Source organism: Taudactylus pleione, unplaced genomic scaffold (assembly GCF_031769625.1).
Source record: "Taudactylus pleione unplaced genomic scaffold, aTauple2 ptg000216l, whole genome shotgun sequence".
Taxonomy (NCBI): domain Eukaryota; kingdom Metazoa; phylum Chordata; class Amphibia; order Anura; family Myobatrachidae; genus Taudactylus; species Taudactylus pleione.
In genome coordinates this window covers 12,529,158-12,771,870 of record NW_028284618.1, presented here as the reverse complement: position 1 = coordinate 12,771,870, position 242,713 = coordinate 12,529,158, and the positions used below count along the sequence as shown (strand labels likewise).

Below are 242,713 nucleotides of genomic sequence, written 5' to 3'. Positions count from 1 at the left end.
TCCGATGTGGCCCGCTGTCCCCATACACTAGTATCACAGATACCTCCTGCTTACCTTTCACTTCCGATGTGGCCCGCTGTCCCCATACACTAGTATCACAGATACCTCCTGCTTACCTTTCACTTGTGATGTGGCCCGCTGTCCCCTTACACTAGTATCACAGATACCTCCTGCTTACCTTTCACTTCCGATGTGGCCCGCTGTCCCCATACACTAGTATCACAGATATCTCCTGCTTACCTTTCACTTGTGATGTGGCCCGCTGTCCCCTTACACTAGTATCACAGATACCTCCTGCTTACCTTTCACTTCCGATGTGGCCCCCTGTCCCCATACACTAGTATCACAGATAACTCCTGCTTACCTTTCACTTCCGATGTGGCCCGCTGTCCCCATACACTAGTATCACAGATACCTCCTGCTTACCTTTCACTTGTGATGTGGCCCGCTGTCCCCATACACTAGTATCACAGATACCTCCTGCTTACCTTTCACTTGTGATGTGTCCCGCTGTCCCCATACACTAGTATCACAGATACCTCCTGCTTACCTTTCACTTCCGATGTGGCCCGCTGTCCCCATACACTAGTATCATAGATACCTCCTGCTTACCTTTCACTTCCGATGTGGCCCGCTGTCCCCATACACTAGTATCACAGATACCTCCTGCTTACCTTTCACTTCCGATGTGGCCTGCTGACCCCATACACTAGTATCACAGATACCTCCTGCTTACCTTTCACTTGTGATGTGGCCCGCTGTCCCCTTACACTAGTATCACAGATACCTCCTGCTTACCTTTCACTTCCGATGTGGCCCGCTGTCCCCATACACTAGTATCACAGATATCTCCTGCTTACCTTTCACTTGTGATGTGGCCCGCTGTCCCCTTACCATAGTATCACAGATACCTCCAGCTTACCTTTCACTTCCGATGTGGCCCCCTGTCCCCATACACTAGTATCACAGATAACTCCTGCTTACCTTTCACTTCCGATGTGGCCCGCTGTCCCCATACACTAGTATCACAGATACCTCCTGCTTACCTTTCACTTGTGATGTGGCCCGCTGTCCCCATACACTAGTATCACAGATACCTCCTGCTTACCTTTCACTTGTGATGTGTCCCGCTGTCCCCATACACTAGTATCACAGATACCTCCTGCTTACCTTTCACTTGTGATGTGTCCCGCTGTCCCCATACACTAGTATCACAGATAACTCCTGCTTACCTTTCACTTCCGATGTGGCCCGCTGTCCCCATACACTAGTATCACAGATACCTCCTGCTTACCTTTCACTTGTGATGTGGCCCGCTGTCCCCTTACACTAGTATCACAGATACCTCCTGCTTACCTTTCACTTCCGATGTGGCCCGCTGTCCCCATACACTAGTATCACAGATATCTCCTGCTTACCTTTCACTTGTGATGTGGCCCGCTGTCCCCTTACACTAGTATCACAGATACCTCCTGCTTACCTTTCACTTCCGATGTGGCCCCCTGTCCCCATACACTAGTATCACAGATAACTCCTGCTTACCTTTCACTTCCGATGTGGCCCGCTGTCCCCATACACTAGTATCACAGATACCTCCTGCTTACCTTTCACTTGTGATGTGGCCCGCTGTCCCCTTACACTAGTATCACAGATACCTCCTGCTTACCTTTCACTTCCGATGTGGCCCCCTGTCCCCATACACTAGTATCACAGATAACTCCTGCTTACCTTTCACTTCCGATGTGGCCCGCTGTCCCCATACACTAGTATCACAGATACCTCCTGCTTACCTTTCACTTGTGATGTGGCCCGCTGTCCCCATACACTAGTATCACAGATACCTCCTGCTTACCTTTCACTTGTGATGTGTCCCGCTGTCCCCATACACTAGTATCACAGATACCTCCTGCTTACCTTTCACTTCCGATGTGGCCCGCTGTCCCCATACACTAGTATCATAGATACCTCCTGCTTACCTTTCACTTCCGATGTGGCCCGCTGTCCCCATACACTAGTATCACAGATACCTCCTGCTTACCTTTCACTTCCGATGTGGCCTGCTGTCCCCATACACTAGTATCACAGATACCTCCTGCTTACCTTTCACTTGTGATGTGGCCCGCTGTCCCCTTACACTAGTATCACAGATACCTCCTGCTTACCTTTCACTTCCGATGTGGCCCGCTGTCCCCATACACTAGTATCACAGATATCTCCTGCTTACCTTTCACTTGTGATGTGGCCCGCTGTCCCCTTACCATAGTATCACAGATACCTCCAGCTTACCTTTCACTTCCGATGTGGCCCCCTGTCCCCATACACTAGTATCACAGATAACTCCTGCTTACCTTTCACTTCCGATGTGGCCCGCTGTCCCCATACACTAGTATCACAGATACCTCCTGCTTACCTTTCACTTGTGATGTGGCCCGCTGTCCCCATACACTAGTATCACAGATACCTCCTGCTTACCTTTCACTTGTGATGTGTCCCGCTGTCCCCATACACTAGTATCACAGATACCTCCTGCTTACCTTTCACTTGTGATGTGTCCCGCTGTCCCCATACACTAGTATCACAGATAACTCCTGCTTACCTTTCACTTCCGATGTGGCCCGCTGTCCCCATACACTAGTATCACAGATACCTCCTGCTTACCTTTCACTTGTGATGTGGCCCGCTGTCCCCTTACACTAGTATCACAGATACCTCCTGCTTACCTTTCACTTCCGATGTGGCCCGCTGTCCCCATACACTAGTATCACAGATATCTCCTGCTTACCTTTCACTTGTGATGTGGCCCGCTGTCCCCTTACACTAGTATCACAGATACCTCCTGCTTACCTTTCACTTCCGATGTGGCCCCCTGTCCCCATACACTAGTATCACAGATAACTCCTGCTTACCTTTCACTTCCGATGTGGCCCGCTGTCCCCATACACTAGTATCACAGATACCTCCTGCTTACCTTTCACTTGTGATGTGGCCCGCTGTCCCCATACACTAGTATCACAGATACCTCCTGCTTACCTTTCACTTGTGATGTGTCCCGCTGTCCCCATACACTAGTATCACAGATACCTCCTGCTTACCTTTCACTTGTGATGTGTCCCGCTGTCCCCATACACTAGTATCACAGATAACTCCTGCTTACCTTTCACTTCCGATGTGGCCCGCTGTCCCCATACACTAGTATCACAGATACCTCCTGCTTACCTTTCACTTGTGATGTGGCCTGCTGTCCCCATACACTAGTATCACAGATACCTCCTGCTTACCTTTCACTTGTGATGTGTCCCGCTGTCCCCATACACTAGTATGGGGACAGAATTTTGAAGCTTGACTGCGGGAGTATTCATCATCTTCAGATGGCGTTTGCTCCCACGCTCGGCGCCTTCATTCTGTCTGTCGGGATTATAACTACATCCTGTTTTGAGCAGCATACCTCCTGTTCTATTTGTAAAATCTGCCATATCTTGGGGGATGCAGTCAGGAAGCCGACGGTCGAATTGCCGACCGGCGGCTTCCTGACTGTCTAATCCCAGCAGGGGTCTAATGACAGACGAGAGCCCGATGCCTGTCATTTTACCTACGCCGGGAGCCCGACGCCCGGCATACCGATCGAAGGTAAGCCAGGCGGCGGCCCCGGACTGCTGCCGGGGAGAGGATTAGGTTAGGGGCTCCCGGGGGGGGACTTAGAGTTAGGCACCCCCCCGAGAGGGTTAGGGTTAGGCTAGGGGCAGGGGGGGTTAGGCACCCCCGGGGGAGGTTAGGGTTAGGCACCCCCCAAGAGACTTAGGTTTAGGCTGCGGGGAAGGGGGGGTTACTTTTAGGCCAGTGGCATATGTATAATGGGTGCAGTGTGTGCAGGGCACACGGGCTCCCCGGGTCCAGGGGGTCCCCGCACCGCACACATTGCACCCATATTATATTAGATTTACCTGTCCGTGGTCCCGTGTCGGGTGTCTGCGCTGCTCAGAACACCGGAAAATGCCCGCCGTGGCCATTTTTCTGGTTTTCTGCGCATGCGCAGTAGACTCCAGGCACTAGCGTGTGCCCGGAGTCTACTGAGCATGCAGAGAACACCAGAAAAATGGCTGCCGTGGCCATTTTTCGGCGCTCTGCGCATGCGCAGTAGACTCCGGGCACACTCTAGTGCCCGGAGTCTACTAAGGCTCTGGTGGCTTGCTAGCCGCGTCAGTCGGCTGCTGGCCACCGGGGAGAGAAGAGGGGGCCCCGCACGGGGAGTGCACGCGGGCCTCCTCCTCTCTTAAGACGCCCCTGGTTTAGGCACTCACTGGGGAGGTTAGGGTTAGGCACTGGGGGGGAGGTTATGGTTGGGAGGGTAGGTTAGTAAATACTTAAAATACTTACCTGTCGGGACCTTCACGGCCGGTCTTCCAGCATCAGGATTTTAACCGCCTTTCATACCGATCCCAATCTTGGACCCATTGGTCATCTACTTCAATCCCATGCTCCCTTTTCATGTATAATGTTAATAAAAAATTTGGCATAATCAATTAACTGATGTTCTACTGTACCTATTGGCTATCAGTGACTCCTCCTCTTCCTTCCTTACCTCTTGACCCTTCCATCTCCTCTCGTACTATTTCCCTGTCTTGCTCAGGACTTAGGGCCTGATTCAGAGATGGGCACGATGTCGATGATTACGCAGTTGAACGATTATCGGTAATCTGTACATGCGTCTGAGTCACAGTGCACATACGTCTAGTTTTATTGCCAATGTTGCTCGCACTGAGGATTTATTCACAATGTGATTGACAGGCAGGGACCAGTTGTGGGCGGAAACAGAGGGGGTTCGACTCAAACGCAGGTGTGTTGCGAACATTTTTGTGCTTCAGCCTGGGACTGCGATCCTGTATGCAGTAGAAATAGCTCAGTTGTCTCAGTTCATGCGACCTTTCTGCATGACCATGGCATAGGCAAACGCAGGGGGGGGTTCTGGTTGCCTGGAAACCCATCTCCCCAGCCCACACCATGACCACAATAGAAATAGTATATAATACAATTTTACTAGTGCTGCATGTTCTTTCTCAGTATCACAAATTAAATACTTAGCACCACCTCTGGATCTTTTAACATGTGTCAGCCAGTAATAAATACACCTGTGCACCAACTAGGAGATCTGGAAAACATGCACTGTTATATACCAACAATGGAGTTATTTCTTAATACTTTTTTTTCTCTAAGATACTTTTTGTGCTTGTAAATTATTTTTATCTGTGTTTATACTATTGAGATCAAGGCGCCAAATAAATATAGATATGTTGATTGGATCTATTTGGAATATTTGTGATTTAAAAACTTGATACAGCACTGATCTTTTAGACCAGTGGTTCTCAAACTCGTCCTCAGGACCCCACACAGGTCACGTTTTCCAGGTCACCCAGCAGGTGCACAGGTGTGTTCATTACTCACTGACACATTTTAAACGATCCACAGGTGGAGCTAATTTCACTTATGATTCTGTCAGGAGACCTGCAAGACATGCACCGTTTGGGGTCCCGAGGACCGAGTTTGAGAACCTGTGTTTTAGACTAATGGATTACACCTGATTAATTAAGGATGTGGACAGGTATAAAAGCAGCTTCCTGTGCTCAAAGGAGGATATGCTCTTTGACAAAGCTTCCAGCAGGGGAGTGAAACCGGTCAGAGGGCTTGTACTACCACTGGTTCTTCCATTTGAAAAATGACCTTTGATACTTTCTTACCATCATTTGCTTCCATTGTGAAATATATGCATGGACTAATTGGAGGTCCACAATTTAAGGGAACTAATTACCGGTACACCATCAATTGGGGCTGTCACATGCTGACTTGACTTCTGCCTGTGAAATTATTGGGACACCCAGCCGCCACTGCACACGCAACGTTATTATCAGCATGAAACGTGCACTCTGACAGGTCCAGAGACCTGTGTAGACAAGAGCGGACTCTGGTGTCCATTTCAGGATGGATGTGGTGAGGTTCCTATGCGGATGCTAAATTTGCACATATATATATATATAACCAGTCAAAAGTTTTTGTCTATTTAAATTATTTTCAACATAGTTGATTAATACTGAAGACCTCAAACTATGAAAGAGCACATATGGAATTATGTTGTAAACAAAAAGTGTTGAACAAATCAAAATATGTTTTATATTTTAGATTCCTTAAAGTAGCCCCCTTTTGATTGCATGACAGCTTTGCACGCTCTTGGCATTCTCTCAATCAGCTTCATGAGGTAGTCTCCTGGAATGGATTTCCAACAGTCTTGAAGGAGTTCCCAGAGGTGCTGAGCACATGTTGGCTGCTTTTCCTTCACTCTGCGGTCCAACTCATCCCAAACCAGCTCAATTGGGTTTAGGTTGGGTGATTGTGGAGGCCAGGTCATCTGACGCAGCACTCCATCACTTTCCCTCTTGGTCAAGTAGCCCTTACATAGCCTGGAGGTGTTTGGGGTCATTGTCTTGTTGGAAATCAAATGATGGTCCCAGTAAGCGCAAACCAGATGGGATGGCATGGTGCTGCAGAATGCTGTGGTAGCCATGCTGGTTAAGTGTGCCTTGTATTTTGAATAAATCACCAACAGTGTCACCAGCAAAGCACCATCACACCTCCTCCTCCATGCTTCACAGTGGGAACCACACATGCAGAAACCATCCGCTCACCTTCTCTGCGTCTTCCAAAGACACGGCGGTTGGAACCAAAAATCTCAAATTTGGACTCATCAGACCAAAGTACAGATTTCCACTGGTCTAATGTCCATTCCTTGTGTTTCTTGGCCCAAACAATTCTCCTCTTGTTGTTCATCCTCAGTAGTGGCTTCTTCGCAGCAATATGAAGGCCTGATTCATGTGGTTTCCTCTGAACAGTTGATGTTGAGATTTGTCTGCTACTTGAACTCTGAAGACTTTATGTGGTCTCTAATCTGAGGTGCTGTTAAGTAGCGGTTTCTGAAGCTGGTAGCTCTAATGAACTTATCCTCTGCAGCAGAGGTAACTCTTGGTCTTCCTTTCCTGGGGATAACTTTCTCCAGCCTTTAGCTTGCAAAAAAAAGTGCAGAATTGGGGGGAAAAAAAAAAGCCTGCACCCCTGGGAATGCCCCCTAAAATTAATGTATGTCAAAAAAAGTTTTTTTTTTTTTTTTAAATCGTGACACCCCCCCCAAAAGAATCTACAAATTTTGGGGTTAAAATAGGGAACACACTTCTAAAATAAATCTAGAGGGGTTCCAAAGTATGCAACATGTGTTTTCTTCATTGCGGGTAGTAGCGGCAGATGCATTTTTGAATAATTTTTAAAAATCATTTTAGAGACTTAAAAATATGCTTGCACCCATTTTCATATACCCTAAATTTGATGGCCATATTTATTTTCCCCCCAAAAAATTGCTAAATACTCTTCTGCAACACCTTCTTCAAAGCCGCATTTATGCACCTGCCGCGGCTATTTAAAAACCCGACTTCCCTTCAGCATGCAAAAACGGGGGTACCCATAGTGATCCCCCATGTTTGGACATCTTTAGGGGGGCCCAAGGATTATTTCCCTAAAATTGCCACTTTTTTTTTTCGCTGGGTCCCGTTTTTGCGTCCTTTGAAATTGAATACGGGGAATATCGGGCACACGCGCGATACTTTTCCGCCTGGAAAACAGGCGAAAAGTCTGGACTTTTTGCCTCAAATTGAATACGGGCCATAATATGGATTACAATAGTAGTCAAATAGTAGTGTCCACTGTGTACTAACCCTACCTCTGCAGAACACAACTGATGGTCTCAAACACATTAAGAAGGCAAGTAATTCCACAGATTGACTCTTGAAAAGGCAACCTGTTTATTCAAAACCATTCCAGGAGACTACCTCATGAAGCTGATTGAGAGAATGCCAAGAGTGTGCAAAGCTGTCATCCAAGCAAAAGGGGGCTACTTTGAGGAATCTAAAATATAAAACATATTTTGATTTGTTCAACAGTTTTCTTTGTTTACAACATAATTCCATATGTGCTCTTTCATAGATGACTCCATCTCCAAGCGTCCACTTCCACGCCGGAAGAGCCAGGTCACTGCATGCGGCGCGCTCCAGGTCACCATTTCACGGGTCATTCCCGTGTTAAACCCTGAAAGCTACCTGGGTTGGATCCAACCCTGTCCCCTTTTACACCAAGGAGCTACCCGGGTTAACCCTACAATAACCCAGGTTTTAGCTCTGGTGTAAAAGGGGTATTACTGAGTTCTGTCAAGGTGTGGGCACTTTTACACATATATAGCTATGAAAATTGTTAGTACTGTTATGTGGTTAATACCCCTTTTACACCTAAATTCCGGGTCTGATCCGGAGTTGGAACAAAGTTCCTATCCGGATCAGACCCGGAATTTTGCCGGCGCTGACTCGGGATATTCCCGAGTCAGCGCCGCTCACACCGCAGTCGGGTCTGCATAGACCCGGCTTTTGCGGAGTGAAAGTGAACGCTTGGAGATGACGTCATCTCCAAGCGCCACTGAAGCCGGACCAATCGGCCGGCTAGCAGCGCACTCCAGGTCATCGTGACCCGGAGTGCGCTGTTCTCATAGCAGGGTTTCACGGGCTACGCCCGTGTTGAACCCTGCTAGTTACCTGGGTTGGATTGCCGGGTCACTCGACCCGGCGATCCAACCCTCTCCCCTTTTACACCAGGGAGCTGCCCGGGTTAACCCTTCAAAAACCCGGGTTTTAGCTCCGGTGTAAAAGGGGTATAAGTAGTCTTTTAAGTTTAAATAAGAGGGAGATTTGTTAACACTGACAAACAGCACATCAGCACTTATCTGCAATTATCCTCATATGTCCTTACAGAGTTAGCCTTGTATGACGTATATGTCTGCCCAGCTGAAAAGGTCCCTGGAAATTGTATTTAAATGTCAGTAATTATGTCTTTCCTCAAACCAACGGTGGATGCCTGCAAATCAACCTGTGTAACCAGACAGTTTCATCCATTTATTCTTGTGAGTTTGTGATCTGTAGTGTTGCTATGACAACTACATAGTGGTTTCTGAGTTTTATGGGGACATATGTAATTGCTCTGTATTATGTTTTTTTTGAGTATATGTGATTTTTTTTTTTTCTTTAGTCCCGCCCTGTGTCTGACCTGTACTTTAAAACATATTGGTTAATCTCCCGAAATATGGGAGTCTTCTGAACCTTTGTGAGAGCTGGTCAACCTCCTGCATCTGCCCACTTCCTAGTGAAATGGAATAGGATGAGGGGTGTGATGCTGCGATTCCCGGCAAATTGCTACATCAATGCCCTGTGCCACAACGTCACGTGATTCACGGCCCTGTGCCATACTTGCCAACTCTCCCTGACTGTCAGGGAGACTCCCTGAAATAGTAACAATCTCCCTGACTCCCAGAAGAGTCTAGGGGGTAAATTTACTAAAGTGGGAGTTTTTAGAAGTGAGTTTTAGAAGAGATGTTGCCCATAGCAACCAATCAGATTCTAGCTATTATCTTCTAGAAAGTGCTAGTTAAATAGAATCTGATTGGTTGCTATGGGCAACATCTCTGCTAAAGCTCACTTCTTAAAACTCCCACTTTAGTAAATTTACCCCCTAGCACATACTTGCCTACCCTCCTGGAATTCGCAGGAGGCTCCCGACTTTTCAGGTAACCCCCCCCCCCGCACCCCCAGAAGGGTAGACACTTCTCCTGTTCACTGTTCACTCCTGTGTTCACTTCACCCAGTTCCTAGTGAATTGAACACAACACAATCGGGCACTGTGTCTTTAAATGAGGTGGAAAAATAGTATTTGTATTAGGGGTGTGCACCGGCCACTTTTCGTGTTTTGGTTCTGGGGGGGGGAGGGGAATGTATCATCGGCGACATTGCCGATGCGATACATCCCCCCGACTTCGCGTACATACCGCGGTTAATTACCGCGGTATGTACCAAGAATATCGCAAAGAACAGCTCTCTCGATGAGAGCTGTCATTTGCGATGCTGCTGGGCAGAGGGACTTCCGGGTTTAACACCCAGAAGGATGCGGGCCGCGGGGGCTCATGGGAGGCACCCTCTTCAGTGTTGTGTACATCCTCATCCTCACAGAGTATTAATTTGTCTCCGCTGGAATCCACCACCACAGGTCCCTCTGTACATTCTGGAGGCTGGTCTCCCTGGAAGAGTTGATAATTAATTTTTATGAACATCATCTTTCGCTGACAAGGTTCCCGGCTGCACTAAACACTCTTTCGGAGTACACACTGGAGGGGGGGGGGGGGCAACTCAGGTAAAATAGAGCCAGTTTGTACAGGGGCCTCCAAATTGCCTCTTTTTCCTGCCAGTACAGGTACTGACTGTCTGACATGCCTACTTGGATGCTGTCACCGATGTAATCCTCCACCATTCTGTCAATGGTGACAGTATCATATGCAGTGACAGTAGACATGTCAGAAATTGTTGCCAGGTCCTTCAGTCCGGACCAGATGTCCAAACTTGGTCCTGCCTGCCCTGCATCACCGCCAGCAGGTTGCTTAGGATACCTAAGTTGTTTCCTGGCAGCCCCAGTTGCGGGAGAAAATGAAGAGGGAGCTGTTGACGTGTCACGTTCCGCTTCAGCTGACAGTGTTTTCACCAGCAAGTCTTTGCACCTCTGCAGGCTTGTGTCGACCGGAAAGAGAGACACCACATAGGCTTTAAACCTAGGATCGAGCACGGTGGCCAAAATGTAGTGGTCTGATTTCAACAGATTGCTCCGTCTTAGCTCCTCCTTCACTTTCTCCAGCTGCTTCTGCAAAAGCCTGATGGGAATGACCTAACTCAAGCTTCACGTGTGGCAAGTTCGAAGGGCTGGAGAACCTTGCACAACACGGAAATCATTCTCCACTGCGCTTGAGTCAGGTGCATACCCCCTGCTTTGCCTATGTCATAGGTGGATGTATAGGCTTGAATGGCCTTTTGCTGCTCCTCCATCCTCTGAATCATATAGAGGGTTGAGTTGCACCGCGTCACAACCTCTTGTTTCAGGTGATGGCGGGGCAGGTTCAAGGGTGTTTGCTGGCGCTCCATTCTTCGGCACGCAGTTGCTGAATGCCAAAAGTGGCCAGAAATTTTTCGGGCCACCCAAAGCGTCTCCTGTATGCCCCTGTCGCTTTTCAGAAAATTCCGCACCAACAAATTTATTGTGTGAGCAAAACATGGGACGTGCTGGAATATGCCCAGATGTAATGCCCGAACAATATTGGTGGCGTTGTCAGATGTCACAAATCCCCAGGAGAGTCTAAGTGGGGTAAGCCACTGGGCGATGATTTCCTTCAGTTTCTCTAAGAGGTTGTCGGCGGTGTGCCTCTTACTGAAACCGGTGATACACAGCGTAGCCTGTCTTGGAACGAGCTGGCGTTTCTGAGATGCTGCTACTGGTGATGCTGCTGTTGTTGCTGCGTAAGATGATACATCTACCCAGTGGGCTGTCAGTCATATAGTTCTTAGTCTGCCCTGTTTCACCTGTCCACATGTCCGTGGTTAAGTGGACATTGGGTACAACCGCATTTTTCAGGACACGGAGGACACTTTTTCTGACGTTTCTGTGCAGTCTCGGTATCGCCTGCCTAGTGAAGTGGAATCTAGACGGGATTTGGAACCGGGGACACACTACCTCCATCAATTGTCTAAATCCCACTGCACCAATGGCGGGTACCGGACACACGTCTAACACCAACATAGCTGTCAAGGCCTCAGTTATACGTTTTGCTTCAGGATGGCTGCTGTCGTACTTCATCCTCCTCGCTAAGGACTGTTGGAGGTTCAATTGTTTAGTAAAAGTAGTAGTGTTCCTACTTCCTCCCTGGGATGATGAACGACTCCCAGCAGCAGCAACAGCAGCAGCGGCAGCAGTAGGCGTAGCAATGCAGGATCCTCTGGAGGAATCCCGGCTAGGAGATTCAGTCATGCCAGTGACATGGCCTGCAGGACTACTTCCGATCCTGACTAAGGTGGAAATTGACGAGGAGGGAGTTGACGGTGTGGTTTGCAGGCACTAATATACACCAGGACAAAGGGACTTGGGTGTCCCTGGACTGCTTACGGTCTTAGCCAAAGTTTCTGAACTTGACAGTAACTTTTTATGAACGCGCTGCAGGTGACGTAAGGGCAGAGTTGCCTACCCTCCCGATTTTTGCGGGAGTCTCCCGAATACAGGTGGGAGCTCCCGCTACCCCGTAAAGTAGGTTGAATCCCCCGCATTCCCTCTGCCCTGTCTAAAAATCCGGACAGCGCATGCGCGAATCCGGAGGTAAAGGGGGCGGGGCCCGAAGCTTAAGACGCAGGGGCGCACTCACCGGGTGCAGGGAGGCAGGAGTGTGGCTGCTGTGAGGTCTCCTGGGCACGCCTTCCCCTGCTCACAGACTGCTGCTGGGAGAGACTGATGCTCCCAGCATTCCCTGGCCAGCCTGTGATGACAGAGGGGGGAGGAGCCGATGCCGGAGGACACTGAAAACAGAGACAGAGGAGCAGCCAGAGCCTGAGACTGTGAGTGTTAAGGTGCATACACACTAGACGATATGCTCCCTGAGCGATATCGTCTAGTGTGTCCCCGGCAGGCTGTGCTCAATGTCGTTCATGACATTGAGCACAGCCGCTGAACGATATCATTAGCGATATCGTTCAGCGCCGGGCTCTCTCACCCATTCCCTGACATGCAGCAACCTGACGAGGTCGTCAGGTTGGCCTGCATGTCAGCCCGATGAACGAGGATGACGAACGACCCGCGGGAACGCGCGTCGTCGTCATCGTTCATCTTTTTTGTGTTAAAAATGGACGATAAAGTGGACGACTGAACGATAACGATATCGTTATCGTTCAGTCGTCCACTTTAATCGCCCAGTGTGTACGCACCATTAGAGCTCACTGCAGCTCCTGCCACATGTATAACTCATGTCAGTGCCGTGGGGGAGGGAGGGAGATCTATTACTGTGTGATTCTATGTGTGTGTGTGTGTAGTAATGTGATGTATGTGTAATGTGATGTATGTGTGTGTAGTAATGTGATGTATGTGTAATGTGATGCGTGTGTGTGTGTAGTAATGTGATGTGTGTGTAGTAATGTGATGTATGTGTGTGGGTGTAGTAATGTGATGTATGTGTGTGTAGTGATGTGTGTGTGTGTAGTGATGTGTGTGTGTGTAGTAATGTGATGTATGTGTGTGTGTAATAATGTGATGTGTGTGTGTGTGTGTAGTAATGTGATGTGTGTGTGTGTGTGTAGTAATGTGATGTATGTGTAGTAATGTGATGTATGTGGGTGTAGTAATGTGATGTATGTGTGTGTAGTAATGTGATGTATGTGTGGGTGTAGTAATGTGATGTATGTGTGGGTGTAGTAATGTGATGTATGTGTGTGTAGTAATGTGATGTATGTGTGGGTGTAGTAATGTGATGTATGTGTGTGTAGTACAGTATGTGTGGGTGTAGTAATGTGATGTATGTGTGTGTAGTAATGTGATGTATGTGTGTGTAGTAATGTGATGTATGTGTGTGTGTAGTAATGTGATGTATGTGTGTGTAGTGATGTGATGTGATGTATGTGTGTGTAGTGATGTGTGTGTGTGTGTGTGTGTGTGTGTGTAGTAATGTGATGTATGTGTGTGTGTAGTAATGTGATGTATGTGTGTGTGTAGTAATGTGATGTGTGTGTAGTGATGTGATGTATGTGTGTGTAGTATTGTGATGTATGTGTGTGTAGTAATGTGATGTATGTGTGTGTAGTAATGTGATGTGTGTGTGTGTAGTAATGTGATGTATGTGTGTGTAGTAATGTGATGTATGTGTGTGTAGTAATGTGATGTATGTGGGTGTAGTAATGTGATGTATGTATGTGTGTAGTAATGTGATGTGTGTGTGTGTGTGTGTGTGTAGTAATGTGATGTATGTGGGTGTAGTAATGTGATGTATGTATGTGTGTAGTAATGTGATGTATGTGTGTGTGTGTACTAATGTGATGTAATTGTGTGTGTGTGGAGGTGAAATCTTCATATGATGTGTGTGACTGACTGGGTGTCTGTGTGTGAGACACTGTGTGTGTGTGTGAATCTATTCATGGGATGTGCTGAGACTGTGTGTGACTGTGTATGAGACTGTGTGTGTGTGACTGTGTGTATGAATCTATTCATGTGATGTGTGTGAAACTGTGTGTGTGTGAATCTATTCATATAAATGAATGTGTGCGTCTGGGGGGGAATCTATTAATGTCAATATGGAAGGGTAGAGATGTATTAATGTCAGTGGGGGAGCTAGGGCGTCAGCTTATAGGAATATATACGCCCATAGGTGGAGTTAGACACGCCCTTTGGGTGGAGCAGACCACGCCCCACAAAGGCGCGTCGCATTCTGCAGCCATCTACAATCTCCCTCAAAGTCATTTTCAAAAGTAGGCAAGTATGCGTAAGGGAGGATGTTCCTAGGTGGTTAGCGTCCCTACCCATACTTATTTCACCTTGACATATGGTACATATGGCAAGACAGTTGTTGTCCGGATTTGGATAGAAATATTGCCAGACCAAAGAGGTGGAATGTTTGGTCTTCTGCCCAGGCATGACCGTGATGGGCTTTTTCATCCCATGGACAACAACTGTGTCCCCCGGAGCCTGATTTAAACAAACCACATCACCATCAGAATCCTCCTCGCCAACTTCCTCCTCAGCGCCAGCTACACCAGTATCCTCATCCTGTTGTACTTCAACAGTGACATCTTCAATTTGCATATCAGCAAGTGGACTGTGGGTGCTCCTTTCAGCACTTGCAGAGGGCGTGCAAATGGTGTAAAGAGCCACTTCTTCCCGTCCAGTGCTGGGCAGGTCAGGCATCGCAACCACCGACACACTTGGACTCTCCTTGGGGATTTGTGATATCTTCTTGGAACGCACAGTTCTTTGCTGTGCTTTTGCCAGCTTAACTCGTTTGATTTTTGTAGCAGGAGGAGGGCTTCCATTGTCAAGTGAAGCTGAACCACTTGTCATGAACATAGGGAAAGACCTTAGCCGTTCCTTGCCACTTTGTGTCGTAAATGGCATATTGGCAAGTTTACGTTTCTCCTCAGATGATTTAAATGTGTTTTTTTTAAGGTCATTTTCATGAACTTTGTCATTTGGGATTTTATATGCCCTCTACTATGACATTGGGCATCGACCTTGGCAGACGATGGTGATGGCATTTTATCGTCTATGTCATGACTAGTGGCAGCAGCTGCAGCACTAGGAGGAAGCGGTTCTTGATCCTTCCCTATTTTATTTTTAGGGGACAAAGTTTTGTCCTCCATTTATGTCATATTGATATATATGTGCGGCTAAGGTGCACACAAACACAGAAAAGAAGAATTTAAACATTTTTTGGAGTGCACTTTGGGGGTTACAGCACCCTTTAATGGACAAGCCAGCTGGCCCTTTATTTATGACACAGGCGCACGCTTGGCGCTGCTTTGGTGATGCACGTGCGGCTACTGCTCACACAATTCACAAACACCCAAAAAAAAAAAAAAAATATATATATATATATATATATATATATATATATATATATATATATTTTTTTTTGGAGTGCACTTTGGGGGAGCACCCCTGATACACAGATCACCCCCTGGACAACACTACAGCACCCCTCTAGGACTACAGCCTTTGTGGGACACTGCACAACACAGTCCAGCCAGCCCCTATAGACTTTGGAGTGGACACAGCCCCTATGGACAACTGCACAACACAGCTCAGCCAGCCCCTATGACAGCAGCACAACACAGCCCAGTCAGCCCCTATGGACTGAGTGGACACAGCCTCTATGGACAACAGCAGCACAACACAGCACAACACAGCCCAGCCAGCCCTAGCTCCCACCCTCCCTCTTCACTGTCCACAGCCAGAGTGAGAAATGGTGCCGACGCGGGGACCTTTTATACATACTTGCCGACAATCGGCTCCAGCCTTCCGGGAGGGAGCTGATTGTCGGCTAATAGCAGGGGGCGGGGCCGGCCATTGGGGGTGGAGCCGGGGGCGGCCATTTGGTGGCACACTGGGGACGGGGGTGGGGACGCACGATCGCGTAATCGTGACTCCGCCCCCTCTTCACAATGCTGTTTTCAGCATTGTGAAGCAGGGGGCGGGGCCTTCTGCGCGAATCGCGTCACCGGGCCCCCCGCTGCGGGGGTTTCCGTTTTTTTCAGGGGGGAGGTCGGGAGGGTCGCAAGCTTCCGGGAGGCTTGCCTGCCTTCCCGGGGGGCCGGGAGCGGCGCCCAAAAATCGTGAGGTTCCCGGCCAAATCGGGAGGGTAGGAAAGCCTGCTTTTATAGAATTCAAAACCCGCGAGATCTGGAAGGCAGGAAGATGACGTTTTGCCACGATTTCAGTTCCGAGTCAGTCGGGATAACCCGAGCCGGACTCTGTTCCCGGCTCGGATCGGGGGGGTTCGGATTTCAGAAATCCGAACCTCCTCATCCCTAATTTGTATGCAGCTCTCTAAGGGGTGGCTGACCCCTAAATGGAAAAGACAAAAAAAGCAATGTATGAAATCGCAAACGGATGAACCAAGTAATTAATTTATTATATGATAAGAAATATAAAAATGTCTATTGACACTAAGGATATCTAAACATTCATTAATGAGACAAATGAAATATTGCAATTAATAAATATTACTGGTTAAATAAACTGTAATAAAGACTGTATATATTGATCAGATGGTGTCACAGATATCTGATTGTATGAGAATCTGGTGAAAAAAACCCCCAAAACAATTGTTATATAATAAAAAAAGAATAAATTAAATAAATATGTCTGAAATGTTCTCTAATATCGAGTGTTAAACATCCATGCACTGATGTGCAGTAACTTGGATATATTGGGGAGTCCCCAATAAATGGTGAAGGAACAGTGTTAATGATCCACAAATATAAAAATATAAGATTCAAATCACTTGCAATAGTCCTATAATAGGCTATTAGCACCAGTGATATTGTGCACAATATCGGCTGACCTGTTTGAGAAACTCCCGGCTTACATCTAGCTGACAGCGAAGGGCAGTGTCCGGAAAGCCCCTCCGGTGATGAGTGTTCGGTGTGTGAGGAGTATTGTGATCTCCAATGGTAGAGTGAAACCTCCGGTCCTTGGGCACCAGGGAGATATTAATACAGGTCATAATTGCCTACCTTGTAATTTCTCTTCCCGGGAGAAGCCCGGGTAAGAGAATCAGGAGGGAGGGGGCAGGGCCTGACGATTCGTGTTATTAAGCCTCACCCCTCACGGCAAAATCACCGTGATTGGCTAGAATTTACATAGGGGGCGGGGCCAAATGACGTGACTCATGTAGAATCACATAATTAAGCCCTGCCCCCTACACGGAGACCCGCGATCGATGCGGACATTCTCCTCAGAATGCGGGAGAAATGCCTACCCTTCCGGGGGTGCGGGGGGTTACCCGAAAAATCGTGATGCCTCCTCGAAAACCAGGAGGGTAGGCATGTGTGATACAGGTTATCAGCTGGTGTGGAGCTGCTGGTTTAGAGCCGCTCTTGTGCTACCTCCTCCGTCCGAGTGGCAACGACAGCTGGTGGTGGACCAAAGTGCTTCATGGTCAAAACTGTGTGGTAAATGAAAAGAAATAAGGTGTCCTAACGTGTTTCTGGGCCTCATCATACAGAGAGCATGGCAGTAACTGTCATACAGAGAGCATGGCGGTGACAGTCATACAGAGAGCATGGCGGTGACAGTCATACAGAGAGCATGGCGGTGACCGTCATACAGAGAGCATGGCGGTGACCGTCATACAGAGAGCATGAAGGTGACCGTCATACAGAGAGCATGACGGTGACCGTCATACAGAGAGCATGGCGGTGACCGTCATACAGAGAGCATGGCGGTGACCGTCATACAGAGAGCATGGCGGTGACCGTCATACAGAGAGCATGGCGGTGACCGTCATACAGAGAGCATGGCGGAGACCGTCATACAGAGAGCATGGCGGCGACCGTCATACAGAGAGCATGGCGGCGACCGTCATACAGAGAGCATGGCGGCGACCGTCATACAGAGAGCATGGCGGCAACCGTCATACAGAGAGCATGGCGGTGACCGTCATACAGAGAGCATGGCGGTGACCGTCATACAGAGACTCTGTATGAAGTGTCAGTCACTGCCATTCTCTCTATATGATATGTCGGCACACTGCACACCCTGCATCCATACTTTGTATTACATACCTCTCTGAAGTCCCGCGTCAGGTCTCCCAGTGCTGTTCAAATGCTGAAAAAAGGCCACCGCGGCCATTTTTCCGGCATTTTGCGCATGCGCTGTGAGGAGATTGCCGGGAAAATGGCGGCCACACCATTTTCCTGGCGATCTGCGCATGCGCAATAGACCCTGGGCACACTTTAGTGCCCAGAGTCTATTGATTCTGTGGTGGCCGGTCAGTCAGCTACTGGAGTGAGAGGAGGGGGCCCGTGTCGGGGGATGCACACGGGCCTCCTACTCTCTAAAGATGCCCCTGGCTCCCTGTATGATGTGTCAATGACTGTCATGCTCTCTGTAAGATATGTCAGTCACTGTCATGCTCTGTTTATGATGTCAGTCACTGCCATGCTATCTGTATGATGTCAGTCACTGTCATGCTCTGTAAGATATGTCAGTCACTGCCATGCTCTCTGTATGATGTGTCAGTCACTGCCATGCTCTCTGTATGATGTCAGTCACTGCCATGCTCTCTGTATGATGTGTCAGTCACTGCCATGCTCTCTGTATGATGTCAGTCACTGCCATGCTCTCTGTATGATATGTCAGTCACTGTCATGCTCTCTGTATGATATGTCAATCACTGTCATGCTCTCTGTATGATGTCAGTCACTGCCATGCTCTCTGTATGATGTGTCAGTCACTGCCATGCTCTCTGTATGATGTGTCAGTCACTGCCATGCTCTCTGTATGATATGTCAGTCACTGTCATGCTCTCTGTATGATATGTCAGTCACTGTCATGCTCTCTGTATGATGTCAGTCACTGCCATGCTCTCTGTATGATGTGTCAGTCACTGCCATGCTCTCTGTATGATGTGTCAGTCACTGCCATGCTCTCTGTATGATGTCAGTCACTGCCATGCTCTCTGTATGATGTGTCAGTCACTGCCATGCTCTCTGTATGATGTGTCAGTCACTGCCATGCTCTCTGTATGATGTGTCAGTCACTGCCATGCTCTCTGTATGATATGTCAGTCACTGTCATGCTCTCTGTATGATATGTCAGTCACTGTCATGCTCTCTGTATGATGTCAGTCACTGCCATGCTCTCTGTATGATGTGTCAGTCACTGCCATGCTCTCTGTATGATGTGTCAGTCACTGCCATGCTCTCTGTATGATGTGTCAGTCACTGCCATGCTCTGTTTATGATGTCAGTCACTGCCATGCTATCTGTATGATGTCAGTCACTGTCATGCTCTGTATGATGTGTCAGTCACTGCCATGCTCTCTGTATGATATGTCAGTCACTGTCATGCTCTCTGTATGATATGTCAGTCACTGTCATGCTCTCTGTATGATATGTCAGTCACTGTCATGCTCTCTGTATGATGTGTCAGTCACTGTCATGCTCTCTGTATGATGTGTCAGTCACTGCCATGCTCTCTGTATGATGTCAGTCACTGCCATGCTCTCTGTATGATGTGTCAGTCACTGCCATGCTCTCTGTATGATGTAATGCTCTCTGTATGATGTGTCAGTCACTGCCATGCTGTCTGTATGTGTCAGTCACTGCCATGCGCTCTGGGCCTGATTCAGACCCGCTCGCGAGCGCTGAGCACTCTCAAGCGGGTCGATGTTGGGCCAGTGCGCATGCGCACGACGGACACGGCTCTGTCGTGCGCATGCACGAGACCCGGATAGCGACGGGCAAGCCGTCACTATGGGTCTCACTACAAAGGGGGCGTGCTGTCGATGGTGAGTAACAGCACATAGGCAAACGCAGGGGGGTTTCCGGCTGCCTGGAAACCCCCTCCCCAGCCCACACCATGACCACATTAGAAATAGTAATATAATAGAATTTTAATAGTGCTGCATTTTCTTCTCAGTATCACAAATTAAATAATTAGCACCACCTGTGGATCTTTTAACATGTATCAGCCAGTAATAAATAACCTGTGCACCAACTAGGAGATCTGGAAAACATGCACTGTTAGGGATGCACTGCTATAGAGCCCAATATGTACATATATGTCCAGGGCAGTGCTAGGTTCTTCTGCTGCTCCTCCAGGCTCCCGTGTTTGCTCTAATGCCCTGGAATGGTGCACACATCTAAAATAAATACATTCAGCTCAGGCAGGATGGCCCTACTGCCAAATCGAATGGCTTATTGTGATCACTGGTCCTGTATATGCTGGAATTATGATACACAATACACTTGTATGATGCTTATTAAAGCTGGTTAAGTACTAATTCTGACCTCTTCATGGACTGGCCATACAATCACTCTAAAATTAAGCATTTGGAAACCCCCCTCAAGAAATCCTGCATTTGCCACTGACAGCACGCCCCCTTTGGTGGGCATGCCGGGGGCGTGGCTGGCCAGACGGAGGCGTTCCCATGGGAACGCCTACCGTCTGGGGCCGGCCCCACTGACATCACAAGTGATGTCAGTGGGAGTGCTCTCGGCTCTGATAGAGCCAAAAGCACTCCAGGGCTTGCGGCAGACAAGACCCTACCACAAGGGTCTCGTCGCAAGCCCGATGGTCTTGACCATCGCAACCATCTTTTTGGCCGCTCGCTATAGCTGTGGGTGGCCACCCACAGCTATGCGAGCGGCCAGGAGGCCGCTCTAAAATTCATAGGGACGGCCCTGATTCAGAGCGAGCGCTCTGTCAGAGCGTCCGGCTCTTAATCAGGGCCTCTGTATGATGTGTCAGTCACTGCTTTCTGCTGCTTTAGTACATCTCCCCCGCTGTTTTTATGGTCTGGGAGATTTTGTGGAACTGCTCAATAAAAAGGCTGATTGATCGGGGCTTTACATGGCCACAGAGCGCCAGTCATCAGTGGCCCAGCACCCCCAGGAGGGAAATACAGATTGGGCACTGAGAATAGGCATGTGTTGGGGGCATGTGCACTTGTGTAGGGAGGCATTCCTGTCTGCTGTTGCTATTTACACATGGTTTAGGTTTTTTAGTTTGCTGCTTGTTAACTAAGACCAAGGTACCTATTCATCATCACTTAATATTTACAAAATTGTTCCAAAAAGAGTAATGAAGCCGCTCGCTGGGACAGCTGATTTTCGGATCAGCTGTCTCAGCACCGGAGCAATTCTCAAAATATCTCCCAACCCGACCTCTCCGCTCAGCACAAGATCTGCGTCTCTCATCTCCGCGCATTACTTGCTCCCATTTACGGTTACAGGACTTTCTTCGGGCTGCACCCACTCTATGGAATGCCTTACCACACACAATAAGACTTACCTCTAGTCTTCAATCCTTCAAGTGTTCCCTGAAAACTCACCTCTTCAGACAAGCTTATCAGATTCCAGAACCGACCACATAACCTTCATAGCTCCCATGTCTTATTACATACCCTCTCACAGTCCACACATAACCTCACATATTGTCTTTCTTTCACATACTCCTGACATTTTGCTGACATTCCTGTGTGACTGGATCATGCAGCCCACCAAGAAACTCTGCATTCTGGCCGGACCAAATTGCAATATATAGCACCTATCCTTGTGTATCAATGCCTATTTCCCTATAGATTGTAAGCTTGCAAGCAGGGCCCTCTTACCTCTATGTCTGTCTGTTATTACCCTGTTTTGTTCTATCAATGTTTCCAATTGTAAAGCGCAACGGAATATGCTGCGCTATATAAGAAACTGTTAATAAATAAATAAATAAATAAATAAATAATTCTGAATTGCTCCAGCATCCGCAGCGAGTCAATGTGTTAATTATTGGGGTCCGTTCGGACCTCGATAATTAACATCGTGAATAGGCCCCTAATTGTTTTGAGCAAGGATCTTCCACGCATGATATTTAGTAAATTTCTGTGTTGTATTGTTTTCTATTGAACATACTTGTGAGTTGATTGGTTATTGCTAATACATTACTAATTTGGAAAACATTTGGAAACAGAAATAACTGCCGTGTGTTTGTGCCACTGCTCTGTTGGCTGGTTAGTTTAGCCAGCCAGCCTTTGACCTATGCTGGTGAACTATATTGTGTGAGGTGGTCAAAACTGAGTGGAAATAAATGTTATTGAGGTTAATAATACTGTAGGAACAAAAAAAGGCCCAAATTATGTGATTTCAGCTGTTTTTATGATTTTTTTTATTTTATTTTTTTTTAGAAAAAATACAGATCCAAAACCAAAACACGCAAGGGTGGTTTTACAAAACCAAATCCAGATCCAAAACCAAAACACGGGGTCGGCGCACATCCCTATTGTTGGTCACTGCGATGCTCTGTGATTGGTGAGGCAGTGTAGTACAGTCAGCAGTGCTCCATTGAACGTAGATATCTCAGGACCTCAGAATAAATGCAGCTGGCACCTTAATCTACTGGCACCTGCATGTGGCTTGCAGGGTGCCTGGAATGGCACCTTGAAGCCACTAGCGCTACTACAGCTGTCTCAGCGTCCTGGGCTCTACTTACAGGAGCAAGATCTTCCACTGCAGCTCTGCACCCGCTGCTGCTACAATGTTGCTCTGTCCCGGGAGCCCTGCTAACACCTGCAATAGGAGTCAGGAAGGATCCCGCCTGATACCCCTCAGCCTGCACTGCAGCAAGTGACTACTGCTAGAGAGTGAGCTGGGACCCGAGACCCCTATCTGATCTCTAATCCCAGGGACCACAGGTACAGAGAGCCACCTGCCGGAATCGCTGATTCTGCATCGCAACAAATGGCGGCTCACTAGCAGGGGCGTATCTACCCATTGGCCAGGATGGCACTCGCCAGGGGCGCTGACCAAAGGGGGGGCGCCGTCCAGCAGTGCCACCAGCAGCCAAGGGATGGACTACCACTGCTAGTCACCCGGCCCCACAAGTGTAGGGAAGACCGCAGTGAGAGTGGTCTACCCTACACAGTTTACAAACACACATCCGCCACTGGCGGCTGTGTGTGTGCTATAGCAGCCAGCCAATGAGAGTCAGACAGACTCTCATTTGCTGCTGCGTCGTCCATGGAGGGAGCCGGCTGGAGCTCACTCATGAGCTCCTTCTCCCGGCTCCCCTCGCAGCATGTGATGGGAGAGACGTCATGACTTCTCTCACATAGTGCAAGAGAAGAGCTAGGAATCGGAGCGGACAGCGGCGGTCGCGCGTCAGGAGCGGGAAACGTGTAAAGTTTTTTATTTTTTTTCTGTGTGTGTGTGTGTGTAAGCCTGGCACAGCAGGGGGGGGCACTGTATAGGGGGTGGCCACTACTGGGGGCACTTTATGGGGGGGCCACTACTGGGGCACTTTATGGGGGGCACTTTATGGGGGGCCACTACTGGGGCACTTTAGGGGGGGTCGCTACTGGGGGCACTGTATGGGGGACTACTACTGGGGGCAATGCAACATAGGGGGGACTACTACTGTGGGCAATGCAGCATAGGGGGAACTACTACTGGGGGCACTGTATAGGGGGGACTACTACTGGGGGAAATGCAACATAGGGGGGACTACTACTGAGGGAAATGCAACTTATTGTGGACTACTACTGGTGCACTGTATAGGGGGAGCTACTACTGGGGGCACTGTATAAAGGGGACAGCTGCTGGGTCACTGTTTAAGGTGGACTACTACTGGGGGCACTGTATAGGGGGGACTACTACTGGGGGCAATGCAGCATAGTGGGGACTACTTCTGGGGGCACTGCATAGGGGGGAGGGGTGCGCCAGTCCATTACATTGCCAGGGGCGCTTGGAACCCTAGATACACCCCTGCTCACTAGCCTATGATGCTGTAGAGCCACCTGTTGGGTTTTCCATCCCTTTTAGACATGCATGAGGATATCACCTGTTAGAACTTTTTGACACCCTGGTGCTGTGTTAATATGTTATGGACAATTAGTTATACAGACTTCCTTGTTGTTGTGTGTTTCTTTCATGTGATTTGTAACCTGAATAATTTTGGAGGATTTCATCACAACTACATTATAATCCGTTGAGAGAGATTTTTTTACTGTGTTGGGACAATTCACAGTGCATTGTTATTATCATTTTTTTTTTTTTCACAAAGTGACCGCCATATAATACAGAGAGCATCAGTGACAGCCAGATAATACAGAGAGCTTTAGTAACCACCATATTATACAGAGTATTTTTAGTCTATGAGTGAGGAGGAGGAGATATCATATGCAGAATAATACAGATAATACAGACAGCTTTAGTAACCACCATATTATACAGAGTATTTTTAGTCTATGAGTGAGGAGGAGGAGATATCATATGCAGAATAAAGAGACAGGGGCCATGCAGAGTATTGCACAACATCTCTGAGAGGATGTCCTGCTGACCGTCCCCTCCTTCCCTGTTCCCCCACTCCCACAGTTTTAAAACACTTCTTGCTGGATCTGTCCCACCCAGGATTGTGGCAGCTGCGGCTGTTTTTTTCCGTGGTGCCCTCCTACCTACATCACACAGCGCATGTGCCCTATAAGGCTACCTCTAGCTCCTGTCTAACATATACCCAACAAACTAATATAAATCACCATTATAAAGTTTATTAATATTACTATTTATTATTCAATTGGGAAGTGGACACCGGGATACTGGCCAAATATGTCAGGAGGCCGGGAGAGCCCCCCAAATTTGGAATTCTGACGAAGCTTCCGGGAGAGTTGTCAAGTATGACAAAAAATTGTATATATTTGTCTGCCCGGGCTACAGTATATATTACTCGGCGTTATAGGTATTCGAATGAGTGCATAAATGAGAAGTAAAGATAACTTGTATGCAGTGCAAACTTTTGGAACTCAACTAATGAGTTCCTGGAAAATAGCGGGATCAAAAGTGGAGTGTTCTAGTGTTTCTCCATCTATTAGGGGTCTATGTGGTAAGCCTTGGGGCTCTATTTACTACAATCCGCATATTGAATGCAGATTGTAGTGTGATATTAACGACTGAATTTGCATTGCGAATTCAGGCAATATCACAGGGATTTACTACAAATCCCTTGCAGGGACAGAGCTTGCGATAAAGCTCTGTCCCTGCGAATCCCCTTCGGAGCCTTATCACGATATTTTCACAAAACACACCGTGACTAAGTGCCCGCGCATACGCCGACCGGTCGCTGCTGCTACCCCCCGGCACCAAGCCCTGCCCCCCATGATCACTGTCCCCCCGCGACCCCCCCCCTCCCCCGTGACTCCCATCTCCCTTAATTACACTTACCTGCATGCTCCGGGCCTCCGGTGATGTTCTCCATTCCTCCGGTCAGGTGATCTCCCATACTGCACTGGGACCTGATGACCGGGCAGCAGTGCACTATGGGAGACCAGCTGACCGGAGGGGAGACATCACCGGAGGCCTGATCACCAGTCCCTGGAGTCAGGTAAGGAACTTTTTTTTTTTTTTTACAGTAATCAGCTTGCGGTCTGTTTAGACCACACAGCTGATTACTGGGACCGACTCCTGGCTCTACTCTCCACGTTAGAATAGGGCAGGAGTCCGGTAACTGGGGGAGACCCTGGATAACTCCACCTCCAGGTGGCGTTATTATCACAGGGCTTTCCCCAATATTTTTTCACATTTTATTTTTAGTAACTATGGTCGGATCACATTTCCCATTACAATTATGGGAAATGTGATCTGCTTTACTAAAAATAAGTGATACTTAGGGGTTGGAGTAGAATTTTACGAATTCTACTCCAATTGCCCTGTAATAACTATAGGTGATACTAAAATAATGTGAAAAGGGTGTGAAAACACCCTTTTTCACTATATTTTAGTCAAAATAATATTAATAAATAGAGCCCTTGGGGCTCTATTTACTACAATCCGCATTGGTAATGCAGATTGTAGTGTGATATTACCGAGTGAATTCGCATTGCGAATTCAGGCAATATCACAGGGATTTACTACAAATGTCTTGCAGGGACAGAGCTTGCGATAAAGCTCTGTCCCTGCTAATCCCCTTTGTAGCCTTATCACAGTATTTTCGCAAAAAATACTGTGATTAAGTGCTCGCGCATGCGCCGACCGGTTGCCGCTGCTACCCCCCTCCGGCGCTAAACCCCCCTCCCTCGCGACCCCCCTCTCCCTTACTTACACTTACCTGTATGCTCCAGGCCTCCGGAGATGTTCTCCATTCCTCCGGTCAGGTGATCTCCGATACTGCACTGCTGCCCGATCACCTGATGACCGGGCAGCAGTGCACTGTGGGAGACCAGCTGACCGGAGGGGAGACATCACCGGAGGCCCAGTCACCAGTCCCTGGAGTCAGGTAAGTAACTTTTTTTTTTTTTTACAGTAATCAGCTTGCGGTCTGTTTAGACCACACAGCTGATTACAGGGACCGACTCCCGGCTCTGCTCTCCCCGTTAGAGCAGGGCAGGAGGCCAGTAACCGGGGGAGACCCTGGATAACGCCACCTCCAGGTGGCATTATCACAGGACTTCCCCCGATATTTTTTCACATTTATTTTTAGTAAGTATGGTCAGATCACATTTCCCATTACAGTTATGGGAAATGCGATCTTTTTTACTAAAAATAAGTGATACTTAGGGGTTGGAGTAGAATTTTACGAATTCTACTCTAATTGCCCTGTAATAACTATAGGTGATACTAAAATAAAGTGAAAAGGGTGTGAAAGCACCCTTTTTCACATTATTTTAGTAAAAATAATGTTGATAAATAGAGCCATTGGAGAGAGATAATGTGGATGGAGATAAAGTACCAACCAAACATCTCCTAACAATCATTTTTCAAACACAGGGGCTAATTCAGCAGAGGACGCAGATGATGATGGCAGAGGACGCACATTATGATACTCACGCAGATTCACGATTATCAGGAATCTGCACATGTGCAGGACCCGCGCATTTGACTTCCTGGCCTCGCAAGTTGGCCAGCCAGAGCCTGCGTATGCTGAGGCTTAGTCAGCTGGCCAGTGCCGCACAACATCGCGACCAATGGTCACGTTGCTGATCCCAGGCTGCAACATCGGTCTCAGCTCTGGGATCGCAGATGCTAAATGGAGACCTCTTCACCTCATATGCCTTCTGCAGCCTCCCGTCACCCTCTGCCCATCACTTTGTGCCTATCCCCATCAACCTCTGCCAGTCACCCTCTGCTCATCACCCTCTGCCTCTCTGTCACCTTCTGCCTATCACCCTATGCCTCTCCCTGTCACCTTCTGCCTCTCCCTGTCACCCTATGCCTCTGTCTGTCACTCTCTATCACCTTCTGCCTCTCCCTGTCACCCTCTGTTTACCCCCCACACATTCTGCATCAGCCCGTCGCCCTCTTTAAGCAGACCCATCTGTGGAGCCTCCAAGCAGCACTGCTGACATCAGATACTAGTAATTTTAAAGTGGATACAGATTATTATTATTTGATTAAAGGGGGCATAACCCATATAATGTACACATAGATTGAAGCCAAACCTACAGTGGTAATAGTAATATTAGATATGTCCAGAGAAGTTCACCCCATCATGAAGGGCAGCAGTTAGTGTAATTGTCAGCATTACTGCCTCACGGCACTGAGGTCTTGGGTTTGAGTCCCACCATGGCCCTAACCGTGTAGAGTTTGTTTATACTCCCCATGCTTGTGTGGGTTTCCTCCCACAATCCAAAGATAATACTGGTAGGTAGGTTAATTGTCTCCCAACAAAATGTAACCCTAGTGTGTACATGTGGTAGTGGATATTGGGCCTGATTCATTACGGATTGCAATAGAGATTACGCACGCAGTTCACCTGCGAAAGTATGCTAATCCATTGCGATAGCTATGCTGTCGCAGCATAACATAAGGACGGCCATTTTACTTTGCACACATCCATAATGTTTAGCGAGACTGCAAAACCAACGGTACAATCAACTACCATCGCAGCCTCACGCACACTTGCACAAGGTCAGGCCTTACGTGCACAATTGCAGATGCGATCGGTAGTGAATCAGGCCCATATAGTATCTGTAAAGCACTGTGCTTTACAGATACTAAATATTTAATAATAAAATAGTGAAACTTGTAGTTTCCATGGAACAACTGCTCCATGGGGGTGTGGTTTATATTGCCCCAGCCCCAGCCCCTGATTAAGCTGTCCATCATCTTTTCAGCCTTTCCCAGTGCAGACTATATGAACCAAATGTACAGAAAGTTCATATTCTATTTTCTACCTGTTTATTTTATTCAAAACTTCTGCACTCTATGGGTGGGATGCATGACACCCTTCGCATGCATGCTGGCATTAGTTACGCCAGTATGCATGAAATAAATCGCATAGGACAGTTCTCTCGGTAAGAGCTGTCCTTTGTGAATGAGGGACTTCCGGGTCTAAAGGCGCACATCCACTAGGTGATATTAATGAGCGATTGAACGATATTGTTATCGTTCAATCGCTCATTAATTGTGCACAAATCATTCACTATAATGTTGGAAACAACCAGCGATGTGCGCTCCTGACTGAGTGATCTGTGTCAGGTTTGCCGTACTGGAATCCCCTAGTGAGGGGTTGTGATGGTAGTTTGGAAGAATTCGGGGAACATGCCTGGACATCAGGACTCCTCATCCACAGGTCTTGGACGTTGACGAGACCTGGTCAAAGGTGCGGAGTCTAACCTGCAGGGAGGTGTTTGCCAGTGACTCCTCCAAGTGGGATATGAGCTTAGCTGCACCCTGCAGGCAGGTCGCGGTCCTTTGACCAGGTATCCAAGCCCCGTGGGAATAGAGACTCGAATGTCAGTGGCCCAAGGGAAGTGCCTAACCAAGGCACTATTGCATCGGGAGATTCACCAGGAGATGCTGTTTGTGAGGTACTTGTAAATAGCACTTGAACTGCGGGGTGGCACACAAAGGATACACAGGGAACGGTGTGTGGACACACTTAGCCACACGGAATGGCACTGGTAATATACACAGGTTGAGATGGAATGGTACTGTAGCTCACAGGAGACACTGGTAACTTTAATGTTCAAGCAGAGATGGAATGGCACTGTAGCTCACAGGAGACACTGGTAGCAAATATTCAGGCAGAGATGGAATTGCAGTGTCACTGAAAACAAAGCTCTCAGGCTGGGATGTAATCAGCACTGTTGCTCACAGGAACACTTGTAGCTTGTAATTGGTGCAGCTGTGAAACACTCAGGATAACCTTGTAGCTGGGAATCACAAAACAGCATGCACAGGTAGAGATATTAATCACCCTGGTGCTGACAGGAGACACTGGAACACACACAGAGCTATAAAAGAACTGTGGCTCACTGGAGGCTAGATACACAGGCCAGGAGTGTTATAGCTCTGTGGCTCACAGGAATACACAGGAGACTTGGAACACAGGCAGGAATGTTATAGCTCTGTTGCTCACAGGATAATACACAGGAGACTTGGAACACAGGCAGGAATGTTATAGCTCTGTGGCTCACAGGATAATACACAGGAGACTTGGAACACAGGCAGGAATGTTATAGCTCTGTGGCACACAGGAATGACACTGGAGGCTTGGAACACAGGCAGGAATGTTATAGCTCTGCTGCTCGCTGGAAAGCACTGGAACAAAGGCTTGGAATCCGAGGGAACCTGAAACAAAACTCAACTAGTAAACTAGGATTGACAACTGTTGATCAGGCAACTTCCTGGAGTTCTGGAGGCGGATTTATACCCAGGGGTAGCAGATTACTGGAGCACAGCGTCAGCTGACTGAGATCATGCTACCATTGGTTAGGAGGACTGTCACATGAGAGGGACTGTCATGGCGGCGCCCATGATGGGAACTCCGATCCCCAAAACACACAGCTAACCATGGAAGTCCGCAAAAGCGCCTAAGGTAGAATACTCAGCATCACACCCCTCATTGCACCAGGCGTCTGACCACAAGGAAGTCAGGGGAAGCCGGCACAGAGTTAAGATAGCCGATCCTAGGCTGAACCCTGAGAGATCTGCACGGGAAAACGCTTGGGTCCTCCCGCACGGAGAGGACAAACTCGCCATGTAAGTAGAGGGCAGGCTCCCCCACAACGCTTTCTTGTGCCACAATAAAGTCACTGAGATGCAGCGTTCTCCCGCCAATGCGGTGCCTCCCCTGAATGGAGAAAAAAGGTTAGGATAATAAGCAAACAGGCAAAGGCTTTGGTGGGTTCCAAATGAAAAAGAGGCTGTCTTCTACCCAGAACACCCTTAATATACCATAATTTCCAAGCCACACCCCTGAGCAAAGCATTGGCCAAAACTAAAACCAGGTGACACCTAATTAAACTAAACTAAACTAACCAGCAACAAGGCTGTCATGCTAACCAATCAGCAAAAAACCTAGGATTCTTACCTATTCTCAAGCCTAATCAGCTTTCGCCTACCTTAAGATAATTGCCTTGCACCTCTCACTTCAGCATTATACCGGTTATTGACCGGGACTTTTTGACATCTGTGATTGCCTGTTGCCCTTGGACCTCAGGCAGTTTGCCAGATACCCTCCTGCCTGGCATCTGCCCAGAACCTGGGGGTAGATTTACTAAAGTTTCCAAAAATGAGAATGGTGGTGTTGGCCATGGCAACCAATCAAAATGTAGCTATCGTTTCTCTACTGTATCCTAGAAAATTATGGACACACTTGGATTGTTTGCTATGGGCAACAGCACCACTTTTCTTTTTTAGAAACTTTAGTAAATCCTTATCATTTCTCTGCTTGCTGTCAGCTCTGTCTCCTTCTCTGTCCCTGGATCACCCTTCTGCTTCAGCCCTTGTCTGCTAACATGCACCTGTTGACTCAAGTTCACCTGCCAGTGTTTTATGTTTTGGGGGTCCCTGACAAAGACCTGGCCCCCCTTTAGTCTACGCTCCCCGGGATAAGTCTCTTTGAAAAATGACAGGTGCTGATTGGTTGGTACTTTATCACTCTCCAATTTATCATTTTTCAAGGCTTAGTTCATCTCTCCACTTACACCATTTAGCAGTACGGTCCCCATCGCTAGCAATGGGGACCCAGCAACACCCTTTTTTGCTTCAGCAAACCCTCCCAAGTTTTGTTGTCCTCAGCGTGTTGAAGCACAATGCGCTTGCACAGACGGCCATTGCGCAATTGCATTAGTTATCAACCTGTCCTTGGCAACGGCAGGCAGGCAGGAACTCGACAGAGGACACTGCTGAAGAGAAGGCCAATACTGGACCTCTCCAGACAGATAGGTAAGTCATTTAAAATACCAGCATATTTGTAACTATCACTGTTGTACTAAACTAAATATGCATCTGGTATTTAGTACGGTTGTTAAATTGAGTTTATTAATTAACTTACATTTTTGTCAGCGCTGATCCTCTGGCCCTATTCAGACACTCTGTCTCCTCTCAATTGGCCGTGTCAGAAGTTTCACTTGTTTCTGCGTTGCCCTTTTAAACCATCTTGAGCTCTCGCTTTGTTCAGATATGAACGTATCACTTTGCTGGATAGACACTCAGCTACTGCTGCCTGTCCTCTCTGCTCTTTAGTCCCTAATTACCACAGGGCCTGATTCAGCAAGCAACGCAAAGGAGAGAACGCACGCACTTGGCCGATATTTTTGTACTGCTTATGCATCGGACTAGCCAGTGTGTTTGGGTAAGCGTACGCAGACTACACACAGCCCTCTTCTGATATTGATTGACAGGAAGTGGCGTTTGTGGGTGGTGATGGGGGGTGGTCGGGCGAATGCAGGCATGCCTGTGCGTTGGGCCATTACATTGCCAGGGGCGCTTGGAACCCTAGATACACCCCTGCTCACTAGCCTATGATGCTGTAGAGCCACCTGTTGGGTTTTCCATCCCTTTTAGACATGCATGAGGATATCACCTGTTAGAACTTTTTGACACCCTGGTGCTGTGTTAATATGTTATGGACAATTAGTTATACAGACTTCCTTGTTGTTGTGTGTTTCTTTCATGTGATTTGTAACCTGAATAATTTTGGAGGATTTCATCACAACTACATTATAATCCGTTGAGAGAGATTTTTTTACTGTGTTGGGACAATTCACAGTGCATTGTTATTATCATTTTTTTTTTTTTCACAAAGTGACCGCCATATAATACAGAGAGCATCAGTGACAGCCAGATAATACAGAGAGCTTTAGTAACCACCATATTATACAGAGTATTTTTAGTCTATGAGTGAGGAGGAGATATCATATGCAGAATAATACAGATAATACAGACAGCTTTAGTAACCACCATATTATACAGAGTATTTTTAGTCTATGAGTGAGGAGGAGGAGATATCATATGCAGAATAAAGAGACAGGGGCCATGCAGAGTATTGCACAACATCTCTGAGAGGAGATCAGTATGTCCTGCTGACCGTCCCCTCCTTCCCTGTTCCCCCACTCCCACAGTTTTAAAACACTTCTTGCTTGATCTGTCCCACCCAGGATTGTGGCAGCTGCGGCTGTTTTTTTCCGTGGTGCCCTCCTACCTACATCACACAGCGCATGTGCCCTATAAGGCCACCTCTAGCTCCTGTCTAACATATACCCAACAAACTAATATAAATCACCATTATAAAGTTTATTAATATTACTATTTATTATTCAATTGGGAAGTGGACGACACCGGGATACTGGCCAAATATGTCAGGAGGCCGGGAGAGCCCCCCAAATTTGGAATTCTGACGAAGCTTCCGGGAGAGTTGTCAAGTATGACAAAAAATTGTATATATTTGTCTGCCCGGGCTACAGTATATATTACTCGGCGTTATGGGTATTCGAATGAGTGCATAAATGAGAAGTAAAGATAACTTGTATGCAGTGCAAACTTTTGGAACTCAACTAATGAGTTCCTGGAAAATAGCGGGATCAAAAGTGGAGTGTTCTAGTGTTTCTCCATGTATTAGGGGTCTATGTGGTAAGCCTTGGGGCTCTATTTACTACAATCCGCATATTGAATGCAGATTGTAGTGTGATATTAACGACTGAATTTGCATTGCGAATTCAGGCAATATCACAGGGATTTACTACAAATCCCTTGCAGGGACAGAGCTTGCGATAAAGCTCTGTCCCTGCGAATCCCCTTCGGAGCCTTATCACGATATTTTCACAAAAAACACCGTGACTAAGTGCCCGCGCATACGCCGACCGGTCGCCGCTGCTACCCCCCGGCGCCAAGCCCTGCCCCCCACGATCACTGTCCCCCCGCGACCCCCCCCTCCCCCGTGACTCCCATCTCCCTTAATTACACTTACCTGCATGCTCCGGGCCTCCGGTGATGTTCTCCATTCCTCCGGTCAGGTGATCTCCCATACTGCACTGGGACCTGATGACCGGGCAGCAGTGCACTATGGGAGACCAGCTGACCGGAGGGGAGACATCACCGGAGGCCCGATCACCGGTCCCTGGAGTCAGGTAAGTAACTTTTTTTTTTTTTTACAGTAATCAGCTTGCGGTCTGTTTAGACCACACAGCTGATTACTGGGACCGACTCCTGGCTCTACTCTCCACGTTAGAATAGGGCAGGAGTCCGGTAACTGGGGGAGACCCTGGATAACTCCACCTCCAGGTGGCGTTATTATCACAGGGCTTTCCCCAATATTTTTTCACATTTTATTTTTAGTAACTATGGTCGGATCACATTTCCCATTACAATTATGGGAAATGTGATCTGCTTTACTAAAAATAAGTGACACTTAGGGGTTGGAGTAGAATTTTACGAATTCTACTCCAATTGCCCTGTAATAACTATAGGTGATACTAAAATAATGTGAAAAGGGTGTGAAAACACCCCTTTTCACTATATTTTAGTCAAAATAATATTAATAAATAGAGCCCTGACTTCCGGTGGGCGGACCAAACGACCTGGCCGCACTTTTAATGGGCTCCCAAGCCGGCTCCATATAGCCGAGACATAGCGCCACCGGAGAGACTCACTGCCTCACCTAAAGCCACCCTGAGGTCTCTAGGATAACGCGGGTAAGAGCGGCGCATGCCCCGGCCCCCCGCACTGCCCCACAACACCGGAGTACAGCCGCATTGGAAAAGCGGCACTGCCCGCGGCCGCCATCTTGGATCGCGGCCGGGCATAATTTCTCCCCTCCCCACCTCCAGCAACAGCCACCGGGGCTACCATTAGAACCATAGGAACAAGCGGGACGCCTGGACACTGTTTCAGGGACGTTCCTCAGTTATAAGCTCCCCGCTGGCCACACATCACCCGCGGCCGCCATTTTTGAGACCTGATTAAGTTGCTGCAGCCAGCGCTTACCTCCTTTCACAATCCTCTCTATTTGCTGCTCATACCAGGGAGCAGGGTGGTGTTGCTGGGTCCTCATACTGTGATCTTGTCTTGTCTGGTCCAAAGATAGTGCTCACAAGCCATACTATAGGTTCTAATTTACAGACCCAGTGTCATATATATCCTGAACACCTGGGGCTCCCCCTAGTGGCTCCTGATTAAATCGCACGTCACATCCCTATACCATGGAGAAGTTTGTGGCCAGACCACAGCGTGCACCTAAAGGTCAAACTACTAAAGGGAAAGACAAAAATGTAGCTCCATCATCATCTCCTGACTCTCCTACTTCACCTCCAGCTGACAATATCCTGGACGGAGCCTCTAACTCGACTCAATTTAGTACCGCCTCAATAGCTAAAGCCCAAGAAATATCCGAGCTTCTTTCTCCCTTGCTTGACAAAAAACTGGTCGGCCTCAAAGAAGCTATAGAATCAGCAGTTTCGCAACTTAAGGAACATGGTCGACGCTTTACGGAAGCAGAACAACGTATCTCCAATGTTGAAGATGAGCTAACAGAGGCACAAAGCGTAATACGTACACAGGAATCAGCGATCTCTGCTATGCAGGAAAAATTGGAAGACTTAGAGAATAGGAATCGCCGCAACAATTTAAGGTTAATAGGCCTACCGGAATCTGTTAAGCAAAGAGATCTCATGGATTTCGTCTCTAAATGGTTACCCTCTGAGCTCAATTGCTCGGCTTCTTCCAATACCCTCATCATAGAACGAGTTCACCGCATAGGCCCTGACCGTGCTTCTGACCAGAGAAGACCTAGGCCTGTCATAATGAAAATGTTGAACTACCTAGATAAAACTCGCATACTGGACGCCTACCGCAAATCAGAAGGCCTCACCTACCAGGGGCACAAATTGTTGTTGTTTCAGGACTTCTCGTATCAAGTAGCAATGAAAAGAAGGGAATACTCTACTATTTGTAAAGCATTATTTGATCTGGGACTGAGATTTGCATTAATGTACCCTGCGAAGCTGAAAGTCCTACATAACGGCAAACAACACTTCTTCGATTCCCCATCGTCTGCAAAGACTTTTCTGGACTCTCTAACTGACCAAATCACTCCTCAAAATGATATCGTGACTTAAGAAGATACATTTAATTGTACAAATCCGTCTCCTATCGCAAACATGGAGAGTTTGTTATTGGAAATATATATCTTATGCTTGTTTTCAAGATTTCTGGTTATTTCAACAACTGCTAAACGTCAACGGCAGAATTGTCAAGATAATCTCTGGTTTGTTGTTTTCTCCCCTTCCTTTTACACATTTACCATTCCTCCTCTTTCATATCCCCTTTTTTATTTTCTTTTATTTCTTTTTTTCAATTATCGATACTTTTATACCTCACTGGGTTTAAATAGGCCCGTAGAGCCTTATTTTTTGGTTCTTAAAATTTTCAAAAATTGTAAGACTGCATTATGTTTGTTATATTCCATATATTATGGCAGGTCATGTTTTTGTTTTTGTGTTATGTGTATTTCTGTAATGGCACTTTCAAGGTTTTACTGCAGGCGCTCTCTGCATGCTGGGACTGAGAGCGTGATGGTCTCTTTACGATGGTTCACTTTTTTGATCTACAGGACAGGTATAGGATAACACAATGTCTCACTCTATTGCTGATCTCACTAAAACACAAAAAAACATAAGATTTTTAACTTGGAACGTAGAGGGTTTAAACACCCCGATTAAACGGCGTAAAATACTACAACAACTTAAAAAATTTAAACCTGACATAGCAGTGCTACAGGAGACCCATTGGAGACAGGGTGACCCCAATACTCTTAGAGACTCATGGATAAAAGATTATACAGCTGCATCTTTCACATCTAAAAAAAGAGGGGTGCTGGTGATTTTCCATAAATCTTTAAAATACACAGTTGTAGACTCGATCCTGGACACCGAGGGCAGATTTCTCTTTCTTAAACTGAATTTAGAAGGTGAATTAATCACGCTTGTCACTTTGTACGCTCCCACAGGTCACAACAATGCATTCTTCTCCGATCTCTACGCCCGACTCCAGAATTGGGCAGAAGGCGCCCTCGTCATAGGAGGAGACTTCAACACTACTCTTTCTCCTAGTCTGGACAGAACGGGAGCATCCGGTGAGTGGCGGGGCAGCACATCTCCAACGCTACAACTACTAATTGAATCCCTCGCCCTAGTAGACCCATGGAGACACCTCCACCCCTTAGCACGTGATTACACGTTTTACTCCCACCCCCATCACTCCTCAGCTAGATTGGACTTCTGGCTGGTCTCAAGCTCATTAATTAATAGGATTCAAACATCTCATATAGAAAACATAGTCATCTCCGATCATGCGCCTACATGGTTCACGTTACAACTATCTACCCCCAAAACATCTTCCTTCAATTGGAGATTCCCCTCATACTTATTCACTTCTCCAGACTTCAAAAAATACTTAGAACAACAATTTCTTAATTATAATAATGATAATGCTTCTCATATTGGCGACATATCATTGTTTTGGGCCGCATCTAAACCAGTAGTGAGAGGGCATATTATGGGATATGTTTCCCATAAACGCCATAAACTTAACACACGTTTCACGGAATTGAGTAAAGCCCTATCACAATCGTATGCCATTATGCTGCAAAATAACAACACAGAGACACGGCGGAATTATTTGAATAACAAAAATTTATATGACACATTGTGCACTGAAAGAGCCCAATATTATCTAGATTTCCAGAAACATCGCTATTTCCGTTGGGGAAATAAAGCGGGCAAACTGCTAGCTAATATAGTGAGAAGTCAGAAAACATCCTCTCCCATTCTTTCTCTTAAAGGTCCCCTAGGATCATTACATACCAACGAGGACATTGCGGCCTCTTTCTTACAATATTACACAGACTTATACTCCGCACAGGATGATAACCCTGTTCTGGGGATGAACTTTTTGAAAGAGGCTAATCTACCTTCCCTCTCTGAAGAGGCCTGCGACTCCCTAACAACTCCTGTTTCGGAGTTGGAGGTTGCTCTAACTATCAAATCCCTGGCCAACGGAAAGACACCCGGCCCAGATGGCCTTAGTGCCGAGTACTACAAAATATTAAATCCACTTGTAACCCCTCATTTAGTTTCCTTATTTAATTCAATATTGAAGGGAGCCTCAACACCACCAGACTTTAACCAGGCCCGAATTATCCTTCTCTTGAAACCTGAGAAAGACCCTACGCTGACCCAATCATATAGGCCAATATCTCTGCTCAACCAGGATTTTAAAATCCTCACTGGTATTATCGCTCAACGTTTACAATTAGTATTGCCACATCTCATACACACCGCACAAACTGGGTTTATGAAAGGACGACACTCAGTGATCAACGTCCGACATTTGATTGCAGGATTAACTAAATCTCACCAAATGAGAAATAACCAAACGCTCCTTGTCAGCTGCGACGCTGACAAGGCCTTTGATAGGGTGTCGTGGAACCACCTACTGCGCATCTTCCAGCTACAAAATTTTGGTCCCGAATTTATTACATTATTCAAAACAATATACCACACCCCTATAGCATTCCTAACAGTTAACGGCCTGAATACTCCATCCCTTAGACTACATAGGGGAACCCGACAGGGTTGTCCCCTATCCCCTTTATTATTTAACCTGGCTATAGATCCTCTTATCCGCACCTTTTTGCTATGTCAACAATGGCAGGGAATAAATATCGGAAATAATACTTTGAAAGTCTCCGCGTATGCGGATGACTTATTACTGTATTTTGAGAACCCACATTCTGCCATACCTAAACTCCTTCATATCCTGAAAGACTTCCATATTATCTCTGGTTTTTTGATAAATTATAACAAAACAGAGGCCTTGGCCCTACACTCGGACGTCACAAAAAACTGGAAAAATTCTTTCCCATTTAAATGGGCCAAAACAACTCTAAAATACCTAGGCCTTAATATCCCGGCACATCCCTCCGCCCTATACTCAGTCAATTTCTTTGCTTTAATACAACGTACACTTTTAGATTTTAAAAAATGGAAACATCTCCCACTCTCATATCTCGGTAGATGTCAATTAATTAAAATGATATCTTTTCCTAGGATTTTATATTTTTTTCAGATGCTCCCCTTGCTTCCTTTAGAATCTGATTTAAAATTGATTAACAAAGCGATCAGCAAGTTCATTTGGGCGAACAAAAAACCCAGGATTTCATTATTCAAACTCAGCCAACCACCTGCTTTAGGCGGAATTAATCTCCCTTGCTTAAAATCTTATGCTATTGCGTCAAATTACCGATACGCAATTGACTGGATTAGAGGAACAAATGGATTTGCTGACACGCTAATAGAGCAATCTTTTAGTGTTGAAATGCCATTAGCTAGTTTGCTACACACACGACCCTTGTCTTTTCCACCTCACGTAGCACAAAATCTACTACTACATACTACATGCTTGGCTTGGCGCCGAGCCAGAACTCAAATGAGAGTCCCTCCCAATGTCTCCTTGTTCCTTCCTATCGGCCATAACCCAGGGTTTGATGCTGGTTTTCTAACACAGACTTTCAAAACCTGGAACACACAGGGATTGCGTTACATATATCAATTATTGGATCTCTCCACAATGACTATTTACTCTCATAACCAAATACAGGAAAAATTTCCCTGTATCCAAATCCCTTTATTTATATATTTCCAAATACGTAGTTATGTCAATACTTTACTCCCTAAAATTCCCATTATACCTGGGAAAAATGGTTTGGATGATGTGCTGTCTCGCTGCCTCTCTATGTCATTTTCCACTTCTATGCTATACACCTATATACGCCGGGAAATAAATTTGGAAGTGGAGACGGTGGGATTTGCCAAGTGGCATTCCACATTCCCTAACATACCCCTATCCACCATTTTAAAATCTTTTGTTAGACTCAATAAGCAATTAATTTCGGCTTCATACGCGGAAATGCAGTATAAATTATTGCATCGTGCCTATTTCACCCCCAAATTAAGACTCATCACAGGTACTTCCACAGACTCAAATTGTTTTAAATGTGGTCAACCTGATGCGGATCTAATGCATTGTATGTGGCACTGTGCGGAGGTACAGAGGTTCTGGTCCTTGGTACACACCTATATATCCACCAAGTTGGGAATTGCCTTTGAACTAACACCCGAGTGGGCTATGTGGGATATTGTACCATCATCTGGGTCATCCTGTGCCCCTGGAGGTGCCCGTCTATTACTAGCAAAGATTGCAGCAGCTGCGAAAAAAACAATATTATCTCAATGGATATCCACTGACACTTTAACGCTCAGTCTTTTACAACCTAGAATTACGCACCTATTTAATATGGATTGGCTAGAACTATCCCTTAATAAAGACAAGGAAGCAGAGAAGTTCTTTAATATCTGGCTCCCATATATTCACACATTAACACCTCAGGTTAAAGACACGATCCGTGCCGCAGTCCAACTTACAGCCTGGTATAATGAAGAAACCTTGTCTTCAGGTGAACCACCATTTTCATTCCTGTATTGTTACGTTCCTCATGGATCCATTGTATTGCACATTACTGTTGTGCTCCTGTTGATGTCTTGTCATTTTCTGATCAACATGTTATATTGTTTATTGCGGTTTTACAATAAAAATATGTTTTAAAAAAAAATAAATAGAGCCCTTGGGGCTCTATTTACTACAATCCGCATTGGTAATGCAGATTGTAGTGTGATATTACCGAGTGAATTCGCATTGCGAATTCAGGCAATATCACAGGGATTTACTACAAATCTCTTGCAGGGACAGAGCTTGCGATAAAGCTCTGTCCCTGCTAATCCCCTTTGTAGCCTTATCACAGTATTTTCGCAAAAAATACTGTGATTAAGTGCTCGCGCATGCGCCGACCGGTTGCTGCTGCTATCCCCTCCGGCGCTAAGCCCCCCTCCCTCGCGACCCCCCTCTCCCTTACTTACACTTACCTGTATGCTCCAGGCCTCCGGTGATGTTCTCCATTCCTCCGGTCAGGTGATCTCCCATACTGCACTGCTGCCCGATCACCTGATGACCGGGCAGCAGTGCACTGTGGGAGACCAGCTGACCGGAGGGGAGACATCACCGGAGGCCCAGTCACCAGTCCCTGGAGTCAGGTAAGTAACTTTTTTTTTTTTTTTTTTTACAGTAATCAGCTTGCGGTCTGTTTAGACCACACAGCTGATTACAGGGACCGACTCCCGGCTCTGCTCTCCCCGTTAGAGCAGGGCAGGAGGCCGGTAACCGGGGGAGACCCTGGATAACGCCACCTCCAGGTGGCGTTATCACAGGACTTCCCCCAATATTTTTTCACATTTATTTTTAGTAAGTATGGTCAGATCACATTTCCCATTACAGTTATGGGAAATGCAATCTTTTTTACTAAAAATAAGTGATACTTAGGGGTTGGAGTAGAATTTTACGAATTCTACTCTAATTGCCCTGTAATAACTATAGGCGATACTAAAATAAAGTGAAAAGGGTGTGAAAGCACCCTTTTTCACATTATTTTAGTAAAAATAATGTTGATAAATAGAGCCATTGGAGAGAGATAATGTGGATGGAGATAAAGTACCAACCAAACATCTCCTAACAATCATTTTTCAAACACAGGGGCTAATTCAGCAGAGGACGCAGATGATGATGGCAGAGGACGCACATTATGATACTCACGCAGATTCACGATTATCAGGAATCTGCACATGTGCAGGACCCGCGCATTTGACTTCCTGGCCTCGCAAGTTGGCCAGCCAGAGCCTGCGTATGCTGAGGCTTAGTCAGCTGGCCAGTGCCGCACAACATCGCGACCAATGGTCACGTTGCTGATCCCAGGCTGCAACATCGGTCTCAGCTCTGGGATCGCAGATGCTAAATGGAGACCTCTTCACCTCATATGCCTTCTGCAGCCTCCCGTCACCCTCTGCCCATCACTTTGTGCCTATCCCCATCAACCGCTGCCAGTCACCCTCTGCTCATCACCCTCTGCCTCTCTGTCACCTTCTGCCTATCACCCTATGCCTCTCCCTGTCACCTTCTGCCTCTCCCTGTCACCCTATGCCTCTGTCTGTCACTCTCTATCACCTTCTGCCTCTCCCTGTCACCCTCTGTTTACCCCCCACACATTCTGCATCAGCCCGTCGCCCTCTTTAAGCAGACCCATCTGTGGAGCCTCCAAGCAGCACTGCTGACATCAGATACTAGTAAATTTAAAGTGGATACAGATTATTATTATTTGATTAAAGGGGGCATAACCCATATAATGTACACATAGATTGAAGCCAAACCTACAGTGGTAATAGTAATATTAGATATGTCCAGAGAAGTTCACCCCATCATGAAGGGCAGCAGTTAGTGTAATTGTCAGCATTACTGCCTCACGGCACTGAGGTCTTGGGTTTGAGTCCCACCATGGCCCTAACCGTGTAGAGTTTGTTTATACTCCCCATGCTTGTGTGGGTTTCCTCCCACAATCCAAAAATAATACTGGTAGGTAGGTTAATTGTCTCCCAACAAAATGTAACCCTAGTATGTACATGTGGTAGTGGATATTGGGCCTGATTCATTACGGATTGCAATAGAGATTACGCACGCAGTTCACCTGCGAAAGTATGCTAATCCATTGCGATCGCTATGCTGTCGCAGCATAACATAAGGACGGCCATTTTACTTTGCACACATCCATAATGTTTAGCGAGACTGCAAAACCAACGGTACAATCAACTACCATCGCAGCCTCACGCACACTTGCACAAGGTCAGGCCTTACGTGCACAATTGCAGATGCGATCGGTAGTGAATCAGGCCCATATAGTATCTGTAAAGCACTGTGCACTATCTAAATATTTAATAATAAAATAGTGAAACTTGTAGTTTCCATGGAACAACTGCTCCATGGGGGTGTGGTTTATATTTCCCCAGCCCCAGCCCCTGATTAAGCTGTCCATCATCTTTTCAGCCTTTCCCAGTGCAGACTATATGAACCAAATGTACAGAAAGTTCATATTCTATTTTCTACCTGTTTATTTTATTCAAAACTTCTGCACTCTATGGGTGGGATGCATGACACCCTTCGCATGCATGCTGGCATTAGTTACGCCAGTATGCATGAAATAAATCGCATAGGACAGTTCTCTCGGTAAGAGCTGTCCTTTGTGAATGAGGGACTTCCGGGTCTAAAGGCGCACATCCACTAGGCGATATTAATGAGCGATTGAACGATATTGTTATCGTTCAATCGCTCATTAATTGTGCACAAATCATTCACTATAATGTTGGAAACAACCAGCGATGTGCGCTCCTGACTGAGTGATCTGTGTCAGGTTTGCCGTACTGGAATCCCCTAGTGAGGGGTTGTGATGGTAGTTTGGAAGAATTCGGGGAACATGCCTGGACATCAGGACTCCTCATCCACAGGTCTTGGACGTTGACGAGACCTGGTCAAAGGTGCGGAGTCTAACCTGCAGGGAGGTGTTTGCCAGTGACCCCTCCAAGTGGGATATGGGCTTAGCTGCACCCTGCAGGCAGGTTGCGGTCCTTTGACCAGGTATCCAAGCCCCGTGGGAATAGAGACTCGAATGTCAGTGGCCCAAGGGAAGTGCCTAACCAAGGCACTATTGCATCGGGAGATTCACCAGGAGATGCTGTTTGTGAGGTACTTGTAAATAGCACTTGAACTGCGGGGTGGCACACAAAGGATACACAGGGAACGGTGTGTGGACACACTTAGCCACACGGAATGGCACTGGTAATATACACAGGTTGAGATGGAATGGTACTGTAGCTCACAGGAGACACTGGTAACTTTAATGTTCAAGCAGAGATGGAATGGCACTGTAGCTCACAGGAGACACTGGTAGCAAATATTCAGGCAGTGATGGAATAGCACTGTAGTTCACAGGAGAAACTGGTAGCAAATATTCAGGCAGAGATGGAATTGCAGTGTCACTGAAAACAAAGCTCTCAGGCTGGGATGTAATCAGCACTGTTGCTCACAGGAACACTTGTAGCTTGTAATTGGTGCAGCTGTGAAACACTCAGGATAACCTTGTAGCTGGGAATCACAAAACAGCATGCACAGGTAGAGATATTAATCACCCTGGTGCTGATAGGAGACACTGGAACACACACAGAGCTATAAAAGAACTGTGGCTCACTGGAGGCTAGATACACAGGCCAGGAGTGTTATAGCTCTGTGGCTCACAGGAATACACAGGAGACTTGGAACACAGGCAGGAATGTTATAGCTCTGTTGCTCACAGGATAATAAACAGGAGACTTGGAACACAGGCAGGAATGTTATAGCTCTGTGGCTCACAGGATAATACACAGGAGACTTGGAACACAGGCAGGAATGTTATAGCTCTGTGGCTCACAGGATAATACACAGGAGACTTGGAACACAGGCAGGAATGTTATAGCTCTGTGGCTCACAGGATAATACACAGGAGACTTGGAACACAGGCAGGAATGTTATAGCTCTGTGGCACACAGGAATGACACTGGAGGCTTGGAACACAGGCAGGAATGTTATAGCTCTGTGGCACACAGGAATGACACTGGAGGCTTGGAACACAGGCAGGAATGTTATAGCTCTGCTGCTCGCTGGAAAGCACTGGAACAAAGGCTTGGAATCCGAGGGGACCTGAAACAAAACTCAACTAGTAAACTAGGATTGACAACTGTTGATCAGGCAACTTCCTGGAGTTCTGGAGGCGGATTTATACCCAGGGGTAGCAGATTACTGGAGCACAGCGTCAGCTGACTGAGATCATGCTACCATTGGTTAGGAGGACTGTCACATGAGAGGGACTGTCATGGCGGCGCCCATGATGGGAACTCCGATCCCCAAAACACACAGCTAACCATGGAAGTCCGCAAAAGCGCCTAAGGTAGAATACTCAGCATCACACCCCTCATTGCACCAGGCGTCTGACCACAAGGAAGTCAGGGGAAGCCGGCACAGAGTTAAGAGATAGCCGATCCTAGGCTGAACCCTGAGAGATCTGCACGGGAAAACGCTTGGGTCCTCCCGCACGGAGAGGACAAACTCGCCATGTAAGTAGAGGGCAGGCTCCCCCACAACGCTTTCTTGTGCCACAATAAAGTCACTGAGATGCAGCGTTCTCCCGCCAATGCGGTGCCTCCCCTGAATGGAGAAAAAAGGTTAGGATAATAAGCAAACAAGCAAAGGCTTTGGTGGGTTCCAAATGAAAAAGAGGCTGTCTTCTACCCAGAACACCCTTAAAATACCATAATTTCCTAGCCACACCCCTGAGCAAAGCATTGGCCAAAACTAAAACCAGGTGACACCTAATTAAACCATAACTAAACTAACCAGCAACAAGGCTGTCATGCTAACCAATCAGCAAAAAACCTAGGATTCTTACCTATTCTCAAGCCTAATCAGCTTTCGCCTACCTTAAGATAATTGCCTTGCACCTCTCACTTCAGCATTATACCGGTTATTGACCGGGACTTTTTGACATCTGTGATTGCCTGTTGCCCTTGGACCTCAGGCAGTTTGCCAGATACCCTCTTGCCTGGCATCTGCCCAGAACCTGGGGGTAGATTTACTAAAGTTTAAAAAAATGAGAATGGTGGTGTTGGCCATGGCAACCAATCAAAATGTAGTTATCGTTTCTCTACTGTATCCTAGAAAATTATGGACACACTTGGATTGTTTGCTATGGGCAACAGCACCACTTTTCTTTTTTAGAAACTTTAGTAAATCCTTATCATTTCTCTGCTTGCTGTCAGCTCTGTCTCCTTCTCTGTCCCTGGATCACCCTTCTGCTTCAGCCCTTGTCTGCTAACATGCACCTGTTGACTCAAGTTCACCTGCCAGTGTTTTACGTTTTGGGGGTCCCTGACAAAGACCTGGCCCCCCTTTAGTCTACGCTCCCCGGGATAAGTCTCTTTGAAAAATGACAGGTGCTGATTGGTTGGTACTTTATCACTCTCCAATTTATCATTTTTCAAGGCTTAGTTCATCTCTCCACTTACACCATTTAGCAGTACGGTCCCCATCGCTAGCAATGGGGACCCAGCAACACCCTTTTTTGCTTCAGCAAACCCTCCCAAGTTTTGTTGTCCTCAGCGTGTTGAAGCACAATGCGCTTGCACAGACGGCCATTGCGCAATTGCATTAGTTATCAACCTGTCCTTGGCAGCGGCAGGCAGGCAGGCAGGAACTCGACAGAGGACACTGCTGAAGAGAAGGCCAATACTGGACCTCGCCAGACAGATAGGTAAGTCATTTAAAATACCAGCATATTTGTAACTATCACTGTTGTACTAAACTAAATATGCATCTGGTATTTAGTACGGTTGTTAAATTGAGTTTATTAATTAACTTACATTTTTGTCAGCGCTGATCCTCTGGCCCTATTCAGACACTCTGTCTCCTCTCAATTGGCCGTGTCAGAAGTTTCACTTGTTTCTGCGTTGCCCTTTTAAACCATCTTGAGCTCTCGCTTTGTTCGGATATGAACGTATCACTTTGTCTGCTGGATAGACACTCAGCTACTGCTGCCTGTCCTCTCTGCTCTTTAGTCCCTAATTACCACAGGGCCTGATTCAGCAAGCAACGCAAAGGAGAGAACGCACGCACTTGGCCGATATTTTTGTACTGCTTATGCATCGGACTAGCCAGTGTGTTTGGGTAAGCGTACGCAGACTACACACAGCCCTCTTCTGATATTGATTGACAGGAAGTGGCGTTTGTGGGTGGTGATGGGGGGTGGTCGGGCGAATGCAGGCATGCCTGTGCGTTGGGCCGTTTTAGGGCGTCCATAACTAAGCCAGTGCGGCGACGCACGCAGTGATGAGACTCCGTGCACACAGGAAGTTGCCAAGATCCTGAGCGAGGTATGGTCAACCACTATTATGCAAAGGTGGTCGATGGTTCTTGATGTTACCGATGTTTACGCTATCTTGCGTGCTCATCAGGCTTTAAGTAAAGAGAGATGGACAGCTTAGTATAGGGCTGGACGTCTGCATCTTGTGCTGCTGTCTCCGTGCGTATGCATTGATTAGGATATTCTCGCAGCGGACGGGTATGTGCGTTCTCTCCTTTGCGTTGCTTGCTTAATCAGGCCCACACTCTGCCCACCAATCTTATATTACCATTACATCATATACAGTCATCTACCCTTTTTATTATATATATAAACGTCATTTAAAATATCACCAACATCTACGCCCTCTTTTAAAATGGCCTTAATTTAGTGGTATCCCACACGTTAGTTGGATATCACATATACAGTATGCGCACTGAAACACCATTTTACCAGTAAATACCACTAAGAAAAATATATGTGCGGCCAGGCACCATTTTACAGATGAACATTTTTGACAGATGTATATGTCCGCTGAGGCACCATTATAGAGGTAAACACTTCTGACTGAAATATGTGTGCGCTGAGGCACCATTTTACCAGTAAAGACTGCAGAGAGACATATATGTGCGCCAAAGTGCTCTTTTGCCAACTTTGCTGCAACTCAAAAATGTTCAGATTGGGTGCATTATAGAAATGTATTTACAGATAGGGTGAGCCTAATACATATGTGCGCTGACAGGCTGCGTGTGCACCAGTTCAGGACGATGGGGAAAGCACCTTTGGATTCGTCTGCAGAAGACAAAATTGCAGATAAGTAGCCTGTAGGCTACTGTACTGTACTATGGACTGACACCTTCTGAAGAAGGCATTAGCTCCCGGGGCGAAGCTTTGCATTCCAGACCTTGGTGAAATGGACAATTTAGCAGCCCCTTTGAAACCTGTGGCGGCTGCTTTTGCAATCGAAAACATTACTTTGAAGGAATCTATGACCTGCAAACTCTCTTTGTGTTAGGGTATAGGATTGCCATCTAGCAACAACTGATGGGTTAGGTGCAAGCCTCCCGACGAGCGCAGAGAAGGTAAAGTGAAAAATCTTTCACTTACCTTCTCCACAGCCGGGGGGAGCGGGGCTCAGGAGACCCGCGAGTCGCAGGCGATAGGCACCGATGAAAGCGCACCACACACGTGCTCAGTATTAAAGGCTGAGCCACGGACCCCCTGCTAGATTTTATGGAAGTTTACAGATGGCAATCCCAACTGGAACAAGGGAGAGGTTGGGAAGGGTGAAATCACCCTAATTCCTGTAACCTAAGAACAAAGGAGACAGGAGACTATGTTGATGCAGAAACAAATAACTTTACTAGAAACCAGCAAACTGTAGTATAAGGTAATCAGGAAAGCAACTGGGAATGGTGGAAGAACGATCTCCTATGTTGTCTTAAACTCCTGCGAACTTGCGATGACTGTAGAAAATAAGGGTAAAACTACTTCTGATTCTTAGGTAGCTGTGATGGTTGCTGTTTCTTCTAGGCCTTTGGAGCGCCTGAAAGTAAAGGAGAGATCAGGTATTACTCATAACTGACATTAGAGGTTAAAACCATCAGACCTAGCAAGGTATAGGGTGGGTTGGGTGAGAGCTGTTGCTAGGTGGCAATCCTATTCCCTAGAACAAATAGTTTGCAGGTCATAGATTTCTGCAAACTAGTGTTTGTTCGTCGGGAGGCTTGCCACCTAGCAACAGCTGGTGGGTAGACTACCACATACCTGGTGGTTGCTCTAAGGAATTCTATCCTTTGCGTATCGGAACGCCTCCAATAGTGTTTAACGAAGGTACGAGTGGAAGATCAAGGAGCGGCTCGCATTATGGACTGTAATGGCAAGCCCCTAGTGGCTGCTGAAGTGATGGCAGCACCATGAAGGGAGTGACTCTTGAAGTGGAAGGTGTTTATCCCTGAACTCTGCATAGCAGAAACTATCCAACCCCTGATTGTGGAAGGTCAGGCGGGACGAAAGGGTTTACAGCAAGTGATAAAGAGATTACAAATGTTGTTTCTCAGTGGTGCTGTGAGTGTTAGGCAGGTAAATAAGCAGTCGACTATGCAAAGATCTGGGTCCAACTGGTCTCTGAGTAGATCGAACTCCACCAGAGGGGACTGAATGGAACTGGTCTTCGTGTCTCCTCTCAAAACCGTATGGAAACCCAGTGGAGTGGGTGTCATCCAGGGTTTGGATGTGTGTATTAAAGAAAGTTCGGCTCCTCTGGCTGCAAATGCCAGTGCTAGGAGTGAGTATGGAGTGACAGCTGTTTGATCTTGCACTGTGGGGCTGTTCTTTCGGTGCCACCACTCTTTGTCTTTTCCTCTTCTTAGTTATTTAGTATTGTTTAGTGTTTTTATTATCTGCTAGTTTAAATAGTAATTTAAAGTTTAAATAGGAAAATAAATAAAAGCTGACCTTCCTTTCACCTTAAGCAAGTCTCAGTGTTGTTGTTTAATTATTGTTATGGTTACTGGTTTTGCACTACACTGGGAGTGGGAAGACATGCATCTGGTGATGGGGAGTTTATAGATTATTTTCTGTGAGGCCCGGAATAAGGAAAGCCAGTGCCAAGCCATATGAACGTATTGTGGCAGAAGGGAGGCCTGACTCGAACTTAGTAGCCAGGAAATCTAGGGCTAAGTTGGACTTGGAATTGGAGTCTGAGGGCGGATGCCTGAGCAGCCCGCCAGGCCATAAACTCATCCATTATATACTGGTATCTGGATCTTGTTCTGGGTCTAAGAGATGCGTTTATAAAGGCCATAGATGAAGCGGAGAGGTTAGTAGAGGTCAACAACCGAGTAATGTCGCTATCCACATGCAATGGGGAAGATCCTATAGGAGGACTACGGTCCCCTGGAAGCAGTCTACGGACATGCCTAGGGGAAGTTTGGGACCTTTTGCGGAGAGGGGTGATCAAGGGGAACCAAACTCTGGAGGGCCAGATGGGGTAGACTAGAAGGCCTATCAGCCGTGACTTGCGGGTCTCATAAGCCCCCCTCCCCCCTGGCTGTGGAGAAGGTAAGTGAAAGATTTCTTTCACTTTACCTTCTCTGAGCTCGTCGGGAGGCTTGCACCTGACCCACCAGCTGTTGCTAGGTGGCAAGCCTCCCAATGAACAAATGGAGGGAAGTCGCTCCTTCACACATCCTGGGGATACTTCATTTTTATGAGTATCCCCTGAACATGACTGTTCTCGGTAGATATCCAGCTTTTTTTAGGGGGATTTCCCACCAAACTATTGTGATAAATATAGTATGCCCCTAAGACTGCGCAGAAGGAGATGTACATATTTTTGTTACCATCTCTGGAACCCAAGCACTGCGCAGGGGCGGTGAAGGAGCTATGTGCATATTTTATCTCATGAACTTGTAACCAAGTATGAGCTGGAGAAGTTGTTTCTGTAAAGAGAATATATTTTGGAATAGAGTTGGCTTGGCGCACAAGTTATTGTCTAGCTCTGATTCATCGCATAACAACCTTACGTATCTCCAGTAGTCAGTGAAGATATACGTAAGTAGCGTAAACATGAGGAAATACCATTCGGCCCCTTGCGGGCACGTTGGCTCGCTTCGCTCGCCCCAAGGGTATATTCCCCCCCCCATGCCCACTTGGGTGGTAGGGAATGACGTTGGACACTGGCTGATCTTTACGCTACTTACATATCTTCACTGACTAGTTAAGACACGTAGGTAGCATAACCAGCGCCTCCAGCAGGGGGCCGCAAAGATGAGGAAGTACCGAAAAAACTCTTACATTTATAGTGCAGTATACACTTGTTTGCATGTTGGGATACTCTTATACCCCTTTTACACCAGAGCTAAAACCCGGGTTTTTGAAGGGTTAACCCGGGCAGCTCCCTGGTGTAAAAGGGGAGAGAGTTGGATCGCCGGGTCGAGTGACCCGGCAATCCAACCCATGTAACTAGCAGAGTTTAACACGGGCGTAGCCCGTGAAACCCTGCTGTGAGAACATCGCACTCCGGGTCACGATGACCTGGAGTGCGCTGCTAGCCGGCCGACTGGTCCGGCTTCAGTGGCGCTTGGAGATGACGTCATCTCCAAGCGACCACTTTCACTCCGCAAAAGCCGGGTCTATGCAGACCCGACTGCGGTGTGAGCCGCGCTGACTTGGGAATATCCCGAGTTGGCGCCGGCAAAATTCCAGGTCTGATCCGGATAGGAACTTTGTTCCAACTCCGGGTCAAACCTGGAATTTAGGTTGAAAAGCGGTATAACATGGATCTGAGTATACTGGGAAAAGCAGGGAATCCTTACAACTGCCATAAGGATGCTGAAAGTGGGCGTGGCCTTACCATTTTGGGTTATTGCTAATGAGAGTCAGGTGTAGAATGAAGACCACTTCCCACAGCAGGAAATTACTGACAGTTACAGGTGCTAGACTGGCACACCCAAGGCGCCTTCTGCTAAATACGAATCATAAGGCTAACAAGGACCACACTCAATTAAAAAATAATTTTATTTATATGTAATAACTAGCCAAATATTAAACCTTTACCAGAACATTGAAAAGTATCTTGCCAACACATCAAGTTAAGCAAAGGCAAAAAAAAGGGTATTTGTAATGTTCCCTATTTTTACAGGGTTGCCCCCATGAACATAATTTACAAATTTCCAGGACATTTTCCTGATTTATAGATATACACTAATGCCGGTGAAGATGCAAATTTGTTCATAGCAGCTGTATGAAAATATGCAAATGTCGGTGCCGCCGAGATTTGTATTGAGACGCCCACTGACTGCTTTGCATATCCAAGCGACTGCGCAAAGACTCAGCTCAGTCACAGATCAGTTGGACTTCTGAGTAGCCATGTGGTCGCACAGAATGGCCGTGGGAACTCAGATGCCGGAGCCATTTCGACTGCGTATGGACCCTGTCCGTCAATGACTTTGCAAATATAATAATGTATCTTACTGTCCATCAAGCACTTTTGGCAAATGCCACAAGGGCCAGTTTGATGGAGCGCAGGCATACCCGGCAGAACAACCTCCCAGGGCGGCGCCATGGTCTGAAATGTGCGGCCGCGTCATTGCATAATGATGCGGCCATGCTCCACCCAGGCAGCATCCACCCGGGCAGGTGGATCGCAGTGTCGGATAGCTCCAGCGAGCTGTCGACATGCGACAGGGCGGTCATCCTGGGGCCCCCTGGCTGGCTCCCGCGTCCCGCCAGCATCACGCAATGCTCCCGCATCCTGGCAGCATCACGCAATGATGACCGTGGCTGACTGAGGAAGCCCCGCCCCCTTTGATGAAATAATGCCCCGATTCGCAGGTGAGTAGGGGGCGGTGTCTTATGCCACGATGTGCCCACCCCCCTTTAGAAAAGCTGGTACCTGAGGTAAGTGACGTGTGCTATCGAGAGAGCATGCAGTGCACACACAGTCATTTCCTCCCTCTCAATCTCTCTCTCTTGCTCACTCCCTCCACTTCTCTCTCTGGGCCTGATTCAGGGCCGGACGCAATTAGCGCTCGCTCGTCCATAAAATAGGGGTGGCTATTCAAATGAACCGTTCGCTCTTTGCGGTCTGTTCACGCCTCTAGGTCTGAACGAGCGAACAAAACTTGCGGTCGTTTTTTTGAAAAATACGCTCCCTGGCCGCTCGCATCCTACGTCATGTCCGCTATTTATTAGATTAATCGTGTACATCGACCAGCATATGAACTGCTCCCTATTCTTGTGGTTGGTTTTTGCTACCACAATCTTGCGAGCAGTTCTGGCTATAAAAATAACCCAGTGACGTGGTCAATGACGCCCCTGTATTAATTATGCACACCCTTAAAACGCCCGTTTTGACCTTTAAGCACGCCTGCGTTCTGATCTTCACTCCCCGTTTTCAAGCACCTTCCCCTGTTACCACCCACATACGCCTCCTCCTGTCACTCAAAATAGCAGGCATTCGCTGTTTAGCGAACAAACGAATTTCGGCCGCACTGACTGGTTCACGCATGCGAATAACGCTCCGTACGCATGCGCAGTTGGGCAAACATCGCTCAAAGCGAACGAGCGGCCGCTTACGAGCGGCTCTGAATCAGGCCCTCTGTCCCCTACTCCTGTTCCTCTCTCTTCCTTTATCTCACTCTGTCTCTCACTTTCTCCCCCCTCTCCGAACGGACCCTGAAAATTAACATTCTAACGCTACGCGAGCACCAGAGCAAATCATCATTGCTCCAGCGAGGAGAAAGCTGATCCAAAAATCAGCTCTCTCCCCAAAGTGTTTTACTGTTCCTTTCAGAGGAGACAAGTGCACATGTGTGACCTACGAGTCACACATGCGCACAAGAGCGTATGGGGACAGCGGGCCATTCTGCACGAGGAAGGTAAGCAGGAGATATCTGATATCTTGATGAATGGCCCAAAAACCTAATTTCTACAATTGCAGGTGAAAATGTTGATTTTTCTCTGCTTTTGTAAAAATTAAGTGGCGATGAATCCCTCCCTCCCCTCCCTCTCCCTTCCCCTCCCTCTCCCTTCCCCTCCCTCTCCCTTCCCCCTTCTCAATTTTATTGATGGGGCCCCCACAATGTAGTTGCCCCAGCGCCCCCACAAGTCTTAATCTGGCCCTGGGCCACGTCATTACTTAGTGACGCGGCTGGGTATGAGATGCGCGGCGGTGGCCGGGCCCGGGAGTAATCTGAGAGGAATGGCTGGACGGCATTTTGACAACACCTGTGAGCTGCCTGCAGGGTTGCCCGGTGGCACCATGCTGAGGACATGGTGGTGTCACTGGAGTGTCACGTGCGGCTGCAGTGGTCATGACGTGGCCGGCCGATGGATGAAAAGCGCGGCAAGGGCGGGTGAGAAGCTGAGTAGAAGCCATCTTTGGACACATCATGATCTGCTGACAGACGCCATCTGCAGATGCCAGGGTATTACTGTGAGTGGCATGTGTTATAAGGGGCATTATTGTGTGTCATAATGTATAAAGGGCACTACTGCATTGCATAATGTATAAGGGGCACTACTACTGTGTGACATAACGTGAATGGGCTCTACTGTGTGGTGTAATGTGACTAAGGGACACTACTGTGTGACATAACGTGAAAAAGGGACACTGATGTAACGTGATAAAGGGACACTACTGTGTGATGTAACCCGAAAAAGGGATAACTACTGTATGACGTAACATGAAAAATTTACACTACTGTGTGACGTAACATGAATAACGTGAATGGGCTCTACTGTGTGGTGTAACGTGCATAAGGGACACTACTGTGTGACGTAACGTGATAAAGGGACACTACTGTATGACGTAACATGATAAAGGGACACTGCTGTGACTATGGGTCACTGCAGTGTGAGGTAATGTGAAAAAGGGACACTAAAGTATGGTGTAATGTGACTAAGGGACACTACTGTATGACAACGTGAAAAAGGGACACTGATGTAACGTGAATAAGGGACTACTGTGTGACGTAACGTGATAAAGGGACACTACTGTGTGATGTAACGTGAATAAGGGACACTACTGTGTGACATAACGTGAATAAGGGACACTACTGTGTGACGTAACGTGATAAAGGGACACTACTGTGCCGTGTAGTGTGAGGAAAGGACACTACAGTGTGGTGTAATGTGACTAAGGGACACTACAATGTGACATAACGTGGTGAAAAGTCGCAATCGGCGATACTTTTTCTGGGATCTCGGCTTTTAAGTGCTGCCAGCGGCCCCACTTCGGGGCTAATTAAATAGCTCCAGGAGATCAATTAGTCTGCGGTAAATTACAGCTCTTAACTGAATTCCCCCTTAAATGTTAGAAATGTATCTGCTCCATCTTCAAGTTATGTTAGTAAACAGGCATCACCACCTCAGGGTTGGGTACGGGATGCCGGCGGTCAAAATCCAAACGCCGGCATCCCGACAGGGTTAGGATATAGACACCTGTCGGTAGGTATCCTAACCCTCTCCCTCTCCTTATGCTTCCTGGTGCCTAAACCTCTCCCTAGTGCCCGAGCCCTAACTCTCCCCGTAACCCCCGCTACTTACCTTCGGGATGCCGGTGCCAGGATTCTGACAGGTGTCAGGTTTCCGGTGCCGGTATTCTAAAAGTCGGCATCCCATGTGCCGGGATATTGACCGCATCCCTCACCCCCCACACGGTAAGGCATTCCACCGCTTCACCACCCTTGCAGTAACCTTTTCTATGCATCTGGCGCAACAAACTTTCCTCCATTCGTACTTGATGACCCGTCATCATTGCACAATTCAAGATACAGGTGCACACTTGTGACACTAATACAACAGCTGTTGAACTCTGCAAAAATATTATTTTATTTTATAAACTGACCTTCAGAATAACTGAGGATCTTAGTGTACATTTTTATCAAATTATGGATGTTCACCTACCATGGCAAGGTGACCTTTTTCAGAATCTACACTAACTCTATAATTTTAATGTGGGACTTGCATTACTTGTTAGTTCAGGTTCCCATCTGAAAGAGGGAACCTACCTTGTCTTAGTGACAAATGTGTGCACCTGCATTTTTTAAAGTAGAACTAATGCTCTCATGTTATCTACAAAACATTTTTCTTGTACAACAGCCTCAACAGCTTTTGCAAAATCCCCCCAAAAATCACATCAATTGCACTTACCATCTAAAAAAAAATACAAATCATCCTTAAATAAGCATGACCGGTCTTTAATGAAAACTCAAGACACTAGTTTATTACATTATTTTCAATATATTTCAGAATTCCTTAAAGAATTTAGCCAAAACAAAAAAGTCAGGCACACAGATCTAGAACATCCTGGTTATGATTTTGTTCCCATTTTAATGGCGATTAATAACTTGCGAGATGCAGGCTAGGGCATGATTATGGTGAGTATGCCCCTATATTTAAAGTGTCAATCATTTAGAAGGAAACACCAATCTGTTATTTTCCTTTGAAACAATTGGTGCTTTAAAAAATAGGAGCCGAAATCGCACCCAATCCCGCATTTGGCAGGCGATTACACAAAGCCTAACACATTTGCATTCCACCAATACTCTGGCACTTATCAATAAACAATGAATTACAAAATTCCCTTTTAATGGAACAAGTGATGAAAAACAAAATTACTAGTCTACTTGATTCAAGATTATTATTAAATCATCCTGCAGCTACTAAAGGAGGTGGTCAGGCTCCTTAAGTAGAAGACAAGTAAACAAAAGCTAGAAGCAGCTCTGGATTATGTGTAATTATAAAAAAAAAAAAAATCTTTGAGAAAGTGATAACTAACGGCGAAAGACATCAGCTGATGAGAGGGGGACATGAAATGGCTCCGCCCACTTCACCCAGACGCCGCACAGCCATACTCCTAACGAGCACCGGGGCTAACATCACTAAAACGGCATGACTCAAGCCAACAAGGACAAAGATTTGTGCGGTCAACTGAATTATTATAGAAGATGCCAATCTAAACTTCTACGCGTTTCACCCTTGCTATTTTTTAGATCTGAAGGTATATTTTTATTATGCTAAAAAAAAACTATATTTGTAGAGATTATGAATGGTTCACATGGTAATTTTTGGAGATTACGATTTATGACGACACAAATGCGGGGCTGATTCTAGTTTGTGTATAATCTTGCACTTACCAATAGATGGCGCCAGAGTACATAAATATAGGAATTAGTAGTCTATCAATGACTGAGCCGTCATTCCCTTACCACACTATGGGCCATCTGAGCCAGCTGTTTTTATTGGAGTTAATCTTGTATAGGCATAAATGCACCTACTCCTCTATATTTCCTGGTCATTTTCCCTACTTTGGAAAAAAGAACATACTACATGTAATAAGATCTCTTAAAGGTCTTATTCTGTTCTTTTCATAGTTTATAATTTATTGGCCCCATATTAGGTTTTATTTTTCTTGCTATTTAGGAGGTTGAGATATATTTTATGGCTAGATGTGCGCTCCGGTTTTGCTAACCCGGATTCCTTTTTTTTTTTATTATTACACATTTTGCCATATATATTGTATTGCTATAATTCATTTTCAATTCCTAGTTTCAACAAATTAAAGACGTGTTTACTTTATTATCCCCAAATACTCTTAACCGCATTAATTGTTTTCCTGGAAATTTAGCATTCCTATATTATCTATTATTTATTTAAATATAGACTTTAATGCATTTAGTTAAGAATACACTTTCCCAGACTACGAGCTTTAATGTTCCTCTGACGTTGTTCTTCTACAATTCATTATTTTTTTTGTAAAGTTTCCTTGAAACGCACATTAAATATATTACAATTCACGTCAAATAATACAGTCTTGTGATCACCATGCCCTAAATGACCCATTACCTGCCATACACTCGTTACTTATTGGGATTTGTGTCCCCACATGCATTATTTTGCATAATACGCTTATCTGTGGCGGGAGGTGGTACTGTATGTGAACGAACATCAAAAAACATGGTATTCTACAGCTCATGGATGCTGCACCCCTACGAATGAATAATCACATGCATTTTTTTTCTATTTATCAAATGTAACATTTTCTACCCATTTGTTAACACCTTTTTGAGCGCCAACCCATCTACAAATCTTTGCCTCATCTATAAGAGCACTGTAAATTTCCCAAGGAGTGACTGTGTGAAGAAGAAACATATTGATGTCTTACTTTGCATATTATGATTTAAAACAGGTTACCATATGTTGAAAGGACCTGCCAATAATCATATACCAGCGCTGTATACTCTCTGAGCTCGGGCTACATAAGAGTGGAATCTATAGATATTTTTTTGTCTGAATCACACTATAGCCAGAAATATAAGACACATGCAATATTTTAAGCAGCATCTTATCGGGATATGTTCAATAACCTGGCGCAGGGGATGCCAGTGCTTAGAATACCGGCGCCGGAATCCAGACACCGCCTTACCGTCTGCCGGCATCCCGAAGGTAAGAAGCGGGGTTGTGGGGAGGGTTAGAGTTAGGCACTAGGAGGCACACAGCATTCTTCCTTTACAGCTTACTGCAAGTAGTGTTCAGTATTCTGTGATCACAGAGTATCGTCACCCAGATCATGGGCCAATTCAGGGATTTTTACCTAAATCCGATATTTACGCAAATCTATGTTTAATGATCTGCACAGAGGCCGCACTGCGCATGGACAGATCAGGTCCTAAATCCTCAGCATGATTGACATGCTGCTGGCGTTTGGGGTCAGCAACATAGCGGGGACGATATGTCGTCCTGATCTGCCAGATCGGGTCACATATCTAGTGCAGAGCTTGACAAATCCTGGTCGCCAGGGCGACCAAGATTTTAGACCTGGCGACTAAGTTTTACAAGAGCACAGTACAAGTAGAGCTAATTATTATAACAAAAAAAAAGCGCTCCTCCTGATATGGGGCTTGATTCAGAGCCGAACGCTCTGACCAGAGCGCTCGCTCTGAATCATGGCCCTCCTCCATGAAAATGGAGCGGCCTCCTGGCCGCTCACATAGCTGTGGGTGACCACCCACAGCATATGCGAGCGTCCATGATGATGGTCGCGATGGTCTTGACCATCGGGCTTGCGACGGAGACCCTGCGGTAGGGTCTCGCTGCCGCAAGCCCTGGAGTGATTTTGGCTCTATCACTAGTGATGTCAGTGGGGCCGGCTTCCCATGGGAACGCCTCCGTCTGGCAGGCACGCCCACCAAAGGGGGCGTGCTGTCAATCAACATCGACAGCACGCTCCCTTTGGTGCGAGACCCGGAGCGATGGAGAGCCCGTCGCTCGCCGGGTCGCGCGCATGCGCACGACGGAGCTCCCTCCGTCGTGCGCATGCGCAGTGGGGGAACATAGACCTGCTTGCGAGCGGGTCTGAATGACCCCCATGGTTACAGGAATGAGCGAGGCATGCCTGTCACAGGAAGAGTGTGTACCCACCACATTCTGTGTGGCTCCGCCTCCTCCCTCCTGCAAGGCAGCGTTTGTTGTGAAAGTCACCAGAGCCGCCTCAGCCTCACCGTGTAGGGGACAGACGAACAGACCGACAGCATGGGCCATGCCGCCACTCTATGACTGCCCGCCAGAATGGATGGAGCCCACCCTGCCTGCCTTGCTGCAGGACTGTGGTCCTCCACCAGAGGCTGCAGGATGGTGCTGGGGCCCGCCACAGCTCCCTGGTCTCACACCCTGCGGGATCAACTTTGACAGGGAGCCCATGCAGACCCAGTCCAATGGGGATGAGGGCTCAGACTTTTAAGTAAGTGGCTGATAGCCCTCCTAGCTCGAACAGCGTGAGGTATAGAAGCCTGCAACATCTACAGCCTGGGGCTTCTACAGTGCATGCTGGTACTTGTAGTTCCCCTACAAGTTTCCTCAGCCTGGTGCAGTGACTATAAGGGGAAAGTGCCTATTGTTGTATGGGGGAGCCTGTCATTAGCATCACTGCAAGCTTGCAGCTGGGTGAGTTGTGCTGCAGCTTAGGGGAGGGCGTTATTATATTGGGTACCCTGTGTGGTGGGTATTGGTATCAGTACAGGGTTCTGTAGGTGTGCCACCCATCAGTAATTGCCCCCCCCCCCCCCATCACCCCATATATGTGCCACTCGCCAATAACTGCCCTCCCAGCTGTATTTGTAGTAGTCCCCAATAACTGCCCCTCTGTCCTGTCATCTGTCAGTGGTGCTCTGAATGGAGAGGCCTGGCCTTATTCTGGAGGAGGGGATTACAGGGACTTTTTGCCACCAACACCTTTGTATTGAGACCTGCCATCCGACTAAACCAAAGTGTAATTGGGCAGCACAGACGGTGTAATGATTAGCATTACTGCCTCACAGCACTGGGTTCGATTCCCACCTTGGCCCTACCTGTGCAGAGTTTGTATATTCTCCCTGTGCTTGCGTGGGTTTTCTCCGGGTACTCTGGTTTCCTCCCACACTCCAAAAATATACTGGTAGGTTAATTGGCTCCCAACACAAATGAACCCTAGTGTGTATGTGTGTGCGCATGTGATAGGGAATATAGATTGTAAGCTCCACTGGGGCAGGGACTGATGTGAATGGCTAGCTATATAGCGCTGCGGAATTTGTCTGCGCTATATAAATAACTGGTAATAATAATAATTTCCATATATGTACAGGACTCTGCAATAGTTATCGCATAAAGGAGATAGTCTTCGATGTGCTAGACCAGGGGTAGGCAACATGAGGCACTGCAGCTGATCTGGAGCTACACTTCCCAGCATGCCCAAGCAGTCAAATTGTTGCAGGATATGCTGGTATGTGTAGTTCCACAACAGCCAGAGGGCCGCACGTTTGCTACCCCTGTAGCTACTCAGTGCTAGATAGATCAACCTTTGAAACAGTTATATGCTGTGTGCAGTGTTGTGAAAGGGCTTCACTGAATTTGGGGTATATTGTGTGGCATAATATGAACTGGGGACAGCTATGGGCATGTGATAGAACCTGATGACCATTGAAGAAGCATGTTTGGTGGTCTGATGGCATGCAGGGAGATTAAGGGGCATTTAAGAGACGTGTGTTGGCCTATACAAGTTTTCATATATTTTGGTCGCGGACGATGGTCTGGCTCCTAAAACTTTAAGCTGGCTCCTAGATTTTACACAAATTTGTCGAGCCTTGGTCTAGTGCAGGGGTTCCCAACCACGGGCCTCAAGGCACACTAACAGTCCAGGTTTTAAGGATAACCATACCTGAGCACAGCTGACTTAATTAGTACCTCAGTTATTTTGACTTGACTATCTATGCTTAACCATGGATATCACTAAAACCAGGACTGTCAGTGTCCCTTGAGGACCGAGGTTGGGAATCACTGGTCTAGTGTGTACCCAGCTTAACCCTATCTATCCCTCTCTATGGGGCCTACGTATCAAGCTGTTTTTTACATAAAATTATGCAGAAACTGCAGTTTCTGCATAATTTAACGTATTGTTCCTATGTACAAATGGCACAATGCAAGAGATTTCACAGAAATCTCCAGCAAAGTGCTATTTAGTACGTCAGATCGCAGTCCTCATTATTATCAATGGGTACTACGATCTGACCCCTATGTACTAAACTCCAAAAAAGGCAATGCTTTTTGGAGTTTAGCCCCAGTAGTTTACATCCTCCTCAGATGGTGTAAGCTGCTGTAAGTCTATGGAGGTTCCAGGAGCAGGAGAGAAATCTTACGATCTCTCTCTCTCGCAGCCCCCGGCCGGCTCCAGAAGATTACACTGTGCGCATATGCGCAGTGTCAGCTTCCCCAGGAGAAGTCTTTCAGGTCTGTGAAAGACTTCTACAGTTTGCCGGGGATATAACTCGCAGGGACAGCGGTTACCGCAACCACTGTCCCTGCGAATTCCCCATTGTACATAACAGGGATATTATTACAAATGAAAATATCCCCGGCGATATAGAATGATAATAATCGCGGCTGGTCCACGATTACTACTACATAGACCCCCTACACCTTTCAATTTCATACTACTTTCAAAAATATATAGAAACATTTTCATTAGGCTCATACACATGGATGATGACATTATGTGTTCAGAACAACATTTTAAAGCATGGCAAACGCTCTAACACCGATAGTCTGGAAAAAAATTAATGTAAAGTAAAAGGACTCAAACACACACTTTCCAAAAAGCACCCACTGGGATATATTCACCATTCGTCAGTTCGTCAAAAGTCGCTGACGATCGGCTGCTTTGACTGATGGATTTAAAACGCCAACAGAAATAAACGTTAAACCAGCCTGGTTCACTATTTATTTGTTGCCGCTTTAAATCCATCAGTCAAAAGCAGTTAATCATCTGCTGCTCGGACAACCCGACGCATGGTAAAAAAAATATCCCTCTGTGTCAATGTCATCTTTGCCTTCTGGGTTCAGAAGCAGAAGCACTCGATACGATATAATGGTGTTCTATGGGAGTACTCATTAAGTGCATAATGCCCTATGCTGCATGGAAGACTTGAGAATGCAAAAGAATATTATTGTAGACACTATTAACAAATTCTAAGTTCAGTAATGTTAAACAACGGTAATAGTACCAGTGCTTAGGAGGTTCTTTACAGCTTAGTAATATAATTACAAGTGATTTACACTGTGACACCAGCTTCTATTACAGTTTTTACTGCAGATCAGAGACCTCCCCTAATCCACAGGTTACAATACTTTATATGGCTTCTAGCTGTAGACTTAAGCCAGTCACCTTTCTGTACCCACGTGTTTGGATTACTTCCTCCGCCAAGGCATTCAGGCGATATGACAGGCTGCTGTAACCATGGCTGACCAACTACTGCCCCATCCCATTACCCCAGGTGCTCCCATTACCCCAGGTGAGTCTTACACTGGTTGCTTGTTAGAGGAGATCTATTCTGAAGACTGGCGTACTGACACTTAAATAAGACCGTAAAAACAACAACAAAAAAATCCGGTCTTTTGCTACTTGAGGGATTCCATCACAAGCTCCAGCAATAACTAAACTAAAGCTAACAAGATTCCTTTGGAGGAGCTCAATCTTTTTGCCATACTGCTCCCACACTTAGGAACCAGGAGGCACCTTCACTAGAGGTATTTAAAAGCAGGATCAAACATCATTAGGACAGGATCTACGTCGGCTGACTGAGATTTCCTGGCGTCTTCCTCTCATCTGTGGCGGCCGGCTACGTGACCCCATGGGTCACCTTAGCCGGCCGATGTCCAACGCAGCATCGGATAATCTGAGGAACAAAGCTCGGATAAGTAATGCAGCTGGAGGCGCGATGTCTCCTGTGCATTACCATATCCGCACAGACGGAATTGCAACAATTCCGCCCGTAGCTGAGTAAGACCCTTAGACCATTAGAGGTTGTATCCACCCTAGGTGTTCAAATCCCAGTATGTATAAAGATGATGATAGACCGGTAATAATTTCTGTCACCTCAGAATGAAGACTATAAAATAGGCTGCTGTACATGCGTACTCAGGGTTACCAATATCCGGTTAGTACATATGAATCCGGACTATGGAATTTCTACTGGGAGACTGCACTACATACAATGGTGTAATAAATGTGATAATAATCCAGGGGCAAGAGACTCATCAGCATTCACATATGAATTATCTCCTTTTTCTTTATTGGTTTTATAGATTTTGGAGAGCAGCGGGTAGCATTACTTATTTTTAGAAATGGCATTTCAATTTTTTCAGTGGCGTATTATCCTCCAATATTTATAGTTCTAACACAAAGCTTGTATCCTATGAAGCTTGGTTTGATTTAAACTAGGGATGAGCGGGTTCGGTTCCCTGAGAACCGAACCCACCCGAACTTCGGGGATCCGGGGCGATCCGAGCCCAAGCTCGGATCTCCCTGTCTGCCCCGGATCCCTCTCCCGAGGCAAAACCTCGAGATCTGCTGTCGGATCTCGAGGTTTTGCCTCGAGCGGCCATTTTTAAAAAAATGCCTTTGCCTTTAATGGGCAAAGTGCTGATTGGCTGACAGAGCCGTCTGTCACGGCTCTCAGCCAATCAGCATTATGGTGCTCATTTGCATGTAGCACGGACTCGTGAGATCCGTGCTACATGCATCTGTGTGACTGACAGTGACACAGAGCACAGATGGGTCAGTGAGACCCGTCTGTGCTGCTGTGTATTTCAATGACACAGATGCACGCACGGACCAGGAGATCCGTGCTACTTGCACCTGTGTCATTGACACAGAGCACTGACGGGTCCGTGAGACCCGTCTGTGCTGTTGTGGTAAAAAAAAAAAAAAAAACCTGTGTAAAAAAAGAAAAAATGGTGGGAGCCGCAAGGTTATTAAAGTTTACCCTGCGGCTCCCACCATTGACTACAATGGAGGGAGCCGTTCATTGGCTGAGAGACGGGAGATGACCTCTCTCAGCCAATGAACGCTTAGCAGCGGGGTTTCCATGGTGATACCCCGCCGCTAAGCTCTCATTCGGGAAGTACCGTTCTATAGAACGGTACTAAGTTCGTGGATCGCGTTTTCGTTTTTTTTTTTGCCAAGTCCGGGGATGCCTACTTTGGAACGAAGAGGACAGAACCTCGCATAGGAGATGGTGAGTATGTTTTTTTTCACAGGTCCCCTATGGATACTTTACCGGACAAGTGGACCGATGCTACAGGTTACATAGGTGAGTATGTGTACATGTGTGTGTGTGTGTGTGTGTGTGTATGTATGTTTAATAAACTTATACTGTCACGGTGTGTGTGTCCTGTGTTTTTTTAAACATTTTTTTTACAGGTGAACTACAGGTACTAGTGGGCCCTTAATGCCCTGCATGCTGGTACTTGTGGTTCTCCAAGTACCAGCATGCGGGGCAGGCTAGCTGGGACTTGCAGTTCTACTTGTAAAGACAATGTTTGATATTCTTTATTTACACCACACCACACAATCAACCCGCCACCCACCGCCACCAGGGGTGGCGGGGATAGCCCCGGGCTATCAGCCTGGGCCTGGGGTGCCCTGGAGAGGGTGACCCCTTTATTGGGGGGGTCCCCAGCTCTCCAGGGATCCCCGGCCTGGGCTGACTAGCGGTCAGGGCTGATGCTGCGGCTGGGGGGCCTGGTGAAAGGGCTCCCCTGGCTGTGGCATCAGCCCCCCGCTAGAAAAAGTCCAGTGCTGTTTCTGGAACATACAGGGGAACCCTACTAATTTTTTTCCCCTGTATTTCCAGAACCGGATCAGAGCCCAGAGCTGGTTGCGCAGAATATGGGGGACCCCTACGTCGTTTGTCCCCCGTATTTTGGCAACCAGCGCTGGTTCTGACTAGCCCGGTGCTGGTTGTGCTTAAGTACAGGGGACCCCTACATCGTTTGTCCCCTGTATTTAAGCACACCCAGAACTGGGTTACTAATGCCCGGGGCTGGTTGCTCTTTTTTGGGGGGGTGCACGCCATTTTTTTCTTTTTTTACACAGGTTTTTTTTTTTTTTTTTACCACAGCAGCACAGACGGGTCTCACGGACCTGTCATTGCTCTGTGCCAATCACACAGATGCATGTAGCGCGGATCTCCCGGGTTCATGCTACATGCAAATGGGCACCATAACGCTGATTGGCTTCCTGTCTGCCACTGCAGTGCCACTCCTAGATGGGCCACGTGTTTGTGCCGCCCACTTGTGTCGCTTAGCATAGTCATCCAGCTACCTCGGTGCAACCTTTTGGCCTAAAAACAATATTGTGAGTTGTGAGGTGTTCAGAATAGAGTGGAAATGAGTGAAAATTAATGTTATTGGGGTTATTAATAGCGTAGGAACAAAAAAAGGCCCATTTTATGTGATTTTAGCGTTTTTTTTTTATTTTTTAAGAAAAAATCCAGATCCAAAACACAAAACCCAGAACCCAAAACACGGAAGGGTGGTTTTGGCAAAACCAATCCAGATCCAAAACACGAAGATCCAGATCCAAAACCAAAACACAAAACACGAAAAGTGGCCGGTGCACACCCCTAAATTTAAACCCAAATGTCTCAGCAGGCCCCACATTGAAATCATAGTCTATCCGGTCATGTGCCTTTTCGGAATTGGTCAACAAGAGCATTGACGGAACAGCAGAGTGAGTGGCTAAATGGATCAAATCTAGGACCTTGGTCATGTTGTCCCGTGTCTCATGGTCTTAAACACATCCCACCAGGTCTGATTTCCCTAAATTTGGCTTTAAACTATTTGCCATGAAATTTGCACATAGGTTGACACCAAAGTTTGGTTGTAACCGGGATATTAGGACGGGCCTTTCGCCCTCTATGGATGATGGCAATGTGTGTCATGAGAGACAGTTTTGAAAAAAGTGTGTTTGGTTGGAAATAGCATTAAACGCCTGAAGCATTCGAGGGGACAATTTTCACTTGAAGGCATTCTAAAAGGAGATTGTAAACCCATCAAGGCTTTTCCCATTAGGAGACGATTTGATGGATCTCTCTAACTCTGCAGGCAGAGGCAGCTCAAAGTGGCTTTTATCAGTCTCTGGGGAAGACAGAGAAGGTGAATTCTTTGAGACAAGACTGGATCATATCCTGTCTACATGTTGCGTCCATTCATGGAGCAGACTAGTACCCCATGAGTAGTTCTAGTGAAAGAAAATACAATTTGGTGTAATAAGTCTGAATAGCTATGGCTATCTCTCCAATGTGGAATGGCAGTCCCTTCCGCCATCACACTTTACAGTCTGTATAGAAGTGTTGGCTAATAAGCTTTTTAAAAGGAACTAGTGCAGGTCATTTTAAAACCAAAGTTTCTTAGAGTGTTTATAATTGGCAAAAATTTTAGTCTCTAGACCCATGAATCCTTTGACTGGCTCTAGAGTAGGGTTGTCTATTGACAATTCTACCATGGAGTTGATGGTCGAAGCTTTCTAACCCCTGGTGGTAAACCCTCAATGGTTCACTCCTACGCGTGAACAGATCATGGCAGTGCACGGGAAGGCCATGCCCTACCCTCCCACCAGATGTGTGCCATCGGTGGTCTCCTATTAATGGTAAAACTATCAATCCTTTGATGGTTAACCATCGATTCTCATCCCTACTCTAGAGTGGTGGCAAATCCACCTACTTTAAAGCGCAAACACATAGGGAGTAGATTTTATAAAACTTCTAAAATTAAAAAAAAAAAAAAGTGATGGTGTTAACTTTAGCAACCAATCAGATTCTAGCAGTCATCTCTCTAGCAGGCATCCTGTAACATGATCTAATCTGATTGGTCACTATGGGCAACGCCACCAACTTTTTCAGTTTTAGCTGCTTTGGTAAATCTACTCCATAGACAGAATCCCAACACATACATACACACAAATACAATAGGCTCTAACATCCAATTGAGACTACCTAAAAAATGGACATCAACAAGTAACAAAACATTTTTTAAAGGTTTTATTTGAATAATTCTTGTATAACCAAGCAGTTCTTTAAAGAGAATGCACAGAAAAAGTCATTCCAGCACTTAATAAATGTCCTCACATTTTCTGCCCACCAAGTCTACCGGGAGCAGATTGCATCAACTATCAAAGTAACAGAAACCATATTTACATAAATATTATGCTTGTGACACTACAAAGGGTCTAGATGACTTCTAGTTCTTCGGCTACATCGATCTCTATAGTACACCATGGAATTTAGAGCATACGTAGACTGAAACGGAGAGAGTGAACAATAGACATCTGGTTCATGCAAAAAAAATAAAATAAATAAAAATAAAAATGATAAAATCAGTCAAATGGATGAGTTAAACATTTGGGAAGCTATTAAAAAAGGCACTTGGAGAATATAGAGATCAACTTCTATGAACACAAAACGGTCAATGCACTTTTTTTTTAAAAGTTTTTGTTTGTTTAGAAACCTCAAAAACAAAAAAGCTTTTAATACCAAAAAAGTTCCAACTCACAGCTGTCGTGTATTAATACATTACAAAATAAGGAGAGTAAAGAAGATAAAAGTAAGTAATAATGAAAACTAAAAAGAATATATAATTTTTTTTTTACAGCCTCGTAATAAAAAAAAAAATAAAATTAAAAAGCATCTCCTAGGCAAAAATGTCAGTTGGTGTAAAAGCAGCAATGCATAGCCTTTTTCAATAATGTCTACATGGCGATGCTGTATATCATTTCTCCTGTAGAATATGCAGATGTACAGTAAACATTGTGATGCAAATGGTTTTTAGAACTACAGACTTGTCACATGCTCCCTTTTACCAGGAGGTTAGTGGTCAAAACCTAGCAACAAACAGTCTTAAATCCTTAGCAAACAGTTAAAAAAATAAAAAAAGCTGGGATAGTGCTACACTTAACAATCCATTTCTCACTAACGGTAAAAGATTAATTAAAATCCAGTCAGAGATTCCTTTCACTTATCCTTCAAACCCTTTCTGAGTAAAACGTCTTAAAAGTTCATCACTGATCAGTTCATATTTCACAGGGAGACCTCCCCCCTCCCACCCATTATAAATGAAGCATTCCCAAAAAAAAAAAAAAAAAATATTTGGCAAATTTATTTTTACTCCACTTAGTGGTATAGCAACTTATTTCATATTGAAAGCCAGAAGCGGTCGTTCTTCTCGTTTTTGCCAAGGACTTTTTTTATTCTCTCCTTGGTCATCAGAACCATCGTCTTGAATGGAGTACTCACGTTCGGGGCTGTTTAATGGCACTGGTGAGGAATCGTCAGTTCGTTTAATGGTTTCTTCCTGAAGGCTGGGCAACTGCCCACCGCTCCTCCTTCCCGGTGCTTCGATGAAAGGTCTGTTATCCTCTGGGCTACACGCGGCTGTTCCACATTCACTACCACTTTGGTCCATATCCTCTAAATAAACAAGTTGTGTGTAAGCCGTGCTGTTCGGCATCTTCTGTTCATGCTGGTGGTGCTCCTGTAGGGTTGGATGCTGCAGCATTGAAAATTTATCGCCTCTTCCTTTTCGACCAGGTTTTGGCTCGTTCATGTCAACGCCAGAATCCAAGCTGGCATCGTTGCTCCCATTTTTTCCTGCTCTTTGGAGATCAATGTATGAATGTCTAATATGTGCATTTGTCCGGCCATCTAAAGACACAAACCAGGCCCTGGGATGGGGCATCGGTCTTCCTCCGCCAAGCTCCATCAAGGCTTTCTCTGTCAGGAGCTGCACCTCCCCATTAATTTTAGCAATGGTGGCATCATTCAGTGAGGCTGGGATAGAAACCGATTCGGACATCACAGTGTTTTGTGCGTTCCATTCAATGCCATCTCCGTCTTGCAAATGTTGCTGCGATACGGCTTGGGAGGTCAGCTGTGAAGACTGCATCTGCTGAGGATGCTGAGTGTGAGATTTTGAAAGCTCAGCTTGAAGCCGTTCCAACTCAAACTGCTGTTCGGCAGACACAATCAGCTGTTGGCCGACAAAAGGATGTTCTCCTTGCAGCTTCATGTAGTGAGCTGGAATTACCAGTGTAGGCAAAACATTTCTGTAGACACTTTCATTCACTTGATCCACAGAATTGTAGCATATAAGTTGACCTGGATGGGGGAAAGAGGTCGGCCTTTCAAGGTGATCTACAGACTTAGACATCATACATTCATTGGGTCGTCGGTCTGGGACCTGCTCTGGTTCAGGAGCAGAAGGCACCGGGTGACTTTGTTCCTGAATGTTTGGCTTACTTCCTGCCATAATATGGTTTGTAGATGACTGGTCTTTGTCTTCAAACAAAGGCTGACAGATCACTGAGTTGTAACTCCGGCGGTATTCGTCTTTCATGGGAGAGACGTAACCATCAGAGATTTCTGCTGATTTCCTTGACTTTAACAGGAACTGATCCAAAGATTTATTGTACACATGTCTCAAAGTCCCACTGTGAGTCAGGTTATCCAAAGACATTCGGCTGTTCTCGTCATGGTGAGAAAGCAGTTCCTCTCTTGAGCTGAATTCCCGTGAGGTATTATATGAAGGTTTCAGCATTGGTGTGTGTAGATCTGCCTCACCACTAGAGGACAACATCTCCATATGAATAGGGCTAATTAAATTGATGTGGGACATCGATGTTGCCTGATCCTTCTTGGAAGAATCCAGAGCAGATGTGAGCTGAAGCTTCCGGTGATGTTGACGTGGCTTTAAACATTTCCTCCTGGCAAAAACCAAACCAGAGATCTTATTAATGCTATAAAAATACAACAATTCAACTCACTGACAAAAAGGATACAGATGCATAATTTTTATATATCCACTGGCATACAGAAAGAGGCTATACAAATAAAGAAACACTAAGATGTACTGCACTAAATAACAAAGCATTCTAGACAGCAAATATTACACATGATTAGACACTAAGGGGTTAATTTACTAATTTAAAACAGCAATACTATTCAGAAGCAAAACATACTGTATGTTATATTTAGAGAATCTCTCTAAGAGATTTGAACTGGAACCAGTCAACGCGCTTCGTTGAGCCTCAACTTCCTGAAACGAAGGTGGTGATATTCCAAGAAAACGCGTTGGTTGGTTCCTGCTATTACAGGGACAACTTTTTGAAGAGAATCCAGATTAGAGGTCCATTTGATCCATCATCGCAGTGGTGATATACTGCAATCTCCTGTTTGAGTTGGTACGATATTATGAATGATTTTTTAATCCTATGTGTTTAACATTAAACTCTTAAATACAACACTATGATTGGCCTTGGGCCTTTTTGAGTGTGCCTGGTGATGGGTTCCACGTGTAGATGTAAATGTGATATCAATTACTTGAATAAATAGAAGGAAGTTGTGGCCAGTCGGACAGTGATTTCAGATAAGGCTTAAAGATTATTTTTCATGCACAGAGATTACTTTTTATTGCTGAGCCAATTGAAGTTTATATTACTGCACATTAACCACTTCTCAATTTCTCAATATATATATATTATATATATATATATATATATAGCGCCACAAGGGGTCCACAGAGTCTTAAAGAGTCCATAAACAGAAGCAGTATGAACAAAACAAGAAAAAAGGGTCTTGCAGTACAAAACATTGCAGGACATGGACAAGGTTGATAAACATTTCTTCATCTACAGTCATGGCACCCATATAAGCAGTGGGGCAGCCAAACAAAGTTTGGTGCTTTTGTTGACAGTGGGAAGGTTGATGATGGTGTAAGCAGGGAAGGAAGAGCAGATGAGGGAGAGGGCCCTGCTCTTCGAAGCTTACAATCTAAAGGGGAATGGGAGACAGACAGGTGAGCAATGAGCATGGAGCAGTGGGCTAGCATGCGAGCTGGAAAGCTTTGATAAAAAAAAAAGTGATATATATATATATATATATATCTTCTTTCTTTTTTTTTTCTCCCCCCCAGGCAGGCAATCTTTAAAAACAGGATTTTGTTTTTACATCATAATCACCATAAAGATAAGGACAGATAATGAACAAAAAAAATAAAATAAATGATTGCCGCTTGTTGGTAGAATGTCACACACTGACATGAGCACATAGCACCCGCTTCTATGGTCACTGTGAGGAGCACTGCTACATGAGATACTAATGAGAAGACCTAGAGGCAGACTGGGGTCATTTTTTGTTGTGGTTTATTACATTTTAGACATTGTGATTTTTATCCCATATTTTGGAGGGCAAATGTTAAATAAAAGAGCCTACACCTGTATATACTAAGAGGTTGGTTAGTTCAACACTGTAACAAAAATCTTCTATTTAGCAGGAAATTTCCCTGGACATGATCCTCAAGGTCCATAATGACATAATGCAAACCCCTTCATATCGTTGTCTGCAAAGAATCTGTAGTATGAATGCTTTGCAGGCTGACAGACACACTGACCATCCCTGCTTCTCTGTGCCCATGGCAAATCTACAGGTATGTCAGCAGCACACAGGTTATAGAGTGGGACATGTAGGCTTACCGGCAGTAATACAGCAGCAGGCAGAACAGGACCAGCAGGATAAACACAATCCCTCCTAATATCGCTAAGAGGAAGTAGGTGTGGTAGCTTGTGATGTCCTGTCTCACTACTGGATCTGAAAGCCAAAAAGGAAGCAGTGAGACCACCTTTCTGTATAGGTGTCCTGGGAATTTAGGGGTCTATTCACTAAGCCTTGGAAAGAGATAAAGTGGAGAGAGATAAAGTGCCAACCAATCAGCTCCTGTCACTTTACAGGCTATGTTTGAAAAAACAGGCTTTTGGTACTTACCGATACATCCCTTTCTCCGATTCCACAGGGGACACTGGAGTCTCAGGGCCTGATTCAGACCCACTCGCAAGCGGGACGATGTTGCCCAAGTGCGCATGCGCACGAGGGAGCCGGCTCAGTCGTGCGTGAGACCCGAATAACGACGGCCAAGCCGTCGTTATGGGTCTAGCAGCAAAGGGGGCGTGCTGTCGATGGTGATTGACAGCACGCCCCCTTTGGTGGGCATGGCGGGGGCGTGGCTGCCCAGACGGAGGCGTTCCCATGGGAACGCCTACCGTCTGGGGCCGGCCCCACTGACATCACTAGTGAGGTCAGTGGGAGAGCTTTTGGCTAGTGATGTCAGTGGGAGAGCTTTTGGCTCTGATAGAGCCAAAAGCACTCCTGGGCTTGCGGCAGCGAGACCCTAGCGCAGGGTCTCGTCGCAAGCCCGATGGTCGCGATGGTCTTGACCATCGCGACCATCAATTTGGCTGCTCGCTATAGCTGTGGATGGTCGCCCACAGCTATGCGAGCGGCCAGGAGGCCGCTCCAAAAAGGAGCAGGGACGGCCCTGATTCAGAGCGAGCGCTCTGTCAGAGCGGCCGGCTCTGAATCAGGGCCTCAGTACAGTGGGTATAGATGTAGGTTAACCGAGAGCTGACACTTTAATAATTTGAATGGTAGCTGGCTCCTCCCCCTCTATACCGCCTCACAAGCCAGTCTAAAGAAACTGTGCCCGAGGAGAGCTGGAATATAAGGAGAAAGGAGAATACAAGTTACAACATACAACATACATGAACAAAGAAAGGAAAAGGTGTTATGAAAGAAAACACAACATTCCAAGCAGACCATGGATAAAAACAACCGTCTGAACCTGGAAAACAACAACTTATGCAGGTGGAACAGCGCCGGGTGGGCGTCCAGTGTCCCCTGTGGAATCGGAGAAAGGGATTTATCGGTAAGTACCAAAATCCTGTTTTCTCCTTCATCCACTAGGGGACACTGGAGTCTCAGTACAGTGGGGACGTCCCAGAGCTCCCATCCCGGATGGGAAAGCGCTGAGAACCCTGCAAAACAGCACGGCCATACTGCGAAGCAGAGGCCGCAAAGGTGTCAAAACGGTAAAACTTTATAAAAGTATGCCTGCCTGACCAAGTAACCGCTTGGCAAAGATGAGTCAAGGAGACCCCCCCGGGCGTCCGCCCATAAGAAAACCTGCCGTAATAGCTGTTGAATGCGCCGTAATAGCAACAGGCGGCTGTCTTGAAGCGGCCAGATAAGCCTGTCTTATTGTCTGGCGAATCTAGCGAGAAATAGTCTGTTTTGATGCCGGCCACCCTGGTCGCGCCAGATCAAAATGAACAAAAAGCACATGTGATATCCGGATAGATGCTGTGCTCTCAACATAGATCCGAAGAGCTCTAACATCATCTAATGATTTGGAAGCCGGAGGATCTTCATTAAGCACCGGAACCACAATTGGTTGGTTTATGTGGAAAGCAGACACCAGTTTAGGGAGGAAAAACATCTGTGTGCGAAGCTCTGCCCTATCCTCGTGAAAAATTAGGTAGGGGCGGTCCACAGGAGAGCTCCGATACCAGTCTAGCCAAGGCAAGTGCCAAAAGGAGAACCACCTTCCAAGTTAAAAACGTAATCTCCACCATCTGCAAAGGCTCAAACATAGCAGACTCAAGAAAGGAAAGTACTAATCAAAATCCCATGGGGCCGCTGTAGGCACAAATGGTGGCTGTATCCAGACTACTCCCTGTAGAAAGGTCTGGACATCCGGCAATAATGCAAATTTTCTCTGAAAGAAAATTGACAGCGCCGACACCTGAACCTTCAAAGATCCTAGACGAAGGCCTGCTGAAAAACCGGCCTGCAGAAACAGAAGAAGACAGGACACCTTGAATTGTGACGGAGGCGAACTGCGGCGTTCACACCAAGCCATGTACGTCTTCCAGATACGATAATAATGCTTTGACGTAACTTCTTTCCGAGCCTGAATCATAGTAGGAATTACACTTGACGGAATACCCTTTTTTCTTAGGATGTCCCTTTCAACAGCCATTCCGTCAAACGAAGCCGCTTTAAGTCCTGATAGATAAACGGACCCTGTAGAAGGAGGTAGTCTTGTAGCGGCAGACGCCACGGATCGTCTATCAATAGACATCGTAGGTTTGAGTACCACGCTCGTCTGGGCCAATCTGGAGCCACCAGCAACACCTTGGCCCTTTCTCTTGATTTTTTGAAGCAGACGAGAAAGAAGCGGAATTGGTGGGAACAGGTACATGTACTGAAACTGCCAAGGCGTTGTCAGTGCATCAACTGCTTGTTGATCCCTTGTTCATGAGCAGTAAAGTGGCAATTGATGGTTCAACCTCGACGTCATGAGATCTGCCTGAGGTTTACCCCAACGCTGGATCAGCTGTTGAAACACCTTCTGATTGAGCTACCACTCTCCCAGATGAATGTCCTGTTGACTGAGGTAGTCGGCCTCCCAATTCTCTACCCCTGGGATGAAAATTGCTACTGCAAATTCCTCCGCCAAAGGCAGAATGCGGCTTACCTCCCTCATGGCGGCCCGACTTTGGTGCCGCCTTGTCTGTTTATATACGCCACAGCCGTGGCATTGTCCGACTGCACTCTGATTGCTTGACTCTGCAACAGAGGATGTGCTAGCTGAAGAGCATAGAACACTGCCCTTAATTCGAGAATGTTTATAGCCAGTGCTGTGTCCCGCTGAGTCCACCGGTCCTGAAAGTGTCTTCCCAGAGTCACTGCCCCCACCCTCTCAGACTTGCGTCCGTGGTGAGGAGAATCCATGGCAGACGCTGTGTTGGTTGTAGATAGGACTTTTGGAAATTGAGAATCCAACCGTGTTGCAAGAGCAGACTCTGGGCCTGATTCAGACCCACTCGCGAGCGCTGAGCGCTCGCAAGCGGGTTGATGGTGGCCTAGTGCGCATGCGCACGACGGAGGGAGCTCCGTCGTGCGCATGCGCGAGACCCTGGGAGCGACGGGGAAGCCGTCGCTCCAGGTCTCGCACCAAAGGGGGCGTGCTGTCGATGTTGATTAACAGCACGCCCCCTTTGGTGGGCGTGCAGGGGGCGTGGCTGCCAGATGGAGGCGTTCCCATGGGAACGCCTACCATCTGGGTCTGGCCCCACTGACATCACTAGTGACGTCAGTGGGAGTGATTTTGGCTCTGATAGAGCCAAAATCACTCCAGGGCTTGCGGTCACCGAGACCCTACCGCAGGGTCTCGTCGCAAGCCCGATGGTCTTGACCATCGCGACCATCATCATGGACCCTCGCATAAACTGTGGGTGGTAACCCGCAGCTATGCGAGCGCCCAAGAGGCTGCTCCAAGTTTAGGTAGCGAGCGCTCTGGTCAGAGTGTCCGGCTCTGAATCAGGCCCTCTGAGTTAACTGTATATCTAGCAACAGTTGATTTACTGACGGTGCTTTGATAAGATCATCTAAATACGGGACAATAGTGACACCCTGAATACGAAGCAGGGCCATCATCACGGCCATGACCTTCGTGAAAACTTTCGTTGCTGAGGAAAGACCGAAAGGTAATGCCTGGAATTGAAAATGAGAGTCTTGTACTGCAAACCGAAGGAATGCTTGACGAGGAGGCCAGATGGGAATGTGGAGGTAGGCATCCTTTATATCCAAGGATACTAGAAACTCTTCCTTCTCGAGGTCTGCTATTACGGACTGGAGAGACTCCATTTTGAACCTGAAAGCACGCAGATAAGGATTGAGATCCTTCAGGTTCAGAATGGGTCTCACCGAACCATCTGGCTTGGGAACAACAAACAAGCTGGAATAAAAACCTTGAACTCTGCTGATGGGTTGGGACATTTACTATCACTCGAGACCAGAGAAGCCTGTCTATTGCTCCCTGAATCACATCCCGTTTTTCCACTAACTGTGACAAACCGGTTGTGAAAAAGCAAGGAGGAGGTTGAATCTTGAAATCCAACTTCAACCCCCGAGTAATGATGTCCCGAACCCAGGCTTCCTGGCAAGACCAGATCCATACTTCTTTGAAGTTCTGGAGGCGTTGCTCCCACCTTGGGGTCCCCCAAGTGAGAAGGGAGTGCGTCATGCAGAAGGTTTAACCTCAGGCTTTTCCTGTTGGGACGAGGATGCAGTGGATCTACCTCGGCCTCTGGATCCACGGGAAATAGCAGAAGCTCCTCTGGAACGGCCTCTGAATCTCCCTGGAAAACGAAAGGATGGTCCTGCAGCTGGTTTCCTGTGCTTCTACAGCCTTGTTGACCCGGCAGCTGACAAGTGCGGGACAAAGGGACACCCCTGCAACTGTATATATAGACTTCAAGGTGTTTTCTACCTTCTGAAGATTCTTTTAAGGAAACTGCTCCTGGCACAGGGAGTACCGTCTTCTTAGAAAGACGGGACACTGAGGGATCCACTGCAGGAGGAGTCTCGCATAATTTCCTGCTTTCTGAGGGAAATGTATAATAAGATAAAAGCTTCCATGATATTTGGAACGTTATATCTGGGTGTTTTCACGCTGAGGATAGGATCTCATCCAATTCCTCAGACGCTGGAAAAGTTGCAGCCTGTCTTTGTCTTTTATTAAAGATAGATCCAGTAGCTACTAGGCCGTCTATGTCTTCAACATGTAACAACTGGCGTACCGCCGCAATCAGCGCCTCTACGCCCTGAGTTGCAGGGTCCGACTCCTCTGGAGTCTGTTCCTCCTCAGGTTCTTGAACCTTGCCTTCCTCTGGCTCCTGCATGTCCTCTTCCTCAGATTCATCCCACCTGAAGGGATTATGAATCAGCCTCTTAGTAGGAACATTAGAAGTCGAGGCTGCAGGAGGGACCTTCCTCTACTGATCTGGCTAATGAACGTGCCCAATCTGGTTCTGAGATAGTAGTCCGAGTTCTGGCAACCTCTCTGTCTCTGCGAGAAGCTTCCAGCTCTGCAGAATGAGGAGACATGACTGATGAAAATTGATCAGTGAAAACAGGCTGTAGTGGTGAGACAGGAGTCTGTGACTCTGAAACACACTTCTCACACAGCAGGGAAGAATGACTGTCCCTGTGTAAATTTCTCTGCACAATTTTTGCAGGAGAAAGATTTCTGTGCAGCCTTAGACCCCTTAGAAGTCATGTTAGTAATCTACTGAACGAACACACACACACACACACACACACACACACCAAAGTGACAGTACAGTGAGACACACAGAGACTGTATTGAAAGGCATAGAGTGAGATATGCTTTTACCCTCGCTAGCGCTAACCCAATTACCAGCACTGTTATACAACTATTACACAGTAATTTTGTGTTTAATACAAAGATTACTACAGCTTCTCACTAGCCTGACCCCACTGTGCACTCACAGAGTCGGTAGGCAGGACAGTCTCCGCGTTCAGCAGCAGTGGTCTTCTATAAAATGTCCCCCCCGTCTCTCTGCAGGGAGCGCTGGGGCTGCTGGGAGGCAGGAGCAGAATTGTTATTAGGCTCCGCCCCCCACGCTATGGCGCCCGTTTACAGCGCTGAGCGAACCGCTTCCATCATGTCCACCTATCTTCCTGACTCCCCTACTACTCAGGGTGCCAGGAAACACTAACCAGTCTGCTGCCTAGTGCTGCCAACGGCGGGCTGTGCTAGTGGGGGGCCGCGACGTGCGCTGCACGCAGCGCGTCTAGGTACCCCCCAGAGACTGTGGTCTCTGTAGCTGAAGACTAAATGGAAGCCAATTCTAACGCGCTGACCTGAAGCTGCGGGGGTGTATAGGGTTGTCAGACCCTCTAAGGTGCAGTAATAGTAAATAGGTAGAACACCTGCGCTATAAACCACATAAAATATAACACTGTTGGACACTTGAAACAAATTAAAAAATTATTTTTATCAATGTATTAAATTAACAAATAGTTGTTCTGAATGAGCTGAAATAAGTGCTCTGAGAATAAGGCACAAGGCTTGTTGCAATAAAGTACATAAAGATCCACTTGATCCGCTCCTAGTTACTAATAGCTACAGTCAATGGTATTAGGACTGACTCTCATTGAAATGGTGAATTGTATCAGGGCAGCAGACCCAGATTACACTCACTTCCGAACTCCAGTGCTACCTTGGATTATATTGGGACTATTTATCTCTATCTTGGAACTGTATGCAGCCTTTGGAGGATACCTTATATGTGTGCTTCAATACCATCTCTGAAGGTCTGGATGCCAGAGGATTTCCCCAGGAACTACTCATCCATTATTGATAAAGTTCTGCTGTCCTGATACAATTCACCATTTCAATGAGACTCAGTCCTAATACCATTGACTGTAGCTATTAGTAACTAGGAGCGGATCAAGTGGATCTCTATGTACTTTATTGCAATAAGCTCTCTAGCTGAAGACCCCAGTGCACACCGTAAGCAGCTGCGGTGGGGTCTCCCCGGCAGCTCCAACAACGCAGACAGGCAGGGGCTGTGAGCTGCCTGTCTGATCCTCAATGGATGTTGATCGAGGATTTTTTCATTTTAGAGAGCCCTGGAGGAGTGTACCAGCTCCCTGGGCACAAAATTTAGACTGGCTTGTGGGGGGGGTATAGAGGGAGAGGAGAGAGCTACCATTCAAATTATTAAAGTGCCAGCTCCCGGTTGACCCACATCTATACCCACTGTACTGAGACTCCAGTGTCCCCTAGCGGATGAAATGACAGTTAGGAGCTGATTGGTTGGCACATTATCTCTCTCTCTTTATCTCTTTCCAAGGCTTAGTGAATAGACCCCCAATTAATCAGTATATAAAACCCAAATACAGAGCTAAGAACTGATCACATCCCGCATATACAAACTTGCAATATGTTTCGAACACCAGTTGTACAACTAGGCTTACATAATACTTTATCAAGCAAGGCATCTAGCCAGTGGCATGTTGTGTTGATAAACACACTGTCAGAGCATGCTGCAACTTGCAGTTCTGCCACAACTGGATGGTCAATATCAGTGGATCCCAAACCTTTTTAGTGCCACTGCCCCTTGGTTCCATAGTCCCGTCCCCAGCCCATTACGAGAGAGCACAAGACAAAACGGTAACAATTTAATATTATTTAAATCCCCACATCCCTCCCTGAGTAAAACCCTCTTTATAAATTCCTACATCTTACATACCTGGGTTTGATGGGGACATGGCAGCGACCCAATATCCCAACTGTGGTGCAATGTATGTCCAGGTCAGCTGGTCTCCCTCCTGCTGGATGATCCCGATGCTACTTTTCAGCCACGTTCCTGTTACAGGAAAGACATTAAGGAGCAGGTTTAACATGTGAAATGATGCAACACTTTCTTATAAGACAGAGAAGGGAGCGATGGTGAATGGCTGCACTGAGACTTGCAGGCAGCGTGACAGTAATGACCCAGATAGGCATGAGGTAAATGGTTATCATGACCACGACTCAGCGCATTTGAGGACCTAGACATCAACAGTTACCATCACGTGCCGGACCACATGTACAAATGTGACCACATACATCTAGCCTCAATACGCCACGCAGTGCGACTTGCCTGGTGTGAGTGAGCCGCCAGATCCTGTACTGCTCTGCTAGCGTTGGGCGTCTTTTTTTTGCAGAAAATGCGTCTAAGTCACAATGCGATGTGACTAGGTGGCACCAGGAGACTGTGCTGATTAATTTGATGTGTGACCAGTGGCGGGCTGGGCCGGGGGGCAGGGTGCCATGTGCCCCCCGGGCCGCAGCGTCATGCGGGCTGCGGTGCAGACTGTGTCACTGTGACACAGACTGCACCGCGTGTGTAGCGCTGACCGGACGGAGTTCGGTCAGCGCTACACAGCACAAACACACAGCCACCGGAGCCGGCAGCTGTGTGTTTGCTTTAGCAGCTGATGAGAGTCAGACAGACTCTCATCGGCTGCTGCTCCCACTGCCAGAGCCGGACATCTTCCGGCTCCCGCAGTGGGTAATGGGAGTGACGCGTCACTCCCATAATGCAAAGCGGTGGACGGAGGAGCTGATCTCGGCGGCGGGAGCAGGAGCGGGTGTCAGGTAAGTGTTTTTTTTTTTTTTTTTAATTATGTCTCTGCTGCGGGGTGGGGGGGGGGTGGGGGGACTGGGACTACTGGGAGCACTACAAGGGAGGGGGACTCCTGGGGGCACTACAAGGGGGGAATACTACTGGGGGCACTACAAGGGGGGGAAAACTACTGGGGGCACTACAAGGGGGGGAAAACTACTGGGGGCACTACAAGGGGGGGAAAACTACTGGGGGCACTACAAGGGGGGGAATACTACTGGGGGCACTACAAGGGGGGGAATACTACTGGGGGCACTACAAGGGGGGGAATACTACTGGGGGCACTACAAGGGGGGAATACTACTGGGGGCACTACAAGGGGGGGAATACTACTGGGGGCACTACAAGGGGGGGAATACTACTGGGGGCACTACAAGGGGGGGAATACTACTGGGGGCACTACAAGGGGGGGAATACTACTGGGGGCACTACAAGGGGGGGAATACTACTGGGGGCACTACAAGGGGGGGAATACTACTGGGGGCACTACAAGGGGGGGACTACTACTGGGGGCACTACAAGGGGGGGACTACTACTGGGGGCACTACAAGGGGGGGACTACTACTGGGGGCACTACAAGGGGGGGACTACTGGGAGCAGTACAAGGGGGTGGACTACTGGGAGCAGTACAAGGGGGTGGACTACTGGGAGCAGTACAAGGGGGGGGGACACTACTGGGAGCAGTACAAGAGGGGGGACTATTGGGAGCACTACAAGGGGGGGGGGAATACTACTGGGGGCACTACAAGGGGGGGACTACTACTGGGGGCACTACAGGGGGGGAATACTACTGGGAGCACTACAAGGGGGGAATACTACTGGGGGCACTACAAGGGGGGAATACTACTGGGGGGGAATTCTACTGGGGGCACTACAAGGGGGGGACTCCTGGGAGCACTACAAGGGTGGGGGGACTACTGGGGGCACTACAAGGGGGGTGAATACTACTGGGGGCACTACAAGGGGGGAATACTACTGGGGGCACTACAAGGGGGGGAAAACTACTGGGGGCACTACAAGGGGGGGAATACTACTGGGGGCACTACAAGGGGGGGGGCTCCTGGGAGCACTACAAGGGGGTGAATACTACTGGGGGCACTACAAGGGGGGGAATACTACTGGGGGCACTACAAGGGGGGAATACTACTGGGGGCACTACAAGGGGGGGAATACTACTGGGGGCACTACAAGGGGGGGAATACTACTGGGGGCACTACAAGGGGGGGGGCTCCTGGGAGCACTACAAGGGGGTGAATACTACTGGGGGCACTACAAGGGGGGGACTACTGGGGGCACTACAAGGGGGGGGGACTATTGGGAGCACTACAGGGGGGGAATACTACTGGGAGCACTACAAGGGGGGAATACTACTGGGGGCACTACAAGGGGGGAATACTACTGGGGGGGAATTCTACTGGGGGCACTACAAGGGGGGGACTCCTGGGAGCACTACAAGGGGGGGGGGACTCCTGGGGGCACTACAAGGGGGGAATACTACTGGGGGCACTACAAGGGGGGAATACTACTGGGGGGGAATTCTACTGGGGGTACTACAAGGGGGAGACTCCTGGGAGCACTACAAGGGGGGGAATACTGCTGGGAGCACTACAGGGGGGGGAATACTACTGGGGGCACTACAAGGGGGGGCTCCTGGGAGCACTACAAGGGGGTGAATACTACTGGGGGCACTACAAGGGGGGGAATACTACTGGGGGCACTACAAGGGGGGGAATACTACTGGGGGCACTACAAGGGGGGGAATACTACTGGGGGCACTACAAGGGGGGGAATACTACTGGGGGCACTACAAGGGGGGGACTACTGGGAGCAGTACAGGGGGGGACTACTGGGAGCACTACAAGGGGGGGGACTATTGGGAGCACTACAAGGGGGGGGAATACTACTGGGGGCACTACAAGGGGGGGAATACTACTGGGGGCACTACAAGGGGGGGGAATACTACTGGGGGCACTACAAGGGGGGGGAATACTACTGGGGGCACTACAAGGGGGGGACTACTGGGGGAGACTACTGGGGGCACTACAAGGGGGGGGGGACTATTGGGAGCACTACAAGGGGGGGGGGACTATTGGGAGCACTACAGGGGGGGGAATACTACTGGGAGCACTACAAGGGGGGGGACTACTGGGAGCACTACAAGGGGGGGGGGACTACTGGGAGCACTACAGGGGGGGGATACTACTGGGGGAAATACTACTACTGGGGGCACTACAAGGGGGGGGGGGACTACTACAAGGGGGGGGAATACTACTACTGGGGACTACTACAAGGGGGGGAATACTACTACTGGGGACTACTACAAGGGGGGGAATACTACTACTGGGGGCACTACAAGGGGGGGGGGACTACTCTACTAGGGGCACTACAAGGGGAGGGGACTACTACTAGGGGCATTGCATAGGGGGGAGGGGACTACTACTAGGGGCACTACATAGGGGGGAGGGGACTACCACTGGGGGCACTACATCGAGGGACAATTGCTGGGGGCTCTACATAAAGGGCAATAGTGGGGGTACTGCATAGGGGGAAGACTACAACTGGGGCCACTATTTAAGGGGCACTGCATAAGGGTTACCACTACTGGGGGCACTATATAAGGGGCTTACTACTGGGGACACAAGGGGCACTGCATAGGGAGGATCACTACTGGGGGCACTACTCGAGGCCTGCATAAGGGTGTCCTCCTGTGGCACAGGGTGGCACTGCATATGGGCAATACGACAGGGGGCTGCCCCTAATCTTTATTTTTACCTTACATTAATCCCATATGGACCCGCCTCCTCCCTAGAACACTTGAGGGGGGGCGGCGCCATAGCACGCACGTTCTTTCGGGCACCCTGGCTACACGCTACTCCTCTGCCAGGGCCGCCTGCATGCATTTGCCCCCCAGGCTAAAGTTGCCAGCCAGCCCCTGTGTGTGACACATAGCTGTGTGCACCTGAGTCTGTATATGAAGCACAACGGAACTTGGCGTGGAAAAATGTTGCGGCCGCTGTATTGTAGCACTTCCTATACTGATTAAGAGACTCAGCCACACACAGATATACAAGTGTCGCATATCACATTATTCAGCACAGTCTGTTGGTGTATCCTAGTCCCACTGCAACTTGGACGCTTTTTCTGCAAAAAAAAAAAAAGACGCTGGACACTAGCAGAGTCTCACGGTAACTGGCACGTGGAGGGGCTTTTGACACATCAGTATTAATACTTTAATCAATATTAGTCTCCCGATATATTGTCAGAGATTTTGGTGGTCAGAATGCCCTATTCAAGGTATGAAACAAGTCACGTGACAGAAAGGATTTATGTGGTACAATAGTCATGTGCTCCCATTGTAAACAATTATATAGATTTGGTAGATTTACTGAATTATTTCATAAAGTGGGAAGATGTATAGCAAACTGCTGCAATATACAAAATAATACAAACTGTTTCGCTATTATCAAACCTGCTTTAGTAAATCACTACAAACATTTTGTAATTCCTTTCTTTTTATTTTACCCTCTTTTAATAATCCACTACTGGGGGCCAATAACAGCATTATGTGTATCAATGCATTTCAAGAAAACCTCTACCACCCCTCTTAGCCCTACCAGTGGGAAATCAAAGTGGAAAAGGATACACAATTATATTCAATACTCAAAAACACTGACGGTGGTCTTCATGTGTCCACTAGGTGGAGCAGTTGCTTTAAACAGGTATAGCATTAAAACTGTCAGTTCATTGGATAAGTATTATATATATCTATCAGCCCCATATTGTTACCAGCGATAGGAGCTAGTGAGGTTTCAGGAATTAACAAAATGCTAACCTGTACAAAAAAAAAAAAAATCTCCTGATTAAAGATAAAAGCATATCCATATTAATATTATAAGAACGTTGTGTCTGTTTGTTTGTTCCAAGGTGGCACAAAAACTACTGAACTGAGGGCCTGAGTCAGCAAGGAACGCAGTTGCTTATACGCACGCAATCAAGGTGATTAATTCACACTACGCATGCATCAGTGCGGGTGCGCAAGCTAGACGCTGCGTTCGGAACTGCGATCAGAGCAGACACTACGCAGACCCATGGCAGAGCGATTGACAGGAAGTGCCTTTTGTGGGTGATGAAGGGGGGGTGGTTGAGCGAACGCAGGCGTGCCAGTGCATTTCAACGCCGTTGCAGGGGCGTGCATAAATTATCCACTGCGTTACCAGAAGCCGCCTGAGTCATAGCGTGCGCAAAAGTAAGCAAATCCTGAGTAAGGTCTGGGCTTCCCTAACTGTCCGATGTTACCGATTGTTTCTCTATGTTAAAGTGTACAGATGTAAGGGGAAGTGGGCGACTTTGTGTCGGGCTGCGATCGCAAACGTGTACGTGTCACCGCTGATAATAGCAACTGCGTTGCGTGCGTATAAGCAGAATGGCGATCCGTAGTGAGTCAGGCCCTGATATCCATGAAAACTGCATCATTTTGCAGTGGAAACGCCTAGACATAACCGGCACTTTTTTCATCTCCATTTGTCAATTTTTTTTTGTAAAAAACGCACAGAATTTTTTTATTTACATTTAAATTAAATTTAATAAGTACTTTTTTATATATATTTAAATATTTTGGTCAAAAAAAATATACCTAGGGGATGTTCTGCAACCCCTCCAACCCCCCTGTCCATAGGCCGCCAGTCAAAGTATTCCCAGCAATAACAACCCCCACCCTCCTAGCGGTAGTAGGTGCCTGTGGAAGAGCCCCCACCCACAACCCCAGGGACAATGGATGCCCAATTTAGTTCCCTTGCACCCCATGTATCACTGTATTTATGTAAAAAGAAAAAAAAAAATCTAAATTATCCAAGCCAAAAAATATATTTTGATCCCCCCACACTCTTACTTTCGGCGCATGCGTTCCAGAGTGCCGTTCGCATGGCATTCCGGGGCACGATTCCTGCAGTGTTGTCACACACGGCTGCATCATTTCCGGGGAGATCCATTCCGCACTTCTGCAGAACGGATCTTCTCTGTTAAAGACGGGGGACAGCGGGCTGGCGTGGTCGCATGCCACCTTGCTAGCTGAACATTCGACCACACCAGTTCAGTGGTTAAAGCTAAGCGATAACAAAAACAAAATTTGTTGACATCATCAATGCAAGAGATAGGTATGGCACCATGCACGTGGTGGGTAAGGGGTGGTGGTGGGGGGGTATAGAGGTGCTTTGGGCCCACGTTTACTTGAATAGGATAGGATTCAAAGCAGTCTGTGCACAGGGCACACAGTGACATTGGTGGGTGTATAGCGCTGCTGCCACTGCCAGGGCCTCTAGGCAAAGCAATAAAACTAGAACACCTAGAATAAAAAAAAAAATAAAAAAAATAAAAAAAAATGCTGGCAGAAGTAATTTCTTTGTGGGCGAAGCCTGCGGGCACCAGTTAGTATAAAATTAGTAAATAGAAATTAAACCTTCCTTTTTACATTATACACTATTATTAGAATACCTAAATCCAACTCTAATGCATCACGTTACCTCTACTTATTTACATATCTTGTTGCCATCAGCCTGGCCACTGACCATATAGGCCATGTCACATGGACACAAATGTAGCTTGGAGAACAGTGTTCGCAAATCTTGACGTTAATTATGGTAATTAAACCATATTTAATCATTTATGCTAATTTGCTTTTAATAATGTGTCCTGCGTGTCCCTTATCTACTCAGGGAAGGCAACTATTCAGACAGCTTAGCCAACAACCATTAGAATCCAGACTACTAATTCACCACCAATTACCTGAGACATCACTGAGGCAGGAGGTTAAACGTGTCTCTGGTTCCTAGAAAGTGGATAAGCTGCATCCTCACGAATACCAGTCCAGCCCACAAAAAAAAAAGAGTGTACAAAATGCAGCAATTATAAATAACCAAATGCACCCTTAACAGGCAACTACAGTTACAGGGGCAGATGCACTAAGCACTGGAAAGCGATAAATTGGGAAGTGATAAACTAACACCCGATCAGCTCCTAACTGTCATTTTTCAAACGCAGCTTGCAGCATAACAGTTAGGAGCTGACTGGTTGGTAGTTTATCACTCTCCAATTTATCACTTTCCAGAGCTTAGTGAACATCCCCCCCCCCCCCCCTGCAGTCTTATCAATGAGATATTTACCTTTGATTTTAAAAAGGACAAATATTCTATATTATATATATTTTTATATCCAGAATTATAGTGTAAAGCTCTTTATGCTTACACGGCAAGTAATCCTACACCAATGTCTGGCCTGCAGTATGCATCCTGCAGACTCCAGCACTTTGCAGCATTTGCTCATGGATAAAAAAAAAACCAAACAAACAATCAGGGCACTATTGGGCAGATTTACAGAATTCGTTTTAAACAGATGAAAATGCTCCATTTTCATTTTTGGAGAAAGAACAGATTACGGTACATGAGCAGCGGATTTAAATATCCTCACAGCAGCCGCTTTAACCTTTGGCCTCTGAGCAGAGGTTTAATCCTCTCCAATTATGGCCTCTCTCTATGGATCACATCTTTATACTGGCCGGAGCCTCTTAACCTACTTGCGCTCTATGGGGCGCGCTTCAGGGAGTATACGCACAGCGTTCAGTGGTCACTCTCCCTGTATGTGCTTCCTAAACCAGAGAGCACCAGTCAGTCAGATTCTGCAGCAGGAAGGACCCCTGTTCCTCCCTTGTTTTCACACCTGCTCCACAAGTTTCCTGCCTGTCTCTCATCTATTTATCCACCTGACATGATAATTAATGGCATTAAGGCCATATAGATCAAAATGAAAATGCCACAAACATGCCAATGATACAGTTTCTAAATATTTATTATTTTGTGTCTCCAGCCCATACCCATCAAACATCAGTCATAATGCAAGAGCCGCGTCATTTTCTTACAGGCTGCTTTTATTGTGCGGAAAACCAATCTGTGAACAACATTTTATATGTGCGAATATACACCCACTCCTCCCTCACCCCAGATATTACAGCTTAAGGCCACCTCCTCAGTTTATACGTACATATTTTTGTAAATTACATGTTTAATCTCATTAGTTTTAAAAAAGGTTTCGGAGGTTTAAATTAAAAACCTTTGTTTAATCTAGACTTTGGGGTCTATGTACTAATAATTGTGGTACTGCCGCGATTATTATGTATCCAACCTCAAGGAATGTTTTCCTTTTTAATGAAAATATCCCCACTATGTACAAAGGGGAAACTTGCAGAGACAGAGGTTGCGGTAACAGCTGTCCCTGCAAGTTATACACCTGGTAAATTGTAGAAGTCTTTCACAGTGAAAGACTTCTCCGGTGGGAAGCTATGTAGGCCCCGTAGGCTTAAAGCAGTTTACACCATCTGAAGATGGTGTAAACTACTGGGGCTAAACTCCGGGAAGCTTCGCTTTTTGGAGTTTAGTACATAGGGGTTAGATCGTAGTCCCCATTGATGATAATGGGGACTGCGATCTGACGTGCTATTAGTACATAGGAACAATACATAAAATGTAGAAACTGCAGTTTTTGCATCATTTTATGTGACATACAGCTTGATACATTGGCCCCTAAACCTAGATTGGTTGCTATGACTGACATCTCTACTTCTAAAAACCCCACACTTTAGTAAATATACCCCTTTATCATAAAAAAAATAATTATTTTCTCTTTTTTTTTCTCCTTCCTAACATACTCATTATGCGAATGTTCTTTTGTCTGTACAGTGGATTTAGAACGACGACACCCTGCAGAATCCATTTGCAAAACTGCTCAGTAATTGTGAATATTTAATCATCCTGAGCGTGTTAAATACTCGCTCCTTTGACATGACAACTGTTCCTTTGTATGATTCAACTGTCCCCGTGTGCCATCTGACATCTAAGGAATTGTCATGTTAATATTCTTTTTCACTTGTCAGATGCTACAAGAATCTTTTTCATCTTCACATTTGGCAAAATCACCTGCAAATCTCAACAGGAAAAAAAAAAAAAACCAACAACATATTTTACTTATCGTGATTGTTTGCCGAACCGCAGATGCTCAGATTTAAAAAAAAAAAAATAAAATACCAACCACAAGGAAACGCTCAAAGAAGTTTGTACCAAGAAAATCACTTTGTAGTGCAAATCAGCAAAATGCAGAAAAACAGCCTGTTACAGAACGGTGACATCAGAGTCGTTAGGAACGGATTAATATTTAATTAGGAATGAATATCGTATTCTGTATAGAAAGCACAAAAAACAAACATTGTGCCATTCATACATTATACACTGTGCACAAATCAGCAACTCCAAACGATTAGTAAGCCCCAAAAGTGTTCGAAGATCTTTGAATATTTTAAGTATGAAACGGGAAATAGAGGAGATAAGATGGGTCATAATGCAAAAGCCCACGGATGAGCCAAACAAAATGCCACGCACGTAAGAATGTTAACCCTTTTTGTTTTTCCATAAGTGATTTTGTTTATTTTTAAAATACACACTAGAACGATAGCGGGACGATAAATTGTCTACATCGTCTAGTGTGTACGCAGTTGCGCGCTACCACAGACAACATAAGAGATTGTTTGATTGACCAACATCGTGTGTGTGTGTGGCAGTGTATTTTAATGGAGGACGGAACAAGGTATTAAATCGTCTATTGTGTACTGGCAATCTGTGATGGTACGGTTCGAAGGGAAATCGCCCCGACAATCTGCACGATACCTGGTCGTCCCAATGGGGATCGGTATGAAATACCGCCGGACCTATGTAAAATCCCGACACCGGAAGACCGGCAGCAGTGAAGATGCCGACAGCTCCAAAGGTAAGTATTTACTAACCCTACCCCCCTAACCTCCCTAGTGCCTAACCCTAACCCCCCTTCCCCTAGCCTAAACCTAATTTTCCTGGGGGGGTGCCTAACCCAAAGTCCCCCCAGGAGCCCTAAAGCCTAACCCTCCTCCCCGCGGCTGTCCGCGCCCGGGTTACCTTCGTTCAGTATGCCGAGTGTTGGGCTCCCGGTAAAGGTCTAACGACAGGGGTCGGGATTTCGACACCTGTCATTAGTACCATGCCGGGATTTCAACCATCGGCTTCCTGACTGCATCCCTCCCAATGTGTACCTACCTTGAGTCTGGTAGAGAGTGACCAGACTCAGCTCTGTTGAACCAATTAGAATGTTTTAGACTTAGGGCCTGATTCAGAGATGGACGCTAAAGTAATTGCAGCTGCGATACGCAGCGGCGAAATTAGGCTAATATCTGCAAGGATCACATGAGCACAGAGACACCCACTGCTGCCTTACCTGTGTGCGACGACGAATACCTGCGTAAATATCGGTAACATTGGAGCACATCAACGGCCATCTTGCCCTTGTGGCACGTCTGACCAGCCTTGGGAGCTCTCCTGACACGCAGAGCTGCGTATGTGCTTGCAGTGGCCAATTTATGCACGCCCATGTAACGGCGTTAAAACGGACAGTCACGCCTGCGTTTTTCTTACCACTCCCCGTTACCACCCCCAAACGCTGACGACCTGTCACTCTCTCTGCGATGGATTCCTTTGTGCGTCCGTGATCGCTGCGTACGCTCAGTGCGGCTTATACACGTGCGCAAAGGCAAACAATCGCACGATCTGGGTGAGATTCGCAACAGTGTCTCTCTCTGAATCAGGGCTTTAATTCACAACATGCATGGAACCAAAAAGGCTGCTGATATTAATCAATCTCAGATCAGGTTCGATCACAAAAGATCGGGACGGATGGCAAAGTCAGTGTAAGTAACAGCCACCAGTAAGTAACGGATGACACCAATGCTGCCTGGCTGCACTTCATTATCTGGCCTGAGTGCTGGGTGATTGTATAGAAATATGAAAGATACAAACGTATATAGCTAAATCTGGCAGCCACTCGGCCATACCCAGCCATGTATAGTACACATATGGACCATTAGCAGCTCCAATGACTGAAAATCAGGCCAACAGCATTAGAGAATAACAGAGCTGAACTGACAAAGGCTTCAGGGACTTGGTGGATTATGAGGCAGGTGCAACATCAATTAAAACTGACAAATTAATATGACGGTAGATGGGCTTGCCTTGCACTACCGTCTGACTAAACGATCTCCTCAGACATGGCAGAAAGCATACTGTACCTTATCCAACAAAATAAGAACGTTTGTACAAACAAACCTCTTTTACAACAATGCTTGATCTGCCAAGAGGAATATAAGGCTCAAATTGCAAAATTAAAAAATCGGCCAAATTACAATACATGACATTGTCATTTGACAAGTAGGGATGTCACATCATATACTGTATGTAATTTACCCTCCCTTATACATATCTCTGAAGGAAAAGGGAACGTCGTCAAATGGAGATCCCGGACGTTGTATAATAAATAGCAGCTAGTGTGACATCTGTTCCTGCATTTAATGAGACAAGGGGGTGAGAATTGAAGCACTATACAGGATTAGCCGGCTGACAAGTCCAGCACTGACAGACCCTAATAAGATAGGAGAAAAAACGGAATTGTAATAAGTCTGTGTGAGTTTGATCAGACACATATATTAAAAAGAACCAATCCTATATAGAAGTATTTATAAATTTTAATTTAAACAAAGTACCTTTTTGAGCATGCTTCAATTTTCTTAGCTTTGCCTACAAATCATTATCCTTAATCAATACCTTCTCTGGTGGGCAAACAAATATCTTTGCTACAGCGTCACATTCTCAAATGCGGTCCTCAAGGCATCCCCCCCAACAGTTCAGGTTTTAGAGATATCCATGGTTGAGCACAGGTGGTTAAATCAAATTGACTGAGGTACTAATTAAATCACCTGTGCTCAACCATGAATATCGCTAAAACCTGAACTGTTGGGGAGCCTTGAGGACTGCTTTTGGGAACCTCTGTCTTAAGCTGGCCACACACTAGACCAGTGGTTCTCAAACTCGGTCCTCAGGACTCCACACAGTTCACGTTTTGCAGGTCCCCTAGCAGCTGCACAGGTGTAATCATTACTCGCTGACACATTTTAAAAGGTCCACAGGTGGAGCTAAATATTTAACTTGATTCAGTGTGGAGACATGGAAAACATGCACTGTTTGGGGTCCTGAGGACAGAGTTTGAGAACCTGTGCACTAGAACAACTTAGAGCCAACCAGCCAACTTGTTGATTGGTTGGAATGAAAATCTGGTAACGTATAGGAGTAAATGATGATCAGCAATTTGCTCCTAAATGCCAGAAAACCGATGAAAATGGTCGTCAGACAAGTTTGTTAAATGTTTGATCTAAACAATTTGTTCAAACAAATCAAAATGGATCAAAATGGACAAAAAACTGTTTTTGTCCATTTTCCGGCATTTGGGAGCAAATTGCTGATTGTCATTTGCTGTCCTACCTTACCAGATTTTCCTTCCAATCAATCAACTAGTTGGCTGGTTGGACAGATAATCTTTAGACGTGTGGTCAGAGGGACAGCAGAGGGGGTAGAAGGAGAGGGAGGATGTCACATTGCACAAAGCAGACATGAAACACACTGTCTGGCTGCGTGTTTGCTATACGGTGTCCGAAGAAGTGCAACATCGTAAACATTGGTACCATCGATTAAGATCGGGCAGTCACAGGCCCTCCAACATGACCCCTTCCTATCCTTTCTTGTTAGGGATGGCCAATTAATCTTCTATTAGGGATCCCTTTCTCGTGATATCATGCCTAATATGAGAATATGTGAGGTACATTCTTCATATATTAGAGATATGCATGTGATATTATGTCTTTCCGTACTTCTTTCATTTTCATTTTGTTTTATAATAACTTATATGACTAATAGGCTGAAAGGAAGGGTAATACTTTTTTCTAAAACAACTTCTTTTCCAACAAGATGTGTTCTTAAAATTTTTGTTCTGAACTCTGAATCACAGAAAGCTTAATTGAGCTTAAAGGCCCCCATACATCAGAGATTGCAAATTGCACGATTGCTGCAATCAATCGATTGAAAAAGGGAAAGATTTTTATACACAATCGATTATGGCAATTCTGCAATCGATTGAAAAAGGGAATGATTTTTATACACAATCGATTGCAGACTGCAAAATTGCCACATTTGATTGAAAAAGAGAAAGATTTTTATACACAATCGATTGCAAATTGCTGCAATTAATTGCTGATGTATGGGGGCCTTTAGACAGAGACAAAGATTGCTTGCAGGTGTTTGTCTGTACTAAAGAATGACTTTTGATTGGAAGGGATTCCCTTTAAAAAGTGACACCTTCCCGCTATCCGACATCCTTCTGAAGAAATTCTCGCAGAGAAAGAAACGCGTTAAGGGAGTCCCTGTTCTCAGCATACACTTCTGATGCCGTAAGGAAAACTACATGCACTGTCAAAATACAACTGGACTTCCTACCAGTGGAGTGTGATTTCAGGGTTTAATTACTCCGTGTATTCGCCCTGCCTCTGTCCTTCTCTGGGTATAATCTGGAGCCCGGGACGGGAGAGCTGTCAGCTGAGTGAAAACTGCCAGGCTGGTCTCATTGCCCTTGAGGTGGTCTCCACGAGCAGCGTCGGGACAGTCCCGCATGGTAAGCCGATGTGCGGCTACGGGACTTAACTAACTAAAGGGGCCATACGGAGCCCGTCAATTGATGCCATATTGTATCAGGTGAGCGGACACACACTACGGGGCCTTGGGTCACGCTCATCTATAAACCAGCCACTGTGGCTAATAACACAGTCCTGCACTTCAGCCTCCCTTTATTTACAACTGGAGGATCACGGAGTGCCCCACAACACGGAAAACTATTGTTACTGGAGCTTTCTGCCCGTTCAGGGTTAAGGAGTGGGCACAGCTATTTCCCCTAAAGAGCCATCAAGGGTGCACCCAGAGTGGCTACTTTGTACTATTGGAACGCTACATTGCTTCATTCCACTTTTTGATACTTAGTATCTCTCACAGCATATAGGAAATGAAAAGACTTTAGAGTCAATTAGAAACCCCTTTTTTCATTTTTACCCTATATGGATGATATATTATTGCGCAATACTACATATGTGAAAAAAGGTTTATGATCTTAATTCCAATTCATTTTTATTGATATATCATTTGTTTTTACGGTTTTGTATTTTTTATTTTCATTGTTCTACATTGTCAATATTTATGTTGCTGATTGCAGCTTTTTATTGCAAATTGGCTTTGTTCACTACTGGTTAACACCATTGTACAATATATATGACAGTGATATAGGAAAACTTTAATTTATCTGTGTTAATTCACACATTAAGACATGGTGTCTTTTTGATTATAAATAAAATCGATTACATTAAAGGCTCCAATACATCAGCAATTGATTGCAGCAATCGTGCAATTTGCAATCGATTGTGTATAAAAATCTTTCCCTATTTCAATCGATTGCAGAATTGTCACAATCGATTGAAAAAGGGAAAGATTTTTATACACAATCGATTGCAAATTGCACGATTGCTGCAATCAATCTCTGATGTATGGGGGCCTTTTGGTCCAGGTTAGGCGATCGGCGTTATCTTATTTCACAAAGTTATCTGCTCCTGGACTTCCTACTTAATTTATGATTGCAGTCACCTGTGTTAAAAACTCTTCTCTTCGTCAGTTCAATACAGGTGACTGCAATCATAAATTAGGTGAGAAGTTCTGGAGCAGAGCATTGTGTAAAGGCCCCCATACATCAGAGATTGATTGCAGCAATCATGCAATTTGCAATCGATTGTGTATAAAAATCTTTCCCTTTTTCAATTGATTGCAGAATTGCCACAATCGATTGAAAAAGGGAAAGATTTTTATACACAATCAATTGCATGAATGCTGCAATCAATCTCTGATGTATGGGGGCCTTTACTGGTGGACATTGTCATCATGTTGGAGGGTCTGCAGTCACGCACCCTGTAAGTCAGGTCTGACCAGCCGCAAACACTGCAGCTCTCCTGACACACAGAGCTCTCATGCTGTGAAGGAGTCCGCAGTGACTAATTTATGCATGCCAATGAAACGGCGTTTAAATGATTAGACACACCTGCGCAATTCTAGCCAGCCCCCCTTTACCACCGCCAAACGCTGACTGTCACTCACTGTGCGAGTGGATCCTCTGTAGGAGCACAATCACAGTGCAATTGCTGTGCGTGCGCAGTGTAGTTTTTGCGCACACACAATAGCAAACAATCGCTCGATCTGCAGAAATATCGGCATTGCGCATGTCTCCGCATCAGGCCCAGGGTGAGACGGAAGCAGGGCGTTGCAGTGAAAAACTGAGCTCACATGGACATTTCAGAGCATCTCTGCTCACTACATTATGCCCCTGTAGCTGCTATGGTGTACACAAACCTGAAGACTTAAGCTGGGTACACACCTTACAGATATAGCTGGATATGATGGGTGCTTATACACACTGAACAACCATCATCTGTCTTCTGGCCACAGGTCCCGCTGGCCGGGGGGAGTCTCGCGGGATGCAGTCAGGAAGCAGATGGTCGAAATGCCGACCGCCAGCTTCCCGACAGGGGACTAATGACAGGCGTTGAAATACTGATGCCTATCAATTTCCCTACGCCAGGGGGCCCGACACCCAGCACACCGAACGAAGGTAAGCCAGGCACCTGGCACAGACAGCCGTGGGGGGGGGGGTCGGCTTAGGTTTCAGGGCTCCTTAGGGTTAGCACCCCCCTGGGAGGGTCAGAGTAAGGCTAGGGGGAGGGGGGGTTAAGGTTAGGCACCCCTGGGGGGAAGTTATGGTTGGACACCCCTCCGGGAGGGTTAGATTTAGGGTTCGGGGAAGGAGGGGGGTTAGGTTTAGGCACTTACAGGGGAGATTAGGGTTCGGCACTAGGGGGGGAGGGGAATAGGGTTAGGTGTAGTAACAATACTTACCAATTGGGATTTTCAGTCCTGCCGGTCTTCTGATGTCAGGATTTGAACAGCCGGGCATAGGTCCGGTGGTCATTCATACCGATCCTCGTCTCGCGCCCCCTCCCTGCGGCCTCCACTGCAAGTGTACGGGCAGTAGTCTGCAGACGCGATATGTCTGAACGACGTTGTTCACAGACATATCGCTGGTACACAATGGCCGAAGGGCACAAGATATATAGGCGGTAAACGGAATAGCTCCGGGACCTCCTTCCCAGGGCTATTCAACTTTGCGATCAATTGAATTCCCCCTACAGTATTCTCACTGGAGTTTAGGCAATTCCACGCTTATGAAGTGGTAGTCAGCTTAATTATTTTAATTGTACAATATGTTGTGTTAAAAAGAGCAACTCCGGAAGTAACATCATAAATAAACACACAAGTGTTTTTGACAGTAACAGTGGAAGAGAATTTTTGTGTTTGTGTCCCAGAGGGCCTGATTCCAAGATATACGCTAATGCAATCGCAACTCGCATCTGCATTCCCTCACGGATCGCAGTTACTAAATTATGCGAATGCCATCCAAAAAAAAAAATAAAAAAATCACTTCCCCCGTAAATAAAAAGTAAAAATGCTGTACATACACAGAATGACTTCCAGGGACACTGCAGCTCAGTAAGAAGTAGGAGGACATCAGTGCAATCTCCATCGTGACGTTACTTAACTTGGTTTTAAAATGTCATTTTCAAATAGTGGGAATTACATACTGTGTAGGCGGTTAATGTTAAAAAATAGGTACTTTCCAAGGGATAAATACTTAATACCTGGAAGATTAGGGACAGTTGGCAAAGTAGAATAAGCTCAGTCTGAACCCAGCTTCCTATAACATGAGTAACTAAATAACATATCATTATAACCCCTACAGAACACGGCTTCACTTTTCCCTGCAAGCCGTTACTTTTATCAGGAATGCAATTACACAGCGCCCACACTACAGATCTGCAGCCCCTACTATATTACTTATACATATGGCAGGGTCATGGGGCTGCACAAGCCGTTCACATTCAGAGTAACCAGAGTCTTGTCCTGTTACGTTCAAGGATAAAATGAGCTTATACAAGACTTCAATGTTCTTACACATCTGCAGCACGAGTGGCCATGACTGCACAATGGGTACATACACCAGTATGCATGTGGACCTACTAGAACATGCATAACTGCACAACTATTACTGCTCTATGCCCCCAAGATGGGATGTTTTCGGGACCCTGATGTTCAGGATTCAGACGGTCACAATACCAACAGCGGCATCCAGACGGTCACAATACTGAAAGAATTTTCGCATTAGGCACTAGGTAGAGGGTTAGGGTTAGGCTGCGGGACAGGACGGTTAAGGCAAGGCTGCAGAAAGGGGTGGGTTAGGCTGTGGGAAAGGATTGGTTAAAGTAAGGTTCCGGGACAGAGCTAGGATGCGGGAGGGGTGGGTTAGGCTGCGGGAAGGGGTTGGTTAGAGTAAGGTTCCGGTACAGGATTGTTAGAGCTAGGATGCGGGAGGGGTAGATTAGGCTGCGGGACAGGACGGTTAAGGCTAGGCTGCAGGAAGGGGTGGCTTTGGATTAGGCTGCAGGAAGGGTTTGGTGATGAGATCCTCTCCATGTTGCTGCTAGGCCCACTCTGCCCAATGGTCAGCACACCAGGACAAGTAGCTGGAGAGGGTGCCCGCTCTATAACATTAACTCCTCTTCCTCCACTGCCCCATACACCTTGAGTCAATGGTTACTCTGACTTTCGTTACCTACCCACATTTATCCGCATAGTCTCTCTTTCTCTTGCTCACTATCACCACACTTCGATCCAAGCTCCTCTCTCTCCTCATCCTATTTCTCCCTCCTCTATTATTTTATTTCACTATGTCCATACGTGCTATTCTGCACCCCTTGAACTTTGTTTCCTGCACCCACTGACCTAAATAAGCTGAAACAGACCTCCTACCCACAAACCATCCTCGCATGTCCTCTTTCTTGCCATGCAACTTCTCCTGGTGACCTCTCAACCATTCTTGGGCCCTGTGCAAGTCCCAATCTACGCTCGCTCCTCATTCCACTCCAAAACTTTCCATCCCCCCAATTCTATTCTGCACTACTCTCCCTCCCTTTCTCTGTGCACTCTGGAAAGAGATCTGTTTATAACTAACTGCCACCAATCCATGATCTAGTCATTACAATATCCCTCAAGTGCCAAAGTGGTGGCGCAGGCATTCTACCTTCTCCAAGCCCAAGTACACATCAGAACGACGTCTATCCTACCCGACGCGATGCCTGATGGAAGGATACATCGGGCGGCCGTACACACTGCACCATCCGATGTACAACAGTGTGATATACCCTTCAACCCCACATTCACCTGCATGCCGTTGTCAGCGCGGGGAGCCCATCTGACGTGCAACACATCAGATGGGATAACGTCGCTTATGACGCATATGAATCGCAATTGAATCTACACACTGAGCGATATGGATAATATAACGTTCTGAGGTGGATCGGAATGATGTATCGTCCAATACATCACCTGATGTGTACATGCCTTATTCTAAAAACCTGACCTCGCTTTATCTGACTTTGAAGTCCAGACTATCCGTCCTTACTGCACCCTTCGTGGCACTGTTACTTATTGTACCCCAAGTCCAGTTTCCCAAATATTTTGTAATACTGCTGCCTGGCTCACTTATTCCCTACCCTCAGACATATCTACCCTTATACTAGGCGATTGTAGCATTCCTGTTAATGCCTTAACTTTCCAACTTTTACCCATACACTCCAGTAAAGCTGTATCCACAGCTGAAATTGAAGGTTATATAGAAACATTGGTGACATTGGGCCTGATTCAGAGCCGTTCGCTATTTGCGGTCGTTCGTTCAAAAACAAGGGGTGGCTATTCAAATGATCCGTTCGCAAATTGCAGTCTGTTCACACCTCTAAGTCTGAACGAGCGAGCAAAACATACGCTCGTTTATTTGTTAAAAACGCCCCCTGGCCGCTCGCACCATACGTCATGTCCGCTATTTATTAGATTAATCGAGTACATCGACCAGCGTATGAACTGCTCGCTATTCTTGTGGTTGGTTTTTCCTACCACAATCTTGCGAGCAGTTCTGGCTATAAAATAACCCAATGACGTGGTCAATGACGCTGCTGTATTAATTATGCACACCCATAAAACGCCCGTTTTGACCTTTAAGCACGCCTGCGTTCGGATCTCCACTCCCCATTTTTAAGCACCTTCCCCTGTTACCACCCACATACGCCTCATTCTGTCACTCAAAATAGCAGGCATTCGCTATATTGCGAGCACATGAATTTCGGCCGCACTGACTGGTTCGCGCATGCGTATAACGATCCTTACGCATGCGCAGATGTGCGAACATCGCTCGGAACGAGCGTACTGCCGCTAGCGAGTGGCTCTGAATGAGGGCCATTGTCCTGGTGACAAAATGTATATAATCAGACATTTGCTTTTGTGGTCTAACTTGCACTAATTAGACAATAGCTAATTGGCTGTTGAGCACTGCAAATAACCCTCATTACAGTTAAGCCATAAAAGAATTTGACCAGTTCCTGATTGTAAACACTATGCAATAACATGTCAACGACTATGCCATCGCTAGCTTGTCAGGTGCCTTTGACAAGGGTTTGTGAAGCTTATTGTGATCAGTCTTAACCTTCTGCTAGTTTGTGTGTACTCTGTTTATTAACCAATCACATTATTTGAAAGCAGGGTGCCACAGACATGGTTCCATATTAGAAACATCAGAGTCCCCCCAGCAGCACAGAGTGTATCAGGAGTTGGGTGATATGTTAGTGAGGACAGGACTGAATGTTATAGGGGCAGTGTCATGAAGTTAGAAAGAGGGGTGCCTCAGACAAAGTTAGATGATAATAGAACGAGCAGTGTCTCCCAGCAGCACAGAGTGTATCAGGAGTTGGGTGATGTGCTAGTCAGGACAGGACAGCATGTTATAGAGGCAGAGTCTTGAAGGTCCTGATTCTGAGTTGTACACAAAAACACACAGTGCCCACAGCACTATGGGACAAATGAATTTGGTAACTAGCTACTCCATAGGTTTTAGATGTCTTACTAAGAGAAACATTCGTACCTAAAACTGCAACAAAACCATCTTTGTGAGGCAGTTTCCATGTGATCGGCACCTCTCGCGGCATGAGGCATTCTTTTCCCTTTCCTAATTTAGTGCTGGAGCAGTCCAGTCATGTGTCCCCGTGCAATAATATGCTTGGCTTCGGAAACTTGCAAAGAAAGTAAAAGGGGAAAGAATGCCGCCCAGCTGCAGACCTGCAACAAAGCTTCGGTTTGTTTGCAGCTTTAACTGTAAGAAATATTTTCCTTGTAAAGAGAAAATGACTCCCAAATGTCCCATAAAAGTTACAGATTATGTTCCAGTAAGCAGATAACTAACCCTTTTTCTTATTTTCACTGTGTAATAGGTCTGTATGTAGAGTTTGCCATCAACTAGAGAGACACTATTTTCCCCTTTCCCATAATCCCTGGATTGCCTCCTAAAGCCCACATGCCAATGTCCTTCTTACCTGTGCCATGATCTAGTGGCCGCAGACAGGATTAAAATAGTTAGACCCAGGCATGACTAGCAAACTAGTTCCCAGAGAAAAGAAAGGGATGTATAATCTTATATGGACACGACCTCTTGGCGCACTGGAGTCCGCAGCTTCGTTTATTTTTGTTTTTTATCTATGTCGAACAAGCACCCACTTTTATGCTTCGTGGGGAACCAGTATGTAGTCATTATGTTGAAATTGTGAATGTTGACAGAGTGTTGACCTTGCAGGTTTAGGGTTATTGTGCAGTTTAGGTTAGGTTTAGGCTGCCGTTATGGTAGGGTTATGGACCTTACACCCGAATAACGTTATGTTGACATTCGGACCACGCAGACATACTATACCACATCCTGGAGGACCATATCCATCTGCTCATCTGATTTTAAAGTATTTTCCTCAAACCCCAATAAAATAACTTTGTACTGTCTGGTAGAACTACATAGCACAATAGTTGGACCTACTCCTTTTGTCCCAAGTGATTTGACGAGACATCAACACCTCTGATCGGTCGCCGGTTGCCCTCACAAACTGCAGTATGGATTACAATCTGACTGTGCTCCAGTTTAGAAAACAGTCAACAAACAATGTAGTTTTGGGGTTTAGGTTTAAAACCTCTTTGATAACTGCTCTTCAAATGGTCTCAACCACAGGAAAATGAAGACAAGTCTGAGGTCACCAGCGGCATAATGTTCTACCACGGTCTGAATAACACACGGTAACCAGATTGAATGGTTCCAAACCATACACATTTACTGACAGACCAAAGCCTTAGTGAGCTGTCCAATCAGCAGCACTAAAGTAGCGCTGCTAATTGATCACGGCGGGGCGATCATATTAGCTGCAAAGTGCCGCCCAACACCGGCACTTATTGTGGATATTTTTCAAGACCTGATGCGTCCTGAAAAATAATCCACAATAACTTGCCGTTTTTTCACCACCTAAATGGCAAAAACACATAGGTCCCTGAGCTTATCGCGGGTCCTATGTGTTTTCGGGAGAACTACCCTATTATTTCGACCGAAATAATAGGATAAAAAAAACACAAACATTGGCGAAAAACGTTTTTCGCCGATCGCGGATATCCATTAGTGCCCGAACTATGTTCGGGGCTAATTGGATACCACCCTTACTAGGTTTGCCGAAGCAGCTCATCAAAAATCACATGGGAACAGGCTGCCCAGGTTCCTGGCTAATAAAACTCTTGTGTACTCGGCACACAAAAAAAAAAAAAAAAGAAGGGAAAAAAAAAAAAAAAAGAGTCTAAATTTCCTCCCAGCAAGAGACACTCTGTTCAGTCTCTATAACACTTGGAGGTGGCTAAGGTCCAAACGTAGTATTAGCCAAGGGTCACTCCTGCAGAATATGAAAGCTAATTCTGGAAATCTTAAACTGTTTTGCACATCAATGTCCAGAGTTACTCTTTTGGGGCGGTTTTCACAAGTCAAACAGAGGTGAAGAGCTTTTACCTCACAAAAATAAAACAAAAAACACATTAACACGAACATAATATTGGGACATCATTATAAAAACACACATTTTTTTGTAGCCCTCTACAACAGCGGAAACAAGACCGTGAATTGTTTGTTTGAAAGCGTTGTAAATTTTATTTCCCATGATATTAGCACACTTGGACTGAATTACTATATATCCGTTAACACCCAGATTTGTCCCCTGAATGACAGATCGGCAATCACCGCAGGATATGCAACGTGTCATCATCACCAAGAGCCCCAGACACATTAAGCCGTATCTCTGCTAACCAAACACGGAGCAGTTTGCACCACAGTGCCCAATTCCCTATCCACCACAGGCCAAGCCTGTGAGACTCTGCTATACGTCACCTGTCAGTGTTATAAATGTGCTCTATTCACCTGTCAAATGAGGGTATGTCTCACATTCGTCTTGTAAGGCCCGCTGGAAAATATTAGAGCCCATATTTGAAATGTCATATCCCAGAATTTAGAACTCACAGTGCTAGTCATCAGCCGGATAAGCCAGAATGAAGCCAGAAAATTGTTAGTAATATTTGATTGTCCCTAAAACTCTCCCTGTGTAAACCTCATGAGTGGATCTACGGAGATCGCAATCTCCTCCAAAACAGCTGGATTGGCCAATATACTCTGGAGGGACACTCGGTAACTATCTATGCCTCACGTACAAATAAATGGCGCACACAGGGGCAGTAAAAAGAGAGAAAGCTGTAGGTCCGTTTTGAAATATTTAGCAGAAAATAAACCCCTAACTTCAAGTACTAATCCTGATCTCTATTGCTTCGGCTGATCTCAGTTGTTAGTCAGCGACTGTGACCGGTCTGCTAAGCAAACATACAATGTGATTAATAGACTATTCCAAAGAGCAGTTTCCTTAGTGACTATACAGACACCGTTTGTCGGGGACAGGTGTAGGTCATAGAAATCTGAATGGACCGTGTCAATATATATGTATTATTACTTGAGATCCTTATCTAATATATTGTCAGCTATGGTTAAGGTCAACACGTTCCCTTATTCATCAAGTAATCGATGGTTAAACATACTCAAGTAATCTACATCCGTTATATTATCCCTAAGCATTATGTAAACATTCACAGGAATGATTATGCCTATTAGTTACACTTTTACTACAGGTATTATTTCCACTCAAAAATGATACAATATGTAGGGATCAGAAACATAAAAATTGTATCTGTCACCTACATCCAGCATAGACATCTGTAGACGGAACCAATATTCAGTCTACAAAGTCACATTGTGCCATTTCGTTAAGCCCACAAAATGGCTGCCGACAGTACGAAGGTTACTGGCACCTCAGAAGTGATAAATAGATGGTTAAGAATTAGAACTAAAAACAAATCTGGCAATTATAAGGCAGGAAGGATATAGCTGGGGAAAGAGTCCCACCTCAAAAAATGTAAACTATAATACAAAGGAAACCTTTTATAAACACAACTAACTTTGCTCTGTTGTCAACACCACAAAACCGGCTTGAAACATACACAAATAGGCTTTGGTCACAACCTCAGTGACACCAATTTCCAGCTGAGGAGAAATAAATACATGAAAAAAAAAAAAAAAGATAGTTGTTGAAATGTAAATAAAGTAAGTTCAAGTGTAACAAATATCTAAGGGCCAAATTCAATTATATTCGCATGTTACCACGTGAGGAAAAGGGCTGAAGCCTCGAGCTTTAACACCCGGAGCTATTCAATTAGAAGCCCTTTTCCTCATGCAGTAAATCCATGGCAAACACACGGTAAGCCAATCCGGGATAAGTACCTGGAGCTATGGGTTACCACGGCAGCTGCGATAAGGGCAGAAAGCCCAACTTAACGCAGATTTTTGTTCACGCCTCAGGAGGAGGTAAACAGAAATCCACGTACAGCCTGCAGGTTGTAATTGAAAGGCCCTGGGCACCGCATCGCGGCTAATTCTCACAGTGGAGAATTGAATTTCGGCCCTAAGCCATGTGACTGGAGTTTCCCGATGACGCCATAATTACATTATCACCACATAAATCTAATTCCTTGGGTTCTTTTATTTCTAATGATGGGAGCCACAGACAAATAGACAAATGCAACAGAGATGATCCTATGTGGCTGGGTTCTATGGGAAGATTAGTGTGTGCGAAAAAAAGCCCAACACTCAACATGAGCATCCCTTATGTCCTGCACCAGGCTGTGCAGCAGGCATTAAACCTCCTTACCATGATTTTGGTCGAATCTCCAGGCAGGCACATGTGCATTATGCTTCAGGTTGCCGTGAGTTGCCAGCGGCACAGTCACATAGATTGGTCCTTGAACCAAGATGTCGGTCTTATCGCTACTGAGCAAATGAATACTGACTGCGGTGACCGGGGTGAGATCAAATCTGCTGCTGTTCCCTGTGAAATACAGAACAGTAATAATAATAAAAATTAAATTAAGTTTGCTTACACACTTTTTTTTTTCCCCGTCACAGATTTGCGCTGTTGCAGAACTTTTAAAACTAAAAAAATGCGTGACGACACTTTTTCCTTATTAGCATAGTAAGATGTAGAAGTGGCTGATAAAGAAACAGAGGAGGATGATCCTAAAAGAGAATTTAATGCATAAATATCTTTCCTCCTATTTTTCCTCTGTTATAAAATAGCCATCTGTAAGGTGTAGCTGTCTTTAAAAGTGCATTTCTCTACTGAAGGAGCAAACGATCCATGTTCCGTTACAGTCAGTAGAAGTATAATAGTACCAGCAGGATCATCAGTCATGTGGCTCAGACCTGGCACACCTTTAGCATGTCCCAATGAACCCAATATGACATCTAACTTGTACATCTGGCCAAATCCCTTCCTGCAGCACAACTGGAAGCTACGGCTGCCTTAAACTACCCAAACACACCCTCGTCACTCTGTGCTTGGCCTTGGCCTGCCCTTACTGGCAGCTTAGATTTACACGCAGCTCTTCCAAGAAACAATTTCCACATCTCTCTCTCGGCTTTCTCAAAAATGCAACTGTAGCAAAATAACACATCCTCATGCCATCTGCATTAAAAGGACCCAAATTAGGGATGAAGTGGGATCAGGATGGAAAAAAAACACATATTTGGGGGCTTGGTGTAATCTGTGGGGGATTGGAGTGACCACCATTCTGTATGGCATCCACACACTTTCAGACTGATTGAATTAAGTGCGGAAGCTGCAGTTAGCTCAGAGTTGCCGATTCTGCGCGCAGCCTATGGATGTGGGGGCAGAATCAATTTACCATAATCGGCTATGAAACGCGCAACGCCAGATCATTGCCAGCGACAGTTCAAGGCCAACTGAACGCGCCACTTTTAGCAGGAGGTACTAAAGCCAATAGTCAAACAAGATGTGACTTCAATTAGGTAATGTGTGATGTGGAAAGAGGTTAGGCTACGAAACCTTTTTTGGGTAATTTAGCAAAAAAAATTAAAATAAATAAATATTGTACATATTATATTTATTTCAGAATATTCCCAATTTGGGGAGGCTGAATAGAGATAGGAGGCTGCAATGGAGTCAGTGTTATTTTAATCTAACAGGAGCCCAGGTCCAGAAAGACCATGCCCGTGGTAGCAGTCAACCATTACCAACCATAGTAAACACACATTGGGCTAGAAACAGAGCCCCAAGCAGGACAAAAATAATTTGTGTCAGTCGGGAGCAGGATAAGCTCCGACAAAGTATAACCATTTTCACGGGTATACAAATGTTACCAAATACCTTTCGAGAGTGTATAAACTTTTTTTTTTAGGTTTAGATGAATATAAATGTGTTTTATTTTAGATTTGTGTTAAAAGAAAAAAATAAATAAATGTACCAACATAAAAATTGTATCTGTCGCCTATATCCAGCATAGACATCTGTAGACGGAACCAATATTCAGTCTACAAAGTCACATTGTGCCTCAGTGCCGTTTGGTTAAGCCCACAAAATGGCTACCAACAGTACGTAGGTTACTAGTACCTCAGAAGTGATAAATGGTTAAGATTTATAACTAAAAACAAATTTGGCAATTAAAAGCAGGAAGGATATAGCTGGGGAAAGCGTCCCACCTCAAAAATGTTTAAAAACAAAAACAGTGCCCCAAAAGAAACACAAATTCCCTCACCTGAGGAGTTTCCATCTGATCCTTGCAAGTAGGGAAAGTTATCAACCTCAGAGGAAGTGCTGACAGAGGTCAGGAACGCAGCGAGGTCCTTATATGTGGCATTCCCAGGCAGGTCCAGGGCACTCCTTGCAAAGTGAACTCGGGGCTGCAGTCGTGACCCTGTGTGTGTACAACAAACGCCCACAACAAGATGAGAACTGGAAACATCAAACTTTTCAAATTACAAAATAGTTTATGTTCAAGCTCCACACAGAGCACCCAACTCCTGTCATGTGGAGGTCACCTATACATAGTGTTAGCTGTGGCAGCCATTTTGTTAGCATATGGGCAAAAATTATGGATGCTTTTTGAAGTTAGGACTATGAATGCTATCCAGAGCGGGGCCTCTGTGGAGACAAATTTATATATTACATTTCATTTATAGAGCGCCACAAGTGTTACGCAGTGCCGTACATACAGTACAGGGTGCACATAACATTACATTACAATACAGTAACCAAAATATAAAGTACAAGTAATAACTAGCAACACAATTCTCCATACATAATACAGCTGGAGAGCTGAGGGCTGTCATTGAGGTTCTAGAGAAGAGGGCCGTGAGACAGTACCGAGGAGCTTACAATCTAGGGGAGAGGGGAGACAGACCGATGACATGAGGCATGAGTGTGTAGATGGGGACCTGAGTGCAGGAAGTAGGCGAGGTAGAGATGGCTGAGGCAGAAGAGAGAGCGACCTGGTGACACAGATTATATATATATATATATATATATATATATATACATACATACACACACACGATAGTAATGGCAGCACTCCGTGGACTTCAAAATAAATACAGTACTCAGTACTGAATTTATTTTGAATTCCACGGAGTGCTACCATTACTATTGTATTGAAGGGGTCTGCAGAGGGCTTCTGGAAGTGCACCCTGGCTGTATACCTTTACTTTGGAGTGCCGGCTACAACTTTGTTTGTGTGTGTATATATATATTTTAATTTGTAGGCAATTAATACAAATTGTGGATATACAATTGCTGAATAGAAGATAAATTTACATTTGCCCTCCGAGTTGTAAAAGATAAATGTTGCTTTTGTTATGTATTGGGGTTCTTTCTGGGTTACATTGTATTTCCAGTGCAACAACCTGTAAAACAATCCATATAAAATTTTAATTAGATGGAAGTATGGATAGAAATATTCTACACGAGCTAGCCACAGAGGCATATAGTGTACTGATTGTTCAAGACTGAGTTAAAGAACATTCCCTGTCAATGTAGGACATGCACGTTACACGGATAATTGTGTCAGTGCACAAGCCAATTGGTGTCAATTTCACAAATAGGGTTACTGTAATGACCACAGCAGCGCTCAGTATGCAGGCGTGCCGTTTCCTGGGCAGGCTTTTTATCAAGCACCGAAGATCAGGTTACAAGCAGTATTATAAAAGAAGAAAATGTTTTTATTCTTGGAATATTAATGAAGTATTAATAACACAAAAATAAGTTATAAAATTCAAACATAAAAACAAAAAACATATTTGACAGGTCTTCTATAATGCTGTTCACGAGTGGTTTGTGTATAGATTTTTTTTTTAACAAATATATATTTCATAGCCCAAATACGCCAGTAAATAGGTAAGCCATTCCTACCACTTTGGGAATCTGCCCAAGTAGTAGTAGTTTTTAATCAGAAGTAGGCCCTTATGTTTTATAGTGCTATCATAACCTCTCCATTGCACCCCTTTTTGGCTCAAGAGTGCTCAAAATAGTTTTATTGAGGCCTGTCAGGGTGTGAAAACATTTCTAGAGATACTGGTCAACGATACAGAAATCTCTCTCCTCAGGAAAATAAAATCCAATCAATCAGAAGAGCAGTTTTTCCTTCAGTGTCCTGAAATTACTCTGGAATAAGTGGAGCATGTAAATACTGTGGTTAGCATTCAGAAGAAATCACCCAGGTCTGCGTTTGGGGAGTAGAAACCACAAACCACTTATGTAGGACCATAAACCAGCAGCCAAGTGGACAAACATAAGCTAAGAAAAAAAATGGGTGAGCTCATTACCGTCAATGTGGTCGCTGCCTACCAAATGGTGTTACTTACTTTAATTGCTGTTTCCAATTTGCCGCTCCAAAAATATCAGGTCTGGTGAGAGAAGACCCCCAACCCCTAATCTTCCACCTCTTCCCCAAATCTATTCTGTACTCTATGCAGCATCAGCAATATTAAACTCTCCATCCAGATTTAGGGAGTGTGACGACGTGCCAGGACCATTAGGCCTGCCCTACAATGCACAGTGCATCTGGGACAAAACACGGTCTGCAAAACACATCAGGACTAAGTAGCAGGCAGGTTTCCCAGACTTCTCGTAGTCGTCTCCTCCTCAATAAGATCATTTTATTACTCTACTAACTCTGACTGATTACCTCACGACACATTTTCAATAGGCTTCCATGGTACAACCTGGCAATATGCTCTTATTATAAAAAGTAGACAAACAAATGCAATAAAAAGCCACGACACTGGGCACTCCACATGCGCGGTGTATCTTACATGTGGTTTCCATTACGATAAAAACAATAAAACACATAACATGCCTTCTAGGTCAAACAGCTGAAAACTTCCCAGGAAATTGGGCCAGACAATGCGTCCAAAAGCGAACGTGCGCCTTAATTAAAAAAAGGCGCTATTTGGAAACGTTGACGATTTGGCATTTCCTGTCTGGCAATTAGGTCAGGGGATTACTTGGAGACATGTATTAACTCTAGACAAAGCGCTTGTACTGTAAAAGGATCGCAGTGCAGTCATCATCTTGGCAACTGGAATTCAAAATGGCTTCTCTCTCGATAAGTGCTGAAGCATGTAATAACCAGAGTCAGAGACAGTCATTGCACCAACATGTGGAGAATGATAAATAAAACAGAAAAGAGGCTGTGTTAAGTTAAGTTGGCTCTCTAACCTTCAAATGGGCCACATATTACCTGGAATATCGGTACTTACTTAACACAATACATTTAACCAAAGAAAGGAACCCCTCTGTGTAATAATACATCAGCTGCCATTATAAACAAATGCGCTACGAGCTTGAACACACAAATCTCTCAATAAAAGCAGGAAGGCGCTGGGGGTCGCAGGTGAAGGCTTGGAGTGGCAAATGCAGCCTTGGGGGTCACCTCTTGCCCATAACTGCACTAATACTGTGTACAGCGGCATACATTTTTAAGTGTTTACATGAAGGCTCAATGCCGTTAGTAGTCCCAAAAGTAAAGTGAATGGATCAAAAGATAACGCTTGGCTAAATACAATAGCTCAGCAAGCGCATAGTACACAATGCTACAAGGCAGCTTTTATACATTTTAATTAACACTTTTCTAACACCACTGTTAAAGTTTAATAAAAAATAACATTTATTTATACTGTGCTAACAAAGGAAAATAGACGAGACTGGGGAATAACAGGCAGACAAAATAAGGTAAGGCAATACTCGCAAGCTTACAGTCTATATCCTATAGATTGTAGGGTAAGAAGGCTCTGCTCGCAAGCTTACAGTCTATATCCTATGGATTGTAAGGTAAGAAGGCCCTGCTTGCAAACTTACAATCTACATCCTATAGACTGTAAGGTAAGAAGGCCCTGCTCGCAAACTTACAATCTACAACCTATAGACTGTAAGGTAAGAAGGCCCTGCTCGCAAACTTACAATCTACAACCTATAGACTGTAAGGTAAGAAGGCCCTGCTCGCAAACTTACAATCTACAACCTATAGACTGTAAGGTAAGAAGGCCATGCTCGCAAACTTACAATCTACAACCTATAGACTGTAAGGTAAAAAGGCCCTGCTCGCAAACTTACAATCTACAACCTATAGACTGTAAGGTAAGAAGGCCCTGCTCGCAAACTTACAATCTACATCCTATAGACTGTAAGGTAAGAAGGCCCTGCTCGCAAGCTTACAGTCTATATCCTATGGATTGTAAGGTAAGAAGGCCCTGCTCGCAAACTTAGTCTACATCCTATTGACTGTAAGGTAAGTTTGCGAGCAGGGCCTTCTTACCTTACAATCTATAGGATGTAGACTGTAAGAAGGCAATGCTCGCAAGCTTACAGTCTATATCCTATAGATTGTAGGGTAAGAAGGCTCTGCTCGCAAGCTTACAGTCTATATCCTATGGATTGTAAGGTAAGAAGGCCCTGCTCGCAAACTTACAATCTACATCCTATAGAATGTAAGGTAAGAAGGCCCTGCTCGCAAACTTACAATCTACAACCTATAGACTGTAAGGTAAGAAGGCCCTGCTCGCAAACTTACAATCTACAACCTATAGACTGTAAGGTAAGAAGGCCCTGCTCGCAAACTTACAATCTACAACCTATAGACTGTAAGGTAAGAAGGCCCTGCTCGCAAACTTACAATCTACAACCTATAGACTGTAAGGTAAAAAGGCCCTGCTCGCAAACTTACAATCTACAACCTATAGACTGTAAGGTAAGAAGGCCCTGCTCGCAAACTTACAATCTACATCCTATAGACTGTAAGGTAAGAAGGCCCTGCTCGCAAGCTTACAGTCTATATCCTATGGATTGTAAGGTAAGAAGGCCCTGCTCGCAAACTTAGTCTACATCCTATTGACTGTAAGGTAAGTTTGCGAGCAGGGCCTTCTTACCTTACAATCTATAGGATGTAGACTGTAAGAAGGCAATGCTCGCAAGCTTACAGTCTATATCCTATGGATTGTAAGGTAAGAAGGCCCTGCTCGCAAACTTACAGTCTATATCCTATAGAATGTAAGGTAAGAAGGCCCTGCTCGCAAACTTACAATCTACAACCTATAGACTGTAAGGTAAGAAGGCCCTGCTCGCAAACTTACAATCTACAACCTATAGACTGTAAGGTAAGAAGGCCCTGCTCGCAAACTTACAATCTACAACCTATAGACTGTAAGGTAAGAAGGCCCTGCTCGCAAACTTACAATCTACATCCTATAGACTGTAAGGTAAGAAGGCCCTGCTCGCAAGCCTACAATCTACATCCTATAGACTGTAAGGTAAGAAGGCCCTGCTCGCAAGCCTACAATCTACATCCTATAGACTAAGGTAAGAAGGCCCTGCTCGCAAGCTTACAGTCTATATCCTATAGATTGTAGGGTAAGAAGGCTCTGCTCGCAAACTTACCTTACAGTCTATAGGATGTAGACTGTAAGAAGGCAATGCTCGCAAGCTTACAGTCTATATCCTATGGATTGTAAGGTAAGAAGGCAATGCTCGCAAGCTTACAGTCTATATCCTATGGATTGTAAGGTAAGAAGGCCCTGCTCGCAAACTTACAGTCTATATCCTATAGAATGTAAGGTAAGAAGGCCCTGCTCGCAAACTTACAATCTACATCCTATAGACTAAGGTAAGAAGGCCCTGCTCGCAAACTTACAGTCTATATCCTATAGAATGTAAGGTAAGAAGGCTCTGCTCGCAAACTTACAATCTACAACCTATAGACTGTAAGGTAAGAAGGCCCTGCTCGCAAACTTACAATCTACAACCTATAGACTGTAAGGTAAGAAGGCCCTGCTCGCAAACTTACAATCTACATCCTATTGACTGTAAGGTAAGTTTGCGAGCAGGGCCTTCTTACCTTACAATCTATAGGATGTAGACTGTAAGAAGGCAATGCTCGCAAGCTTACAGTCTATATCCTATGGATTGTAAGGTAAGAAGGCCCTGCTCGCAAACTTACAGTCTATATCCTATAGAATGTAAGGTAAGAAGGCTCTGCTCGCAAACTTACAATCTACAACCTATAGACTGTAAGGTAAGAAGGCCCTGCTCGCAAACTTACAATCTACAACCTATAGACTGTAAGGTAAGAAGGCCCTGCTCGCAAACTTACAATCTACAACCTATAGACTGTAAGGTAAGAAGGCCCTGCTCGCAAACTTACAATCTACATCCTATAGACTGTAAGGTAAGAAGGCCCTGCTCGCAAGCCTACAATCTACATCCTATAGACTGTAAGGTAAGAAGGCCCTGCTCGCAAGCTTACAGTCTATATCCTATAGATTGTAGGGTAAGAAGGCTCTGCTCGCAAACTTACCTTACAGTCTATAGGATGTAGACTGTAAGAAGGCAATGCTCGCAAGCTTACAGTCTATATCCTATGGATTGTAAGGTAAGAAGGCAATGCTCGCAAGCTTACAGTCTATATCCTATGGATTGTAAGGTAAGAAGGCAATGCTCGCAAGCTTACAGTCTATATCCTATGGATTGTAAGGTAAGAAGGCCCTGCTCGCAAACTTACAGTCTATATCCTATAGAATGTAAGGTAAGAAGGCCCTGCTCGCAAACTTACAATCTACATCCTATAGACTAAGGTAAGAAGGCCCTGCTCGCAAACTTACAGTCTATATCCTATAGAATGTAAGGTAAGAAGGCTCTGCTCGCAAACTTACAATCTACAACCTATAGACTGTAAGGTAAGAAGGCCCTGCTCGCAAACTTACAATCTACAACCTATAGACTGTAAGGTAAGAAGGCCCTGCTCGCAAACTTACAATCTACATCCTATTGACTGTAAGGTAAGTTTGCGAGCAGGGCCTTCTTACCTTACAATCTATAGGATGTAGACTGTAAGAAGGCAATGCTCGCAAGCTTACAGTCTATATCCTATGGATTGTAAGGTAAGAAGGCCCTGCTCGCAAACTTACAGTCTATATCCTATAGAATGTAAGGTAAGAAGGCTCTGCTCGCAAACTTACAATCTACAACCTATAGACTGTAAGGTAAGAAGGCCCTGCTCGCAAACTTACAATCTACAACCTATAGACTGTAAGGTAAGAAGGCCCTGCTCGCAAACTTACAATCTACAACCTATAGACTGTAAGGTAAGAAGGCCCTGCTCGCAAACTTACAATCTACATCCTATAGACTGTAAGGTAAGAAGGCCCTGCTCGCAAGCCTACAATCTACATCCTATAGACTGTAAGGTAAGAAGGCCCTGCTCGCAAGCTTACAGTCTATATCCTATAGATTGTAGGGTAAGAAGGCTCTGCTCGCAAACTTACCTTACAGTCTATAGGATGTAGACTGTAAGAAGGCAATGCTCGCAAGCTTACAGTCTATATCCTATGGATTGTAAGGTAAGAAGGCAATGCTCGCAAGCTTACAGTCTATATCCTATGGATTGTAAGGTAAGAAGGCAATGCTCGCAAGCTTACAGTCTATATCCTATGGATTGTAAGGTAAGAAGGCCCTGCTCGCAAACTTACAGTCTATATCCTATAGAATGTAAGGTAAGAAGGCCCTGCTCGCAAACTTACAATCTACATCCTATAGACTAAGGTAAGAAGGCCCTGCTCGCAAACTTACAGTCTATATCCTATAGAATGTAAGGTAAGAAGGCTCTGCTCGCAAACTTACAATCTACAACCTATAGACTGTAAGGTAAGAAGGCCCTGCTCGCAAACTTACAATCTACATCCTATAGACTGTAAGGTAAGAAGGCCCTGCTCGCAAGCTTACAGTCTATATCCTATGGATTGTAAGGTAAGAAGGCCCTGCTCGCAAACTTAGTCTACATCCTATTGACTGTAAGGTAAGTTTGCGAGCAGGGCCTTCTTACCTTACAATCTATAGGATGTAGACTGTAAGAAGGCCCTGCTCGCAAGCTTACAGTCTATATCCTATGGATTGTAAGGTAAGAAGGCCCTGCTCGCAAACTTAGTCTACATCCTATTGACTGTAAGGTAAGTTTGCGAGCAGGGCCTTCTTACCTTACAATCTATAGGATGTAGACTGTAAGAAGGCAATGCTCGCAAGCTTACAGTCTATATCCTATGGATTGTAAGGTAAGGCGGCCCTGCTCGCAAACTTACAATCTACAACCTATAGACTGTAAGGTAAGAAGGCCCTGCTCGCAAACTTACAATCTACAACCTATAGACTGTAAGGTAAGAAGGCCCTGCTCGCAAACTTACAATCTACAACCTATAGACTGTAAGGTAAGAAGGCCCTGCTCGCAAACTTACAATCTACAACCTATAGACTGTAAGGTAAGAAGGCCCTGCTCGCAAACTTACAATCTACAACCTATAGACTGTAAGGTAAGAAGGCCCTGCTCGCAAACTTACAATCTACATCCTATAGACTGTAAGGTAAGAAGGCCCTGCTCGCAAGCCTACAATCTACATCCTATAGACTGTAAGGTAAGAAGGCCCTGCTCGCAAGCCTACAATCTACATCCTATAGACTAAGGTAAGAAGGCCCTGCTCGCAAGCTTACAGTCTATATCCTATAGATTGTAGGGTAAGAAGGCTCTGCTCGCAAACTTACCTTACAGTCTATAGGATGTAGACTGTAAGAAGGCAATGCTCGCAAGCTTACAGTCTATATCCTATGGATTGTAAGGTAAGAAGGCAATGCTCGCAAGCTTACAGTCTATATCCTATGGATTGTAAGGTAAGAAGGCCCTGCTCGCAAACTTACAGTCTATATCCTATAGAATGTAAGGTAAGAAGGCCCTGCTCGCAAACTTACAATCTACATCCTATAGACTAAGGTAAGAAGGCCCTGCTCGCAAACTTACAGTCTATATCCTATAGAATGTAAGGTAAGAAGGCTCTGCTCGCAAACTTACAATCTACAACCTATAGACTGTAAGGTAAGAAGGCCCTGCTCGCAAACTTACAATCTACAACCTATAGACTGTAAGGTAAGAAGGCCCTGCTCGCAAACTTACAATCTACATCCTATTGACTGTAAGGTAAGTTTGCGAGCAGGGCCTTCTTACCTTACAATCTATAGGATGTAGACTGTAAGAAGGCAATGCTCGCAAGCTTACAGTCTATATCCTATAGAATGTAAGGTAAGAAGGCTCTGCTCGCAAACTTACAATCTACAACCTATAGACTGTAAGGTAAGAAGGCCCTGCTCGCAAACTTACAATCTACAACCTATAGACTGTAAGGTAAGAAGGCCCTGCTCGCAAACTTACAATCTACAACCTATAGACTGTAAGGTAAGAAGGCCCTGCTCGCAAACTTACAATCTACAACCTATAGACTGTAAGGTAAGAAGGCCCTGCTCGCAAACTTACAATCTACAACCTATAGACTGTAAGGTAAGAAGGCCCTGCTGGCAAACTTACAATCTACAACCTATAGACTGTAAGGTAAGAAGGCCCTGCTGGCAAACTTACAATCTACAACCTATAGACTGTAAGGTAAAAAGGCCCTGCTCGCAAACTTACAATCTACATCCTATAGACTGTAAGGTAAGAAGGCCCTGCTCGCAAGCTTACAGTCTATATCCTATGGATTGTAAGGTAAGAAGGCCCTGCTCGCAAACTTAGTCTACATCCTATTGACTGTAAGGTAAGTTTGCGAGCAGGGCCTTCTTACCTTACAATCTATAGGATGTAGACTGTAAGAAGGCTCTGCTCGCAAGCTTACAGTCTATATCCTATGGATTGTAAGGTAAGAAGGCCCTGCTCGCAAACTTACAGTCTATATCCTATAGAATGTAAGGTAAGAAGGCCCTGCTCGCAAGCTTACAATCTACAACCTATAGACTGTAAGGTAAGAAGGCCCTGCTCGCAAACTTACAATCTACAACCTATAGACTGTAAGGTAAGAAGGCCCTGCTCGCAAACTTACAATCTACAACCTATAGACTGTAAGGTAATAAGGCCCTGCTCGCAAACTTACAATCTACAACCTATAGACTGTAAGGTAAGAAGGCCCTGCTCGCAAACTTGCAATCTACAACCTATAGACTGTAAGGTAAAAAGGCCCTGCTCGCAAACTTACAATCTACAACCTATAGACTGTAAGGTAAGAAGGCCCTGCTCGCAAACTTACAATCTACATCCTATAGACTGTAAGGTAAGAAGGCCCTGCTCGCAAGCTTACAATCTACATCCTATAGAATGTAAGGTAAGAAGGCATTGCTCGCAAACTTACAATCTACAACCTATAGACTGTAAGGTAAGAAGGCCCTGCTCGCAAAATTACAATCTACAACCTATAGACTGTAAGGTAAGAAGGCCCTGCTCGCAAACTTACAATCTACATCCTATAGACTGTAAGGTAAGAAGGCCCTGCTCGCAAGCCTACAATCTACATCCTATAGACTAAGGTAAGAAGGCCCTGCTCGCAAGCTTACAGTCTATATCCTATAGATTGTAGGGTAAGAAGGCTCTGCTCGCAAACTTACCTTACAGTCTATAGGATGTAGACTGTAAGAAGGCAATGCTCGCAAGCTTACAGTCTATATCCTATGGATTGTAAGGTAAGAAGGCCCTGCTCGCAAACTTACAGTCTATATCCTATAGAATGTAAGGTAAGAAGGCCCTGCTCGCAAACTTACAATCTACATCCTATAGACTAAGGTAAGAAGGCCCTGCTCGCAAACTTACAATCTACATCCTATTGACTGTATGGTAAGTTTGCGAGCAGGGCCTTCTTACCTTACAATCTATAGGATGTAGACTGTAAGAAGGCAATGCTCGCAAGCTTACAGTCTATATCCTATGGATTGTAAGGTAAGAAGGCCCTGCTCGCAAACTTACAGTCTATATCCTATAGAATGTAAGGTAAGAAGGCTCTGCTCGCAAACTTACAATCTACAACCTATAGACTGTAAGGTAAGAAGGCCCTGCTCGCAAACTTACAATCTACAACCTATAGACTGTAAGGTAAGAAGGCCCTGCTCGCAAACTTACAATCTACAACCTATAGACTGTAAGGTAAGAAGGCCCTGCTCGCAAACTTACAATCTACAACCTATAGACTGTAAGGTAAGAAGGCCCTGCTCGCAAACTTACAATCTACAACCTATAGACTGTAAGGTAAGAAGGCCCTGCTCGCAAACTTACAATCTACAACCTATAGACTGTAAGGTAAGAAGGCCCTGCTCGCAAACTTACAATCTACAACCTATAGACTGTAAGGTAAAAAGGCCCTGCTCGCAAACTTACAATCTACAACCTATAGACTGTAAGGTAAGAAGGCCCTGCTCGCAAACTTACAATCTACAACCTATAGACTAAGGTAAGAAGGCCCTGCTCGCAAACTTACAGTCTATATCCTATAGAATGTAAGGTAAGAAGGCTCTGCTCGCAAACTTACAATCTACAACCTATAGACTGTAAGGTAAGAAGGCCCTGCTCGCAAACTTACAATCTACAACCTATAGACTGTAAGGTAAGAAGGCCCTGCTCGCAAAGTTACAATCTACATCCTATTGACTGTAAGGTAAGTTTGCGAGCAGGGCCTTCTTACCTTACAATCTATAGGATGTAGACTGTAAGAAGGCAATGCTCGCAAGCTTACAGTCTATATCCTATGGATTGTAAGGTAAGAAGGCCCTGCTCGCAAACTTACAGTCTATATCCTATAGAATGTAAGGTAAGAAGGCCCTGCTCGCAAACTTACAATCTACAACCTATAGACTGTAAGGTAAGAAGGCCCTGCTCGCAAACTTACAATCTACAACCTATAGACTGTAAGGTAAGAAGGCCCTGCTCGCAAACTTACAATCTACAACCTATAGACTGTAAGGTAAGAAGGCCCTGCTCGCAAACTTACAATCTACAACCTATAGACTGTAAGGTAAGAAGGCCCTGCTCGCAAACTTACAATCTACAACCTATAGACTGTAAGGTAAAAAGGCCCTGCTCGCAAACTTACAATCTACAACCTATAGACTGTAAGGTAAGAAGGCCCTGCTCGCAAACTTACAATCTACATCCTATAGACTGTAAGGTAAGAAGGCCCTGCTCGCAAGCTTACAGTCTATATCCTATGGATTGTAAGGTAAGAAGGCCCTGCTCGCAAACTTAGTCTACATCCTATTGACTGTAAGGTAAGTTTGCGAGCAGGGCCTTCTTACCTTACAATCTATAGGATGTAGACTGTAAGAAGGCAATGCTCGCAAGCTTACAGTCTATATCCTATGGATTGTAAGGTAAGAAGGCCCTGCTCGCAAACTTACAGTCTATATCCTATAGAATGTAAGGTAAGAAGGCCCTGCTCGCAAACTTACAATCTACAACCTATAGACTGTAAGGTAAGAAGGCCCTGCTCGCAAACTTACAATCTACAACCTATAGACTGTAAGGTAAGAAGGCCCTGCTCGCAAACTTACAATCTACAACCTATAGACTGTAAGGTAAGAAGGCCCTGCTCGCAAACTTACAATCTACAACCTATAGAATGTAAGGTAAGAAGGCCCTGCTCGCAAACTTACAATCTACATCCTATAGACTGTAAGGTAAGAAGGCCCTGCTCGCAAGCTTACAATCTACATCCTATAGACTGTAAGGTAAGAAGGCCCTGCTCGCAAGCTTACAATCTACATCCTATAGAATGTAAGGTAAGAAGGCATTGCTCGCAAACTTACAATCTACAACCTATAGACTGTAAGGTAAGAAGGCCCTGCTCGCAAACTTACAATCTACAACCTATAGACTGTAAGGTAAGAAGGCCCTGCTCGCAAGCTTACAATCTACATCCTATAGAATTTAAGGTAAGAAGGCATTGCTCGCAAACTTACAATCTACAACCTATAGACTGTAAGGTAAGAAGGCCCTGCTCGCAAACTTACAATCTACATCCTATAGACTGTAAGGTAAGAAGGCCCTGCTCGCAAGCTTACAATCTACATCCTATAGAATGTAAGGTAAGAAGGCATTGCTCGCAAACTTACAATCTACAACCTATAGACTGTAAGGTAAGAAGGCCCTGCTCGCAAACTTACAATCTACAACCTATAGACTGTAAGGTAAGAAGGCCCTGCTCGCAAACTTACAATCTACAACCTATAGACTGTAAGGTAAGAAGGCCCTGCTCGCAAACTTACAATCTACAACCTATAGACTGTAAGGTAAGAAGGCCCTGCTCGCAAGCCTACAATCTACATCCTATAGACTGTAAGGTAAGAAGGCCCTGCTCGCAAGCTTACAGTCTATATCCTATAGACTGTAAGGTAAGAAGGCCCTGCTCGCAAGCCTACAATCTACATCCTATAGACTAAGGTAAGAAGGCCCTGCTCGCAAGCTTACAGTCTATATCCTATAGAATGTAAGGTAAGAAGGCTCTGCTCGCAAGCTTACAGTCTATATCCTATAGAATGTAATGTAAGAAGGCAATGCTCGCAAGCTTACAGTCTATATCCTATAGAATGTAAGGTAAGAAGGCTCTGCTCACAAGCTTACAGTCTATATCCTAAAGAATGTAAGGTAAGAAGGCTCTGCTAGCAAGCTTACAGTCTATATCCTATAGAATGTAAGGTAAGAAGGCTCTGCTCGCAAGCTTACAGTCTATATCCTATAGAATGTAATGTAAGAAGGCAATGCTCGCAAGCTTACAGTCTATATCCTAAAGAATGTAAGGTAAGAAGGCCCTACTCGCAAGCCTACAATCTACATCCTATAGACTGTAAGATAAGAAGGCAATGCTCGCAAGCTTACAGTCTATATCCTATAGAATGTAAGGTAAGAAGGCAATGCTCGCAAGCTTACAGTCTATATCCTATAGAATGTAATGTAAGAAGGCAATGCTCGCAAGCTTACAGTCTATATCCTAAAGAATGTAAGGTAAGAAGGCTCTGCTCGCAAACTTACATACTATAGATTGTAAACTTGTGAGCAGGTCCCTCTAACCTCTTTGTCTGTCTGTTATTACCCTCTCTAGTTTTACTACTGTTTTGTTCTCAATTGCACAGAGCAACGGAATATGCTAGCATTATACAAGTAAATGTTAATAAATAATTACACTTTTATGCTCCATTAGCTCTAGTAATGTCCCAACATGCCAGAAAAGCTGTATACACCCCTCCATTATTACATGCCAGGCAGTTTCACCATCTCCCCCCCGGATACTACAAGCGAAGACGGTGAGAATCTCTATGGAAGTGATGACTATAAAATGAACACGGGACCTCATACTACTAAGGTAAGGCTCTGTGAGGTCTGATTAGCAGTCACTAGTACAGAAAGCCAGTTTATTTTCAGCCCTGTGAAAACTTAGACGAGGGGGCGTTAGAGATCGTGTGCAGAATGAAATGCCACATTTTCTGGGTTTGTGACTTTGAATCTAAAAAGTTTAAGACTGTTTATTGTAGTCACCAAAAGAAAATGGTACACAGCTGGCACAGTTCTGATCATGGTCATAGAACACTGACTTTACTATATAGAGGAGAGGAGAATTCTGCTCCAGAAAATCCTAATGTAAAACCACATGAAGCAAGAATTAGAATCCCCGACCTCTATGCTAATACATAGAACATATACAGATTCACAGGTTAAAAGACAGATGATGACCCATAACACCACTGCGTGCAACTAGAATTCCTATTAATATAGAGATCAGCAATCCCTACACTGCCAGCATTTAGTTTGGTCCACGAAAAGAATGGACTCATTCGTCCTCCACAGCGAAGGGCAAAACAAAAGCTAACTAACCTGCCCCTGCCGGTCCCAACAACCAGTGGGAACCCCCATGAGCCACCGGGACAGATTAGGAAAGGACTGCAGCACGGACACATGCTCCAACATCACTTTTTTGGGGGGGGATTCATGAAAATGGTGGAGTGAGAGATTTTAAGTCCCTCTGATGTCCCAAACGCTCCACCCAGAAACATGGGGGTACCATAGTTTGTCCCCACATAAAAGCTAGTGCCTGGTGATCACACTGTTCACCAGACATTGACCCCCATTCTGCAGAAAAAAATTAATGTAGTCCAGGGATGGGGGGGGGGAAGATCTCCTCCAACCTGGCTACAAATAATTAAGGGGCATTAATTCTAAAAAGAGGGAGGTCATCTCTTCAAGTGTTGAAACCCCTTTATATGTATCACCCAAAGTCTCCAGGCAATGTTACCCCATGTTATGGAGAACACACATTTATATGATGGATTAGGAGGGGGGTTTGAGACAGGACACCTTTCCTCATCACCCCCCCCCCCCCCTTAGTGACAACTGCAACTGGGTGGACACCCATATTTGATAGAGGGAAGTCCGATCTTCAAAATTGTGTGGCCCGCTTCTAGCTATTTTCTGGTGACAATATTACCCTGTGCTAAGGAAAACAGATGTATATAGGTGGGACGGCACTATATACCCTATTATGTCCATACTTACATCTGTAAATGTGGGGTCACCCATTTATGAGTGAGGGGAATCCCCTCTTAAATTGTGCGGCCCATAACCAGCTATTATCTTGTGATCACCAGGCCGTGTCGCCCAGCGCTACAGAACAAAGAAATGTTCCCATAGATGGGGAGGGAGACATTGTGCCCTATCTCCCCCATATGTTAGAACGATTCCCCTTTTACACTGCAAACCTTGATTGCACCAGAGATTGTTTACATGGTTTCATCCTGGCAGAGACCCCTTTTTAGACTAGCGGTCCGGCCCGGCTTATTGCCAGGTGGATGACGTCACCGCGGTCATGTGCCGAGGCGGCGCTAGGAGACGAGATAATCTCCAAGCTCCAGCTCTTCCTATGCTATGAATGGGTCCCAGGTTGCATTGACCAGGATTACCCGTTCACACTGCAACCCATGTTCAACCTTGCTCGACCAGGATTATTTCAACTGGGCCTTTTCACACTGAGCTATATCCCGGGGTTGCTTCGCGTTCACGTGAAATAACCCAGGTTATTGCTGGCAGTGTGAAAGGGGTATAAGTAAAAAAAAGACAAATTTTCAGAATGTACTATTAAAGTCATATGGAAAAAACAAGGTATAATATTGATGTTGGAATGTGACTAGCACAATTGCTTTGTAGCATTTTCAACTTTTTTTTAATTTTTTCACCGAAAATTGCGTGGTCGTTTTTCGGCAAAGTGCGCAACTTACACATTTTTTTGGGGGGTAATGTATCATTAGGGGGGGGGTGTCCAAAGGGTTCTTAAATAAATCACCACATTTTTAGCCAAAAATAGGGATTTTGCGTTTTTTTTGCCCGGTCTGGAGAAAACTTATCTCCAGTTTTTTTACGCCAATTGTGTTTTCGTCTGTTATTTGGTGAAAATATCTCTGTTTTTTGGCGAAAAACATCAGTTTTTGTCAATGGCGAAAAAATGGCCGTTTCGACCGCTAATTGAATACGGCCCTTAGAGGGGAATTCAATTACCCGCAGTAATGTACCCCGATCCCCCGGAGGGTTATTCAATTAACCCTGAAGTTTGGGCACCGGCAGCCCTCGTCGGATAATATTTTGTCAGGAGCTCAGCAGGCTCCGAAAAAGAAATCCCTGATAATGACCCAGATATCAGGAAGCTGGCGGTGGAAACACACAGGGCCATGAACTTATCACGGATCCTGTGTGTATTTGCCCCAAAACAGGTACTTTTTCAGGCAGATAAAACAGGCTTCAACTGAATTGCACAAAGGTAACAAAATGTGGTAAGTACCATTTTATCTGGCGGAAAAATTATTGGGGCTAATTGAATTCCCCCTTAGACTTTCTGGATATCTAATTACCGCCACACGAAAAACATTATCAAATACAAACAGTTGTGTTTAAACATAAAAGTCAAAGTATGCGATGCTGGGCATAAGGTCCGTAAAATAAACAACAGCGTAGAAAAATAAACAGCTGTGCATTTTTTGGCCGCCTCCGGTGTATGGAAGATTATTTGTGTATTACAATTTAGTCACCTACATTAACACTTCAAACAATTCCAGTGGGTTTAATAAATATACAATTTTTTTAGACCCACTTCGTTTTACCAAAACCCAACAGAAAAGTCAAACATCAAAGGAGACGTCGTGGGGACTGATGACTTAACTGCACGTATTAAACGCGGGCGGTTCTTCATTATGCTGATTCATTGCAGCCTTCATGCTGCTTGGCGGTAAATTCTGAGCCTCGTGTGATAAATCATTAAACAACACTTACACAGATGAGCAGACTCATTATTACAGGGCATTAATGGAAACGTCACATAAATATGATTAACTGTTCCTGTTAGTCGTGACGAACTCTGAATTTGAGTATTTTCCATTTCTCTCTTATAAAGATGTTAATGCATCAACCTGTACACTATACATTGAGCTTCTTACAGTAGTTTCAACTTTCTCAGGGCCCAGTTACCATAATTCTAACAAGTCACAGATTCCTCAATTACTAACACTTTAGAGCAGGCCTGGCCAATCTGTAGCTCTCCAGCTGTTGGGTAACTACAAGTCCCAGCACGTCTTAATACAAAACTGTGGCAGGGCATGCTGGGACTTGTAGTTTCATAACGACTGAAGAGCCACAGGTTGGCCAGGCCTGCTTTAGAGCATTTAATTCCTTTTTGGTCACTTGCACGATAACAAAATACATGGTAACATAAAAAAAATCTATCATTCTAATGCAACTAATGAATTATATCTTTGCTCTGTCATATTTGCATCACAAGATTTTTAGTTCTGTAGAATTGTCAGATTGACACCATATTTGTATTTATTTTCCCTCCAAAATAAAACGACGTGTGAGAAATTCTCCACCATTGTTTGCGTGACCAGCACCGGGGATACACTTATCCTGTATTTTTACTCACACCCCCCTGAGGTGCGAGAGGAGTTCCCCGAAAAGTAGGGCTAAGGGACTGCAGCGCCCGGCACTCAGCATTGGGGGAAGCAGATTTACGCAGCTAATCCCATCCATCCTTACGCAGGAAAGGGGCTGTCATGGGTATTCATTGATTGGCTAAGTGCCCGGGAGCTAAATTCCCGACCAATAATTGAATCGCCCCCATAGCGATCCAAAAGAAAAGGAAGAAGAAATGCACAGAATGCCTGTTTTGCAGATGTAGATATGATATGATCAACGTCACTTATCACACCTACCATTATCTACACTAATATAAAAAGAACATTGTATCGGTCTGTTTGTTCCAAGTTGGCACAAAAACGACTGAACCGATTTTATGAAAACTGCACCATTTTGTAGTGGAAACTCCTAGAAATAACCTGCACTTTGTTTCATCTCTATCGGGCAAGTTAAAGCTGAGCATTAACAAAAACAAAATATATTGACATCATCAATGCAGGAGATAGGTGACACATTCTGCGCAGCTGGTAAGAGGTGGGGTGAGGTGCTTTGGGCCAGTGTTCACTTGAATAGGATAGGTTACATAGCAGTCTGTGCACAGGACACACAGTGACATTGGTGTGAGTGGTGGATGAATAGGAGAGGTTACATAGCAGTCTGTGCACAGGACACACAGTGACATTGGTGTGAGTGGTAGGTGAATAGGATAGGTTACATAGCAGTCTGTGCACAGGACACACAGTGATATTGGTGTGAGTGGTGGGTGAATAGGATAGGTTACATAGCAGTATGTGCACAGGACACACAGTGACATTGGTGTGAGTGGTGGATGAATAGGAGAGGTTACATAGTCTGTGCACAGGACACACCGTGACATTAGTGTGAGTGGTGGGTGAATAGGAGAGGTTACATCGCTGTATGTGCACAGGGCACACAGTGACATTGGTGTGAGTGGTGGGTGAATAGGATAGGTTACATAGCAGTCTGTGCACAGGGCACACAGTGACATTGCTATGTAACCTATCCTATTCACCCACCACTCACACCAGTCTGTGCACAGGACACACAGTGATATTGGTGTGAGTGGTGGATGAATAGGAGAGGTTACATAGCAGTCTGTGCACAGGACACACAGTGACATTGGTGTGAGTGGTAGGTGAATAGGATAGGTTACATAGCAGTCTGTGCACAGGACACACAGTGATATTGGTGTGAGTGGTGGGTGAATAGGATAGGTTACATAGCAGTCTGTGCACAGGGCACACAGTGACATTGCTATGTAACCTATCCTATTCACCCACCACTCACACCAGTCTGTGCACAGGACACACAGTGATATTGGTGTGAGTGGTGGATGAATAGGAGAGGTTACATAGCAGTCTGTGCACAGGACACACAGTGACATTGGTGTGAGTGGTAGGTGAATAGGATAGGTTACATAGCAGTCTGTGCACAGGACACACAGTGATATTGGTGTGAGTGGTGGGTGAATAGGATAGGTTACATAGCAGTATGTGCACAGGACACACAGTGACATTGGTGTGAGTGGTGGATGAATAGGAGAGGTTACATAGTCTGTGCACAGGACACACAGTGACATTGGTGTGAGTGGTAGGTGAATAGGATAGGTTACATAGCAGTCTGTGCACAGGACACACAGTGATATTGGTGTGAGTGGTGGGTGAATAGGATAGGTTACATAGCAGTATGTGCACAGGACACACAGTGACATTGGTGTGAGTGGTGGATGAATAGGAGAGGTTACATAGTCTGTGCACAGGACACACCGTGACATTAGTGTGAGTGGTGGGTGAATAGGAGAGGTTACATCGCTGTATGTGCACAGGGCACACAGTGACATTGGTGTGAGTGGTGGGTGAATAGGATAGGTTACATAGCAGTCTGTGCACAGGGCACACAGTGACATTGGTGTGAGTGGTGGGTGAATAGGATAGGTTACATAGCAGTCTGTGCACAGGACACACAGTGATATTGGTGTGAGTGGTGGATGAATAGGAGAGGTTACATAGCAGTCTGTGAACAGGACACACAGTGACATTGGTGTGAGTGGTAGGTGAATAGGATAGGTTACATAGCAGTCTGTGCACAGGACACACAGTGATATTGGTGTGAGTGGTGGATGAATAGGAGAGGTTACATAGCAGTCTGTGCACAGGACACACAGTGACATTGGTGTGAGTGGTAGGTGAATAGGATAGGTTACATAGCAGTCTGTGCACAGGACACACAGTGATATTGGTGTGAGTGGTGGGTGAATAGGATAGGTTACATAGCAGTATGTGCACAGGACACACAGTGACATTGGTGTGAGTGGTGGATGAATAGGAGAGGTTACATAGTCTGTGCACAGGACACACCGTGACATTAGTGTGAGTGGTGGGTGAATAGGAGAGGTTACATCGCTGTATGTGCACAGGGCACACAGTGACATTGGTGTGAGTGGTGGGTGAATAGGATAGGTTACATAGCAGTCTGTGCACAGGGCACACAGTGACATTGGTGTGAGTGGTGGGTGAATAGGATAGGTTACATAGCAGTCTGTGCACAGGACACACAGTGATATTGGTGTGAGTGGTGGATGAATAGGAGAGGTTACATAGCAGTCTGTGCACAGGACACACAGTGACATTGGTGTGAGTGGTAGGTGAATAGGATAGGTTACATAGCAGTCTGTGCACAGGACACACAGTGATATTGGTGTGAGTGGTGGGTGAATAGGAGAGGTTACATAGCAGTATGTGCACAGGGCACACAGTGACATTGGTGTGAGTGGTGGGTGAATAGGATAGGTTACATAGCAGTCTGTGCACAGGGCACACAGTGACATTGGTGTGAGTGGTGGGTGAATAGGATAGGTTACATAGCAGTATGTGCACAGGGCACACAGTGACATCGGTGTGAGTGGTGGGTGAATAGGAGAGGTTACATAGCAGTATGTGCACAGGGCACACAGTGACATTGGTGTCACTGTGCCACGCCACCGGTCTGTATAGCGCTGCTGGTCACATGGTCCACTCCCGCGACAGAGCACCCATGCAAAGCAATACAATGAGAACACTTCAAATTAAAAAAATGTTGGCAGAAGCGATTTTATCGTGGCCTAAGTTGCGGGCAACAGCTAGTCATTTATAAAAGTGCCAATATGTAACGTAGTGTACTGCACTGACCGGATCAGGAGGGCACCATTGCAAGTGCCACTAGGGGGCATTTCTCTGCCTCCATGGCTGACCAAAGCCCTCTGTACACACCCCACTACACTCTCAGCACCCCTGTCAGTAGCGCAATTTTACAAATAATTATTTTTGTATTCTTTTGTATCAAAACTAGTGGTATAATTTGTATTTACTTGTATTCTCATCACCTATGCTAGCATGAAATACAAAAGCTCCTTTCTGTGAAATAAAGTTTGGTTTCGTGTAAGACACCAGAGTTCTCCCCAGCAGGATTTGCTGATATAAGATTTACCCACCTTGAAATCCTGAGACTATCTGTACAACATCCTCATAGACCATTAGTGTGGCTGAGCGCTCAGGCAGCAAACCCAGGCTGAGAGAGGAGAACACTGCAAGACAGGCGGAAACAAAAATAAAAAATGGCAGTCAAGATAATGTACACCAAGACCGGAGATCGCAATCCTGGCACTCAAAACTTTCCTGGCGTTTAATGTACTTTAAAGGTCACAATAGGTCCACGTTCCGAAATATTATATTTCTCACAAGCAGACAGAGGGAACAATGTATAATAAAAGCATTTCATGGCTCGTGTATACCACAAGCCCAATGTTTTTGTTGGCACTTCTCTGCATTTGAAAGGGTTTTAGATTATTAGATTGCTATCTTCAAAGCTGCAAGTTCCATTGTCTGTGTTGCCCTTATAGGAGTATGTACAATGTCTGCTTGCGGAAGCCACTGAGGAACAGAGATATAAACCCGCAGACACTGCAGTCTGAAATCAGACAGGAATTCCGTAAATTTATACATCAACCTTCGGAACAAATACTGCCACGTACAAAACAAAGAAGTGCCAATTAATAGACAAATGCTGGCAAAATAAAATTATTACAAATTATTATTATATTTGTAAAAAAACAAACAAAAAAAAACATACATTGTCCTCATAGACCATTCCAGTACGTATTTAACTAACTGAATCCTGCCCTATAGGCATAGCAAATAATGATATTTGCGCTCAGATTGAAAAAGGGGTGTTCCCAAGCCTCTCTGCTCAGTACATCATACTGTGGTTACCATGGTAGCAACCTGCAACTCACAAAATGGAAGCTTTAAAATAAAATAAAAACTTTAAAAATAGAAGAAAAAAAAAATTCTTAAAATTTGATTTATATTTTTTTTCTGTTTTTAATTTGTTTCTTATGGGAAGTTTTAGGAGCATCCAACAAGTTTAGGAGGATTAGCTGGAAAAATACAATTCGTAATGAAGAGAAATGTACTTCTCTAAGTAATGTAGGGGAGCAAGAGGTCATGGATACTGATAAATATAGGATGGGTTCATATTTAATTGGTTGACAGAAGTTAAAATCCTTTCCAACATTTTCCAGCCAGAAAGGGGGAGTGGTCATGACCTCCAGGGGTGTGTCTAGCACATCCAAAATGCTAGACCTCCTTCAACGCCCCTCCCCTGAAAACACTTGTGAGCTGCAAGTGCACAAACAGGACAGTCCTGACTGATGTGGGCTGAGGGTCTGAGGGGACTATGTAATAAGCCTTGGAGAGATATAAAGTACCAACCGATCAGTTAACTGTCATTTTTCAACCACAGCCTGTGACATGGCAGTTAGGAGCCGATTGGTTGGTACTTTCTCAGTCCACTTTCTCTCTCTCCATGGCTTAGGACATAGGGCCTCATTCAGACCCGGTCGCAAGCGCCGATGCGCTTGCAACCGGGTCAATGGTTAGCCCTGCGTACGCGCAAGCCCCGAAGCGAGAGAGAAACTTTCGCGCTCCGGAGAGGTCTTCAAAAGCTGTTGATCGACAAAAGATGTTGATCGACAGCTCGCCCCGTTTTGTAGGCGGGGGGGGGGGGGGGGGGGGGTGGTGGTTTCACAAACGAAGGCCTTCCTTAAGGAACGCCTGCTGTTTTGTGGGCGGCCGCACTGACATCATCATTGATGTCAGTGGGGAGCTTCCTGCTCGATCAGAGCAGGAAGCTCCCTGGGGCTTGCGGTTGGGTCTCGTCGCAAGCCCCAATGGTCGCAATGGTGTTCACCATTGCGACCAACAACCTGGTTGGTCGCTAAGCTGTGGGTGGTAAGGTAACGCACAGCTTAGCTAGCGACCAGGAGGCCGCACTAAAATAAAAAGGAAGTGGCCTCCCTCATTCAGAGAGAGCGATCGCTTCTTGTGACCGCCTCTGAATGAGGGCCATAGACCCCTGATTTCTTAGCAACAGTATAAGTTTGGTTTGTCAACATAAATAGAAGACCCGGAGAAGTCTCCCATATATAAGGGTTCCCAATCTGGAACACCAGTGCCCGAGGAGCCACCACAGCATCTCCCAGTCAGCAAAGACCAAAACTGGAAAAAAAAGATTTTCAAGTCCATATTTATTACCCTGTCAGAGGCATAAACAGGCGACTTTTCAGCTTTAACGTGTAGCCCGTACAGGATTTCCCAGCCTTGTTTACGACCATGTGCAGTCAGTAACTCGGGAGAGTCTCCTGGAGACCTCCGCACATTCTGCTGGCATTTAACGAGCAGACACCCTGGAGCTTGTACATTATTCTATTAGCATCATTAACAATGACCTATGGAAGTGACCTTTCTCCCCTACACGGCTCAGCCTGCAACATAGAAGTTCGAACTGCACAACTATAATGTACTGTACTTAACGTAACAGTCCCAACGCGTCACATTCATTTCCCAATATAGCTAACCAAAACGAATACATAAATTGTGCTTAAATGCCTCTGTCAGGAAACTAACCTATCGTCTTTGTGAGTTTTCTTTTCCTGGTCTTCTGAATTAGACAGAGAGACAACCCGAAAATAAATTATATTCAACATGTAAGAGGGCACAGGGAAACACCGGCTTTTCAACCCTGGCGTCCCTTCCCCTACGTCATTCATCTAGAACAGTGATCAATGAACTACAGGATGGAATTTCCAGGCTAAATGCAAAGTGACAGGGATTGGGAAGCAACATAGTTAAACACTTTTTATTTTTTTCTTATTGCCTATTTGGCGATAACCTTCATGTCCCTTAATTATAAATGCCAAAGAGAAAATGTAGCCAGGTTGTCACTGTTTATTTTGCTGGAATACGTGCCAGGTTTTGTGCGGCAATGTAATAGTTGTCGCCTTCTTATTGTACAAGATGTAACCTATGCTATAGAAAACCCTAATAACAGGGTGCACAATGTCAAGCCTGATGTTGATGCCGCCAACTAAAAGACAAAACAAATTAAGGCAAAAGTTTTTTGTTTTTTTTCCCCCCCAAATTAAAAACAAAAATCTTCAGCAGCTCTGCATGAGTCTCCTAAAACGTCAATTCTAATTGAAATATACAATTATTCTATGGAAGTCTCATCTTCGATTTTAGAAAATTAGGCGTAGCACAAGCTATTAATCCATAAAGCACATTTACTTTGGCAGAGGTTTATACCATTACACCATTACCACTTGTTGATTTAAAAAAAACAACAACTTAATTTTGTAAAGTTTACTGAAATACAACCGCAATTAAAAGAATAGGATACCAAAAAGTAGGCAAAGACACAATTACACCAGTTTGGCTCAAAGTTCAGAGTGCTACATACACTGCACGTGCTTGCTGGTTGTAAAGAGAAGTCTAAAAAAGAGGGGAGCTCAGGCGCCCATGTACAAAAAATACCTACAAACCAATCCTACCTGGTAACCGGCGGGGTCTCCACGGTGCAGAATTTGGCACGTAGGCATGTTTAGAGGCCGTGACAATCAACTGACTTCCCAACTTATACTGGAGCTTGATCAGGGCAGTCCCATCAGCAGCAGTGATCCCAGACGCAGTAGAAACTTGGTTGGCGAATATTTTTACGATGGCATTAGCGAGTGGCTGGTGAGTACTGACATCGCTGACCTGGACTTTCAATGTCACCTCTGTGAAGACAGAAAAACCCACTGAGATTTTAGAAATGTATTACAGGCTCGAATATATCAAGAGGTGAAACCTACGAGATTTAAGTTACATTTTGCAATTTTTCTACAGCCAAACAAAAGATCGATCATCATAGTTTATGGACAGAAAGTTTACAGTAAAAAAAAATAAATAAAAAATGGTTATATTCAATCGTAGTCTGATGCTATTGATTCAGAAGCTATAGAGCGCGCTTCACTGGTTTCACGCATTTCACCTGCTTTATATACAACAGACAGTGCGTGGAATCAACCCAGGATGCGTAGACAGACATGTTTAAACTGTAATTCTCATCTTCAGTTAAGCTAGACTTGGCCAGCCAAAATCACTCTACTAGAGTATTTAGATATCAAATGTGAAAACAATCATCTTTCTTTTCTTGTAAATATACATTAAGCTAGTGGTTCCCAAACTGTGCGCCATGGGGTGCCTCAGGACACTTGCAGGGGTGCCTCAGGTTGGTGGCCCAACACCAAATCAAATTATTTATGGCCACTGTAATGTAAATATCTGGACAAGCAAAAAGCTCAAACCTGTGCACCACCACATAACTGACCCGAAGGATGACAGGTCAGCACAATGTACTTCACTTTATAATATTTTTTCTGAATTTCCGAATAACAAACGTTTGGCTTAGGGGCGCCGGGAAAAGAATGCTGATACTCTAGGGCTCCGCGATTCAAAAAAGTTTGGGGACCTCTGCATTAAGTATTCAAGCTGTGGCTCCATTTTAGGTTTAATGCGGTTTTAAAAAGACACCCATTCCAAAAATTTTGCATACGGTTTTCTAGCTTCCTATAAACACAAGGATCTGTCGGGAACAAAAACACATAATATAGGGGTCTATTTGTTGACAAAAATAAGTCATTTTAGTAATGTAATAGCATTTTGTCACCATTTTCCATTTCTATATAATGGAATGATGCTGTAATTTCACTAGAACTAACTGATAGTTCAAACAGGTAATCTAGGTATGCAGACTACATCCCATAGCTAATGGTTCCAAAATAAAATGGAGGAGGGTCATCCAAGCTGGGTGGCTAAAAGATAGCCTGTGACTCCTGTATTCAGGAGCTGCCGGTATCAGCAGCCTAGAGTAAGACAACAGCTGGAACTTTAAATGGAAAATGTACAGACGTACAATAATTCACTCCCAGGGAAAACATTCCTAAATAACGTGAAGCAGCAGCTGTTTCACACTTTACCGAGAAAACAAAAAAAGTTTCCTCACCATAGAGGTTTTGGATGCTCTACATACACACTAACCAATAATTATGATAAAATAAGTACAATTAAACTATAGGCACAGCAATAGTCATAGGCTGCGGTCTCACACACATCTCTATGAGGGGGGTTTGTTTGCAGAAATGTGAGTGTTTTATGCAATACGGCTTTGTATGTAATCCCATCCAAAGGCTTAGATGAGGCAATGCCCTAAAGGTAATGACACAAAAACAGAACAGTAGAATACTTATAGGACTATCTATAAATAACTTCAATAAAACCCATAGGAGCGGCCTTTATGAAGCATAGAAAACTGTACAAAGAGTATTTTCAAAGTTGTATCATGGAAATAATCGACCGCTGGCAATTAAAGTTTTAATTGTACTAGGAGCTTTTCCTATACCTACTAAAAACAGGGAACAAAAGGCTTCAGGTTTATCTACTACACAGAGCTGGGGGCAATTAGCAGTTGGGGTAAAGGGCAAGCAGCAGTTGGGGTAGAGCTGGGGGTAAAGGCAGGGAGAAGTTGCAGTAGAGCTGGGGCTAGATGGGGAGTTAGGGCAGGCAGAGCTGGGGTAGGGAGGAATAAGTGCAGACAGTAGTTGTGAAAGTGCTGGGGGCAAGGAGGGGGCTAGGGGAAGGTAGTGCTGGGGGTAGTAAGGGGGCAAGGGTAGATAGCAGCTGGGGCATTACTGAGGGTAAGGAAGAGGGTAGGGGCAGGCAGTACTAAGGGTAGAGAGGGGGTAAGGGTAGATAGACATAGGACTGGGGCAGTACTGGGGGTAAGGAGGAGGTTGGGACAGGCAGTGCTGGGTGTAGGGAGGGGACAAGGGTAGATAGCTGGGGCAGTGTTGGGGGCAAAAAGGAGGTCAGGGACAGGCAGTGCTGGGTGTAGGAAGGGGGCAAGGCAGGGGCAGATTGGGCCGCCGGGACACCGGGCCGGTCCCCACAGTGTCCGGCAGCCGCCCTGCACTTACTTTAACTACCCCCGCTGCAGCGATCGGACCTCGGCTCCGATCGGACAACTCTACAGCTCAAACCCTGCTGGCTAAAGATAAAGGCAGACTGGGGAGCTGCCGACTACTCCCACAAGCCTCCGTCCAGCCCCTCTGAGGCCCGGCCCGACTCCCAGCTCTAATTGCTTCCAAGAAGACAGCAGTGACGCTGCCGCGAGACAAGAGCAGCGGAGCTGCAAGTAAGTGGTGATGACGGCGGCGGCTGCACAACGAGGGGGTAGAGGAAATGAGGTGAGGCTAACATACATTAGGGGAGGGGGGTAGGGTTGAAACACACAGGGGCTGGTGGGAATGGGCCTGGGATATACAGGGGCTGCTGGTAGTAGTGAGACTGACATGCATAGGGGCTGGCCCGGCTGGGGTACACAGGGGCTGGTGAGACACACAGGGGCTGGTGAGAATGAGGCTGACATACACTTGGGCTGGAGTACACAGGGGCTGCTGAGACAGGGACTGGTGGAAATGATGCTGACATACATTGGTGCTGGGATACACGGGCTGCTGAGACACACGGACTGGGGGGAATGATGCTGACACACACGGGCTGAGACACACAGGGGCTGGGGGGGGGGAATAAGGCTGACACACTGGGGCTTGGGAATGGGGTTGAGACACACACTGGGGCTTGGGAATGGGGTTGAGACACACACTGGGGCTTGGGAATGGGGTTGAGACACACACTGGGGTTGTGGGTATGAGGCGGAGAGCTACAGGTGGGCCTGAGTATGGAGAGATGCAGGGGGTCCTGGAGAGAGATATGGAGGCCTGGAGATGGCAAGACACAAGCAGCCTGGAGAACTAGGGGCCTGAGGATGGAGACGTAAGGGGGTCTGGAGTACCACTGGGGCCTGGAAAGACACAGCAATTGTTTGATCAGGGAAATTCATATTTTGCCCTGCACAAAAACTTGTTACTATACATTATCTATTTATGATGATGACATTGGTTATATTTCCACGTAAACAGGCATCTTCCAGACAGTGTGATCTACATGAATAGTGAATATCGGCTGAAGACGCTGTCCAGTGAGGATCAAATTCTTTAGAGATTCCCCGTTGCAGAGAAACCGCCATATAGGTAAGAAAAAAAAGACTTCCAAACTGACTGGCCTGTACCTAATGCAAAGGGATGGGGGTCCCCAAAAAGAGTATCATTCACCAAGAATTCTGTTGGCGACCCAGCTCCCCTCAGTGGTTTGCAAAAACCCCTCCAGGCCCTAAGACGAGGGAGTATCCTGCCCTCTCCACAGACCCCTCCCCCTCAACAGACCCACCCCCTCATCAGCCACTCCCCATTAGGGCTGCTTCCAGAAATTTCCCGGGCTGGTTTTCCATCCCAATCTACCCCTGGGGCAAGGGTAGATATCTGTGGCAGCTACCAACACCTCCCCCACCCATGGCGGTCATCCCTACATACACCTCCCCTGCCCGGGTCCGACATCCCCACGGAGTCACAGTAAATGGAGAGTGGCTGGGGCTGAGATGGGAGCAGAGTGTGAGGGAGAGGAAGCAGAGTGTGGTTGAGTGAGCAGGGAGCACAGGAAGAGTGACTGAGTCTGTCTGAGACTCTGAATGAGCGAGGAGCGGACAGCAGCTGCCAGAACATAAAGGCCCTATATTCATGGTTCATCCATACATATGTACAGTGCTGTGCAGAGCACTGAGTGTTGTAGTTCCTAATCATAGGGAAGCCTATGCCTCCCTGGCTGGACATGCTGGGAGATGTAATAACGCGGCAGCCGGGGCAGCGCACATCGCTACACAGGGACAGCGCCGGCTACTTCATACACTACATTACCCAGAGACCTGCGGCAGTGAGGGTGTACGGGTCCGAACAATGCGTACCTGCATCAGTCCGGCTACTGGGCAGGGAGAGCGGGCCAGAGAGGAGAACAATGAGGGCCGGAGCGGTCACCCTCTTATGGGATCCACTGCTACTGAAGCCGCAAGCTTCAGGGGACTTCTGGGAGCTGCAGTGAGGAGAATCTGCAGGCGGCGATTGGTTGAGAAGGCGCCGCCGGCTGTGATTGGATGCTGTACACAAACAGGACAAACAGTGCGTCCTGCAGGACCCGTTTAATAGTTTAAAAAACAGGGTCTCTAACTTCCTGTAGCGCATAAAAAACGCGCTATAGTGCGTATTTGCACTTAGGTGCGGAAATACAGGTCCTCCTCAAAAGTGAAAGGGCCCCGTTATCACAGGCCCCCAAAAACCATAAGTTCCATTAGCTGCAACGCTGTGGGGTCACTTTTATCCTTGGTTTGGCCAAAGCTTTTCCCAGGGCACTGACATTGCGGAATACTACTCTCGAACATATTAGTCAGCATCACTTCTACTGGGGGCTCATTAATGGATCTAAAGGTGGGTACACACTAGACGATGTGCTCACGATGTGATATTGTGAGCGATTTCCCTGAAACTCTCCCTGGCGCTCCAGGACACTATGTGGTGCTAAAAAGTGTCCAATCTGACCAACAATCTATTGTGCATCCTTAGCGATCGCCAGTGCATCGTGTCCGAGATTGGCAGATATTGCCTGCTGTAATCAAGATCTGAAGATGTGATGTACGACCCGTGGGGACGCGCATCTGCATTGTAATTGTGAGTAGTCACTTACAATTTGGACATATTTTACATGATTTGTCGTTCTGATGCGTCAAAATCGGGCAAATCGTGCAAAATACAGTCTAGTGTGTAATACTGCAGCTGGCCACACTGCTAACCTTACAGGGAACGACCATTATTGCTGGCATATTGAAAAGCTGCTGACACAAGGGTCTATTTACTAAGCCTTGGATGGTGATAGAGTTAATGGAGATCACTGAGAATGGAGATTAGTAAATAGACCATTTTGTCTTGGAGAGAGGGAGAGAAAGTGGAGAAAGAAAGTGCCAACCAATCAGCTCCTAACTGACCTTTTCAAACAAAGCCTGTAAAATGGCAGTTAGGAGCTGATTGGTTGGTACTTTATCTCCATCCAAGGCTTAGTAAATAGACCCCTCAGTCTGGATGTTTGCAAGTGCCATAGGAAGAACCTCAGTGCCAGGGTGCTTACAGTAACAGTGTTGGAGACCAATTGCATCACAGGTCAGATTCCTAGTCAATTGCAAATTACATGGTGATAAAAAACCTTGGGATATATTCTTCATGTTTATCATGCAAATATAGGTTTTAGCTTTTCTTTTTGTCAATGTTTAGTATAAAATTTGATAAATCAGGGGTTGCATGTCTAACACCCAAAACCTAGTGACTTATTCACCACTTTGGGATAGATGTACTAAAGGCCCCCATACACGGTGTGATTCAAAGTTGGTAAGATGTGTTGTACGATTGCCCTTGAAATTCCTCATACGATGTGGTGAAATAGTGTACGATTGATGGTTATGATCATAGGATAAAATGCATAGAAGTGTATTACACATTGTACTCAAAAGATCGTAGATCTTACTGTTTTGCAGTAAGATCTACGATCCAACTATACGTCTGCGGGGACGCTCATCGGCATTGTATACACACAGAAAAAACACACGATGTGCACAACTGCACATCGTTACGATTGACCGAAATAGTGCAAAAAAAAAAATAAAAATAAAAAAATAAAAATCGCACTGTGTATGGGCCGCTTCAGCCTTGAAAAATGATGAAGTGAGAGTGATAAAGTACCAACCAATCCGCTCCTAACTGTCACTTTACAGGCGGTGTATGAAAATGACCACCTGTAAAGGAGCTGATTGTCTTGGAGAGAGAGTACTAACCAAACGGGTCTATTTACTAATCCTTGGATGGAGATAAAATGAACAGAGTTTATGGTCATAAACTCGGAAGTCCCCACACCGCAAAGACCAGCTCTTATCGAAAGAGCTATCCTATGCTTAAATTATCATACATACGGCATTACTAAACGTCGGTATGCATGCGATCGTTGGCGGGATGCAACGCATCCAAAATGCGATGCTTGATGCATCCCGCCATTAATGACATAAGGATTACTGTCTCCTGCAATATAGACACACTCATCTCCTCACATGTACTGCTGGGAGCTATCTGATTGGCTATAGGTTGCTCTATCCCCGACAACATCAACACTGGCAACAAGCAAACAAGGAGGTAAAAAAAAGTGATAACAAAAAGGGTTCTCAGACCCCTAACCAAATGCATTAAAAAACAACACACATCAACAGCAGCAACAACTAAAACACACAACATTTCTAGAACAAACCAGAAACCTGACAGACTGGTAGTTCGGAATCCAAAATAGATCTATAAATAGTGACAGGAGGACTCTATCAAACAAACAAAAAGCAGAAGTCCCTCAGCCTGCCAACAAAATATGAAAACTGCTGCTTTAGCCATGCAAATTGCTATTATAACGCATTCAAATTTAAATGCAAAAGACAAAAATGTAGTCATTACACAAACTGCAATAACATAACACTCCAGCTAACGAGTCTTTTAAGCGTCTGCAATAAATGGAGTCTCACTGAGCATCTGATTGTAGAAGTGAACTCAGATGTCTGGTTGCAAAAAACAATGTATATATTGTAACTGCATTACTCGCTGACCACTCGGAGGGTAGGAAGCCGTTCTGAGAGATGAACAAATATTTATGACAATCAGGCCAATTAATTCCTTCAATTAGTGACAGGACCGATCGATGAAGTGAGGCTGCCTTTATGCATCCATAGGGTAAACATACCCATTAAGAGCCAGTAGGAATTCGTTCTCTCCCAAAGTATATGTCTTCAGTGTGTGCACTTTGAAAATAAAATCTGAGTACTCACAGGCTGTACTCCGATAGGCATTTGTGTATAGTGCCAGTGTATGCAATGCGGGAGGGAACAGGAATGTCAGCCTGATTAGGTCCACAATGTGTGGACAAACTCGGCACAAGCCCTGGAATTAACAATCCAGAAATATTTGAGGAGGGGCTGACACATGGGCGCTGCTGAATCTGCTGCATGGATGTGATGTAGAGTGACACACGGCAGTTAGGGGGAAGGCTGTATAAAACCCAGTGACCGCTATAGTCACATATAGGATTATGATGCAGAGCTTTGTGACCAATGCTTCCGGCTATAATTACAGCCTTCCAGGACATATTACCAAACACTGACTGTGCAGTAAGCTCAACAAAAACCCGGTGCAAAAAGAAGGTCCTTGAACACATCATGTCTCCATTCAGTATAGAACAGACATACAAAACATTTAAATTAATAGACATTAGCATTTTTTTTTTTTTTAACTTTATTTAACCCTTCACTGCTGAGGCTTTTCTCACCCCCACCCCTGTGCTGAGCCTATTTTGGCAGATTTTGCACTGGTCAGATTCCAACGTTAATAATCAGTAACCTATTTGTATAGAGCTCACACAAATTATTTATTTCATTTATTCCAGGAAGTTATGAATTTTCAGAAGATAGTTAGTTTTTCTTTGCAGTAGGAAGGGATAGAAACAATCTAAAATGGCCATTAAAAAAAATTATTTTCATTTATAATTGAAATTGCAAGAAACTGAAAGCAGATTATTATTATTTTTTTTTTTCTTCTAACCACCACCAAGAAAAACCTTTGTGATTATGACATCAGCATTAATCTACCTTTCCAAAATGGGAAAAAAATATGAGATATGGTAAGAATTTACCCTTGTTATCTACGAAGTCCATAGGGTTCCACAGGATACCTTGGGGTATAGGTGATGGCGGCAGACATCGGGCACCTCAGAATTAAATTTTCAGCCTCCCAATAAGCCATAGGCCGGAGGAGGAAGAGAAAGAGAGAAAGTCTGGAACACACAAGAATCACATTCTCACCAGAAGAATACAGAAAAAACAGTGACCAGATCAAAGCCCATCTGCAGTACAGGTGTGACAGGGCGAGAGTCCTGTGGAACCCTATGGACTTCGTAGAAATAGAGATAACAAAAGGTAAGTTTTACCATATCTCATTTTCTACTTCAGGGTCCATAGGGTATCCACAAGATAGCTTGGGGATGTCCCAAAGCAGTATCCTATAAGGGTGGGGACGCTCCTGTGCAGAAAGGAGAATCTGCCGCTCGAAGAAAGCATCCTGAGAGGCGAAGGTATCAAATGCATAATACCTCACAAAAGGTATGGACAGGAGACCACGTGGCTGCCTTGCAAAGCTGAACAGCAGAGGCACCACGGCGAGTTGCCCACGAAGGACCCACAGACCGAGTAGAATTAGCTTTAACAGAGGACGGTACAGGAAGGCCCTCGTGAGTGTAAGTCTCAGAAATCGCCATGCGAATCCATCCTGCCAAAGTTTGCTTAGTGGCAGGCCAACCCTTCTTACGGAAACCATAGAGGACAAACAAGGAGTCAGACTTCCGAAATGAATTGGTACAGTCAACATAAATCCTTAGAGCACGTAACACATCCAAGGAGGCCTCAGCTGGGGAATTAAAGGCCGGCACTATAATTTCCTCATTAATGTGGAAACTAGATACCACCTTAGGTAGGAAACCAGGGCGAGTGCGAAGCACTGCCCTGTCCCTATGAAAAAATCAGGTAAGGGAGGGCGACATAAGAGTCCCCAAATCTGACACCCTTCTGGCCGAAGCAATGGTCAGAAGAAACACTCACTTAGCTGTAAGCCATTTTAAATCCACTGAGCCCAGTGGTTCAAATGGCGGTCCTTGGAGAGCCCTCAGGTCCACAGCCAAACCCCAAGGAGCAACTGGTAGAACAAAGAGAGGCTGAATGCAAAGGACACCTTGCATAAAGGTGCGGACATCCGGAAGAGTAGCAATCCTGCGCTGAAACCACAGACAGGGCAGAAACTTGCACCCTCAGGGAAGCAAGATGAAGACCATGATCTAAGCCCGCCTGTAGGAAAGCCAAAACCCTTGAATTCCTAAACACCTGAGGATCATAGCCTCTAGGGCGACACCAATCAAAGAAAGTATGCCACACTCTGTGGTAAATTCTTCCAGAAGCAGGCTTCCGAGCATGGTGTTAACTACAGAGCTGGAAAAACCCCTGTACCTTAAGAGGGCTATCTCAACAGCCACGCCGTCAAAGATAGACAACCCAAGTCCGGGTAATGACAAGGACCCTGAGACAACAGGTCTGGATGTTGACGCAACAGCATTGGAATATCTATGGAGAGACTCCAAAGATCTGAGTACCAGTAACGTCTGGACCACGCTGGAGCTGTCAACAAGAGCGTGCCACCTTCTTGCTTATATTTATGAAGCACTCGAGGAAGAAGGGAGAACGGAGGGAAGAGGTACACCGAATCGACAGAGCGTCTACCAGAAAAGCCTCCTCGTCTCTTGTTCTTGACCCGTACACAGGCAGCTTGCTGTTGTGTCGGGAGGCCATGAGGTCCATCTCTGGAGGGCCCCACCTGTTCACTAGGAGTTGAAACACCTCCTGGTGAAGACACCATTCCCCTGGATGCACGGCTTGACGGCTGAGGAAGTCCGCTTCCCAGTTGAGCACTCCCGGTATCAACACTGCCGAGATGGCAGGGAGATTGCCTTCCGCCCAAGCCAGAATGCGGGACACCTCTGTCAGTGCCGCCTGACTTCAGGTTCCTCCTTGGTGGATTATGTAGGACACTGTGGTGGCGTTGTCCGACTGTACCTGCACAGAGAACATGTCTTGCCTGCTGAAGAGCTTTGAATACTGCTCGAAGTTCCAATACGTTGATTGGAAGCACAGATTCTGCTGGTTTCCACCGTTCCTGAGACAAGTGTGGACCTGTTACTGCTCCCCAGCCCCAGAGACTGGTGTCAGTCATCAGAAGGACCCAGTCCACAATCCAAAAGGGGCACCCCTTATTTAGGTGAGCCGTCTGCAGCCACCAGGCCAGAGACAGACGTACCTCCGGGGAAAACACTATTGTCTGTGCCTTTATCTGATGGGGCAACCCATTTCATCTGGAGAGGAACAATTTCTGCAGAGGTCAGGAGTGAAACTGGGCATACTCCACTATGTCGAACATCGACACCATGGATCCCAGTAACCTCATTGCCGAGTGAATAGGCACTCGGCGACTCTGCAGGCAACTGCATACTTTTGCCTGCAATGCAGAGATCTTTACCTCAAAGATCCTCTGTTGTTGAGAGTCCAACAGGGCTCCGAGATGGAGCATCCTATGTGAGGGAACCAGGAAGGACTTCTTCCAGTTTATTAACCAACCGTGATTCTGCAACACTGATATTGTCAGTTGCAGATGGCACTGAAGTATCTCTGGAGACCCTGCCAACAACAGAAGGTCATCCTGATAGGGTAACAAGCGGACCACCTGCATCCGCAGGTGGGCTATCATGACTGAAAAGACTTTGGTAAACACTTGAGGCGCTGTGACCAGACCAAAGGGCAGTGCCTGAAACTGAAATTGTTGATCGACCACTGCAAATCTGAGGAAACGCTGGTGTGCTGAGAAAATGGGGATATGCAGGTAGGCATCCTGAATATCCAACGACACCATAAAATCCCCAGGCTCCATTGCCAATATAATGGAACGCAAGGTCTCCATCCTGAACCGAGGAACCCTCAAGGACTTGTTGAGGGACTTGAGGTTGAGGATGGGCCAGTACGACCCATTGGGTTTCTGTACCAGAAAGAGATTGGAGTAATACCCTGTTCCCCTCTGGGGCAACAGAACAGGCACTAACACTCTATGCTCCAGGCTGGAGTTAAACACTTACCGGAGTTCCAGGGCTTTGTCTTGATCTGACTGAAGGCCAGTGGTGAAAAACCAGCTGGGAGGAGAGGGCGTACCCCCGAGATACCACTTCTCTTACCCAAGTGTCCGTGGTAGTCAGATACCAGCACTGGGCGAACTGAAGAAATTGGCCTCCCACTCTGGGGTCCCCCAAGGGGAGGCCCGTCCCGTCAGGCTGAAGGCTTATCGTCCGACTTGGGGAGGACGTCTTGTACTCCAAGCCTGCTTCTTTGGCTTGGCAGATTTCTTGGCCCCTGCCCGCCTAGGAAAGGACTGTATCCTGGACTTAACCTGGGCCCTATAGGGCCGAAAGAACGAAGTACCAGACCCTGATGGGACTGCAGCCGATGGCAGACACGCAGATTTAGTTGCTGCCAGCGTGGCTACAATTTTGTCCAGATCAGGGCCAAACAGGACCTGTCCATTAAAAGGCAAGCATACCAATCCCTTCTTGGAATCTGCATCCGATTTCCAAGAGAGCAACCACAGGGAGCGGCGTGCCGCTACTGCTGCCGAGGAGATTCTGGAGGTGAGGAGACCTATATCTAAGGCTGCCTCATTAATGTACGTGGCTGAGTCTCTGAGATTGCCTACTAACTCAACCTGCTCAGCTGAAGACTCTGTGTCCAGAGACGCCTCCAAGTTATCTGCCCAGCGCTCCATGGCTCTGGCTACCCAGCACACAGCCATAGCCGGTCTGGAAGCCCCTCCAGCAAGGGAATAAATGGATTTTAGGCAAACTTCCATCTTGCGATCTGTAACATCCTTCAAAGAGGACATGGATAGCATGGGCAATGTTGCACTCCTCACTAGGCGTGTGACATGAAAATCCACCTGTGGAGGGGTTTCCCATTTGGAAAAATAATTATCCGCAAAGGGGTATGCAAAGGCCAAGCGTCTTTGAGGCTGGAACCGCTTTCCCGGATTTTTCCACGCCTCCTCTAAGTGGTCCACTAACTGACCAGATAGAGCAAATACAGTGGCATCTCCCTTCATATCCTTAAAGAAGGCGTATTTGGATTTAGCCACGGGGGGATCCTCGTCATCAATAACCAAGGCCACACAGACTGCCCGTATAAGGCCAGAAAATAAAGACTTTAGACTTGGACTCCGCCTCCTTTACACGAAGGGGCTCTTGGTCTGAAAAGTCAATAATCTCACTGTCATCAGACGTCATGTCATCATCATCATAATGAACCGTCTGAGACAATAAAGGCAGCTTAGAAGGCCAAAATGGTGACTCCCCCTGTAAAACGTCCGTCAGGTACTGTACCGTGAAGAACAATGAATTCATCCACACAGGCTCCTGCAAAACCTGGGGGGCAAAAGCGGGAGAGACTGGGGTACCATAAACTGCCTGGGGAACCACTGAATGGGTGATGAGACCACCGCTTGCTGCGATAACCCCATCTGTGGAAACGCAGGGGGGAGTCGCCAACTGGCCCACAAGGGTTCTAAGAGGGTCATTCAGACCCGGTCGTTAGCGCCAATGCGCTCGGACCGGGTCGACGGCCCCCCACAGAGCATGCGCACGACGGCGCCGGCACCGTCGTGTGCATGCGTGAGACCCGCTACGACCGACAGCGCCGGTCGTAGCGGGTCTCGATCCAAAGGGGGCGAGCTGTTGATGTTGATTGACAGCTCGCCCCGTTTGGAAGGCGGGCTGGGGGGGTGGCAGCCCAAACGGGGGCGTTCCCATGGGAACCCTACCCTAGGGTCTCGTCGTAGACCATCGCGACCATCACCTTAGGCGGTCGTAAAGCTGTGGGTGTTAACCCACAGCCTTACCACCGCAAAGGAGGACGTCTTGAAAATTCAAGAGGTCCTCCCCTCATTCAGACCGACCGCACGCTCTGTGCGACCGGCTCTGAATGAGGCCCTAAGTGCCTTAGCAAAACAAGCCCAGGGCGGTTCCTAAACAGGTGCCGTGACAGAAATCGGGCGTAATATAATATAACATGCCCTACATAATCCCTCAGTGTTCACATCTCCCTCCGATATTCTCGTTCACCCCAAGACATGATGAGTGTAAACGGAGTGTTTGTGACTCTCCACACAGGAAAACACTTTTACTGTGAGGTAATGAACACCCTGCAACACCGCACCGCAAGGGCTTTAGCAGAGAAAGAACAGGGATAGTAAAATGACTGACAGTCAGAAGTGAAAGTACAGTCAGATAGCACTAGCATATAGTCACATACAATGCAGAAATTACCTGCACTACAAGCACTATGGTCAACTACGCAGACACAGCGCCTGGTAGGAAACAGTGCTGCATACGCTGACCTTATTGGAGGAGAGGTATGCAGGGGACCCGGACCGCGATGCCACCTGTGTCAAAATCCAGCAGTGTTTGCCACTTCCTTGAAAATGGCCGCCGAGGAGCTGAGAGGAGGCGGGCCCGGGAGAGGAGCGCTGACAGAGCCTGCCGGACTGCTGTGGAAAGGCACTGTGCAGCGGGGGAGGCACTGGCTGTAAGACAGGGAAGGCACGCTCCTCTGGCATGCTATTAACCCCTGGGATGCTGGAGCGAATCCTAACCGCTGCAATCCACTGTGCCTGGTGGTCCTAGTGGATGCGCAGGATCAGTACCAGGCTCCACGCGTAGCCTGTCCCTAGGGAGCCCAGCCCAGCCGTGCCGTGCCCCCCCCCCCCCCCCCTCTGCCTAGGGACAAATAAGACTGTGAAACGGCGGGTACCCGCAACTTACCTGAGTCCCGTTGAATCCGGCCACAGTCTGGATATATCGGGGTCCCCGCTAGCTGAGACCCCTGGTATCCGCCAGGATCCACGGATCAGTACCGGCGTCCCGGCCTGGCGGGGTGACGGAGCGGCAGCAGGGACCTCTAATTAGCTTGTCCCTGCTGTCCGCTCATAGCAGTTTAGCAAAGCTGCCTTGTCTAAAAAAAAAAACTTCAGGAGCTGTTCTACGGCCCCCCTCTGAAAAGGTGATCAGACTCCAAGCTGGGCACCTACGAAACAGATGCCTTGGCTCGGGGGCGGTATAGGAGAGGGACCCCAGTGCATCCTGGGAGGCTGAAAGTTTAACTCTGGAGGTCTGCCGCCATCACCTATACCCCAAGGTATCCTCCTATGGAGCCTGAAGTAGAAAGGTGGTTTCTATAGGTGAGCTTTCAAAAAAAAAAAAAAAAAAAAAGTGCACTTGGAAATGACAATGCAACTTTTTATTTTTTTTCTCACCAGCTTCCCCCCCCTCTCCCCTTGTGTCGATCCCTGGATGCACAAGATCTGGGCAGTAGGACCCCCTCATCTCTGGACTTCGTAACCTTTGCACAGTGTACTTTAGGCACTGCCTGGGGATTATCCAGATCTTTAAGTCTGTAAGGGACATTAAAATATAGGGGTCTATTTATCAAGCAGTGAAAAGTGTGGAGAAGTTGCCCATATCAACCAATCAGCTTTGAAGTAGCATTTATCAAGTACAGTCTATAAAATAATAGGTAGAAGCTGATTGGTTGCTATGGGCAACTTCTCCACTGGTTCACAATTTTCACTGCTTGATAAATAGACCCCATTAGCTCTTGAAGAGAAGCATCTATTGAATCTTCCAAAAAGAAGTGGGATGGTATCTGCTTCCGAATGCCAAGGTCTCACAGAATGTCAAGCATTCTACTAAAGATCATGGATACCACTCAACTAACAAAGAGGTCAGCGAGCTTTGTATGGAGGTCACAGAAGCAGGCAGCACAGCATACAGCTAATAGCAGTAGTAAGAGAAGTAGGCCATTAAAACTTTACAGATCAGGGATATTTCGGAAAATCACTTCTACAATATAGGGAACTCTGGGCCAAGGGGAGTTGTGCGTACACATCATTCAGTATGAAATAAGATGCCTCTCTTGCACCACAGAATAGGAATGGTGCAAGTGCCTGCTGAAAATGATGAGAGCTAAGTAACTAATCGTTACGGTTCGGTCCCAAAGATGCAGGCAAATATCTGCATATTGCAATGTAAGGGCAACTGCAGACTTGCATGCAACTTTCAATCCATCCCATTAAGAACAGATTACGCTATGCTGCAGGGAGGCTTTGATCAAGCTTTGAACGTTCTGTTAAAATGGACGACAGCGTATAAAGGTTTTGTCTACGTGTGTATATGACCTAGATCAGCTACCATGCAGGAAGTGGCGTTACCTAGATTTGGTAAACCAGTTTCACGCTTCAACAACTGAATCTTAGCAATTGGGTCCTACATGCAGATGACCAAATTCTCCACAGACCAGTTACTTCTGGATTAGGTGAAATAACCAAACTGCATTCGGTGTACCTAGCGATACAAACAAGCATGTAGGCGCCTCGCCCCAATTTACTGAATCACTGTGTACACCGTGTAATAGGAGACTGTTTTGTATGAGGTCAGTGCTTTGTGATTAAAAAAGGGACTGTATTGTACATTAGTTATAAAATTAACAAGACATTATCACATCACCCATGTATCATCCTAAATGACATTTCATTTAATAGAGAAAAGTACATATGTCAAATATACATCAGTCATTCCACCTCTCTTGCCAGCGATCACCTGAAGATGGTGACGTTAGTGCAACTGTTACAGGAAAGGTTTGGAAAGATTTGGAAAGATTTCTTTACTTTTTAAATGTGCAGAGGCCAAACATCTGGATTATGCACCAGATTTATAATACACTAGAAAACGGCTTGGTGTGAGGGGTTGGGGAGGAGACCTTGCCAAACACACAGTAAACAGATGTTGTAGATCTAAGACAGATGCCTTGGTCTTTCCACAAAGCAGGAAAAAATATAATCCAAGTCCAAAAATTTGAGCTGTACTGAAATTTCCATTGTTTGTGTTTTCCAGTTCAATTTATATTTAATTTTGTTCACGTTTTTAAACAAATGTTTTAATAAGCGCAATAACCGGTTTCCTTTTATTTGTCTTCCAAGAAAAACAGCTTCACTAAACAAACAAAAAAAAAATATGACTCTTCAATAAGGATCAACAGAAAATACACAAATACTTAAAAGTATACAATTATAAATTGTTCAAGTGTCATGCTTAGATGCAGCATAGCTAGATGGATACAATACAGATTGTTCCAATAAATATATGCAAGCAGAGTTCATCAGAATGACCTGATTTGACGAATTCTGTTTTAATTCACTACGTTTCCAGCCCAAAAACCCACCATACATCACCTGTGTGACCTCCCCCCCCCCAGCTGCATGAGAATGGTACAACACTTTGCCTCCCTAAACAATTAAACTAAAGATCATCAGAGAATAATCCATACATGGGAGTACTGCCTATTGAATAAACCAATATAAATCAAATTAAATTTGATGGGAAAAATAGCAGTTCTGTAAAATGAAGATGTCAATTTATACACAATGCAACGTTTATTAATACAGCCGTATCCCGCCAGAATAAAATGAAGGTCACTGAAAGAGGAACCTCTGGTAATTAAGCTGAAAGAACCTCTGCTAATTCCAATAGAGAAGGGAGCGCAAGAGTTTGCTCGCTGCCAATAGTGAGGGTCTGTCTCATCTGCGTTTGCTGCTGTGATTTTTCATATTTTCTACTTAAAAAAAACATATATACTGGACAGTCCAATTCTAGACATTATCCCTCAATGATTTATCCTTCTTTTGGCTGGAAACTTAATAGTATGTAGATAGTAATATATTAAATCAGAGGAGTACGCTTGACTAAAAGTAAAAAGAAAAGTGTTAATTGATATTAAGAGAAATCTACTTAAATCGGTCAACAGTGTAACACCCCCAGTGACAGTAGGCAGAGTGATTCAGTGCCTGGTGCGCGATCTGATTAACGAAAGCAGGGGCGGATTGATACAGCTGTGTGATCTGTCCTGTCAGAGAAAGGGGGGCAGAGTGATACTGGGTACACACTTGGAGATATAGATCGCTCATTCTGTGGACGAGCAATATATCCCGAGTGTGTACAGCCAATATGCCTGAACGACGTCGTTCACAGACCTAATCAGGTCGGCCTCTGCAGCACAACCGATGCCAACATGTTTCAACATGTTGAAATTCCCCAAGTGAGGAATCGCGGCAATGAAAATCGTGCACACAGGAGCATTACTGGTCCTGTCCTTACTTTACCCCTTTCACCATATATGTATAGGACACATACACATATGAACTTGTTTTGCATCAGAGGGGTTGCGTATAGGTTACTGCAGCTTGAATGCAGTGAAAATAGAAAGCATTGAACTGTAAATAAAGGAGCGTGCAATGAAAGCACAGAGGTTGTTACCACTACACACTGACAACTTCCCACATTCATGTTGGACCACATCTAGTTACCGTCACAGCCAGTCCAGTGTTCCACAAAGGGTCAGACTACAGAGACAACCAGTTTGCTATGATCTCTACCGGCTACGTGAACAGTTCTTGTACGCACAAAACAAGCGCTTGTGTGTCACGACTCAAAGATGAAAAACGGATTGCATAACTATAATTTATAGCACATTATCATATTACTCATATATTCCGTGCATCATCCTAAATGACATATTCCAATATAGAATGCCTCATTCAGAAGGTGTATTGCACATCTGTCAAATATACGCTGTGCATTAGTCAGAGCACAAGCTAAACTCCGATTAGGAGCCATTTAACCCTTTAATGCATTAGACAGCCATGTGCAGTGATTTAAGAGAACGGATCATGTACTGGACCATCAGATGTTGAATGCAACGCAGCAAGCGTGGCAGCAGTAATGTTTATGAGCCTCAGCCCTAAATACCAAAAGGAATAAAGCCATGCGGAAATAAAGCAAATTTGTTTAAATAATTTGCAAAATTTAACAAACGTGGAGGTTTTTTTTTTTTTTTTGTGTCGTCCTTTAAAATGAGAAAATGTGGTGTAATATACAACTTGGTCCCTTCTGCCTGGTATAACTGGACCGTTCAGGATAAAAAAAAAACAAAAAAAAAAAACTTGGATTTATTCTACATAAGAATATATTTTCTTACTCATAGAGCGTCATTAATTAAATACTGAGGGGGCGACTAGTCACCATTTAGAAAGGTTCCTATTCCGCATATCCTGTTTGTTTCTAGCAGTTTCTGACCTGAAACTGAACCGAAATCTCCCACCACTGGGGAACCTTCTATTCTGGTCTGTAGGTCATGAACTCTGCACTGATGACATAAATGTTTGGATTGGGATGGAGTGAAACATGAAATTGAAATCATACCATCGGTGGGAGTGAGTTGTTATACATACTTCTTAAAAAGGATATACAAATGACTATGTACCCCTATAAATATGTAAAAACAGCCGATACCGATGCCTTCGTTAATCCCGAACGCCGGCCCGAACAAAGGTAAGTCCAGGGCTCCCTTAGCGTTATCCGTGCGGAGTGGGTGGGGGAAGAGAGGGTTAGGATTAAAGGCTCAAGCGGGGTTAGCCTTAGGTTTCGGGGGGGGGGAGTTGAGATTAAGGTTAGGCACCCCAAAGGGGAGGGTTAGAGTTAAGCACCCCCCCTCCAGGAGGTTTAGGTACTTAGGGTTGGGCGCCACCCCGGAAGTTTAGGGTTAGGCAACCCTAAGGGACGCTGACGACGTCGAGATTGCCACCGGCATTTCAATCCCAAGATATTTGAAGTCATGATCTTTAACCATGAAATGGATAACCCCACTGAAAACTGAAGACTCGGTTTCCCTAAAACATCCATTAATTTGATGAATTTTCCTTTTATAGTACAATGTACCATACACAACCTAATAAAAAGAATGTCCACGATACTAGCAAATGTTGGGGAGTCCTCCCACACTCCAAAAGCAAGTATACCGCCTCCCGCCGCCTACTCATTTCACTAGTAATGTGAGGCTGGGAAGGAGGACACAATTTGTAGCAAACTGCGTCATCATGGTCATGCAACCCATTGCACCATACTGCGAAGGAAGCCCTCTAGGATGGTAATGCAGATTAGTATTCTTCCTGGCAGTACGGAGTCCTCATGTTTTCCATAACGCATTGCCACCTGTGTATCGTATGCTTGGTCACCCCCTCTCTTCTCCCCTCATGGGTGCTGCACTTTACCCCCACCCACAGTTCAAAACAAAATCGTTATTTTTACAGTTTCACCAAGATTAGAACAGGAATAAATTAGATTAAATTGCTTCACTTGTGCAGGATTGATGTGAAGGAAATAAATTAGCACTATATAATATTTAGATTTCCCCACACCTTTGTGCAGATCTTCCCTGCTCTTATCTCCAGATGGAATGTAGGCAGGCCGTTGGAGGAAATCTAATTGGTCCACTCCATGCCTCAAACTGGAGAAATGTCATTTAGGAAGAGGATGAGGTCACAGATATGGAAACCACTTACACTAAACATAATGGATCATCGTTACATATCTTGTATCTAGAACAAAACCTTTTATACAGTTGGTAAGGATAAACAAATTTACGGCAGCGTTACAGTTTGCTCAAAAGGTGTTTTATGCAGACGCCAGGTAACAGTTGCAGCTATAAAGCAGGGTACACATTAGAATGATGCCAAAATGATGCGATGATCATTACAATTTCCCTTCATCCCAGAATAAATGATACTGAGCGTACACCCTGTGCAGTCCTTCAAGCGACGGAACAATTTAACGCGTCAATTGATCGTATACGATTTAGCATTGCTACTGAATGCACTAGAACAACCATCTTCTAAGAGGAGACGTCTATTCTATAAAAATCTCTATTTTTACAAAGATATTGATATTACAGTGCGATCGTCACATTGGCAGTGTTACAGTGTGCCTCTCGTCTGTATACTACGGTTGCAGGCATAAAATATATCAGAAGGTATCTACCATAGTTCCCAAATACCAGCTCTTGTGGGAGTGTGTCCCAGTTTTACGTATCTAATAGTTTAAAAAAAAAAAAAAAACTAAAAAAATACTTATTTGTGGATGAAGGGCCATTCCATTAAATGTCCTGTACAAGACACTGTAAACAAATCTGTAGCTGTATATCTTGAGTTTTCAAAAGTTAAATGAAAACCTAGGAGAGAAACCTATGTTTTCGCTCCGGAAACATGCACATGCAACGAGTGTGGTTGTCATTCATCATGACAATACTCACAAACATCAATGCAGTTAACATTTCGACACAAAAAAGTCGATGTGATTAACGTGTAAACACAAAAATGTCAACACTGTTAACATATTGACGCGGTTAACATAAGAATGTCGTACATATTTTTTTGTTAATGCTAGGCTAAAATATGCAGTCAACAGTCAATATTCTCGTGTAGACATGTTAAATATCGACATTATGAGCATGTCAACATTTTAGCCATGTCAACATTTTTCTTGTAGCCCTTATGTCCATGTCAACATTCAGAACCTGTCGACATTCTCCTCCCCCCTGTGGTGCAGAGTTGTACACAGTCCGAATGCATCTTCACTTGTAACTGTGGGGACACAACTACACTGGAATGGATTTTTTGGCAGGTACAAGTGTGACTTGAAAAGTTGAAACAAAGTGTATGGATGGCAACCCCCGGTTACAGGTATGCGTACAGTTTAGTGTTCACTCCAGGGCGGCTATCCCAGAAGGGCACTCATCTGCGTGTGCTGAAGATGAGCTCTCCCGAAAAAGGGGTGTGGTCATTAGAAAAAGGGCATGTCCTTGACTCCCCCTCCTGTTTCATCAATGTAGGGGGCGGCCCCCAGAGCTCACTGAGATACTGGGCTGCCCCCAAGCTCTCCCCGCTGTGTGAATATTCACTCTCCAGCGATTGTTTCACTGCGACTTTTCACCCCACATTTAGCAACTTCAAATTGGGCAGGCCGCCGCGCCCCTCTGAATGCAGCCCAGCCCCAGCCGTCGCTAACGAGGTCGGTACACACTAGACTAGACATTGTCTAGAGTGTATTGACCTTTAATACAATATTTAGAAACAATGTTGCCTGAGAGAGGAGCAGAGAGGTGATATAAAGTTTTGCTTATGATAAAGACTAATGGAGCATACACACGGTCAGATTTGTCAGATGAACGATTTGAACGATTTTACCAAAGTTTTGAACGATTGAACGATTTTTGACTGCATTAAAATGAATGGAATCGTCCAAGTCTGACTGCAAACACATCAGATGTCAGATATCGTTATCTGACAAACGGGAACGCGCATTGTAAATCGTCCATCGTTCAGGCATGTCAGATATGTCAGATTTTCCTTCAGATATGAACGACTGAACGATTTTTAAATCGTTATCGTTCATATCTGAAGGAAAAATCTGACCGTGTGTATGCACCATAAAGCTAAAAATTACAGCACAATCGTCCCATGGGAGATAGTTTATGCTGCAAATGGGCAAAGTGCAACTTTAAACCATTTGATCTTTGGTTTCTCTTGAAAGGACAGGGTCATTAGCAGATCCCACGGGAATTTAAACGAACACTGAAAATTCCACTAATCATACAGGACCAAGCAGAGAAGAACAACAAGATTATAACTCGGATTGAAAACACTTGCAACACAATCCGGACATTTGTTTCCCAACAACGAACTGGCGACCTGTGATACTGCATTGTTTGGGTCCAAGCTGTATTGAGTTTCAACACGTGCAATAATCAATAGTTGCAAATAAATGGTTTGCAGGACGTTCCTTATCTCACTCAATACGCAGGACGGCTGTTGTAGACCGTGGCGGTGGGCTTAGCTCATAATGAAGAGTCCTTTATATGACTGCATTATGTTAAAAGCCCCCTTTTGTTACACCATATGCCAGATTTCATTACCAGGGATTAGTACAACTGTGCACAGTATTTAAGCCTGTTAAAGAGTTTGCTTTTGTCAATTACTGATATTGCACATTTTCAGGACAATCAATCTGTTTAAACCTCAGGCAAAAAAATGGGTTTGATACATTTCATTAATGTCTTTGCCAGCAGAAATGAGCCATTTTGAATTTAATGAGAGATTAATAAAAAAAAAAAAAAAAAAAAAAAGTGTTCTAGTCACACATATGAGGGGAGGCATCCATTTTGTAGCCTGGAACACAAATCATAAGAATGTAGCTATAAATTCCTGGAGAGATGAGGTACAGATGTTATCATACAATCTAGTCTCCATACGCCGTGCAGCGCGATTTGCCTGGCGTGAGTCAGCCGCCAGGTCCTGTGCAACTCGGCTAGCGTCGGGCATCTTTTTTTTTGTCGAAAGTGCATCTAATTCGCAATGCGATGCTACTAGGACGCACCAGCAGACTGTGCTGACTAACACTTGTATATCTGTGTGCACCGGAGTCTGTATATGAAGCATAACGTAACTTGGAATGATAAAAGATGCGGCCGCTACATTGTAGCACTTCGTATACAGATTCAGAGACTCATTCGCAACACAGATATACAAGTGTCGCATATCAAATTCATCAGTACAGTCTGCTGGTGCGTCCTAGTCACTTCACGTTAAGCCTTAGATGCGTTTTCGGCAAAAGAGACACCCGGCGATAGCAGAGTCTCATAGGACTTGGAGCCGAGAGGGGTTTTTTTTGCGCGACGGCAGCAAAGATGTGTAAGTACACATCTGTACAAGGCATACTCAATGTTGCTACAGTGCACAAAATGGCAGGTGACGTTTTATAGGCTAGCGCTCCAACACAGCAGCAGATACGAGTACCCAGCCAACCAAGAGGTTGCAGATTGCTGGAATGTGAAACCTCTGCTGCTGTGCTGCAGATTAAATGTCGTGGAGGGGGTATCTCTCAATTGGCAGCGGTCCCAGACACCTGACCCTGGTTTAGAGAGAGGGGCCACAATTTTATTTTGGTTCGACAAAAGTGCACAATTCAGAAATTATATGAATCCTGTAGCTGTTAGGAGTTGAGTGTGACAGAGAATTTATAACCCTTTACAAAGAAAAATTATACACCAAACAGCCTACAGAGAGTACACTGTCATTTATTGATGTGCCATACCGATGTAGCTAACTTTTAGGGGTCTATTTACTAAGCCTTGGATAGAGAAAGCTGTCGGAGATAAAAGGTACCAGCCAAACAGCTCCTAACTGCCATGTCACAGGCAGTGTTTGAAAAATGACAGTTAGGAGCTGATTGGTTGGTACCTTGTCTGTCGACTATCTCCATCCAAGGCTTAGTAAATAGACCCCTTGGACTCTGTTAGTTCTTTTGAGCTGTAAATCAATAAAAAAAATGTTTGCACTAAATAGAGTACAATGATCTGCAGATATGTATGTGTATCCAGCAGACTTTACAAAGCTTCTATTTTTGGTTTACTAACATCTATGTAAATATCACCAGGGTATTCCATTGTAGAACAAAACAATACTATAAGGACTGGGGAGTAACAGACGGACAGATGATAGGAGGTTAATGCTTGTTGTGAAAATGAGAGCAATCCACAAATTGGGTGCAGCCCAATTATGCCGATGTTCATGGCGATTTGCCTTCACCCTGGACATTGCATGATTGCCGGTACACACGTAAAAGATTTAATGAACGACGGACCAATCACTGTCCCGTCCTTCATTAATATGTACAGCCTCATATGCGATAGTGTGCGGTTGGCTGTGCTGCACAGCCAATCACACGATATCGCATGCGACTGCGGGAACACGCAAATGGGGCATACACACTGCACGATAAGCCCAATTTGTCATAACGATTTGGCTAAATCGGCCAAATTGGGCTGACATCGTTCAGGTGTGTACCCACCCTAAGTCCTGTAAGCTAGAACGGGAGTAGGTAATGAGTACGGATGTAATGGGGCACATCCATCAGCGATGGATTGCTGCGATCCCGCGATGCTGCAACCTGGCATCACAGAAATTCAACATGTTGGATTTTGCAGATTTGACGATCGCGATCAAAAAATGATCGCGATCGTCAAATCGCTGACATTTAACATGACAAATGTATGCGATCCGGCGACGGATCGCAGAACATCGATGGAGGGCGATCGGAAGTTTACTATGGCCGATCGGAAATTTCCGATCGCATCCCTGCAACGCGACGATCCGTCGCAGATGTATGGCCACCTTTAGCTGCAGAGACAAGGGCTGGAGCTGGGAAAAAAAAAAAAAAAAAAAAAAAAAAGAGCGTTCAAAAATAGATTCTAGGGGTGAAACGCTGTTAAGGGGAAAGTCAAGTAGGGAGGTGTGGCCGGTGACCCAGCCCACCTGGTTAAGATGGTAGCAGTGGCACTGAAGGGGTTAACCCTCATGCCACATCAGCATTTTTCAATAGGCCAATAAGCACTAGGCACCAATTTTTAGTTCATTACCGGTGCCAGATGTTTATATAATTTTTTTTATATGCGCCCAACCCCTGGATCACCTCCGCCTGCAGTACGGACGGGTCTAGGCGGCCAGACACAGAACTACTGCAGATACACTGCCGCTGAACACCCAAGAGATTAGGCAGACGAATAAGACAGGGAGCTCCCTACTACGCAGTAACGACTACCTTATCACCAGGGGACTAACAGGACAAGTATGGTCATTGGACGGCAGTCACTCAACAGAGGAGACTGAATTATGTAACCATTACATACATTCCCAATGGTACCAGGACAATACATTGATCATCTGTACCTCCCCCAATATCTCGTCTACCCCCACTACTATTCACAACTGCATTGGGGTTCTATTTACTAAGCAGTGTTAGGAGAAGTGACAAGTGAAGAGTGAAAAGTGATAAGGTGCCAGCCAATCAGCGCCCAACTGCCATCTCACAGGCTGTGTTTGAAAAATGACAGTTGGGAGCTGATTGGCTGGCACCTTATCACTTTTCACTTTACCCAATACTGCTTAGTAAATAGACCCCTTGGTCTCTTACACCTATCCAAATACACACTCCCTCCCTCTGTTTATCAATTGCCACATTATATTTGTCCTATGTGGTGATTTATAATAACAACTAGATGCCGGCTGGTAACAGGGAACACCCACTGTATTTCAGTCAACTTATAACATTGCAAGATACAATATTTTAACCTCATACCACAATTTTCATAAAATATACTGTTATTTGACGAGACATTTATTGCATCAATTTTATTCAAAACCAGGGAGAATATATATTAAGGTCAAGCGCTGTGGTACCACAATACTTTGAATACTACTGATTATTGAGGGTGATTACCTCCTGTACCTATAGCCGCCCCCGCCACAAGAGTGATAGGCCTTTTTGAGCACCTGAACATACAAAAACGTTTAATTTGTATAGGCAGTTCTTTATAACTCAGCTGAGAGCTGTACATAAAGAATCACTGCAGCTGGGACCTAATTCCATGCTGCAGGGCTGCTTGCGGACCACCGGGTGAACGTACTTACAGAGTCCTGGGCTGCAGGCGGGGGAGCAATCCAGGAGTCTGGCGTTCAGTACTTGATGTGTTACATTGTGCTGGAGACCGGGGGAGTAACTCCCAGTACAGACAGCACTAAAATGGTTAAAATCCCATAGACATGTTTCATACAGTCTGCCTAAATACTAATGTTATAAATATTAAACAGATTTTTCTGTAAAGCCCAACTACAGTGCATTGGTATGCAAAAGCCTGGTGCAGCATTTTTCAGCTGTTAGGGATTGATCTCAGAGTCTCCATAGTGAAAGATCAGTGGGAATTAGAAGTCAGTACCCAGGAAGTGTTCTAGCAGCATGTACACACATACCCCAAAAGTAGGCTGTTCCAGGGGCCTGTGGTAGGAACCTGGTGGTGGTGGTAGCGAATTACCTGCCTACTACGTAGTGAGAGGAGTCATTAACAGGTGGTTACTGATGGGGAGAAGGAAAACCTAGGTGTGGCAAATTAAGCCCATTCAGGTTACTTAGGGATGAGTAACCACCCTCTGGGCCTGATTCAGAGCCGGAAGCTCTGACAAGAGCGCTCGCTCTGAATCAGGGCCCTCCTACCTAAAATTGGAGCAGCCTTCTGGCCGCTCGCATAGCTGTGGGTGACCATCGGGCTTGCGACGAGACCCTGCGGTAGGGTCTCGCTTCCGCAAGCCCAGGAGTGCTTTTGGCACTATCAGAGCCAAAAGCACTCCCACTGACATCACTAGTGATGTCAGTGGGGCCGGACCCAGACGGTAGGCGGTCACTCACCATCGACAGCACGCCCCCTTTGGTGCGAGACCCATAGCGACGGCTGGGCACTAGGGCACCATCGACCCGCTTGCGAGCGGGTCTGAATCAGGCCCTCTGTTCATCAACTTTAAAAACCTGATCGGCAGAGGGATGTCTTCCAAAAATCTGATCGGCAGAGGGAAGTGATAAAATACGCCAACGCCTGCACGAGGCGTCTGAAGGCAAAAGAGGCCTCCTGCAGGCATTGCAGATCCGAGTGCAGCATCCGAATACATCATGACCATTGGTCGCAATGTTTATAGCATTGGCCATCTAAGCTTACAGACTCGCCACCTTCAGCCGCTTGCGAGGCCAGGTGGAAATTTGCACCCTGCGACGCAGACCCTGGTCTCAGCACTCCCAGAAAATGGGGGTGGATACACCCGTTTCGGGGAACGCAGCCTGGCAACACCCCATTCCTGCCCTCAAACTGCCGCAACATATCAGTCAAGCTGCAGCTTGGGGGGCACTGCGTGCTAACACGCAGAACTCGTTCTGCACATGTGCAGAACCAGTCCTGCGCACGCACAGACCCACAAAAATCGAAGATGTAAGTAAACCATCGGGTTTAATTACATCTCCTAATCAGGCCCCTTGTGAGCAACATATGTGACACGATATACAGAACAAAAAAGCACGTAGGCGTCAGTATTTTTCAGATATTTAGGTTCTACTTTGAACACAATGCGAGCACTTGACGGGCTCTTAGGCATTTGGCAGCGCTGCAACAGAATATTCATCATCGTCGTCCGATACCTCTCAACATTTCGATTGATCTAAGAGGGACACCTAAGGTTTGAGTAAACCAACACACCTTAGAGAACACGAGGAGACACGCTAACACACCTCTGCCGCCCTATTTTACAAACATATAATACATAGTACACTATGCATTACTCAAAATCCATTTAAAAAGTGGCCATGTTATATTCAATTTAGGACTGAGCCATTTTTCGTGCAAGATGAGAAGTTTACCCACACAGGTCTGTACATAAGCTCCAAAGCAACGGGACAGTATAGAAGAGAAGAGGGATTTAGGTTACAAGAAAGAAAAAAAAAAAAAAACAATTATTCATAGGGGGTAGACCATGAACTTTCATACATGTCACAGCAATTGTTGTTCTATTCTCATTCACTACTTTTGCAATCTTATCATGCGAAGGAATTTTCCCCCTGGAATGGTTAGACATGAATGACGTCAACTAGTTCGTTACCGTTATCTCACTACTAAAATATTTGGAGCGAAGAAAGAAATACAATATCTGTACTTCAGTTCATCGTATAGCCTAGCCCAGCCAAAACACAACGAGGTAACCTGTGGTTTAGAAGCCCCAGGATACAGGTGTACAAATAAACCACACATTATTCCATGTACAAGGCCAACACGTGTATCGATCAAATTTCGATGTGAGAAAACACATTCGGCCACAACAGTGTACATAAGCCGAGAGCACTAGCTAAGACCTACGTGACCGGGCTGTACAGCCGCCAACCTACACGTCCCGGCCAATTCACTCACACCTGTTCTCTTGGCACCAAGGCCAAACACTTGATCTTAACAGGTTTCAAAAGACGAGTCATCCCCAGCCAATATGTTCTGTTTATTGGATAATGGCATGAAACCACTAAGCAGTAATTTCTCACTTCTACAAAGCAACTTTAGAAATGCACCTTGGTCAAATAAATTGTTATACTGTTTTGTAGCTTGGCTGATTTTAAGGAAGTCATTTTATCTGCATTACATTTTAGGGACAACAAAAGTGGGACTCACAGCACCGATGAGGGGACCAAATAAAAATGGAGCCCAGAGAACCATTAAGCGTGACACATGACATTGCATATAAGTGATGGAGCTCTCTCATTAATGTGTAGCTGTGGACTATACACAGAGCAGGTAGACATTATGTGGGCTCTAATATTCATATTTAGGCTGTACATACAGCCTACAAAAGCACTGGCTATACTTTTGTACCTCAGGGATGTCACTAAATCTTACATCCAAGTGAATTGGTCGCCTGTACAGATTAAATGATAGTTTTGGCTCTGTGTGTAGTGTAATGCCGCACAATCACTTCCCGACCCAGGGGAGACAATACGATTATGACACCGTAATCCTACCGTTGTTCCCCATCCCCTGCAGTGATCAGTTGTTCAGTGTAGGCACCCTCCATCATCCCCGAACATCGTCAATCTGTCGTTCTCGGCAGATTGACCAGCAAGTTCGGGCAATGATTGATGTTGGAAACGACGAGGGGGAGCGCGGAGCGCTGGTCGTTTCCGACATTTGCATGCCCGATTAACGAGCGATTGAACAATAACAATGTTGTTATCGTTCAATCGCTCTATTTAATCAGGTAGTGGATACCAGCCTTAAGGTTGAATGGACCCACGCAATACATTAGGCTGCTTACAAATTGCCGTCTACTAAGTTCCATGCCACTCATTAAGGGAGGCTCAGACATGCAGAAGGCGGCCAAGTCCTGACAGGGGTGTAGTCGCCAGCTATGTGGAAGTCAGCCGGTTTATATCCTCAGAATGTTGTACATCGGTGCTGGTCTGCAGGCAGCTGCTTCGCATGTGTTACCACTTAAAATGTTTTAAGAATATTTTGAAAACTGGTGCTCCCCCCTGTCACCCTCTCTTCCACATCCATAAGCTACAATATAGAGCCAACTTCATAAATAAGCACATTACAATACAGCTGAATAATGTGCATGCAGAAGACAGGTGCAGTCTTGGTCACATGCTGCCATGGTCCTGATCACATGATACAGGCTTCCCAGTGCATTGTGAATGGTGTGCCTGATCGGTCACATAGAGCCACCATGTCACTGCTGATTATTGCCACTGATGTCTTCAACCGCTGTGGGGGGAATTCAATGTTACACGCTGTCCGCAGCTCCTGTCTAAAGGAATGGGAGAAATTCAATTGGCTATTTTAATGGGCGCAAGTTCTGCGGGCGCCCATGATTTCTGCCCACACCCTCCTGGGGTGGCGAGGGGAAATCTGCCAAAAGCTGGCTTTTGTGTGCCCAAACTACCGTTTTGGGCAGCGAGCCCATTACTTTGCACGGGTTTAGCAGCTTTATGCATCTAAACAGGGTGCATTTAGATGCAACATGCACGGCAAGTAGTGGGTTCCTGGGGCACTTGCGCCCATTGGCAAGACAACTGAATGTTGCCAGTTGGGCACCCATTACTTTTGGGGGCGCAAGAAAACGATTAGATTCCCCCCCTAAAAATAAAAGAAAATTTGAGTCAGGAGAACCCAATATTCCAGCAGATTTCAGACTATATAAAGCTGCTCTTCCTAACAGCAAAACAGGAATAACATGCAGACAGCACGCGATAGATCAGCTTTAAGCTACACTCGGGAATCCAGGAATTTCCTGACCTACAAATTACAATGTATTGGGAGCAAGGCATGCACACATACAGATGTTTGGCTCAATATCTTCACTTTTATTCTCGTGGGGTTAAACAACATACAGCCCCCCTGCTCAAAATGTAACAGACCATTGTTTCATAGAAAATTACAAAATAAAGCATCGACTAAGTACAAGGAGTTCTGCAGTATAAATAGGCCCTATGCATTCACCAGAGTCAAGCCCTGGATTTTGTCATGTACAAATGTTCAAACATTTAGATTTTAAATAGGGTCTAGTACCCTAACCATTTAATTGGCAATCCACCAAGGGCAATAAGGGTAACATTGCCATTACAAAACCTCTTCAACTGCTAAAGACATCATACTGTCAAGTTTGCCCTTCCAATCAGACGGGCCCGGAATACTGGGATTTGAAGTGATTGCACCTGTAATTGCTATTCTCGGTATGGTCTGTGTAGAAAATAGGTGCGACACACACACACACACACACACACACAGATATGCATATATAAGTGTGAAATACATCATACTATACTAGGGGTCTATATACTTAGCCTTGGAGATAAAGTCTATGGAGATAAAGTACCAACCAATCAGCTCCTAATTGCCAGCTTACAGGATGTATTTGAAAAATTACAGGAGCTGATTGGTTGGTACGGGATACGTTTAATAACCAGACAGCGGGGATTCCAGTGGTCACAATGCCAACACTGGACACTTATCAGAGTAACAGCGCTGGCATCCCGAAGGTAAGTAGCGGGGTTGGGTGAAGGGTTAGGCACTAATGGGGGAGGGTTAGGTTTAGGTACTAATGGGGGAGGGAGGGTTAGGAATACTTACCTTGGACCGTCGGGAAGCCGGCGTCGGGATTCTGACCGCCGGCATCCCATACCCAACCCATTGGTGCTTTATCTCCGTCCACTTCATCTTTATCCAAGGCTTAGTACATAGACTCCTATATGAGGTTAGACATATTTTGTAAATCCTATCAAAGGGGGCGATTTAATTCAGCGCGATTGTCCACATCGCGTCCTGCACCTAGTCGGCAGATGTCAGTCACCGTGGGTGGTTAGTTGTGATAACCGGCATTCTCAGACTTAAGTGCCAGCCGCAATGCTGTTCGCGCCACGCTAAGCCGGAAAACAACATCGCAACTGGCACTTAAGGAGGGTGCGAACAGAGATCCTGCAGTCTGACTTAACAGCGCAGTCAATTGAATAGCTCCGTGACCTCCTTCCTGGCACTATTCACACTGCGCTGAATTGAATCACCCGCAATGTCCCTAATAATAATAATAATAATAATAATAATAATAATAATAAGTACCAAAGGAGAAACAATTAAAAAAAAAAAAAAAAAAAAAAAAAGTGTTCTAGAGAACCATCTCTATTTGCAGTTGCTCTTTTTCCTAAACAAGTTTCACATGTAAATATGCCAAATGTTGGTCTGAAAACATATTAACTCTTGAAAATAAAAAAATCTACCTACTAGCAGCTTTCACTTTACTTTTTAATCCATGTTTACGGTGTAAAGCATTCTGCACTGAATCCCTTATTTACGCAAAAAAAAATATATATATAGGGGAAAAAAAAAAAAAGTGCCAATGAAGCCATATTTTGGAAGTAAATGAACTCATCCATTGGCACAGGTAATCAAAAGTTCATGAACAAATTGCTTGCATGCGCTGACCCTCGTATTTACGTGTTTTGCTTCAGTGAACAGAGACCGCGTAGAATACAAGCCACACAATAGGCCTTTGGGAGAAAAACACCCATCTTGCTCTTTACTTGAAGATAAAAACCAAAGTCAGCATTATAAGAAAAGGAGATTGCTCTTTGCAGCTGAGAAAGGGGAACTCCTGCTGTTAAATGAAATATTAGTCTGATCTACAGTAATTCAGCTGACTAGAACATTGAAGATAAAAAGATGAACATGCCTGCCTAACATATGTTTTTATGCTAAATTACAGACGCCATTTGTTTTTTGTCTTTCCTACCAAGCAACATAACAGTATTCAACTTGCACCAAGCCTCAATAAGCCGTGTGACACCTGACGAGAGCTACGCTGACCGGTGTTGCGTCTTTCACTCTCGAATGTGCGTCAAAACAGCTTCACAAGACTGCACTGATTAATTTTATATGCGACACTTGTGGGCGCTGCTTAATATACAGATGAAGTTACACACCAATGTAGCCTACAGTACAAGTGCATATCAAATTCATCAGCGCAGTCTTGTGAAGAAATTCTGTCACTTCGTGTTGCGACTAAAGGTGGGTACAAACCTGACAGATATAGGAAAGATTCCTGGACTGCACACCCTGAAAAAAATAAAGTAAATGTATTATATTTATATATATATATATATATATATATATATATATATATATATATATATATATATATATATATATATATATATATATATATATATAGTGCTCGAAGTGGGAATTTAGAGGTGGGGGTATGGAATTTTGAATCACCCCCCCCCCCATAATAAATAGGTCATCCATTAGTGATAACCAAAATCAGTAAGCAGGCTGATAGGTGGTAAATAAAATCATAAGTCAGTCACAAAACATTTATACACAGAAAGGATCAATGGTACTCTCTCCATTCTGGTTTTAGATATGTATCAAAGATCCATTTGTATATCTGTAACTTCCCCTATAGGGATGCAGCACAGTAACATCAGTGGCATCCACTACACAACTTAATTGACCTGCTAATTATTGTGTCAATATTAAGGACTCATATGCTATATGGTCCAACTCAAGAGCATGTGATAGCAGTTGGGCATGTGTCAGCCAGAGTGGTAACCCGTGTACTGCATAACATACTCACCCTGCCTAGTAATGTCCCTGCTGCCTTGGTCACTATGGGGGATGATCGGGCACACTGCTGTGAGCTGAACGCTGACGCCGGCTGCTCAGTACTCGAAGTAGCACTCGTGAATGATTTACAGCCGAGTGCAGTGGAGAGAGATGGCCGCTTCCGCAGACAGGGCGGCATTTTAAATCCCGCGCAGACCGCAAGCCAATGAGAAGCTGCCGCTTGGCAGCTTCTCATTGGCTTGTGTTCCGTGAGTCAATCATGCCGCTGCTAACTGCAGTCACCATCCCTAGTGCAGCGTACCTCCAGTCTCCATCCCTCCCAGCGCAGCAGCCGAATCAGATATGTCCCCAGTGGGACGCATCTCCATGCACTGCTGTTGCTGTTCCAGCGCTGGGATCCCATACGCGATCCCAGCGCTGGTACAATCTCTAATGTGGCAAAACTAAGTGGCGGCGGGAAGTGGCGGTATGTCATACCGCCCCACTTCGAGCACTGATATATATATATAATACAAGCAACAGTCAACGTTTCGGAGCAACCTCCTTTATCAAGACCATGGTCTTGATAAAGGAGGTTGCTCCAAAACGTTGACTATACTACCTTGCTGTAGTCGTTTGGATTATTAACTCTGAGTGCCTTTCATCTGTTGCTTGTATTTTACATTTATTTGGTTATGGCACCGGAGCCCTGTATATTCTAATGTGCGTGTGAGTGCCGGATCTTCAGCATATCTATATCTATCTATCTATCTATCTATATATATTTATTTTAAAATAATGGGGGTTGCTACCTGTGTGAGACTTATTGTGGGCACAGAAACGAGTAGATCACAGGTGCAAAACTCCACATTACTAATATATACCGTGTTTCCCCGATAATAAGACACTGTCTTATTTTTTTTTTTTGTTAAAAAAAACACCATAGGGCTTATTTTCGGGGTAGGTCTTATTATTGGGGAAACACGGTATATATATACATATATATATATACATATACATACATATATATATATATATATTAATATATAAATAATAGGATATGGTCCGGCTCTCAGAGATATGCACAACTCAACTTGCCCGGGTGCACAACCAGAGGGATAATACGTGAGATGAAAAAACGGCAGGCACTCAACAGGACTGTACAGCTGATAAATAATGTAGCCAGACAGAGCGTGCGTGCGTGTGTGTGAAACAGATCAACATATCAAACAGATCAACCAAAGCAATCTAGGGGGACCCACGCCCCAAAAATTAACCAAAGTTGCACTACAGTATATAACTTGTAGGGCTTACCTAGAATTGTGCTTAATACTAGTGTGCATATACATTACCAGACTCCATGCTTTTAAACCAAAGCTATATCTGCAGATAATGGTCGTTCATACACACTGAACAACCATCATCTGCAAGCTGCAGCGGGTCGGGCTGGACTGGGGGCGGGTAGGGGGCATGGCGTAATTGTGGGAGGCGTGGCCACGCCCCCCTTCGGGGGAAAAAATAACCCTTTTGCAACGCGGCGCGCTGGGGAGGGGGGCGCTGTGTGCCCCTCAGCCCGGCGCACAGCAGCATGTGCTGGGCTGCTGTGGATGGGGAGCTGTGCCGGACCCAGGTAAGTAGTACCTGCTCGCGGCTCCCCCCCCTCTCTCTGCACCCGTATATCAATCAGCTGATTTCCTGTACACACTTGCCGATGGACAGATCATTGGCTGTGCAGCACAGCCAATGCGATATATCTGAATGGTGTTGTTCACAGACATATTGTCTGTACACACTGGCCGACGGGGGCAGGATATATTGGCCGATCAATTGATTGGCCAATATATCGGCCAGTGTGCACCCAGCATAAGACGCACATTCAAGCAAAAATATGCTCGGCACAAGCAGAGTTGCACCGACTGTTTGGTGCGACTGCATCAATAGTGTATGAGGGACACATCTGTAATGTATACATTTTTACAAAAAGCCAGTTTACTTAATTAAGTTGCAGCATAGCAAGAAAATTGCCAACTAAAGCATAATGGGGTATTTATAAATTACTAATGTGCCCAAATAAGGTTAATTGAGACATACTGGGGGATATTCAATTGTTTTACTGGGGGCTCTGACCAATGGGCACCCAACGGAGCAATTCAATTGTTCCCCCGTTCGAGTGCAATAGCCTCCGGCCCCAGCATATCTGCTCACTACCGCCTGAGGAGGCAAGAAGTCCGTGGTGTGGGCACCCTAACTAGGGCTTTAGCCCTTTTACAAGACTAAACCCGGTATAATTGGTCGTGACAAGCACGATAGTTAATAGGCAGCCAAAACAATTGAAATGTTACATTAGGCGCCCCCACTGTGTACCATCAATTGGCTACATCCCCCCCTCCCCAATACTGGCTGCCATAGGTGAGCTTGCAAAAGATAGTATACAAAACTTTGTAAACAATACATATAATGCAGCCATTTACCTACTTTTTGAACAAACACGCCTAACAAAAAACCTGTACATTTAAAAAGGTATTGCAGGATCTGGATGATTTCCATTGTTATCTCCTATAAAGAGAAAGGAAGTGACCTCAGAATAAGAGCAAGGTTTGTTCCCGGGCATAATGAAAGGGTATGTATTACACCACAGGACCAGTAAATGTACAGGAGCTGCATTAAATGGAATTGTTGACATTATTCACAGTAAATCACGCCGCCTGCTTTCACTGGGCAAATCTGTCACCGTAGATCGCCTGGTTTTAAGCGAGAAATTGAAAAATTGTGTAATAAGTTATTATAGAAAACTGCCCTTTCATTCCATATAAAACCTTCTATTGTCTGACACGGTGCAAGACCCAGCTGTTTGTCAGATCTCAGGGGAGAGGAGAGAGCACTTTCTCACACAGCAAAGCTTTTCCCGAGACAGGAAAAGGGTCCCCCCACAGCTCCGTTGTTCCAGACACCTGCTCTCGGCTATAAGTGGTGTCATGAGCCAAAGTGACATCTCGTCATGAATGACCATATTCCAGCCACAAGTACTAAGGACGGTCACTTCAGATGTTTTCATGATGTGCACACAATTCATATATGAACCACTGAGAAGTCCACATCGCTACGGCTCAGGTTCCCCTACAAACAAGGAGGAGAGCATCCCACCACCATACTGGTAAAGTTGTCACCAGAATCTTGGAATGCCAATTGTGGCTGGAAAAACGCAATTTTCTAAAACGCCTCGCTGTTAGAGCTGTCCCTACTTTAGGGTTTGATGTGGCCCTCCGAGGACTTACTTGTACCTGGTGGTGGAACAAGAAGCCCCCAAACCAAAAGGCAAAATCTGAGTTCAGGACCACTAACCAGCCAAAACCAATTCCTCCGTCAATTGTATAATGAAGCTTTGCAGCCTGGTGCTGTAATCAATAGTTTAAAAAATGGAACCTGCATTGCCCGAAGACCCCCTTTGCACAGAAATCCAGCCTCCCCCACCCATTTCCCAATGACCATCTCCCAGCAGTGCCATGCCTACCTCTTCCAGCTGAAGGTCCATGCCCATACAGTGGGCCAAGCTTCACAATCTGAGAGAAGTAGTGGCAGGCCCAAAAAGTGTGGCGGGTGACTGGTGCTGGTGCCAAACCGGCAAGGCCAAGGGGGTGGCTCTGCTGCTGCTCCAGTGGCACCCTTCTCTAGCTTAAGGGGGTTCCACGAACAGCATCCTGCAGCCTGGAGAAGCACTTGGCTGCAGGTCATTAGGAAGTGCCTGATGTTCAGCTACCTGGCTGCTCCGACCAGACGTACTCTCCATGACGTCATATGATCTGGGGGGAGTTGGGCCCGGCAAAGGGCGGGTATGTGGCTATAAGTAAAAGGTAAGGCAAAGAGCCAGGGTACAGGTGGTGTAATAGAGATGCTAGCAAATAAACCAAGCTCCTAAAATGTAACAGAAAGCTGTTACTGGAGCTGGGTCCCAATTAGGACCAATACGACCCCTGTTGTAACACCAGTTTATTTAACATTTATGCAACCCTTACAAAAAAAAAAAAAAGCTTGCTGAAAGCTACGCAAGGATAAGAAAATAACTTAAACAAAAGTTGGCATGTACTATAAATATAATATAAATAAAAACAATTGCTACAATACGACTGATGAGTAATACATTTCTGTAAAGTAAAGGGAGATCTAAAGACATAAAAATATCTGAACCACAACACTCTAATGCTTTCCTATGGAATAACATTGTTTCTTTAACCAACCCAATATAAACCTGGGAGGTAAACACGTGGCTAGTAGAATCCCAGTTCCCTTTGAACAAACAGCGACGTGAGCCAAGTTTTTACCAAGGAGACTCCACTGGGAGGGTAAAACCAACACAAAGCAGAAAATGTGGTTATCGATATCCGATCACACTTCCTCTAAGTGGCAGGCTGAATATTTCTCAGGTTTCCACCTCACAACGTAACATTCCATTGAAATGACTGGCAATAGGCACAGGGAAACCAATGCATAATCTGCATATGTTGCCACTACCAGGAACATGCAATCCAACACGGCCACAAATAATGATGTACTCAAAGTGCAAACACAAAATTCTGTATTATATTTATTCAATGCAAAAATGTATTTCATTGTTAAAAAGGTGGGTGTAACAATTCTCTTGTTTCAACGTGAAAACAGCGGGTGTGCTGACTTTACATTCAGAATGTCGACAGTCATTTGACCGACAACCAATATGTCGACATGCATTTAGACTGTTAATATGTCGACACGTTCCGAATGTCACCATTTAACATGTGGACACCAGAAAAGCAGACATTTTGGTGTCGACATGGTAAATTTGGACATTCAACATTTTAACCATGTCGACATAAACTGGTTGTTGACTGAACGTGTCATTCCTACGGTCGACATTCTGACGGTCGACCAAAAAAACAAAACAGCCTCATAGCACCTTATCTGTGCTGCTGAAGTACCCTGCTTCTTCAACTACCTAAGGATCAGTCTGTGGCTCTCTGCTGCCTCCACACATCATGACAATGCCCTTGTCACGCCCTGTCCTCACGAATGCATCATATACTGATATATAAACTCTTTTGGTTGCAGCAGGGTCCCTGGGAACCATTTCATTTGTGTTCTGCACACACTCAGTAAACCATTTAATACGAGCGCTGCAGAGGCAGAACTTTTGCATTGAGGATGCTATGGAAAACAGTAACTATGGGAGAATCATGTTACCTATACAATTGGCCAAGAAATACCCACAAAATTATATTTTCTTAGATATACACACACACACAGTCTAAAACACAAAAGGGGGTTTCTAACCTCAGGTAACTATCTTAATTTGCTTGTACATGCCCTTCTAAAAATCTCTTTTTAAATTCTAGTTTCCTTCAGTGTCCCTGGATAAGATACAAAAATGGCCGCTGCATATACCCGTATCCTATGCAGAACACTGATGTACGTACAGTATCTTGGAGGCTGCAGGACTGTTGCCTGGGGACCTGCAAAAGCTGATTTTAAAGATGAAAAAAAAATTCTAGTATATTTTATTTCTGTTATTAAAGTACAAGTTTATTCCTACTACTGCTAGAAACCCGGGGAGTCAGGTTCCTTATCTCCAGACTAGCGGGATCTGAATTAGAGCAGTGACTGCATTATGTCACTGAGGATTTATCACACCCTGGCCCATTGTTACACAGGAGCTCTGGCATCCTATAGGTTACATACACATCACTGAGCAGGTCAATAGGATACGCCGGCTTCAACGGAGAGGACAAGCAGTTCCGTGAAGCAATTTCCTTTTTAAGCTATTGAGGCCTGGTAGAAAGAGATGCCTGTGCAGAGGTTTAGCTCCATTACAGTTTTAAAATAGGTGTATGCGGTTTTCTATATTTTATATACATTTGGTAGTTACCATGGAAAATGCAAAACAATAAGGCCAACTGATGAGAGAATAAAACAATACGCACATGAGGCATAGTAGTTCTGGGTGTGTAAACCACACTAAAAGCACATTGTATTAGTTGCCAGCTACGCTGTTTGCAGTAGTATATGCTGTATTACTGTGAGTGCTCCCAATTCTACATCAAAGCGTAAAATGCTGGTGCTATAAAAATAAATCATACCAAGTCCTCTCCTATATATTAGGCTTCCCTTTCCCCCCAATTTGCTGCATACACAGACACACCGCCCTATTCTCATACTGAGCAGGGATAGAACCTTGTTTTTTTCATTCATTTTGCTTCCTATTTTACACATGAACTTGGCCAGAGGCATAATCTCCTGTACTGCATTCAGGATGCACAAAAGCCAGCAGGGACACAAGTCAGTATACGGCTGGTTTGGGACTTCTGTACGGCTTGTGCGCTCTCCGCAGGGCAGCAAAAGGAGCACCTCTCCAGTTCTTAGGGGACAAGAGTATAGACACGGAGCCAGGGGCGCGGATTGAGAACCACACCGCTATTTTAAGTACTTATTTTGGAAGGAATGGACGGACGCACATCTTTAAAACGCATTATATATACACACACACACACATATATATATATATATATATATAGTTCCAAGTAGCGAGCAAATATATGGATACATCTGGTATTTCATCTCAAACTTTGCAGACACCTTTATGTTATCAATACGGTTTATCTCAAAGTAGGCGATACAGAATCCATATGATTTACTGGCGGACAGGATGCAGGCGGTCAGAAGACAGACAGCGGTATCCGGATGTTGAATATCCCGACAGGGGCCAGTAAGTAGCCAAACCCTACCACGGTGGTGCCTAACCCTAACCTCCCACCCAGATGGTGCTTAACCTAACCCCCCCCTTCCCACATCCTAAACCTAACCCTCCCCAGTATGTGCCTGACCCTAACCCACAACAGTAGGTCCCTAAACCTACCCCCCCACCCCTATCCCCGGCCTAACCCGCATACTTACCTTCGGGATGCAGACGTCGGTATCTTGAACCCTTTGCAATGCCAGCATTGGCATAATGACGGGCGTCAGGATTCCGGCGTCTGTATATTGACATCCGGCATCCTGACTGGATCCCGGTGATATAAGGATGCCAACTATAACCAACTAACTAAAAAACAAAAACCAATACATAAAAATCACAATACTACACATGCCCGGCATGAGTGAGCCACCAGGTCCAGCACTACTCTGCTAGCATAGGGTGTTTTTTGTTTGCTCTAAATGCTTCTAAATCGCAATGTGATGCAACTAGGACGCACCAGGAGACTATGCTGATTAATTTGATATGTGAGACTGTACAACATATGAAACGGAGCTCAGAATGAAAAAAGCTGCGGCATTGTAGCACTTCGTATACAGATTCAGAGACTCAGTCGCACACAGATATACAAGCGACACGTCACATTGCGACTTGACACATTTTTGGCAAAAAAAAAAAAGGACGCCCGGCGCTAGCAGAGTCTCACAGGACCTGGCACACCGAAAGGGGCTTTTTATTGTGACTACAGCAAAAATGTGTAAGGACACATCTATAAATGTAAAGTGTCGATTACACATACAGGCCAAAAATTAGTAACTAACAAACAACAGTTTTCCGGGACAACAAAGTTAGAATCGCATCATATAAACCATATGACTTCCAAAAATAAAATCAAAGTGCTCAATTGAATTCCTTTTGACAATGGATGACACCACTTTAAACTCTTCCAGAAATTCTGACCTACTTCTGAGGTTTTAGCATCTGCAGTCATAGGACAGAATTTATCAATAATCTAAGAAAACTTTAGTTTAAGAACAATTACAGTATACGACTAAAACCAGCTGTCTGACACTAGGAAACACACAAAGCTCGTCCCAACTATTTAAACATATGTGCCAATGAAAATCTATTTGTTATAACGTGATCTCAGCGCGTTGCGAGCATCCAAGCAGCGCTCTCTAACTATACCGACTGCAGTTTCCAATACGCCCAGCCAGCCCATAGGAAATATCTGGCTGATGTGTGCTCATATTCAACTGGCGTGCGCAATCTTCTCCACATTAAATTCAGGGTTTTGTATAGCACAACGATAGGGACTCTGGATCCAAGGAGTTACAATTACAGCAGAGATATGACAAGTTATCTGACACGCTTATCTTAGGACCCCAGATTTTCTTATACGTACATGCAAAAATAAAAATCACATAACTATGCAACAGTAAATTCCATGGTAAGGTTCAGAAAATTACTCTACTGTACATTTTACAATGACATTTTTTAATTAATGTATATTTCAGGGACCAGTCAGTCAAAACAAATCACGTTGCCAGGGACAAGCAAATAATTCTTACAAATTAAATTTAAACAAACATTAAATTTAACTTTGATCACATCCCTTCTTTAAGTTATAATGTGGGGGTCATCAATTAATTAAATAATAATTTTGAAAAAATTTTTTTAATAATAAATAATAATATATTATGTTTAAGGTCTGTTATGAGATTACAGAAAAAGTAAAGTATTATATTTGAACTGATTTACAGATTATTGGGAACTAGGGGGTACGTTTATTGAAAAAGTGTGGATTTACAAAAAAGTACATGGTCCATAGCAACCAATCAGATGTTGGCTATCATTTACCTAGTTCATTAACATAGAAAAAGATAGCCAGCTCCACTTTTCAAAACCAGAACTTAGGTAAAGTTACCCCTACGTCTATAATAGCAACGCCACATTGTATAGCGTTAACAAGTAAACCTGCTAGTGCACATCAAGATAAAACAATAGGCATATGTTAAACACACACGAAAAAATAAAATAAAATCGAAACTATTTTATAAGTGGGTAACAATTCCAAAACACTACAAGACAGAGCTGGTAAGACTGTCTTGCAGACTCCTAGGAAACATTATTTCTGGATTGAAAGTGCATTGTCGTCAGTGATTTTACAGCACGGATAACGGACAAGCTACATTTTATTATTTCAGATTGTTGCCCTGCACACATTCTAGTAAACGTGTTGTGGTGAAGGAGGATGGAAAGCTTAGAAACTTTCTTTTTAATCACAACTGCAGCAGAATGTCTGGGCAAAACTGAAATGATATACAATACACACCCACGCCTGCATGCTTCCTATGTGGAATCTACATAGTTGTACTTTAGTTGTCCTTTAGCTACAATACTGTGCCAAGGTTGGCTGCCTATTCTTGGTCATGTTACAATGAAGTGGGCCTGCCAATTAAGCAGTGTTATAACTCGGAAACCGATGTCATTAGAGAAGTGATAAAAGGACAAAGTATGCGTTGGGGTTGAGAAGGCCGAATGTTCATTGTCCTGAGCTGCCGGGTTGGTGGTGCACACAAAGAAAAGCAGCATTGTTCTCATTTATAAATGCAAATAAATTAACTTCCCGCATTTGAAAAGACTTACACATCTTCTCTGTCCACTGTCCCTATATTAAAACATGAAATCTATGCAATTGAAGCAACACTGGGCCTCTTTCTTCACAGGGGAAACGGGTCTATTCCTAAACAATCTGCATGAATGCGGATTCTCTATAAAAATCCAACAAGCATTAAAGTGGGGCAGCATCCTACACGTATACAGACGGCAGCCATAATGTGGGTTAAACCAATATATAACCCCCTATCAACACACTAAAATCTCCTGACAATACCAAGATCTAATGTTGCTTTAAATTGTAAGGCGTAATATTGGTACATCCCATAAAATAGCTGGCTCCAGCGTGAGTATGCAGCATGTCAATTTACAATCTGAGAGATGTCATTAAATCGACTGGATTTTTTTTAAATGAATACTTTGGGGCTGATGCTATACAAAGCCACTACCAGCATTGCAGTGGGCGGGACCACTGACGCAATTCCGCGCAAATCGCATCCAGCGCCTGGACTCGAGCAGTGGCCGGTCGTGGGCAGCCTCCGGGAGACCAGACTACTTCTCTGGGTGTCTGGGTGAGCCGGCAAGTATGACTTAAACAAAAGATACTTACGTCTTTGTATATGCAGCATGTGCAGAGTTTCTGACGAGTCGCCATCACTCACACTACGCAATAGCCGGTGCAAACGCCACGCCTCCCGACAGGGACATATGCAAATTTTTCAAATCTGCATGGCCCACATTTGTGTGAACACAGCCTCATTGCACTGTGTCTAGTGTGAGAACGCCTCTTCCCATCTGTTTCGTCTCCACGATCGTGAGGGGTGATAGGGTCCAAATTCCGTACAACTCTGCAGTCTCGCATTTGTGTGCCCACGTTTTTGAGCATGTGCAGTTTGAATTCATGTTTGAATGTTTGTTGTTATTTTTCCAAACTAACACAATTTACAGAAAAAAAAGGGATTTGCCCTCCAGCACACTGTAGCAAAATCAACAAAAAATACTTAAATCCTACATGATAAAAGATTCAGAGGTATTAGTTACATACATTTGCAAATATATGAATAAGCGCCAGGCCAATCGTCAAGGCTCCTCTATACTGGCGTCCCTAACATTAAGGGGTTCACGTCCGAGAAGCAAGGTACCTCAAAAAAATTCCAGCCAAGGACCATCCCCAGGGCATCACATGAAAAGGGTAAAAAAGGTGATAGTGAAGTGTAAAGGATAGATGTGTAAGAATAAATCAATAAGTGTTAATGAAATGTGAAAGAATTAAAATGACATAAATAATAAACAAACAATTAGAAAAGTGATACAAAATGTTCTATGTGAATTAAGTGGCGATGCCCTGAAAAAGATCCAGCCAGAACAACTCCGGGGGCCCCACTCCCAAACGCTCACCCCAAAATAATTATTGCTAGATAATAGTAGCACCCACTCTGGGTCATATAATTACAAATTGGTGTACTGCATGATAACAGCACATAAGCTGAGAGCTAACTCACCTTGGAGGTACCCCAGAAACCTCCAAATGGCACTATAAGGACCAGCACATACCCCCAATGCTGGCTCCCTTCATGCCTCTCAAGACTGCAAACAAAAAATACGGTGATTGCTCACATCAGCTTAATAACATAGCACAGGTGACATAGCACAATTTGCCAGCATTTAAATTTTGCGTGAAATAAAATACCAAGCATTTGGCATATAAATCTAGAGTGGGCGTAGTTTAAAAGCATGCCGTATTTTTATCAAGCCCTCTACCATCACCAGCTGGAATAAGCCCTTGGGAAGAGCATGCTGACTCAACCTTTACTTAGTGACCTAGATAGGACTAGTAGCTGAACATATAAACCCTAAATAGACACTGCACACCAAGCCAGCACTGCAGAAAAATGCCTTTATATAAAAGCAATGAATAGCCAGTTTAAATATCAACTTTATCATCGTACCAATGTGAGAAAAAAAAAAGGATTGAAATGTTATGTTATTCAAAAAGAAATTCTGCATACCCCACAGGAAATCTGTAGCGTTTATAGGCTTATGCTAAAATGAGGAGGCATTTGAACTACATGACAAACATTTTGCTGGCAACTTTGATAAACAGGTCTAATATGATTACAGCTAATCAAGCATAAATGGCTTTGGGGAGTGCGAGGATTGTCCAGACAGATTCATTAGCCAGATGGTTCTGCCTCTCGTATTCAGAATCGATCAAGGAACAGGCGAGATCGCCGGCGTGTTTACTATGCAAAGTATGCCGATTGCAGTGTAAATAATTAACAAATAATGCTTTGGTTCATTAACATAATTACCTTTATCCCTGTACTACAGATGCCTAATGCCATTAAGGAGCAGAGGTTACTATAGTCCCATATGGAAAAGCAAAAATTACATAATCAGATCTTATAGACTAGAAAGATAAATACATGCGAGACACAAATATTCCAACAAGTGTCCTTTTGTTCCAGATTTCCCCTGTACTTTCTGCAGCTACAGTGATTACTCGTGAAAATCACCAGCCTCTTACTCAAATCACATGATGAACTTTAGATTTATTTACAGAATCAAAAAGTTGTACTTTTTGCGGTGTATTGGCTTATGCTGGGTACACACTAAACAATGTGTGTACCCAGCGACCCGACGCACCCCCCTCTCACCGCTGGCATGTACTGACAAATCATTCCAATTTGTTCATAAGTGTCTGTACTGAAACAAATAAGGGCTAATCAGTAGAATCTGCCCATGTACGTACAACTTGCAGGGATTTAAACTGCGGCACAGTGGTTAGCACTGCTGTCTCACAAAACTGTGTTTATGAGTTAATTCTGTGTGGAGTTTGTATGGTCTCCTCATGTTTGTTTGGGTTTCCTCCAGGTGCTCAGGTTTGTTCCAACACTCTATACTAGTAGGCCAATTGGTTTGCAACTAATAAATAAAATATTTCACTGTGTGTATTGGATAGGGATTTGGGCTACAAGCTCCATTGAGGGCAAGCACTGATGTGAACGGCAAATATTCTCTACACTGCGCTGTGAAATTGGTGGAGCTATATAAAAAGGTTAATAAGAATTGAATTCCCTTGATTTCATTTTTAATACTTCTGACTAGTCTGTGATCGTACCCAATGTGTAGGCCGCACAAGAGAAAGGCTTCACAACAGTAATCAAAGATTAGCTAAATAGGATGGAAAGAAATGTAAGCGCGAAGACTAAAAGAAAATTAAAATATAGATCAGTGTCCGCTCTACGTCATCACGGGCACACACCCTCAGACACAAGGACGCAAACAGCTGATAGCATGAGAACTTTATAGTAGACTCCTGTCCTCAAATATTCCAGATTCTGGACGGCTCAGTTTGAGGATAATGGGAAAAATCGAAAAATAAATAGGAAACCTCCAACAATGCATTCCATATAGATAAAATCAGCTGGAATTTAACTTGTCTGCTGCTTCCTGGTAGAAATATAAACTTAAATTTAAAGGGTTGCACAGTTACTAACAAAGCCCTTCATATAACCGCAGCCCTGTCCCCTGTAGCCAGGATGTCCCCATTATCTTAAATCCGATTGCTTTTTAGGTAACTTCACTTTGCTAAGCAGGAGAAATGGAATTTGCTTTCATGGACGGGCTGGACAAATCCCAGGAATGAGTTGGCAGCCAATATGCATAAAAATTGCTGATGGCTGCAAACTTTTCAGGAAGCAAATCATCCTTCAAGGTTCCTGTTAGATTGTATTCTGTATTGGCTAGCTACTGACTTCTAGTTGTTTTTTTCTAAACTTTATTTAAAAAAAGAAGATCCAACGTGTGCCTAGAACAGGGGAACCTATAAAGAAAAATAAAAAATTATATATATATTATATATATATATATATACATACATACACACACACACACACACATACATACACACACACACACGCGTGGAGCCTCCTATATCCAAAATGCTAGGGATCAAGTGTATTTTGGACATCGGAATAATCTGTGTTTTGGAATATTTGTATACCATATTGACATGTCTTAAGAATAGGGCCCAAATCTAAACACAGAATGCATTTATGATTAATATACGCCTTATACTCACAGCCTGGAAGTAATTATATACAATATTTTCAATAATTTTGTGATTCAAACAAAGTTTATGTACATACATGAAATTCAATTATGTTTCATATACACAAAGCCTATAGGTCAGTTTATACTGTATTTTCAATAATTTTGTGCCTTAAACAAAGTTTGTGTACATTGAACCATTAAAAAGCAAAGGTTTCACCATCCCAGTCATGCTGAAAATGTTCCGTATTTCGGAATATTTGGATATGGGAGACTCAGCCTATAATATATATATATATATATATATATATATATAACTTTTTTTCAACCTTCTATGAACACACTTAAGTTATGTCTCCAACCTATGGGCCAGTCAACAGTTATTCCTTTGAGAAAATGGCTACCCCCAATGAGATCACACATGCCTTGCAATTAGGCCAAGCCTTCATAGAGGATAATCACCCTCTGACAGACAGACAAGCCATGGGAGGATATAAATTAATTATAGGAAATAGCAGGATTTCTTTTTTCCATGGTTGAATGTTTTAACCAACGCTGTTACTCTTTATGATGTAGACTTTTCTCACTGGAGGTCGCTGGGCCCGTTTCAGACCCAGACGCACTGCTCATGTGTCCTGATGGTCACCACCAGCAGACACATTGGAACTCCATGCAGTTCAAATAGGCGTTCATAGGTGGTGACGGGCAGAGGTTGGGTGGCTCAAGGCGGCAAGTTTCATTTAGTATCACTATGATACAAACGAAAATTCCACTGGTATTTAGTAATATTTCCCCCTCCTGCGAGGTCCAGGCCTAACGCTGCCAGCGACGGGGCTCCAGTGTTATACGCATGCGCGACGGTCACGGAGACCAAGCTTAGATTACCGCTGTTAACTAAATATAGAAAGATGGTATAACCCCTTTAGCGAGCGCTAAAAGGGGTTATATTTTGTTAGTAAATGGAGCCCAAAGATTGGGAAAAAAAAAAAATTGGAAATCAAATAGTCAACAACATTTTCCAGTACTGTCACATTCTCTATCAAACAAATATTAATATACCCCGTAGCTGCATAATCACCTGTCAAGTTATCTAGACGAATCAGAGGTAATAATAATGATATGTCAACTGTACATCCACTCACATTATGGATGAGCATTTACCACAGATTTTTGGGTTTATTTCCCAACAACCAGTACTTACAGTTAAACAAAAGGCTGATTTAAATTCCCATCCTACTGTACATTTACTAAGCGCAGGTATTTCCCCATTACAATAGGCCAGCATTTTATTTATTTCTGTGATTATTTTATGGTGGAATATGCTGCACTTTAGACTTTATTATATTATTTCTGTTTTGGTATTTGTCTTTTATATGTCGAATATGGATCTGTATTATACAGATTTTCGGTTACAAAATTATTATTTTTTTTTTTTTATTATTTTTTTTAAACAAAAGATTTTATGAAAAAATAAAAAATAAATAAATAGGCCAGCATTAGTACATTAGCTTAGATATGACTTGAAAAACATTTTGATCCAGGAAGTAAAATGATGATATAACAGCTACACCTTCAGAGATCATGTACTTAGACACAAAAGAGGCTGCAGAATTAAAAACCACAATTAATAGGAGAGGGATTGTCTAGACTTTACCATCACTGCAAAAGTTATATACAACATAAAAAATAAAATATAAAAATGCCATAAACTGTACAAAACAGCAAAAAACAAAAACAAACACATTTTATCAAATGCAATTAACAAAAAAATAACTACTTAAGTTCACTGGTCCCCCTAAGTGCATCATTAGGTTTTAGAGTTTTTGTCCCCCTTTTTGTTTTTCTCCATGTTCCCTAAATGTTTTCTGCTGGATAATGTCTTAATATTGAGGCATAAGCTCCACGTTTCTAGTTAGTTCCTAACCCCCCCCCCCCCAAAAAAAAAAAATTAACCCCAGACCTTATGTCCTTTTTTGACTTTGAGCCCCTCCACTAAAAAAAGCTACAGAGGGTTGTGCAAAACAAAATTTAATTTATAACGTAGCATTGGACTTGTATTTGTTATTAACAATTTAGACAACAGGGGGGGAGGGAGCCAATAAGCAGGTGAGCAGCAATATTTCATGTCATGAATTAGCTTTACTAGTCCACTTCAAGTTACTTTCCTAAAAAAAATGTCCAGTTGGATCATTGCCAGCGGCCAATTCAGCAGAACGGAGCCTACGCAGACTCAGCGGCTCTGCAGCAAACAACGAAGATGAATATCTGTCTTTTGCAGGCTAAAAAACCCCAAAAAGGCCACACTAAAAAGTGTGAGTATTATAACACATTAGAATTTTTGGTTGGATTTAATCTCAAACAACGTTATAAACTCATTTTTAAAATACAAGAGCTGTCTATTAAGGTTCTGCGGATGTAAGCAGAGGCTGTCTTTGCATAGGTTTCTCATCAAATAGTTGTACAGTATGTGTAGCACCTACTGAGAGTTACATTTGTTGCAGTTTGTCACATTTCGGAGGACACGGGATACCCCTCTATGCTGCCCTTTCCTCCTCCGAGATTAAGTGGATACTTCTGTCAGATAAATAAACCTGCCCGGTCACTGAAGATCACAATTATTTCTGTACCAATAATAACCAGACAACAGAACTTTTGTATCCACACGTACTTGAAGCATTGCTTAAATCTTACATATGCTCCCCATAGAAGTGGCATCCATTAAAGGATGGGGGATAAAAGTTTATTGTACGTCCTCTTCTTCAAATAATTGTGGACCTCTGCTCCCATATCAGATTAGATCAGGCAAACAAGCTACAGAAAATAGGTACAAAGTTATCCTGGAGCATAAAGCATAATTATACCATGCCTCTCCCCTACTGGATCATAATGAAAGATATCAAAAAGACACAAACCTGCTATGTCCTTACTTATAGACTTTTGAAATGTCAGCTCTGGGAGATCCTGGAAAGCATGCCCATGGAGGAAGAGTAGGGGGGACGTGATGGTGTGAAATGTGTCATAACGAACACTGTACAATGTCTCGATTGATATCATTGTGCAATTGGGGGGGAAGGCAATGACAAGTATTAACATGAAGTCTCTGGACTGCCCACTTCACTGGTAAAGTGTGCGAGATTCGAAAGGTTGGTCTACGGTCCTGGGAGAGCCTTGGAAATTCCGGGAATCTCCTAGACCAGTGTTGGCTAACCTTGACACTCCAGCTGTTGTGGAACTATATATCCCAGCATGCCCTGCCACAGTTTTAGCATGCCCTAATAGCTAAACTGTAGCAGCGCATGCTGGGTTATGTAGTTCCATAACAGCTGGAGTGTCAAGGTTAGCCAACACTGTCCTAGACACACTGGGAACATAGACAAGCATGGCCTTTGAGATGGTGAAAAGAGATGGACAATTTTAACCCATTGCCTATGTAATTACAACATCAGAATTTTTGGGGTGGAATTTATATGCAGTAGGTTAAAGATCAAAACCATCTTTAAACAATATCCACAAAGTAGTATTTGACAAAGGAGGAAAATATTGTTTTTTTTATTTATCATTGTGACCACAGAAAGAACTTCGTTTGTAGACACCTCTGTGACCCAATTAACATTGTTTTTGTTTTGTAGCTTTTCAAAGTGCGGCCCCAGACATATGCAGCCTACATGACAGCACTCTGTGCCAAGACTCCGGCACAGCGCACTCTGTGCCAAGACTCCGGCACAGCGCACTCTGTGCCAAGACTCCGGCACAGCGCACTCTGTGCCAAGACTCCGGCACAGCGCACTCTGTGCCAAGACTCCGGCACAGCGCACTCTGTGCCAAGACTCCGGCACAGCGCACTCTGTGCCAAGACTCCGGCACAGCGCACTCTGTGCCAAGACTCCGGCACAGCGCACTCTGTGCCAAGACTCCGGCACAGCGCACTCTGTGCCAAGACTCCGGCACAGCGCACTCTGTGCCAAGACTCCGGCACAGCGCACTCTGTGCCAAGACTCCGGCACAGCGCACTCTGTGCCAAGACTCCGGCACAGCGCACTCTGTGCCAAGACTCCGGCACAGCGCACTCTGTGCCAAGACTCCGGCACAGCGCACTCTGTGCCAAGACTCCGGCACAGCGCACTCTGTGCCAAGACTAAACAAAAACTCCCAACAACCATTATATGTTTGCATACAGTGCTGGGAGAGTTCTGGACACATCCTTTCACACCCATTATCATCAAGCACCCTAACCCTAGATACATAGGGGCCTATATATGAACAAGTTTTATCATACGCAATGAGTGATGAAACTTGCTGCATATAATAAAGGGTGCTCCAGTCATTCAGCTCTCAACTGTCATATTTCAAACAGATGACAGTTGGGAGCTGATTGGCTGGAGCTCCATTATCATAAGCAACAAGTTTCATCACATTGCATAAGATAAAACTATTGGTGGGTACACACTACACGATATGCTCCCTGAGCGATATCGTGTAGTGTTGCCCCCGGCAGGCTGTGCTCAATGTCGTTCATGACATTGAGCACAGCCGCTGAACGATATCATTAACGATATCGTTCAGTGCCGGGCTCTCTCCCCCATTCCCTGACATGCAGCAACCTGACGAGATCGTCAGGTTGGCCTGCATGACAGTCCGATGAACGATAATGACGAACGACCCGCGGGAACGCGCGTCGTCGTTATCGTTCATCTTTTTGGGGTTAAAAATGGACGATAAAGTGGACGACTGAACGATGACGATATCGTTAACTTTATCGCCGAGTGTGTACGCACCTTATGACAAATAGGCCCCATACACTACAGATTGCATCCTGGCCAGAACGAATGTCTGCAGACAAGGCAACACAAAATGGAATCGGAAATTAAATGAGAGCAGGATAGCCAGAAAGGTCCAAGGCTGAAAATCAGTCTCTATTACTCATAGCAGCCGAACTAAACAGACATGAGGTGCCCTTATTTTATACAATGGAAAAAAACACAACAAACAGCAAATATGGTCCAGGTAGTTTCCAATGTCACAAGTTACTACTAATAGGTAAGTAGAATATTCTGGTAAATGGTGGCTCTATACATCAACATTGTAAAAAAACATTCATATTTGTTCAAAGAGCAAGTACGTAGGGTCCCTTTCACTTACATTCTGAGCCTATTTAAAGCGCAACATACAAAAAAGCCGGTGTTCTTTTTCATGCATTGTCACTCATTTTCCCAGTGTATATGTGCACACGAGCTCTCCCTGCCAGCTTACTGCATCAGACACAGAGGTTAGGAGTGTAAGCTGAAATACGAGCAGAACACTGGCGGGTGCATTGCAGACTATCTCCGCTGATCCGAATTCCCTGTGCTGCTCCAAAGCCATTTATCAATGTCTCAGTAACTCAGCACACACACTGCGGTAAGCAGATTAACATCTAATATTATGTTTAATGCAACGCTCCTTTCTAATGCTTCATAAAGTGAAAGCAATGTGCCCCGATACATCTATGTGGAAATATACAGAGCAGGCAAATGACAGGAAAAATCTGCCGATTTATCATTGAATTTCTTCATCCAAAGTGTTTTTTCTTTCTTTCTTTTTTTTTTTAAAGAGAAAATGTCCAAAAATAACACTATAAAAATACATCTGTTGTAGCGGTTACGACTACTAGCCTGTGTGTGTGGCTACCTCAATAGCAGGTCCCGGTGACATCACAAGTAATCCGGTCACTAAGCCAAACGGGTCGTTTTAGTCCAATTTGGTTGGCCGAATTGGACAGTGACCTAGTCACTGCAGACACGCGACTCTTGTGACCATCTTAAGGCATAATACCCTCTGGCTAATTACATGCATTTTAATAGCGATGAAGCAATTGTTTCTTGGGTCACCAAATTCACTACAGCAGTTACCAGCGTTTGCCAGTGTCACATGTGTGTTCTGGTTTTTGGAAGGCATAATTTTTTGAGGAGAACGGCAAACATGAAGTTCTGCTCTTATAAAGGGAAGTTTAGAACTATTATACAGTATAGGTAGGCAATCGTAATCTAACCTGACATACAGTCTGTGTACATGCGCTGTGCCGTACTCACTGTCATTTCAAAAGTGCTGAAGAGGGAAAAGCACCCTGCTCAAGGCGGAACGCATCATGTGGTCCCTGTAGCCAAATACGGACATACCAGATACACAGGAGAATACTCTGAGGACCCATTCATGGCTCTGACTCCGATACAAACAGTCCTTTGGGATCACCTGTATAAAACTGTATACAGTACACTAGTCAGGAGGTTAAGGGGTGTAGACATCATATAGACATGTAGCAATGTCACTGAGGTAACCACTAACCGCTTGCTAAAATCACTACCACCCCAGAATGATACTTTCATTAGCAAAAAAAATAGGCTTCTAAAGCTTCTTCCCAGGATGTAGTCACCATACTGCCAGATGATATACCACCGGACATAATACAGACGGCTAGATCCCGATGCCTAACAAAATCCAGACGCCGAAAACCCAACTAGCCATTATCCTGATCATAGTTTAGCGGGGAACGCTAGCACTTCGCTGTGGAGGAGGAGGGTAAGGTTTAAACACCACCCCTGGGGTCTTAGGGTTAGGCACCGCCCCTGGGGTCTTAGGGTTACGCACCACCACTGGGGTCTTAGGGTTACGCACCACCACTGGGGTCTTAGGGTTACGCACCACTAAGAGAGGGTTAGGGTTAGGATGGGGAGAGGAGAGGGTTAGGGTACTTACGAGCCCCCTTCAGCATTTTAACCCTTCTGTATTTCATTGTCGGTATTTGGTCCGCCGGTTTTTGATCCGCCGGCATGTTACACCACACCCCTTTAGGATTAGGGCTCATGTCCCAGATTTCTCAGAACTTTCTCAATTAAAAAGAAAAACAAAGTTCAAACACATTCGCTCTGAACTTACATTTTCTTTGGCATCTGGATAATTTTTCTTTCCACAAATATAGACAAAGCACTATTTTGCATGACCACATCCACCTAATCAATTTGGGAATATTATGTATACCGTTAATGCACACAATTTATTACCATTTAAAAAAAATACAATAGGGTACACTGCATACCAAAAGCAACAATTCCCTCAGGAAAGCCTAGATCCCCAATATTGCTCTCCACCCAGACAGACAGGGATCGTACATTAAGGGTGCCCACAAACAGCAAGTTTTCTCCGATCTGGCCGATTCCGACACATTGGAACGACAGATCGGGAAAAAAATGCCCAGATCGTGAGTCCCCACTCACGATCACGATGCGCGCCCCCGCAGGTCGCACATTGCATCTTCAGATCTGCTGTGCAGTACGGCAGATCTGACAATCTACACGCAAATGCACTGTTAAAAACTCTGGCTGCAGGAGATCGGATGAAGATTGGACAGCATATCGTGTGCATATCGTGTTCAGAGCTGCCGGGGAGAGTTTCAAGGGAAATTGGACACATCGTCGGATCGTGAGTACATCAGTATGTGTGTGGGCACCCTAAGGCACTCTCAGAGGAGAATTCAATTCAAAATGTGCCGAAGGTACATACGTAGCTTTGACATTGCAAACCGCAAGGAGAAAAAATAAGTTGCCGGCCGGAGAAATGTATCGTTCCACAATGACTACTACTCTCAATCTGCATTCACCCTCATGCAAAGTAATCTGCGTATTCAAATGTATGTGATTTCATGATGTGCTTGCAATTGGTATTACTGGTATTGATATTCATTTATCTACTTTGATCAGCTGACTATTTCAGTTCAGCTGTAGGTAGCCATAATCAGACAAACTATTTCTGTAGAAGCAGTAGGGTCAGCTAGAAGTGGAAAATACAGTGTGGAAAGTAAAAAGCATGATATGCATAACAGTTAATCAAACAGTTGAACAAACATTTAACATCAGAAAACATGAACTAAATCGTTGTCATTGTTTTTGTGTTCGCTGAACATGGTTAGGACTACGAGATGCACTAACAAAACTCTTAGGGCAAGATGTACTAAACGGAAAATGCGGTAAAAACCCCGTTTCCGGGGTTTTACCACATTTTTCGTATATGTATCATCAGCTGGCCGCCGGGTCTCCAATGCGGAGGGTAATGCCAGCTTTTGCTGGCGTTACCCTATAGAAGCCTTCTACCGCATCGCGCTGCTATGAGGCATCCGATCGGATCCCTCCCAGCATGCCCGCAGCCGCCGCGTCACTCTGCACATGCGTAGATGGACTTCCGTGGCATAATCCACGAAGTCCACAGCACAGAGCACATCGCAACGGACAGCTCTTATCGGAAGAGCTGTCCTTCGCGCTACTGATCGCATGTATTAGTACATAGTACATATGCAATCAGTAGGAATGCGAGGCATGGCGGAATGTACTTCGCAAGGTTAGTACATCCCGCCCTTAGAGCTATATGTGCAAATGCTGGGAGCTTTGGATATAACATTTCAGAACTAACTGCAATAATGACAAGGTATGATCTGGATAACAGGATTTTGGTACTTACCGTTAAATCCCTTTCTCCGATTCCACAGGGAACACTGGAGTCTCAGTACAGTGGGGTATAGATGTGGCATAACCGGGAGCTGGCACTTTAATAAATTTGAATAGTAGCTAGCTCCTCCCCCTCTATACCCCCCTACAGGTCAGTCTTAATAAACTGTGCCCGAGGAGAGCTGGAAATAGAATAACAGGAGAAGAGAACTAGAACATACATAAACAAAAAGCAAATATGCAAACAAATAAAGCAGACCTTGAAGAAAAACTGACTGTCCAACCCTGGCAGAACAATAACCAATGCAGGTGGAACAGTGTCTGGTGGGCGTCCAGTGTCCCCTGTGGAATCGGAGAAAGGGATTTAACGGTAAGTACCAAAATCCTGTTTTCTCCTTCATCCACTAGGGGACACTGGAGTCTCAGTACAGTGGGGACGTCCCAGAGCTCACATCCCGGGCGGGAGAGCGCTGAGAACCCTGCAAAACAGCACGCCATACTGTGAAGCAGATGCTGCAAACGTGTCAAAACAGTAAAACTTTGTAAAAGTATGCCGGCTCGACCAAGTGGCTGCCAAACAAAGCTGGGTCAAGAAAACCCGCGGGCAGCCGCCCACGAAGGACCCACAGAGTGCGTAGAATGCGCTGTGATTGAAGTAGGTGGTTGCTTTGATGCAGCCAGATGGATTCGTCTGACATTCAGACAAGCCTATCTAGAAATAGTAGCCTTAGAAGCCGGCCAGCCCGGCCGTGCCATATCATATCGAACAAACAGCATATCCAACTTCCGGAGGGATGCCATCCTATCAACATAAATCCGAAGAGCCCGGACAACATCTAGGGATCTGGAAGCCGAAGAATCCTCTTTAAACACCGGAACCACGATTGGTTGGTTGATGTGAAATGCAGACACTACCTTAGGCAAAAAGGATAACTGCGTGCGTGGCTCAGCCCTATCTTCCTGAAAAATGAGGTAAGGCGGACGACAAGAAAGCGCCCCACGCCTAGCAGAGGCGAGCGCCAACAGGAGGACCACTTTCCATGATAAAAATTTTACTTCCACTGTCTGTAAAAGGTTCAAATAGGGAAGATTGGAGAAAATAAAGGACCAAATGTAAATCTCATGGGGCCCTAGGAGGTACAAACGGAAGTTGTAATCTGACAACCCCCTGTAGAAAAGTCTGGACATCCGTTTATAATGCTACTCGCTTTTGAAAGAAAATCGACAAAGCCGATACTTGAACTTTTAAAGATCCCAGACGAAGATCTGCTGATAAACCAGCATGTAGAAAAAGAAGCAGCCTGGCTAAGTTGAATTCTGACGGTGGCACACCCTTGCGTTCACACCAAGCGACATATGCCTTCCATATGAGATGATAGTGCTTACTTTCTAGCCCTTAACATAGTAGGAATCACCCTGGAAGGGATAGCCCTTTCAACAGCCACGCCGTCAAATGAAGCCACTTTAAGTCCTGATAAATAAACGGACCTTGTTGCAGTAATCTTCTTGCAGAGGAAGAGGCCACGGGTCGTCTATCAGTAGAAGACGTAGGTTGGAATGCCACGCCCGTCTGGGCCAGTCTGGAGCCACCAACAGAACCTTTACCCTTTCTCGTTTGATTCTTTGTAGCAGACGAGGAAGGAGTGGGAGTGATGAAAACAGGTAGACAAACTGAAACCACCAAGGAGCTGTTAGAGCATCCACCGCCACTGCCTGTGGAACTCTTGTCCTGGAGCAGTAACGTGGCAGTTAATGGTTCAGTCTCGACGCCATAAGATCTACCTGAGGGAGACCTCAACGCTGAATCAGTTGTTGGAAGACCTGTGGATTGAGCATCCACTCTCCCGGATGAATGTCCTGTCAACTGAGATAATCGGCCTCCCAATTTTCTACCCCTTGTATGAAAATTGCGGCCCAGAGAAGAATGCAGCTTACCTCCCTCATGGCGGACCAACTCTTGGTATCGCCCTGTTTGTTGATGTACGCCACAGCCGTGGCGTTGTCGGATTGCACTCTGATGGCCTGGCCCTTCAACAGAGGATGTGCCACCTGAAGAGCATAGAACACGGCCCTTAGCTCCAGAATGTTTATGGGCAGTACTGCCTCCAGCCGAATCCAGTGGCCCTGAAAGTGGCTTCCCTGAGTCACTGCCCCCCCATCCTCTCAGACTGTTGTCTGTGGTGAGGAGAATCCATTCCCACAATGCAAACCTCTTGCCTGCTAATAGGTGAGAGGAATTCAGCCACCAAAGGAAAGATGTCCGAGTCCTGGGTGACAGTTGAACTCGCTAGTGAAGGAAGAGGTGGGACCCTGACCACTGAAAGAGGAGATCCAGTTGGAATGGACGGGCATGGAACCTTCCGTATTGGATGGACTCGAAGGACGCAACCATCCTTTCCAGAAGGCAAATACACAGGTGCACTGACACCCTGCGATGATGCAGCATCAATCGCACCATGTGTTGGATTGAGGCGACTTTTTCCTGAAAAAGAAATACCTTCTGCTCTACTGTGTCCAAAATCATCCCTAGGAAAGGCAGACGCTGTGTAGGCTGCAGCTGAGATTATTGGTAATTCAGGATCCATCCGTGTTGCAACAGCAGACTGTGTTACCCGGATGTCCTGCAGTAATTGAGAGACTGACGGAGCCTTGAGGAGTAGGTCGTCCAAGTAAGGGACGATAGTAATCCCTTGTATACGAAGAAGGGCCATCATTACTGCCATGACCTTCGTGAACACTCTTGGTGCTGATTAAGGACCGAAAGGTAAGGCCTGGAATTGAAAAAGAGAGGCCCGCACTGCGAACCGAAGGAATGCCTGATGAGGAGGCCAAATGGGTATGTGGAGATAAGCATCCTTTATGTCTAAGGATACAAGAAACTCGCCCCTCTCTAGCCCTGCAATGACAGATTGCAGGGACTCCATCTTTAAAGTCCACAAATGAGGATTGAGATGTTTCAAGTTCAGAATGGGTCTCACCGAGCCATCCGACTTGGGAACCACAAACAAGCTGGAATAAAAGCCTTGACCCTGCTGATGGATAGGGACATGCACTATTACCCGAGAAGACAGTGGCATTTCTATTGCCTCCTGTATAACAACCCATTTGTCCGCAGATGCAGGCAAACAGCTTTGTGAAAAAACGAGGAGGACGTTGGATCTGAAAATCCAGCTTCAACCCTCGAATAATGATGTCCAGGACCCACGCGTCCTGGCAAGACTTGATCCAAACTTCTTTGAAATTGCAAAGGCGAGTTCCCACCCTGGGTTCCCCCAGGAGTGAAGGGATCGCGTCATGCTGGAAGCTTAACTGAAGCCTTATCCTGCTGGGAGGAGGATGCAGTGGCTCTACCCCTGCCTCTGGAACCACGGGCGATAGCGGGAGTGCCTCTGCCACGGCCTCTGAATCTCCCTGGAATACAAAAGGACGGACGGGCAAAAAAGCTTCCTGGGGGTAGGAGCAGCAGATGGGAGATTAGTGGACTTACCATCTGTGGCCTGAGATATCCACTTATCCAGTTGTGTTCCAAACAGAGCTTCTCCTGTGAATGGAAGCGCTTCCACGGCTCTCTTGGATTCCGCATCCGCCTGCCATTGTTGCAGCCACAGGGATCTGCGGGCTGAGACAGCCAAGACCGAGGAGCTAAAGGAAAGACTACATTATGGGCCTGATTCAGAGCCGGACGCAATTAGCGCTCGCTCGTCCTGAAAATAGGGGTGGCTATTCAAATGAACCGTTCGCTGTTTGCGGTCTGTTCACGCCTCTAGGTCTGAACGAGCGAACAAAACTTGCGGTCGTTTTTTGGGAAACTACGCCCCCTGGCCGCTCGCATCCTACGTCATGTCCGCTATTTATTAGATTAATCGAGTACATCGAACAGGTATGAACTGCTCGCTATTCTTGTGGTTGGTTTTTGCTACCACAATTTTGCGAGCAGTTCTGGCTTAAAAAAAACCCAGTGACATGGTCAATGACGCTGCTGTTTTAAATATGCACACCCATAAAACGCCCGTTTTGACCTTTAAGCACGCCTGCGATCGGATCTCCACTCCCCGTTTTCAAGCACCTTCCCCTGTTACCACCCACATACGCCTCATTCTGTCACTCAAATTAGCAGGCATTCGCTATTTTGCGAGCACATGGATTTCGGCTGCACTGACTGGTTCGCGCATGCGTATAACGATCCATACGCATGCGCAGTTGGGCAAACATCGCTCGGAGCGAACGAGCTGCCGCTTACGAGTGGCTCTGAATCAGGCCCTATATCCTTAGAAGCCTCTCCAATAAAAGCAGCAGACTCTGCAATTTGTTCCGCTAGAGGAACCAGATCCTCCGCCTGAGCCCCAGTCTTAAGGCCCTCAGCAAGCTGTGAAGCCCATGCTTCCACCGCATTGTTGACCCAACAGCTGACTAATGCGGGTCGAAGAGACACCCCTGCTACAGTGTACATTGACTTAAATAGGTAGTTACTAACTTCCTGTCAGAAGACTCCTTTAAATACACTGCCCCTGGAACAGGGAGCACTGTCTTTTTTGACAGACGTGACACTGAAGGGTCCACTGAAGGAGCTGTTTCGCATAAATGCCGGCTTTCTGCAGGAAAGGGATAAGTATGATAAAAGCTTTCTTGAAATCTTAAACTTTTTTTTTTATCAGGGTGATTCCACGCTGAGGTAAGGATCTCGTCCAATTCCTCAGACACTGAAAAGGAGGCTGCCAGTCTTTGCCTTTTATTAAAGATAGACGGCCTAACCTCTACAGGATCCCTGTCCTCAACATGTAACACCTGGTGTATCGCTGCAATCAGCGCCTCTACCCCCTGATATACAGGCTCCGCCTCCTCTGGCGCCTGTTCCTCTATAGGATCCTGTACCTCCCCTTCCTCCGAATCAGGCATGTCCTCTTCCGGATCATCACACATAAGAGGATTCAGTATTAGTCTCCTGGCAGGGACACTAGAGGACGATGCCACGGGAGGAAACTGGGCTGGCAAAACTCTTGTGAGCCCTTCCACAGACCTGGCTAAAGAGAGCGCCCAATCTGGTTCAGAGAAGGCAGACCTTTGAGATCTTTCAACCTCTCTCTCCCTGCGAGAAGCTTCTAGCTCTACAGACATTTGAGACATGACTGATGCAATTTGATTAGTCCATGAAGGATGCTGCAGTCTGTGTCTCTGAAACACACTTCTCACACAACAGGGAACTGGATGATAGTCCCTGTGTAAACTTCTCTGCACAATTTTTACAGGAGAAAAGGTTTTTGTCCCTTAGATGTCATTCTACCACTTCACTGTACACAGACACACAGAGGAAAGTATAGAGACTGTTTGAAGAAGAGATAAGGGCATAGAGGGAGATTAAGTTATCAATCCTGCCCAACCAGCGAGGATCCATTGGTTTTTTTGAGCAGATAGCTCTTGTATGTGACCAGCTCCCTTGGCACAAAATTAAGACCGACCTGTAGGGGGGTATACAGGAGGAGGAGCTAGCTACTATTCAAATTTATTAAAGTGCCAGCTCCTGGTTATCCCACATCTATACCCCATTTACTGAGACTCCAGTGTCCCCAGTGGATGAAGGAGAAATAGTGGCTATTACAGAGTCATATCCTGGATACTCTCATCAGCTGGACCTCGGTGACCTGTCCCCGAGTATCTGTCCATGTACCCTTTCCTCCACCCTTACCTGAATACCCAAAAAACCTTAACCCCCGACCCTAAGAAATCTTTAACCCTTCTACATTAACACTAACTCCTAACTCTAATACCCTAACATCCAAATAACCTTAACCCCCGACTAACAAACCCCTAACCCAACTATAATACCTTAACACTAATACCCAAACAACCTTTAACCACTAACAACCCCCTACACTAACCTAACCCCCAAAAAAAGGCAGACTAGATGTGCCATATGGTTCTTATCTGCCATCAAATTCTATGGGCTCCATTTACTAACGAAATATAACCCCTTTAGCGCTCGCTAAAGGGGTTATACCATCTTTCTGTATTTAGTAAGCATTGGTAATCTTAGATTATCACTGTTTTTACAGAATCGCTCTCGCCATCTTTTAGATGACGAGAGCGATGCGGGCTCCATTGACGGCAATGGAGACCCGGCGGTGCCTTTCCGGCTTCAGCGAAGCCTTCCGGGCACTGCCAGGACACCATGTCATGCACAGACAGACTGTCGCGCATGCGCATAACACTGGAGCCCAGTCGCTGGCAGCGTTAAGACTGCCAGCAGCTCAGCGAAGGACCTCGCCGGGGACATGGACTTCGCCGGAGAGGTAAGTATTACTAAATACCAGTGGAATTTTCGTTTGTATCACAGTGATACTAAACGAAAATTGCTGATGGTATTTTGTTCGTTTGTAAATGGAGCTATATGTGCAAATGCTAGGAGCTTTGGATATAAAATTTCAGAACTAACTGCAACAATGAAGAGGTAAGATCTGGATATGACTATGAGTATCTGTCCACGTACCCCTTCACCCACCCTTACCCCAATACCCTAACACCCAAACAACCTTAACCCCTGACTAACAAACCCCTAACCCTAATACCCTAACTTCATAGCACTAACCCCTAACTCTATAACTTAACACTAATACCCAAACAACCTTTAACCGCTAACTACTTACCTTAACCCCCAACACTAACCTAACCCAAAAAAAGGCAGACTAGATGTGCCATATGGTTCTTATCTGCCATCAAATTCTATGTTTCTATGACACCGGGCCTATTGCATAGAATCAAATTCCCCCAAATGATTACAGCACCTGGAAAAGTTCCCCACAAAACGAAGAGCAAAGTAGCTGAGATTCAGATTAATCTAAACATAATATACAAAACAGCCTATATATTGGCCGCCTACAGGGCCTGGTTTAGTTATAGGTACATTTACCAGACGTTTGCCTGCACTGTACATGTGAGAAGTTTTTGTCCATTTTTGTGGATATAATCGTGTCTGTTGTTGGTGCTGTAACCAACAGAAAACAAATCTGCCTGGACAATAACGAAGGCGGAAATCCCTATTCCAAGCCAGTGTATGGATCACATACGTCATATATGGCCGCTATAGGGATCAACTACATATATATAGCAGGTCGTTTTATGAATGTGCATTATCCTGGCCACGTTACAAAAATAACAGGTCTGATTCAGCCTAGACTTAAAAGGGCTCCAGTACAAATTCTACTTCTCTTACAAGTAGTGAGCATTATACACAGGCTTTTAGGGTCTCCCTTGGCACATTTTGCAGCAGAGTACCATCAGCGCTAAAAGCCAGATTGGAGTGGCCAGTGACTGCATTCTGTACCATCCTCCCTGCTGTCAGCGTTGGCAGACGGGGACTGTGCGTTTGCACCACTGGGGTTCAGAAGGAGAGGTGCCCACTGAAGAGTCATCTCTAAATAATACAGTTGTATTGATCCCTGATCACACAAAATACACCTTCTCCGGAATAGAAATTTTGACTAATCCACACACCCATAGTGTTATTATGGTCTCATTGTGGAAATCTGGCCAGTTGGCTACAGTTCATTTGAATCAATACTGTACTGCAGTTCCCCACAAACATCTCAGCATATTTTTCCACAGAAGTTCAGCCAGCAAGTGATGATTAACACTATTGTATTCAATATTTTGTTGACTCAGAAAACTACTGCTCCTACAAGTTTGCAGAAGCATTAATATGGATGGAGGTCTCCCCATGTTGCTAAAAATACTGCATGAAAGAGTCAAATGGGGGGGGGGGGTGATTTCAATTATTTGCATCCACTGCTGCTACTAATGGCCGCCCGGCAGAGCAATTCAATTGTCGCTCTGTTCGATCATGTATTCCGTGGGCGCACAGATTTCTGCTCGCCACATCATGAGGTGGTGAGCAGAAATTGGCAAGAAGTCATGATTCAAGGCGCCTATGCTGCTGTTTGGGCAGGCTAGCCAGGACTTTAGACGGTTTAGCCGCATAAAGCCTATTTGGGGGTGACGTGCAAAAAGGCATGGGTGTCCAAAAATAATTTCAATATGGCACCCCGATCTCCCGTCACTTTAGACGAGAGACCGGGCGTGGAAAAATAATCGCCATAAAGACCCTAATACTAGCACAATTAATAAGCACTGTGACACAGTGGTTAGCATTGCTGTCTCACAGTGCTGGTGTCAAAGGTTAAATTCCTCTCTGTGTGGAGCAGAAAAAAAAAAAAAAAAAAAAATAATCAACATACTGGTAGGATTATTGGCTCCTGACTAAAGAAATGGACCCTATGTGTATGGGTATGTTTGTGTGGTGGAGAATTTAGATTTTAAGCTCCAATGGAGTAGGAACAGATTCATCTTCTATATAAATTCAAACCCTTAAAATGTTTAAATTGCATCTTTTAGAGGGGCTTGTATTGATGTGTTATTACAGGTCAACATTTCTTAGAAAATCTCACAGCTAAACTCCCAGAACCCAACAGTGGTACCCTCAGCGATGTGTACACTACAGTTCTACGTAGAATTCCTGAGCAGCACACTATAACATTTTTGTAACGGCAACACATAATCTACCCATTGTCCATGGCCAACAATATAAACAGACCAACAGAAGCCAATTACAGATTTATTGAGACCAGCAAGAAAAAAGTTATTTTATTCGGAAACTTTTATTATCATGAATGTCCGACATTCACTATAGCAACCGAAACCCACTCCAGAGGCATCTAAATTATCACTAGTCACCGACAGAGGCATCCAGTATTTCCTAAATACACAGGCAGACCAGTATGATCGTTCGATTGAATTCTGCACATACTTTTGGGGGGGGGATTTTTATTAATGTCAGGCGCCAGCAGCTCCTGTCTAAATTGACAGGTGGTATTCAATTATTGGTCCGGTGGGCATCCAATTTTTGGCTGGTACCCTCTTCAGGTGGCGAGCAGGAATCCTCCCAAAGCCATTTGGGCAGCGCGCCCGGTTGTTTGCACAACTTTACGCAACTAAGCCAGGTGCATTTGGGTGCCACATGAGTGATAGATAATGGGCGCCTGCGGCACTCATGCCCAGCTGCTTCAATAATTGAATATGGCCTGTCACTTTAGACGGGAGCTGCGGGCTCGAGACAGCAACCGAAATCCCCCCTTTATGTCTCTAAACAAAAAAAAGATAAAATTTATAACATGGTGCCAATAGAAAAAGCACTGTACCCTATAGAAACCAGATATTAAAGATCAGCTAATGCCAGACTTCTATGATACCCGATTCTATGGTTTCTGCACATATTAAAGATTGATCTTTTTTTGTTTTTACAACCATTATTAAATAAACATGCCCCCTTCCATAGGACCCTGTCAGGAACCGCTCCCGTCACTTGTAGTGGCTGCAGAACGGCATTAATGGCGCTTCTATTTCTCGCAGCGCAGACAAGCGCACTAATCAATCCTTAGCACTGCAATATAGCGCAATTCAATCTCTAGGCAGTGCAGTTAAGACATCCACAGTCTCTCAGCTGTTGTGGGCTCCACAGTCCCAACAGTCTCTGCCTAGCAAGGCCTGCTTGAACTTGTAGTGCTACAGCACTTGAGAGCTATACATGGCCTTCTGTACATTGACTTGACAAAGCGTTAAAGGAAGAATGGCATCATTATTTCCCATATAAAGTTGTAGGGATCCTGCCAGAGGTGTGACAAAGACATGTACATCATACGAGGGCAATAAAGGTTTATCTATTAACGTGACAAAAAGCTGTAACGACTATCTGCAGAGCTTACATCCTGAGAGCAATTTATTAACATTCACGAATATGGAGAATTTCGGTCAACGGAACTTGCAGTAATACATCGTATGTAAGCTGCAAATGTCTCCAGAGTTTCTAAACTGATCTTTATGCTGGCAGAGTAGTACAGCAGCTCCAAGTTGTGCGAGCCGATTGTCACTAGTGGTCACACTGACTTTGTGATCAGCAGCCTGTGTTACCAACCAGCAGCCTGATTCAGCAACATACACCAACAGGAACCGTAGATTCGCTCAACCTCTATTGTCCAGCAGCCATTTATCCATGTTCTCCTACATCCAGACACTTTACACCTTGATCCCCATAACAATAGCACTAATAAACAATACCCTGAGGCTAGGACCTCATCTATACACATTCACTGACAAGTAACTACCCATGGGAAGAGAGAGAGAACCTGCGTACAGGTCATCCAAATCATTTCTCCCAACTTCTTGGGATCCATGTCCAACTTCTTGATTCAAATATTTTTTCCCCCTATAGACTACCAAATTGTCCACAAAACAAAACTGCAATATATCGGAAGTATGCATTGCATCATTGGTACTCTATTGCAGAGCTTGCTAAACTCCGCCATTACAGTCCACGTTTTAAGGATATCCATGCTTGAGAACGGGTGATTTAATTAGCACCTCAGTCAATTTGATTTTACCATCTGTGCTCAAGCATGGCTGTCCTTAAAACTTGGACCGTAACGGCGGAGTTTGACAACCTCCGATATATTGTATTCCGTTTAATTGCAATAATTAACAAAAAAATGTTGATGACAAAACTATTTGGGAAAGGTGTAGGCAGAAACCCCTCTCACCTGCAAAATATATATAATACAAGCAACAAACACCACCACACACTTTGGGAAAATCCATAGCAACAAACAAAATAAAATTCTTGAGCTGCACACACACACAAACGATTTAGTAAATGAACGATTTCAGTAAACTTTTCGTTCATGTTTTCAAGGGAAAAATGAATTAAAATCGTTTACTAAAATCGTACATTTACTAAATGTATGAACGATTTTTTTGAACTACAAAGATTTTTGCATATTCCCTTACTGAAAATCGTTGAGTTGGTCAGTCTGACTGAACTACAAACGTGAACGCGCATGAACGATAATCGTTTTAACTGAAAAGTGAATGATTTTTTCAACGATTAAACTATATCATTATCAATAATCATTCAAAAAATCAATTTAAGCCGAGTACACACTAATGCTGGGCATACACTATACAATTATCTGTCAGATATCTGTCCAATCTGGCTGGTTGGAATGAAAACCTGATAAAGTGTGGGAGCAAATGACAGTCGATCATCTGGTTTAAAACACTGGAAAACGGACAAAAAAACAATTGTTCAAATTGGTAAATTTGTGTGTTTTAATCAATTTGTCTGAACCACCATTTCGGTCTGTTTTCCTGTATTTGTGAGCAAATGGTCGATTGTCATTTGCTCCCCAACCAGCCAGATTGGACAGATAATTGTATAGTGTATGCCCACATTAGCGATATTTTGAATGATTTGCCTGATTCCGATGGTTTGGAATGACAGATCGTTCAAATCGTGAAGTGTGTACCCACTATGTCAGGCGGTGTGCGCACCCGTGGGGTCATCGGCCGCAACGCCAGGTCGGCCATACATGCAGCTCAACCTGACCATGCGACTGATGACCCCATGCAGCAGGGGCCGACATATCGGGCGGTCGGGCACCGGATCGTCTAATGTGTACCAGCCGGCCGATATGTAGGCCCATCGGCAGGGAGGGGTCGCCCGTCGGATCGCTGAGTACACACATTGTTTGGTGTGTACCCAGCCAACTGGAAGAGTACTCGTTGGGACATAAAGCAAATATTCTACGTATACCTGTAGAGAAAGGAGGCTCACATGGAAGAACCTACGGATCTTGCATTACGTAAACAAAAGCAACGTACATCATCCTAACAGACTATAAGGATCGGGCTTAACCTCTCAAAACCAACCATGAATTGTGAATCAAACCTCAGTGCAGAGAAATTACAACCAGCAATTGTGACCTTTATAGAACAAAACAAACAAAAAAAAAAAAGACACGGTCTAGTGTTAAACTATAGACCTAAAATAATTGTAAATGACTCTAGAACATTCTATATAATAAGATCATATAGCTACAGTATGTCACTACAGAAGAGAGGGCGGGATGTAGCTTAAACTGAGAAGAAAAAAAAAAAGGGGGCAAGCCTGAAACAATTAAAAGATCAAGGAGTGTTGGCAACAGGAAGGCCAGATGCCACCAGCATAGAAAATAACCCAGAGAACTTTACCGTGGTTGTAATGAATAACAAAGCAGGGTCAAGAGGGAGGTAGAAAATATATAACCAGCACTTTCTACATGCAGGTCCCCATTGTCTGCGCTACCATTACACTGACTTACTCCAGAGGTACGTAAACTGTAGGGGTTGGAACCTAGGATGTGTTTAGGGGGATCAGTCTTTGCAGGGCCCATAATAATGACACAATGACCTTTTGGATCCCCCAAAATAAAATAAAATAAAAAAAAAGGATGAATGCTACTGTACTTACACTTAAATAGCACATGGTGAAAATAAATATATCATTCATTTATATGGCGCACAAAGGTTCCGCAGCGTCTTCCACAGTGCATAAATGAGCACACAAGAAACAGTATAAACACCTCCATAATAATGTACGAATTTCTACAAATCAAGACTAACCCCCTCCCCTTTAGCTCATTGTGGGAAGAGGGGGGGGGGGGGTCGGGGGAGAGAGTTGGGGGTGTCAGGGGTATTTTGAAAAACTACTTCATTTTAACGACCTATAAGAGGGGGGAGACACAGGAACTGGGGGCTCTCAGGTTTCCATCGCAGCAGCATACACACAACACACAGAATGCAAAGAGCCAAAGTTTCCTCCTGACCAAATGACACTGGAACAATGGGAGGAAGCAGCAGACAGCTCTGTGCCCCCTTTTCCTCTAACATGCTGGATACAATCCAAAGATATATCCAGAGCCTTTTATATCACTGCCCCCTCCCTGCAGCCTGGCATGGGGCAGGTGGAGGGATAACCACAGGGCGGACAATACTGCAAAATGCCATTTTTTACTGCTGGATCTAGAGCATCCCTAAGCTATCTAGTGGCAGATGTACATGCAATGCACCCCTCCCCAACCCTTCCATTGTGTGTGTGCATATTAGGGGGGTAGGGGCACCTCCGACTCCCCTCTCCTCACCAGGACCCACCGACCTTGGGTAGCTGCATTCTGCTCCTGCAGGGTCTTGGTGACTGCTTTCCACACGTTGCAGCTCAGCAGGCAGAGGAAAAGCGCCGCCGCAGAGCTGATCATGTCCTTTCTTCTAGCCCTGGGTGTGCCTGCAAGGATCCCGGGGAGACAGGGGTGCACCAGATGCCAGCACCCGGGAGGGCTGATCGCAGTGGTGCATCAGGGTCAGGCGCAAGCCTCCATGTTGTGTGTAGCAGTGCTGCTGTGTATTGTGTTACCCCGCTCAGCAGCAGCAGCAGCAGCACTCTTCCTCTCTCTCTCCTCCTCCTCCCCGAACAATTGCTCATTTTCCAGCACCAACAGTTTTAACTCTTCAGCAACCTCCCTCCTACCAATGGCGTGAACTCGGGAGCCACCTGCAGACGCTGCCGCTAACTGCAGCGTTCTGCATCTGTCTACTCACATAATAGGTGGCTATGTATTAAGCTCCGCACACGGGGCTCTATTTACTACAATCCGCATATTGAATGCGAATTGTAGTGTGATATTACCGAGTGAATTCGCATAGCGAATTCAGGCAATATCACAGGGATTTACTATAAATCCCTTGCAGGGACAGAGCTTGCGATAAAGCTCTGTCCCTGCGGATCCCATCCGCACTCTAGTCGCGGTATTTTCGGAAAAAATACTGCGACTAAGAGCCCGCGCATGCGCCGTCCCACCGTCGCTGCTACCCCCCACCAACGATAAGCCCCGCGAACCCCCCCCCTTCATTACACTTACCTGCATCCTCCTGGGTGATCTTCAGGTGATCTCCCATACTGCACTGGGGCTCGATCACCTGATGACCGGGCAGCAGGGCACTATGGGAGACCAGTTGACCTGAGAGGAGCCATCACCGGAGGCCCGATCACCGGTCCCTGGATTCAGGTAAGTAAAAAAAAAATGTTTAAATTTTTTTTTTCTTTTTTTTACAGCAATCAGCTTGGGGTCTGTTTAGACCACACAGCTGATTACTGGTACCGGCTCCCGCCCTGCTCTCCCCTTTAGAGCAGAGTGGGAGCCCGGTAACCGGGGGTGACCCTGGATAACGCCACCTCCAGGTGGCGTTATTATCACAGGGCTTCCCCCGGTATTTTTTTACAATTTATTTTTAGTAACTTGCACACAGATCACATTTCCCATTACAATTATGGGAAATGCGATCTGCTTTACTAAAAATAAGTGATACTTAGGGGTTGGAGTAGAATTTTACTAATTCTACTCCAATTGCCCTGTAATAACTACAGGTGATACTAAAATAATGTGAAAAGGGTGTGAAAACACCCTTTTTCACTTTATTTTAGTAAAAATAATGTTAATAAATAGAGCCCAAGGAGCGATCAGACAACGATCAGATAATGGGGTAGATGTATTATAGCGGCACTTAACTCTTTACCGAGGCGAAGCAGGAAGCACTACTGATGAGATGTATAAACATCTCATCGGCTGGAGAGGGGGAGCGATAACTCCCCCCTCCGGCGCTACCCGCTAGAGACAGCAGCGCATCAGCCTAGTGCTGATGCGCTGTGTCTCTCTCCCGGCCGGCTCCACTGAGCATGCGCGGGATCTCGCAAGTATTGCGAGATCCCCGCGTGGAGCTCTGGAGCCGGCAGCTGCCGCAGCAGGGACAGCGCTGTCCCTGCTGTGGAGATAGGGCAGCGCCAGATTGTAGCTGTCGATAACGACAGCTACAGCCGGCCGAACGGTCATGCGTTATGACCGTTCGTACATGGCCCTGCCGTCGGCGCTGCTATCTTGTAGATAGTAGCGCCGATAATGACAGGGGCGCATAGCGCCCCTGTCATTTACCGCCCAGACCCCCGATCATACATCGGGGAGAACCGGTATCAGCGCACATAACGTGCGCTGATACCGTTTCTGGGCTTCGTACATCTCCCCCATTGTTGTCTGAGCGTCCTTCATGTGCTGGATGTTCAATGTCGCACATGCACCAACCCACAAACTACTATATCGCGGGTCCCTATAGTCAGAGCCGTAACTAGACTTTTTGGTGCCCTGTGCCAGAGAGAGCATTGTCGCCCACCCCCCATTTTGTTAAATAGGGACATGAGATATTGCACCTGAAAAAGGGTCATGACCTCATGGGTAAGGGCCAGGGAAGCGATAGGGGAGGCCAGGAGATGCTGGGGATAAAAGAAGAGGAAGCTACAAGTGAGAATGATAATAAACAGAAAATTGACAGGCCTGAACAGCCCCCCTGCCCTGCTGTGCCATGCCATGGCACTGGTCGCACTACCTTAGTTACGGCCCTTCCTATAGTAACCAGACTAACCTGGTCGATATCATTAGCCTTTGGAGAGAGCGGAGAGATAAACTACCAACCAATCAGCTCCTAAGTGTCACTTTGCATGCTGTGTTTGAAAAATGACAGGAGCTGATTGGTTGGTACTTTATCTCACTCCACCTTATCTCTCTACAAGGCTTAGTACATCTCCCACATAGTTCAAATTGTAAAGAATATACTCTATAATCAGAGCTGGTGCTAGACTTCACTGCGTCCTGTGCTGTACTTCCATGCCCTCTCACTCCCAGAAGTCGCAGGGGGCTCATGATTTTTCGGGTAGACCCCCGCACCCCCGGAAGTGTAGGCAGATAACCCGCATCCTGTCCAGTTCCTAGTGAAGTGGGCAGGATGGGGAGATTTTACTAGGAATTCACGGGTCCGTCGGGAAGGGGCGGGGCTAAAATGACACGATTCATGTCACTTAGTCCCGTCTCCGCCTTGCGGACCCGCAAATCGCGATCATTTTCTGTAGTGGAGCTGGGCCTAGTGACGTCTACAGTCCGGCCCCGCCCCCCGAAGATATTTGCAGAATCTCCGCTCCGTGCTGCTCCCGGGTAGGAGTTCTGTAAAGTCGGCAAGTATACCAATAACGCCAGTGGGTGGGGGGAGGGCAGGTTTTTCGAAGAGCCCGGCGGTGGTGAGCGCCTCTGTTCAGGCAGGGCACAGAGCTGGGCCCTTCAGGCTATGGCGGCCGGGAGACGGCCCTGTTAGCCATGCCTGGAGTCGCCACGGTCTGTAATACCTTGCAGGGATTTTACATGTGTTGGAAGAGTTTACATTTAATACTCTAGTGCCCTTTGGGGCCTATTCAACAACATGTTTTTATGTAACAGACCCATTCATCATTACTGTCCTGATGTAGGCACCTTCCATTCATCAAACTCCAAAAACGCTTGACTGTGGGAACTAACCTAAAATGGCATTAGCCTGCTGAACCCCATTCTATGTACAGTAGATCCAGAGTACAAAGATGGATCCATTCGGATCCCTCCACCTCCTCCATCCCTCGTGCATTAACTAAGTTTACACATGCGCCCTAACACTGGTCGAAAGTGTAATCGTTTGGCGCTACTTATTATTGTGTATTATAGGATAGCAAAGACAACTGCTTTTCAGAGCAGCGTAAGTATGACCTATGTAAATTATTAATTTTTCAAACAATTATTATGGACCTACTGTATGTTTTTCTTTTTTTTTTCTTTTACTGTACTGTAAATATGAGATTAACCAGTAATGTATGTTGCAACTAATGTACAGTATGGCCCTACTGTACTACTAATATATAAACCAGTAATGTATGCTGCAACTAATGTACAGTATGGCTCTACTGTACTGATAATATATTAACAGTAATGTATGCTGCAACTAATATACAGTATGGCCCTACTGTACTGATAATGTATTAACCAGTAATGTATGTTGCAACTAATGTACAGTATGGCCCTACTGTACTGATAATGTATTAACCAGTAATGTATGTTGCAACTAATGTACAGTATGGCCCTACTGTACTGATAATGTATTAACCAGTAATGTATGTTGCAACTAATGTACAGTATGGCCCTACTGTATTGCTAATGTATTTACCAGTAATGTATGTTGCAACTAATGTACAGTATGGCCCTACTGTACTGATAATGTTTTAACCAGTAATGTATGCTGCAACTAATGTACAGTATGGCCCTACTGTACTGATAATATATTAACCAGTAATGTATGTTGCAACTAATGTACAGTATGGCCCTACTGTACTGATAATGTATTAACCAGTAATGTATGTTGCAACTAATGTACAGTATGGCCCTACTGTACTGATAATGTATTAACCAGTAATGTATGTTGCAACTAATGTACAGTATGGCCCTACTGTATTGCTAATGTATTTACCAGTAATGTATGTTGCAACTAATGTACAGTATGGCCCTACTGTACTGATAATGTATTAACCAGTAATGTATGCTGCAACTAATGTACAGTATGGCCCTACTGTACTGATAATGTATTAACCAGTAATGTATGTTGCAACTAATGTACAGTATGGTCCTACTGTACTGCTAATATATTAACCAGTAATGTATGTTGCAACTAATGTACAGTATGGCCCTACTATACTACTAATATATTAATCAGTAATGTATGTTGCAACTAATGTACAGTATGGCCCTACTGTATTTTTGTATTTTACGTTTGAATATTTTACTGTACTGTAAATAATATATTAACCAGTAATGTATGCTGCAACTAATGTACAGTATGGCCCTACTGTTCTGATAATATATTAACCAGTAATGTATGTTGCAAATAATGTACAGTATGGCCCTAGTGTACTTTATATTATGTACAGTATGTAACCTAATTTTTTGGAACTTCAACAAAAATTATCTACTTTTTGAAAGTATGAGTATGCTAAATTCATGTTTAAAAACATAGCAAACAATCCACCAACAAAATGTAATCAAAATAAATTCTTCACTTAGTACAACAGCGGATACGGAGAGCGAGGATAAGGGCAGGCCGACTCACAAATCGTGGGCCCATTCAGCCAAGCCCCTCCCCTGCCCACTCCTCGCAAATATCTCCTCCCTCCCCTGCCCACTCCTCTCAAATTAACCCTCCCTCCCCTGTCCACTCCTCCCAAATGTCTCCTCCCTCCCCTGCCCACTCCTCCCAAATTACCCCTCACTCCCCTGCCCACTCCTCCCAAATTACCCCTCCCTCCCTTGCCCACTCCTACCAAATGTCTCCACCCTCCCCTGCCCACTCCTCCAAAATGTCTCCTCCATCCCATCCCCTCTCCTCCCAAATTACCCCTCCATCCCTTGAACACTACTCACATCCTTCACCCCCAACAGATGGTCACTTGGCACCGTATCCTGCATTTCATGCAGGTAACATTTCCTAAACTGTTTTTTTTTAATTAAAAATATGTCCTTTATTGTAACTATCATGTATGTGTGTGGGGCTACATGGTAATGTTGTTAAGGGTGAGCATATAATAATACAAATTGGTGGCCTTGTTGACATAGCCAAAAGTGTTAATTTTTAAGCATAATAACGTGTACACTAATATTGTTGGTATTTTTTGATGGTGTGATCATTATAATTGGTCACTACAACAGTTTTTTTTTATCTTTGGTCTATGCCTACATGGTTTTGAACTAGAAAACAAAACAAAAAAAAACCTAGAAGCCAACCTGGTCTTTGGTGCACGTTGAAGCATACTTGAGGTGTCACTATGTTAAAGTTAGCCCAGAAAAAGTAGTTTTTAAAAATGTATCCACATTCAAAATACTAAAAGTTGTTTTTTGCTGCCTTTACCAAAATCATTTTTAAAATGTTCCTACAGCAACAAAATGGACCATCCACATTAGATGCTCACTACTATTAGATTTGTTTGTTGCTAAATCTTAAGTCCGAATTTATGGACAACATTATTTTTAGGATCTGAGTTTGTTGTGGACCCGGGGTGGAAATAGAAGACACTTGAATAGATTTATATTGAAAAGTAGGTCTTTTAATAGGTGAACTTGCAGACATGTACACAGATAATAAAATAAAGTCCAGAATATTAAGAGGAGGGTGATGATTAGAAACTGTAGTATGTATAGGTAATGTCCAGGTAGTGGCACAACTAATAAAAGTCTTGTAATCCAAATGGTCACTGCAAGGCTGCAGACAGGAAAACAGTCCTGATTGAAACTGGTGAGGAGAAATCCAGAGAGGTAATGGTGTAATTAGAATAGCAGCAGCTGATGAATTAAGTAGAGAGTTGTACTGAGATGGCTCAGTGTAGAAAACAGAAAGCTAGGTAAATGGAGGCAGTGTAGGTTCAGGGTTAAGTGTACACACAGGTCCTTTGGCAGGGAAAGGGTAAATAGAAGGTGCAAGATGGTTCCAGCAGGAGACTGGGAGCAGGCAGAGCGTTGCAGGCTACTTGGAAGCTGGGATCCAGCAGGAGCACAGGTGAGCACTCAAACAGGCAGGTTTACAGGAGCACAGGAACTCTCTCACAGCATACACTGTGAAGCACGTTGCACTGGCAGCCATGGGAAACTCTGAACTCCCTTAAGTACCCAGTACGGAATCATGATAGGTCAGAGAGAGCATGTGACACGCCAGGACTGGAGCAGCTAAGTCACATGACCAGAGGCAAGATGGCGGTGCCCTTACCAGAGCGAAATGGAAACATCACCAGGCCTACCCCGGCCAGAATGGCACAGTGCCTGCGGAACACTTCGCACAGCCAACGCCCGCCACCAGACACCAGCCCCTCCGCCAGCGCCCTCACAGGTAATACCTGTCGTCCCCTATGCCGAGAAACCCTGGTCGTGACAATTATCCTTTCAAATTATAAACTTAAAAATTGTGTTTTAGGTGTGTCCTTACCAGGGCCGGCAACAGAAATTTTGGGGCCAGTTACACTGATAACTCTGGGGCCCCCCTGAACCCACACCATCCCTCCTGCATCTATATCAATGTTATGTAGTGTATGTATATATATATATATATATTGTGATAGAAGCACTGGGGGTGTGGATGTGAGGAGAGGGAGGGCTCCATCCACAGGCCACTCCAGGTTTTGGGCCTTCCAGCCTGGTAGCAGGCTCATTAGGGCTTCCACCTGGAACTGGCTGATTTAAGCTGGGTTTGTTTGTGGCTGAGTGTCTCACACCTGGGGGAGCTGGCAGTCTAGCCTGTTCAGAGACACTTGGTTAAAACCCTTTAAGTACTGTGCACGTGTTTTGTTGATGGTGAGGGCAATAGGCCCTACCATTGTTATAGCAAAGGAATCTGTTGTGTAGTAAGTGCCTATTCGGGCTAGGACTTATGTTTATGCTTTTGTTTATATTTTTGTGTGTGGCACAATAAAGACTGGCGCCGACCAGTTTGTACGAGATTCCCAGACTTGTCTCCTGTTTCTACGGCTGCTGTGTGTAAAGAGGGAGTCCAGCTGCCCCCGGAGAGGGACCCCTATCCCAAGTGTGTCACATTTCGTGTAGAATGCGGGAATACACACTGAAGTTGCAGCCAGGAAAACATTTTTACGTTTAAAATTTAAAGTGACAGACACCCATTTTTTATGGTGGATATAATGTTGAAGTCCATGGAGGTGGCACCCGCAGGATGTCTTTCTTTGCACAGCCAGCCTGTACTGCTGACCGGCAGGCTGTGACAGATAAGCACATCTGTGTACTCACTGTAGAAGGCAACCGAGTAGAGGCTCTGTTAGATTCGGGTCACCTGGTTACACTTATGAAAGCTGAACCGGTGAACCCCTTGAAGCGTAAGGGGAAAACTGTTGGTATGACCTGCATACATGGGGATACTAGGTATTATATTACTGCAGAAGTGAGCATCGAGACACCATGTGGTTCCGCGATAGTCTCTGTGGGTTTGGTACATGGCTTAATGTATGATGTGATATTGGGGAGAGACTTTGCCCACTTCTGGAAGTTGTGGGAAAGCCGATTTGTTCCAGAAGTAAACAATCCTGTCCCTTTTGAGAGGGTTACTGATGCAGTAGAAGGAGGAGTTTCTTCAGAGTCTGTGATGTTCCCTTTTTGTAACATGGTTGGCGAACCTGAGAGTGATGGTGACTCACAAGGCGGTGTGCCTCCCACTGAGATGGGGAGTGTTGTTGAGCCCGTGGATCGCCTGCCTGATCTTGAGGTCAGGAGAGAGGTCTTTGCCGTGGAGTAGTTGAATGACCCTGCTGTAGTAAAAGTCAGGGAAAATGTAAAAGTAATTGATGGCAAACCCATAGACCCTGATAGTCCGTTGGCGTATCCTCACATGAAGGTGTGCCAGGATTTTTTGTATCAAGTGACTAAAAAAGGGAACAATTGTGGAACACTTAATAGTTCCCAAGGCATACAGAAGAACAATGTTAGACCTGGCTCATAGTCATATAACGGCAGGTCACCTAGGGGTAGAAAAAAACCACTGAGCGGATCTTGCAGAGGTTTTTCTGGCCCAGGGTTCATAAAGAGTTGTCTGATTATTGTGCGTCCTGTCCTGAATGTCAATATCATGCTCCGAGGCTGCATTTTAAAAGTACACTTGTCATGTTGCCTATTATTGAGGTTCCCTTCAAAAGAATAGCTATGGACTTGGTTGGACCATTAATGAAGTCTGCCCGGGGCCATCAATATATTCTAGTGATAATGGATTCAGCTACCCGGTACCCTGAAGCAATACCATTGCGCAATAAGACAACAAAGACCATTGCTAGGGCATTAGTCCATGTCTGTAGCAGGTTGGGAATACCTAAGGAAATCCTGACTGACCAAGGTACCCCATTTATGTAAAAAATCATGAAAGAGTTGTGCCACCTGTTTAAAATTGATCAATTAAGAACCTCTGTGTACCATCCCCAGACCGATGGGTTAGATGGGTTAGTGGAGAGGTTTAATCAAACTTTAAAGCACATGCTAAGAAAAGTAGTGGACAAAGATGGTAGAGATTGGGATTACTTGTTACCTTATTTGCTGTTGGCCATAAGAGAGGTTCCACAATCCTCCACAGGGTTTTCCCCTTTTGATTTATTGTACAGGAGACATCCAAGGGGATTACTGGACATTGCCAAAGAGACATGAGAGGGACAGTCCAGTCCGTATAAAACAGTTATTGAGCATGTTTCCCAAATGCAAGAAAGAATTGTTGCTGTGGTGCCGATAGTAAGAGAGCACTTGTAACAGGCCAACAGGCACAGCAGAGGGTGTACAACCGCAATGCTCGCTTACACAACTTTGCTCCTGGGGACAGAGTGTTGGTATTGGTTCTCACAGTAGAAAGTATACTTTTAGCTAAGTGGCAAGGACCCTTTGAAATTCTAGAAAAAGTGGGGGAAGTTAATTACAAAGTTTACCAACCTGGGAAAAGAAAGCCAGAACAGATATACCATGTAAATCTTATAAAACCCTGGAAGGATAGAGCAGCTCTGTCAACCGTCCGAGCCCCTCCAGTAAACCCAGGGCCTTTGTTTCCCGAAGTGACAGTAGAAAAAACCCTGTCAGCCGTTCAACAGCAGGAAGTTAAAGAATTTCTTATCAGAAATAGGGTCTTGTTTTCAGACATACCAGGGAAAACCATGGTCATTAAACATTATATAATCACTGACCCAGGGGTTAAGGTTAACCTAAAGCCCTATAGGTTACCAGAAGCCCAAAGGGAGTCAGTGTCTAAAGAAATTAAAAAAATGTTAGAATTGGGTGTCATTGAAGAATCGTATAGTGAGTGGTCAAGCCCCATTGTGCTTATTCCAAAGCCCGATGGGAGTGTGCGTTTCTGCAATGACTTCCGGAAATTAAACAGTGTGTCAAAATTCAACGCCTACCCAATGCCTAGGGTATATGAATTAATTGAAAGGCTAGGAACAACCAGATATTTAACCACACTTGACTTAACCAAAGGGTATTGGCAAGTCCCCTTAACTGAGAATGCCAAAGAAAAGACAGCTTTTTCAACAGAGGTTTGATAAAGCCACAGCTCAATAAGGTTGAGGCAATCCAAAACTGGCCACGACCACTGAATAAGAAGCAGGTGAGAGCCTCCTTAGGGATCACTGGGTATTATAGGAGGTTTATACCCAATTTTGCCACCATTGCAGTCCCACTGACTGACCTTACCAAGGGCAAACAGAAAGTCATGGTGGACTGGAGTCTTGAAGCAGAGAAGGCCTTTCAGGCCTTAAAACCAGCGTTGTGTACCCAACCCGTTCTGGTGACTCCTGATTTTGACAGGGAGTTTGTGGTGCAAACTGATGCATCAGAAGTAGGTATAGGAGCGGTCCTGTCCCAGAGCAAGGATGGTGAGGAACACCCTATTTTTTACCTAAGCAGGAAATTAAATGTACATGAGAGCAACTATGCTACAGTTGAGAAGGAAGCATTGGCCATAAAATGGGCCTTAGAAACTCTCAGGTATTATTTGGTGGGAAGGAAGTTCAGATTGATCACTGACCATGCCCCTTTGAAGTAGGGGTGAGCGGATTCGGTTCTACTTGGTTCCGTTCGGATTTAAAAACCGAATCTTATTGGCTATCAGCTGTCACGAGTATTGGATAGCCAATAAGATTTGGTTTTTAAATCTGAACGGAACCGAGTAGAACCGAACCCGCTCACCCCTACTTTGAAGTGGATGTCCGAGATCAAAGACAGTAATGCGAGAATAACGAGGTGGTTCTTGGCATTACAGACATTTAAGTTCACGGTAGAACATAGGCCAGGAAGCCAGCTGGTCAATGCAGATGCTTTGTCCCATGTCCATTGTCTGGGGGCTGCAGTTGTTCTGCCCCACAGGCCAAATTAAAGGGGGGGGATATGTGATAGAAGCACTGGAGAAGTGTGGTATGGCTTCTATATTTGTCCCAGATTCCTGTCTTATGTCTTTTAAAATCCCCAGGAGAAGTCTGTTAGAAAAGCAGACTAGTAATGTAGGCTTCTTTGAAAAGCCGGAATGGGACCTGGGGGTGTGGATGTGAGGAGAGGGAGGGCTCCATCCACAGGCCACTCCAGGTTTTGGGACTTCCAGACTGGTAGCAGGCTCATTAGGGCTTCCACCTGGAACTGGCTGATTTAAGCTGGGTTTGTTTGTGGCTGAGTGTCTCACACCTGGGGGAGCTGGCAGTCTAGCCTGTTCAGAGACACTTGGTTAAAACCCTGTAAGTACTGTGCACGTGTTTTGTTGACGGTGAGGGCAATAGGCCCTACCATTGTTATAGCAAGGGAATCTGCTGTGTAGTTAGTGCCCAGCCAGGCTAGACTGGCGTCGACCAGTTTGTACGAGATTCCCAGACTTGTCTCCTGTTTCTACGGCTGCTGTGTGTAAAGAGGGAGTCCATCTACCCCTGGAGAGGGACCCCTATCCCAACTGTGTCACAATATATATATATATATATATATATATATAAACACAAACACACAAAGCAAATGTTTTGGCACTCGTATAAGTCCAAGTACATCCACCTGAGTGCCTTTGTCATAACGTGTACAATCCCATGTGAAGTAATCCACAGTACTTCAGGAATTTTTATTTTATGTATACTGTATATATATTGTGACACAGTTAGGTTAGGGGGTCCCTCTCCTGGGTAGAGGACTCCTTTCTTACACACACACACAGCAGCAGGGAAGCAGCACACCAGTCTGGATGCAAGTACAAGCTGGTCGGCGCCAGTCTTTATTGTACAATGTCAGAAATAACATAAAGAAAACATAAACATAAATCCTAGCCCTGTCGGGGCACTAACTTCACAGGTAGTTCCCTCACTACAAGAACCTGGCAGGTTCTTGTAGTGAGGGCAACAAAGCACAGCACAGTACTTACAAATAGGTTTTTCAAGTGTCTCTGAGCAAACTCCCTGCCTGCTCTCCCAGGTGAGACAATCAGCCCTAAACAAACTAGGCTTATATTGGCCACTCTCAGGTGGAAAACTAACAAGCCTGTTACCAGGCTGCGAGAACCAAAACCTGGAGTGGCCGTGGGTGGAGCCCTCCCTCTCCTCTCACCCACAACCCCCAGGTCCCAAACCAGCTTTTCAAAAAGCCGAGACTCAAGCCTGCTACACTGCAGACTTTCTCCTGGGGATTTAAACACATAAGACAGGAATCTGGGACAAATGTACCTGCCACAGACCACTTTACCAGTGATCCTATCATATATATATATATATATATATATATATATATATAAATACATATATATAGCGCTCAAGCTGGGGGTATATATAAATATATATATATATACACGCATACATTTAAACATTATATATATATATATATATGAAAACAATATGTGGATACGGCACCAGAACATATAATATTTGATCAATCTGGACAATATTGTTCATGCACTCTGAAATATGGGGGCTGTACAGAAGGACAGGATTTGGGACGAGATAGTCAGTGCTGTGAACGTGGAGGGGAATATCCACAGAACCACTAATTAGGTTAAGAGACGGTACGTTATTGAGAATACAAATGTGTTTTTTTTTATGTTTTTTTTAAATATTGGATTTTAAGTTTAAAAAACTAATAAAACAATTCCATGACAGATGGACTGATATCAAGTACCGGCTGAAGAACAAGCTCGCAAATAGGGCTCAGCATGCCATGGGGACAGGTGGTGAGTCGCTCAATTTAACTCCTTTGGCAGAGATGGCTCATGGGTGTGTGCAGGAAGAGGAGGTGGTCGGCGTGTTGAATATGGACGCAGACATGCCTGACTTTGCAGCTCCACATGGTGAAGAAGGTGATTTTCAAATTTTAAACCCCCCCAAAAAAAAGACCTAAAAAACTTGCCATACACAATAGGATTATTTGTCATTTGCTTTTTTACAGAACCAGAGGAGGAAGAGCCTGCTTCTGAGGTGAGGTCTGGGCCCAGCAGATCTGGAGGGTCCGCAGGGGATGAACCAATTAATACATCTGGGGACCCTGTGGAGCCCACTCCTGGGGCACCAGCCTTGCAGCCCGTGGCCCTCCTCACCGAGTTGGTCGACCAGACTCAGGAGAATACAAATGTTCTGCAGAGGATGGAGGTCACTCTGGTGAGGATGGATGCCACTCTGCTGAGGGTGGCGGAGGCCCTGGAGACATCTGCTGCGGCCCATAATCGGATAGCTGCTGCCCAGGAACAGGCCAACCGACTTGCCATGTTGGAGCCAGCCTCCCTTCCTGCGATTCCATCAAGGACCACCAAGGCCCATCAGCCAGCCACCAACCTATGGCGAGCACTATGCCTAGGCCAGAGCCAATACCATCCAGCTCTGGCCAGGCATAAAAAAAAACAAAAAATAGCTCTGGCTATCTCATCCTTCATCATTCTCATGCAGTCCCCATATTTCTTGCAACCCAAACCTCCATCTCCTTCCTCTTGAATTTTTAGCTTGTTTGATTTTTAATTATATTGCATTTTCTTTGAATATTTTTTTTATTTGTACAAATCATGAATTTAAATGGTAAATGGTAAAAAAAAGGACAATAAAAAATGAAAAACAAATATTCAACAGCATACGTGTTTGTCTACATTTCATTTGTTACATTTTAATTATCCGCAAAAAATACGCAGGATTTGCTTACAAAAAAAAATTGCCAAAAAATCCATAAACTAAAATAGTTTTTGTATAAAAAAAAAAAAAAACACGTTAAGAAATCCAGCAGCAGAAAATTGGTTAAGTAATCAAATTTACTCCTGCAAAAGCATCTCAGCAATTGGGCAGCCAATTATCCCTGTTATTACCAACAAGCTTGCCGATTAATAGGTGTTGCATTGTGGGCTTCGAAATAGCAACATCACTAGTAACATCGGTTACATTAGGTAGTAACGAAAAATTTTCAGGCTCGCATGAGCCCATACCCTACCACAATCTGGACAATCCCGACCTGAAACTTGCTTGCAGAGTGACGTATTACTACTTCCGCTCTTCAATCTCTCTCGCAGCAGATAATTTATGTACGCCCCTAAAACGCTGTGCGAATGCTGTGGCACACCTGCATTTTTAGACCACCCCCCTGTCACCACCCACAAACGGCCCTTCCTGTCAATCAACTATCGGGAGTCACTTCCTGCTCGCTGTCCATGCAAGCGAAGGTATATGTGATCGCCAGGACTCGTTCGCACATGCGCATAACGAAGCATGCGCAGTCGAAGAACATCGGCCGCGTACAAGCGAGCGGCCACTTGCGAGCGGGTCTGAATCAGGTCCTAAGACCACATGTAAGAAAAAATTAACCATATATATATATATATATATATATATATATATATATTTATTTATTTATTTTTTTAATTAATTTTTTTTTTCTCGGTTTTGGTTCTCTATGTAACTTACTCATTTACTCTATGTGGACTTTGTTATATTAAACTGCAAATAAATACTTTACGGTGACATCTGCAGTCTTTGTATCCATTTGGGTATAATACTTTGAGTATTGAGAACCTAAAGAATTATGAGACGCTTAGGACCTAAAATACTGGGTACATCTTAGAACACTCGATGACCGGTGGAAGAAAGCCCTGCAGGACTCCAGCAAAGACTTGTCTGTTTATGTTCACATATAGCATCTGATTGCGGTACGCATAATATTTTATTACCTCTATTGTTGATATAAAGGTAATACACTAGGGAGTGTATATCTCTCACCCTTCCTCTAGTAATCATCACCCAGAACAGTTATCTGGGAGAAAGTGTGGAGGGACATCTCGGTGTCTACAAAGAAATACTTGTTTGATGAGCCTGATTTTCCTTCATTTGCGGTACGATATTACCTATATCACCCCCCTCCTTCTCTCCCTTAAACATAGTTAATATACTAGGGAGCACCTTTTTCTCACCTTTTTCTAGATTGCTTCTCTTTTGAGACAATACAACGACGGTCTCCCAGGAGAATAAACGGCAGCCACCTGGTTACAGGAAGTGTTTTGGTGAAATTATCATTTGAAAAGACCTAGTCGAAAATAAGAGACACTCACCGACTATATTTGGTATAAGTAGCGCTGATACAGTACCCCCATTTTGAGTGAATATATATATATATATATATATGAAACAAAAAGAACACAAGGCGCATCCACGTGAGTAAAAAAAATAAAAAATAACAATCACTTTTACTAAGTGTAATAAGCTCACATAAAATCAAAGTAAACAGCGGCCGGCTCACACTCAACCCTCTGGGGCCTCCGGATAGCACCCATGGTGATGGATATCCACGTTATACAAAGTGGCAGTCCCGTCTGGCTCTGCTTTCAACAAACAGCTTGGGACTCAGGCCATGATTCAGAGCCGGACGCTCTGACAGAGCACTCGCTCTGAATCAGGGCCGTCCTTCTGAATTTTTAGAGCGGCCTCCTGGCCGCTCGTATAGCTGTGGGTGACCACCACAGCTATAGCGAGCGGCCAGGAAGATGGTCGCGATGGTCAAGACCATCGTGACCATTGAGCTTGCGACGAGACCCTTGTGGTAGGGGAAGCCCTGGAGTGCTTTTGGCTCTATCAGAGCCGAAAGCACTCCTACTGACATCACTTGTGATGTCAGTGGGGCCGGCCCCAGACGGTAGGCGTTCCCATGGGAATGCCTCCATCTGGCCAGCCACGCCCCCGGCACGCCCACCAAAGGGGGCGTGCTGTCACTCACCATCGACAGCACGCCCCCTTTGTAGCGAGACCCATAGCAACGGCTTGTCCGTCGCTATCCGGGTCTCGCGCATGCGCACGATGGAGCCGGTCCGTCGTTCGCATGCGCACTGGGCCAACATCGACCCGCTTGCGAGCGCTCAGCGCTCGCGAGCAGGTCTGAATTAGGCCCTCAGCTCGTGACGACACCACATCCGACGTTAGATAACAAACCATGCCCAACTAGTTTTGGCAGCCAAAGACTTGGCTGACGACCATCAGCCAGTGTGTACATCCCGTATATCTGTGGACCTCATCTTTCACAGATATATCGTGTCGGCCATGGAGCATGGCAGACAGTGGCGGGCTGGGCCGGGGGGCAGGGTGCCATGTGCCCCCCGGGCCGAAGCATCATGCGGGCCACGGCAGTCTGTGTCACTGTGACACAGACTGCACCGCGTGTGTAGCGCTGACCGGACGGAGTTCGGTCAGCGCTACACAAGTGACAAACACACAGCCGCCGGCTCCGGCAGCTGTGTGTTTGTTTTGATCAGCAGCCAATGAGAGTCTGACAGACTCTCATTAGCTGCTGCTGCGCCCACTGCGGGAGCCGCTTCATCTTCCGGCTCCCGCAGTGGGCAATGGGAGAGACGTCATGAGGTCATATGATGTCTCTCCCATAATGCAGAGCGGCCCGGCCCGGGTGGACAGACGGAGGAGCAGATGGCGGCGGCGGGAGCGGGGATTCAGGTAAGTGTTTTGTTTTATTTTGTTTTTTTATAGTGTGTCTACTGGGGGGGGGGTCTGGCACTACAATGAGGAGACCACTACTGGGGGCACTACAAAGAGGGGGACTACTATTACTGGGGGTGCTACAAGGGGGGGGACTACTACTACTGGGGGCACTACAAGGGGGGGACTACTACTACTGGGGGCACTACAAGGGGGGACTACTACTACTGGAACTACAAGGGGGGACTACTACTACTGGGGGAACTACAAGGGGGGGACTACTACTACTGGGGGCACTACAAGGGGGGGACAACTACTACTGGGGCACTACAAGGGGGGGACTATTACTGGGGGCACTAAAAAGGGCTGGAACTACTACTACTGGGGGCACTACAAAGGGGGGGGACTACTACTACTGGGGGCACTACAAAGGGAGGGGACTACTACTGGGGGCACTACAAAGGGGGGGACTACTACTACTGGGGGCACTACAAAGGGGGGGGACTACTACTACTGGGGGCACTACAAAGGGGGGGACTACTACTACTGGGGCACTACAAAGGGGGGACTACTGCTGGGGGCACTACAAGGGGGGGTCTACTGCTACTGGGGGCACTACAAGGGGGGGTCTACTACTACTGGGGGCACTACAAGGGGGGCTACTACTGGGGGCACTACAAGGGGGTACTACTACTACTGGGGGCACTACAAGGGGGGACTACTACTAGGGGCACTACAAGGGGAGGGGACTACTACTAGGGGCACTGCATAGGGGGGAGGTTACTACTAGGGGCACTACATAGGGGGAGGAGACTACCACTGGGGGCACTGCATCGAGGGACCACTGCTGGGGGCTCTATATAAAGGGCAATACTGGGGGTACTGCATAGGGGGGAGACTACAACTGGGGCCACTATTTAAGGGGCATTGCATAAGGGTTTCCACTATTGGGGGCACTGCATGGGGGGTGGACTGCTACTGGGGGCACTATATATGGGGCACTGCATAGGGGGTATCACTATTGGGGGCACTATATAAGGGGCTTACTACTGGGGGCACAAGGGGCACTGCATAGGGGGGATCACTACTGGGGGCACTACTGGAGGCCTGCATAAGGGTGTTCTCTCCTGTGGCACATGGGGGCACTGCATATGGACACTACGACAGGGGGCTGCCCCTAATCTTTATTTTTACCTTACATTAATCCCATAAGGACCCGCCTCCTCCCTGAAACACTTGAGGGGGGGCGGCGCCGTAGCACGCACGTTCTTCGGGCACCCTGGCTACATGCTACTCCTCTGCCAGGGCAGCCTGCATGCATTTGCGCCCCAGGCTAAAAGTTGCCAGCCAGCCCCTGATGGCAGATGTAATACATCTTAGAGATACATGTGTGTACTGGCAGCTGACTTTCTGACTGACCCATATGCTGGCATCACAACTGGTTCCTTTGGCCAGACAGATTGGGGTATGTGCATACACACTTACCAATCATTGAATTGGTCAGCCCGTCCTGCAGGCGGCTCCATTGTTTAGGTGTGAACTGGTGGTTGAATTTGAATCCTTGTCTGCTTTATGGATGAAATTTGTTTTTAGCATCTAACATTTAGGGCGGAGGTTCCCTCCCCCTAAGCCTAATACTTACCGTCGGGATTCTGGCGCCAGAATTCCGACTGCTGTCAGAATTCCGGTGCCGGTATTCTGAGCACCAGCATCCCGACCGCCTGCATCAATTCAACATCCCGTTCCGAGGTTTACTGCTCTTTTTTAATAGATAAGGTTAACAATAGATGCAGGTGACTATATAAATTATGGGCCAAATGTAATAGGTAGTCTGTTTTGGTAAATTGCGAGTTTGGTGCTAAACTCGCAATTTTTCACAACTCTCCAATATAATAGGGTGACTGTTCACTAAAACTCGCATTTCTCAGAGTTACTAAAACTCTCCATTCTCAAACTCGCATCCAGATGTTTTCACATTGAAAACAATCAACTCGCCCAATGTAATAGAGTGTCTGTTTCAGACTCGCAAAAAAAAGATGACCAAAAGTCCCCAAATAATAGACCTGCTTCAGGCTAGCGAGTACATCCTGAGCAGGTCAGATTAACACAGAAACATGCACATATCCATGAGATATGTATATGTTTCTGTGTGTACTTATGTTAAATGTTTTAAAAAAAAATGACGTGCACCCCCTCCCCAAAAGCATAACCAGCCGCCGGCTTTATAAAGCCTGTTCTGGTTCTAAAAATACAGGGGCCAAAATGCGTAGGGGGCCCCTGTATATTAAGAACCAGCACAGGGCTTTGTTGAGCTAGTCCTGGTTCTGGAAAATCAGAGGACAAAACGAGTAGGGGTCCCCTGAAAATTCCAGAACCAGCACCGAACTCTTTCTAGTGGGGGGATAATGCCACAACCAGGGAAAACCTTTCACCGGTTTCCCCGGCCAAAGCATTATCCCTGACCGCTAGTCAGTCCAGGCCGGGGATCCCTGGGGAGTTGGGTACCCCCCCAATAAAGGGGTACCCCTCTCCAGGGCACCCCAGGCCTAGACTGATAGCTCGGGGTTATCCCCGGCACCCTATGGCCGTGGGTGCCGGGTTGATAGTGTTAGTGTAAAGTGTAAAAATGAAGTGTCCATATTGTCTTTAGTTGTAGAACCACAAGTACCAGCAAGCCTCCCCTGCATGCTGGTATTTGGAGAACCACAAATACCCCAGCATGCGGGGCATTACCGGCCCGCTGGCACTTGTAGTTCCACAACTAAAGAAATACGTAAATAAACAAACATACACAGTGAAAGTTAAATTTTAATTAAACATACACTCACACTCACACATACTCACCTAGTATTCGAAGTAATCCATAGGGGTACCTGAAAAAAAAAAATCCATACTCACCTCTCCTATGCGTCGATCACGTCCACTTGTCCAAGTAGGCAATCCAGGGGTTAAAATAAAAAAACGCAAAAAAACGATCCATGTGGACTGAGCAAAGGTGTGTGTGTACACATGTCGCGACATTGTATCATTGATGTAACCACAAGATTAACCTCTATTAATCTTGCGGCTACGATGTAGCGGTTCCCACCACAGACATCAATGGGGATTTCACACCATAGAAGTCTATGGGAGACACAGGCTGGCCGCATTCAGCTAATCAGGGAGCTGCTCCGACGGAGATGCTCCCTGGTTGGCTGGCGGCCTCTTCAATGACGGGGCACACGTGTGCCCCAGTCATTTACGCGGAGCAAAGGTATGTTTACACACATACCTTTGCTCAGTCCGCATGGATCGTTTTTTGCGTTTTTTTATTACTAGGTGAGTATGTGTGAGTGTGAGTGTGAGTGTGCATGTATGTTTAATTAAAATGTTACTTTCACTGTGTATGTTTGTCTATTTACGTATTTCTTTAGTTGTGGAACTACAAGTGCCAGCGGGCCCGTAATGCCCCGCATGTTGGTATTTGTGGTTCTCCAAATGCCAGCATGCAGGGGAGGCTTGCTGGTACTTGTGGTTCTACAACTAAAGACAATATGGAAACTTCATTTTTACACTTTACACTAACACTATCAACCCGGCACCCACGGCCATAGGGTGCCGGGGATAGCCCCGGGCTATCAGTCTAGGCCTGGGGTGCCCTGGAGAGGGGTATCCTTTTATTGGGGGGGTACCCAACTCCCCAGGGATCCCCGGCCTGGACTGACTGTGGCATTATACCCCCGCTAGAAAGAGTTCGGTGCTGGTTCTGGAATTTTCAGGGGACCCCTACTCGTTTTGTCCCCTGATTTTCCAGAACCAGGGCCAGCTCAACAAAGCCCTGTGCTGGTTCTTAATATACAGGGGCCCCCTATGCATTTTGGCTCCTTTATTTTTAGAACCAGAACAGGCTTTATAAAGCCCAGGGCTGGTTATGATTTTGGGGAGGGGGTGCACGTTTTTTTTTTAAAACACACACAGAAGCCATCACGGATCTCACTGATCTGTGATGGCTTCTCTAAAACTCGCACCTTTTAATGCTACTCGCATTAAAAGGTGTCAGTTTACATAGTCCTAAACTCGCCTGCACTCGCAAATGCAGTAGCCTCGAGCTGAAAAGTTGGCAGGCTATTGAATTTGCGAGTTTCAGTACAAAGTGCGAGAAAGTGCGAGTTTGTACTGTTACTAAAACTGACAACCTATTACATTTGGCCCTATGAATCTATTCTCATTTTAGTCTGTTCAACTACACAATGGGGAGACATTTATGGTTTGCAAACAAGTTACACTTCATACAAATGTGATATACTATCTCTGAATACATTTGGTTTGTACATTATCATTTATGCAGATTTGTGATGCCTTTGTTTTGATAACAAATGTGATACATTGTTTCTGGATAAAACCCTTGTTGAACACTGATAGCAGTATCCTTACTGTGATAACTAATGTTTGTGTCCAAACAAACTGTCTTTGATCATTGTCAGGTGTATACTTACTAAGCTTTCATTATAAATACCTCAATCACAAAAATACTTTCAGATTGTGATTCAATTGTGCATTTTCGCCTCTCTGGCACTAACAGACGCTTTCTTTACTGAGCGTGTTTCTCCTTTAACTGAAACATATACCATACCTGTATTTTAACATGGTATTTATACTCCTTTCACAGTCACATCCTGCATATACCAGCGTGCAGTCACAGCCTGCCTATACCAGCGTGCAGTCACAGCCTGCCTATACCAGCGTGCAGTCACAGCCTGCTTATACCAGCGTGCAGTCACAGCCTGCCTATACTAGCGTGCAGTCACAGCCTGTCTATACCAGCGTGCAGTCACAGCCTGCCTATACCAGGGTGCAGTCACAGCCTGCCTATACCAGCGTGCAGTCACAGCCTGCTTATACCAGCGTGCAGTCACAGCCTGCCTATACCAGGGTGCTGTCACAGCCTGGCTATACCAGCGTGCAGTCAAAGCCTGCCTATACCAGCGTGCAGTCACAGCCTGCCTATACCAGTGTGTAGTCACAGCCTGCCTATACCAGGGTGCAGTCACAGCCTGCCTATACCAGTGTGCAGTCACAGCCTGCCTATACCAGCGTGCAGTCACAGCCTGCATATACCAGCGTTCAGTCACAGCCTGCATATACCAGCGTGCAGTCACGTGCAGTCAGTTGCACAAATTTGCTTTGGACCCCCCTCCTCCACCCTACTCCAAGTTCAAAGTGCAGTGGGTGACAGGGAGCGGTAGAGGGTGACAGGGAGAGGCAAGAGGTAGACAAAGAGAGTCAATAAGGTGACAAGGAGAGGGTGACAGGGAGAGATAACAGTGTGTGACAGGGAGAGGGAAGAGGCAGTGGGTGACAGGGAGAGGTGACAGGCAGTGGGTTACAGGGAGAAGCAGTAGGTGACAGGGAGAGGGAAGAGGCAGTGGGTGACAGGGGAGAGGGTGAGAGGTGACAGGAAGAAGTAGTGGGTGACAGAGAGGGGGAGAGGGTGACAGGGATAGTTGACGGGCAATGGGTGAAACGGAGAGGGGATAGGCAGTGGGTGACAGGGAGAGAGTGATAGGTAGAGGTGACAGATAGTAATGACAGCGAAAATCAGTGGGTGAGAGGGAGACGGTGATAGGGAGAGGTGACAGGCAGTGGGTGACAGGGAGAGGGAGAGGCTGACAGGGAGATGCAGTGGGTGCATGACACATTATACCACACTGTAGTACCCCCTACATTATGTCACACTGTAGTGCCCCACACATTATACCACACTGTAATACCCCCCACATTATGTCACACTGTAGTGCCCCACACATTATACCACACTGTAATACCCCCCACATTATGTCACACTGTAGTCCCCCACACATTATACCACACTGTAATACCACCCACATTATGTCACACTGTAGTGCCCCACACATTATACCACACTGTAGTCCCCACACATTATGCCACTTGCATTGCCCACACATTATGCCACCTGTAGTGCCCACACATTATGCCACCTATAGTGCCCACACAGTGTACTCACCAGCAGCATCCACAGGCAGCCAGCATTGCAGCAGTCACAGCCTCACAATGAGTCACACCCATGAGGCTGCGCTGCTGCTGGGACAGAGGAGCATGTGATGGGCTCCTCCAATCAGAGCTCAGCACATGCTCCTCTGACCCCACTGCAGAGACTACTGGGATTTATCACCCAGTAGTGCACTGCAGTGCTGAGCCTGACTGCACTGTGCTCCGGTCCCCTGTGTGTAGCTGCCGGCCGGGTCAGTCACAGCCTTGATGAGTATTTGCTCTTTTCTGCGCATGCACATCTTTCCAAATTTATCACTGTTAAGATGGAGCCGCGGGAGAGCGCATAGTAAGCTGGCGCACTGCGCAAGGGGCACATTTCATCATCAGGTACGGGGAAGCGTGGGTCCATTTCACGGTGGCTGCACATGCCCCCCACTTCCCAATTACTTAATACACTCCGGCACACCTCCTCTTTGAGCGCTTCTCATATATCCGTGTTCTAGGCTTCAGATTGTGCTAGCACCATTGCCCGGGTAGCACACCAGTTCCTCAGCCCACTATTTGTTCTGTTCACCATCCTGTTCAGTCATTTCATAGGGCTCTATTTATTAACATTATTTTTACTAAAATAAAGTGAAAAAGGGTGTTTTCACACCCTTTTCACATTATTTTAGTTTCACCTGTATTTATTACAGGGCAATTGGAGTAGAATTAGTAAAATTCTACTCCAACCCCCAGTATCACTTATTTTTAGTAAAGCAGATCGCATTTCCCATAATTGTAATGGGAAATGTGATCTGTGTGCAAGTTACTAAAAATAAATTGTAAAAAAATACCGGGGGAAGCCCTGTGATAATAACGCCACCTGGAGGTGGCGTTATCCAGGGTCTCCCCCGGTTACCGGGCTCCCACTCTGCTCTAACGGGGAGAGCAGAGGCGGGAGCCGGTACCAGTAATCAGCTATGTGGTCTAAATAGACCGCAAGCTGATTGCTGTAAAAAAAAGAAAAAAAAATTTGAAACATTTTTTTTTTACTTACCTGAATCCAGGGACCGGTGATCGGGCCTCCGGTGATGGCTCCTCTCCAGTCAGCTGGTCTCCCACAGTGCACTGGGGCCCGGTCATCAGGTGATCGGGCTCCAGTGCAGTATGGGAGATCACCTGATCGGGAAGCCCGGAGAAGACCACCGGAGGCCAGGAGGATGCAGGTAAGTGTAATGAAGGGAGGGGGGTCGCGGGGGTCCGCGATCGCGGGGGGTAGTAGCGGTGGTCGGTCGGCGCATGCGCGGGCTCTTAGTCGCGGTATTTTTTCCGAAAATACCGCGGCTAGAGTGCGGATGGGATCCGCAGGGACAGAGCTTTATCGCAAGCTCTGTCCCTGCAAGGGATTTATAGTAAATCCCTGTGATATTACCTGAATTCGCAATGCGAATTCACTCGGTAATATCACACTACAATCCGCATTCAATATGCGGATTGTAGTAAATAGAGCCCATAGAGAGAACTGCTTGCGGAAAAGCCTCATACAACTACCGCGCTCTTGTTCATTCACTCCAGCACGAACCAGTCTAGCCCAGTGGTCCCAGTTCCAAGTCTGAACAATTCACAGACACTGACACATGTTTCATGTAAGACATTTAAGAGGCTGAGGCAGAGTTGAACGTATGGCAATTTGCGTAGCGTATCTGGCATGAATTTCCACTGTGTATGCAATTCAGCGAATGCAAGTGCACTTAGGCGCAAAGACCCTTAAGTTACGACCAAAGACGTAGAACTGTGGTGGTGTTGCTCCTCCAGCACGTTAGTAAAAACACACCAGTTAGAAGACATTTATTGCATGACTAGGAACATTTTGAGGGCCAGATTCAGAGCCGGACGCTCTGACGGAGAGCTCGCTCTGAATCAGGGCCGGGCTTTTTTTTTTTCAGAATGGCCTCCTGGCCGCTCGCATAGCTGTGGGTGACCACCCACAGCTATAGCGAGCGGCCATGATGATGGTCGCGATAGTCAAGACCATCGCAATCATCGGGCTTGCAACGAGACCCTTGTGGTAGGGTCTCGTTGACGCAAGCCCCAGAGAGCTTTCGGCTCTAATAGAGCCGAAAACTCTCCCACTGACATCACTTGTGATGTCAGTGGGGCCGGCCCCAGACGGTAGGCGTTCCCATGGGAACGCCTCCGTCTGGGCAGCCACGCCTCCGGCCCGCCCACCAAAGGGGGCGTGCTGTCACTCAACATCGACAGCATGCCCCCTTTGGTATGTTGCTATCCGGGTCTCGCGCATGCGCACGACGGAGCCGGCTCCGTTGTGCGCATGCGCCCTGGCCTACCATCAACCCGGTTGCAAGCGCACAGTGCTTGCGACCGGGTCTGAATCAGGCCCTGTGCACATTCGTGATCAAGCCGTCCCCAGAGAAATACACACAAATTGCTAATTAATAGGATTTTTTTTTTCTTTGCTTGTTCATATCAATGACTTATATTTTAGGATGGCCACTTACAGGGATATTATCCTGAAAAATTACTCTTTTTAGAAACCACTAAGGTATAGTGAAACTTGCTTAGTAAAACAAATGTTCTCCTGTATCAGGGAGGTTTTCCATCATTTTCACCATAACTAAACCACTGGGAGATTATTAAAGTTACATAGATACAGTCCATAATGTTATAAAGGTATAGCGTGGAGTAAAAATATGGTCAGATTATTACCATAGGGCCTGTTGGAGTTGTATGCTAATGCTGCCACATCTGTGGTTTTCATAGCTGTGGATGTGCGAAAATACGCTACAGCAACGCCTACTGGAGCCATCGCAGCTGTCCGCAACTGCGTACACATACACATCAGATGCAGATCAGGCAAACATCGACTTCCTGAGTGAGTCTATAATCACTCAGAATTTGCACCGTAACTGAGATGCCAGAGCCATGTTAACTGCGTATCGCAGATGCAGGATATGTTAACTGGGTATCGTAGATGCAGGATGTGGCAGGTCCCCGAAATGCCTGCATTTTTAGCTGACATTGCCAACATTTTTAGCCGACATTCCCTGTTGCCGCCCTCAAGCGTTCCCTGACTGTCAATCACAATAGGATGTCTCCCAGGGTCCCCCGTGGCTGGCGCATGCACTGGCTGCTGGCTGCACAGGTTCTGAAGGACTCACGTGTCATAAACCCGGAAGTCCTTAAACTGCAAAGGACAGTTCTTATTGGAAGAGCTGTCAGTCGCGGATTTAATCGGAAATCTACATGCCCACGGCATTAATAAACGCTGCTAATCAGGCAGTAAGTGGCGGAATGTATTGCATTCAATATGTGATGCTTGATACATCCCATCCTTAGGGCCTGATTCAGACCCGCTCGCAAGCGGGTCAATGGCCGGGCAGTGCGCGAGCCTCGGAGCGAGTGAAAAATTCACTCGCTCCAAGGCTCGCTACAAATGGGGTGGCTGTTGATGTTGATCAACAGCTCGTGCCGTTTTGTATTAGAGCAGGAAGCTCACTGGGGCTTGCGGCAGACGAGACTCTACAACAAGGGTCTCGTCGCAAGCCCGATGGTCGCGATGGTCACGACCATCGCGACGATCACCTGGCCGCTCGCAAAAGCTGTGGGTGGTCACCCACAGCTTAGCGAGCGGCCAGAAGGCCCGACGAAAAAAAACAAAACAGCCTTCAGACCTACAGCGAGCGGGTCTGAATCAAGGCCTTAGTACCATCAGAAATGCTCCTGCACTGTTGTTTTTGGGAGGTACCCGTAAATATTAGGTATCCCCGGGATTTACCATGTATGCGGATTGTGATAAATATATCCCTTAAACACTCCTCCCACTCCTGCAGTTTTAATCTCATTTCTAGATAAATAATAAATGGTTGAACATTGCTATAGTAAATAAAATCTAATATAATTCACCTAAATAAAATATAGTTCACCTTAAAGAGACAATTGTGATACTTGTTGGTCCTACGTGTAACACCTGATGTTCTTGGGAAAATAGTACATACATATAATTAAAAAAATAGAAAGTCTATGCATTCATAGAGGTCAGAAATACGATCAATTAAATATACTATATTAGATTAGAAACAAATAAAAATATATGCATATTCTCATTAGGCTCTCTTATATATAGATCCTCATATGGCTTGGCTTAAAAGTCAAAAACATTTATTAATGCATACAAAACAGATGTATAAATAGTTAAATACGCAGATGGATTTTAGTTCAATCTGTGGAACAATAGTGATAAAATCACACTTGATGCATAGTCACTGGTCAATCGGGTCACTTACCGATTCTGGCAGCGTTCTCTATAACATCCCAGATGCACAGGCTTCAGTGTTTCCTACCCTGCTAGGCCTCAAGCAAGATCTAATGGGCCCCATCCATCTGAGATGGATTGCCACGATGCTGCAACCCGGCATCACAGAAATCCAACATGTTGGATTTTGCCGATTTGACGATGACAATCAAAAAATTATTGCGATCTTCAAATTACCGACATTTAACATGGCAAATGTCTGCGATCCAGCGACGGATCGCAGAACATTGATGGTGGGCGATCGGAAGTTTCTGATGGGCGATCGGAAGTTTCTGATCGCATCCCCACATCGAGATGGTAGATATATGGCCACCTTTAGCCTGCTACTGCAGTGACAAGTCCCGATCACCTGTTTGCAACAGCCAATCAAGTGATACCCTGAGCCTCACCGTACCACCTGTCTCTGCTCAGCCTATCCCAGCTAACCCAGGGGTATATATCCCAGCTGCTGACTCTACCTAATTGCCAGTACAATGTCTAACCTCAGTTCCTACTGAGTGAGCTATACTGAGCTCCTGTTGCTTACTTGTATCCAGTTTCTGCACTTTTGTTTCCTTCTGTTATATGGATTCCTGCAAGTGATCTATACCTGGTGCAGCTATCCCACTGGCTGCACAGAGAATCTCAACCTGTTCCTGATATCCGAACCTACAACTCGCCTGTGTATACCATTCTCACTGCATGGTGAGTGCAGTGTCGGACTGGGGCATGAAGGGCCCACCGAGGGAATACAGTGATTAGGGCCCATACTTAGGGGTGTGGCCAGCATCCACAGAGGGAGAGAGAGAGACAGAGTAAATACTACTATTGCATGTATGATAATGTACTAGATTAATAACAGCAATGCATTGTAAAAAATACACCATAGTTCAGTATAATGTAACAGATGTATAATGTGTAATTCAAGTGCACAGTCTGGTACCTGATCCCTAGAGGAGGGATGGGCCATCAGGTAGTGGGGCCCACCAGGGGTTTTCCCTGTACCCCTGTGGGCCAGTCCAACTCTGGGTGAGTGTTCCTGGTTCCTGCTCCTTTTGATGCCGTTCCTGGTAACATCATCTACTATCCATTCCGGTGTTTGGTCTGCATCCGGTCCTGCTACCATCTGAGTGATTCTGGACTACAGCGACAACCCAGTTCCAGCCTGGCGAATACGTTGCCAAGATCTACCACTCCAAGCATTCCGGTTTACAGTAAGAAGAGTGTTATTTTATCCTTCTACAGTATTAACCCAGTATCAGCCTGGTGAATCTACTGCCACACTCTCCACTGATTGCACATACCAACTTGTCTCCAACACAGATGCCCCTGGTGGTCTAGTGGGTACGATACGGCATCTCTCTGCCGAGACCCGGGTTCGATTCCCGATCAGGGAAGTGTTCTAGATTTCATGCCAGGAGGTCTCCTTAGGCCTGCCAACTGCCCATACAGACGAATAACAGACACCGGGTTCACAAACAAACACGAGTCTGACAATATTTTTATTTGTTTCTGATCTAATATAGTATATTTAATTGATCTTATTTCTGACCTCTATAAATGCATAGACTTTCTATTTTTTTAATTAAATGTACTATTTTCCCGAGAACATCAGGTGTTACACGTAGGACCAATAAGTATCACAATTGTCTCTTTAAGGTGAACTATATTTTATTTAGGTGAATTATATTAGATTTTATTGACAATAGCGCTGTTCAACCATTTATTATTTATCTAGAGCTTGACATACTCCTATTTGAACCAGCTGCTTTCTGACAGCGCCTATCGAGTCCCCCTTTTTAAAAAGAATATCTTAATCTCATTTCTATCCACACTCTATTCAACCCCGTCCACTCTTCCACTGGTATACAACAATTGTTCGGAAATGTCATACTTGCCGACCTTTTGGCTGCCCTCCCACGAGAGGCATAAGTGGGTGTTGCGGGGACTTGAAGCGGCATTGGGGTCTGATCGTGTCATTGTGGCCCTGCCACAGCTACACAATGCGAGATTACCGCCACTGTGAAGCAGGGAGTGGAGCCACAATGACGCAAGTCAGCACAAATTGCTTTATCTGCCACCCCACTGTGGGATTGGATGCTGGGGGTAGGCGGCTGGCCAGGAGACTGGCCCACTTTTTGGGTGGCTGGAAGCGCCACCCAATTTTCGGGAGCCTCCCGGCCGTTGGGAGAGTAGGCAAGTATGAAATTAGTCATCAAATCAATAATAATCAAAGTGCTGCAAACCAGCTCATTGCAGCCTAAAAGTTTTACATTTAAGAAATATCTCACCAAACTACTTCTGACTCCAATGTGGGATGCTGGGAACAAAGAGTATTCAGTACCATACACAATTAGCACGAGTAATGCAACATAAAATGCTCATCTCATTCTTCTATTCCAATTAATAATTAATTTAGATATCTTATTTCTGTCTGGAAGGTGCATCAACTAAGCATCACGTCATTTGCAGAGGTCTCTGGGCAGAATGGGTTAATACTGTACATGATAAAACATTCATACATAACATCTCCTGCAGTTCATTAACATTAACCCCGCAGGGAGTACGAGCAGAGGTCTGAGAACTGATTTCCCGCACTCTACACACACAAAGAATAAAAGGCAAAAATATAAATAAATAAGGAGCAGCTGTTCAGTATATACCAGGAAATTAAATAATGTCGTCAGTCCATGGTAAGGGAAATAAGGACAATTATTAACACTCGCTCCTCTAGTGAGGGGGAATATAACCTCACATCCATCCATCTGTGGGATTGTTTGTCCAATTCAGAAAACTCACCAATCTGCTGGCAGCTCCTTCTGCCAATGAAAAGCTTTTGGGGCATGGGAAACACTGAGGGCTCTATTTACTACAATCCGCATATTGAATGCAGATTGTAGTGTGATATTACCGAGTGAATTCGCATAGCGAATTCAGGCAATATCACAGGGATTTACTACAAATCCCTTGCAGGGACAGAGCTTGCGATAAAGCTCTGTCCCTGCAAATCCCCTTCGGAGCCTTATCACGGTATTTTCGCAAAAAATACCGTGATTAAGTGCCCGCGCATGCGCTGACCGGTCGCCGCTGCTTCCCCCCCCGACGCTAAGCCCCGCCCCCAGCGCTAAGCCCCGTCCCTGCGATCACAGACCACCCGCAACCCCCCCTCCCCCCCGTGACCCCCCTCTCCCTTGATTACATTTACCTGCATGTTCCGAGCCTCCGGTGATGTTCTCCATTCTTCCGGTCAGGTGATCTCCCATACTGCACTGGGGCCCGATCACCTGATGACCGGGCAGCAGTGCACTGTGGGAGACCAGCTGACCGGAGGGGAGACATCACCGGAGGCCCGATCACCGGTCCCTGGAGTCAGGTAAGTAAATTTTTTTTTTTACTATTTTTTTTTTCTTTTTTTTTACAGTAATCAGCTTGCGGTCTGTATAGACCACACAGCTGATTACTGGGACCGACTCCGGGCTCTGCTCTACCTGTTAGAGCAGGGCAGGAGGCCGGTAACCGGGGGAGACCCCGGTATTTTTTCACATTTTATTTTTAGTAACTCTGGTCGGATCACATTTCCCATTACAATAATGGGAAATGTGATCTGCTTTACTAAAAATAAGTGATACTTAGGGGTTGGAGTAGAATTTTACGAATTCTACTCCAATTGCCCTGTAATAACTATAGGTGATACTAAAATAATGTGAAAAGGGTGTGAAAACACCCCTTTTCACTTTATTTTAGTCAAAATAATGTTAATAAATAGAGCCCTGAGTATGTTAGTGGGGAACTACCAGGGGTAAATTTACTAAGATGGAAGTTCTATTTAAGAAGTGATGTTGCCCATAGCAACCAATCAGATTTCAGGTATTATCTTCTAGAAGGTGCTAGAGAAATGAGAAGTAGTATGTGATTGGTTGCTATGGGCAACATCACTTCTTAAATTTACCCCCTAGTGGCAGGGTGGAGATCAGGGGTAGAGGAGAGTCTGCTGGGAAAACAAGTGCTAGAGCTAGAATCTATCCCCTGTCCTGCTGGGCAATGGATCTCTATCTTCCAAATAAGAGCAGCGGGTGATAGTAGAAGCTCTGTTTTGTGGCAGAACACCTCTACCCCTCTTCTGCGCTTTCCAGTAAAGTGAAGTATGTGAGGGGGAGGGATGGGGCCAAAGTTGTACTGAGCCCCTTGGCTTGTCATTTTTTCACTGCTACCGAACACAGGGGGAGACATACTAAGCCTTCCAGAGTGATAAAGTGGAGAGAGGTAACGTACTTGCCAATCAGCTCCCAACTGCCAAGTTACAGTGGGCCTGATTCAGAGATGGACGCAATGGCGATTTTTTATGCAGATCTAGCGATTGTTTGCCTTTGCTCATGCGTATAAGCCGCACTGTGTGAGTGCAGCGATCACATTGCGATTATGGATGCACATAGGAATCCATCGCAAAGTGAATTATGGGCTGTCAGCGTTTGGGGGTGGTAACAGGGGGGTGGTCAGAAAAACGCAGGCGTGTCTGTATGTTAGAATGCCGCTTCCTGGGCGTATATAAATGAGCCATTGAGGTTGCATGAGAGCCCTCTGCGTGTTGGGAGAGCTGCAGTGTTGGCGGCTGGTCAGACCTGCCGCAAGGGCAAGATGGCCGCTTGATGTGCATCGATGTTACCGATATTGACACAGGTAAGTGTCGTCGTACGCAGATGAGAAGGCAGCAGTGGACGTCTCTATACTCGGGCGATCTTTGGAACCATTAGTGTATTATCGCAGCTGCGTACCGTATGAAATCGCAGCTGTGATCTTCTTAGCATCCATTTCTGAATCAGGCCCTGTGTTTGAAAAATGACAGTTAGGAGCTGATTGGTTGGTACTTTATCTCTCTCCACTTTATCGCTCTCCAAGGCTTAATACATCTCCCCCACAGGGCTCTATTTATGAAGCAGTGATAACTGCCTCATGCAATTTCAATGATTTCTCATTCGTTCCCTTATATTCTGTAGTAGATCCTGTCCCCATAGTGTGTTATGGATACTGAGATCCAGGTGCACTCTATGATAAGTGATGTGAATTGAAGTTTTTGAAACAAATATAACAAATATAACACCACCTCAGGATGGTATTAGGCTTATTTACCTTCTTGCTGCTGTGTGAAGTCCTCTTGCCATGTACTGCACGCATGAGCAGTGCTACGAACAGGGGCAACTTCTCCGAGGAGACGCGATGTGAGTTCATTTCAAGAGGAAGAGCTTTTGGCTCTTATTTTTGTAGCCCAAATGGCTTCCAAATGTCTCAAATGTTTTTTGAAGAAGAAAAGTATGCCCATGTGTTATGGCGAGCAGGATGCTTTCTGCAAATTGGGACATTTATAGTCACCAAACATTTGGGTCATGCCACAGTGCTGGTTGCACCCATGAGAAAACCATCTGACTGAGGTAGTGTAGCTGGCGAGTGGTGCTTATAGTGACAGGTGTGGAATTCAATGCATGATACTATTATCCTCACTCCCTCTGGATCCTGCCAATTATATCGATGTTAATCTACAGTGCAAGCGACTATATGCAAATGTGGAAGGCTGTGCTGGGATCAAGTGTTTGATCCCAGCATCAGCAGAGTTGCAGGGGCAGGCAGAGGGGATGTGTCCTCTGCGGGACACATCCGTTGCCGGCGCTGGGACAGTGATGTCCCTAGCATCGGTGCAGACGCCGCGGACACCTGGTGAAGGGACCGCCTGGTCCCTTTCACCAGTGCCGGCGGTACTTTGGCGCCGGGAGAAGCTTGGCTCCGGGCGCAAGCTCGCCGCGTCATAGCCCCACCCGTCTTGTATTAGATGGCGCCGAGCGGGAAGAGTTAGTTCGGCGGCGGAGAGGGAGGAGAGAAGACCTCCCGAAGAGCAGAAGATCGGCGCGTCAACAGGGGCGGCGGCCGCGGAAGAGGCCAGAAGACGCCGCTGTCAAGAGAGAAGACAGGCGGCGCCGACTGGAGGAAGAAAAGAAGAGGCGGCGCCGCTGGCCAGGATGGGCCAGTGGCCGAAGAATGTGGCTGAGGACCGGAGAGGACTGTGGGAGAGGGAAGTAAAAGAGCGTCACGAAGTTCCCCCCGCAGCCTCTTCCAACGTCGCAGTTAGGCCCTCCGTGAGGCCCACCATATACCCCCCTCCCTAGACCGCCAGGGTTGTCGGGCGCTAGGCCCATGGAGCATTGTCGGGCACTAGGCCCGTGGGCAATTAGTCAGGCACAAGGCCCGGGGCACAGTAGCGGGCATTAGGCCCCATAAAAGGATTCCCCCTTAAGTAGGTGTAAGTGGCCTGGGCACTAGGCCCAGGTCACTATTCAATAAAGTAGGCGGGCACCAGGCCCGTGGCCATAAACCAGGCATAGGCCTGTACCCATACAGGAGGGCACTAGGCCCTATATATGAGCCCCACAGATAGGCAGGCAAATAGGCCTGAGCCCCATAAAAAGTGGTCTGGGCATTAGGCCCAGGCCACTACCAGAGCCCACCGTTTGGCAGGCACCTAGACCTGAGCCACAGGTAAGACCCTGGGCGTTAGGCCCAGGGCCCTGAGCCCATTAGCTCAGGCTTGCCTACCCTTCCGATTTGGTCGGATGCCGAATATCGGGTGCCGCTCCCGACCCCCCGGAAAGGCAGGCAAGCCTCCCGGTTGCCGCCTACCCCCCCAGACTACTAGTAAAAACCCCCGCTGCCGGGGGGCCCGACGACGCAATTCGTGCTGAATCGCGTCATCGAGGCTCCGCCCCCTGCTTTACAATGCCTTTTTCCCGGCATTGTGAAGAGACACACAAAACGGCATCACAGTCCGGCCACGCCCCCCACAGAATGCAGGCATTCAGCTCCCTCCCGGAAGGAGGGAGCTGAATGTCGGCAAGTATGCATTAGCTGCAGCGCTAATATAGAGAGGCGGATGATTAGAGGTGTGAGTAGTGGTGGAGAGCTGTATGGCTCCCACCCATGAGGTAGTGGTTTCCCCAGTCACTGAGAAGAGGAGCTGGCCAGCTCTGGATAGGTAGGTAGCATACATTTAAAGAGACAGTACCGTGTTTTGCTCTTATATACTTATAGTCTGCGGTTGGTGTTCCGTGCAGGGCAAAAGTTTAGTTATTGTTATATCTGTCGCACTACACACACTGTAGGTTGAGGGTGATGCCGTATTTTTAGTATGTGTAGTTGCTTGACATAGGTTTAGGCCCTGCACGGCTGTGTTGTGTATCTACTTACAGGGACCTGTAGGCGAGTGAGAGGACGAAGAGCAAGAGTGGACACGGTGAGAAATATCTGTGTGTACTGTCTCTCCCTGTTTGTTTGTCACTATCTATCTTTCCTTCCTTCTGGGCAGACGGTGAACCTTGCAACGCGGTGCAAGGACGGATCTTCACCTGGTGCGTGAGTACAGATAGGTGAAAATTCGGGATCTGAGGCCAAAAGTGCCAATGATGATCTTCACTTAAAACCTGAATTTATCCCCCGGTTCGGTAGGGCGCGTCGGTCGACGTGAGGAAGGACGGTACTTTACCTCGTCTCCTTCCCCCTAGGTCATCGTGTCCGTGTTCTATTTGGTGGTTCCAGGACCGTCTGCTCAACACACGGCCTGATGGTGAGAGGGTGCGACGCAAGGTAAGGAACAGACGTTCACCTGCACGGCAGCAGGCACTGCATCGCACCCACCCCTCACACAAATACCGCTACAAGCTGTTCCCTGGTGTACAGCCGTGTGTCTGAATGTGCAAGGATTCATTAGCGGCTTCCACATCTCGCAGGGGCGTATCAAGAGAGGAGGGGGCCCGTGTGCAGTCTCCATCGGGGACCCCCCCTCCTCTCTACTCGGAGGCCAGCAGCGCCCTGAGTGCAACAGACTCCGGGCACTAGAGTATACTCTAAGGGGTAAATTTACTAAAGTGAGAGTTTTTAGAAGTGAGTTTTAAAAGTGATGTTGCCCATAGCAACCTAACATTTAACTAGCACCTTCTAGAAAATAATAGCTAGAATCCGATTGGTTGCTATGGGCAACATCACTTTTAAAACTCACTTCTAAAAACTCTCACTTTAGTAAATTTACCCCTAGTGATCTGCCAGAGTTTACTGCGCATACACAGGTCAACGGGGGAAATGGCACAGCACAGCACAGCACAGCACAGCAGCCATTTTCCCAGCGATTTCCTTACTACACAAGATGCAAAATGCTGGGAAAATGGCCACCGTGCTATTTTACCAGTGATTTGCACAGTGCTGCTACCGCCAACGCGGAGAGGCATACTTACCTACTTTTATTATCTGCCCCCCGGGAGATGTGTGCGAATAAGTATGAATCTGTGTACACAGTGCATCCACATGGCCAGAGCCGTAACTAGACTTTTTGGTGCCCTGTGCCAGAGAGAGTATTGGCGCCCCCCCTCTCTCCATGGCTTCACGAGGAAGGGCCAGGGAAGAGATAGGGGTACTCCTGGGGCAGTGAGGATAAAATAAGAGGAAGCTACAAGTGAGAATGATAATAACCAGGAAAATTGACAGGCCCAAACATTGCCCCCTGCCCTGTGGTGCCCTGTGCCATGGCACTGGTCGCACTACCCTAGTTACGGCCCTGCACATAGCCACCTCTGTCTCATTGCCAAGGAACACTCAGTATATTTTCACTACATTTTTGAGTCTCAATTGCAGCTGCGACATGGACTGCGCACGGACTCTGGACGGATGCACAGTGCGACTTAGATACATGCGCAGTAGAGAAAAATCGCTCCACTCCGTCAGACACCGACATTGCAACTGATGCAGAATCAGGCAATAAGTGGGGTTCATTCAAATACTCGAGCTCATTCAGAGCCGCTCGCAAGCGGCTATTCGCAAGTTCGCGGCCGATGGTAAGCGACCACGCATGCGTACGCTTCGTTCTGCACGTGTGCAAACTACTCGGAGTGATCGGAATCCGCTCGCTCGCCCAGCAAAGACACCCCAGTGTAATGAGTGACAGGAGAGGCCATTTGTGGGTGGTAACAGGGGCAGGACTCTAGTAACGGGGGAGTGGAGGTGCGATTACAGGCATGCCCGAGTGTTTCAACGCCGTTTCAGAGGCGTGCTTAATTAACAGCCAGCATTATAGTACATATCACATGTCTGTTTTGTACACTGAAGTCCTCACAGTGCTTGCGGTAGGGTAAGGCAACCACAAGCACTGCGATCACTTCTGATTGTCCTCGATGTACCAATGTTTTAATACACTTCCTGGAGATGACGTGCGCTAGTGGGCGTCTCCTCATAAGCTAAAGGGTGTCTATAGAGACAAAGTGATCGCTCGCCAAAACAAAGTGGGCGTGCTTATGCCTTTCCGAGCGAGCCCCCGCCATGCCGTAACTTAGCCGAATTTGCATACGCTGGGTGCGAGTGATTGCATCTAGCGAGCGGGTCTGAATCAGGTTCACAGTCTTATGGACACCTATCCATTATTCCATACCCAAGAGATACGAAAGCCACCTGATTGTGGGGAGCCCTTCTAAAACCCCAGATAAAGAGGGGTTTTAGAAGGGGTTGGGGGTTTTGAGGACCGAGGGCCTGATTCAGAGCCGGACGCTGTGACAGAGCGCTCGCTCTGAATCAGGGCCAGCCTTCTGTTTTTTTTAGAGCGGCCTCCTGGCCGCTCGCATAGCTGTGGGTGGCCACCCACAACTATAGCGAGCGGCCAGGAAGATGGGCGCGATGGTCAAGACCATCGCGACCATCGGGCTTGTGACTACACCCTTGTGGTAGGGTCTCGTTGCCGCAAGCCCAAGAGTGCTTTCAGCTCTAACAGAGCCGAAAGCACTCCCACTGACATCACTTGTGATATCAGTGGGGCCGGCTCCAGACGGTAGGCGTTCCCATGGGAACACCTCCGTCGGGGCAGCCATGCCCCCGGCCCGCCCACTAAAGGGGGCGTACTGTGACTCAACATCGACAGCACGCCCCCTTTGGTACGAGACCCGGAGCGACGGTTTGCCCGTCGCTATCCGGGTCTCGCGCATGCGCACGACTGAATCAGGCCTTGAGTTTGAGTCAAGATACTGTAAGACTGCTACTGTAGTGCAACTACAAATCACAAAATGCTCAGTCTACTTCAGACTGCTACACATGCTGAGAAGTTGCTCCAACAAAGATCTGCCCCCAGACTCAGTCGCTGTTTCCCCAGGCCCGCGCCTCCCATACCTTCTTACCGCAGCTTCGTCTGGTGCATCCTTGTCTGGTGCAGCTCCTGGAAGAACTGCAGCAGTGCTTATGCTTGTGCCCACCGCACTGATCTGCGGCTAGAGCTGCCAGCAGAGAGGAGTGGGGCGGGGAGTTGTGGGTGAGGTGGGGGGGCGCCATAGTCACACTGGCATGAGAAGCTGCGGAGGAGCAGCGACAACAATGAGCGGGGACAGGCTATAGATAGACGGAAGCAGCATCTGATGGTCTGACACAGAGCCCTCCACTAGTGTATGGTTATGATAGCTTCTCAGGTGCCGGGAAGAGGTGTCATGTATTGGGCGGCCGTGATGGTACATATTTACAGCGCTAAGTGGGGTAAATATATTGTGGGCAATGTAGGAGGTAAGTTATACAGTATACAGGGATTACTGCGGTGACAATGGTGTCACTCCAGGGGTTGTCAAATGTATTATCTACCTGACCCACGTAATCCAGGGGGATTGGGAAGCGCCTACATGCACTGGTCTAGTAGCCTCTGACAGAAGGTGTCCAGTTTTTTTATTTCTCCAATTGGAGCTGGTTTTCCCTAGAGCTGGGGTATCCCGTGCTTACTGTCTCCCTGACAGTATTATCCAGCCCAAGGTTGTCCAGCACTTGGGCTGGTTAATCATTTGGGGACTACACCATCATGTCTGTTTTTTTTTTTTTTTTTATAATTCAATATTTTAGTACACAGGGCACTAGACATGGGAACTGTTCTATTACGGAGTGGGGGGGTGGGTCTGTCGGGTGACGTAGCCCCGCTCCCCGCTGTGCAATGCCGACATTACCGACATTATCAGGGCTATAATGATGAAAGTGGGTAGGTCAGGTTGCTGGGACCTTAATATGCACTGGACAGTCCATCATAGCCAGTGGCGGGCTGAGCCGGGGGGCAGGGTGCCATGTGCCCCCCGGGCCGCAGCGTCATGCGGGCTGCGGTGCAGACTGTGTCACTGTGACACAGACTGCACCGCTTGTGTAGCGCTGACCGGACGGAGTTTGGTCAGCGCTACACAGCACGAACACACAGCCGCCGGAGCTCCCACTGCTGCTCCCACTGCCAGAGCCGGACATCTTCCGGCTCCCGCAGTGGGTAATGGGAGTGACGCGTCACTCCCATGACGCGTCACTCCCATAATGCAAAGCGGCGGATGGAGGAGCTGATCTCGGCGGCGGGACCAGGAGCAGGAGCGGGTGTCAGGTAAGTGTTTTTTTTTTTTTTATTATGTCTGCTCCGGGGGGGGACTGGGACTACTGGGAGCACTACAAGGGGGGAACTACTGGGAGCACTACAAGGGGAGGACTACTGGGAGCACTACAGGGGGGGGGCTACTGGGGGCACTACAAGGGGGGGACTACTGGGAGCACTACAGGTTGGGAATACTACTGGGGGCACTACAAGGGGGGGACTCCTGGGAGCACTACAAGGGGGGGAATTCTACTGGGGGCACTAGTAGGGGCGGACTCCTGGGAGCACTACTACAGGGAGCACTACAAGGGGGGGACTACTGGGCGCACTACAAGGGGGGACTCCTGGGAGCAGTACAAGGGGGGGGGACTATTGGGAGCACTACAGGGGGGGAATACTACTGGGGGCACTACAAGGGGGGGACTCCTGGGGGCACTACAAGGGGGGACTCCTGGGAGCACTACAAGGGGGGGAATTCTACTGGGGGCACTACAAGGGGGGGACTCCTGGGAGCACTACAAGGGGGGGACTACTAGGAGCACTACAGGGGGGGAATACTACTGGGGGGACTTCAAGGGGGGAACTCCTGGGAGCACTACAAGGGGGGGACTACTGGGAGCACTACAGGGGGGGGAATACTACTGGGGGCACTACAAGGGGGGGACTACTACTACTGGGGGCACTACAAGGGGGGGGCTACTACTGGGGGCACTACAAGGGGAGGGGACTACTACTAGGGGCATTGCATAGGGGGGAGGGGACTACTACTAGGGGCACTACATAGGGGGGAGGGGACTGCATCGAGGGACCACTGCTGGGGGCTCTATATAAAGAGAAATAGTGGGGGTACTGCATAGGGGGAAGACTACAACTGGGACCACTATTTAAGGGGCACTGCATAAGGGTTACCACTACTGGGGGCACTATATAAGGGGCTTACTACTGGGGGCACAAGGGGCACTTCATAGGGGGGATCACTACTGGGGGCACTACTCGAGGCCTGCATAAGGGTGTCCTCCTGTGGCACAGGGTGACACTGCATATGGGCACTACGACAGGGGGCTGCCCCTAATCTTTATTTTTACCTTACATTAATCCCATATGGACCTGCCTCCTCCCTAGAACACTTAAGGGGGGGGGCGCCGTAGCACGCACGTTCTTTCGGGCACCCTGGCTACACGCTACTCCTCTGCCAGGGCCGCCTGCATGCATTTGCCCCCCAGGCTAAAAGTTGCCAGCCAGCCCCTGATCATAGCACATTGGCACAAACAAGACCAAAGTGGCTTGTGGTGCGCAAAGGGTGCATAGCACAGTTCCTTGTTTGATCAACTGGTATTAGTTGTACCTTTGGTGCCATCTAGTGTCTTCACAATAGAAAGACAGGGAACTCAACCCTATAGCTATATGTGACTGGATCCCAAACAAGAGTTTGTTATTGTACAGATTACTTGCATCTGACAGGTCTGTCTATGTAAAGTGCTGCAAAACAAACAAATACCAACAACATTGAGTCCTCCATCCTCCCTCCCAAATTGAAAGCAACACTGAGGGCTCAATCCTATGAGCTGCGAGTTTCCTCTGTTCATAGTTTAGTACGCTACTGTACATAAAGTACCTCCAGGGAGGCTTCATTCCCTGATCCAAAATGGCTACCAAGGTCTGTACTGCGCATGTGACACAGTGGGAGAAGGACTTCTCCCACTTAGCTCCATCAGAGACCTGAAATACTACTATAATATTACCAATATTACCTGATATTACTGGGGCTTGTTCACAGACAAAGCCCCAGGGAAACGTATGTAAGTCACCTGGGGATACCATTATGCGCACAAGGGATAGTAGTGGACATCCCGACGCCGGAATCCTGATGGCAAGTATAGCAGGGCTTGTTAGACCTTAGCCATGGGAAGGAAGGGGAAGGTTTGGGGGTCACGGGGAGGGGGGGGATTAGGGTTAGGTACCCCCGGGGGTGGCTTAGGGTTAGGCAGCACTGGGGGTGGGGGTTAGGGTTAGGCACCAAGGGGGGAGGGTTATGTTTAGGCACAGAAAAGGAGGGTTAGGGGGAGAAGGGGGGATGGTTAAGGTACTTACCGCACCCTTGTCGGGATCCTGAGCATCAGGATGCTGTCAGTATATTGACAGCTGGCATCACGAGTGCTGGGATTTCATACGGATTCCCTATTACCTACCTCTTTACCTTTGAGTGGCACTCTCATCTGGCTCAGCAATGCTTTGTATCAGGGTATGTTGATCTGAGTAAATCCGGACAGCAGACGCCACTCTTATCTTCCTTCACTGCGCCATTGTTTAGGACTCTCACCCTTTGCTTTTCTGTCTGACATAGCAGGGGAAAACAGATCTTTTAACATACTGTAGACCCTGCAGATTCTTTTGTATCATACCTTTATACTCTAATTTTTGATGGTATCCACAGGGTGGAATCTAGCAATGCAATTTTTTGCTCTTTCCCCTTGAGATCTCAATATATGTGAGATTTATTGACATTATTGATAATTTGGGGTCTTGGTGCTTATTTTAGTTTTTGTATATGCTTTTTTTTTTACACACTATTGCCGTGTTAGGACAATTGCATGACTCTCACCTACCCTTCCTCATCTTACTATATTGATAATATATGTGGTTTAGTTGTGTTTTGTTTTCTTTTTAATTGGTTAAATTATTCAACCACAGATTTACGTATAATTAATTGCTGATCAGAAAATCTACATTTTACTATGTTGATATTAGTTACACAGTCCACTAAGCTCTATTTTACTTGAACCTTTAATAAAAGGTACATTTTATGATAATATACTGTTTTGGAGTGTGCCCTTCTACCAGAAGTTTTCTCTTTCTTCTGCTGCTTTGTATTACAACTGTCACAAGATAAGTTAACAAAGCATTTCAGTGCAAGCAAAAGAGTGTGAATCCAATGCAAAGCAAGACATGCAATGATAGAGATGAGTCTTGAGCCTTGAGTGTTAATGAAAACCGCAAAAAGGATTCCTGGTATATTATTTCAGGTGTAACAAGGCATTTCAGCTACAATGAGGAATAGTTCACCAAGTTAGTTGCATGTGATGCTATCACAATCAAAGGGATTAGCAATCAAGTGCTTGCAGCCTCAAAAGTCGGAACAATTAAAGCCTGCTGAAAGTTGGGACAAGAATTAAAGTCACAGAAATCTGAGACATGCCTTATGTACCAGAAATGGGAACAAATCTTATAGCATCAGTGTCCTAGAACAGAGGGGGTCACAGAGCTCACTTTGCTGAAGGAAAGTGCATTGTACACAACAGAAAAGGGACAGTAATAGCTACAGGCACAAGGTGTCAGCAATTGTACGTCCTTGATACACAGCCCTATTATGCAATGATGACAATTGAGTCATATTTGGTTATCTTGGATACGACAGTGTTCAATATCTACAGAATGGGATGGTCACAGGAATGTCAGTTACTAATACAAAGACACCCATATGTGAGAGCTGCAGCCATTTCCCAAGTCAGCAAGCAGAGCTACAGTACCACATGAGTTAGTAAATTCAGGGGCCTATTCATCAAATCTAAATGGCCTGGTAACCATGCTGAAACGCTAGTTTCTGCATTTTTTATTTACCGGGCCATTCATCATCAGGGATCTGAAAAGGACCCCCTGATATTCACAAACTCTGCAAACTGAAAGTTTTTGGAGTTTGCTTGTGAAAACAAGCGCCAACTTTAGACGGTGCTTGTTCTCAGATTCCCACTCCTTCCTATGGGAAGGAGTTCCAGGGATCCGAGAGGATCCCTACGCCGCCTCTTCACTAGCTCCCCAGCGGCTGTGAACATGCGTGACCTGAGGTCATGCATGCGTAGCTGTGACAACTGGGAGGAGGTAAGTAACGCAGCTACATCTGTAGCTGCGATACTAACAGATGGGACAGCTGCTTTTCGGAGCAGCTGCACCCGCACCAGAGCAATGATGAATTGCTCCGGTGTCACGTTTCCCCCGCAGCGAGTTGGATACCTAAGTATCCCTCGCACCGAGATGATTACTTTACTGTTCGATGATGAATATGCTCCATCGATGTATGTTTTCCTACAGTTGCCCTAAAGGACATAACACCTATTGATGCATGGTCAAAGAAAAAACCAAGTGTAAAACATATCAGAAGTTTTGGAAGTACAACCTATATACACATACCAAAAGAAAGAAGACGCAACCTTGATTCAAAATCCGTAAAGTGCATCATGCTCACTATTGCCATGAAAGTAAAGGTTACAATTTATGGAATCCAAATGCCAAAAAGCTTGTCAAGTCCAGAGATGTTGTATTCAAAGAATTAGTGCAAGTTACAGAATAGATGGAAGTTGTTGTGCAGAACAAGTATGTGTCACTGGACATTCCAGCAGCTGTAGATGTATCTGACCTAGAAGCTACCAGCGTGTACGTTCAATAACAGGGAAGGCCTCCTGCAAGATCAAACATTGGCAAACCACCTAGGATGAGGAATTTGCAAATATTGCATTAATTGAGCCTCTAGATATCTAGAAGCCAAAGCCAAGATCCTATTGGTATGACTAGAAATCCAAGATATTCAAAGAAACTATGCAAGATCAAGTAGTCACAAGTGTGAAAGACATCAAGAATCATGACAGTGACAGCAGTTCTGAGTTTGTGAGTCGAGAGACTTTTGTTATGGCCCATGATGTCAGTGAGGGGACTCTTGCGGATAAATCTACCAAGAAGGCAAAACTAAAGTCATGTGATATTATATATGGGCCTACATGTCCATAGCTGGCAACATGTCTCCCAAAGGATTTACCCAGGTGTGTGTGAGCGGTGCCGCTGTCCAGGGCAAAAGTCAAAGGGGGCAGCACCATTGTTGCCCGGTTGGCACCTGCATTTGATTTTCAGAGTGCCTGGAAAGCACTATGTAGCCAGAAGAGTCACTAGAGAGGTGTCCGGCATGCCCTTAGACTTTCAGTTTCTTGTTCCTGGCCCCATGTTTGCGATTTATTAGATCACATTTATATCAGATTTGTGGGGACGGGCCATGCCCTGGGTGTATTATTATTCTGTTACAGCGCTGATTACCATCCAAGATGGGGAGGTTGTTTATCACAGGATGGACACGCCCTGTCACAAGTCATTCAATGAATGTCAAGCCCCACCTCTTCAATGGCTAGCCCCGCCCCCTATTCTAATGGCATACCCTGCCTAAGAAGAGCCAGCAATTTGCTGCTTAGTCCCACACGAGAGATGTTACTGCCAGCTATGATATGCATGTTCCAGTATGGAAAATCAATGTACAAGGAATTTATACACATCTACTTCACAGTTTTTAAGCATTCCAACATCTTAATTATTTCCACTTCACTTATTCATTTGATGGTAATCCTGACAGTTCGACTGGTAGAAAACTAGTGATGTGATGAAACTTCATGTCAGAAGGACTATTGCTGTAATAAGTTGTTTTAAATTGCCGCAGTTACTGTCCCACTTGTGTAAATACTGTACGTAGTTTATTCTTGTAATTGAGAGATTAGAACAGAAAAAGTACCTATGTCATTATTTTAATCATTACGCTAATTTCGAACATCATTGTAAAATTAAGATTATCAATACAACAATATCATAAATGGGAAGAGTATTAATTTTGCTATATTCTTTTGTTGTTTAAATGAAATAGAATCAAACTTAGCAATTTATTTAATGGAAAGGAAATAAAAGAAGGATAGATAGATGGATAGATAGATAGAGTTCAGCCTACAGCCTTAGTGTTAGGGACTGCTGGTAACAGAGAAGCCGTGACGAGGCCTAGCAGCTTCCCATGTATTTGCAAATGCATGCAACTAATATCTCTGAATTTCTATGACCATATAGTCTTCATATATTGTTGCAGGTATTATTCAGTGTGCTGAGGTACAATAGGGGGTTAAATCCCCCTCCTTTTTCTACTTAGTATGACCCCTCCCTTTCATGCACCTGATTAGTACTCTAGATTGATTGAGCAGCTGCCATTTTTGTTTGTTTGTTATGAGTTGCATGAAGGAGCCAGCATTAGTAGGGCATGCTGGTTCTAGTAGTGCCCAGGGGTGACTCCCAGGTAAGCTGGCTCTCAATTTGGATGCATTTATGTATGTGCCTTTATCATGAGGCCTTACATTTGACAAAATTATATATGTACCTTTATCATGAGGCATTATAATTGGTATATTTTACATTTGGGGTGAGCGTTTGGGCGTAGGGCCCCCGGGACTGGTCTGGCTGGGCCTCCTCAGGGCATCACCACTTAATACACATAGTTGCTTTTCACATCACCTTTTATGTTTGTTTATTATTCATGTATTTTTTCACATATATTTTAACCTCTCATTCCACACTTAATGATTACTCACACACAGCTATACTTTACACTGCACTGTCACTCTTTTTCCATTTTCGTGTGATGCCCTGGGGGGGTCCTGGGCTGGACGTTTTTTGGGGTGCACTGCGCCCCAGACGTGAACCCCTTAGTGTTAGGGACTGCTGGTAACAGAGAAGCCGTGACGTGGCCCAGCAGCCTCCCATGTATTTGCAAATGCATGCAACTAATATCTCTGAATTTCTATGACCATATAGTCTTCATATATTGTTGCAGGTATTATTCAGTGTGCTGAGGTACAATAGGGGGTTAAATCCCCCTCCTTTTTCTACTTAGTATGACCCTTCCCTTTCATGCACCTGATTAGTATTGCTAGATTGATTGAGCAGCTGCCATTTTTGTTTGTTTAATATGATATATACTGGTGTGGATTAAAAGATCTACAGTATTTAGAAAGACAGTCAAAAGATTTACACCTACTGGTAGATAGGCAATAGGTCGACAGGTACAAAAGGTCAACATGGTTAAAAGGTTGATACACAAAAGCTAAACATGGATCAAAATCAACATGTACAAAAGGTCGACATGGTCAAAAAGACAACATTGGAATGGTCGATACAAAAATGGTCAACATCTTCACCCTTACTCGAACCCTAACCCTCCCCTTGGTGCCTAAGCCTAACTGTCCCTTCGAGACCCTAACCCTGTGGTAAGTGCCTAAACAAAACAAAAATGTGGTGATCATTTTTTGTGTCGACCAGTCCAATATCAACCTTTTGACCATGTTGGCCTTTGTACCTTTCGATCTTCACCCATGTCGACCTTTTGTGTGTTGACCTTTTGACCATGTTGACCTGTTGTACCTGCTGATGTATTGCCTGTCTACCAGTTGGCAGCTACCTAGTTACTGTTGACCTTTTCATTGTCTATCCATTGACGGCCATCCTTGTATACTTTGGATAAATATTATTAAATATACCTTGCCATAAAAAGATAAAGCAACACTGACGTCTACAGGCAATATGTGGGTATTAGTTAATGAACTAATAATATTATCAGAGAAAGGGGTGTCAGCGGTATGCGGTCACATTGCTGACGGACGGAATGACGGGTGTCAATATCCTGATGCCTGAATCCTGACGCTCGGCAAAATGCCGGTGACGATATACCGACAGTGAACAGGATACCGGCGCCGGCATTCTCGAAGCTCCACAATCCCAATCGTCCAGACGGGTAAGTAACGGCAAAGTCCCCAGGGAAGGGGGGGTTAGGTTTAGGCTCCACTTGGGGGGAGGTTAGGGTTAAGCACCCCCCGGGGGGGTTAGGTATAGGGTGCTGGGAGGGTGTGTTAGTTTTAGGCACCCCACGGGAGGTTATGGTTAGGGACCACCAAGGGAGGGTTGTGGTTAGGGGGGGTAGGGGTAGGTAAGCGTACTTACTTACTGCTGCCGGGATTCAGAACCGGCCGGGCTTCCACTGTCGGGATGTAATAGCCGCCGGCTTATCATACCGATCCTGTGACAGCAGGTGATAGTGTAAACTGTCACAATGATGTAAATGTAGAATTTGCTGGGAGCAGTAGTTCTCCAGATGAATTGATAGACCAGAGTATAGTGGGAGTGATGTTGATTAAATGTACAATGTAGTAGTTGATGCTTGTGGTGGTTAGTCCACGCATGGTATGCCTAACCAGGTGTGCTGAAAGGGGGCAGAAGTGGGTCAGCTGCCCTGCTGGGCTGCAGTGGGGCTAGGGAGGCCACTGCCACGCTGCAATTATTGTTTTAATATTTTTTTCCTAAGGGGTCGTGGCCACTCCTACGATTAGGCCACGAATATAACTAGGGCCTGGACTGACTCTCTACGGGCCTGATTACATCTACCGCTGCAGGTAGCATGTGACGTAGGGAAATACACAGTTCTAACAGAGGTAGATAATACACTGTTTGTGGCAGCCTGGGGCTCAGGGTATTGTCGGGCAGGTGTGATCTCAAGGCCTGATTCAGAGCCGCTCGTAAGCGGCTGCTCGTTCGCTCTGAGCGATGTTTGCACAACTGAGCATGCGTTTGGATTGTAATGCGCATGCGCAAAACAGTCATTGCGGTCGGAAATCGTGCACTCGCAAAACAGCGAGGGGCTGCTAATTTGATTGACAGAATGTACCGTTTGTGGGTGGTAACAGGGGAAGGTGCTTGAAAACGGGGGAGTGGGGATCCGAAAGCAGGCGTGCCTAACGGTCAAAAGGGCGATTAATGGGAGTGCATAATTAGTAAAGGAGCATCATCGGCCACGTCACTTTTAGCCTGAACTGCTCGCAGTGATTGCGGTAGGAAAAAGCTACCACAAGCACTGTGAGCAGTTTAGATGCCTTTCGATGTACCCGAATAATCTAATAAATACCGGAGATGACGTGTGATGCGAACAGAAGAGGGGCGTCTTTACAAAATTGCGAGCACATTTTTCGTTCGCTCACTCAGACATAGAGGCGTCAACAAACCGCAAAGAGCGAGCACTCAATTTAAATAGCCGGCCCCTTTTTTGGAATGACCGTCCGCAAATAGCGTCCGGCTCTGAATCAGGCCCACAGTCCTGACACCAGCAGAAGGTAGCACTGTTGTACAATAGACCACCAGTGCTACTATACTAGGGTTTAAATATATGGATATGAAACAACTTACCTTCAATGATAGTCAAAATCTAGAGATTAATTGTGCCAATAGATATCTTAGGGATGAC

General features: G+C 45.6%; 1 protein-coding gene across 1 annotated transcript; it reads right to left on the bottom strand.

Annotated features, from left to right (window-relative positions):
- Positions 1–66,074: 66,074 nt before the first annotated feature.
- FAM171A1 (family with sequence similarity 171 member A1) lies at positions 66,075–196,074 on the bottom strand. Its single transcript, XM_088478667.1, has 8 exons — positions 195,779–196,074; positions 128,405–128,632; positions 125,009–125,101; positions 103,987–104,145; positions 102,084–102,260; positions 77,981–78,097; positions 70,556–70,670; positions 66,075–68,788 (listed from the first exon to the last, which is right to left on the bottom strand). The coding sequence occupies exons 1-8, from the start codon at positions 195,876–195,878 to the stop codon at positions 67,216–67,218; spliced, it is 2,562 nt and encodes an 853-aa protein (XP_088334793.1). The 5' UTR covers positions 195,879–196,074; the 3' UTR covers positions 66,075–67,215.
- Positions 196,075–242,713: the final 46,639 nt, after the last annotated feature.

Bases quoted from the DNA above. Each gene is read 5' to 3' on its own strand.
- FAM171A1 (XM_088478667.1), bottom strand. From the start codon at position 195,878: ATGATCAGCTCTGCGGCGGCGCTTTTCCTCTGCCTGCTGAGCTGCAAC. The intron at 128,633-195,778 runs GTCGGTGGGTCC...CTGTCTTCACAG, and splicing joins GCAGAATGCAGCTACCCAAG to AGGTGACATTGAAAGTCCAG. The intron at 104,146-125,008 runs GTGGGTAAATCT...GTACACACACAG, and splicing joins GATAGTCTCAGGATTTCAAG to GGTCACGACTGCAGCCCCGA.